Here is a 242,384-nt window from a genome sequence, read left to right as displayed (position 1 = left end):
AGAAGTAGACTTTGTATATTTATAGGCTTGTAAAATCATATTCTAATAGTAATGTAGTAAGATTGAAACACCTTATTCTAATCAAGATCAAATAGATGAAGTGTAATAAGGTTGAAAGAAGTGTAATTCTATATGAATTTTACTTTTATTTTATTTTATTTTAATAAAGATTCGAGTTATTCAATTCTAACAATTACCCGTACCAATCAACATAACATGTGCTCCAGTAAAATTTGTAGGTACTTGATTGGGGCAGAAAGATGGTAAAAACTATCATGGAGGCTCCTATACTAGGAGTCAATTTGCATTTTGCCCCATTTACTAAAAAAATAAATTAGTCATTGTATATTAAATCAAAGAGCAAAGTGGTCCTTTCCGTTAACAATTTCATTCACTTCAATTGTTAAAAATTGGCGTGGCTCATGTAATAACTAGATAGTTCTACATAGCATACCATGTGTACCTTATGTTGCCGTACAAGGACTAGTTTTTAACCGTAAAAATGGATAGTTTCTTTTTAACAAAAAGACTAGTTTGCTCTTTGATCTAATGTATCGAGACTAAATTGATTATTTTTTAAGTAGAGGGGGTAAAATGCAATACGCTTTTTAGTGCAAGGGCCTCCATTGTACTTTTTTCAAAAACAAACTCAAGTATCAAATTAAGCACTAAAGTTAAATTCAGGTACTTAAATGGGACAAAGACAAACTCAAGTATCAAATTGAAAAAAATTCAAGTACCAAACCTAGATACCAATTTGAGATATAAGTACCAAATTGAATATTAAAGTTAAACTCAGGTACCAAATAACATATTAACCCTAAAAACATAAAATAATTTAATCTCTCGGCAAATTTTTTTCCAATTTGGTTTTTGGACTTTTTTTTTTCATGATGGTTGTAGGCATTTGACAACTTTTTCAATTTGATCCCTGAATTTGGATTCCATTAAAATGTGTTGACGTAACATTCTAAAATTGTATCGTATTTTCACCCAAATTCTTTTAAAAAATTATAAAAGAAAAATCAAATAATAATGTGATATAATCTCCATGCACCCAGTCTCAAATATCTCTATGTTGTACCAAATCGAATAGCCCCAAACTAGATAGCTCTAACATTAAGTGATCCAATGTTTCTTCCTTAATTAAGCAAAGAGGGCCGTAATTTATTGCACGGTTTGCAAAGAAAAAAAAATCATAGTTTGAATGTGAGTTTTGATTTTTCATAGAGATTTTCGATTAATATTTCGGATCTATCTTCAAAAATTATTGTTGAAAGAAGCTGGATTTTTTAAAAGAAGTTTTTGAATTGTCATCCAAGTAATTGATTGAACTTCCAACAATGGTATGTTAGAATTATAAATTAAGATTATAAAATTCAATAAATCATAAATCAGTATCTTGTCATGTCAAATCATGAAGAACAAAATAAAAATAAAACTAGATGCGGAAGCGTACCTGAATTAATGAATTCCTTTCTTTCTTTCCTTCACTAATGATGGGATATTAGAAAAGATATATTGTATGTAATCCGGGACTATCTCCCTAATATTTGTAACTTTAATATATTAGCCCTAATTCCTAATTAGCCCATCATTAATTAGAATTTGATTAGAACTTAATTACTCTAGAGTATCTATACATATTTGACCCATACTTTATTTAATAATTAAAGCCCAATAAAATTTTAACCAAATTAGATCACTTTTAATTTGGGCTAACCTATCATAATAGTAAATAATAACATGTAATTATTTTTATTATATATGTGATGTCCATATTTTTCAACATGATAAGTATGGTAGCTCGGGCGGTATCATATTTGCAAGTATGTGGCTTATATTCCTTAGGTTGACAGTTTGACTCTCTTCAAGCGCATATGTGATTTACTTAGTTAATGTCACCCACAATATTAGCACTTCTCTCTTGAGCTATAAACGTTTGTAACTTTGTTGACGTGACATTCACATTACAATTCACATGTATGTCACGTAAATAAATAAATAATTTTTAACAATTTAAAATATTAAAAGGATATATTTTTATATTAAATAATTTATTTTGGCATTTTTTGAAAAATAAATAAACCGAAAATAAAGATAGAAAAATCAACAAAACGAATAGAAAGAAACAAAAAATGAAAATAAATGAAAAAAACCAAACAAAATAAATGGACATGGCCCAAATCTGAAAAGAGACAACCCAAGCCTAATGTCCAAAAATCATATTTGGGTCTAAAAAGCAAAATTAAATTCTAAATCAATATTTTCAAAACCAAAATAAATCGAAAAATAATGTGTTCAATGTTTATGGAGCAGCAAATTTGAATTATAAATTTTTAGAGAGTTAAATTTTAAATTTATCATTGTATTAAGGTTAAATTTTATAATCCTTTGAAGGATTAAATTATAAATTTTTTATTTTAAAAAATCAAAATTAAAATTTAAAGAGCTATAGTGCAATTGTATTAAAAATAATTTTTTTTTTCTATTTTTGGAAGCCAAGGCTCCTCTTTACCACCACACCGAGAAACTTCATCTTATTACCAATATCGCCTCTCTTTTTTTGGTCGATTTGGGTCAGTTTTGAGTTAGGCTTATGCATATGATATCAACAATATACATTGCACAAGCTCGACTTAATCTAATGTAGGATCAAATTCTACCCTAACCCACTCGTATATGTAAATGGATAAATAAGCTTGATTAAGTCATTAATATTATTATTTTACTCTCAACTCAAACAATAGTTGTTAAATTAAATTCTGTTATTTACAAAATTTTATGTGGCAAAAATATTATCGCATGAATTCAGCTTGCTACTTTCACATAATACTTTTAAAAAATATAATCACGTTATTTTATTTCATAGATATAATACTTATTGTTCAAGTCAAAATCATTTTGAAGGAGTTCTTTACAAATACAATACGATCACAAAAATATATTTCCAAATAATTATAATTAGAATAAAACCGATACAAAATATAATCAAATTGAAATTGAAATATATTTAAATAAAGTTCACACATAATAAACTAAAACCTAAATTAAATTTAAAAGAAAATCCACGTATTTACGTAAAATAAAACTCAAATTTTAGTCACAAAATATAAATATATTTCATAATTTATGGATATGATTATCTGGTGAAGATTTTTCTGTTTCATTGCTCTTGTTCTTTTGCATGACCTGTTTCTTCATCAACTTTAGTCAACAAATATAATCATTTATATGAACACATTATTTGAATCTAAAATTATAAAATTTATTTAAATGTGTAATATTATACGAAAATTTTAATTATAAATATATATTAATATTTATATAATTATAAAATGTATTGAATATAATTATGATATAAAAATAATATCATACAAGATAAAATATTTTAAATGTAATTATAATATATCTTTCAACAAATTCTATATTAATTTTGATTAGGATTTTGTGACCTGATTTTGTTAAGAGTTCTAACAAGTTCACTGAACGAGAATACCTCGGAGTGCCTAAACTAATGGGGAACAATGCCTAGGCCACGAGATTAAGTCAAACCATGCCAAACTCTTCAGTTTACCAGAGACACTTGTATTAAACGTAATTATGATATGTGTTGAACAGTTGAACTCTAATAAGACCCGTATTGTCTTCGGTCGAAATTTTGTCACCCCATTCTGTTGAAAATCCTGATGAATTCATAGAACAATAACATCTCGAAATGTCTGAACAAGTAGCACAATGTCAAATCAAGCTAACTCAAGTATTAATATTATTGTTTTTAATTTGAATTTATTATATGTTAAGCCAAATCATAGTACAATAATGTGATGTGAGGATTTTGGTCCTGTCCATACCAATTATGAAGTAAAAGTCCACGTGTTTCGAACATGAAGTTGATATATCTATCATTGTTATTTTATTATTGTTTTTATAAGCGTATGATATTGCTTTTTTTGTAGTTAGCTGAACCATGCAAGAAAGGAAAAACTCAGGAATTCTAACACAAATATAAACGTAAAGAACTGTCTGGTTTAATCGATTTTTTATCTGATTCAATCAGTTCGTATTAGTTTTCGAATTAATCAATCTAATGCTTTTCTTTGTACTGATATCTCAATTGATTTTCAGTCTGATTCAAAGAACTATGCCTCTAGTTCCTCTTACGTTCCACCCTATTTATAAATAGATATTAATAACTTTATTTAAATATAATTCCTAAATCCAATATCCTAAACCTTATAAACTCAAATTCTAAACACTAAACTTTAACTCCTAATCTTGAAACTCGAGAAAAATATAACAATTATAATTATAACTAATATTTTTTAATAGAATCAATGTATTTCTATGTCTGTTGTATAGTCCATGCATAAAGCCAATCCTTTCGAGGTTCATGACTACTCCTTCCGACAATATCATCTTTAATATTCAAATATTAATATTTATTTACAAGTCCCTCACTATTTTTTATTTTACCCAATAATAATACATTAAATTATTTACCGAAAATATATAACACTTATACGCTATCAATACATCGAATATGGAATATTATTGCATTCAAGAAAATACAGCAAAGCATACAGTTGGGTCCTTGATGCTTGTTGGAATCTGAACATGTCTGAATTTCTATGTGTTCTTGGATTGGACACGCATTGTATTATGATACCAAAGGCATATAACATCCAAATATCACACTATAAAACAATACAAAATAAACAGCGAAAACGCCTATACGTTCAAACATGCCCCATAATGTCAAGTTGCAAAAGAAAATTTGAACTTAAAAAGTGAATTATATTCTCTAGACGTGTCCATGGTCGGGTATGTTATTTGTCATCGTGTTAGGTCAAATTTAAGTCTAGATTAACAATGTCAATGTCATTTGTATATGTTGATCGAGTTTTAGTTCAGTTGATATTGACATTGTTATCAGTGCATGAAGACGTAAGTTTGAGCACGCTCTAGTGTCCGGATTGTGAGGCAAGAATCCTAAGTCCGTGACACTAGCGCGTATTGCCTCCTATTTACGGGTTGGGAAGGGATTACGAAGAGTTCTAAGAGCATTGTTTTAGAAAAAAAAAAGTTCAATTTAAATACGGTTTATTTATAAGTTAAAGTCTTTGGGAAGTCCTTGTATAATAGGGATTAGATCGAATTAGCCACTCTATCATTAAATGGATCAATGTAGTCCTTATACTATTAATAATATAGGGAGTAAATCGATCCATTTAATAATAGAGGGATTAATTTGATCAAGTTCTTATAATAGAGGGATCTCACATGCACATTCACCTTTATTTATATATAGTTAATATAAACTTGTTTGTGTTGGTGCGTATTATTTTTCTATTTTTTTTCCAAAAAAATGTATTGTTGATGCATAGGTTGTGATGTACTTATGAATCGATATTGGCACATCTCATACCAAAATCGTAAATTAAGTTTAAACTATGTTAACAAGTACCTTTGGCCTTTAATCTTTTATACTTTTTGTGTTTACTTATCGGTGTATCATTCGGGGTATCCACATCTCTTAACTCATATATCTTACCTTACCTCACTATTAGAATTTGAATTTTTAATTAACATTTTTTTTGTTTTTATTAAATAAAACACGACTTGTCATATATTTTATTATTGTAATATAATACAAATTAAAAAATTAGACCTTAAATATTAGAATTTAAGCTCGGCCTACTTGTTAAAGAGTTTAACTTTATCATTTTTGTCCAAATCTTTTAAAATATAATATAGTATAACTCGACTCTTGCGTAGATTTAATTATGGTATTAGATTTCAAAATTCATATTTTATTAAAGGCTTAATATAATATTTGGTACATGAACTTGACATTTTTCCTAATATGGTACCTAAATTTTTTGGGCCCAATTTGATACTTGAACTTCGCATTTTTTTTTAATTTGGTAGCTAAATTTATTAAATGGTATACAAATTACGTAAAACAATAACAGTGTTAAAATTTTTTTGTTATGCTACAAAAATATTGTCAGTATTAGAGGAAATTCATGTTTAAAAATAAGTATTGAGCTATACTTAACGTATTAATATTAAATAAGGAAAAAAGGATTTTTAAAACCCTAAATTAGAATAAATTCATTATTTTCAATTAATAAAATAATTAATTAAATAAATAAAACTAAAAGTAATTGAACATATAAAATACAAAAAAAATTATATCATCTATCACATGTCGTTCATACATTGATTATTTTTTCTACTTCATAAAAAATAACATTGTTAATATATTGGAGTAATTTGTAAAATATTTAACAAGTACCAAATTAAGAAAAGAGTCAAGCACCAAATTGGACCCCCAAAAAAGTTTAAGTACTAAATTAAGAAAAAAGTGTCAAGTTTAGATACCAAATTAGGAAAAAAAAAGGTCAAGTTTGGGCACTAATTAGACCAAAAAGAGTTTAGGTACCAAATTAGAAAAATGTCAAATTTAAATACCAAATATTATATTAAGCCTTTTTAAATTAAAAGGATAGTGTTATATTTTGCAGAGTCAAGTATTGATTATGAAAATTCATAAGCACTTTTTTTTTTCCTTTTAAGCCATTATCAATAATAAATATCTCAAACTTTATTAATTATTTAAATATATACACATATAATTATAAACAGAAAATGTAGGGTAAAAACCATAATGAAAATTAAAGAAAAAGCAGCAAATAGGGTTAAATTCTATTTTAAGTCTATGTATTTTTCATATATTTGAAATTTAGTCCTCTATTTTATTTTCAGAAATTTAATTCTTTACTTTTCAATTTTTAAAGTTCAGGTCCAATTGTTCTTTTTTAATGACAAATTTCTTAATTCATAAAATAAGAATCAAGATACATGAATCCATACAAGTATTAGTCATACCAATATCAATTAGGTTCAGTTATTAACACCATTAAAACGTACAAAGAGCACAGGGATTTGGGTATATTTTAATCTTTAAACAGGTTTTGTTTTTCTTCCCCAACTTCATTTCTCAAACCTAATACTTTCATCCAAACCATTCATTCCAAAAAACGAACAAAACTTCGAGCTTGAACAAGTGGGTTGACCCTCGGAAAAGCCTTAAAGGGGGCAACTTGGATCACCAAGATTGGGTGGTCTAAAAATCTGGTTAAACACTACCACAAATTTTATGAAATAAGAACAAGATATATGAATCCATACAAGTATTAATCACACCAATATCAATCAAGTCCAATCGTTAACATCGTTAAAAAGTACAAAGAGCACAGCGACTTCGAACTATTTTAACCTTTAAATGGATTGTTGTTGCTTCCTCAACTTTATTTGTCAAATCTAATACTTTCATCCAAATCACCCCAAAAGATCAAAATGAGTCTTCGAGCTTGAACAAGTCGTTCGACCCTCGAACAAGCCCTAAGGGAGCAGCTTGGATCACCATGATTGAGTTGTCTAAAAATATTGTTAAACCCTACCCCAAAATTCATGAACAAGAACAAGATACATGAACCCATACAAGTATTAATCACACCAATAACAATCAATTCTAATTATTAACACCATTAAAACATACACAAATAGCACAGAGATTTGGGTATATTTTAACTTCTAAACCAGTTTTTTTTCTTCCTCATCTCAATTTCTTGATCCTATCACTTTCATCTAAACTAACCCAAAAACCAAACAATAAGTCGAGCTTGAACAAGTCACCCAGCTATGAAAAAACCCTAAGGGGCAGCTTGGATCACCATGATTGGGTGGTCTAAAAACATGGTTAAACCCTACCACAAATGCCAATAATATATGAAAATATGCATGTCATTATCTACAAAGCCAATAATGAATGATAAAGGGTGGTGAACTGGCTTTGCGTTAGTGAATCAAAGAAGGCAAGCCACAAATTTTTTTCATGTTCATATCATCGTGGCCAAAAAGTTTTTCAACACTACATATAATATCTATCTTTTCCCCCTTTTGCATACAACAGTGTTCCTATAATTGAATTATAGGGATATATACAAAATTAAATAAATAACGAAAATGAAGGTTCAATCTATTGAACTCCAATTATGATCCATAAATGTCATCAAATTCGACCCCACATAATTCTTTTGAAAACAAATGTTTGGGATTTGGTAGTGTATATCAAACCATAAATTTTCGATGCATCGAGTGCGAATTTATTCTGGAATGTTATTATAGAGACAATCAAGGGATTTGGGTCTTTAAAATAAAAAAAAAATTACAAAATTTTTAGTTAATTTAATGATAAATTTGAGTTTTGATTGCCCCTAAAGTTTAATATTCAATTTGATTGATACTTATTTTTGAATAATCTCATTATAGATTCTGATTGATACTTATTTTAGCGCACTCAAACCTACGTTCTCCTGCATTGAATATATTTATACCAAATGTATGGTCCTATATCACACATTTAGCTAAAATTTTAAAAACGTCTCTGAACTTTAGTTATTTATCTAGATAAGCCCATAATTTTTACACCTAAGTAAGTTTTTATCTTTGTATTTGTACCTAAGTTTTTAACGTGTTGTTTGATATACATAATACCTAAACTATCTATAGTTCCATCTCAACCCATAAATAGGAGGATAATGTATTTCAACGCGCTCGAATCCACATCCTCCTGCATGAGCAATAAAACTTAAATTGGGGTTATCCGCTAAGAACTACGGTAGAGCAGTTTATGAATGTCTACATGGCGGGCATCAAGCTAAAACTCGATCATTTGTTTTGATTTTTTTATTTAAAATAATAATTTAAATAAAAGGATAAAGTTTAACAACTTTATTTATTAATTTAATCCTAATATTTATCTTAAATCCCATAAAAAGGTGACTTATATATGCATGGAGAGCCAAACCTTTATTCATCAATGATTAATTAATCAAGTGGAAGGGCGAATCTATTTTTTAATCCATAAAAAATAAAATATATTTTATGATCATTAAGGAATTGGTTAGGGAAATGATGACGATAGTGCTTCTTTATTTATTTTTGGTCAAATTCTGCTACTAGTCCCTGTATTATACATAAGTCAAGTATTCAGTCCTTTGTACTTTATTTTGATTCTTTTAGTCCCTATAGTTTTCAAGGTCTGAAAATTCAGTTATGACCTGAATGGTAATAGTTAAATCCATTGGATCATATTCTATTATTAGTCTCATACTATATGTAAGTTGAAGATTCAATCCATGTTCTTCAATTTGATCATTTTAGCCCATATATTTTTCAAATTTAAAATTCAAGTCCTACGTTAAGTGATAATCATTAAAGTCATTAACTAAAATCAGCAAACTGACATAATATTACACATGATAATACGTTTACCATATAAAACTTTAAAAATAACATAATTTAACTTAGTGAAATTAACACCTAACATCTGGGTCACAAGAGCTAAAAACGACCGAATTTAAATATGAAGACAACCTCCGCAACTTACAATAATACAAGGACTAATAACATAAATTAGCCTTTAATTTTTTTTTTCTTTTTTTGTAGGTTTAACTTTAAATAACTTTTAATTATTTTTAAAGAAACTTTAAAATAACTTGCGATGATGCTTAGCTACAAGTCAAATCAAATTGGAGGTAAAAGATTTTAAAGATGAGATGAAGCACTTCCCCAAAAAAAAGGTTGTCCTCTAATAAAATGATTAATTTATTATTTCAGTCCAAAAAGAATGATGTCATGAAAAATAAAAGCTTAATTAAATTAAAGGATGAAATTAAAAACATTAAACAAAATCTTCATTTTGTCACTTATGGCATCTGGAAAGTTAGAGATGGCTAGCAACCAAATACCATTATTGGAGTCCCCAAATAATTTGACTTATAATAATGCAAATCATATTTGTAAAACTTTTCGACAAATTAAATATATTTGACTATATCAAAAAAAAATTTAGGGTCGGAAATTTAATTAAAAAATTTTAGAGGTCAAAATATAATTTATCTTGATTAGTTTATAATTTCATAATTTCTAAACAATTAAAAATATTTTTATTTTGGAGGTTAAAGTTTAATTTTACCATATATTAACTTAACTAACAATTTTTCATTTTGGGGCCAAAGCCCCTTAATGCTCCATTAAATTCACCATTGATAGTCTTAGTTACGATGTAGTAAAAAGTTAAATATTAAAAAAATGCAATAATATTCGAATTCTACTAGCAATGTATCAAATAGTAGTTTATTTGTCGAGGTGAATCTAAGGCAGGAGGAGGGAAGACAATTGGGAAGAGCATTCGCTTTTTTCAGTCAATATGCTCAAATTTTTTATTTAACCGACTATAACCTACAAAAACCAATATGACCCAATTAGAGCTTAAAAATCTACATAACTAGATTGACTTTAGGTCGGTTGGTTAATTTACTTAACCGACTTTAGTTATTGGGTTTGAATAATATATATTTATATTTTATATGATAAAATTGTACTTTGACCCCTTAAAATAAAGTTTTTTCTATTTAATCCATTGAAAAATGATGAAATCATAAGTTAATGCGCATTCTAAAACTACACTTTAACCTCTAAAAGAATTATAATCCAATCTTAACCTCTGAAAAGGTTCCTAGTTTCACCCCGACCTCGATAATATAAATATTTAATTTTACAAGTTAAAAATTTGTTATTTTTTCAAATATTAATTTTCTATTACTATGTAGTAAAACATATGTTAATTTTTTAACTTTACTCGTAAAATATATCACTTATTTTATTATATATTACGAATATCGGCGAAATAATTTAGAGTGTATTTGAATAAAGAATTTTAATTTTTGAGATTTTAAAATGCTAGCATTTTAGAATTCATAAATTCAAAATACTAGGATTTGCATTGATTTGTTTGGATAAATAATCGATTTAGAAAAAATTAGGTTAATAAAACTTTACAAATTAAAAAATTAAAAATAATTATAAAAGAAGAATAATTATATTAATAATTTTCAATATCGTATCATTATATTTGTAAAATTTTATAAATAATTTTAATAATATAAAATATAAAATATGTATTATAATTAAATAAAAATAAATTTTAAAGTTTAAGTTTTTATCTTCTAGTAGAATCATGTAATAGCCTCGATGGTCAAAGGTGTTTATTATCTTAGATGTGGCTTAAGTTCGAGTAGCGCTAGTAAAGTTTGTTATTCGAGCTTTGCCCTGTTATTATAATTCACAAAAAAAAAAATCTCTTAAAATTATATAGAAATCAGTTTGCAGATAATCCTTTTGTTATAGCTTAAATTGGTTGCATTTATTCTTTTTCATCGAGTTCGATTGATGTAGGTATTATTATCAATATAAGAGAATGTGAGTTTGAGTACGTTAAAACGCATTATCCTTCATAGACGTATTATGTAAAAAAAAATCATATATAAATTGAATATTGTTGAAATAAAAAATCTCTTACAAATTTCTCATCGTCTATAAGAATTTCATGTGGTGGAATAAGTCCAAGAAACAAAAAGAAGTTGTTGATAATTCATTTTACATAAAGAATATCTGTCTGGCAATCTTTGTGCTCGACACGTGGAATTCTTACACAAATCCGAACCACACATGATTGCTGCAAAAAGAAGGATAACATCATCTTTATTTGTTTTTCATCTCTTTTTTTCTTTTTTTTTTCCCTTTTTTGTAATTTTTATCCCTTTTATCTTGTTTCATTTTCACATCAACCAATAAATATTAATATATTAATATAATCTTGTGCCGATTTTTTAATTAAAAAAAAAAGAGAAAAACATTGTCGAATAATCACATATATAATTTTCGGGAATCAAGATAAAAAATTACGATATTTTGAGGATTAAATTTAAAAATCATGATTAAGGTTACTTCTATCTTAAGGGTTCGATCTCTTAATGGACCTACAAAATGAAAAAATTAATTACTAAATTTACTCCGATAAATACGTTGAAAAATTAAAAAAATTAAAACTGTAGTTATAAAACTACTTAAAGTAAATAACTAGTTTTTTAAGAGAGGCTGAAAATACTATTTATCCAAAGAACTGAAAAAATTAAATTGAATTATTGATATATTAGAGGGACTAAAAATGTAATTTATGTATTTAATTAAGAGAGTCAATGATACTAATATAAAATATTAAAATAGAGATACTCATAAGCCAAATCAAAATAAATTAAGTCTCGATTTCAAAAAAAAATTATATTCAAATTGAATTTATCGTCAAAACCTATCTAAATTATTTTTAAACAGTAAAACGAATCAAAATAATCCAAAATCTAAATCCAAATTCAACCACCCATTAATTTATTAATTTAATAATTAATTTATAAAGTAAAAAGTGAATCAACTTAATCATTTGGTATAAGTTATCAATTATTTGTGAATACCTAGGTATTTCATCTTGAATGCTTTTTATCTCATCCATTAAAGTAAAGGACAAATCACAAAAGTAAACACCAACTTTGTTTCAATGTATAATTTGGTACATGAATTTAGATTTGGTACAATATATTATATATGAAGTTTTGATTATGGTTTAAATATAACTCTCATTTTGATTGGACGATACACATTTAAAGAAATAAATACTTCAAATAATTTTATATATGATAAATATAATTATTTGTGTATGTAATATATAACATAAAATGATGTTATATCAACAATTGTGTTAATAGCCGATTGAGTCTTGGCTCGATTGGCATGGGCATTATTGTCAGTGCAGGAGGACGTGGGTTTGAGTGCGCTGAAGCACATTATCCTCCTATTTATGGGTTGGAGAGGGGTTATGGGTAATTCTAGGCTTTACGTCAAAAAGAGCAGATATTATCAGAATATATAATGGGATTGTTCAAAAAAAATAATTGTGTTAATAATTTGTGCGAATTAGATCAGATTATAAGGCATAATTAGAATATATCCAAAACCAAACCTCAACCGGCATAATTATAAGGTATCTGAACTGACCCCAATAATTAATCTTTCGCATTCTGTAGACCCATTAAGGAGGTAGATGTTGACCACAAATTTTAAAGCTAGCTCCATACTGAGGGCGAGGATCGAACCCTCGACCATTGGTTAAGGTAGAAAAGACCTTATCATCGCACTTAACTCTCGTGATTTGTATATTCAGTACTTTAAACGTAATTATAACGCGTGAAAGAAATATAAACAAGAAATTTCAAGATGAATTAAGGACTTATACGGGAGTATTCCATTTTGTTTGTATAGCATTTAAGGCTTAATTATATCAATCTTACTGTGTCTCCCAATTACCTGAGTCTCATGCAATTGCAAACGATATTTGTCTTTACACATACACGCCATAGCCGTCTATTTTTTTCTTACAGATTCTCTTGCTGATTTCGTGTCGCCCCAACTTGTTAGATCTCATTTATTACATTCAAAATTTCCATGAATGTGTGTTTGTGTTTGAATTTTCAGTATTCGAAATTCATTTTGAATTTCGATTAAATTCGGAGTCAAGTTGAATCGAAACCCCTAAATGAAGAGAGAAAGTTCTCTTCGTATTGTTTTCTCCATTTAGAAGATTTGAACTCGAAACCCAAGACCAAAAACTTTAATTAAAGAGGATTGAGAAAAAATTTTAAATTTTTGGAAAGGCTAGGCTAAAATTTTGTGTTTAAAAGGATTAAATTGCATTATTATTATTTTCTTGAAGGGGCCAAAACTACATATTTTTCTTTTGCTCATGAGCTCAATTAACCAAAGAAGGATAAATTCCTTGCCTAACTCTAACTTCGACACTATCGAAGCTTTATTCAATTCGAAAAAAATTGAATTTAAACTCATTCAACTTATAAGCTAAATCAAATTCGAGTATTTTAATATTCAATATTATACCTTTAATCTACTCATATATGAAAACCCTAAATACCTATAAGCTTCAAGGTTCTTCCCCATCATATCCAAAGTTTGAATTTCAAAATTAGAAGTTTAGGGTTGCTTTTTGTTGGGATCAATTTGAGTAAAATTATTTTAAATTTAAATTATCTTATATTTTCGTCATTTAAGTTTGTCAATTTTCGGGTGGCATCATCTCATGTTATTGTTCGAGTAATTTTTTATTCTGGGTATTTCAAGCTCAAATTAATAGGTTCAAGTTATTAACTTTTTTTTATTACCAAATCGAGTTCGAGTTTGAATTCGAATTAAAATTTTCAGTTCTAGTCAGAATTGTTAGGTGTAGTGTATGTTCACAATACTAGGATTAAGGGTATAAATGACATATCGGTACTCGCAAAACATTCGAGTTCGACTCAAAAAAATTTAAAGTTGATTTGGTAATTATAAAGCCGAGCTCTAGCTAGAGTCGAATTCGAACTTAGTACTACTTGACTCGAATGCGTCACAAGCTTTATCGAGTTTTTCATATTTTATATTATTAAATTATATTACCCTTAATATTTATTATTAACACTGAGCTTAATTATCGAGGCGTACTCAATACAAAAATTTGTAAACGAGCTTAATCGAGCTCGAACTCGAACTTGAGTAGCTTGATTATGTCTCTATTTGAGCTTGAGCTTAAAAACAGATGTTCGGTCGAGCTTAAGCTGAGTATCGAACTCTGAATTTCGAGCCAAGTTTAAGCTCGAACTTGGCAATATTCTAGCTCGGCTCAGTTACACCTTTAAAATTAAGATATTCTCCATATCGATTTAATAAATTCGTAAAAACTAATCATTTTAAGATTTATAACTGTCCCTCTTAATAATATCGTATTTCGAGTTTTGGAATGATTAAGCTGCTAGGGTAGGCAAATACATTGGAAGGGTAAACACGCTAATAAATAGACACGTGTAATAGAAAACAATATGGTAAGAGGAAATGATTTTTTTCGTTTCATGCTAATGTTTTTTCCACTTGTCATGCAAATATGAAGAGTTCAATATCCACACTCTTACTTGCACTCCCCTATATATACATACATACACAAACCCTCCCTACACCATACGAGAAATACAGCAAAACCAGCTAAGGGTTCCACCGCCGCCTCTGCCACCATAAACCACCGTGGTCACCACCACCATCACCACCATTGGTGCTTTAAAAAACCAAGCCCAAAGCTCTCGTTTTCGTTTTCGTTTTTTGCAGTAAAAGAATATGGCCATAATGATCGACCACCATGCTTGGGCTGTTGCATTTGGTGTCTTAGGTTAGTACTACAAATATATTATGAAACTGAAGCTTGAAGAAGGTTATATATGTATATATACATACATACATACATACATACATATATATATATGATTTTCAAGCATGCTTTCATTGAGATTTTCGCTTTTTATTCCTGGGTTTTTTTTATGGTTTCATCTTTTTTATAATTAATTTACAAACTAGGTCTGTTTTTGGCCTTTTTTTTCAGTATTTTATTATTATTACGAGTAATTATGAAAAGATTTACAAGTTGATATAGGTTACCAATATAATGTTTACTGTCTTTTCACTATTTTATTATTATTTTACTATATTATATATATATACACTATACAACGACATTATTTTTTGAAAACAGTAACGATGCATCTGCATGAATGCATTACCATAAGATTTTCTCGGTCCCTGTAGTACGGGGTTATTTATATTTTTATATACGTCGTATTAAAGAATAAATTAATGCATTTTACAGTTAAAATTGATATAATTGAAGAAATATTCAAACAGTATATAACTTATTCTAACTTACAAAAATTAGTTTTTAACGGAAAAATAAATGAAATTTTTAACGAAATGATCAATTTGCAGGATCTAATTTATTTTTTTAATCTAAATAACCAATGAATTTTTATTTTTTTTCAATCAATGGCAGGTAATATCATCTCAGTCCTGGTTTTCCTGGCTCCACTGTAAGCATCGTCACTCTAATTTTCTTATCTGATCTCTCAATTAAAAAAAGGAATAATTCCTCAATAAGTCCCTCTATTTTGTTTCAGGTCAACTTTTTATAGGATTTATAAAAAGAAATCAACAGAGAGTTTCCAATCATTGCCATACCAAGTAGCATTGTTCAGCTGCATGTTGTGGTTGTATTATGCATTGATTAAAAAGGGTGCTTTCCTTCTCATCACAATCAACTCCTTTGGATGCATTGTGGAGACTTTATACATCTCTATGTTCTTAGCTTATGCACCTAGGAAGAGCAGGGTGAGTGGGTTTATTTCATATACCATCCTTCAAATTCGAGATTTTTCCCAAACAGATATGTATGGTTAATTTCAAAAAGTCCCCAAACTATTGCATAAATTTCAATTTGGTCCTTAAACTTCAAAACACTTCAATTGAGTCCTCAAAGTATCAATATTATACCAATCGGGTTTTTCTATTAGCATGGCAGTCGAATTAGATGTTAAATCACATGGATCAAATTGTAAAAACTTGTTTACCTATTGTGCTATTTTTTTAGTACATCGTATCCAAGCAGATCGCGCTATAAGGACACACGTATTCATAATTTGACCCACATATTTTAAATATGTTCCATGCCAGATTTTGAGCTGACGTATTTATTTTCCAAGCTAATAACAAGATAGCTGAAGGGCCTGCAATGATATAATACTTTTAGAACTCAATGAGAACCCATTGATGTTTGAGGACCTATTTAGAAACTGAACCATAGTTTGGGGATACCCGATAAATTAACCCATACATGTATATAACTCAATGGTTTGTTTTGGCTTATTCTAACTTTGGGAAATTTGCAGATATCGGCCATGAAACTTTTTGCAGCTATGAACATGGGACTATTTTCATTAATTCTCATTGTCACTCACTTTTTGGTGAAAAATTCGATTCGAATCCAAGTTCTTGGTTGGATTAACGTCGCCATTTCAGTATCTGTTTTTGCTGCACCTTTGAACATCACGGTGAGTGTTTAAATTACTGATTTTTCAAAAACCCTTTGATGAATTTTTTTTTCAAATTATTAAGGACTTGTTTTGGAATTAACCCTTTTCTTTTTGCAGGCAAGAGTTATTAAAACAAAGAGCGTTGAGTTCATGCCTTTCAATTTATCGTTTGCCCTAACATTGAGTGCAATTATGTGGTTTGCTTACGGAGTATTTATTAAGGACCTTTGCGTAGCGGTAAGAAGTTCTTTTCTTTTTGGTCTAATTTTTCTTTAATCTCCATGTGTTTCATATTTTTAAAATTTAGTCCCTCTGTTTTTAATTACAAGAATTTAGTCCTCTAGTTGTATGTTTTAAAAATTAAAGTTTAATTCTTTCGAAAAGAAAATTTAAAGTTTAATTGATTGTCTTTTGCCTTGGACCCAGGTTAAATAGGAAAATTTCAATTTTAGTCCCTTTAAAATATTAATGATTCAATTTAAGCCTTTTAGGTCTTTGGATAAACGGAAATAATTATTGTTTTGGCCCCTCCTATTTAAGCTCTTTTAAAATAAAAATTTTTAGTCTAACCCCTCAAAGTTTTATAATTTTATCTCGATCCCTAACACAAAGTTGCCAACCTCGTCCCTATGTGTTATCAATTACACCTTAATATTTTTAAACTCAAATATTTGAATATCAAAATACCAGATATTCAGTTCATTAATAGTGTTATGAATCAAAATTCAATTTTCAATTTAGACAAATAGAAAAGACAAAATTCTTGAAATTTTAAAAAGATTGAAGAGTATAGGGATTTGAGACAAAATTAAACCTTTTATTGGTTTTATACAATTCCTACTACCCATATCCTTATCGTTAAATTGGAGGGCAAAAAGGATTAAACATGCTTAAACCTACATCCTCCTTGTTGATGCAACAACAACGTCCAGCTGAGCTTAAGGCTCAATCTGCAATTAAACCATTTCCTTGACGTGGGACACTAACATTTTATTATTTTATATGTTTCAATTTGAGCCACTAAATAATATATTAATTTCTGTCAATTTCACAGGTCCCTAATGTTGTAGGCTTCATCTTAGGGATGTTCCAAATGATATTATATGCCATATACAGAAACACCGACAAGGTTATCAATGTTGAAGACAAGAAGGTACCAGAAGAACAAACCACCACCACCACCACCATTTCTGTCCTAAGCAAATTAGGTTCCTCTGAGGTTCATCCTATTGATATTGTTACTATTAAAAACCCTAATCAGAATACTACAAACCAAGGTGATGGCAATGAAAATGACCACACAATTGATGTTGATGATGATGATGATGATGATGATGATGATGATGGTAGCAGCAGCCACCAAAAAAGTTTGGAACTTTCTAGTGAACTCCACTTGGATGAATCTCCCGTTTAAAAAAAAAACATGATTGGGTTATGTTTTTTTTTTGGGTTTATTTGCAGTTTAGCACCCCCTGCATGATTGGGTTTGGTCCCCCATTCCTAATGATTGTGTTTGTGAGGTGTTTATTTTTCAGTTTGTCACCATGTTTTTTATTATGTTTAGTATGTGTATATATGTATTACTGTTTTTTGGAATAGAGAAAGATGAAATGTCTTTCTTCGGTTTCTGTTCAATTCTGACCCGGACTTTGAAATTTTAAATTAAAATTCGATGCACTTCGATTTTGATAATATTAATTTATTTAATTCAAACCCAAAATTGATCCAATCCTAAAATGATTAAAACTCGAAATAATATTGACAAGTAACCCTGAAGTTGAACTCTAAGTGACTCAAAATCAAAAGGTCAACAAGTATTATGTATTTATAAACCTATCAATTTTGACTTGTATTTGAAAACTTGAACCAAAACTCGATCTAATTTGATTTGATTATAAAATTTAACAATCTAAATTCGTCCAATTCAAACCCAAAATTGACCTGATCTTGAAATGATTAAATCGTGTAACCTTAATTGGCTCAAACTCAAAATGAATTAATAAGTACTTAAAAATTTGAATAAAGAACTTGATCCAATTCAATTTGATCATAAAGCTTAATAATACAAACCCGTCTTTGAAAATAATTCAATCTCAAAATGACTTGAAAAAAGAAGCCAGACCCAAACTCGCCGATGAGGCACTGGTAATACCGGCAAATGCTAAAACCCCATGAGTTCTCCCTCAAATTATTGTGAACTTAAATCTTGCCATCCTATCAAAATATAAATATATTATTTGTGATTTGTACTAAACTCGAGCCTCAAATCCAAACCAATCGGACCCAAAATAACTCGAATTTAAAATTAACCTTAAACCCTAAAATTTAAAAAAAAAACAAATCAGCCATAACCACAAAGTTTATTGAAATTGCAGGGAAATGTTTGTCCACTTTTTTAACATTATTGGGACCATAAAAGTTTATATCATTTACAGTTACGTCCAGGTGGCTCTCAATGGAGCTTTAATGAATGTTCAATTTAAGAATCATTTGTTCATTCACAACAAGACATAATATGGGGTCATTGACATCATAATCATAATAATCATATAATAATATTATTACAGTAAGTGACAAAACAGAAAAAGTTCCGTACAGATAGGGACCTTACAGTTTACAAAGAGCAAAAGGATAGAATTTGACCCATACTGTCTTTTTTTACTATCAAAATTTTTATCACCACCATGATAATGTACACATCATCATCATCATCATCGTCATTCAATGAAAGGATTTTAAAGTGAAGAAAAGAGAAAAGAACCTGAATGGGAAGTTAAGAACAAGTCAGCATCAAAGTCCTTGCATTTTGTCTCCGCTTCGAGGCCAATCGGGCCGAGCTTTTCGGTTAGAACGAGCAGAAGAGTGCTTGGAAATGTGTTTTTTTTTTTTTTTCATCCGGTTTGAGTGAGAAAACTGGATAAACACTGATGAAAGAAAGTCGGGATGTTAGCCATTTGAACCATCGGAACTACCTTGTGCGCTTTGTCGTCTTTTTTCCCGCCAATTCTCGCCCCACATCTTCGCTTCAGCTACGGCTCGTTCCCTATCCAAATCCCGGTTCAACATCCTGACTGATTCTTTAGGGGAGTCATCTTTCTCGGACCCTTCTAAATCCCACCTACAGCCTGATACTCCTCCTTCATCGTTCTTTGATACCCTTCCTCCTCTGTCGTCTCGATATCTTTTTTCATCGGTTTCTCCAGAGCCACTATGGCCATGCCCTGATGCATTAGGTTCATATGCTTGGTTTGCCAGATATGAGAGAGCAGTGACCACATCTCCGATATGAGGACGTGCGACGGCCTCCTCTTGAATGCACATAGATGCCACAGCTAGAGCCTGGTAGAGACCTCGCATTGGAAACCGTCCTTGCAATAATGGATCCGCCAATTTCGACAATTTGCGACGATTAGTGAACAATGGACGTGCCTGTATATACATAAACCATGAGAAAAAAAAGAACCTCGATTATTAAGTAGTCTTAGCCGATACTACAACATGATAGTTAGGCAACCAAACTACAAAAACATTTCGAATGTGTTACCCATGTTATGAGATTCTGCTCCCCATGAGGTCGAGTGCTATCGATAGCTTTCCTACCGGTAATTAACTCTAAGAAGACAACCCCAAAACTATAGACATCAGATTTCACTGTTAATTGACCAGTCATGGCATACTCAGGAGCACAATAACCATATGTGCCCATAACCCTGGTGGAAACATGCGATTTATCTCCAACAGGACCAAGTTTCGCAAGCCCAAAATCGGATAACTTTGGGTGAAATCCTTCATCCAGTAATATGTTGGAGGATTTGAAGTCCCTGTAAATAACAGGAGGGTTTGCTTTATCATGGAGGTACTCCAAACCCTTGGCTGCACCGGCTGCTATCTTCATTCTCGTGTTCCAGTCCAACGGCTCCTTACCAGGTGGAAGATCTGCAAAGAGATTAACAAAGATCATACTGTAATCGAGTTTACCGCTTCCTGCTATTTTAATTTCTGTATTTTAACAGCACAAAACAAGCAAAATACATTGAAGGGCATAACACCACAATCCTTGTGTGCATCCATCTGTATTAACTTAAACCAAAACTCATCCAACAATACATCACCTGTCTCAAACAGATACATAAAGCATATTGATTCCAACCATAATTAGGCTTAGTTTACGTTGTAGTTGGTTGGAAAACCAAGGTGAAAAGCCACCTTTTTTTTACAGAAAACTCGGTTTTAGGCTGAAAATGTTGAGCCTGTCTGGAATAGCAACAGTTAAGTGCAAACCAGGGTTTTGCAGGTCAATCACAATGCAAAACTCGGCCTTAATCAGATACGGTTTAACCGTAAGTTTGATTTACATGTAAAAAAGCAAAGCAAAGGTCATCTAAGCTCACGTTGAACACCAGGAAGTACAATAATGTCACTCTCTCGTAGATAGCAAATATCGATAGGCATGGATATCTAGATCATCTATACGTTTCAATTAAAGCTTCTAGCATGAATTATCGAACTACAAATCATATGGAAAAATCAAACACAATAACCATTCCAATAACTACGTACCCTCATCATCATCAGTGTATATATATGATATATATGTAAACCCCACAGCTAAGCATCTACCATATGAGACAAACAGATAAATAATAATTAAAATCCACAAATATGTACCTACCATGAAAGATAAACAGATTATAATTACTTGACAGTCCGAAAAAATATCAGAGGCATAGAACTACAAACAGAAAGAAGAGGAAATAGAACTTAAATAACTCCCTTTTTGGGACTGTCAGTGACACGTAACGTCAAAGTGTTAAAAAAATAAGATTTTTAATGCTCTAAAGCTTGCAGTAGAACCAGTTTGTCTATGGAAAATAAATTAATGAAAGTAATCATATTAGAGCACCAAAATATTACCATGAAGATGATCTTCCAAGGATCCCAATGGCATGAATTCATATACAAGAAGCCGTTGATCCCCATCGGCACAATAACCGATCAGATTTACGAGATTAGGATGATGAAGAAGGCTTAGCATGAGGACCTCGACAAGAAATTCCCTGTTACCCTGTAGACCATTTCTGTCCAACTGTTTGACCGCGACTACCTGTAAAGGCAAAAACCATATATCTAAGACACTTAATGACATGAAGTCCTACAAAAACCTTCAATTCGTTCAATTTCAAAAGAAAACCTAGAGATCATCTTTTAAATCTTGTATACACATGTATGATGATTTGGTTACAAGGGAACAAAACAATTTTCACAGAAAATTTGTTCTCCAAATCACAGAGATATACTCAGGGGCGAAGGAGGGGGGGAGGGGGGCAGGCAAGGGCCTTGGCCCCCCTAAAATGGGAAAATTATTCTTTAGAGCCCCCCAAAATCTATAAACTTATAAGTTAATACATGGTAAAATTATAGTTTGACCCCAAAATGATAAATTTTTATTTAGTCCTAGAAATTATAAAGATATAAGAAAATACAATGATGAAATTGCATTTTAACTATTATAAAGATAGGTAACTTAATCCTCCCCTCAATAAAACTTTTGGCTTCATCCCTAGATATACTTACTAACTATAGTATTTCACCTATTAAGAATTTAATGAAATGTTTGGTAGGAGTATCATTTTTACACATGTTTTAGTATATGTTTTAGCAATAAACTAATTAAATTGGTAATATTTAACCACTCTCATGACTTATTTTTAGCAAAGAGAAGAAAAAGTTTTCACTTATTATGAAGGGGTCTTACTTTTTACAAGTTATTACTTATTTTTCAAATTTAAATTTGTACTAACTATTCTTTATTTTATGTCTAACTGTTCTAATACATATGTAATAAATAAGCTTTTTCCTCATATTATTACACTAGTAAGCAAACGAGGCATAAGTCTAATAGCAAAAACTCGTGCTGCAACAGCAATTGGATTTTTCAGACACATCTCGCAACTCACCTACGTGAGGATCACACTTGTTGAGGATTTAGAACAGAAATCAACATTTTATCAGCAAGACAGACAATAGCAGGATGAATGCTACTTTATTTGACCAAAGGATCAATTATACTCCGATATTAATCGATCATCTAGATAGATATCATTAGATCATATTAAAGAACTGTATCCAAGTTCGATTATTTTAACTTTTAAATAGATTTCCACTAAGATTGAACCAGATATGGCCAATACATTCTTAATGACGATATTTCCGGCTTTACTAATGCTTCACGTGCTAAGTTAATAAATTTTAGAATCTTAGATAAAAGCCTCCAACCTCTAAATATTATACAACTTCCATGTTTCCTTTTGTGGCATAAAGACAAATAAAATACGGTTTGAGGCTCGAACAAAACAAGGGCTGAAGCAATTAACAATTACCTGACCAGTACTCTCGAGCTGCCCTTTGTAAACATGTCCGAATCCACCTTCACCTAAGAAAGACTCCGGCCTGAAATTCTTCGTGGCAGCGGCAAGCTCGCGAAAACTAAAAATATGGGCAGCAATTTGAACACCAGGACCATCCCTGGGACATGGTAGTTCCCTTTTGGACCCTCCATTACTCCTCGATCTAAGCCGGTCCCCTCCTGCCAAAACTCCATTGAAACAGACACTATTTAAAGATCTAAAGTACCATTCACATACAAAGAAACAATCTACCAACAAAAGATATATGGACTTGCTTATCATATTCTAAAGAAAGCCAATTTTAGTTTAAGATATTAAATTAATTCCAATTTATCAATACCATCATTAGATCCTAATTACATCAAAACAAAAACAACCCAAACTTTAAATCTCTAAAAATTTTTAAAAAGCATCATTATATTCTAAAGTAAGCTATTTTTAGTTTAAGATATTGAATAAATTCCGATTTATCAATATCATCATTAGATCCTAATTACATTAAAAAAAACACCCAAACTTAAATCCTAAAACATCCGTAGGGTTAAATAAAAAAATAACAATGATAAAATTTTACAACAAAAAACAAGCATACCATCATCTAAACATTGAAATAATAATAATAATAAAACAGAGAAAACCCAGATCAGATCAAATGAATAAAGTAATTAATTTTCTTTCTTTTTTTTTAATTAAAAGCTAACCTGATGACAATCTGGAAATATTAGAGGAAACAGTAGGTTGGGCTTGCTTTGGATCATTGCTTTCATTTACAGTATTTAACTTCTCTTCTTCCTTCGAATCGAAACAAGAAAAACAACCCATCCCTTAAAAGAAAATTTCAAAACGAACCCAGAAATCAAATTTCCTTAAAAGTCTAAAAATTATATCAGATTTACCGTTAACTTGGCATCCCCAATACTTTCTTCTTCTTTTTTACAAAAATTCAAAATAAAAAGTTATAAAAATTTTGGGCACCCTCGATTCTATGCCTTTAAACGATCAAATCATTGAAAAATAAAGGATTCAATGAACGTAATTAAAAATTATGAAAGGGTTTAATCAAATATATTTGAAAGTAAAAGAGAAATTTTTGAAGCAAAATAGAAGAAGAAGAAGAAGAAGCCGGCTTTGGGTTACCGTATATTATGTATTAAAAAAAATTTATAACTACCACCACACTCTCTTCCTTTTGACCATATAGAGGGAAAACTTGGATAAAATGAACAGTAAATCACACCCATGGTGATTCTACAATTGGACTTGTTCTATTTTTGTCGCTTTAAATTTTTCCTTCAATTTACTCACTCTAATTATAAAAAGGTAAAATGGCCTCTCCAGTCCCTATCAATTGCAATTTTGAGCAAATTAATCCCTCTAAAAAACTTAGAACAATTTAATCCTTATCAATTTTAAAAGTGAGCAATTAAGGACAACTAATCAAGGTGTCAATTGTGGATAAGTTTGATTGGTATAATAATAAATTTAGCACTTAATGTTTACATATTTTGTTAATTTAGTCTTGATTCTAAAAAATTCAACAAATTTAGCCTCAACATTTACACATTTACAAAAGGACTGCGGGCTAAATTTGTTAAATTATGACTAAATTCATAGAATATTTAAATTATGATAGCTCAATTTGTTATTAAACCAGTCAAATTTATGTAAAATTGATGAAAAACATTAATGTTGTGATTAATTATCTTTAATTGCTCACTTTTGAAATTGACAATGATTAAATTGCTCCGATTTTTTTGAGAAGGACCAATTTGCTCAATATCAAAATTGAAAGAGACTAAAAAGTTTTTTTTTTACTTTAAAATAATTTTGCAATCACTACCGTTAAAATTTTCGTTTCCCTCTAATGGCTTAAAAAAAATTCTCGTTGTTTCCTTTACTACCTTATGTTTTCTTTTCACTTTTTGATTCCCTCCTCTTTTTTTCTCTTTTGAACGGTTTGGTTGCAGATGTGGTCTTTCAGCTCATGGTGAGTTGCAAGAACAGCGATAGCTTCTCAGCCAAAATGGAAGAAAACGTCGTCCGTTAATTCGCTTCTGAGCTTGATGTCATCGAAGCTCTCTCTTGTTTCTCTCATCTCAAAAAATATTGGGCTATGTATTATCAGGGGATCCGACACCATTTCAAACAGTACTCGCCATTTCAAGTTAATTTAGTTGTTTAGCAAAACCTAAAACACCAAACATTCTCCCAACTTCGTCATTTCAACTAAAGTAACATTTAGTTTTTAGGTGAATTCTTAATAAATTTATTATTTAATTATTTTCGCCCACATCTTAATTTTGTCATAATCTTATTGATAATGTCGTTAACTGAGTTAATGTCATAAGTTAACTTGATATCAATTCAAGAAAAATGACGAAATTATGATAAACTATTAGAGTGCATTTAATATTCTTAATATTTACCTATTTATATTTCATTTTTGCACAATTTAAACTGATCATATTGTATATATCCTATTATTATTAATTTCAAATATATTTATATATGCATCCATATATTCTAAATCGTAGTTTCCACATGCATACGTTTGTGATAGAATTTTAGTATTATTTATTTATTTTAATTGAAATTAACATTTTAATTATTTTTAGTATTATATTATAATCATTTTACTGACTCGTAATGCCTTGAAATCGAAATGCACAAGTTTAGTATACATATAATTATTATATATATATTTTTGTTTGTTAATTATAATTTATTTTTCTAATAAAATCCTTTTAACAGCTTTAAATTAAATGATTATTATATTTATGTTATTTCAAAATTACCAATTTTGTTATAATTTATATAAAGGATCGATAAAGAAAATTGTCTATTTGTTTTAAGTTTAAACGTAGTCAATCATTATAATTTATATAAAGGGACCTGAATGGGAGTTCAAGAATATGTCAGCATCGAAGTCCTTGCACTTTGTCTCCGCATCAAGGCCGATCGGGCCGAGCTTTTTGGATAGAACGAGCCGAAGAGAGCTCGGATATGTGTTTTTTTTTTCATCTGGTTCAAGTGAGAAATCTGGATAAACATTGATGGAAGAAAATCGGGATGTTAGCCGTTTGAACCATCGGAACTACCTTGTGCGCTTTGTCGTCTTTTCTCTCGCCAATTCTCGCCCCACATCTTGGCTTCGGCTACAGCTCGTTCCCTATCCAAATCCCTGTTCAACATCCTGGCTGTTTCTCTAGGGGAGTCCTCTTTCTCAGACCCTTCTAAATCGCCCTTACGGCCGGATACTCCTCCTTCGTCGTTCTTCGATACCCTTCCTCCTCTGTCGTCTCGGTATCTTTTTTCATCGGTTTCTCCAGAGCCTCTATGGCCATTCCCTGTTGTATTAGGATCGTATGCTTGATTTGCTAAATACGAGAGAGCAGTGACCACATCACCGATAAGAGGACGTGTGGCAGCCTCCTCTTGAATACACATAGATGCCACAGCTAGAGCTTGATAGAGACCTCGCATTGGATACCGTCCTTGCAATAGCGGATCTGCCAATTTTGACAATTTGCGACGGTTATTGAACAATGGACGTGCCTGTATATACAAAACCAAAAGAAAAAAAAGAACCTCGATTATTAAGTAGTCTTGGCCAATACTACAACATGATAGTTAGGCGATCGAACTACAAAAACATTTCAAATGCGTTACCCATGCTATAAGATTCTGTTCACCATGGGGTTGAGAGCTGTCAATAGCTTTCCTACCCGTAATTAGCTCTAAGAAGACAACCCCGAAACTATAAACATCAGATTTCACCGTCAATTGACCAGTCATGGCATACTCAGGAGCACAATAACCATATGTGCCCATAACCCTGGTGGAAACATGCGATTTATCTCCAACGGGACCAAGTTTCGCGAGCCCAAAATCGGATAACTTCGGGTGAAATCCTTCTTCCAGTAATATGTTGGAGGACTTGAAATCCCTGTAAATAACAGGAGGGTTTGCTTTATCATGGAGGTACTCCAAACCCTTAGCTGCACCGGCTGCTATCTTCATTCTCGTGTTCCAGTCCAACGGTTCCTTACCGGGTGGAAGATCTGCAGAGAGATTAATGAAAGAATAGATTATACAATCGAGTTTATCGCTTCCTGCTATATAAATTTCTATGCTTTAACTCGTAAAAATTAAGCAAACTACATCAAAGGGGGTAAAAGTACCATGGAGGCCCTTGTACTGGGAGTTGGATTGCATTTTGCACCCTTTACTCAAAAAAGGGCAAATTAGTTCCTATATGTTGATCAAGGAGTAAATTGGTAGAAATGGATGAAATTTTTAATAGAAAGGACTAGTTTACTCTTTGGTCTGATGTATAGAGACTAATTTGCCATTTTTTGAGTAGAAGGGGTAAAATACAATCTGAAACATAGTACATGGCCCTCCATGATATTTTTACCTGTCAAAGGGCATGACACCACAATCCTTGCGTGCATCCATTTGTATTAACTTAAACCAAAACTCATCTAACAATACATCACCTGTCTCAAACAGATGCATACAGCATATTGATTCCGACCATAATTAGGCTTAGTTTACGTTGTAGCTGGTCAGAAAACTGTTTGGAAAACCATGGTGAAAAGCCACTTTTTTACTCAAAACTCGGTTTCAAGGGCAAACCATGATTTTGCATGTCAACCACAATGCAAAACTCGGCCTTAATCAGATACGATTTAACCACAAGTTTAACTTCAATGTCAAATAGCCGAGCAAAGGTCATCTAAGCTCATGTTGAACACCAAGTACAAAAATGTCACTCTCATACATAACAAATATCGACAGACATGGATATTTAGATCATATATACAATTTATTAAAGCTACTAGCATGAATTCTCGAACTAAAAATCATGCGAAAAATTAAACACAATAACCATTATAACTACTTAACCAGAATAATAAGCACAAATATTCTTGTAATAGGTATGCAGCTTTTAATTATAGAAATATATTAACTTCATCAGTATATATATGTAAACCTCACAGCTAAGCATCTACCATGTGAGACAAACAGATTAAAATTTATTTAAATCCACAAATATGTATCTGCCATGCAAGATAGACAGTGTACGTATCTTAGAGGTCCATATACTATTGAAAAGAATCAAGTAAGGCCAAACTGAAATAGATTTAACATTTACTGTTTAATAGAGTTAATATTTTTAAAATTTTTATAGTTTTGTAAATGAAATCTTTTGTTTGAAATTGAACTGCAATTGAAAAAAAATAAAATTTCAAGACATTTTTTGCAGTAAATGTTAACTCCGTTACGATTTGGACTTATTTTATTCTTTTTAATAGTATAAGGACCTCATAGGTACTTTAACCCAAGATAAACAGATTTAAATTACTTGACAGTCCGAAAAAATATCAGAGGCATAGAACTAACACAGAAAGAAGAGGAAATCTAACTTCAATAACTCCCTTTTCAGACTGTTGATGACACATAACGTCAAAGTGTTAAAAAACAAAACGATTTCTCATGCTCTAAAGCTTGATGTAGGACCAGTTCCTCTAGAGAAAATAAATTAATGAAAGTAATCATATTAGAGCACCAAAATATTACCATGAAGATGATCTTCCAAGGATCCCAAGGGCATGAATTCGTATACAAGAAGCCGTTGATCTCCATCAGCACAATAACCGATCAGGTTAACGAGATTAGGGTGATGAAGAAGGCTGAGCATGAGAACCTCAACAAGGAATTCCCTGTTACCCTGGAGACCATTTCTGTCCAACTGTTTGACTGCAACTACCTGTAAAGGCGAAACTATATATCTAAGACACGTAATGACATGAAGTCCTATTAGAACCTTCAATTTGTGTAATTTCAAAGGAAAACTTATAGATTCTCTTTTAAATCTCACATACACTTGTATGACAATTCAGTTACAAGTTACGACAGAACAAAATAATTTTCAAAGACATTAAGTCTAATAACAAAAACTGGTGCTATAAGAAGCAATAGGATTTTCAGACTCATTCCGCAACTCACCTACGTGATGATAACACCTGTTGAGGATTTATACCAGAAATCAACATTTTATCAGCAAGACAGACTCAAGCAGGATGAATGATACTTTATTTGACCAAAGGATCAACCATACTCCAATATTAATCGGATCATCTAAATGGATATCATATCATTTGGTCAAATTAAAGAGCTGCATCCAAGTTCGATTATATAACTTTTTAATAGATTTCCACTGAGATTGAGCCAGATATAGCCACTATAATCGGTAATTAAATGTGACTGAAACTATGGTTCAGTTCTAAATTGATCCTCAAACTTCAAAACGTTTTAATCTAGTCAATCAAGTTTTTCTATTAACCTGGTTGTTTTTTTGGTTGTTAAATGCCAATTCAAATATGATAGAAATGCATTTTAAAACATGTGGATCAAATTTTAAACACATGTACGTCTTTACCAGATAGACAGCTTGGGAGGCTATATTCTTTTACTTAACGCGTTTGATACCATGCTTCACATACGTTAATAAACATCCGAATCTTAGATAAACAACAGATTTTCTTTCCAGACACAGAGCCTTCAACCTTTAAACATTATACCACTTCCATGCTTCCTTTCGCAGCATAAGAAAAGGGCCAAAGCAATAAACAATTACCTGACCAGTAATTACCTGACCAGTACTCTCGAGCCGCCCTTTGTAAACACGTCCGAATCCACCTTCACCTAAGAAAGATTCCGGCCTGAAATTCTTCGTTGCAGCAGCGAGTTCACGGAAACTAAAAGTTTGGGCAGCAATTTGAACACCAGGACCATCCCTAAGACTTGGTATTTCCCTTTTAGACCCTCCATTACTCCTCGATCTAAGCCGGTCACCTCCTGCCAAAACTCCATTGAAATAGACACTATTTAAAGATCTAATTATCATTCACATACAAAGAAACAATCTGATAACAAAAAAACATGGACTTGCTTATAATTCTAAAGTAATCTAATTCCAATTACAAGACATCTATCAATGAATATTGAATTAATTCCATTTAATCAAGATCATCATTGGATCCTAATTCCATTAAAAAAAAACAACCCAACTTTAAATCTCTAAAAGGCTCATGGGGATAAATAAAAAAAATGTAACTATCATCATCTAAACATTGAAATAATAATAAAAAAAACAGAAAAAGCCCAGATCAGATCAAATGAATAAGGTAATTAGGTAATTAATTTTCTAGTTTAAATAAAATTAAAAGGCTAACCTGATGATAATCTGGAAATATTAGAGGAAACAATAGGTTGGGGTCGCTTTGGATCATTGGTTTCATTTACAGTATTTAACTTCTCTTCTTCCTTTGAATCGAAACAAGAAAAACAACCCATCCCTTAAAAGAAAATTTCAAAACGAACCAAGAAAAAAAATCCTAAAAATTATATCAGATTTACAGTTAACTTGGCATACCCAATACTGTATTTTTATATATAAAATTTTCAAAATATATATTTAAAAATGTTGGGCACCCTTGATTCTATTCCTTTAAACGATCAAATCATTGAAAAATAAAGGATTAAATACGCGTAATTCAAAATGATGGAAGGGTTTATTTTAATAAAATTTGAAAGTAAAGAGAAATTTTTGAAGCAAAATGGAAGAAGAAGCCGGCTTTTTTTTTTTTTTTGTCTTTCGGTCAGTGTATATTCTGCGTAAAATGGGTAAATTTTATAATTAGTCATCTAACTATTATAATTTTTCGGTTTTGGTCACTCAACTATGAAAATTTTCAATTTAATCACTATAAGTTTAGATCATTTTTATTTTGATCACTCACATTGTAGATCATTTTTATTTTAATTACTCTTAGTTAAATAGTCAACAGAGGTGATGATGTGGTCTTTTTTAATTAGTACAGTAACACATTTAATTTACAATACTTATATATTCTATCAATTTAGTCTTAATTTTAAATAATTAAATAAATTTAACTCTCTATATTTATAATTTTTTCAATTTGATCCTCAAGCACATATTGCTAAATATAATTATAATTATATTTAAACACATAATTAAATCTTAATAAACTTAAAGGTAAATTTGCATTTTTATAAACTTCATGACATTCTCCATACAAAAACGAAAAAGCTTCTCCTAAGCCTTTTTCAAATAATTATCTTTTGTGTTCTTGTCAACTTGAAGAATCGTGTAATAATTTATACCTATCTCTAAACTTAAAATTTACTGCAAATTTTATATTCATCTAATTTGTTTGCAATTTATTTAGAAAAATATGTAAATTTTTCGGTTTTCAATTTTCTAGCTTGAATTTTAAATTTTTATTTTTAATATTTTAATTTTTAGATACATATATTTTTATTAATTTCTTTTATATTTTAAAAATTATACAATTTTATATATTTTTCTTTTAAATTTTTAATATTATTATAAAAATTAGATTATGACATCATCAATACCATATGTCGCAACCTAAGAGTATCATGTTCCCTACATTTAACACTGTAACAAAATGTACCAAAACCCTTGACGGAATGAAAATCTAGATACCAAATTATGATAATAGAAAATCATAAGTACCAACTTGTGTCCTATAAATATTATATTTTGTACTTTTTATAATATATAGTTTATATTAATTATATGTGTTTGAGGACCAAGCTTATAAAATGTGTAAGTATTAAGGACTAAATCTGTTAGTATACTAGTTAGAAAAAGGTTACATCATCACTTTCTCTAACCATTTAAGAGAGAATGCCCAAAATATAAACGATCTAAAACGTGAGTGAACAAAATAGAAATGATCTAAAACGTTAGTGACTAAATTAAAAAAAATTTAACTTACGACTTAAATAATAGTATAGATAAATGAGATAGACACATAATAATTATTTTTAATCATGTTAATAAAATTTAATAAATGTAAAGCAATTATTTGTTTTACTTCAACTAAACTGAATCTTATTTTTCTTTTTTTCTTTTTTTCTTTTTTGTGATGGAGACCACATTTGGTATATTCCTATTTTATCCTAATCAGCAGTTTTCTGTATAATTATTAATTATTAACTCCAATTCATTATTATGTTTTTATTAAAAAATGAAAATCATAATTTTTAATAGTAAGTGTATTATTTATTCATTTTAATTAAAATTAATTTTTTAGTATTGTTTTATAATCATTTTACTTTTTTAATAAATTGAATAGTTGGACGATCATTATATAACTTTTCATAGTTGTGCAGAGGTGAATCTAGTAGGTGAGTGACCAAAAAGAAAAAAACTATAGTTGGGTTACTATTAATATAGCTTATCCATCTTTTTAACAATTTTATTATTAGTTTTTATCATATCTGTTATTTTTGACACAATATCTAAAATTACTCACAGCCCCTCCTCAACCTATAATTAGGAGGATAATATGCTTCAACGCACTCGATCTCACGTCCTCCTATATTAATAAGCCTATGCTAATCGAGTTAAGACTCAATCGACAAATTTTAATATTTTTAAAACTCAATAAATTTAACTCTTAACATTTGCAAATTGATAAAGAAAAATTTTGAATAATAATCTCATTATAGATTTTTATCATATATACTCTTTCTGATACAATGTTTAGAACTACTCATAGCTCCTTTCAACCCTTAAATAGGAGGATAATGTGCTTCAATGTACTCAAAGCCACGTCCTCCTACATTAATAACAATACTCTTACTAATCAAGCTAAGACTCGATCAACTAATTTACCTATTTCTAAATAGGGCTGAAATTGTTGACGAGCTAGTTTTGGTGGTTATTTTGCCAATCAGTTTGGTCATTAACCATGTACCTAAGTTAATTAAATAGCTCAATTAATTACCATATTGTTAGGTGTGACTTTAAATTAATTTAACAACTTAAATTAATTACCATATTGAAGTTTAAAGAAGTATGTATAAAAAATAGGTATAATAATAAATTTAGCGGTTAATGTTTATATTTTTATCAATTTAGCTCTTATTATTTTTAAACTAAATTTAACGACTAACTTTTAAAAAGAGCAAAATTATTATCTAAATATAAATATTAACTAAAACATTAATTTTACATGATATTGATGTGGTTGCCCATGTAGTAGTTCATAAGCATTTCATGCTAATAATGCTAGTATGACATTATTTATCTTATTTTTCATGTCAACAAAAATTTAAAATTCAAAAAATTTTAAAAGTTCACAAACTTTCAAAAATAGCATGAAGTGTATATGAATTATTACATGAGTTGTCACATATAGGTCCTGTACTATTAACAATTTTAAAATTTAATCTTTATACATTTATTCTTAGAAATTTAGTCCCTATAATAATTTTTTGTTTGTTAAATTTATTGGTGTGACATTTTAAAATAAATATATATACTCACTTGGTAGAGTGTAACTTAAAAAGTGACGTTAATTTAACAAAATAATTTTAACATGCTAACAATTGGACTTGAATTTTGGAATCTAAAAATAAAAAGACTAAATTTCTAAAAATAAAAATACATGGACTAAATTCCAAATTTACAAACATATAGAAATTTAGTATATATTTTAACCATAATAATAATAATTCTACATATAACATATTAAAAATAGAAAAAAATTACATTTCACACTATTTTAAATCTATAATTTTTTAAAATGGTCAAAGTGGACTACCTATGGTGTGAAATGGATAGATTTGGTTTCATGGAATTATCAAATCACAATAACTTTTGGTTTTTTAAAATGCCACCATCCATATTCATGCATCACACATGGAATACACATACACAACTTGGATGATCTATTAAATGATTTTTAACAACCTTTTAAGAAATTAATGTTCAACTTACAAACATTTAGATCAAGCACAAAGAAATTGGTAAAAATATCATAAAGTTTATTGTACTAATAGTTGAATTGTGTTTTTTCTTCTTTACTAAAAAAAGTGGGCAAATTAATCAATGAATATTAGATCAAATAGCAAATTGGTTCTTCTGATGAACATTTCATCTATTTCTACTGTTAAAACTTGATCATTGTATGTCAAAATGAGGCACATGTGGCATGCCATATGTAACTGTTTGGTTTTTCTGTCAGTAACGCCAGTTTTTAACAGTAGAAATAGATTAATATTTTAATAGAAATGACTAGTCTGCTCTTTGATCTAACGTACAATGACTAATTTACCCTTTTTTTGAGTAAAGGGGACGGAATGCAATGTAACTCTAACACAAAAATTTAGTACCCTTTTAAGTAAAGTTTTCATTTCAAATATTAGGAATATATTACACACAATAATCAAAATTTAATGTGATTACTGAATATCGAATATTAAGATATCATTTTTATTACTGAGTTGGTGTCACTCATAATCATGTCCCAACACAGTTGACAAATTACCAAAGGGATTTTTTTGTCCTTTTAATATAAAATCCAAGAAAATATATGCATATGATAATATTTTAACTTAATACACAATAACTTTTACTTTCGCATCTTCGGCATTTTAACAAAAGTCACATTTAATTTATTATCAATCTTTTATAAATATATTAAATAATTTTTTTTCATATAGTAAGAGTGCCATAATATAGTTATTATTACTAGGATAAACTACACCATCAGTCATTAAACTATGAGTAAGTTTTCGTTTTGGTCACTTGACTAAAAAGTTACAAATTGGTCATTAAACTATTCAAAAGTTTTCATTTAAGTCACCATGCTGTTAAAATTGATGCTACACGACTTTCTCTGTTCGCACTACCTGCACCAATTGAAAGTTCTATTTTCCCTTCTCTTCTACAATTCATTTTTTTTTTCGTTAGACAACTTTGAACATTACAAATTTGTGAACCAAAATTCAAATAACATTTTTCTTTGATCTTTGACACTGACTGTCAGATCGTCATGGATCTAAAGTATATTCTTCTACTCGTCGAGAGGTATCGATCCATAGTATCAGTCGCCGAATCGTCGCTTGGAGCTCACTAAAGGAACTTAAAAAAAAAAGACATAACAACTTAGTGACTTAAATGAAAATTTTTAAACAATTTAATGACCAAATTATAACTTTTTATTAATTAAGCGACCAAAACTAAAACTACTTATAGTTTAATGACTAATAGTGTAATTTATCCGAATCTAAACTTAAAAGATTTTTTTTTCGGATGGTTCCAAATTAGGTGAAAAAATTTTTACCAATTAATGGCACACGTGTACCCCTTGATGTGGTTAATTATAAGATGAGGGTCATATAGGGGTACCAAATAAATGGCCTTTAAATATCTTCCTTGTAACATGTAATAGTGCCACGTTGTTGAATAAAAAAACATGTAATAGTGGCCATGTCGGCTACAAAATTGCCATGGCCTGCCACCGACAATGTTACCAAAACTAAACTATTAGTTTAAAAAATGTTAGAATTTGTTGGATAATTTTTATTTACATTATTGGGTTATTAATTTTTTTAAAATTAAAGTTTGATTAGTGAGTTTTTATTGACAATTTAAAAATTGGTACGATAGATTAGTGCTTATCAATAGGTAGAAGAATATACATTTAATCTGACAGTAAGTGTTGGAGATCTGAGAAGAAAGTTGTTTGAATTTTTATTCACAGATTTGAGACATTCAAAGTTGTTTTATGAAAGGACTAAATTATGGGGAAAAAAAGAGAAGGAGAATTTTCAATTGGTGTAGGTGGTGCAAATAAAGAAGGCAATACAACTATGGTTTTAATAGACTAGTGACTTAAATGAAAACTTTCAAATAATTCAGTTGTAATTTTGTAACTTTTTGAAGTTGAATGACCAAAATGTAAGCTTAGTAAAATTTAGTGACCTTGGATATAGTTTACCCAAAGATTTAATGGATTTAATTACTTTTTTTGAAAAAACTTAGGGGTTTAAAAAGAATTTTCAAAATTCAAGGTTAAGTTGAAAAAAGTTGTCAAGTTCAAAGACTAGATATTACTTTATTCTTCTTCTTCTTTTTAAATTAATGGATATGGAAAATATTTATTATATAATTATACCTCGTGTAGAAGGGAATTCGAGAGGTCAACCAGTTTAATTAATGAATACTTCATTAAAACAGTGATACATTGTCTCAAGATTTACTTTGCCTTGCTTTGTCGATTAACTTGTTCAAGAGTCGTACTATCTATCCAAAATTTAGATGAATTTTGATAAAAATATTATGCCCTAACAATAGAGTTTAGACAAATGTTGATAGATTTAAATAAAAATATTATGCTCGAAGATTGTAAAGAAATGAAAATCTTCTCGAATTGGCAATGTCATCATTGTCGGGACTCACTTGACCACAATTATCATACATGAATCTCTAACTATTAGACTCTACTATATCCAATTGTTATAGTTAAATTTTGTCCAATTATATTTCAATTCTTCATCTATTTCTGTTTTATATTTATTTTATTTTATTTTATAATTATTCTGACATATATTTATAACATAATTTTCTATTTAAAAAAAAAAAAACCTTCTTGCTTTCATAGTTTTGCCAATGATTTTTTCTCCCAAATTTCAAATTCAGCAACTTCTACAGACACACATGTGCTCACTTATAATGATTGATGGGGTTAATTGAGAATAATAATTAAAAAATAGAATTTCAAAAATAAAAATAAAGAAAGAAAAGTTTTAGTTTAAATATATATTTGGTCCCTAAATTTTGTATTTTCCTCTAAGTTGGTACTGATAATTTTTTATCCCAATTCCCAACTTGGTATCTCGATTTTCATTTCGTCGAGGATTATAATATTTTATTGTAATGATATTAAATATGAAACACATGTTGTGACATGTGGAAAGGTTGATGTGATAATTTAATTTCCTTTAAAATTATAAAAGTAAAATTTTATAAAATAAAAATATTAAAAAAATAAATTAAATTAGATTTACTTTCACTTATTTTACATTTTCCCATCAATTCCTTTCAATCCAACCCATAAATACGAAGGGAAAAATAAAGTTATTGGAGAAGACGCTGGAGAATGTTTCATTTGTTATCACGAGGACCATCAAGGAGAGCTCAATTTTCTGAAGATAACTTGTGATTTTTTTTTCCCTTTTCTAGTTTTAAGATCTTATCCACCTTAGCGTTATAATGAAAACACCTTCTCGTAATTGTTTATTTAATAATAACTATTGTTATTTTCTTCAAACGAGAGATTTGGTGGTGTAATTTGCCGGAGAGGACGTCGGAATCCGACATCGATGATAAAATCAACAACAATTTGGTGAAGAGAAATGAAGAGGATTAATTTTTTTAATATTTTTAATTATTTTACTTTTAATATTTCTTTTTTTAAACATCAAATTATGACACCATCATCACCACTTGTCCGTAGATGGAATGAAAATCTGAATATCAAGTTGGAAAAAAAAAACTCATAAATACCAACTTAAAAAAAGTACAAAATTCAGGGGCCGAATGTATATTTAAGCCAAAAGCTTTCAATAAAAGGAGCTTGATGATTAAACACACGTGGGATTGCATCAAATAACCTTCCAAAATTTATTATACCTAATATTCTCTTTATGGTATTAAATTTTTACCTATAATTTTTTATATAATGATAAATTTAACCTTTAATATTATTTATTTTATCATTTTAGTCTTTAACTTTCAAATTTTAAGTAAATTGTATTCTTTTGGATGGGAAATTTGATTGAATTATTAAAATTCAAATAATAACTATATAGCCACTCACATGGTAATCCACATATAATTCATACAAATTAAAAAATTAAAAATATTTGAAAATTCAACAAAATTTTTAAAAAGTTCTTAAAATTTTTTTAGAAAAATTATCTATGTTAATAATGAAGTATACATAAACTATCATGAAATGCCATGTCAAAATCATTAAAATTTAACATTTTGGTTAATTTTTGCATCTAAAAGAGAATAATACTTTTGATGGTTAAAATGACCTAAAAATAAAAATAAAAATAAAAATAATAAAATAAATTAATATTAGGGACTAAATTTATATTTATACCTTTTTTCAAGACATCTCGAAATTCAATTGTTACCTTCATTGATACAATAAGCATCGGTGTGATTGCTACATATTGTACTCAATTCTAACATTCATACTTATTGTACTCATTTTTAGGGAAGATTTTCACAAGGGTAAATCTACCGGTTTGATCGATCTTTTTTTTTTTATTTTATTAAATAAATTATTAAATTTTTATTAAAATATATTAAAAATAAAAAATTTAATTCAATTCTAATCCACATCTTAACCAATTTCTAGTTCAACCAATCTAATTTATTCATATAATCATGTTTTTAGAATAAAATCCTAAATCCTAAAATGATATGCTAAATTTAGCATTTTCCCTCTTTTTAATCTCACTCAACAATTTTGTCATACTAAAATGGGCTCTTACTAAAATGGATTTTAATATTATACAATTTGAATCTAGTTTTTTTCAGGTTAAGGGGATATTTAAGTAAAGATCTCTCAATTAAAAGTATTACCCAATAACTAACGCATAAAATAGGTACCATTACCATAATTTCACCTAAATAACGGTACTTATCCCCGAAGTAAACAGTAAACTACTAAAAAAAGTCAAAACTCTGAGCACAAGCTCCCCATTTGCTTAAGCCAAAGCAAGAAGAAAACGACGGATGGAAATAAACAGCAGCGGCGGAGCCGGCGGCGGATTAGGCTCTGAGTCGTCGACCATGATACTCCACAATGCGGTGGTCGTTACAATGGATTCTGACTGCCGAGTCTTTCAAAACGGAGCTGTTTTCATCGACATAGACAAAATCAAAGCCATCGGTCAATCTCGAGATATTCTTCAACAATTCTCCCATGTCGCTCACCACATCCTCGACCTCCACGGTCAAATATTGCTTCCAGGTATTCCCTTCTTTAGAATTTTTGCTTTATTTATAAGAAATCAACAAGGAATTGATCGATTCATTTGGGCGTTGTCGATGTAGGACTCGTCAACACACACGTTCACACTTCGCAGCAGCTCGGTAGAGGAATCGCCGACGACGTTGATCTAATGACGTGGCTTCACCATCGGATCTGGCCGTACGAGTCCAACATGACCGAAGAAGACTCTTACATCTCTACTTTACTTTGCGGAGTCGAACTTATTCACTCCGGTGTAAGCATTTCCTTTTTGTTCGGATTGGTTTTTTTTGTTCTTATTGAATGTTAATTTCATGGTCTTACTTTTTTCCCCGGAAATTTTTTTTGGTGATAAATTTTGGAACAGGTCACGTGCTTCGCTGAAGCGGGAGGGCAGCACGTGACTGGAATGGCCAGATCCGTTGAGTTGCTGGGATTGCGAGCTTGCTTAACGGAATCAATCATGGACTCCGGTGATGGTTTACCGCCATCGTGGGGGATTCGAACAACGGATGAATGTCTTCAGGTTGGGCTTAATACTTTTTCCATTTTTACTAGTAAGAAATTACATTACAACGGCAACGGCGGAATGAGTAGTATTGTAAATGAGAAACTGATGCTTGCAAACTACTCCTGTTTACTCCAAAGAAAAAATTGAACGATTTGGTAACTATCAAGTTGAGCTCAAGCAGCTTGAGCTATTGGTTGAGCCGAATTTGAGCTTAGTAATACTCAACTCGAAGAGCTCGTCAGCCTGATCGAACTTTTCATTTTTAATATATATAAAATATTTTTCGATTATAACATTACATTATTGCCCTTAATTATGTCATTAACCCTAAACTTAATTATTGAGCTGAACTTCGAGTTTGAGTATGAAAATTGATAAAGGAGCTTAATTGAGTTTGAGCTTTGATTATATCTTGAGCCATGCTTGACCTTAGAAATAGATTCAAGCTCCAAATTTCCAGTCGAGTTTAAGCTCATGCTTGTCAATATTTGGGCTCAAGCTTGTCAATATTTGGGCTTAGCTTGGCTCAATTACACCCTTAAGAAGGAGAAATGGGTTACAAACTATATTTGGGCTCAAGCTTGTCAATATTTAGGCTTAGCTTGGCTCAATTACACCCTTAAGAAGGAGAAATGGGTTACAAACTCAAGGTTTAAACTTGAACATCAGGCCAATTAACTTGAAACACACAAGTTTTGCCATTGAACGAGTACCGTTATTGGGGTTGGGCTTAATTTGATTACGATTTCATTTGCAATCATTAATGTTCTATTATTGTATTCAAAATTTTCTGTTGAATGACCAAAGCTCCTTCAATTTGGCAGTCTCAAAAGAAGCTTTACGAGAAGCACAATAATACAGCAGATGGCCGTATAAGGGTATGGCTTGGAATTAGGCAAGTTATGAACTCTACTGATCGTTTACTGCTTGAAACCAGAGATGCCGCTAGAGAATTAAAAACTGGCATCCATATGGTAGTTAAATCTCTACCACTCTTTCTCTATCTTTGTTTATGCTGTGTGCAAAAACCGGGCTAAAGGAGGATGTTGGAGGGGTGAAGTATGTTTATTTTTATTGTAGATTCGTATAATCTTCCTTGGTTTAGCATGTTGCAGAGATACCCTATGAGAATCAAGTTGTGATGGAAACCCGAAAAGTCGATCATGGGACAGTTACATTTTTGGACAAGATAGATTTCTTGCAAGAAAACTTATTGGCAGCTCATACAGTTTGGGTAAATGATACTGAGGTGAGCTGCTGAAATACTTATGTGTTAACGCTTAATTGAACTACAATTCAATTGCTATGCATAATTTCTTACCATTTTACCACATAATGTGCTAAACTGAAGTTCAATAAGTGTTTGATGTTTACTTTGTAATCGATAAGTACATAGTTTTTTCCCATCATGTTATCCAGATTGGTTTTCTTTCAAGATCTGGGGTCAAAGTATCTCACTGTCCTGCTTCTGCTATGCGAATGCTCGGATTTGCACGAATAAGGGAGATGCTCAACGCTGGCATCACTGTCTCCTTGGGCACAGATGGGGCACCATCTAATAATAGAATGAGCATTGGTAGGTTTGATCTCTTAAACATGGTTTCTTCCTGCATTTACTGCATATTTGAAAATACCATTGTGCTTAATAGGTTTATGTGTGCTTTTGCTATACTAGACCAAGGATTCCCTTTTCCTACGGCTAGTTTACCATTGAGATTAAAAAGTGCTTTTGAAAAGTGACGTGGAAAAGCATTTTTGAAAATTTTGACAGTTTTTACCATTGCTGTCAAAAAGTGATTTTGAAAGTAAAATGTTCATTTTAGAATTTAGAAATTATGTTGTAAAGTAGAACATATGTTGGACTTCTTTAACGAGGATAAGAAAGTGGTTTCAACCAAAAGCACTTTTGCAAAGCTGAAAGCAAAAATTTTTGGCTTGGGTTAAAATCCCGGTTTAAAAACATTTGTTTGGTTTGAAAAGTAGCATGTTTACCATTGTTTTTGGCTTAAAATCATAGTTTGGGTTAACAAGCACTTTTCAGTCTCAATGGTAAGGGAAGCCTTAATGCTGAAAGTTACTTTAAAATCATGATTTTAAACCAAAAACAATGGTAAATAAGCTACTTTTCAAACCAAATAATGTTTTTAAACTGGGATTTTCACCCAAGCCAAAAATTTTAGCTTTTGGTTGAAATCACTTTCTTATCCTCATTAAAGAAGTCGAACATATATTCTACCTTACAACATAATGTTTAAAATGGATATTTTATCTTTTAAAAAACAGTTTTCAACCTCAATGGTAAATTGACCATTAATCATAAATTTGCTGTACGTGAATGCATTTCATGGGCCAAAATTTGTTGGATAGACATTATTTGCTTCCAAAATTTGCTGAACTGTAAGGTGTAAGGAGACCGAGTGTTAGCATTGATCGTCTGCTTCTCATAGCCTTCTTGTTACTACAACATAAAATGGTTATACTGTTATCTCAGTCATGTCATATGCAAGAAGCTTGTTGATTTCGATTTCTATTTACAATCTGAACCTTCTTCCTTGTAGTTGATGAGATGTACCTAGCTTCTCTGATTAACAAAGGACGGGAAGTGTATGCAAAGGGAACAACTGATCCCACAGCCCTCCCTGCTGAAACACTTCTCAAAATGGTGACAATTAATGGTGCAAAATCAGTACTCTGGGACAATGAAATAGGGTCGCTTGAGATTGGTAAAAAGGTCAGACTATTTTAATTTCCCTTCTGTTATTTGCTTTTGCTTTTTGAATGATTGCTAAAAAGAGAAAAAGTAAATGTTTTAAAACAACATCATAATTGATTTAAATGGACAGATAAGTAAAATATAGTACTAAAATATAAATATTCATTCTATGAAAAAGTAGAAATACGAATTTGGTCATATAAATGATATAATTTTGTATATAATCTTTCCAATTATTTTATTTACTCCAGTATCCAAATAAACTTCTTGCTTTTTTGCTTCTGGAAGAAAATAGCAAAATCACCAGCCAAGCAAATAATACATACTAGCTTGGGGAAAAATAGAATTATGTAACAAATATATTTATAAAATACTTGATATAAATGAGTTTTTGGTTAAACTGTAAAGTACAAATGCTGATATAAAGGCTTGGTTTTAAATCCTGTTATATGTGTATATTTTTCTATATAAAATGACAAATCTTAAACATAATAAAATTTACTTTATAAAGTATGGGTATTTTCATCATTTCCCAACTGAGTTGGTATCCGGTTGACTCGTGACACCAACTCAGTCAAATGCTTAATATATATTTAGGAATCATGGAATGCAATGCAGACACCGTTGAATGAATACCAACTTGATTATCCCATATGAGTTCCTCATTGAAATATTACCTAATTACATATAATATCAAGGTACAGTTCCCCCCATGACCAACTTATGCCTAGTATTTCAAACCTTTTGCCATCACTAAGTCTCCATTTCATCACAATGTGTCAGAACATTCAAACTGACTGCTGTTTGTGTTACTTATTTGGTAGGCTGACATGGTTGTTATCAACCCTTTCTCATGGTCTATGGTTCCTATTCATGATTGGTGAGTAAGAAAATCATTCACATGATAAAAAAAAAAAAAAAACAAGATGAAAACAGAAATACTAGCCTCTGTAATGATTCTTTTTTTGGATGCTGAATTAATTTCTTTAATATTTTGCAGTATCTCCAGCCTTGTATATTGCATGCGAACTGAGAACATTGTCTCTGTAATGTGCAATGGTCGGTGGATTATGAGAGATAAGAAGATCTTAAATGTAGATGAGGTATTATTATTTATTATCTGTTCCTTCTCTTCTAATTTCTGCTTGATATTGTTTACTGTTTATTATTACCATAGTAAACTTTTTAGTTTGACTTATAAAAAACTACATGTTTAGCATTTTTTATAGCTTGAAAAGTTGGTTTAGTTGAAAAGTACTTCTAAGCACACCCTAAGTGCGTGCTTTTCAAACGCATTTCTTAAAAGTACTTTTTCAACCGTAACAACAATGCTAAACTAATCTAATCGGATATATTGTGTTGTTTCAGGAGGAAGTTTTATCATTAGCAAAAGAAGCTTCAAGCAAACTTTTGAGAAGAGCAGGTATCAAATTACCAAGCAGAATGAATGTCATCCCCTGATCTCATGCACTGTACTCTTGATGAAGAAATGCCTTTAAACCGGTTTAGTTCTCGTTTTCGTCCCTCTACTATGTCGAGATTTCGACATAGTAGAGAGATTAAAACCATAATCATACTGTTTTTGTCCATAATTTTTTTGAACAATCTTTCTGATCATATTTGCTATTTTTAACATAATACTTAAAATCACCCATATATCCTTCTCAATCCATACATAAATAGGAGTATAATGCGCTTCAGAACATTCAAACTCATGTCTCTTATATTAGTAACAATATCCATATCAATCGAGTTAGAACTCAATTGACTTTTTTTCGTAATATTTGTACAAGTTTCATTATTAAAAAAAAAATGTTAACACTATGTTTTGTACTTATGAATAGTGAGAGGAAATATCGTTCCCAAAAATAATGTAAGTGAAGAAAGTTATCACTTTGATCAATTTTTAATATTTGTAAGTGAAAAAATAGAGAAAGATAAGAGAAAAATACATGAGGAGTTCGAAGTATATAACCCTAAGGTTTAGTTTTAAGGAGGATCTTAATTAAAGAAATAAATTAATTGCTGTTACTCTAATGTTTTTGCTATTTTCATTATATTTTATTGAAGATTTTTAATTACAAATTAATTATAATAATGTGTTTTTATTTATTTTAATTATTACTTTATTTGTCTCACTATATTAGTTGTATTTTGACTTTTAGTGATAAGAAATTTCAAATTTAATCCTTAATTTTTTAAAATTTATTAGGAATAAAAAATTGAAAAGATACATTAAATAAACTTTCAATGAAGTAAATTTAAAATGTATTTTTATGCTAATAACTTTTAATTTAGTAACAAGAATATTATATTATAACTGAATTTGAATTCAATCTTAAACCACATTATTTTTTATCACTAATTACAAAAAATATTTTTTGGTAAATTAATTAATATATTTAAAATGAGAGTAAAGTATGGTCAACAAGTATTGTAAAAAAAAACTAAAAATAAGAGTAAAGAATAGAAATTGTCACTAAATTATTGTCTACATTTTATTTTGGTTATTGAATTTTTAAATTTTTCGATTTAGTTCCATTTTGATCAATAAATTCTTTATTTTTTCGATTTAGCTAGGAAACTATTCGAAACCAAAATTTTTTTGGTTACTGCACATCACTAGCGGTTTGAAATTTAATGGAAGTGTTGACGTGGACGTTTTTATTGGTCTAATAACAAATTTAACTTCTAATGTTTGCATATTCTATCAAATTAATACTAAATATAAAAAATTAATAAATTTAGCCCTTAATGTTTACAAAATTTGCCATTTTAATTCAAATTATAAAAAAACTCAATAAATTTAACCCTCAGCATTTACAAATTAATAAATTTTAATTAATTATTTATTTTTAAAATATTTATAAAATAATTAAAAATTAAACTTTAACATAATTATATAAGAGATTAATGTGTTTTAGCATGATCGAATGCAGGTCCTTCTATAATGTAAATAATCTATACCAATCGAGCTTTAAAGAAAAATTATACCTTAGGTAACTGTTAAAATTATAATCAGCTAAAGCAGTAGTTTTAACGGAATTGATGAATCAGTTAAATCAGTTTTAACAGTCTCATGCTCTCCACTATCCATAACTGTTACCGTGCGAGTACTTAGCCACCTTCATGTTGTCCTATAAAAACAAAGCCCATACGGTGGATAAATTCATAGTGATTTCAACCCTTCATTTCTCATTTTGGCGTAGTCCCCCATTTTGCAATATACCCTTCAAGCTCCAAGATTCTCTCCCATGGCGTCTTCTTTAACAACACTGGTATATATATTACTGTATTTCCCCCCTTTAATTTCTCTTTACTTGTTATATATCTCTAATCATTTTCTTCTTCATTAACATTCTCATTTTTTCACTTTCTTTGCAGTCAAATGTGGGTCTTCTTTCATCTCCAAGAACCCCACCCAAGAACCAACCCATTTCCACATCCAGTAATTCCTTGAACTTCCCTCGAACACTCTCACTTTCCCCCAAGATTTCATCTTCATCGAGTTCCTTCTCTGGGTCATTTCGTTTTCCCCGTTTTAACTCACCCCAGACCAATAATCACCGTGTTCGCCGCAGTGTTCGGGCCACTGCTGAGGTTACGGTTTATTCTGGGTTTTGGGTTTTTGGGATTTTTGGGAGTATTTTGTATTGATCATTTTCTTTTTGATTTTTGAGTTTTTGTAGGTAGCACCTATTCAATCGAAAATAACAAATAAGGTGTTTTTCGATATAAGTATCGGGAACCCAGTGGGTAAACTAGCTGGGAAAATTGTGATTGGATTGTACGGTGATGATGTGCCTCAAACTACTGAGAATTTCCGTGCCCTTTGCACTGGTTTGTAAATTTGTTTTGATTTTGGTTTTAACATTTAGTTTTTTTTTTGTGATCTTTTGTGTGTTCTTTGGTTTAGGCGAAAAGGGTTTCGGGTATAAAGGTTCGGCTTTTCATCGTGTCATTAAAGATTTCATGATTCAAGGAGGAGATTTTGATAAAGGAAATGTGAGTATATTCGTGCTCGATATACGAAAGCTTTGCTAATCACATTCGTAGTATTGGTGGCATGTGAACCCGATAATGTTTCAAAAAAATGCGGCCTTTACTTTCTCGATCATCTTGAACATTGTTGACAAACAAAAATGAAATTTGGTCGATTCATAACTTAGTCTAGCAAGCATAATCTCCATGTTTAATGTATATAAATTATATTTCATGTGGCGGTCTTAAACATATTTGGAGACTAATCCACCTTAATGGCCATTGCTAATCCGCTATGGTGAACTTAGGTTTCCGTCAATAATGTTTGCTTCAACACTTAGATGCATGACTTTCTGCATAAGACCGTTCTGTTTTATTAATATAGTTTTTTTTCTTGGTCTGTTCTTCGTCTCAGTCGCATAGAATTTTCTTTCTCTTAATTCGTTTTCATCTTTATTGTATATTGAATATCAGCAATTTCCTTATCGGATTCTTTAAAAAGTATATTTATATCTTCCAAGAAAATGCTGCTTCTGTTTGCTTGCCGTTGTCTTATGCAATGAGGCATTATTGTTTGACCTTTTGAGTCGGTATAGAATGTAGGCATTTATCAGCTTCCAAATGCTTGAAGAAGCAATGATTTTGAATTATTTTGCAGGGAACCGGAGGCAAAAGCATATACGGTCGTACCTTCAAAGATGAAAACTTCAAGCGTAAGTTGATTGTTATTATTTGTATCAATATAGAAGTGTTGATTAGCACATCCATGTTTTAGCAAGATGGTGGTAGTGCAGGATTCTTTTTCGGGATAATCTAACCTATTAAGTTATTATCTTTTGATCCTTATTCCCTTTCATTGAAGACCCGAGCAGCAAGCTCAGGCTATCCAGTATGCTGTTAATCAAACTTTTAGTTTGTCGGAAACTAGTGAACAATGCTTCCAAATTTATGTCTTTAATGCACGCATCCTGCATATTTCTGATACATAGAATGTCCTGCAGTATCTCATGCTGGACCAGGTGTCGTTAGTATGGCAAATGCTGGCCCCAACACCAATGGCAGCCAATTTTTCATTTGCACTGTCAAGGTATGTTGATTCCTTGTTCGGTTAAACATCATTGCTAGTGTTTTTGGGTTTTAATGTTATCATCGTAGTTTTTCTTGCGTCTTATGTTGGCCGGTTACTGGTTTGGCTGTAGTTTTTTATCGAAAGTGATACTATTATAGTCTCTGGCATGACTTGTGATGGTTGATGCTTTAGTTGACAAAAAATTGTGAAAGACTCGACATTTTACCCACCAACATAAAATCAAATAGTTTATTGCTAATACTATTTATAATGATAGTGTGTATGTGCTGGTGCCAGTCTCTCATGTGTGGAAATTGAATTCTCTGTCATTAGATTTCATTGCAAATATTACATTATACGAGAGGACTTATCGTTGTTGCACTGTTGAACCCTAAACTATCTCAAGTTACATGTCTGATATTTTACTTGGAATAGATCACAAGTATGCTTTAGGTTTCAATTAATGTCTACTTTTCAGTTGCTGTCACCATTACGCACAAGTTGCAACGAGTTAGAGAGGAGCTATTCCCAATGCTTTCTTTTAGCTATATTAGTTTCAATTAGAAATTATCTATAGCTGCTCTTAATACAGGCATTATAACTCCAATGCTAATATATATGTATTGCAGACACCATGGCTGGATCAAAGGCATGTTGTATTTGGGCAGGTTTTGGAAGGCATGGATACTGTTAAGCTCATTGAATCACAAGAGACTGATAGAGGAGACCGCCCTAGGAAGAAGGTGGTTATTAGTGACTGTGGTGAGCTTCCAATGTCTGAAACCTGATGCTAGGTGTTCATGTTTCAAGTTTTTCCCTGAACTTCGGAGTAGTTTTCACGATACAAAGGCTCTAGTTTAAATGAATTTTGAGTTACTAGAGAAGTGTTTTTCTTCACCTCATGTATGGATATATATACCTAGGAATCAAACACTCAAAAAGTGTTCTTTAGATTTTGACTGAAAACTTGTGATATTGAAAATGACTGAGCTTTCCTTTAAACTTGGATTTGATGAATGCCCATGGCTCACTTTGACCTTGAATAGTTGTAATGGACTTCACTTTGACGGAGCATGCAGTTGATCGGTTCGGCTTAAAACCAAAAACTGGTTTTTTCATAAACGATAACTAAAGCCAAACTGCTTTAAAGGAAACCGAAATAACTTTGATTGGTTGGGTTTTTTTGGTTAAGTCGGTTGCTAAAAAGATACACCTTATCTTCCCTTGTTCATTAACTGAGTTTTGCTCATCCCTAGTGAAAGTTGATGTTCACTTGTTTTGCATAATGAGAGTGGCTTGGTCAACACCTGTTTGTATTTGTGCTAAAAGAACAAACCATGAAAACCCAGTGGAATGCAATTTGGATACATACATACATACATAGGAATCATTGGGGGATATATAGTCTACCTTAAATTCATCAGTCATGTCACAGATAGATAAAGCATGTGATTGTGAGTGTGAAGATGATGCTCCACCTCATGCTGCATACCAACTCCATCCACACCAAAAAGCCCCCAATAATCAACCCAACTCAATTTCCACACCACACCTTTTTCTTTTATGGCTACTATTAGATACATTGATTCGAATTATAATAAATAAGGGAATGATTTACTTATATGATTGTAAAATTAATATAATTTTTTATGAATGATATTTTATAATTCACAGTAAATACTTATTAAAATTGTTAATTTTACACTATATAAGTAGATCTCTCTCCACAGATACATACATACATATTCAAAGAGAGTTTTATATTAAGAATTGGATTGTATTTTGCTTACTCTATTAAAAAAGATAAATTAATCCTATAGATTAGATCAAATAACTAATTGGTATTTTTGAGTAAAATAAACAAAATTCATTCTAACTTTTAATACAAACACCTCCATAATACTTTTACTCATATATATATATATATATATATATCCATTACTCCCCTCAATTTGTGAATGAAGACAAATGATTGGCTTGCAGTTGGCACCATGATATGCCAAAGGGCATTGTGCAACTCTCATTTCATTTTCTAGAATATGTTGGCAATGTCTAAAAGCAATTATAACACAGAATTTGAAGCTTTTAAAGCCATTTTTAAAAATTCTTTTCTTAAAAAATGAAAAAAAAGAGTAACATATATGTATTTACAGTAGTCTTTAAGACCATGAGATGGAAGCCAAAGAAATGTATTTACATGAGCCCTTTTTTTACAAGCTGAAAATGGCTATGTCTAATTCTAGATTTTTGTCAACAATTTACACTTCAAGAACATGACTTTATCAATCCCAGGTTGTAAAGAATCTTTTCGGATCGAGATTTGAATAGCGTTCCCAATGAGAATATCCGACTCTCTTGCGGCGGGGATTTCGAATAGGCGTCATCCTTCACGTGGAGTATAGTAAGACCAATCTCTTTTCGAACTGCTTCAATTGTTTCACTTTTTACTGGATCCCCAGATGCATCAGTCACGTAAAATATGTTTACGGCTTGGGAACCCCTCGTTTTAACCTCCGCTCGAGTGACAGAAAGACCGTTTTCTCTGAATATGCGAGTCACATCCGATAGAAGGCCGACTCGGTCGTCACTGCAAAGTTCTAATCTTATACCCTGCAGCACATGACAAACAAGTAACAATTTGATATTGAGACAACAAATTAGCGAAAAGTAATCAGAACTTCGCGGTTTTTTGTACCTCGGAAGCTCGTCTTTTGATAGCTGCCTCTAAACAATGGATTACCCTTTGTTGCTCGGCTTCGGAGCTAATAGGGCAACCATCCATGTGCCGGATATAGTACTCCTATCAATCAATAAAATGGATCATAATCCATGAATTTAACTATCATGGGATTGATTTTAAATCGAAATGAACTGTAAGAGTATCATGAAAGCTCCTATACATACTAGGATTCGGATTGCATATTGTCCCCTTTACTAAAAAAAATGGGCAAATTAGTCCCTGTACATTAGATCAAATAGCAAACTAGTCCCTTATGTTGAAAATTTTTTCCATTTCTATTATTAAAAACTGGTTTAGCTGACGAAATAACTAAACAGTTACATGTGGCGTGCCACATATACCTCATGTTTTTAAAAGTAAAAATGGATGAAATTTTTAACAAAAATGGCCAATTTGGTCTTTGATCTAACATTCAAGCATTAATTTGCCAATTTTTTTAGTAGAGGAGATAAAATGCAATCTAACTCCTACTACAAAGACCTCCATGGTACTTTTACCCAAAAGAACATAATACCGGACCAACCTGATAAGCTTCAGGTCCTTCTGCTATGACGGTCGCATGGTATACAACATACTGCATATCTGTCAATGTGCAAACTGTATCAAATAGTAGCTTAGGCCTATCGGGGCACCTCAAGTTCACAACGGTGTAACCCTTATGTTCACAATTTTCCACGGTTACTTGCGGTTTACTCCGATCACTTGTTGATCCACTGTTAGCATCACTCATATCATAGTCACGATCAGCATACATCATTTGATGCAGCCTCCTTTCCTTATGCATCGATCCTAACGAAACAGCGGTGTTAGCATTCATCTTATCTCTATCCCCTTTCAGGACATAGAGGAGAAGCTGTTTGATCTTCGTTAGTCTTTCAGGGTTGTCGATCGATAATCCAGTCGTCTCGTCAGCAATGTAAACGACCGATGCCATTCTTGAGTTATGAGTCCATACTTCAGCAGCTACGACATTACATTTAAGGTCGGTAAGAACAGCAAAAATCTCCGACAACAAACCTGGTCGGTCTCTCCCTGTCAATTCAATAATTGTTTGTTTTGAAGCAGCTTGAACACCCACAGATCTTGTCAAGGACCGGAAACTATACGATCTCGGTCCCAGTTGCTGAAAAACATGTTAAATCAATCATTAATAACATGTAACCTAAAACCATTCATAGTACAGACATACAATAAACACTGTTCCCTTTTTGTCTGACAACATTGTATCTATTTAAGTACAGGACGGAAATTATGCTCGAAAACTCGGCTCAGCTCGGTATTGAGTAATGGAAGCATTCAACCAGATAAGTACACAACATGTATCAAAATTTGCCTCACAATAAGAGGAATGGAGCATAAACAAGCTGCAACAATAAAGCTCATAACGAGCCTGGCAAAGGACTATTGTTGAAATGAAGTTCCGGTTGTCCTTAAGTCTTGAGTTTGATCTCGGGATAATCCTACCCGCCCTCCCCTCCCCTATATAACCTCAGTAATGTCAAAATACCACTTTTTTAATGGAATTTTCAGCCAAATATCCATAGTTTGATGAATTTTTTTATAAGAAAAATTCAGGGTTTTTGTTTTTGAAGAATTACCTGTTGAATTTTTTCTGCAACATCAACTTCAGATAGCTTATTGCCATGTTGATCTGTGACATGAAACACTGCACACAAACCGTTTGATAAAAATCCCCAATCAGAATTAAAAGAAACAGAGTCCCAATAATTGACAAACAAAAGAAGACTAACCATCCATGAACCATTCCCCATCTGAAGAAATGTAAGCTCGTCGAATTAAAAGATCTAAATCCGTTAAAACCTGAACCACTTCTAAAAGGCTTCCTCTCTTATTAGCACTATCAACCTGCAAAAAAAAAAAAATTCCCAATAAAACCATAACTTTTTTTTTCTAAAATCCTCAGCAAATTGTAAAAATATTCAATCCGGTACCTTAATTAAAGTTGCTTTCCTGCTTGTTGCATTATCAACTGTAACCCTGCAAAACCAATATCAAAGGCAAAATTCTTGAAATTCCCTCCCCCATTGAAAGATGAATTAAAAAATAAAAATAAAAGAACCCCACTTTATGAATGAAAAATTCACACCAAAATAATAAAAAAGAAAGAAAAAATAATAAAATGGTATACCTTGGTGGGTTCATACGAATAACGAGCTTTTCAAACTCTTCATCCACCATTAAAGAAGAAGACCAACAATCCATTTTTTGTGAAAAGCAAAAAGAATCCAACAACAAAGAGAGGAACTTGAATGCGAATTATATTATGAAAAGACGTAGAGAAATGGGGTAGTGTTTATATATAATATATTTTCTTTTTTGTTCAGTGAAAGACACAGAGTTTGTTAAGCTTTGGATTCAGAGTTTGGTTTTGTGAAAGGGTGTGTGTGTGTGTGTGTGGTGATTTTGTTGGGTGGTGGTGGCTGCCTCTTGAGTTGGACGAAGAGTTTTGGAGCCACATAACAACATATAACCATATTTCAATTAATTTTTAATCCCTCGTCGGTGTATCTTATAATGAATTATCGAAAATAATATTTTCAAAATCGGACCAATAGTTTATTATTCAATTCGTCTATCCGATTCAATTAAATAATTAATTAATAATATAAAAGAATTAATTCAGTCTATTTAAATTAATTATTGAGTCAATAAAGTTAATGTCTTTTTGAATCAATCCAATTCAAGCAAAATAAATCTCAAAACACGAAACCCAACATTAATATAAAAATTAAAAACTCGAATAATCAAAAATTAAAAAAAAAAACTTAACCGAATCGAACCAATACTATAATATTTGCATTAACTAGTAATCATACAAATTACCTTTCCACTTGCTCAATCCACCTATATACTAACTAATAAATTAAGCCATATAAATTATTGGACACACTTAACATGGGGTGAAATCTTAAGAATAATTATTTACTTTTAATGGTCAAATTCTATTATTAGTCCCTATATTTAAATAAAGTTTGAGATTTAGTCATTCTGTTTAAGTAAACTTAAAAACTAAATATTCTTTTACTTTTTTTAATTTAAAAATTGAGTCTAATTATTGATACCTCCTTATTAAAATTGGCATCATTTCACCTATGGAAGCATATAAATTCCGAAAATAAATTATTATAAACTCGATAAATACTCGATAGTAAGCAAATTTCAAAAAAATGTTAAATAAAGAATCGAAAGGATTTAAATTTTAACATTTTAAGTATCAAAGCTAGATCTTAAAAATTGTTAAAATATAGAATTTTTAATTTAAATGAATAAAAGACAAATACGTTTTTATAAAAATAGAAATTAATTTTTAATTTTTAATTTTTTTTCATCAGCCAGCACGTTTACATTTGTACAGATGTTTATATACGTCAATGATTCTTTGGATTTTTATTTTAATGTTTAGCCAATTCAGCAATGACACACATGGTTCCATAATTATTTAATAATTACTAAATTATGAGATACTCATTAATTAGATGAATAAAAAATTGTGCTCGATTTAAGGGTATGTTCTAATTCGATTTTAAATTTATAGAAATTTAATGTGATTAACTATATTAATTAAATAAAGAGTAAATTATACTTAAGATCGTTAAACTATGAATAAGTTCACGTTTTAAGCATTTAACTTTAAAAAGTTATAAAATAGTAATTGAACTGTCTGGGAGTTTTGGTCATTAAACTGATCCATCGTATTAATTGTCGAATTATCGCTTAGAAATCGCTAGCTGAATTAAAAAAAAAACTTAACAGCTCGGTGCCTTAAATAAAAACTTTCAAATAGTTCAATGACTTAAATGAAATCTTTGTATAATTCAGTGCTAATTTTGTAACTTTTTGAAGTTAAGTGATCAAAACGTAAAGTGACTAATAGTTTAGTGACCTTTGGTAGAATTTACCCTAATATTAAAGAAATAAAAGTGCAGCGCGTGCTTTAATTGTAAATACGGGCCCCACCCTAACTTATTAGGGTTTGCATGTTGCGGCTGTGTTTTGTGTTCACAAGGAACGCGGCGGCGCTCTATGTTGTTTTCTTTTGGCTCTTTTGTTTTTATTTATTAATTTAGGATACCAAAATAATGCATTAAAAATAAAAATGATGGGATCAGATTTCAACTAGAGTTGACATGAGTTGGATTGGGTTGCGTTGAATCGAGTCGAAGCAAAATTTTAAGTATGTTTTTTTAAGTTTGAGTCTAGCTCGGTTCAAACAATGGGTTTAAAATTCTACTCAAGTCAAATTCAGATTGAAAATGTTAAAATCAAGTTTGATTGTATTAATTTTTTTTAGATTATTATTGTATATAAAAATAAATCTAAAAATATAATACATTAAATATACTAAAAATATTAAAAAAAATGTTTTCTAATAAATTGAATGTGCATTAAAAAAAAGTTTTTATGCTTAAATAACATTAAGGTAGTTGCAACTTAGCAAACAAATACCTCTAAAATAGTAACAAAATTAACAATAAAATAAGATTTATATAGTATTCAACAATAACAATAAAATAGTAGTAAAATAACAATGAAATGGCAGCAAGACAATAGCAAAAAAGGAAGTTTAGGTTGATTCGGGTTTGGTCGAGCTAGGCTTAGGCCAAAAAATCCTACCCAAAGCTTGGCCCATTTAAAAAACAAATTTTATTTTTTGTCCAAATCCATTTTTTGGACGAATCTTCGGGCCTGAGGAGGTGGCCTAGCCCATAATCAGGTCTAATTTCAACTATGGAGCTGTGTATGAAATAAAGCTACATTAGCTAAAGCAGATAAAAGAAACCATCTAGCATGAGGTATGTGTAACTGTTTAATTATTCCATCAGCTACGCAAGTTTTTAATAGTAGAAATGTACAGAGATTAATTTATCTATTCTTTGAGTTAACAGAGCAAAATGCAATTTGACTCATAGTACAAGGGCCGAAATATATAAATTTTTTAAAATTTCCAGGTGATGATGTGCCACAATTTCAAAATATTATCATGCATTAAAGGAATCCAAATTTAATGACAAAATTAAAAAAAAGTTACTAAAAATTTTAAGGACCAAATTAATAATTTATTTTTTAAATTTATAGACTTAAATGTTGCTTTGACACTTATATTTTCCCAAATGATCTGAAAGGAAAAAGGAATGTAAGATTAACATTTATACGCAATTTATTGGATTTTATTATTATTGGATTTAGGTTTTGAATTTAGATATTGATGTAAGGACAATTTTGTAATTTGCAACATGTCTATAATTTATGTAATATATAAAATAGGAATATCACTAATGAGGTTTCGTTTAATAGTAATATGGTTAGAATTTTGAGATTTTAGGTTCGATTTTCATGCTATGCAAATTATATGTGAATATATTTATTTTGGTTTAAACTCGAATATATTCTAGTTATCAATTTAATGATTGATTCTAATTATAATTATTCATATGTATAATTTTTAGAGTTAATTGCACTAGACATCCTTAAACTATAACCTTCATTTTAAATTGATCCTCAAACTTTAAATATTCTAATTACATCCCTAAACTATCAAGATTATATAATTAAGGTATTCTATTACTAAAATTATTAATTTAACTATTAAATAATATGTTAAATCTTACGTGGCACAGTTTAAAGTGAAAAATTTAAAGAAAAATGAATATTGTAAAAATCACGATTCCTAGGTTTTCAAAACATTTACAAAGGCTTTATCGTTCACTCTTTTTTTTTCAATTTTACTTTATTTTTAGTTTTAACTGTTGAAAGTTGTGCGGTAACATTCAACTTTTCTTTGAAATTTTCAATTTAAATTATGCCACATAAGATCTGACATGCCATTTAACGGTTAAATTAATTGTTTTGATAATAGAAGGACATTATTGATATAACATCGAAAGTTTAGAGATGCAATTAGAGTTTTGAAGTTTGGGGGATCACATATCAATTTGGGGATGTCCAGTACAATTAATTCTATTTTATGATTATAATTAAAAATATTTTCATTATTAATTATAAATAAAAATAAGATAAAATTTGTATTAATTTTCTTTATCTTCATAGTTTTTATTTTATATTATTTTTAAAAAATTAAATATAATTTATAAATTCAACATTCACACTTGATATGTGATGTACCTAACATCAATTTAATAGTTGCAATAAATATATGTTTTTGGGGTTATTAAAGTTAAAACTAATTAAATGACATTTAATACATAATCTCTCGTATCATATTATTTTTTTCATATTATAATTATATTTTATGAAATATATTTCATAAATTTTGATAAATTTATTCAAAAATATTATTTTGAAACTCATCGATTCAAAAATTTTCTATTTGTAAGGATGGATAAAAGTATTCATGGTCCAAGTCGGGATCCAAAATTTTCAAGCTTAAGTGATTGCGCAAAAAATCTATTTTACTATTTAAAAAGTAAAAATAAATTATTTTCGTTTAATTATAAAAATATATCAATATTAATATAAAATTTATTTTTTATATTTTTATTAATAAACAATAAAATGAATCAGATTAAATCAAACTGACTCGAAATTGAAAAGTATAAATACAAACCCGACTCATAAATATGTAATGGACAAAGTGAGGTGAAGAAGGGGCTTGGCCACATTTATTATTAGCTTTATTTATAATATAATTTCAAGTTTTACAATTACATCCCTATTTCCCCATTGGATTTTGTATTGCCACTTGCACAATATGGTCAATAACATTTGTTTTTATTAGGTCAGTTTCAAAAATTTTAAAATTGACATCATTCTCGATTCGAATTCATTTAAATTTGAGTAAATTTCAATTTGAAAATATTTTATGGAATCGAATTTAATAAATTTGGGTTCAAAATTTTAATAAATTTATATATATTAATAATCTATATTATATAAAATTGATGTGCTCGTATTATATACAAACGGATGAAGAATCGAAATATTATTAAAAATTTCACAGATGATAATTACGTATGATAGAATTAAAGATGCACACATAGTAATTATGTACGGTGGCATAGACAAATGGGCAAGCGGTGGCATTGCCTCCCCCCAAAAAATAATAAAATTGCCTTGTAATCCCTTCAAATTTTACGAATTATAAGTTAGTATAATGTAAATTTGTAATTCATCTTTGACTCCCTAAAGCAATTTTCTAACTTCACCTTTGATTGTGCATGATGAAACTTAAACTTGAATACTCGAGGATCGAAAATCTCAACTTTTATCAACAATACCATAACCTAAACCAAATTAGGTTAATTAAATAAATTTAAACTAAAAAAAATCCTAAACTTTTTTTTATACATTTATTTTAATGGCCAAGTTTTAATAAAGGTGGAATATGGATATCCCTATCATCCCCACTCCTTGGAGTAATTTTCCACCTCTTTTTTTATTGTCCATTGTACACATCTTTTGTCTATATCTAAAATTACAACTTGCATGTGTGATAATGGTTGCTTTTTTCCTATTTATAATTATTTTATTTACTTTTCACTTTTGCCCTTTCTATTAAAATGGTTAAAATATCTCAAGCTTTAATGAATATAGTTTTATTAAAAAAAAGTTAAAATAAAAAAGGGATAGCGTCAAATTTAGCTTTAACGTTTACGTATTTTTTGCAAATTTAGATTTTATAATTTTTTGAGTTAAATTTGATCATTAATCTTTTAAAAATCAAATCGATTTTTAATAGAAATACTAATTAAAAGACAAATTTTTAACGATGTTGGTGTGGCAACTTACAAAATAATTCACGTGTACTTTATACCGATATGACATGTTTGTCTTAAATGTAATATCAATAAATAATTTAAAAATTATAAAAATACTTTTAAAAAAAGTTCATAAAAATTAAAAAAAAAAGCATAAAATATATATGGATTGCTATACAGGCTGTCATGTTAAACGAAATTAATGTTTTAGTCAATATTTTCGTTAAAAAGACAAATTAACTCTTCTCAAAAGGTTGATGGTCAAATTAAATTTTTTTTAGTGTTGAGGGCCAAATTTAATTTTAAAAAAATGTCAAATTAACAAAAAGATAAACGTTAAGACTTAAATTTAATATTATGTCGAGTAATAATAATGAAATGAAATAATTGAAAATTAAAGAGAAAATGGAATCATATTTTTTTCTTTGGTATAAATTGGGTCAATCTAATAGTAAAAATTATTTGAGTCAATTTTGTTATTTTTTGCAATTTTATGAGGTTAATTAAGGGTATTGATTTAATATTAAAGTTGAAGTTATTGAAAATTTGAGGTATTGGGTCAGATTTTATTTTGGTTTTACGTTTTATCATGTGTGAACTTTGTCTAAATATATTTAATTTCAAATATATTTCGGTTTCGATTTGATTGTGCTTTATAATGATTATAATTAAATTGCACATGTTACTTATTAAAATAATAAATGTTTCCCAAACTTTTCAATGTTTAACATTTTGTTTATGGATTAGCTAATGAGGTCCCGACATTATTGGCAAAAGCTAATGTGCCGAGGCATGGAGTACGTAAATTCAAGTTAGGGGCAAAATGAAAGCGCAATAATGGTCTTGACCCCTTAAAATGAAAAATTATGGTTTTTTGGCTCTTGAAGTTGTATAGAAGTTTAAGTAAATAATGGTAAAATTATAGTTTGTCCCCCAAATGATAACATATTAATTTAGTCTTCTTAAAAATTATAAAGATATATGGCAATGTAATAGTTAAATTATATTTTAATTCTCATGAAAATATATAACTCAATCTCGCTCCCCCTCTCATAAAATATTTCTAGCTTCTCTCCTGATTTGAGTTTCATCATATGTAATTGTCACGTGTGGATTTTTAGTCTCATCGTGTGTAGTTGCTATATGACATATGTAGGTTTTAGTCTAGTGGGTTGCTTTAGTCCTAGATATAACTGCCCAAAAAGAGGTTTTAGGGATAAAGCAACATTTAGTCCCTAGACTTGATAATTTTTTCAATTTGAAAATTTTTTTGTTCACATTAGTCTTAAATCTTGACAATTTTTTTCTCAATTTAATCATTGAATTTAAATTTGTCTAAGAGTGATAATATCGCATTCTGAGATCGTGCCACTTTATCACTTGAAAATTAAAAAAAAATTAATTTGAAATCTAAAAATATGAACCAAAATAGAAAATATTATCAAGTCGAGGGACTAAATGTTGCATTATACCATGATATCATAAAAGAGAAAAAATTGAAAGGAAAGGAGCACATTAAATTGCAGTGGTTGGTCCTGAAAATATATCATCTTATAATACGCTCCTTGCTTATTAAATCAAGTGGAGATCCAACCCTCTGTAGAGTCAAAAGCTGATTTTATTGCATGTTCCATCCCAACAACTCACTTAATTTTTGGGCGATGTCGGAAAATTTTTTTTAGAGATAACCGGGATTACATTACATATTTTTATGAGAGTTAAAAATAATTTTATTATTTATTTATATTTTTATAATTTGTAAAAGGATTAAATTGAAGTTTTATTAATTTTAGAGGAAAATTATAATTTTATCATATATTAACATATAAATTTTTAAAATTTAAGAGTCTACAACAAAAAAATTTCAACATAAAGCTCCGGGTTTGAACCACGTGGATAGAGAAAACATTATTGGATTACAATTTTGATCATAATTTAATGTGATTATAAGCACTTGAAAGTCTCGACCAATATATATGAATGAAATCAATATGTCGAAGCTGATATCTTTTTTTCATTTAAACATGACCTTAATGTTGTATTTAATGAAATTTTAGATTTAATCTCTGTATTTTTTTAATTTAGAAATTATGGTGTTATCGTTGATATTTTTAGTAATTTGTTTGTTACAATGTCATCAAGACACGCATGAAATCATATTAGCTTTAGACGCAAATTATTATGAACTCAACCAACAATTCAAGTTCATATCTTTTAATTTTCGTGAAAAGATATGATGATTAAGATTTGACAAATTAAAAGAATTGTTATACCTTATTATCTCACTCGAGTTCTTTCAATGGGTCAACACTCTTAACTACCACTAGTATCTCTCGACACTTCCTATGAATTATTTTTTATTTATTTTTGTTTCATTTTTTTATAAAATAATAATAACAACAAACAATAACACATGGCAATGACAAACACAATGAATGGAGGAATTTCTCCCCATTGCAATTAAAGACCCACATCCTATTTAACATTAACTATTTGTCTACCACATGCTAACCACATGCAAAAAAAAAAAAAAAAAAAAAAAAGAAGAAGAAAGAAAGAAAGTGGAAAATACCAACTTTAAGCATTCGGGCTAATCAAGTAATCTTAAGCATTCAGGCTTTTCATAGAGTCGAGAGACAAAACCTCGATTGTGGACAATACCAACTTATTGAGGGATTCACTGGTTTCCGATAGACAACACTTTAAAAACTTCTATTAAAAAATTAATTTCTCAACAAATATACAAAAACTTTAACGAAAATTTCCAAAAATTGGGTTCTCTTTTTGATACAATGCCTAGAACTACTCATAATCTTTCTCTAACCCTTAAATAAGAGGATAATGCGTATTGACGCACTCAAATCTACGTCCTCCTACATTAACAACAATGATGAAGCCAATCAAACTAAGATTTAATTACAAATTCGAGAAAATTTAAACATGTAATATCCTTCTCAGATAATTAATGAAAACTTTATTTATATATATATATAAAGAGTAAAATAAAGTAGAGGAGGATATGAAATGGGGGTAAAATAGATTGGATCCAGTTCAAGTTGACGTGGTTGAAAAGCGAGTGGACCAACCATCAACCTGCCCAGTTCCTATCATGTATCTACCAGCACCCATTTTCTCTCTGGATTTATCATCTCTTTTAAGCATAACATGACAAATTCAACTAGCAAATCAACTATTTATATATATTGATGGGTTAATTTTGTTTCATGTGTTTCTTTGTTTTATTCACATTTATTAATATAATAAATATTCGATGCATTTTTAATGAATAATAATACGGTATTTATATTATTTAGATTGAATTGAAGTAACCGGTCGCATCGAGAATTGATGGGTTAAATTTGTTTAACATGTTTCTTTGTTTTATTTAAGATTTTCAGAATTGAATTGATGGTCGAACCGATCAAACCACCAATTCTTAGTTCAATTAGTTCAATCAAGTTGTCCAGTTCAATTGAATAACTTAATAAAAAAAATTTATAAATTATAGAACAACTAGTGTTATTTAAATTGTACTGGACCGGACCGACTGATTGGATTAGAAATCAATTGATACATCGATATAAACATAAAAATTAAACTGACCTCTAAATAAATTACTCGAAATAGATAAAAAGAAAAATTGAGAAAGAAAACCAACAATTAAATCAATTAAGGGTATAAAACGTGTTCCATTTATTTATTTATTTATATTTTTTAGACCCCAATATTATCATAAATTTCCATACATTTTCCATTATCATTTGTTTAATACTTGAGATTAGGATTATATTGTGGCACTTTGGACTTTCCCCATATATTTCCACCATGTTCATTTGTTTTGAGTACTTTGAGATTTATGGCTTATTTGTGGTATGTTTTAATGCATTTTTTTTTTACTATTATGGTACGTAACATGCCATGCCATAATAGGATTCCACTAGCTTTGATTATTAGGGTATGTTGGGATGCATATGGCCTAATATGCCATGTCATATTAACATTTATCTTTGACCATTGTGGTATGTTGGGATGCATTTGTTATTTAGGGGTGAAGTTAAAATAAAGGTTGAAATTAAATTATATATTTTTATCAGAGTTAAAATGTAATTTTGTAATTTTAGTGGTTTATATCTTTATGAATTTTAAAAGATTAAATTAAAATTTTATCATTTTTTGAGATTAAAATATAATTTTATTTTTTATTAATTTAAAATATTGTAAAACTAAGTACTAAAAGTGATATTTTATAATTTAAGGGGTCGGGGCTTCTACCACTCCTCACTTCCCTTGGGCACGACCAATGTTACCGTGCCATATTAGCCAATTACTATGTTTGATCATGAGCGTGGTTTGAGTTATAGTAACAATATATTATATAGTTGTTTAAATTTGGCGTCGTAAAAATTTCAGTCCAAATTATAATATTCAGAATGTGTATAAATTGACGCGGGTTTGTAAATTATTAAATCCATTTAGTTGGGTTAAACTCGCTAATATTATTTATTATTTAAGATTTTTCAATATTCTTATTAATTTTATAAACAAAAACAACTTTAATATATTTCTTAATATTTAATTATAACATTATATATTTAGTTTTAAGATAGATTACACCCAAGATCACTAAATTATTCGAAAATTTTCATTCAAGTCATTAAGCTATTTTAAAAATTTTCGTTTAAGTCATTGGGAAAATCATTCTCGTATGGCATTTTTTATTCACATCGTTTGCACTAATCAAAATATCTCATTTTCCTTCTTTTTTATAGTACAATTTTTTTTACGAAACAACTTTAAGCATCATAAATCTATTAATCAAAATTCAAAATAACTCTCTTCTTCAATTTTCAACATTAACCGTAAAATCAATTAAGATCTAAAGTATATTTTCTACTTGTAAATGAAAATTGAACTATACCAATTATTGAATTATCGCTTGGAGCTATCTATCCAAACTTTAAAAAGAACACTTATCAACCTTATTACTTAAATAAAAAATTTAAATAATTCAATAACTTAAATAAAAACTTTTAAATAATTTAATATTATACGCTTATTAACAATTTAGTAACCTCGAACTAGACTCTAGCTTTAAAAAATATACCCAACATGACCCATATTTTAAACAAAATTTTTGCCCATATCTATTTTTTTTCAGATTTTAGAAGTTGAACCGATTAGACCACCGGTACTCGGTTTCACCACATTTTAAACAGAGAACTGAGGAGCAAAGCCAAATCCAGCTCTTCTTTTGTTCATTAAATTTGTTTCTACACAAAGTGCATGCTCTTACCAAATTAGGCCATGTTGATAAACAAAACCTAAATTTTCTTAAGCAAACCTCTGTAAAGATTAAAAATATTTCCAGCCCTTCTTACAAAGATCTGTAGCAAAGCTTTCCGTGTCGGTAAATCTATATTGACGATGACAGCAATGTCAAAGTGTAGCCTTAGGTCGATTGGTCTAAGCCAAGATCACCCCACCGAACATTGTATCTGGCCGCAAGATAATGAGCCCCGACAGGGCCACGGCTTCCATAAGGGTAGTATTCGGGCATTATTTTTTTCTCTTCCAGCTCTGCCAAAACGGGAGTGAAGAGTGACCAGGCTGCATCGAGCTCGTCACTTCGGATAAATAATCTTCTCTCACCTTCAATTGCATCCAGCAGAAGCCTCTCGTATGCATCCGGGATCTCTTTCGAATATCTACACTCAACATGCCAATAAGTTCAGTTTCGAATATCTACACTTAACCAGCATGAACTTCTATCAACACCTTTAAACAGTAAAGAGCAATCACGTATGGCATTTCGTCCATGTAACCAACAGAACATGAGATTGTCGAGCTGGAAACAATGCAAAGTCGAAAATGCGATGTTTAAGTTTACCTGGCAGCATAATGAAGGTTTAGGTTACTGCGGTCCAATCTCATCCCGAGTCCAGGGACCTTGTTATTGATCTTCAAATAAATAGCTTCATCTGGCTGCACTCTAATGACAAGCTCATTCGTAGCTTGATCAAGATCAGTTCCAAAATTTCGGTTATATAAATTGCCAGGCACGTGCCTGAATTGTACCCTTATCTCCGCCCTGTTGATGAAAGAAATCTTAGCAATATGCATGTATTGAATAATCCTATGGTAAGTTGAATATTATACAAATCCGAATTTCTTTACCAATTCCATTTACCTCTTATTATGTAATGCTTTTCCGGCTTTCATAAGAAAAGGCACCCCATCCCATCGTGCATTGTCTATGAACAAGGCAGCGGCTGCAAAAGTTGGGGTCAAACTATCTTTGGGCACGGTCTTGTCATCCGTGTAGGCAGGGTAAGTAACTCCTCCTTTACTGTGGCTCTTGTACTGTCCGATAACTACGTCTTCAAGTCGCAACGGTCTCATTGACCGTAACACCTTAACCTGGAACCCAGCAGCAGTTGAGTCAATACATGAATTAAGACAGACGATACCTTTCTAGTACATCACAGATAGTCCGAATAAGGTTACCTTTTCGTTTCTTATATCCTCGGCATCCAAACTTACGGGGGTTTCCATAGCAAAGAGAGCAAGTATTTGAAGTAGATGATTCTGCATTATATCTCTAATTATACCATAATGGTCAAAATACCTAGAAAACCGACAACGGAAGCAAAAAAGTCAAGCCTTATGTAGTTTTAGCTAAATAGAAAAAAAAAAAAACAACATGGAAGATGGTCGATTACCCGCCACGTCCTTCGGTTCCAAAATCTTCAGAAAATATCAATTGTACATTTCTAATATATTGCCTCGACCACAATGGTTCGAATATAAGATTGGAGAACCGGAGAACAGAAAGATTTTCCACAAGTTCCTTTCCTAGATAGTGGTCTATCCTGTAGAAAGAATATCGATCGGATCAGATTGCAGTTCAAATTCTTTGCACAACAAGCACCAATAGGGACAAGAAAATGCTACCTGAATATTTGATCCTCGGTTAGGTACTGCTTTAGCGCTTTTGTCAGTGCAGCAGATGAATCCGAATCTCGACCGAAAGGTTTCTCAACAATGACCCTGGTCCAACCATTACCCGATGAAGCTGACGAGCTTGCACATTTTACAGCGTCAATAAAAATATTTGGAGGGATAGATAGATAAAAGAGGCGATTAGAAACCTTCCCACCCTGCATGAGCGGTATCACATCATCAATCAGAACTGAATTTTCATATTATGAAAAGAACAGTTAATAATTCTATTCACCAAAAGAAAAACGAATAATTAGGCACAGACAGATTCTGCTACGATACTAAGTTTTAAAGAACACTTGCACATGTAAAATACTATTGCAATTCCATAAAGATTACTCAACTATAGATGCAGCCTATGTTGCTCGGACTTCAGTGTAAATATCCGATACGTGGGCATGGTTAGATTTTTCCAAGTTTTTCCATGTATTCACAGGATCCTTGAAGGCCATATTCCCATATCCATGTGTTGGACACGTGTAATTAAAAAAAAAAGGAGGAAGAGTCTGAGCAACATACAGGTACAACTACCATGGTTATTTAATTGAACAAATGCGAGAATACTTCAAATTATCCAATTAACAAAATAAACTTAAACTCGAGAAAGTGTTGAACTCTTTTGGCATAAACTCAACTCATCTATAAAATCGGAGATATAAGTCAACATTGTGCACAATGCATCACTCAGAAAAAGTCGAAACCCTCAATATCCCACCAACACATCTGATTGAAAAATGATCATAGACAGCAAGTCAGCATCGCTAACTACACCCTGACTCCCCAACCCCGAAATGGTATGAAATTCCAGTTAACTGGATCAAAAACCTCACTACCTCATGCTCCTTGAGCTTCTTGTCCAACTGAGCAAAATTTTCCTCGGAATCATACTGACCAGAGTGGTAGAAACATCTTTTAAGAAATTCTTCCATCTTTTCACCACAATTCTCCCTGAATTTACACATCACAACCATAAAAGTTTTACGAGCAATTAAAAGACGAAATCAAATCCGCATTTGGCAGCCTGCAAACTTCAAGTCAGAATCAAAAGATAGAAAACTAGTTCACCTTTTATCGATTCTACAGGTAAGGGTCTTGCTCACCATATTTCTTAGTTCCGCATCAGTCATCTTACTCCTCGCATAACCATAGACAGTAAAGTGCTGCAAACACCATTCGTCAGATTAAAGTTGCAAGCAGTTAAGAGCACAATGCTTATAAGATGAAAAACCTAAACCTTAGGAAGACAGCCTTCGTAATAAAGTGCAAAAAGTGCGGGGAATATCTTCTTTTTCGCAAGATCCCCAGAAGCTCCGACCACCGTGATACTGACAGTTGACTCGTTTTCATTGATATCAAAACTGGCCTTTTCATCCCATTCATTTGAAGATGTAACTGACAACAACTCACTTTTCAATTTCTCAATAGGAGTTTCCTTTTCCACCGGTGACACTTTTGTCGCCACTGCACCTATACATAAAAACAAATATAATATTATGTTTGTATGTATATGAGATTTAAACTTAAAAAGGGAATTTAACAACTTTGCTCATATAAGAAAAACAACCAAATCAGCAATATATTGGGATTTAAGCTATTCAGTAGACAAGTTAAGGCCTTTTCTCATTCTAAAACAGAAAAATGATTTCCCCATATATATGTTGATACAAGGTTGGGATTACAACGATTCTTGACAGTTCACCCGGTGGGCGGATAGCCATAGGTGATTGAAGATGATTAGAATCTGGGTTCTCAGGGAAGACTGGAGTTTGGAAAAAGAAAAGAGATAGCTAAGAGTGCAAGAGGGGAGAGAGAGGTGTCTTATTCAGATGTCTTTCGACCTTAAAAAGGAGTACTTTTGGTCATTCCCGAGATTGCACATGTCGTCCTCTCATTGGTTCTGCACTTCCTGGAGCATAGCCAACCTAATTATGTCCTGCCCCCCGTAAGTATTGGTTGTGAAAACGGATAAATGTGATGTATGGTTAGTAGATATTTCTATCCATGTCAGTAGTGTGGTCCACGTAGTGTGTGCTCGCGAGGTTTTGGGCTCACAGAGTCTTGAGCTTGCAAGGTCTTGACCTTGTATATGTCCTTGGTTCGCAGGGCAATTCTAGTCCATAGTGTTGATCAGCAAGGTCGACAGGACGTGAAGTGAACTTGCTAGGTGTACGTATAACAATATATATATGTAACACTTGAAAGGTAAGTTAATAAGTTTGCTCATATAAGAAAAACAACTAAATCAGCAATATATTTGTGTTTAAGCTAATTGGTAGTCAAGTTAAGTCTCTTTCTCAGTAATAAAGATTTCCGTATATATATGTGTGTGTGATTAAACTTAAAAGGGAAGATAATAATTGCTCATAAAAGAAAAAACAACTAAACTAGCAAATATCTTTGGATTTAAGTTAATTGATAGTCAAGTCAATGCTTTTTCTCAATCCCCAAACAGAATAAAGATTTCCCAGAACTGAAATTTCATCGAACATTTGACTTGCATTCCATTATTCCCAGACTAAAACAATTAACCGAAAAAAAAAACAAATTGAAAATCCAACAAAACTAAAAGAACCCAGAGATTAAAATTATAAACGATGGGATAAAGATTATAAAAAAAAAACCCAACTAACCATCTTGCATGAGGACAGCATTTTGATGCGAATTTGCTTGGCATTGAAGAAACACCTTAGCATTAGCTGGAACAGAAAATCTCGGAAAAGAAGAGAAAACAAACCGTTGGTTTTTCTTTTCATTTATTGATGAAGAACAAATGAATGAATGTGAATATGAAGGAGAATGCATTGAAGAAAAAGTTGACATCTCTAATTACAAAAACAAAAACCCTTTACTGTATAATCTCTCTATTTGTTTGGGATTAAAGAAAAGAACGGGAAATTTATGTTAAAAAGAGAAAAAAAAAAGGTGATGGAATTTGAAGCTGTCGAAAGGGGGAAAAACAACACTAACAAAGAGAGATTAAGATAAACCTAGGAAACATCGAAGGGGTAATAAAAACCCTTTGAGATCTCCGAAAGGGTGTGACTTTTTGTTTTCTTTTTTTGATTTCTCAGTGTAAAGAGAGAAAGACAATTTGCTATTTGTTTCCTATTGAATTTTGGTGGTTGTTGGGTTAATTAACTTGTTAGGGTAAATTATAACTAGATCATTAAATTATTAGTAATGTTACGTTCTGGTCATTTAACTTTAAAAAATTATAAAATAATTATTAATTGTTCCAATGTTTTCATTTAAGTCATTGAGCTGTTAAGTTTTCTTTTTTTTTTTTAAAGTTTGACAAGCGAGCTTCAAGCAACAATTTAATGATCTGTAAGAACATACCTTATATCGAAGTGAATCTAATGGTCAACGTTTGAGGTCGGAGAAGAAAACTATTTAAATTTTTGCTCACAAGTTCGTGACGTTTGAAGGCATTTCATGAAAAAACCTGAACTGTAGAAGAAAAGGGGAAGGAGAGTTCTCGACTGGTATAGGCTCGATGACTTAAATGAAAACTTTTGAACAGTTTAGTGATTATTTTGTAACGTTTTGAAGTTGAGCCACCAAAACATAAATGTACAAATAGTTTAGTGACATTGGGTGTAATTTACCCTTTAATTAATTCTATATTAGAAAAATAAAACATTTTTGTAACACGTTAATTAAGAACATTGTTGGGCTGGATTATTTAATGGGCCATGCCCAAATTTTCCTTTTTGGGCTAAGAAATAATTTCTCTTCTAATGGGCTTGCAAGGGGTAAGGTCCAACTAAATGCGTTTATGGGTGGTGAATGTACTTAAGAGGTCCCTTTATTATAGAGACCTGATCAAATTAGTCCCTATAATATTAAATGAATCATTTTAGTCCTTGTACTGTTAAAAAAATCAAATAAGGCCAAGTTCGAATATAGTTAACATTACTGTTTAGCATCGTTAATACTTTCAAAGTTTTTTATGGTTTTGTAAATGAAATTTTTAATTTGGAATTGAATTGCAATTGAAAAAAATAATTTCCAACATATTTTTTATACGGTAAATGTTAATTCTATTATCATTTGAACTTACTTGATTCTTTTAATAGAATAGGGACTAAAATGACCCATTTAATAATAGAGGGGCTAAATTGATCCATTCTCTATAATATAAAGACTTCTCAAATACTTTAACCATTTATAGATTGGGCGACCCAACTACTTCTAGTCAAGGTTCAATTTATATTTTTAACCCGGACTCGATCCAGCCTAACCCATTTTATTTTTTAGAGATCACAAAAAATATATATATTAATTTTGATATATTTTTTATAATTAACCTATAAATGATAAATTTTATTATTCACTAGAACCCACATTCGGCTCATTGCTAAGGTGATCGCTTATATATGGCCCCTTCCATCAATAATAAACAAACCTCTTAGACCTTCCTTAAAGGCTCTGGGCATAGCAGGGTGAATCACATCTGGCCACCAAACCTAAATCACGGTTCCTAAAATTAGATGAAATTCACCAATTGAATCAGGTGGTCCAACCGATGTCATAAAATTAGAAGAGAATTGAATCAAAATAAAATTTATTGAATCAGTAAAAAGTTGTCAAACTGGATAAAAAAAAAAAACATACTCAGGCGATAAATCTACTGGAAGAGAATTGAATCAATACAAAATTTATTGATATCATAATATGTCACATCTGTTGCTAAAGCAACTCAAACAAATCAGAAACGTAACACAAAGTCGTATCAAGAAACGTGGCAGATAAATCATGCGAACAATTAGAATATTAATACATAAATAAATCTTAGTTGGGCCCATTTACAAAAGTTCAAAGCCAAGTTACGATTCCTGGGTCAATTTTTATGTCTCGAGATATGTCTCTCCTATTTTTCTAATCTAGCTTCTAAATAAAAATTGAGAAGTCTCCGGACAATGGTTTCATGTCTCGAAACAAGACGTCACATCAATATTTATTACTTTCACTCAAATTATGTCAAACATGATTAATTGTTTCGTACCAACCATTCTATATATTTTCAACAAGAGATAAATATCAAAACTATACATAAACTTTGATGCAATTTGCAATGTCGTAAATAAACTTTAATTTTGTGTGATTTTATACATGAAAATTTAATTTGATTCAATTTTCACAAAATTACTAACACGATCGAATTAGCACCCTTTTACATTGATGTATTGCATACACAAACTATTATATTAATCCGATAAAAAATATATGCAACTATTTTTTTAAATGTGTAGAATTAAATCAAAATCAAAGTTTCATGTATATATATGAATCATAATTCAAATTTCATGTATATAATTGTATCAAATCAAAATTCATCTATCAAATTATACATTGGACAAAAATTCACATTTGAATTTGATATTTATCCTTACAAGAATTATAAACTTAAATATTTAACATCCACATCTATGCATTGTAATTTTTAAGGTTTTAGTTAAATAATTATTGATGCGTCAATTTATAAATTAACACTAATTTTTAGTGTAACACCTCCTACCCGTATCTGTCGCCGGAATAGAGTACGAGGCATTACCTAGAAGCACGAAACACTTACAGATAATTTAAATACATTTTCATAACAATTTGTTTCGATTTCATACTATTTCATATTTAAGCTTTATTCACTAAAGTATTTGAAATATCATCTTTATGCAAATAGCAAACATGAGTTACATAATTCTATAATTATGAATGAACACATTTATCAAACATATTCCATGTTTTTATATATATCATAGTTTCATATTTCCATGTATCAATTACCATCACTTCCTCGTATTTCAGACAAATACGTGTAACAATTCATAAATATGCAATTCATTAACTCTTCCTACCAATTATGATTTAAATTGCCAAATCACTTATTGAGCCCAATTTCAATGTTCACTAAAATTTATCATATAAATTTTGATGTACGTATTCATCAATAAATTTCATGTACAAATATCATCATCTTATATTTCCACATACATTTGCTTTCCACATTTATGAATTCAAATAGCATATACAATACATATCAATGTATTTCAAGTACGTTTTCATGATATTTCATTTCGAACTCAGATTATTTCATACTAGAAGTTTTCTCATTAACTCATTTGGAGTACCAATTCATACGGATAATACACTCAAGGCGTAGAAATATATAATCACAAATGAATTCATCCATCAACCAAGTTTTATGCTCATGTCTCATCAACTCGTATTTCCTTATGTCACATAATTCCATGTAATACTTACCAAACTTCTTCAAATTAGTGAACATCTTACGGAATTGAGTACTTCGTTTTTTTTCGATGCTATAGTTCAACTATGGTCTTACACATCTTTACATAATGATGCCATAGCCCAGCTATGGTATTACACGTAATCACATATCTCACTGATGTCATATCCCAGATATGGTCTTATACAGTAGTATATATCGCACCGATGCCATATCCCGATATGGTCTTATCGAAATCACTTGTCACTTGCCACTTGTCACTTGTAGCCAAAGCTACCACTATTCACTGATCAGGTAGCTGGTGCTACCATTTTTCATCGATCGTAGTTGGTGCTACCATTTTTCACTGATCAGGTAGCCGGAGCTACCACTTTTCAGCGATCAAGTAGCCGGCTACCACTTTTCATCGATCGGTAGCGAAGCTACCACTTTTCACCGATCGGTAGTGAAACTACCACTTTTCATCGATCGGTAGTGAAGCTACCACTTTTCGGTTGTCATTTGCCATTGATCGATAAGTGTAGCGAAGCTATCACTTATCACTTTCACTTGTCCTTAATCGGATAAGTGTAGCGAAGTTATTACTTATCACTTTCATTTGTCATTGATCGATAAGTGTAGCCAAGCTATCACTTATCACTTGTTTCCATGGTCCAACCATGGTCTTTTCCTTCAATTCATCTTGTCACTGAACTGAAATGCTCAATTTGATCATTTATTCAATTTTCATGCTTTTACATTATTCACGATTTTATCATCAATACATATGAAATAACTCATCATAAAATTCATAAAATTAACAAATAATCACTAAAATTTAGCCATATAAACTCACAAGTTCAATTTTTGTATTATAACGATAATCATAATTTCATAATAAATATTCCAAATAAAACATTATATCATTTCTAATCCAACACTCATCGATTATAATCGGGCATGTGATCAATTTATACACGAGTCATTCATATATATGTATATTTTTCCTCCTCCTCCTCTCCATCCACATCCTTAGTATAAACAACACACTTGTAAGTAACATTATCCATAATTTTCATTATCTACTTATGTGAATATTCAAGCTATCCATCTGTGTCATAGTCACTAAATTATTTTTATCTTGAGCTATAGAACTCCAAATTAAGATCCGCTAATTTTCTCTGAAACTAGACTCATATACCTTCTTACCATAAAAATTTCATAATTTTTGGTTGGGCCAATTAATACAGTTTATTCATTGAAGTCTCCCCTGTTCTGCTGTCTGACAGTTCCGATCCTTCTTCACTAAAAATTAATTATCTTCTTGTACAGGATTCGAATAATATCCTCGTTTGTTTTTCTTAAAAATAGACTCATTCAGGATTCTAAACATATAAATTTAAGCCCCTAATTATTTTTATCCAATTTTTTTATGATTTTCCAAAGTCAAAACAGGGGAACTCGAAATCATTCTGACCTTGTCTTACAAAAGTTATTGTATCTGATGATTTACAATTCCATTGCTTACATAATTTCTTTTATAAGAAACTAGACTCAATAAGCTTTAATTTCATATTTTATTCATCCTCAAATTCGATTTCTATAATTTTTAGTGATTTTTCAAAGTTAGACTACTGCTGCTGTCTAAAACAGTTTTAGTGCAAAATGTTTATTTCCATTTTGCCCCAAATTTCACAATTCATACAATTCAGTCCTTGCTCAATTAACCCCTCAATTAAGATAATTTTCTCAATTAACAGTTTTTCTAGACATTATCAGTTATCTCATAATTTTTGAAATTCAGAATTTCCATATGAAACTTTAACTTCAAACTCTTTTACAATTAGGTCCCAAACATTCACTTTCTATTCAATTCTTTCAATAAAATCAGCATATAAATAATTTAAAGCTCTAATTCCATGCCAAATCATCATATACTTCCAGCACATATTCATAACAACTTTCAATTTCTTTCATAGAATCAAAAACTAATGAATTCAACAAGTGGACCTAGTTGTAAAAGTCACAAAAACATAAAAATTTCAAGGAGAAAGCAAGAATTAAACTTATATGAAGCTAGAGTATGAAAACCAGCTTGAACCCTCCTCCATGGCTGTTTTTCAGCTGATGAATATGAAGAGAAATGAAGAGAATTCTAGATATTCCAATTTAGTCCCATTTTTATTTAGCCAATTTTGGCAATTTTCCAATTTTGCCCTTATTTCATCCATTTCCTGATTTTTCTCAGCTATTGCCGCCCAAAATATCTCCTTTAGGACTATTTTCACTTTAGATCCTTCCTCATTTGGCAATTGAGCTATTTAATCCTTCTAGCAACTTTTACACCCTTTTCAATTTAGTTCTTTTTATTTAATTAACCACCCAAACGTAAAAATTTTCTGACTAAATTTTAATACTACCTCACCAACACTCCATAAATATTTCTAAAAATATTTATGGCTCGATTTATGAAGTTGAGGTCTCCATACCTCATTCTCGACCCAATTTATCTAATTAATTCTTTTAAATCACCAAATTCACTAATTCAAAAATGCTTTTATATTCGCATTTGACTCATAGGTATTAATTTATTAAATTTTTAACTCACCCGTCGGATTTAGTGATCTCAAATCTCTATTCCCGATACCACTGAAAATTAGGCTGTTACATTTAGGGTTTTAGTTTAATGATTATCGATGTGTAAATTTATACATTAACACTAAATTACATGTGGTTATCTCGTTAAAAATTTTATAAATAAATTCATATAATTAAAACTTTTAACTATGTAAATATTTTTGTTTGAATTTTGGAGATAATATTACTAAAGGACAACTATAAATTCGAACATAAATTATAAAAGCAGATATAGAAAGGAAAAAAGGAAAAAACATTTTCTCTTTATGTTATAAATTTATTTTAACTGCTAAAATCCCCGTGATATCATGTGCTTTTAGTAGGTATTTAAGAAATAGTTGGAAAAATATACTCAATAAAAAAAACATTGAATAAAAGAGAGACAAGTCTAGGGTTTGTCATATGCTTTGATCTCCTTATTTTTACTAATTTTTAGAGTTTTGTAGAGATTTTATATAATTAAAAGAGATAAATATTAAATTTATACGAGATTTATGATTTAATGTGTAATTTGATATATATACATTTTGATTTAATGTAATTATATAAATAAAACTTGAATTGGGGTTCATATATATATATTAAAATTTTGATTTTGATTTAACTGTACACGATAAATATTTTACGTGGAAAACCCTCAAAGAGAAAAAAACCGGGGGCAAAGGGAGCTATCGGCTTTTTCACTAAATGAGCAAACAAACAAAGGTATAATATGGAGAAAATAACCTAAATGTACACCATTTACGTTACTAAAACCCCGAATACAAAACTCAAAATCCCAAAGAGCAAGCCAGTAAATAAAACTTTAAATTTGGCAATTACAGAAATGGTACAAAATATTCTCTATATACGAAACTCTCACCAAAACTCATATATGACTACATATTGTCGCTGATTGGCGTATCAAAATAAGGATACAATGGCCATTTTAAATAGGCTAAGATTAGAGTTCTAATCATACCAAAATATCCCTAGAAAAATCAGATTCTAACTGGGAGAAAAAGTCTATCTTGAAATTTAAAACGCGGCTACTAAATGGGAGAACACGTCGTGATATCTCAGTCGCATCGTCGTGACATCACCATCTGTTTCTCCAAAAATACGAAGCACACCCCACAAATCGAATCCTAATTATTCTCGAGTTTAGTCATATTAGACTTCAAATAGAGGGTAGCACTCCCAACACTTATTTTCTTCATTTACAAAATTCAAAATCAAAAGACATTTACCCTTAAATTGAGTCTCAATTATTTCCGAATCGAATCATATTAAACCTCGAATAAAAGGAAATGTCTCCTAACTCAAATTTCCCCCATCTTTTTAAAAAAAGATATCGAGCTTTAGCACTAGAATTCTAGCACGATTGAATTACGAAAGCCTACTTAACTTAGGGACCAGTTGAATAGTTCTCATTTGGTACCAAAAAGAGATTCCCAAACACCAAAATTTTAAAAAAGAAAATAAAATTGCCTCATATTCCTTTGCCGGCCATATGCATCTCTTAGTTGTTAAGCAAGGAATTTCAACCATGCATTCAATCATTCAATCATTCAACAGTCAAGAGGACTAAAAAATAAGAAAAAGAAAACTATGAGAATCTAAGCAAATATCAAGCAGTACTTTTATGAACGAATACCGCCCTTCCATAAAGCATTATATTCTCTATTCCATTTCAACATCCATCAACAAAGCTGCATATATAAACTCAGGGTTTTGATTAAATTTAAAGTTAAATTAAAATAGAATTAGGATGAAATCAGAAAATTATTTTGAAAGGTTAAAAATAAATTATAAATTATTAGAAGGGTCAAAGTCGAATTTTATCATTATATTAATATGTAATTTTATTTTTAAAAAATTAAAGGGTAGATGGCAAATCTACTATTTTAGAGAAGACTAAAGCCACTTCCTGCCCTCTTTTTCCTTCATCCTCAGACAAAACCCTAAATTGAGAGCAAAAAACTCACAACCAATAAAATTATTTTTGGCATTCACATTAAGTTTTAATTAAACTCGTATAGAACATTAAATCGAGAGCAAAGAATTCCCACAACAAGCGGCGTAAAGACCAAAAAAAATGAAAAATTATCTATTAGTCCTTTTAATTTTTGGAAATTTAAAAATTAATTTGACCTCTCAAAATATTTTTATTCAATTTTGACCTCCCCTAAAACAATTTTACTAACTTCACCCCTACTCAGTACCCACAACTGTTTTCTTTTCCCTATTCGCAATATTCAAATTTAGAATTTTATTTAAAAAATATCAAAATTTTATCACTCCACCCAATAAGCTGAATGCAATCTTAGGTTTACGTCACATTGGGAAAAAAAGCCTCATTTGAAGCTTCGTTGATAATCTCCTAAAAGGCATTGCTAATTCATTGAATCTACCTCCAAAAAAATGTGTATTAAATTGTAAGACAAAACCAATATTTTATGAAATAAATAAAAAAAAGCCAAAAGAGTATGACGTTCCAAGGGAGATATTTATGTGTATATAATAATATTATGTTAATAGTAGATTGAGTCTTAGCTCGATTAGCATAAACAATGTAAGAGAATGTGAGTTCGAGTGCGCTGAAACACATTATCCTCTTATTTATGGGTTGGGTGTAATAATAAACGCTATTGTTAAAATCTGATTCGAATAAAAAAATTATATTGAGTTTTTAGCGAATTATTTGGAAACAATATGATTGAACTGGTTTATAATTTTTTTACTACATTTACTATTTTTATGACTTTTAATTAATTATTTAATTATTTTATATCGATAGTTGAATCAAGAATCAGTGATTTAATTGATTTGATAATCAATCCGATTTTTAAAACATTGATAACAAGATATATTGTATTTTCAAAAAGAGAACTCGAATTCAAATTTTAAAAATTAAATTATTAGAAAAAATAATTACAAAACCCGAAAAAATTAATCATCCTAAACCATATAATTGATAATTAAAACTAATAATAAAGTTACGCCCACAGAACCATAAAATCCACCTGCTTGGTGTGTGTCCAATGACTTCAAAAAAAAACAAAATAATGGACCTCCTTTACAACCCATCTTACCACTTTGCAACTGTTAATTAATTAATTAATTAACCTTAGACCAAGGAAAGTTAAAAAAATTGGGATGAAATTAAATTATATATTTTTATAATAGTAAAATATAAATTTATTATTTTAATAATTTATATTTTATAATTTTTAAAGGATTAAATTAAATTTTTACCATTTTTCGAGGTCACTTTTACTATTATTAATTTAAAATTTTATAAATTATAAAGGGACCTAAATGGAAAACTTTCTATTTTAAGGGAAATCGAGACCCGTGTCAGCTCCCTTTGATTTCGGTACTGCCTTAGATAAATCTTATTCCACCTTTATGTTTTATACTAATTAAAACTATGTTTAAAGTAATATTTTTTTTGGTAATGTATAATTAGAAGATTTGTGCCGGTTTTATCGATCAACATTAAAGTCAATTGTAACTTAAGAAAAAACTAAAAAATTGTTAAATCTTGTTTTATTTTTGGCAATGTTAAATCTTGCCTTATTTAGGTTGACAGTAAAATTATTTTGGATCAAGTCAAAAATCAGATTGAAACTCTCGATATAATCAAAATTCCCTTAAAAAAAATATAGATCAAACGAGTTTGACGGCTAGAAAAACTGGTATCAGTATTGAATATTGAAGATTTAACTATTTTAGTAGAATATGAGATTGTAATTTATCGTAATTCAACAAGCATGATTACTATATATCATTTGTTTAGGTTAGAATTTCGGATTAAGATATCACTATACATGTTCAATTAGGTTATAATTTTTTTATCGAAGTTAAGCCTTGAATTTAGCAATTGCTCTTATATTAGGTTTTAAACTTTTTTCGTCTAAGTTAGTCCCTAATATTTCATTGAAAACCCTAAAGTTCAAGTCTTAATGTGGGAATAAATTATCAATTTCAAGAACCTGGACAAAAAAAAAATCAAGTCTCAATGTGAGAATAATTGTCTAGTTTAAACTCCGAAAGTTTCAAAGTTGATATAATGTTTAGAACTACCTCATAATCCATTAAACCCTTAAATAGGAGGATAAACGCGCTTCAGTACGCTTGAATCTACATCCTCTTATATTAACAACAATACTAATATCAATCGAGCTAGAACTTAATCTTTTTACTGACACGATGCAATATTAAGTCAGTATTTCACTTGCAACCAAATGTTTTTAATTAAATAAATGTTTTTAATTAAATAAAAAAAGGTTGATATGACTTCATTTAACACACGTGCTATTTACGACTTCAATTATATATATATAAAAAAGCCAAAGCATGCAAATTTTCCCTTTCTCTTGTAATGCATGCACGCATGAAAAAAGCACCTCACTGCTTCATTCTCACTTTCTACTGCTAACTTTTTATACTTTTTATAGTTAACCAATTAAAAATAGTTAATATTATTATATAAATTAAAAATTAATTCGATATCTTTTAAGTAAAGCTTCGAGTTCGAGTTTTATAAATAGATAAAACAATATTGAAAGGGTTTCCCTCGTGTTTAAGAGTTTAACCTAATTTGTTTTTGAATTAATATAGACCTAACATAACTATTGAGCACTAAAAGTTTGTAAAAAATAAAAAAAAATCAACTTAATTAAATACATGCCTAAAAGAAAAAGTATCTTCTTAATTAAAGGTGTCTAAAAGTGGTCATGGGCTGGGCAACTCAATCAACCCAGCTTGCTTTAGGCTAAGATTAAGTTTGGTAATTTTTACTTTAACTCGATATAATTTAAATTATTGTTTAATAATTAAAAAAATATAAACAATATTTTATTAAATTTTAAACAATAAAATGAGCTTTTTGAGTGGGCTAAGCCCATGTTTGAAATTGTAATTTGGAACCAAGCCTAGAACTTACTCGACTTAACTTGACTCACCCTCCGTGGACGAACCTTGCGGATAAACCCTTGGGTTTTTAGGGCATTGGATTCTCACTAATGTTTGCATTACTCAAGTCGACATTTTCGCTTCCGCTTCGTCTACTCCCGCTCACGTGGGTGCTTCCCCCTAAGGCGGAACGCTCCCCTATTGATGCATTTTTACATCCCACAGCTTTGGCAGATCGCTTAGCTTGGTTCAACTTCAGCGTAAGAGCGCTCGATCAGTGAGTTATTATGCACTCTTTCAAGGGTGGCTTCTTCTAGGCAAACTTCCTGGCTGTCTCCCCCTACTCCTTTTATCACTGAGAGGTCATTTAGGGGCCTTAGTTGGTGATCCGGGTTGTTTCCCTCTCGACGATGAAGCTTATTGCGTCGTCTCACTAGCTGACCTCGACCCCTGTTATTTTGATGTCATATCTAGTATTTAAAATTTATCCAGATAGCTCATTTTATTATTTTTAAAATAATATAATTTAAATTCAAATTACAACTGATTCAAAAAAAAATATTTATTCAAACACGACTTAAATTGAATCCATAGGTCTATTTTTAACCTACCTTGCCCTACTTTTCTTTTCTTCCATAAAGTAAGCTCATGCAAAAAAACAAAACATAAAAAAAAAAAGCAATTAAAAAAATTATAGAATCTATTGAATATCACCAAAATATCCTCCTTTTATTTATTCCCCACTATATATAATCATCGATTGAAAATTTTCATGGATTCCATTAGCGCAAAGAAGGTTCAAGCAATGAAGAAATATAGGAAAACCCAGTTTTTAAGTCATAATTTTCTTCATTTTGTGGCTGTTTTTGGGATTTTAATTCTTAGTTCATTTTGGTCCATTAATCCTTCTTTATGTTCATCAATGAAGCAATTTGCTATGATCTCTCTTCCATGTATTTGGTCTTCTTTTTTCAACCCTAAATGTTTGTTTATTGTGGTTAATGTCATTGTTGTATTCCTTGTTGGAGAATCCGGGCTCGTTGGTTCAAAAGTTTCTCCAGTTCGTGATGTTTATGATGAGTATGTCGAGAGGAATCGAAGGGTTAGGGGTGTCTTAGTCACGACGACAGTGCCTCGAGAGGTGGGAGATTATAAGGCAATGGATTCCGAAGAAGGAAAGGGAGGATTTGATCAAACTGATGAAGAAGAAGAAGAAGAAAAAGGGTTGTTCGAAGTGAAAGAAGTGATAACATCGGAAGCCGAGTCCGGAGAGGAAGAACAAACACGTGAAGTTGAAGAAGAAGAAGGGTCGTTCGAAGTGAAAGACATCATAACATCGAAGGTCGACCCCTTGGAAGAGGAACGAACATGTGAAATTAAAGAAGAAAAAGGGTTGATCGAAGTGCAAGAAACGAAAACATGGAACGTCGAACATGGAAGGTCGATTGTTAAAGATCATCAAGAGATTGAATTGGCGGAATTTAATAAAAGAGTTGAAGAGTTCATTGCTAGAGTTAATAAACAAAGGTGGATGGAAGCTCAATTATTAGTGTCTTGTAAGGTATAATTATTACTAGATTAGGCCACACACGAGATTATGATATAAGTAGGAAAAATAAGTAAAAAGTTATTAGAAATTAAATGGGTTTCTGTTAAAATGATAAAATCCGAGTTTCAAGACTATAATATATTAGGTTAAGTTTAAAAAATGAAATTTTAATCATTTTTCAATTGAGTTGTTGATGAAATAATAAATTATTATTTTCTATATTAACTGCATGTAGAAATTATCTTCATATGATTTAAGAAAGTTGATCATGTAAACTTAGTTGTTTATTTTAATTTCACAATGTTTTTTATTTAAATTTTGTTGAAACTAATCCAAGAATAGGCTATATTCAATATTTTTTTTTCAATATTTAGACATGTTTACGGATTAGATTACTCGCTAAGCTCATATGAAATTTAGGATGGTATAAGCAAAAATATTATGCCCAATAAACAAACTTGGATAAAAAAAATCAAACCCAATTAAATTATGGGCTAAGCTTGGACTTTCTGGACCCGAGCCAACCCATTTTCTATGTCTATAATATAATATATTAAGTTATTTATATATATTGTATAATTTATAAGACATAATAACTAAATATATAATACTATGATGTAAATATTAAAAATTTGTTAAGATGATTATCTATAAAATTTAATAAAAGAGAAATATATTAAATTAAAATATATAAATATTTTTTAAAAAATATAAGTAGGATAAAAGTAAATTTGTATTAACCATTTATAAATGAGGATAAGTTTGAGTAAAATTTTAAATTCATATTTCGACTCAAACTTTGCCAATAAACACCTCTAACTTGGACAAAGCTCAAAAACTGTTCCATTTTCTCATTCATAAATTAAAAATCAGTATACATACATTTTCTAATTACATATAAGTGAAAGATTACAGTATAAATTTAAACCATTTAATGTGTAACATAAAAAGAGTGAACTACTTGTACAACTTGTTTAACACTGTCTGCTTAAACAGAGACCGGGGTGGGTACTGAAGGAGGGACCTGATTTTCGGCCGGGATTTCAACAAACTCCGAAAGGATTGCCCTGAATTCATCACCGCTCATCGTTTCCTTCTCAAGGAGGACTTCGACGATCTTGTCAATGGCTTCACGGTTGTTCCTTATGTGTTGCAACGCAATCTCATAAGCACTGTCTGATATCCTCTTGACGGCAGTATCGATGTCTTCGGCGAGTTTTTCTGACATTGAGTTTCTTGCCATCATTCTCATTATGACGTCGGCGCTTTGGGCTGATGAGTCCATAAGGGACCATGGACCAATTTCAGACATTCCGAATGTCACCACCATCTGCAAAGATTGATTCACAGTTTTGTTAAATTACATTGCTGCGGTATGTAGCAGACAAATCCAGCACAAGACAGTTTCATGGGGGCCATTAACCATTTCCGTGCCCCTGGATTAAATGGTTCCTAGGTAACTCATGCCAGAGGGATAAACTGGAGATATGCAGGTAATCCAACAAAAGAGACTTGTTCCTAGGTAAGTCATGGCAGAGGGATAAACTGGAGATATGCAGGTAATCCAACAAAAGCGACTTGAACTATAAACCAAGCAACACTATGCTACGAAAAGTTAGGCATATGCAGTAAGCTGAATTTCTAATAAAACGACAGCTGAATTTTACTGAGCTTGAAGCAGAAGCTTAGAAATGTGGAATTACCTGTTTAGCCAAACCAGTAATCTGCTGCAAATCACCAGCTGCACCTGTTGTCACCTCAGGTTCACCGAAGATGATTTCCTCTGCGGCTCTGCCACCAAGTCCACCAACAATTCTTGCAAAGAGTTGTTGCTTGGAGATCAAGGTAGGGTCATCTGAAGGAATGAACCAGGTAAGACCACGTGCCTGGCCACGTGGAATCAAGGTGACTTTTTGAACAGGATCGTGACCCGGTGTCAAAGTTCTGAGACATGAAGGTATCACGATCGTAAGTTTCTTAAACAGTCATTCTAAAATAAAGACGACGGTATTAACAGATAAAAATGAACAAGCATGCATAATGAGAGTTGAAAACGTTATTTGAGGTATGAAACACGAAAAGTAAATTAAGATGCTCTTATTTCACTCACCCGCAAATGGCATGGCCAACCTCGTGGTATGCAACCAAGCTTTTGCTCTTTCCATCAGTCATAACTGTTCCTTCCATTCCAGCCACGATCCTATCAATTGAATCATCAATTTCTTTAGATGAAATTGCGGTCTTGCCACGCCGACCAGCCAATATAGCAGCTTCGTTTAACAGATTTGCTAGATCTGCTCCACTAAAACCAGGCGTTCTCATAGCTATAACATCAAAGGATACATCAGTTTCGAACTTCTTGTTGCTACCATGAACCTTTAGTATCTCAGTTCTACCTCTGATATCCGGAACATCAACAGTGACCTGCATTAAAGCATCATGTTGGCTACTTTGTCGTGTAGCTTATAAGAATGATACAACATACGAGCAATAATTATATGTTTTTACCTGTCTATCAAACCGTCCTGGCCTCAACAAAGCGGAATCAAGAATGTCAGCTCTGTTAGTTGCTGCAATTACGATGATACCGGTGTTACCCTCGAAACCATCCATTTCGGTCAAAAGCTGGTTAAGAGTTTGCTCTCTCTCGTCATTCCCTCCACCAATACCAGTTCCTCTTTGTCGTCCAACGGCATCAATTTCATCCACAAAGACGATACAGGGGGCATTCTCCTTGGCCTTCTTGAAAAGATCACGAACTCGAGAAGCACCAACACCAACAAACATTTCAACAAACTCGGAACCTGAAATGGAGAAGAATGGCACACCAGCTTCACCAGCAATTGCCTTAGCAAGAAGAGTCTTTCCGGTTCCAGGAGGGCCAATGAGAAGAACACCTTTAGGGATACGAGCCCCGACCGCGGTAAATCTTTCTGGCTTCTTTAAGAACTCCACAACCTCCATGAAGTCCTGCTTTGCTTCATCAACTCCAGCAACATCATCAAATGTTACACCGGTGTTGGGTTCCATTTGAAACTTTGCTTTCGATTGACCAAAAGCAAGGGGAAAACCAGGCCCACCCGGACCTCCCATTCCACCAGAAGATCTCCTTGAAAGAAGGAACAACCCTCCAATCAAGATTAATGGGAATGCTAGATTGCCAATCAAGTTAAATAACAACGAACCGGAGTCTTCTTGAGCATTATGGGCAGCAAAATCAATGTTCTTCTCCCTAAACTTCTGAAGAAGTTCTTGGCTAAGTCCTGGCAACTGCACACGAACTCGTTGAACACGGTTTCCCAACTCAGGAGAGACAGCTTCCACAATAGCTATCGTTCCATTTTCAAACAAATCCACTTTTTTAACCCTGTCCTTGTCCAAATACTCCAAAAACCTAGAATACGACATTCTCGAGGAAGAAACCCCTTGTTCATCAGCATATGCTTTACCATTTCCTAGTAAAGCCGGAACTCCAATTCCAGCAGTTCCGAGTAATGACTTCAAGAATCCCCTTCTTCCTTCATGTTGTTTATGTTTTAAAGATGCCTTTACGAGTACGGCATTCGATTTCCGACCCAAAGATGAAATGGCAGGGGTAAATACAATATTCCTCCCATAAAATTCTTTACTCAACTTCGATTTTGTTCTGTGAGTAGACAGACCATTTCCTAGCAAGCATGCTGACGATGCTGCCATCTGCATTATAAACAAATAAATCATTGTAACAAAAAAACACTTGAATTATTCAACTATTTGAGTCCATAAGTGCAACCAAGCATAACCCAAATTTTATTTCAAAAAGAAATAAAAAACTCCTTTGTTCCAATCTGAAAACTGAACGGACTCAGCTGCTTGAGTACTCATTAGCATCCTAGCAAGCACTAGACTTCGAGTCTCACTAACAGTCTCAATTTGCGGGTGAATGTAAGTACTGAGGCTGGTGGCCAGAGGCAGATCCTTATAGGAGCTAGGAGTCCTTGCCCCGCCCCCGTCCCCCAAAATTTGGGTAATTATAATTAAGTCCTTTATAATTTTTAGAAAATTAAATTAAACCCTCCAAAATTTTTGGAAATTCTTATTAAGCCCCTCAAAAAATTGGAAAAATTAATTAAGCCCCAAAACTTAATGCCAAGATATGCTACTCCCACAGCTAAGCTTTAGTGTACTAAAAAGAGAGAAAATAACAGTGAAGTGTGTCTAAGAATGTAAAACTATCATACAGAAAAGGTTTATTTCTACTAATTATCAACCTTAGCATTCACAGCAACCACCACACACGCACAAAAAAAAAATAAAAAAATCCAAACTTTCTTTCCCAAATCTTCAATCACAAAAAAAAAAAAAAAAAAAAACCATTATGGAATTCATTACTCAACCAGCTAATTCACAAAGAAAAATGTAATTCAAAGGCATATAAACAACATATAAAGATAAAAGACCCACAAAACCAATCACTAATAACTCTTCATTCAAAACAATGAAACTATACTATACCAAGAAAAAAGAGGAAACGGGATTGAAGTTACCTTTGCAAGAATAAGAACTGAGAAAAAAAAAGGAAAAAAAAAAAAGAGGGTATACCAAAATAAGATGATTAAAGCTAGAATGGGTCGCTGTGGAGTAAAGAAATGGCGGAATTGAACTGGAAAATAAAGGGTGATTTTTCGAGATTGGATGTGGTTTGGGAAGAATATACGTGGCGTCTTTAGAATGGCTCTTAATTTGTCAAATTGGGTGCTTGTGTTTTTAACAATTTGCACATCAGTCCTTAAAGGAGATTTTTTGTGAGGATTTGATTTCCCAGGTTTTATCATGTATGGTTGATAATGTTGTTACGTAACAATTTCCTAAAATTGATTTGACATTTTGATTTAGATTTTTCTTCTATCAAATTTTCATTGGTTGTATAAAAATTGGTACCCACCAATTTTCTTTATTTTTATAAATAAATAATTTATAATTACGTGTCTTAATTATATTTTTATACTTATATTTTAAAAATAAAATGGTTATATTTTTTTTTCTGGAAAGCGAAATTTTATTGATATATGAAACTTTTCCGATTAAGGGATAAAAACACCAATACATAATAATATAGGTCCAAAGTAATAAAATAGGTATAGTGTTTTTTGGTACAACAAATAAATTAAAATCTATAATTAAATTAGACGAGGCCACCCTCTTCTAGAGCAAACAACATGTATCATCGGAACTATTTTATTCGGTGGTGACATGTAAAGCTTTTACAATTAAGGAAATGATAAGATAACAAACATTGGTACGTAAAAACATAAACCCAGCTTTATACATATTATGAAAATCGGTATGAATACTTAGTTGAAATTTCTTGATATCCGAATAAAATGTCTAACATGAACTTATTGCTCTGAAGAAAAACGTAAACAATGACACGAACATCATGAATACAAGGGGCATCAACCACTAAATTGAATCTCCTTTGAGTTGGTACATTGAATTTGACAATAATGACATTTGTACCTCATATCTCCATGCTCATGACACCATTATTGATACACAGTATTAACGGAACTGGAAAAGAAGAAAGAGTGGTGTCAAAGGAGATCAGTTCACTCATTCTAAAATCGAGAGTCTGACAGATAGAGTGTCTCATAGAAATGCTTAGCATATTAAGGTTTTGATATATTTAATTATTTTTATATATTAATTTTATATTAGTAAAAAATTCTTATTTTTACATATTCATGCAATTTAAAATTGTAAAAGGAAATCTTAATCCTATCTGAATTTCTTTATTATTGTTTAGCTTGATTTTTAATATTTTTATTTTGGATAATAAAATATCTCATGCTTTTTAAATTAAAGTGGATTATTTTAAAATACATCCTTTCAAAATGTATATATATAAATTTATCCGATTCATCTCATGTCTAATTATCTTAAACAATAATATTGTTATTCATAATTATCTTTGAGATTTTTGTATTTTATTTTTTAAATATTTTTAAATAAAATAATTATTTAATCTTTTAAAATTACTTTTTATAAGATAAATTAAAATATAAAAACAAATTTGAAATAATTTTAAAATGAAAATTATCCCACCAATCATCTTACAAAATAAAATAAAAATTTGAAAATTATCTCAACAGTTATCTTTGGCTTGGGGTTTGTATTCGATTATAAATATCATATCTGCAAACACAGATAAAACTTAGGTTATATCAGAAAATTAAAAATATGTGGCAAATTATTTATTTATTTAATAATTTTTAGATTTCATCTTTTCATTATTATATTCATAAATTTTATCATTTTTATAATTTATTTAATATGTAATAATTATTAACGTTTATTAGATATAAATTTTGGAAATAATAAAAGATAGTTCTTTAAAGAGAATGAATTATAGTCTGAATCAATAAACTTATTTAATGTAAATCCTTATTTTGTAACATATGTTTAATATAAAAAAACTATATTATCCAACAATTAATTTCACTATTTTTAACTTAATTTAATTAATTTCAAATGGTTCATGGTTCAGCCAATCTAACCCTTCTTTAATATATTTGGGTTTAAACATAAATCAATGCTTGCATTATACAAATAAAAATAAAATAAAATTCAAACCAAAACGAACAAAGACGAATAAAGAAAAAAGATAATAATAAATATTAACATAAATGAGTTTTTTTCAAAACAACATATTTTTAAATAATTGGTTGTGTGTGATTGTATCTCTTCGGAGATTCAATTGGGATTTTGAGTAGAATGTTTTTTAAATTTATAAGTGCATAATTATAATACAAATTATAAATATATGTGGAAATAATTACAAAATAGAATCATACCAATACAAAATATAAACAGATGAAAAATCGAAATATAACCAAATAAAACCCAATGCTTGGTATGATTTAAGACATATGTATAACATTGCATACGGTAGAACTCGAACCTGAATACTCAAACACCCAATGCCTCAACCTGTACTCAAAGCCCCGTAATAATGTTAATGATCAAATTATAAACTTTCAATGACCAAACTCAAAACCCCGAATAATTGAGTGGCCACGGGGAAAGTTTACCCCCTACCCCAAAAGATAATAAACAAGAAATTCAAACAATTTTAAGTTGAGATCTAAACCATAACAGCAAACATGGTAGATATCACATTTCAAGTGAATGTTATAATATTCACTTTGGGTTTTAATGAACTTCACATGCCACAATAATTACCATAATCCATCAAAATTTGCCCTAAAATTTAAAATAAAGCACATGATAGTAAGTTTACAACTAGCACTAAGATAATATGTCAAAGCCGACAAAAATTTACAATCAAGAATTTGCTTGCAATAGCTATAAGTAATCACATATAATATATATAATATATATTGAAGTGATAAGTGGTTACATTTTACCTGCTGGAAGTATGATCCACAGGAAACCTTTTTGCTGTGTACTTTTTCTTTTTTTTTCCAATTTGATGAAGAAATTGATTTAAAGCATTTTGACCAAACTTTAGGGCAGCTATAACTATAACTTCAAGAAATTGTGTAAAGTGTCATCCTCAATGGATTTGATGTTCCAATTGCGTTGTCTGCTATCTGCATCTGCCGATGATATATCTAGGACCCTATTATGATAAGCATATAAGGTACGACGATGACCGATACTGATATATGTGATGCCCGCCGCCTTCATCTTCTCATACAAATGGGCCTGTATATGGAATTTAAGCACAACACAATTAATGTAAATCTTAATCTTGGATGGGAGAATGGTTTTTAACACTCTAGAAAGGGAGCGCAACCAAAAATTAAGATCCAATTGTTAATAATGTTTCTTTCTCTTTTTTTTTTTTTGTTAAATTTGTTGGTGACACATTCTGAAATACAAAAAAAGAAAAAAAAAAACTCACTTGGTAGCAATGTAACTAAAAAATAACATTGTAATGAACATGAATTTAACAAAATAGTCTTAAGTGTATTAACACTTAGACCTGAATTTTGAAATCTGAAAAGTGGAGGGATTAAGTTCTTAGAAATAAAAGTATGGGGACTAAATTTCAAATTTATGAAGTGTACAGAGACTTATGACATATTTTAACATTGTAGAACTACCAGCAAACTATATGTTAAGGATACCTTCCCCAAGGTATTATTTTTTGTGCTTTTCTAGAACTACCAGCAAACTATATGTTAAGGATACCTTAATTATAGTTTCTTATTCTACAAGTTAATTTTATATTCTTATTCTACAAGACTAAAACCCTGTGTAACCTTAACGGACAATTCTTAGTAATAAAATAAGACAGACTTTGATTCAAATTATTGAGGTTTAAGACTCTCTCCCTAACGAGTCCAAGGTTAAGAGCTCCCTGATGAGTTACATATATATTATAAATCATACAACTAGGGTAAAACTTTATCAATCGAAGCAGGTTATTTCCCATGAACCGCCATGTGACACAATCCATAACCCGTGAACATAACACTGTGTAGCAGGAATAATTTTCATTTGGCTATTACTATGTTCTCCCATTCTTTGCGGTCCAAAGGTGTCAGTTACATTACAAGCAAAGAATATGAATATTATTTACTTGGGCAAGGACATTGAATATGAGACATTCATCTAAAAAAACCCTCAATAACACGAAGCTAAGGAGAAGTCTAGAGTTCATAAGACCACATGGCTTCACAAAAATAGAGAGTATAAATTTTAGAATTCAAACATACCTCATTGACCTCATCCAAAGCACTGGTGGATTCATCCAATAGGGCCAACTTTGGTTTAGAAAGCAACAAACGTGCAAAAGCAAGGCGTTGTTGCTCGCCAAGGGAAAGAACACTGGACCACTCATATACCGTGTCAAGACCTTTGAAGCGAGACAATATATAGCCAATGCGGACATCTTCTAAAACCTGTGTTAAATCATCTGTTGTAGGAACAGGGACGCGATGCTTTTCACTCACATTTTTAGACTTTGGAACTTGCGTCAAGAAAGGCAATGAACCTGCAATTTCAGGTCAATAAAGCTTCAACATTTTCCTCCTGTTCTCTTTAGCAGGATAAAAGTACCATATGGATGAAAATGGATGCAAATAGACTCACACATTAATAAAAAATAAAATTGAAAAGAACCATAATATAGCCAATCAAATAACGTTAGAAGTTAATAGAAAAAATAGATGGTTGATGCCATCTCCAAAGAATAATAAGTTAAAGTGAACCTAGGATTTTTCATCTTTCCGACAAACCATGAGAGGCATCTAGTTTTTGGACTAACTGCCCTTGGGAAACTCCTTTTGAGTGTCATCACAATATTTTATCAACCCAAGCAACCACTGCCCCACCACTCTCACTTTCCTCCTCCCTCTTTCTCTCCCAGCAAATTCCCCCTAAAAGAATATTGTAATTGTCAAAATATACCTACAAAAGCCAACCTAAAATATCAAAGATGATCCTAAAACCAATCCAAAAGTAAAAAAATTATTCAAAACAATTTTAAATACTCCCTCCATGTCCTGAAAAGAGCACGTCTCACACCCAGACCAAGTAATCAATTTTCATATTGTTAAGAGGTGCTATCCCACATCAATTGAATATTTGATTTCCTATGGTCTTGTATATAAATTGGGCTGCTCCACCTATTACCAATTTGTTTTAGGTTGGATGTTGCATAGCCCCATGTGAGGTTGATGATCCCAGGTAAGGTCCATGTGTAGGCCCTTGTAGAGTTATATGTGAGAGTGTGTGTTAAACGGTGTTATCTCACATTGATTTAGTTTACCACGGTACTATATTCAAGTAGGGCTACTCCGTGTATAAACAATTGGTTTTAAGTTGGAAGCTTAGGACATGTATAGTTAGAAGTTAGATAAGATTTATGATCCATTATAAACTTTTAAGTTCTAATGATTTATTTTAAAGTTTTTGATTACTAATTAGAGAGTACTTGATAGAATATTATAAAGGGGAAACAGCTATAAATGTTAAGTAGCTAAAAACTAATTAGGTATGGTACAAATTAGACAACATATTCCTTAGAAGCCAAAAATATAATGTTTGCATAGTGCTAGGAAAGCCTCAAAACTCACACATTGATTTGCATCAAATATTGAACAATGTATGCACAAAGTACAGAAGGAATCCGTATTTTATAATAGAAGAGTTGTTATGAATAAATTTCTGGTGAATGTTAGCTGATCAGATAACAGATCGGTTGCATCAAGATTAGATGGAGATGGTATATATTTCTTTCAAGGAAAATGAATTTCCTTCCATGCATCCTGCTTTTCTGGTTTTAAATTATGTATAACTAATTACACATTCAGAAAAAAAAAAAAAAGTTTGCTTTGCTCCTTCTAAAACTTGCAAATGCTTTTTAAATCAGTTAAGGTATGTGGATTTGTTATTTAGGCAGGACATACCTCCAGGTTTGGCGGTATCTGACACAACTACCTCTTCAGTCCATGTTGGATAAAGCAATTGCTGACGAAGTGAGCCCAAAACCATATATGGCCTTTGAGGAAGGAAAAACACACTTTTAGAATTACTATTTATGGGTCTACCGAACTCCTCATTCACATTTGCAGAATTTTGTTCAACAGGAGCCATTTCTGAAGAAGTGGGTGATTGAGCATCACCTGCTTTCTCCACATAGAATGTGATTTTCCCTTTTCCAGTACTCCAAAGACCAGCCAGTGCTCTAAGCAAAGAAGTTTTGCCACTACCACTAGGTCCTACTACCTATTTAAAAAACAAACATCTTTAGCCCTACCTGTCAACTCAGTATATACATATATATAGTATATATGCAGGCTCAAAATATTGAATCTACAATCTATGCTACTAACCAACAAATTATCTTTTTCATCGATCGCAAATGTTAAGTCTCTAACAAGTGTAGAGTTACTTTTTGGTGTCTTTAGAGTCAAATTTTCTACATCCAGCAATCTCGGAGATGTGGTTGGTGGTGTGGATCCATTAGAATCCAAAACTTGGGACCCTCTGACATGAGAATACGTAAGATTAATATACTCCATGGGATCAGAGAGAGACTTGGATCTGCTGCTATCCAGAATATCATCAAATTCACCTGAACATGTGTTTGGAGTCAAAAGTATTATCATTGGATAGATAATTAACTTAGTCAAACAAAAAACAGATAATGCATAGCATAACAGGCAAAGAATGAAAAACACTACAACCAATCAGAAAGATTTCACAGATGATGGATGAGGCAACAAATCAACAATAATTATCACCAAGAAACAGATTGAATGATCTAGACGATGGCTAGTTGGTCTATGAAATGCCTTTCATGAATCTCTAAACTTGCATGACAAAATCTTGCTATGCAGATTTTTTATTCTTTTGAGGATTGCTATCGTGAATGGAAGTATATTCCAATGGGATTTTTTTTCAGTCATAAATGTTGAAAAAGCTGTATATTTAAGTTTCAGATAAACAAATGAAAAGTGTTGCTTTCAGTGCTAAAAAGGTATGCTATAGTCTTCCCATTTATCACAACTAAGTGCAGAATCACCCATTTCTTCTACAATTGTAGTCTCTGAAGAAAAGCTATGGAACCTAATAAAATTATGAAAAGATATAAAGAAAATGGAATCACCATACCAAGTCTGTCAATGATCGCTGAAAAGGCACTAATTGCTTGAAATTGATATACGACCAAGGAGACGTCCCCAAGGATATGACTAAAAGCTGATACAGACTGATTAATGACACCAAACTCAATTTTTCCAGAGAAATACATAGGAGCGACAACAGCAGCAGGGACAATCTGAATGAGGTATCGGTAGCCATTGGTGAAAAACTCAAGATTTCTGGAAGATATCAACAGTTGCTGCACAAGGAATGGAACAAAAGAACTGATGCATAAGATGGTTACACAGCAGTACAACCACAAGTCAGGGACAAGACTGCAAGAGATAACATCAAAGCAAGAAGAAGATACAGCCATTTTGTTGAATATTTAAACTAAGGGAAATGGCACAAGTTTAGGCAACCGAAGTGAGAGAATATTGAGAATATGCTTGCTTACAGTTAAGTTTTCAAAAGCACTTGTGAAGCGCTGCAACAAAAGTTGCAGTTCATTATCTTCACCACCATAGAAAGCAATGGATTCAGCATTTTCTCGGACACGAACAAGTCCATAACGGAAGTCAGCTTCTTTCTTCTCTTGAAGGAAATTAAGAGTAACCAATCCCTGAAATAACAAATGACACAAAAGTAGAAAGCAAAATTATGGTCGAACTGTCCAAAAAAAAAAAGAGGTAGTGTAAGTGGGATAGGGATACAATACCTTGCCAAGAAAGATGCTAATAACTGTTCCACCAATGGAATAGAGAAGAAGTACTACAAACAAGGGAGGATAGATAGTGTACAAGATATTGCTGAAGGATATCAAATCAACGGCAGCATTGAAGAGCGTCAAAGAGAAAGAAAGGGCAGTGGAAGTAAAGGAACTAAGATCATCCACTATGCGCTGGTCGGGGTTATCAATAATTGACTGAGATTGGATTTTGTAAAAGGTCCGATCAGTGAGATACCGTTGCATGAAATAGCTTGTCATCCAACATCTCCATCTTAAAGAAAGAGTTTCCCTTGCATAATCTCTCAAAACGAAAAACTGAAAGCTAGAACAAAAACATAAACTAACTTAAGAAGAACAACCAACAAATGTAACATAAATCGATGGCAGAGCAAGAAGTAGCTAAAGAATGACACTACTGCTAGCAGTGTTAATGCAAGTACCCACAATGAGGTACCCTTAGTCACAGTCCAATCCTTAGCCAATTGGAGTGTGATCATTTTCTCCCCTCAACACTAGCCCCTACACATGGATGGGGTTCCCACAAACGGCACCATGGTTGATACACAACAATTACACGCACTTGTCTTAAAGAACAAGCCAAAGAATGAAATAATATTGCTAGCTCAGCAAAACATAAGTGCTCACCGGAATTCCACCAGCAAAGCCACAAAGATAGTACAGAAGTTGCTTGGTGAATTGTTCCTCGTCTTTATCTATATCATATGATAACGAATTAGAAAACAACACTGAAGGAAACTGAAAAGAAAAGGATCGATTGCATCAAATGTCCCTAAATCATCACCTAAATTTCAAAATGTTTTAATTGAATCCTACAAACGTTACTTCAATCAAGTACTTCCCTCAGTTTAGACAAAGCATTTTGAGCTCGTGTACCTACTGTATAATCTATAGTCTAAGGAATCAATTAGAACGTAAAGTTAGCACCAATTTTGAATCTGGACTACAGTTTAAGGAAAACTACTGTAATTGAACCCAAAAAAAGAAAAAAAAGAACATACTTGCTAGCGCATTGAAGAAATCACGACCAAGGAAATTGAAACCGACACTGATGCCAGTAGTGGCAAGAGTGAGAGCGAAAACACCAGCTAACTGAAGCCTAGCTTGAACCTTATCATCAGAGAACCAATAAGGAGCAGCCACCTTCCAGAATCTACGAAACAACATGTTTAAGTCAGAGAACTTCCTCTCCTCTCCTTCGTCCTTAAAAGGCGGTGGCGGCGGCGGCAATTGAGATTGGGACTTGGACTGTGAAGTCGATGCAAAACACTTGATATTCAATGGATTTGAATTTCTAGTTTCGAGACGCTTAGGCTTGGAGAAGAGTGGATGGTGATGAATATGGTGGCCATTGGAGGGTTCGAAAGGGGAAGTGGTACTGTGTAAGCGTAAATATGGGTACGAGCACAACGCCATTTGTGCTACAATCATTGTGTTTTTTTTCTTTTTCTGGTATGGTATGGAAGAGATATTTTTTTGTGGCTTGGTTTTGTAATGTAAATGTTATCAGAAGAGAAGTTGTGGTATGCTGCGCTTCACTTTGGACTGTGATGTTTTCGTACTAATTCGGTTCGGTTCTGATCGGTTTTTTATTTTTTTATTTTATATTTTTAGACTGCTAATATTATTATAAAAAAATTTATATTACTAATTAAATTATATTTTATCTTTTTACTAAATAATGATTAAATCATAAAGTAAATTGTTCATTTTATTAAAATTTTATCTATTTTTATTACTAATAGTCTGTATATGTATGTCGACATGGCACGTTAGGTCTAATTATTTAGTTTTTTTGTCACTTACATTAATTTTTAAGAGTATAAATGGGCCACCATAGTACTTTTTCAAGAATAAAATGTAATATAATTCTTAATACACGAGTCTTTATAGTGCTTTTACCTTTTAAGATTCTATTTTGACAAAATAAATTTTATTTTATTACTTTTTAATGTATATATATATCTAAACACGATTTTAGAAAAACTTTTAAATTGATAAAGATACAATTTATTTTCTATCATAATATTAAATTGACATTTAAAATTATTAGTTAAAACTCTATTCATGCAGTGTAACTCATGTAAGGCAAGTTTTTCCTAATCTGATCTGACTCAACTAATCAAGGAATTAAATTTGTCTTGACCCATTCCAAAACTCAATTAAAAAAAAAAACTATGTGTGGGTTGGATTGAATTGGAACTTGTTTGATCTAATTTTTTTTTTTTATCATTCTAAGAGAAACTCCTTAGGGTAAGACGAAGTTGTTTTTGACCATCCGATTTTGATTTGATTTTCATCAAACCAATTCGGTTAAGAAATTACAAGAATGTTTTTTCGTAATTAAAATATCTCATATTATAATAGGGTATTTTAATATTTTTCACATTTTAAAAAACCAATTAAAATATATATAGTAAGATTTAAACCCACCACGTCAATTACATTAATAAAACTTTTAATTTACCACGCAACTAGAGCTTTATTTTGATTTTTTAATAATTTTTTATTATGTAAACTTTATTACCTTCACTTTATATTTATACTTGTTACTTTAAACTCTTCAATTGAGTAGCAATTGGGTTGTATTTAATAATAGCGTATATATTTAATGTGTTGTTATTAATTAGTTTTGAAGCATAAATTTTATTATTTATTATATGTTATTTTCAAACACACATTCGTATTTAAATTTTTATTTTTACCCACATAAGCGTGTGATAGGATTTTAATAAATATTTAAATTTGTTTTTTCAAATTTTATTTTATATATTACCACTTAACGTTGAAATGTTTTCTTCTTTCAACCCAATTCGAAAATTTACAAAAATATTTTTATATTATATTAATTTTATAAAATTAAAATATATTTATAAAATTAAGATAGATATTATTAATTAAAGTTAATAAATTCTAATTTAAAATATAAGAAAACATAAAATTAAAATAGAAATTTTAATAAATATATCAAAATATCGTACGGTAGATTTTATCTAAACTCAACCACCTTGAAAATTTGAATGAAAATATTGACCCATCTCGTCCCAAAATATGATTTTTTTAGGGAGAAGTTATCCATGAAATGAGTAGGATTTATTTTTGCTAATTTGTTGTATATATATCGTTTATTTTTATTAATTTTTACATATAAATTATCAAATTACTAATTTCCAAGTTAGCATTTTAAAACAAAAATTAATAACAAATTAACTATTTAATATTCATAAATTTCAATGATTAAATTCAGACAAATTAAAATTGAAATTTTGGATGAATAGATTAATAATTAAACCACTAATCCATCTGTTATAATTTATTTATTCTTATTTTATATCGGTGAGAAAATAGGATTTATTATAAATTCGTGTATTGTCCTAATGGTCGAATGTTAATTGCTCGATGTGATTTGAGTTTGAATATTGTTGTTAAATTTTACCTCCTTTTATATTTTTACTTGATTATTATATTTTTTATTTATTAACGAAATTTTAACAAACCCAGTTCGATACCCTTCATAAAATGTATTTTTATTTAATTATCATGATTTGATAATTATAAAATGTGTTTCGTTTTTTAGTAAGAGTCTCTTTGAATGGGAGTTTACTTTTAGTGTGGTGCGTTTAGCTTTCTTTTTGTCTTACATTACAATATCGTTATAATATTTAATCTCACTGTCACCGCTATTTTTACACTAATTGCAAGTAAATACACAATAAAGAGACAGTAAATAAATTCAAATTTAATAATTTTTAATTAATAAAAATTATAAAATCGAATAAAAAGCCCAATTATCTCTGTCTAATTAAATAAATAAAACACCATATGAATGCACAATATAATCTAATCATTTGGTGCTGCACCACTACTTAAAAGTGTATTAAAACCGAGATTTATTTTAAATTTGTTTATATAATATATTTTTATATTGTATTATATGGACCATATGTCAATGGGTTGGGATATAATTTATTATTTGGTTAAAATCTTTGTAAAAATTAGAGATTTAGTCTCTGTACTTAAAAAAAAAAAGTGAGCCCTTTTTTATTTAAAAATTTCAATTCAGTCATTAAAATCATATGTATTTTCCATCAATGTTTGTCAACCGTACTGTCACTGGGTTGGGATATAGTTTATTATTTGGTTAAATTGTTAATTCCTTGTACTTTGATAAAATTAGAGATTTAATCCTTGTACTTAAAAAACAATAAATTAAGTCCTACTTTTTAGTTAAAAATTCCAATCCAATTATTGAAATTGTATGTATTTTTTGTCAAAGTTGTCAACTTGAAATTTTAATTAAATTGCCATCATATGATATGTCATATATATGACAGAAAATAAATATATTAGATTGACAAAAACCACCAATGACGATAATAATTGGACTAAGATTTATAAATTGAGAAAAATAAGATGATTGAATTTTTAAATTTTAAAGTATAAGGACCAAAACTCAAATTCTATACAAGTACGGGAACTAACAACACATTTTAACCTTATTATTTTTGGGGGATAAAGCAACATGTAGTCCCTGAACTTGACAACTTTTTCAACTTTATCCCTAAGATTTTCCTTTGATCCTCATTAGTCTTTGAATTTAGCAAGTTTTCTAATGTTGATCCATGTAAAAACATGACACTTTGAGATTATGCCACATCATCACTTAAATATTTTATATATAAACAATCTTGTCGTATATTTGAAATATTATTTTTTACAACTAAATTGAATTAAATCAAATTGTAAATAAAATTGAGCTCATCAGATTATTTTTTTCCATAATTCTTGTTTGAGTTAAATAACTTTTTGGAACTCGAACTTGTCAATTATTTCTACATTCAGGTCTGAATTTTTTTTCAAGTTAGGCCCTAAACTTCGTAATTGTTCTTACATTGAGGCTTAAACTTTTTTTTGTCAAAATTAATCCTTAATACTTTATTGAAAACCTTAAAATTTAGGCCCAATGTGGAAACAATTACCAAGTTCAAGAACTAATTTGAACAAAAAAGTTTAAGCTTCAACATGAGAACAATTGCCTAGTTTAGGCCCTATGCGAGAATAATTACAAAGTTCAAACCCCAATATAAAAATAATTGCTAAATTTAAGTCCCAAACAATGATTTACCCTTTTCATCTTGACAACTCTAATATTTTAATGAGAAAGTATCCAGGTCTTACTTGTTCTAACTAATTACAGGTAAGTAAGCACCACTAAGTACCCAATTGAATGGTCTAATTCTAATTCTAGTCTCTTTACTATATTAAAATTAAGATTTGATCCTTCTACTTCAATTTAATCTCTCTATTTTATAACATTAGTTGTACTGAGTAGGTTTAAATTCACAAAAGAATTACTTGTTCTTATTAACGTGATTTTTATTTATTATAAGAATAACTTTTAAACATTTTATTAGCATATAAAATTATTATTTGATTCAACATAGTTAATTTAATTTTCATGAGATTTAATAATATGGTCAAATAAAATTTAAAAATTATACATCATTATTTAAATAATAGAAATTAATATTGTTATCAATTCAAATATGCTAATAAGTTGTGAAAAATTAAATTATGTCAAAATAAAAAATATATATAATTTTAAAATTTATCACAATGAAACATATCCATTGATGGCATCAGAGCATGACAATTTTTTTGCTCACCTTACTTCTGATCTAATATTTCCTAATAAACTAAACCTTGACCTAACTGATTAAAAATTTAGATTTGAAATCCAATTTAAAAATGTGACCCTATCAGAATCAATTAGATTAAAATCAATCGGATCCAAATTTTCTACCATCCATAAGCATAGTTATCAAAATTAGATTATACCAACCAATTGAATAGATTAGATCAGGAGTTAGTGGTTCAATTAGCACCACAAACCCCCCAAAAAAAAGGGTTGAACCAATATAAAATGATCGTATTGAGTAAAAGATTAGTTAAAAATCAATTGAACCAAATTTGAACTAGTTTAAATATTTAATTTCATTACTATGATTTATAAAATGAATATTTATACTCATATTATTTATTTGTATTTTTTATTGTGAATTTTAAAATTTTAAGAAAGTTTTATTTGTAATGATTAAATTGATTATCAATGTTGTTGGAACTAAATTAAACCAGTTGGATTGAGAATCGATTAATAAATACGTCCAGAAAAAGAGATTAAACTAAACTCTAAGCGAACAACTTAAAATTGATAAAAATAAAAAATCGACAATTTAACTGATTTTATAATTTTAAATATCTAAAATTTTAATTAACTAATTAATTAATTATTAAACGGTAATCAAATAAAAATCAATAATTTGAACCATTTCACCGTCGATTTAAAATTTAAAACATTAGTATGATTCAATTGATGGTTTACTTGCACACCACAATAATTGAAAATAAATTTTTATTTATTTACATTTAATATTTTGCTCTGTTTTTATATATTATGATTTTTTAAATATTTTTAATATTTTATCTACTAGGATTGAACCAGTAATTAGTGTAGCTTGAATCGAACTTGGTTAGTTAAATTGAGAATTAGTTGATATATTAGTCCAAACTCTGAATGAATGACTTGAAACCGATAAAAAATCGATAATTGAATCAATTTATAATTTATAATTTTTTTATTAAATCGACAATTAAACTGAGAATTATTGGTCTGACTAGTTTGACCACCGGTTCAGTTTTTAAACCAAACCTAATGATTCAATAGGTTGTCTCTTGTCTGACCAGTTCTTACAACATTAAGATAGAGGGATTAAAAGTATAATTAAACCCAAGCTCAATTAATTTAACACGTTAGCTCTATGACCTGTGAGATGGCCGCCTTATGATTTTCCCGCGTTAAATAAATAAAATTCCTTTCCTTTCCTCCAACTCCACCTTCTTCTCCTTCTTACCCACTCTGACTCTTTCCCTCCTATTCCTTCCTTCTTTCCTTCACTCTCCTGTCATTTCCTTCCATTTCCTCTTATTTCCACCATGCCCTTTCCTTTCCTCCTCTTCTTTTCCTCCATTTTCCTCTCCTTTCCTTCCCTTTCCTTCTCTCAACAAACCCCTCCCAAAGGTACACGCATGTATATAAAAACGGCCAACTCATTGTATTTTGTTGTTGAGGGGGTCGGCGCTATTTGGCTAATCTCGGATCTTTAACAGAGGTATTGTTCTTAAGGTGTTTATGTTCGATTTTAGCCCTGAATTTTTGTTTTCCGTCTTCAACGAGAACCCAAAGGAATTCAGAGAATTTGGCGGAAAGGGTCTTAGTGGGTTTTAGCTTTGGCAAGGTTCGTTGTTCTTACCTACTAATATCCTTTCTGCAAAAATTCATGAATCTCTCTTTGGACCTTCTCGGAGTTGAGAGATAAAAACTCGGGACTAACATCGAGCATAGGTTGAAGGTCCGAGACTGGTTGAGAAAGCCGACGCCTCGATACATTTTTATCCTTCTGTAGTGATTTAATTCTTTTTGAATTTTGTAGGATATTTAATTAACTGCGGCGCAACCAGGAGATCGGTGATCCACGGCCGAGTATGGTTACCCGACGGTAACTTCATATCCGCCGGAACATCCAAAAACCTAACTGTCCCCGGCTTAGTCCCCACGCTCTCCACCGTCCGGTCGTTTCCTCTCGAGAACAAGAACCTCCGGCGTAAGTTCTGTTACGTGGTGCGTGTATACCGTGGTGCGAGGTACTTGATTAGGACGACTTACTATTACGGTGGAGTCAACGGTTTGGATTTTGATTCGCCGCCAGTCTTTGATCAGATTGTTGATGGTACGTTTTGGAGCGTGGTGAATACGACGGAGGATTATGGGAAAGGATTGTCGTCGTATTATGAAGGTGTATTTGAAGCTAAAGGGAATACGATGAGTGTTTGTGTGGCTTCGAATACTTATACAGTGTCTGATCCGTTTATTTCGAGTTTGGAGATGTTGATTTTGGGGGATTCGATTTATAATACTACGAAATTTGATTCTCATGCTTTACATTTGGTTGCTAGGCACAGTTTTGGGCATAATGGATCCATTATTATGTGAGTTGAAGTTTTATGGAGCTGGTGTTTAACTCTCTTTTTTATTATCTTTTTTGTTATTTGTTGGCTAATATGTTTTTACTATGCTTGTTATAGTTTTAGCATTTTATATAAAGCAAAAGCATATAGTATAAGAAATAAAGTCAAAATTGAATGTAATATCAATTTGTTGATGTTGTAAGGATGTGTTTTGTCGCCGATTGAGCTTTAGCTGAGTTAGCACTGTGAGGTGGTTTCGATTTGGTTGTGCTTAAGTGCGTATCATTCTCCTATTTAAGAGTCATGGTGGTAGAATTTGTATAAAAAAGTATGGGTTTTGTATCATTCTCCTGTTTAAGAGTTTGGGGTATGAATAGTAGTAGAAATTGTATAAAAAAGTATGTGTTTTGTCATCCGACTCTGACACGAAGAAGTTTGTGAAGTGTACTCAGTGCTTAAACAGGCTAAAGGGTGCGAGCATCTCACTCATCATGAAAACTGAAGAATTTGTTGATCATGAGATTTGAAACCATGATCTATAGCATATAGGTTTGTTCAGGCGCAGATGAAATTTTGCAGACTTTTTTGTCTCAGAGCAGGGAGACAAAACCCCTAAAGACAATACCAGATGTGTGTGATGCTTTGCACATCAACATAGTTCTTATATAGTTGTTATGCATATAATTAAACCATTCGTTTCATTATTAGAAATAATTCTATTTTGTTTTGGAATAAAAGCAATTCACTGTGTTAGAAACACAAATGTTACATATTGAGTGGATTTTGACCTTTTGGGGCCATTAGACCCTCTCATATTGTCCCCAAGTCGAGCATGAGTTTTGTCTTTGGACACTGTGAAGAGTCTGAGCAAGCAAAATCAAGTGGTACCATCCCTCCCCCACAATGACCTGCATGCTATAGGTTGGGGTTTAAACCCTACAATGGCAAATGGCCACCATTTCTTTGGTAGCGCACGGTCCATTTCGACGAAGTGCTCTTACTCTATGAACCCACTGCCTCTCAAGGCACTTGATCTCTTTGCAGAGTCAGGAGGCAAAACCCTGGCTTGACCCGGGAAAAATACTGACCTATTAGGCCAAAATCCCCTCAACATTACATTTTGATATTTAATTAATTTGGTTGTAATTTGAAGTTGGAGTTGTTTATTTTAGACGCTTTCTCTGATTTTGCTGAATGTGATTCTTTTTTGTTACAACCAGGTATCCGGATGATCAATTTGATCGATATTGGCAGCCATATGAAGAAAATGTATCTGTTACAGCAAGCAAGAAGATCCCAGCTGTTTCTGGGTTCTGGAACATCCCCCCTTCAAAAGTCTTTGAAACTGCACTTTCAACAGCTCAATTGGAATCCATGGAGTTGAGATGGCCCCCTTTCTCACTCCCCAACTCAACTTATTACATTGCTCTGTATTTTGCTGATAATAGCGATTCAATGTCATCAAACTCCAGGGTGATTGACATGCACATAAATGATGTAAGGTATTATAGCAATCTGGTTTTGTCTTCAGAAGGAGCCGCGGTTTTCGCAACTAGATGGCCTCTTGGTGGTCTTACAAAGATAACTTTAAGTCCTGCTGCTAATTCAAATGGTAGTCCTTTGATCAATGCTGGAGAGATTTTTGATGTTCTTCGCCTTGGAGGAAGAACTCATACAAGAGATGGTATGCTTGCTAATTTTTTCTACTTGCTGTTGTGGTAAACTAAATCGAATTTGTTTCCATGCAAACCATGAACTGGTTTTCCGTCTCTTATTTTTTTATACAATGCCTAGAACTATCTATATCCCCTACCCAACCCTTAAAATAGGAGTATAAAACGTGCTTGAACCCACATCCTTTTACACTGGCAGCAATGATGATGCTGATTGAGTAAAGACTCAATCTGCAACTGATTTGACTTACCGGGGTGCTTTGCCCTTTACTATTGAGAATGAACATTTAGGTTAAAAGGGTGTTAGATACTTGCATTATTATTATCTTATGCACCTTCCCGTGTGTGTTGCAGTGATAGCTTTAGAAGAGCTAAAGAACAGTTTGCGGAACCCTCCATTAGATTGGAATGGTGATCCTTGTCTGCCACGTGATTACACATGGACTGGAGTTAAATGCTCTGAGGGCGAACGAACTCGTGTGATTTCTTTGTAAGTTAGTCAAGTATGTTTGTAGTATGTTTTCTGTATGCATTTCTCTTACTGTTGCTCAAAATGGTTTGTTTTATTTTTCCAGGAACCTGACTGGTATGGGTCTTTTGGGATCACTGTCACCAAGCATTGCCAATTTAACTGCACTCAATGGCATGTAAGATATTAAAATAACTTTCACGCAACGAAATTTGATGATGATAAATGTTCTGATCGAATTTGTCTTTCCTTCGACAGTTGGCTCGGTAACAACAGTTTATCAGGAGTAATACCTGATCTCAGTTCATTAAAGCTACTTGAAATATTGTAAGTTTATTATTCCATTGTGTTTTTCTCTCTTTGATTCGTTTAGGGTAAAAGGATCATGGAGACTCCAATATTAAAAGTTGATTGTATTTTGTTTCCTCTGCTAAAAAAATGGGTAAATTAATTCCTATACATTAGATTAAAAAGCAAATTGGTTAAAATTTCATCCATTTATACGGTTTAAAACTGGCACTGTTGACAGAATAACTAAATAGTGACATGTGACATATCACGTGCGCCTTATGCTGACGTACAAAGACAAATTTTTAACAGCATAAATGGGTAAAATTTTTAAGAAAAAGTCTAGCTTGCCTTTTGATTTAATGTATAGGGATTAATTTGACCATTTTTTGAGTAGAGGGGCTAAAATGCAATTTGACTCTTGATGTGGGAGCCTCCATGATGCTTTAATCTATCATAGCTTTTTATGAAACCTATATTTAACATCCTTCACTTTCTGTAAAAGGCATTTGCAAGACAATCAACTCACTGGAGAAATTCCATCATCACTTGGAGAGATGAAAAGTTTGCGCGAACTGTAAGTCATTCTATCAATATCAAGCACTCTCATCCTCTTTAATTTCTATAGCCTGTGAGTTCATATGTTACTCGGACTTGGGTGTGAGTGTTGGATATGGCATGGTTAGATTTTTCTAAGTTTTCATATATTTAGAGGTTATGTCCATATGTTGGACATCAGTGCTGGCCATGGATACTTTAAGAAAAAATTAAGAGTTGGAGCATAGGTCGTTTCCATGTCTATCTCTACATTTCTTGGCACTTGTTATTAAGTTGCGGTCAGTATACCAACTGTACCAGTTTAAAATTTTATTATTGATGATTCATATCTATACAATAATTTTCTTAATGACTTTGTTTTGGTCAAGTTTAATTAATTGAAAATTGAAACCACTTGTCCACTTCAGTGTGACTAATGCATTGATAATTATCTGTAACTAGGTAAGATGTAAAATATTTCAGTCTATTTAATTTTATATTTTTATTTAAAATTTTGATACTATAATATGTAGTTTTATGAAGCCATAAAAGTACAGTGCTAAACCTGCAACTTGTTGTAAAGCATCCGTGTTACTACTCACTCCGAGTTTGGATAACATTGATAGCAGATGTGTATACTACTTTTACGCTTGCTCCATCCTATACTGTTATCACTGGTTAGTCCATGTGAACTTGTTTTGATTCTCCATACCTGACCCAGTTCTTCGCGTCTTCTAGGTTCTTGCAAAACAACAGTCTGACCGGCCGCTTACCTGATAGTCTTATTGGAAGACCGGGGCTGGAAGTTCGGTAAGTATAAATTCACGAAAATCATATAAACTTCCAACTTTAAACCTAACTGCTAACCGAAGCTAAACTTTCTAACTTGTTTCAGGACTTCCGGAAATCAGTTTTTGTCTCCACCACCTTCTTAAGTTTATATCATCCGAACTCGAATTGTAAAAATAGTCGATTTTCGGCCGACTTTAGAATTTTGCCGGCAGTCTCACTATTATCTTCTCTCTGGCCTTTCTCTAAATGCAATATACCAGAAATATTTGTGGATTGATTCTTTGTTTTGCTTGAATTCTAGGTCATTGTTCATCATACCTTACTAACTGTTTATTGCATTGTAATTTTATGAGTCTTCGTATTGGCTGATGTATTTATTTACCATGAATATACATAACAGTTATATGAACACTTTTGTAAACATCATATTTTATGTACATGATGTCTTTTATTTATTGTTAAGAAATTTTATTATTGACAAATTTTTATTGATTTATAAAATATAAAAATAAAATACACTGAATAATCTTCATAAATAAAATAATTTTTGGTACTAACTCTCTAATTAAGTTGAGATTTGATTAATTGGTAATACTAATTCAGTAAAAGATTTTATAAATATAGATAAATTTTATCTTAAAGAGTAATTAATATTATTATAATAATATTTTGTTTTTTTCATATTTTTATACAAAGGTAAAATGACACTTTCATAATTCTACAAACAAGAGTTACAAATTTGCTAGGCGTACTATTATATATGTATGTTTTTAAATTTTTTTATATTTTATACATATTTGTCATCACTTAATTTTATTTGTGGAATTTTAAAATTTCATTAGTAGTATATTAAATATTTTTTATATAATTTTAAATAAAACAATTAAAAACACTAGAAATCTTATCACACGTTTATGTGTGTAAGAATTACAAATTTAAAATATAGATGTGTGTTTAAAAATAATATATAATAAATAATTAAATGCATGAGTTAAAACTAATAATAATGTAAGTTTTATTAAATAAAAAGACGAAATATGTATGATTTTAAAACGAAAAAAATTAGCTTGTTTATCATTGTATTATATTAATCTTGAGTCAATGTTTAATTAACTCTATTAAATACATTATTATATATATATATATATATATATATATATATATATATATATATATATATATATATATATATGCACAATTGGTAGAAGTAATAAAGTATGCATAATAAAATTAAAATGTAAAAAATATTAAAATAAAATTTTAACCGGTGGCAAATTAAAAGTTTTACTAATATAGCACTTTATGCATATTTTTATTTGTTTCTTAAAGTAAAAAAATTTAAATACTCTTAAATAATATAACATATTTTAATGATAAATAGACATTTTTATCATTTCACGATTGAATTGACTTATAACATCTAATTGATTTATAGCATCAACTTAATTAGAAATTTAAATAATAGTACAAATTATATGAGAATCGAATACAATATCAACATATTCACATAAAAATACCTTACTATTTCATCAATAATAATTTGTTGAAACAAATTTATAAGTAAATTTTTTAATATAAAATATTTTGATAAAATTTAATTTAAATAATTATTGTTATCTGAATTTAGTTTTGTAAAATATATCTTATTTAATGTTTCACTTGTATAAATTTAATCAATTGTCAATGAATAAAACATGCCGCCTTTTTCATTCGCACAATTAAACAAATCAATTTGAAGGGTGGTGTTTTGACCACTTCTTGTTCCCTAATTTAAAAGAATGTAGTTGTCTCCGAACGGAATTTTATTCTTATTTAATTTCTAATTAATTTTATTTTTAGGATGTAAAATTATAAAATAATTTTAAAATATTATATACAATCATTTTTCAAAAAAGAAAAATTAAGAATTATTAATTATTTTTAGAGATATATATCAATTTTTTTGTCTAATGTGTAATTATAAATGTAAAACTTAATTGTAATTTATATGTATACATAAAACTTTAATTGTACACGTTTAAAGAAATAAGTGCATACATTTATGTTCATATTAGATTAATATAACTATTTATATCAACACAAAATAGTACTAACAATAATGTTGATAATGATTTTGAAAATTAAATCAAAGTTTATTAATAATTTTAATATTTATCTTTTATTTTTATGTAATTAAAAATAATTTTAAATTTTGTTAAATAATATTTAAAAACCATAAATTAAATAAAAAATAAAACCCCAAAAGATAAAATTAGTAGAAAAACTAAAAATTGAACTGAATAAAAATCCCAAATGATTCAAAAAATTCAATTAACCAAAGGGCAATTCGGAATAATTGCCTTCGGCTCATGGGGACCATAAGAGTCATTGTAGCGGACTTTGTGGGAATATCATTCATTCGGTATAAAGTAATGTGGCTAAAATGTGCAATGAGTGGGGGACCATTTAGAGCCATCATGGGCTGGGCTAAGCTGTGTCCCGAATCCAAAGAAATGTTGAAGTTTAAGTCCAAATCAATTTTTTGGTTAGTTCGGTTTGGCTCGATAATCGGTTTTACTGATTAAAATTAACAATATGTTACTAAAAATTATTGGATACAATGATAAAATATATTGTATTTCCATTGAGAAGCACAAGTTTAAGCATCGGAGACAATATTGTTGGAAGAGATAGTAAAAAACCTCGTACACAAATCAGACATCAATAATACAAAAAAAATTATAATATATATTTTTATTTTTATAATTAAATTTAAATTTAAATTATTTTTATTATTTAAATTGAATTTGAATTAGCTACTCGGCTTGTGGAGATGTCTATGGACTGGAACAACTTTTTTTTTTCTTTTTCTTTTTTCAATTCATGATTAGTCATAGTCTAAATATATTAAAATTTAATTATAATCGTTCATTACAGACACGAAATTAAATAATTAAATTGACTTAAACTATTTTTAAAAAATTCAACTTGAACTAAATCACTCATACATGTTTAACATAATGCGAGACTCGAACCTACACGTGTTCAACTTTACTGTTTGATATCTCGTACAATGTTGGTTAAATTACGAGTTTAGTCATTCTATTATATTCAAATTTCAAAATTATTAGGTTTTTTTGTAATATAATATAATTATTCTATATTTGTTAAAGATGAGCTAGAAAAATAAAAATAAAATAAACAACTATGATATTTGGACGGTTTTGAAATACAAATTAAAAACAAAGGTTATCGAAACTAAATTCTACTTTTATTTAATTTCCGATTAATTTTATGTTTGTTGTGATGTGAATAATGTGTTTTATATTTAAAATAGTTAAAATAATATAAATTAAAATAAATTTGAAATTGAGCTTAGTGGATCAAAATAAATTTATAACATATTTTGATAATATCTTAACGATTTAAAATTATGAATAATTAATAACATTTTAAATAATTATAAGTAATAAATATAATCCAATTCGACAATCTGGTGGTTCGACTTTTATTTTTTTAGTATGTTGTTAGTCTTTGTATTTTGATAAATTTTAAGATTTAGTTATTATATTTAAAAAGTTAAAAATTAAGTTCTCTTACTTGTTATGATCTGAAAATTTCAGTAATTAAAATTGTAAGTATTTTATGTTAAAAATGACTTAAAATTTTGATTAGACTATCATTATATGACGTGGCATATGTTTGATAGAAAATAAATACGTTAAATTATCAAATTTTGATAGAAATTACCAATGACGATAATGATTAGATTAGAATCTTTAAATTAAAATATAGAAAGACTGAGTTTTTAACTTTTAAAGTATAGGGACCAAATCTAAAATTATATACAAATATAGGGACTAGTAACATATTTTAACCTTAAAATTAATCCAGCAGGAATAAGTCGGCGTACTTTTACCCACCCTACCTAATTTTTTATTCAGTATTTATCTTCTTAGTTATTATATTCTTCTTGACTTTAATGGGAAAAAAACATTTTTGACATTTATTATCATTTTCCTAAAATATTTTTTTAATTTCAGAAGTTTACAAATTTTCACAATTAACCCCTCAATTTGGATTTAATTATGATATGACAATGTGGCATTTTGAATTTTTACAAAGCCATTACCTAAAAAAATATTTTTAATTATTTTTTAAACTAATTTTTTAGATTATATATATTATATTGATAATAGCATGAATAATCCGTGTCACGTTATCCACACCATAATAAAATTTAAAGTCAAAGGATGAAATTAAAAAGGTTAAAATATGCTATAGGTCATGTACTTTTCAGTAAATTTAAAAATAATTCCTATATTTTTATTTACAAAAATATATTTTTCTAAATTTCAAAATTCAGGTTTAATTATTAATAATGTACGTTTGTAATAAGGGCATAATTAAGGGGCTGACAGAGCCCAGTCCCCCTTAAAATAAAAAAAATTCATTTAGACCCTTTAGTGAAGTTAAATTTGTAATTTGATAATCCTAAAATAGATAAAAATTAATTTAATCATTTAAAAATTATAAATATATAGGCTATTAAAATGGTAAAATTATATTTTTATTATCGTAAAAATTAAAATTTAATTTTGGTCCCTAAAAATTTTTTGGTTTCACCTCCGGTTTATAATGAACCTGAATTAACAAAATAATTTATATCTGAATTTTGAAATCTAAAAAATAGAGAGACTAAACTTTTAAAATAAAAATTTAAGGACCAAATTCTGAATTTACAAAAATATAAGGATTTGTGTTATGATTTTAAATATAAAACCTAACTAAAACAATCTTCTTCTTCAGATAATTATATATAAAAGCTTCCATTAAAAAAAAGGAATAAAAAAATATTTGCTTTCATTGGACTTCTCTCTTTTTTGAATTTGACCCAACTTCTCCTTTCTTTTTCTCTCTCTCACCGTTTGCCCTTTCCCTATTTCTTCTACAAACCCTATCTCAATCTCATTCTCAATTTCGGATCTTATTCACGCCCTTTTTCTCCCTATCTCGCTTGATCTTTTTCATTTTATTCAGGTAATTATTATATTTTAATTTTATTTTAATCGAAAGATCATAAATCAGCTGTTTCTTTGGATTCGATGTGAAGAAGGTTGATTTTGTTTTGGTTTTGATTTGATTTTTTTGAACGATGATCTAATCTATATGTCAAGATGTTGCTTTTTTCCTTTTTTTTTTGTGTGTTTTGCATGTGTTTAATTCGTATTTTTATTTAATAATTTTGAATTGTTGGTTAACTTGGATCTATATTTATTCTTTTAATGGTTTCCTTATTTATATTTTTTTTGTAGTGTTAGGTATTGTTAGAGGCTTAGAGCTAATTAACTTGATAAATATCTATCATTAGAAGGGAAATCTAGAGATATCAAGCATCTGAGGAATAAATTAGCTTGGATAGGGCAAACTGATTGATAGAATTTTTAACCTGCCTTTTTTCTTTTCTAAATATTGTTTTGAGCCTAAAGATTCAAACTTTTATTTTCTGGCTTTAATTTTTTTTATGAAAAACAGGTAAATCAGAGCCATAATTTTTTTTTTTGTTCTTTTTATAGATTTTGTTGGAAGAGTGAGTTTCTCTTGTTTTGTATTTCAGGTTTCCTTTTAGAAAGAAATAAGGAATGTCTTTTACACGGAATTGTCGCATGCAAGGAAGCGTTTTTCAGGATGATTACTGGTACCCTTTCAATAGGAATAACTACAATAATTACAGTTCTGATAACTACAGGAGCGGCAACTGGAGTAGTGACCCTACCAGGATATTTAACCATGCTCAAGAATTCTTGGGGCAGTTTGGGGAGCATAATAGAGGTTATCATCATGCACAACCAACTTGTACTCCTTCTTTGAAAAGGAGAAAGTTCTCTGCTGCTACTTGGGCAGATAGTGGTAGAAACTATCAGCCATATAGCCTGCATTGCCCTACAGCTCCATTGGAACCCAGCAATTTCATTCCTCCTATGAGATCAACTGCTGAAGCCTCTACATCTGTCAGCAATAAACGTGATAGGTCACAATTGGAGGATGATGAATCTGTCTTTATGACAAGGGATGATATTGAGAGATATTCACCTTCAAGAAGAGATGGTATTGATGCACTTCGCGAGACACATTTGCGTTATTCTTATTGTGCCTTCATTCAGAACCTCGGGTTGCAGCTTGAGTTGTGAGCTATCAATCTTTGATGCTATTTCCTTTTCCTGGTTCTTATAATCATTTATGCATTTTTCTTATTTAATATTCTAAATCATCTTGTGTTTTGCAGGCCACAAACTACCATTGGCACTGCCATGGTACTGTGCCATCGGTTTTTTGTTCGAAGATCACATGCTTGCCATGATAGATTTGTGAGTTTCCAATACTTATGCTTAAGAAATTTATTGCTCACTTATTTATGGAAGTTATCCTTTACACCACTAGTGTAGTCTCCAAACGTCATAAGCAGCAGTGTTTAAAGGTTAACAATGTTCCAAATTATGGTGATAACTGTAAGAAGAAAGTTTTGTTGCTTTTGTAACTCAAGTTCTATTCAAATCTCTAGACACCTATTTTGTTCCTGAATTCTATTTTAAGGTTGATATTATCTTGCTTGCTTGACCATGTGTTATCTTTTCAATTTTTTCCTCGATTGGTGTCACTTATATATATTCTTAAATATTAATTTATGAAGCTATTGTGGTTTAGGTCAAGTTGAGTTTCATTAAGTTGTCTTCAACCGTTTTTATCACCTCAAGGAACTTTTTTTTTTATTATTGTATATGCTAGTTGATATACAATGAAAAGGTCTATGACCATAAGCAGGTTTTATGGTAGTTGACTAACAAATTGATTCTTTTTCAGTTGATTGCTACTGCTGCTCTTTTCCTTGCTGCAAAGTCGGAGGAGACGCCTCGCCCTTTGAACAATGTGTTGAGAACTTCTTGTGAAATATTCCATAAACAGGATATTACATTCTTATCCTACCTGCTCCCTGTTGTGAGTACCTTTTGATTTCTTCTGATTTTTCCTTGCTAAGAAATTTGAAAGGGATTAAGTTCTTTAGCAGGGTAGAAGTGGAAATAATGTTTTTAAGTATATTTAAGCTTTTTGAATACTATCATCCATGAAAAGCATTTTCCAACAATGATTAGGCTGCAGCTTAGTGGCAGTGACGCAAATTTGGACCAACTCCTGTGTAGCTGCTGAATGTTGATTAAAACTTGTCAGCTTCTTTCTTTCAAGCATTAAATTGTGCATTTGCAGTTCAAAACATTTTAGAGACAGCTATATTAATCCTGCATTAGCATGTTTCACAAATATAGAAAATGTTTTGGCTTTGCATAAAAACAGTTTACAGTTGCCACTTGCATTGACAAGGGAAAAGATTGCCATTTTAATTTTCATATGATGACATTAAATGAGTTGTTTGTTGGACAGGATTGGTTTGAGCAGTATCGTGAACGTGTGATTGAGGCAGAGCAAATGATCCTGACTACCTTAAATTTTGAACTTAATGTGCAACATCCATATGCTCCACTTACATCCATTCTAAACAAAATAGGCCTTTCACAAACAGCCTTGGTGAACCTGGCATTAAACTTGGTCAGTGAAGGGTAAGATTATCTTTAATGCTTCAATGTTACTGATTAGTTTTCAATTGAAGCTAATTTTACAGGTGCAATGCAATATGTTTGTAAGGATTAGTTCAGTTAGTTTTAGAAGTAAAACTGACTGCTGCATTTTGAACTTTACCTTGATGTGATTCACAATGGTCTTATTACATGTGCAATGATTATAATCCTTCTGCCTTTTCAGGTACCTATTTGGTTTAGTTATTTCGTTGTGATGTTTGAGTTATTCCAGAGTAGTCTAAGAATAATGCTCATTTATTGGGATTTGTTCTTGTGGCTATGATTGAGTAGCTGTTTTATGCACTGGGAGTAGTGGGTGTTTCAATTCCTTCAATCAGCAGATTTTATGGGTTTTGACTTTAAAGGGATTTTGGGTGGGGTGGGTGGCTGGGTGCAATGCAGTCCTATGAATTGGTTGAAAAAAGTTGAGTTGGGGTGTGAAGGGTATGCAGGTTATCTTCTTCCATATTGCCCAGAACTGGGTACTTCTGTCCATAATTTTCTTCTTTAGCACAACTACTCTACGAAGTTATTCTGGTCTGGCATATTGATTCTTTTGGCATGTCATATAATTGCAGGGTCATTTCAGGGTTAGCGTGCACGCTTGTATGATATTGTTAGCTGGCGGATTGATGTGCTGTTCATGGAAACTTTTGTTTTAACATCTGACGTTGAATTAACAATAATTATGGTTCTTTCCCATGATTTTACCCCATCAACTTGGTCATGGCTATTAAAGCCACATAACCTCAGAATATAGTCTTGTCATTTTTGAAACCACTCACCTGGCTGGCTGCCTCCCTGTGTCCCATCAGTATTTGGAGAAAAATTATTGACTTGGAAGAGTCAATAGTGGGTTCTTTCCTCGTTTTTTAAATGCTATCTGGTGATGATTTCCCTAGTTGTCAAGCAAGGGTTTGTTATTATTGTCCTGCATTTCTCCCATTCAAAATGGAGATTTTGGCATGGAATCAAAAACCGGACTGCTTTGGCAGGTACATTTGAAGCGTGTGAATGTTGACCAGTCAAAAACTGGATTGACCGGTATGAAAACGGATTGAACCAGTTAAAAACGGTTTTTTATTCAATCCGTTTTCTATGAACATACATATATTTTCAAAATCTTATTTGTAATTAATGGGCTTTGAACCTTTAATCTCGTAATTATTCTAAAAAAGAACAATACCTTTAAGCTGAATGTTATTCTAAAAAAGAAAACAATAATTATTAACCATGTTTAATATTTATTTTAGATTAGTTATTTGAACAGTAAAACACAAGAGGAGTAATCTTGCCTCCTAGTCCAACTGGTTGGACCGAAGACTGGAGATTTGATTGGTTTGACCTCCAGTTCTGTTTTTTAAAAATTGGTTTTTTGGTTTATCCAGAAATCTTACCCTGTTTTAACTATTTTGTTTAACACTTTAAGATAAGAGGCTTCCAATTTGAATTTGCCAATGGCAATGTCAATCTAATGAAAGTTTTACATTTTGATTTATAAGTACCAGCTGGACTGAGAATCCTGTTGTGTTTGAGTTTCATTCCTTTCAAACTTAAGAGTCTATGTGCACATGTTGGGGACTGAACTAACATGCATTATCAACCATTGGGGATGGGTTAGATGCAAAAAGCGAATTGTTCGTAGCCTGCTTCAGGTAGCATGGCATAAAGGAAACAAATTCCAAAAATACATTGAAAACACGTATCATCACCTTTTATTGTCTTTGTTGATAGAACAGTGATTCTTGTCTAGGGTTTTGCCTTTCCTTCTGATCTGGTTCTAAACCTTGAATTGAGTACAACGTTGTTGAATTCTTGGTGTTGCTAAGCATAGAGTTTGTTCGGCCTCTGGAAATAATCTTGTTTTTGCAGTACATAATCAGACTTCAACCCTCTTCTTTTTCTAATTTTAAAATATTTCAGTGTATTTTCTCCTCAAATATCTGTCTCTCAGCTGAAATGATTGTATTAGTTTTAGTTTAAAGATGGTTAATTGGTGCTTCTAACTGACTTTTGATGTTTCATTTAGGTTTTTTCATCCATCTTATGTGTATTTCATAATTATATAACTACTCTAATACACATGCATATATTTAAGTTTATATTATTTTTTAGATTGAGAAGAATACAAAGATGAAAGATGCCTCCTCCTTCAAGGAGGATTCCGCAAACTAAAAGGGAACTTCTCTAAATGTTGGTTTACATCTTAAATACCTTGGAGACAATTGTGTATGCTCAATAAATGTTAATGGCCTTATAGCTTAGAGTATTTTGGTTATGCTGTATGTATGGCAACTTTTAAACTAAAGCAATCGACATTGTAAAGCAGTCAGTTAGAATAATGATACACCCTGTACTAGACTGAACTAGAATAGGCTCAGCCGAAAACTCACTTCAGATTTTACAGTCAATTAGAGTAGAACTTATGAAGCCCGTGTCAATGGGCGTGCAGCACCAGGCAGTGTGAGTTCTTTAATATCTTCTGGGTCAGGCTTGTATTGGGAATATTGGTAGGGTGTGGTCCTTGTTGGGACTTGTTCTTGTGATTATTTAATGCACTCTGGTTTGTATGGCATGGTACTCTACTGCCTATTATTTTATGGAGGAATACTTTCCCCATAATCAAGCGGAGTGCTTTGGGTGTGCTGGAAAGTTTTTTATCATAGTCCCTAGTGGTTCTTCCACTTTGATGCCAAGATGGGGCGTTTTAAGGGGCTAAATTTGAAGAACAATAAAACTATGGAAGTTATATATATACATATATGATGTGTGTGTGTACAGAGTTTTGTATTTTTACCCAATCGTGTACTATTTATTACTATGTCTATAGATGGTGCCCCCACTCCCTATAGTTGTCCACATTTTTTGTTTTTGCAAAAAGTTCTTTCTTTTTAATCCATTTGTCATGGTCATCATTTTTTTTCTTTTTTTCTTTTTTTGGTTGATTAACAAGGGGCATCTGAATATACTATTTTATAGCCTACACTTATAGTGTCGTGTCTTGCCTTCGCCAGTTGTCATTCTGATATTTCTTCGAAATGTATTCCTTGTAGTTCGTTATCCTTCTCTTTTTCTCTATTTTTTCTTGAGTTATGGTTTACTAACGGACATATGTATATACTAATTTACAATGGTGCTTATAATAATACAGATATATTGTACCTTATGCTACATTTATTAGGTGGTAAAAATTGCTCATAACATCATCTCGTGCCTGCTTTAGTTCCTTGTAATTGGGGGGTAGCATGCATGCATGCTCCTTAACCATGAGCAGTCAATCATGCTTGTTGATGAGCCTGTTCGGATAATTGATTGGCTAAAGAGACTTGCTTTGATATCTACATTGCGCTCTATGTCTGTTCCGTGTTTGAATTGTGTAATACTACTGGAGTTAGAAGCACTGCGGATTGGACTGGAACTGATTTGTTCTGTAGATGGGTATAAACATATTTGCTATAGTTTTCATACTCTGTCAGCCATGGTGCAAGAGATTCTTGGAAAATATTCTACCTGGTGTTGATGCCATTAGTTGGTAAGGAAAAATTGACTTGTCTTTTTTCACTTCAAATCACTGTTATGATCATTTCTTGTTGTATTTGTTGTTGACGTGTGGTGGTTGTGGTGTTATGTGCTAAGTCGTTGAAGACATTGCCTGTTCGTTTCTTGCTTCTGTGGTTGGTTTGTAATTGCTTTATGTTAATCTTAGCATCTAATAAAACGGTGATCACTGTCTTGTTGTAACTCCCATCACTCATTTATTTTAATAATGTATGTGGATTCTCTTTTGTAGGCTTAGGAGCTCATTGTGGCTTCAATTTAAGCCCCACCATATTGCTGCCGGAGCTGCTTATCTCGCAGCCAAGTTTCTAAATTTCGATCTTGCTTCTTACCATGATATCTGGCTAGAATTTCAAACAACTCCAGCTATTCTCCAAGGTAACCCTTATATGAAAGGTTTGAAGTTATCTTTATTCTAGTGAACTGAGATAAACACATCTTTATACCATTAAGGTGGCAAAACAATTGTGAACCTGTAAACCAACTCCCCATTTCAGACATGAAATTGACCAAAAAAATTCAGACCCGAATCAGAGATGAGGCTAAGATAACTCATGGTTATAAAATGGTTTTGCAAAATTGCTTGAATCTAACCCGAACCTGCTTGATTGTCAACTCTTAATGGATTTTACCCTTGTCACCACCCTTTTAGGCTCAGTGAAAGGGGTGGGGGGTGGGGGTGGGGGTGGGTAAGCTTTATTCTATGATTGTATCTATTAAGTAAAACCTGAAATAATGTTGTTTTTTTAATCTCCCGAGTGGAGTTAAAAGACACTTTCGTGTCCTTTTTTTTATAGGGATAAAGAACTTGGTAACTCTTCCCAACTTAGTCCTTGAACTTGGCAATTTTTCATATCTTTAACTTTTCGTTTTTTTCTACTCTGCTTGTAAAGTTTAAAAACTCTAGTGACAGTTCACCAAATATTTTTCCACGTAATAACTCACGGTTTGATGCATGCAGATGTTTCACAGCAGTTGATGGAGCTGTTCTAAAAGGATAACGAGGGTAGATCTACGATTCAGATCAGATTCATCGTTGGCTTAGGGTTCTTAGTTATATATATGAATGAAAGATTGGTTGTTTAATGATGGTGAAGGTGGTATGTGCAGAGGCTGAAGAAAATTGTTATATTAGGATGGGCGGAGAATCAAGAGCGCTAATATACTACTAGTATGAGAAGTAAGTGATTAAATGGGATTTTATAGGTTTATAAATTCATGGCCTCTTGACTCTAGCTGTATCTATGTGAATGTCATGATCCATCCCAACTACTTTTTATGCAATGGAATATCATTATTTACTTGAAATTCCTCTATTTTTCTTTTATTATGAGGTAGAATGGAAATTTTTTTTGAAAGATTAAAAAAAAATTGATGTGTTTGGTAAGAATGGTGGGAAAGATAGAAGGAGACTATAGTCTTAATTTGACGTGGACTAAAGTGTTGGGAAGAGATTATGGGTTTTATTATAGAGTTAGAAAAAGCTGTCTGGATTTATTTGTTAAATATAATAGACATTTTCTTTATTTTAATAATTAAATGGTTAATAATATTATTTTGGAAAAAGAATGTGTTAAAGAGACGTTTAGGAACATTTTCTATTTATTTTTTTCTTTCAATGAATTATTATTTTTCGGATATGAAAATCAATATATCCTTTTTTTTGTCTTTTCGATGCTTCAAAATTAATAAATAAATTAATTCTTCTTTTCTTACCGCCAAATATTGAAAATTTTTCTTGAAAACAAAACTTTACTCTCATTTAAAAGTTTTAAGTACATTGAATTAAAATGTGAATAAATTTAATATAAATTATCTGAATGAGAAATCTAATAAAGTATTTAAAATTATCTGTTAACTTTTATACATAATTTATCTAAAGTGATATAAAATATTATCTCAGTACAATTAAAGTTTAAAATAAATCTTTTATTAAATACGAGATTTATAATTAACAAATAAAATAATTATATACGGAGCATTGACTAAATTTCTTGTTGGCATTTCAATGATTTCAAATCTTGGTGTTGTTATTCCTCTCTCTCGATTTAATTTTTATGTTAAAAATATAATTATATTTAATATTTATTTTCAATAATTTAGTAATATTTTTACAATATAAGTTGAGTGCTAAGAAATGAATACTTTAACATTTTAATTTATTCGTTTAGAAAACATTTTAATTTATTAATAAAAATAACTCCACTTCTCTTTGAGAACAAATATCTTAAGAAGTCAAACTAAGTTATTTCCTACTTCATGCAACCAAACATTTTGAAAAAATCAAACCTCAAAAAAGAGTTATAAGTTAGGTTGAAAAGTCAAACTTTTTTAAAAATCAAATTGAATTTAAGTTGATTGAAAAATAATATTTTAATAATAAAAATTAATAATTTTATTTAAGACATATTAATGTTAGAATATATATTTTAAATATTTTATTATTTTTAAAAATAAAATCAATTTTTTATTTTTCAATGTATCCACTCGAACGAGCCTAATAACTAATTTTTCGCATTTTATAGACACATTAGCGATAGTGTTGGTCACAAATTTTAAAATTGCTTTATACTTAGAGTAATGAACGGATACTTGATTGTTAACATAAGAGATACACTTATCATCTCACTGAACTTCCATGATTAAAAATTAAAATAAGTTCGATACAACTGAATAATGAAGAATTCAACAATAATGTAATAAAAAATCATTAATTAATTAATTAATTAATTATTAATTATTTTCAAATAACCGATCTTCAGTTAACCGATACGGTTGAATAAGGTATTTTAATGATTAAATTAAAATATTTTAAATAGTTTCTGGTAAACAAACGGAAAAAAGAGGGAAAAAGAATAGGAAAAGGATCCACGTTAGCTTTCTCGTCATGGATTCCATCACTGCTGAACGTCGACTTAACGCCATTCACGGTCACCTTGTCCCCGTCGTCGTCGTCGGCGCCGGTTATCATTCCAACGACCTCCGTTCTAATCCAACCGCCGGCGAATTCCTCTGTGGTAAGTGTATTATAAACATGCACGGTTGGGAAGAACAATAATATAGGCATTGTTGGCCTGTTTCATTCATTTTTAAGTTAATTATATATATAACATATTGTTTTAGCTAAGTAAATGGCTGTTGGCTGGAAAGTGTAGTAAATCAGTGCTTTTTGGGTTTGATTCATTGTTCTTTAAATTTTCACGTAATAAAGTTATTCTATCATTGGGTTGGTTTTATTCTATCATATTGTAATAAATAACATGCATTTAGTTTTTATTGATTTATCTGTTTTTAACTGACAACTATTGGTATTGATTTTTGAGCAGAGAAGGGTTATAGTGTCGTGCTGCCAGAGAAACTGCAGACAGGAAAATGGAATGTATACAGGTAAAACTCCGCTGCATACTTTTTATTTTTTGCTTTGCATTGCTCCTTCTCTATTCAGCTGTTGTCAAGATTTATTATGCCTTACTGCAGATCTGCTTGCTCTCCGTTTAAGCTTGTGACTAGATTTCCTGATCATCCTTATATTGGTACTTTGCATGATAATTCTATGTAAGCATCCTCATTTTCCTGGCAGAAGCAAGTTTAGATGCTTTATCATTTATTTCATATTCAAGTACTTCGGATTGTTTCTTCACTTTTCTTTGTTTCTTCTTTTTAAATTTTTTTAGACATGCAGTTGATACCTTCCGAGATTACAAATATCTTGGTACAAGAATTCGAGTCGATGGTACAATTGGAGAGTAAGTTTCCTATTGTCAGATGAGGTGCATAGTTACGGTTGCCAAAGGTCATTTGTTAACTTTGATTTTTTTTTTTTATTCATCAAGGTACAAGTGGATGACATATGGAGAAGCAGGAACTGCCCGGGCGGCCATTGGTTCTGGCCTACTATTTCATGGAATCCCGAAGGTGAGGATATCAACAATAACTTTTTATCTGCAGTAACTTTATTTCCCCCAGAACATATGTGCAACATGTAAGATACCTGATTTTAGTAAACAGATTGTTCCTCATGTAGCATGTGGTTCTACTGCCTTTATCATGCCAGGGCTCTTGTGTTGGCTTTTATTTCATCAATAGACCAGAGTGGCTCATTGTTGATCATGCTTGCTCTGCATATTCCCTTGTATCAGTTCCTTTGTATGACACTTTAGGTTTGCCACTGGCCAAATGCTCTCTTTTTTAATTGAATATTTGTCCATTTGGCCTAATATTAAGATGCTGAGTAGAAAATTTGTCTCTTTTCAGGTCCAGATGCTGTTAAGTACATTGTTAATCATGCTGATGTGAAAGCTATATTTTCTGTGCCCCAAACACTGAATTCTGTAAGTTTAATTTTGCTCCAATTCAGGCTACATGTTATTGGATTGTGGTTGTCAACTTGTCATGGTTGTGGTGAAAGATTTGTAATTTAAATTGAAGCCTTTATTTTTACCATGATGATAGGTAAGTAACAAAACCTCCCCTTTTCTACATGCTCTTAACTAGTTGTATGGACTTAAATTCTCTCTTCCTCTATGTACTATTTATTCTTAAGCTTGTTAAATGGTCATTAAGATAAGTGATAGAAATAGATTATATTTTGTCTGTGCGCTCAAATTTTGATTGTATTTTGTTTTATTGACTAATTAATTTTACACTTGGGCACCTTTTTTCATTGTCTAGTTCATATAATTTTGAGAGATTGGGATTTGTTTCACAATATTTATTCAGCTTTCCACTTGAACTGCAGTTGCGAGGCTTTTTTAATGAGATTCCTTCTGTACAGTTGATTGTGGTATACTTTCGAAACCTTCTTACTGAATCTTTGAATAAGAAAAGAAGTGTACATCTACGAATTTGCCATTTTCTTAGGAGTACAATTATTTGGTTCTCTCGCTGTAGGTGGTTGGAGGAATGGACAATGAATTGCCTTCATTGCCACCTTCAACCGAAATTCAGATTGTGACATATGCAAAATTATTAAGTGAGGTAATTGTAAATCCTTTTTGTCTACATCATGGTAGTTTATAGCGATGTGATCTTGGTATTGTTAGGACCAATTCATAAGTATGCTTTTATCCTGTATAATTTTTTGAAGTTTCTTATTTCTTATTGTCTAAATGGTTAAATCAAGAGCAAGCATGCATTTGAATTTTCCAAGTTTGGTTTGCGTTTCCTACCACGTATGTTTGGTAATTGGATATCACAATTTTGCTCAATGTTGTGTGGTATAATTGTTTCTCATTTAATGAGTACTTTAGGGCCGCGGTAACCCCCAACCTTTTTCCCCACCAAACCCAAATGATGTTGCAACCATTTGCTACACTAGTGGTACAACTGGAACACCAAAGGTATAGCTTAGTCCTATGAATTTTTAACATAGTTGAATATTTATATTAATGAAATGAAGGTTCTTTTATTCTCCTACTTATTCTTCATAAGTTTTGGCCAGGGAGTTGTGCTGACCCATGGAAACTTGATTGCAAATGCTGCTGGATGCAGCATTGCTACAAAATTTTACCCCTCAGACATGTAAGATCTATAGGTTTTAAATAAACATAAATCATAATACATCTTTGTTAACATTAATGGATGAATTTACTGTTTTACCTGAACTGCCTCGCTGAAATAGTTGTCTCATGTTCAGATATATATCATATCTTCCTTTGGCACACATTTATGAACGAGGTTATCAGGTTCTTTTAGCATATTTCGGAGTTGCAGTTGGATTCTACCAGGGGGTATGAGAGTAAACCTAAACACCTTCCCTCTTATATAAGATCTTTGGTTGGTTCTATGTTTTTCCTTAAACTGTTTTTGGTCCACTTTTGGATTGCATACTTCAAGCTGCTGAGTCAATGAAATCCTATACTTCTTGCTAAATTCTAGAAGCAAAAACTTTATCTACGATTGTTTAGATGTTCATCGTTAATTTTGTCAATCCTACTTTCTCCAGTTTGGAACTTTAAACTGGACAAGGGTCAACTTCTATTTAAGAGCTAACTAGTCTTAACAGAACTCCATCTTATCGTAGGCATCAGTCTTACCATCTGGTACTGCTTATGCTGTAGATGTGGAAAACTCTCATGTTCTTGAGATGAAGCCTTAAATTCTGGTTCTTGATCTTTGCATGTAGGATAACATGGAATTAATGAATGACCTGGTTGCACTACGACCAACGATATTTTGCAGTGTCCCTAGACTGTATAACAGAATTTACGCCGGGTACTATGTTAATTTTTGAGTTGATTGTGACTGATATATTGATTAAATCATTTTATCAAAGTCTTCCTTTTTGGCAGTATTCTCAGTGCAGTAAAGTCTTCTGGTCCTCTGAAGGAGAGACTTTTTAATGCCGCCTACAATTCCAAGAGGCAAGCAATAATGAATGGTATACATTTTCGTCTTGATATTTGTGTCTTTCCTTTTTGTCCCTTGCTGGAAGGTTAGTATAGAACGGCCTGTGAGTACTGTTTCACTTATGCATTGATTATATTTATGCAAGTGTTGTGGAGTTGTAGTCATTTATGGCAGATGGTGAGCCAGAAAAAAGTGTCATTTAGCATTCAAATTGTATCTATTTCTTTATGGATTTTGTTTAACCATTATTGTGCTTATTATTTGACAGCGTAATAGAAATAATTAATTCATTTTTTAAAGAACTAAAATAACCATGCCAATTGGCATCTGATGTGAGATGTGCAAAAACAATCTTTTCTGTTTTTGAAGCTTAGCTATTTAGCGAGTTCCCCTCGCTAAACGTTTGGCCATTCGTTATTACACAACAATACTGTTGAAATATGTATATATTTTAAATTTATTTAAGTAGATAAATTTTATTTACGTAGATAAATTTTATTCATATTTTATTTATATTTTTATTTTATCTTTTAGTAGTTTTTAGTAGTTTATTAGAATAAGAGAACTATTTTCTTTTATATTTTAGTAGTTTATTAGAATAAGGAACTATTTTCCCAATTAGGATTAGGACTATTTTCTCTATTTAAGTTCAATTCTTCAATTAATAATAAAGAATAGTTTTATTAAAAGCTCTCTTGAAAACTTTCATAGCATTTGAGCTAGGTTAAAATCTCTAGTAACATCATGGTTAAAACAACCTTCACTAGAAATAAGAAAAAACCTTGGTGTGATCACTGCAAAAAATATTGGCACACTCGAGAAACGTGTTGGAAGCTCCATGGGAAACCGACAAATGGAAGGAAAAAGAGTGGCAATGATCGTGGTTCACAATCAGGGGATAGCATAGCTTTCCAAACAACTAATGGAAATTATAAGGGCCAAAGTTCTCTGGAAGGGTCTCCATTCACTAAGGAACAATTAGAGCATCAACACAAGTTTTTTCAATCACCACAATTTCGGATGAATTCTTCAATTCCTAACTCATCCAATAATCTTTCTTCCTCTTTTGCCCAATCAGGTATTGATTTTTCTGTTTTTTCAGTGTCAAGCCTTGTAAAACAAACACATGGATCGTTGATTCTAGAGCTAGTGATCACATGACTAGTAGTCATTTTTTTTTTTCAACTTACACACCTTGCGCAGGAAACAAAAAGATCAAAGTAGCAGATGGGTCCTTCTCGGTAATAGCCGGGAAAGGCACTGTTAAAATTTCATCTTCCTTGGTTTTACATGATGTTTTACATGTGCCAAATCTAGCTTGTAATCTCATATCGGTCAGTAAATTATCCCAGTCCTCAAATTGTCATGTTATAATTGACTTCTCTATGTGTAAGTTTCAGGACATGGTCTCGGGGAGGATGATTGGCAATGCTAAAGAATTTGGTGGAATTTATTTTCTTGAAGACGACCATCTAAGTCTGTAATATTCCGAATTAAGGCCTAATCGGAATAGTGGTTTCGTGACCACAAATCCGAGATAGAAATAATTATTTTATAATTATTTTGAGGTTTATGATATGATTGCATAATTGTGTGAAAATTTCGTGAAGAAATTTTTGGCATAACGAGTTTAATTTAAAGTTAGGGACTAAATAGAATAAGTTGCAAAACTTGCATTCTAGAAGTTTTTAGTATGAAATTGCTTTGAAATATTAATTAGGAGGTCTTAAATGATAATTTGACCAATTTTAAGTTCATGGACAAAATAAGGACATGGAAGGAATTTTTGGAAAGTTTAGTAGTAAGGGCATTTTGGTCATTTGGATATTAAATGAAATAAAAATAGGAAAAATAACCCAAAATGATCATCTTCTCCATATTGTTCTGCCGATTTTTGCTCTCCTCCATAGCTGGGGTTTCTTCAACTTTCAAACTTCATAGTAAGTGATTTCAAGCCCCGTTTTTAATGATTTTTATGTTTTTGAAATCCGGATAGCTCGATTTAGCTTATGTTAACAATAATTCAACCTATGGTTCATATTTGGAAAAATACCCATAGGTGAAATTTGTGTATTTTGGTGTTTTATGACAGAATATGAGGTTTTAAATTTTGTTAGACAACTTGTGCTACTCGGTTTTGAGTAAAAACGAGTAAAAAGGCTTAATCGGTAAAAATATTTAGTAGTCATAAATACATGTTAGAGTGAGAATTTGATGTTGCCATAGAAGGGAAAAATGATCAGAATGTCATAAAACATAATAATAAGAGATGAAGTTTAATTCCCGAGCCTAGGGGCAAAAGTGTAATTATGCAAAAGTTTAGGGGCAAAATGGTAATTTTTCCAAAGTTCGTATTAAGGACTGTTTTAATGAATGTATGTATTAAATAAGATTAATTTGGTATTATAGATCAAGAGAAACGAGATTCAAGTCGTGATCGAGGGAAAAATAAAGTTTACGAGGAATAGGCTCGATTGTTAAAAATTGTAATGAACCGAAAGTTACGGTATCGGAAATTGAGTCTTGAGTACTGTTTCCGTGAAATTTATTCATGAATATTTATTAGAAATATTTATGAATTATAGTTGAATGGTTATTTAATGTTTGATTAAGTTAAGTAGCTTGAATTTAGAATAATGACTAAATTGCATACGGTATAAAAGTTTAATTATAGATTAAAGATTAGTAAAAGGGACTAATCTAGCAATTAGACCCTAAGTGCCATGTGTGTGAATGTATGATATAACATGTGTAATAGTTGGTATATATGTGTAATAGCTATAAGATATTTTATGTTATAGCTATTACACATGTTAATTTTATATTTATTATAGGTTAATAATAATATAATATAGTATAATGAATAAAGAATAATGAGTAAAGAAACATAGAAAGAGTTACAGAGAGCAAACGTGAGAAAGAAAGAAGGAAAGAAAGAAAGAAATAGAAAAGGAAATTTGAGGATTAAGGCCCTAAAGTTTAATTGGTAAGTTGTTTTAGCTCATTTTCTTATGATTTTTATGTTTATGGATGCCTAATTCAAAGTTCTACATGTATGAGGTTAAAATGAAGAAAATAGAAAATTTTTAGATATTGATTTAGTTGAATAAATTGAGGTTTTATGGGTTAAATTGTTAGGAATTGAAGTTAGAAGTGAAAATTGAGTGATTTATTAAAAGAATTTTAAGTTAGGTTTAAATAGGGATTAAGTTGAATAGAGCTCAAAATTTATGTTTTATAATGAATTTTATGAGTTAGAAATTGTTAATGAGTTGATTAAAAGAGAATATGAAGCTTAAGTTAAAGAAAAAAATTAGTAATGGAAAAAGGACGAAATTGGAATTTTGTAAAAGTTTGATAGAAAGTGAAAATGTGTTTTATGAATTAGTATATTGATGATTTTAATTGTATGATTGTTAGTAGCAAACGTAGCATCGGATCGTCATCAAAGAAGGGAAAAGAGAAAGTGAACGAAGATATCGATTAAATTCGATAAATAGTGGTTTGTATTTCTATAAACCGAGCTTAATCGTTATTGCTATATTAGATATTGATATTGTATGAAAATGTGAATGAGGTAAGTATTTTTACCATATTGAAATGAATGTGATTTTGAATACCCTATTAATGATTGTCGGGCTAGTCGGATATAGTTGACATGTCATAGGAATTGGAAGTATTGGGATATTCGACATTGAGTCGATGAGACACTATGTGTCGACTCTTGTTAAAGTTCGGATTTATTCGATGAAGTACTTTGTGTACTATAATGTTAAAGTTCGGATTTGTTCCGATGAAGCACTATGTGCTTAACCTGGAGTGTGGGTTGGATCCGTGTATCCGTTAGTATCCGAGTTATGTTAATAAGGGTAAATAAAGTAAAGATTATTAAAGTCTTGATTGATATTGAATAATAGCAATAATGTGTTTGAATTACCATGTTTTAAAGTTGATTAAGCTATTGTTTATAGAAATACCACTGAGAGTATTCTCGCAGACGGTTTGTTTCGTCGCAGTGAGCTAGGTACGAAAGTATAAGGACTCAAAGATACAAGCCGATCCCCAAACTCAAATTGGTGAAGTTTCTATCTTTTGGAAAATGGCATTGTACCTAGGATGTCTTTTGGTCATTTTGAAAGTATCTAAGTTGTTAAGTGATATTTTGGTATGTTTTGTAAATGTTACCAAAACCTTAAGTATGGTATGTTTTGATATGTTAGTGAAGAGTAATAAGAGGAATTGTTGGTAAATGTTGTAAAGAGAAGAAATGAAGATGTTACAAACTTAGTTATTAACATTTTATACTAAAACAGATTTGGACAGTAACAGTAGTCCAACTTTAAAATATACCAAAAATAGTATAAAGTGAATTAGATGATGAATAAAATATGTAATTGAAGCCTAATGAATCTATTTTTATATGGAAGAAACAAAATAGGTAAAAGAGATGTGTTTTATGAGATATTTACGTTTTGATGAAACAGGGTTAGAACAATTTCTGGATTCCCTGTTCTGACTTTAGAAATTTACCATAAATTTTGTATTAAGAATTAGGACTCAAACTTTATTTTTATGGATTCCTTATTGAGTCTATTTTTAATTTAAACAAATGACATAGTCATTGGATTTCTGTAAAGGAAGAAATTTGATTCGTAGTACACAAGGGTCAGAGTAGCCGAACCCTGAAACAGGGGAGCCTTCTTCTAATAAACTGTACTAATTGGCCGGACCAAAAATTCTAGAAAAAAATTAGTAAGTAGATATATGAGTCTAGTTTCAGGGAAAATTTACGGAATTGGATTTCGAGTTTCGTAACTCGAGATATGATTTTTTTAGCGACCGTGACGCAGATGGATAGTTTACTACGAAGACTGTTTAAGTGCTAAGATAAGTTTTGTAATGTCTCCTGCTTGACTCCGGCAACGGTCTCGGGTAGGGGGACGTTACAAAAATTTTGTACCGAGGTAAGTTCATGTGTAAATAAGGTAGCATAATTGTTATTTTTAAGTTATTGATGTTAAATATATGATATGCTGATTTTTATCATGAAATATATGCTTTGTGGTTATTTTCGAATAAAATGCAAATTAAGTGTATTATTTGTTAAATATAAAGTGCTACCGAGTATTGGTTTCAGTATTTTACGGAAGATGGCAAGGAGATGTGTTCGAGGAAAATCCCGTTTGAACCTTAGGAATAGATTAGGATACAAGTGACATGTCACTAGGATGGTTGAACATCCGAACTCGTTGAGTTGAGTCCGAGTTCACTTATGGATGTGAAATGTCCGAACTCGTTGAGTTGAGTCCAAGTTCGTGAGATGTAATTAGGCATCCGAACTCGTTGAGTTGAGTCCGAGTTCACTTATGGATGCGAACGCCCGAGCTCATTGAGTTGAGTCCGAGTTCACTTATGGGCGGGTTACATGGTAGCTTGGCTACAAATGTGGCACTTATGTGCAAATTATCCATGTATCCGAGTTATATTCTGATGTGTTCAACGGGTAAAATTTCTAGTGAAATGGAAGAACACTTAAGATGCAGGTGATGTATTGGTAAGTATTGTGAAATGGACACTTTGGACAGGTATGTACTTAACCTTCGGGTTGAAAATAGATACAACAACGATAAGGTGGTAAGATGATTAATGATGTCTAGAAATGTGAAATATGTTTTGGTGATACCATGCTAAGGTTGTTTGGTATAATTGTATTGTTATGTTACTTGTTATTTGCATATGACTTACTAAGCATTTATGCTTACTCCCTCCTTTTCATTCACTATAGTTTTGAACAAGCCGGCTTAGGAATCGGGACAGGTCGAAGGTTCGATCACACTATCCAAAGGACTCTTTTTGGTAAATGGCTTGTAAAACTTAAGTATGGCATGTATAGCAATACACCTATTTTGTGTAAATAATTTTGTGATATGGCCATGATTTGGTTGAGAAAATGCTTAATAATGATAAGTCATGGAAAATGTTAAGTTAGATCATGTTTGATGTCATGGAAGTTTAATATGTTATCTAGATCATAAAAACTCATGAAAAGATGAAATTTGCCATAAACAGAATATTGCAGCAACACTGACATGAGTTTGAAAATTTACTAAAAATCATAGAAATTGTATTTGGTGATGGATTAAATATGAAATTGAAGCCTAGTATGTCTAGTTTCATATAAAACAAATGAAACAAGTAAAGGAATTATATGTTATAAGATATTTGAATTTTAGTGAAACAGGGCCAGAGCGATTTCTGGATCCCCTATTCCAAATTTAGAAATTTACCATAAATTGTAAAAAAATAATTAGGTGGTGTATTTTATATTCTTGGAATCCTTATTGAGTCTAGTTTCGGAATAAATAAACGGCATAGTAATATAAACTTTTCACAAAGAGAAATATGGTTCGTAGTAAACAAAGGTCAGTCTAGTCAAGTCCTGAAACAGGGGTAAATTTAACTAATAAACTGTATTAATTTGCCCAACTAAAAATTCTAGAAAAAAATTAGTAAATATATATATGAGTATATATTTAAGGAAAATTTACGGATCTTGATTTCGAGTTTTTTAACTCGAGATATGATTTTTCTTGTAATTGTGACGCAAGTAGCTAGAAAGCTGTGAATGTAGAAATAAATGATTCGAAGTTCTTAATTCGATAAATTATGTTCGGTAACACCTCAAGCTCGACTCCGGCGACGGTCTCGGACGTGGGGGCATTACATTTAGTGGTATCAGAGCAGGTTTAGTCAGTTCTCGGACTACGTGTTGTATGTACGATTTTACTATACATGCCATATGTATAAATTGTGATAGTGTGACGACTTGACCTATTAAATGATTTTTTATAGTAAATGGATCCCGATCCAAGCTGCGGTGATGATGTGAGAGTAATGCACCAGCTCCATTGAAGGCGGTGCCAACCGAAAATCCACCTCCTCTTGTTGGTCAAGGAGGAGGAGAAGGGCTCGGAAGCCTTTCTCCAAATGATGAATGCTTGGTATATTGAGTTCGTTAAATGCGAACCCAAATGCACAACCTCCCCACCTCCCCAATTCCTCAACCTATACCCCGATGCCTCGGGGTGTGGATATGATAAAATTTCACGAGCTGCGGTTGATAGAATTAAGTAAACAAAGGTAGAAGAATTTAGGGCAAATATTGATGGCGATCGAGAAAGCGAGTTACGGCTTGAAAATTCTATCCGGGTATTTGATGAATTATCTTGTACACTGAAGAATGTTTGAAATGTGCTATATCTTTGTTGAGGGATTGACTTATAATTGGTGGAAGACTTTAATTTGATTGGTATCGAAAGAGATGGTAACACAGAATTCTTTCAAGAAGAGTTTGAAAGAAATATATTAGTGAAAGATTTATTGATCGAGAGGCGTAAAGAATTTCTTGAGTGAAGCAAGGTAATATAATGATCCTGAGAATATGAAAGAGAGTTTGTTCAATTGAGTAAGTATGCGGAGAATATGTTCTTACAGAGGCCAAGATGTGTAAACGATTTGAAGACGGGCTCAACGAAGACATCAAGGTATTTGTTGGGATCCTTGAACTAAAGGAAATGGTGGTACTTGTCAATCGAGCTTGCAAGGTGAAGAACTACTTAAGGAAAAGAAAAGGTAGAATCGAGACACAAATTGGAAGAAAAGACCAATGAGTAATGCACCCTCACAACAACCCGGAAAGTCAAGAAATATGAATCCTCGTTCCCAAGTTTCAATTTGGGCAATCATATAGAATTCTAAGAAGCAAAATGTGGGTCCTAAGTCCCAGACTACTTGACGGCCGATTATAGGGAACTCGAGATTTGTTAAACCGAGAAATTATAGCGGTGTGGTAGAAATCATTATGGTCGTCTTGAGCAAATGAATGTTTTCGATGTGGTTCTTGGATATTTTATTAGAGACGCCCGAGAGAGGCGAGAAAGAAAATTTCAGTATACAAAAGCAAGTGGTGCGGATTAGAGGGAAGGTATCAAAGAAAAGTGGGAATGAAGCAAGCAATAAGAATGTAGCAAGGTATCCAAGAACTGCTGCATCTCTTGCTACATTCTTACCGCTTGCTTCATTCGACTTTTCTTGGATACCTTCCTCGAATCCGCACCACTTGCTTTTGTATATCGAAATTTTCTTTCTCAGCTCTCTCAAGCGCCTCTAATAAAATATCCGAGAACCACATCGAAAACATTCATTTGCTCAAGACGACCATAATGATTTCTACACACACCGGCACTCGTGTTTAACAAATCTCGAGTTCCCTACACTGGCTGCCGAAGTAGTCTGGGACTTAGGACCCACATTTTGCTTCTTAGAATTCCCATATGATTGCCTAGCTGAAACTTGGGAACGAGGATTCATATTTCTTGACTTTCCGGGTTGTTGTGAGGGTGCATTACTCATTGGTCTTTTCTTTCAATTTCGTGTCTCAGATTTTACCTTTCTCTTTTCATTAAGTAGTTCTTCAGCCTTGCAAGCTCGATTGACAAGTACCACAATTTCTTTTAGTTCAAGGATCCCAACAAATACCTTGATGTCTTCGTTGAGCCCGTCTTCAAATCGCCTAAGACATCTTGGCTCTCAGAGGAACATATTCTCCGCATACTTACTCAATTGAACAAACTCTCTTTCATATTCTCGTGGATCGCTATATTACCTTGCTTCATTTCAAGAAACTCTTTACTTTTCTCGATCAATAAATCTTTCACTAATATATTTCTTTCAAACTCTTCTTGAAAGAATTCCTGTGTTACCATCTCTTTCTATACAATCAAATCAAAGTCTTCCACCAATTATAAGTGAATCCTCAACAAAGATATAGCACATTTCAAACATTCTTCAGTGTACAAGATAATTCATCAAATACCTTGATAGAATTTTCGCCGTAACTCGCTTTCTAAGATCGTTATCAATATTTGCCCTAAATTCTTCTACCCTTGTTTACAAATTCTATCAACCGAATTCGTGAAATTTTATCATATCCACACCCTGAGGCATCGGGGGTATAGGTTGAGGAATTGGGGGAGGTGGGGGAGGTTGTGCATTTGGGTTCGTATGAACGAACTCAGTATACCAAGCATTCATCATTTGGAGAAAGGCTTCCCGAGCCCCTTCTCCTCCTCCTTGACCAACAGTAGGAAGTGGATTTTCAGTTGGCACCGCCCCTTCAGTCGGAGCTGGTGCATTACTCTCTACATCATCAGCTGTAGTTAGATCGGGATCCATTTACTATAAAAAAATCATTTAATAGGTCAGAAGTCGTCACACTATCACAATTTATACATATGGCATGTATAGCAAAATCCGTACATACAACACGTAGTCTGAGAACCGACTAAACCTGCTCTGATACCACTAAATGTAACTCCCCCACGCCTGAGACCGTCGCCGGATTCGAGCTTGAGGTGTTACTAAACATAATTTATCGAATTAAGAACTTCGAATCGTTTATTTCTACATTCACAGCTTTCTAGCTACTTGCGTCACTGTTACAAGAAAAATTATATCTCTAGTTACAAAACTTGAAATCAAGATCCGTAAATTTTCCTTAAATCTAGACTCATATATCTATTTTCTAGAATTTTTGGTTGGGCCAATTAATACAGTTTATTAGTTCAAGTTACCCCTTTTTCAGGATGTGACTGGACTGACCTCTGTTTACTACGAACCATATTTCTCTCTGTGAAAAGTATATGACTATTCTATTTATTTATTCCGAAACTAGACTCAATAAGGATTCCAGGAATATAAAATACACCACCTAATTATTTTTGTACAATTTATGGTAAATTTCTAAAGTTGGATAGGGGATCCAGAAATCACTCTGGCCCTGTTTTACTAAAATTCAAATATCTTATAACATATAATTCCTTTACTTGTTTCATTTGTTTTATATGAAACTAGACATACTAGGCTTCAATGTCATATTTAATCCATCACCAAATTCAATTTATATGATTTTTAGTAAATTTTCAAACTCATGTCGTTGTTGTTGTAATATTCTGCTTATGGCAAATTTCATCTTTTCATGAGTTTTATGATCTAGATAACATATTAAACTTCCATGACATCAAACATGATCTAACTTAGCATTTTCCATGACTTATCATTATTAAGCATTTTCTCAACCAAATCATGGCCATATCACAAAATTATTTACACAAAATAGGTGTATTGCTATACATGCCATACTTAAGTTTTACAAGCCATTTACCAAAAGAGTCCTTCAATAGTGTGATCGAACCTTCGACCGTCCCAATTCCTAAGCCGGCTTGTTCAAAACTACAGTGAATGAAAAGGAGGAGTAAGCATAAATGCGTAGTAAGTCATATGCAAATAACAAGTAACATAACAATACAATTATACCAAACAACCTTAGCATGGTATCACCAAAACATATATCACATTTCTAAACATCATTAATCATCTTACCACCTTATCGTTGTTGTATCTATTTTCAACCCAAGGTTAAGTACATACCGTCCAAAGTGTCCATTTCACAATACTTACCAATACGCCACCTGCATCTTAAGTGTTCTTCCATTTCACTAGAAATTTTACCCGTTGAACACATCGAATATAACTCTGATACATGGATAATTTGCACATAAGTGCCACATTTGTAGCCAAGCTACCATGTAACCCGCCCATAAGTGAACTCGGACTCAACTCAACGAGCTTGGGCGTCAGATCCATAAGTGAACTCGGACTCAACTCAATGAGTTCGATGCCTAGTTACATCTCACTAACTCTGACTCAACTCAACGAGTTCTGACATTTCACATCCATAAGTGAACCTGACTCAACTCAACGAGTTCTGATGTTCAACCATCCTAGTGACATGTCACTTGTATCCTAATCTATTCCTAAGGTTCAAACGGATTTTCCTCAACACATCTCCTTGCCATCTTCCGTAAAATACCGAAACCAATACTCTAGAGCACTTTATATTTAACAAATAATACACTTAATTTGCATTTTATTCAAAATAACCACAAAGCATATATTTCATGATAAAATCAGCATATCATATATTTAACATCAATAACTTAAAAATAACAATTATGCTACCTTATTTACACATGAACTTACCATGTACAAAATTTTTAACAATCGAGCCTATTCCTCAGAACTTTGTTTTTCCTCGATCACGACTTGAATCTCGTTTCTCTTGATCTATAATACCAAATTAATCTTATTTAATACATACATTCATTAAAACAGTCCTTAATACGAACTTTGGAAAAATTACCATTTTACCCCTAAACTTTTGCATAATTACACTTTTGCCCCTAGGCTCAGGAATTAAACTTCATCCCTTATTATTATGTTTTATGACATTTTGATCATTTTTCCCTTCTATGGCAACATCAAATTCTCACTCTAACATGTATTTATGACTACTAAATATTTTTACCGATTAAGCCTTTTTACTCGTTTTTACTCAAAATCGAGTAGCACAAGTTGTCTAACAAAATTTTAAAACTCATATTCTATCATAAAATGCCAAAATACACAAATTTCACCTATGGGTATTTTTCCAAATATGAACCATAGGTTGAATTATTGTTAACATAAGCTAAATCGAGCTACCGGGATTTCAAAAACATAAAAATCATTAAAAACAGGGCTTGAAATCACTTACTATGAAGTTTGAAAGTTGAAGAAACCCCAGCTATGGAGGAGAGCAAAAATCGGCAGAACAGTACGGAGAAGATGATCATTTTGGGTTATTTTTCCTATTTTTATTTCATTTAATATCCAAATGACCAAAATGCCCTTACTACTAAACTTTCCAAAAATTCCTTCCATGTCCTAATTTTGTCCATGAACTTAAAATTGGTCAAATTACCATTTAAGACTTCCTAATTAATATTTCAAAGCAATTTCATACTAAAAACTTCTAGAATGCAAGTTTTGCAACTTATTCGATTTAGTCCCTAACTTTAAATTAAACTCGTTATGCCAAAAATTTCTTCACGAAATTTTCACATAATTATGCAATCATATCATAAACCTCAAAATAATTATAAAATAATTATTTCTATCTCGGATTTGTGGTCACGAAACCACTATTCCGATTAGGCCTTAATTTGGAATATTACAGTGCATGCCGTTTGTTCCTTCAAAACAACAAATTGCTGACATACTCACCAAAAGACTCTCTAAGACAAACTTTGATTTTCTTGTAAGCAAGTTGGGCATGATTGATATATATGCACCAACTTGAGGGAGGGTGTTTAAATATGTATATATTTTAAATTTATTTAGGTAGATAAGTTTTATTCATATTTTAGGAATATTTTTATTTTATGTTTTAGTAGTTTATTAGAATAAGGGAACTATTTTCTTTTATATTTTAGTAGTTTATTAGAATAAGGGAACTATTTTACCAATTAGGATTAAGAAAGCTCTCTTGAAAACTTTCAAATACATGCATATATGTACACTTACATGCACTTATGTATATATTATAAAAGAATATGCCCTTTTTTGACCTGGTTAGCATTGATATGTATTGATTATGCTTATAATCTTTTTCTTAAGGAAATAATCCTTCACCCCTGTGGGACAAATTGGTGTTCAACAAAATAAAGGCCAAACTCGGAGGACGAGTTCGTTTCTTTTCTTCAGGTGCTTCACCCTTGTCTCCTGACATCCTAGACTTCTTGAAGATGTATGTTTTTCCTTTAAACATGTTGAATGCTTATTGAGAAATTGGCAGTATCTCCTAGCCCTCTTCTCAATGTTTCTGTTATGAATCTATAGCTGCTTTGGTGGTCGAGTATTGGAAGGATATGGAATGACCGAGTCTTCATGTGTTATAAGCATGATGGATGAGGGTGACAATCTTTCTGGCCATGTTGGCTCTCCTAATCCGGCTTGTGGTGAGTTATTATAAGAGGGCTTTAATCTAGCTTACTATAATATAATGATGCTAGGCCTATTGTTTTGGCTTTCACTCGAGATGTTTTCTTCTAAGATTTTGCAATGAATTCATAAATTCGTCTTCCTATTTCAGAAATAAAGCTTGTGGATGTCCCAGAAATGAACTACACATCTGATGATGAGCCGCATCCTCGTGGAGAAATCTGTGTTAGGGGTCCAATAATTTTTCAAGGATATTACAAAGATGAAGCGCATACGTATGCTCCTTAGATGTGACCCCTCTCTTCTTTAAACTTTCATATACTGATATTCGATGTGTTTAAAATGTAAAAATTCGACAGGAAAGAGGTACTTGATGAAGACGGATGGCTTCATACGGGAGATATAGGACTATGGTTACCTGGAGGTCGTCTTAAGATTATTGATAGGTAAGGTCAAACATCATACATGTTTCTATCCTTGTTTTACCATTTTTTCCCATGTTTCCTCTCTCACTTTCTTTGGTACTTTGATGCTGTATTTGAATAACTGCTACCCGAATCAGCTTATCAGTCAGTGTGTGCCTGTTCCCGGAACATTTGTATTGCTAGCTCTTTATTTGAAATTGTTTATTGGTACAGGAAGAAGAACATTTTTAAGCTGGCTCAGGGAGAGTACATATCTCCAGAAAAAATCGAAAATGTATACGCTAAATGCAGATTTATTTCCCAGTGTTTTATTTACGGTAAGAGTGAGACAAAAAGATGTTCAATAAGTTCCTGCTTTCATTTCTCTTCTCTGTTGACGCTCCAATTGTTTTGCTTGGTAGGTGACAGCCTGAATTCTTCATTGGTAGCTATTGTCTCAGTGGACCAAGATGTTTTGAAAACATGGGCTGCAACTGAAGGCATTAAGGTGATCTATCTACCGCTGTTTTACATTGCCGGAAAATCACGGATACTGTTTGTTAGGCCAAATTTCCTGTTGTCCTTGGTTTTATTTATGCTTTCTTCTTCCAGTTCTTGTACTGTGGTTAATAACTATCACGTTTAATTGTTTGCTAATGTTATCTGGCAATGATTGCATGCAGTACAAGGATTTAGAACAACTGTGCAATGACCGAACAGCAAGGGCTGCTGTCCTGTCCGATATGGATGCCATTGGAAGAGAAGCTCAGGCAATGCTTCTTGATTAACTAACTTTTTTCCCCAGTTATTTAAATTGCACCATTTCCTTCTTCACTGGGCCTTAATCTTTTGATTCATCAACTTTGGAACAGCTTAGAGGCTTCGAATTTGCAAAAGCTGTGACTTTAGAACTTGAACCATTCACTATGGAAAACGGACTGCTTACTCCGACTTCAAAGGCAAGTCTCTATATTTTCCATCAACCTCGTAGCCAAAAAAAAGCCTAAAACCGGCATGATAAGCTCATTTTCTTTTTCCTATTTGTGGTCAGATTAAGAGACATCAAGCAAAGGAATACTTCGCCAAAGCAATTTCGAACTTGTATGCGAAGCTCACTACATCAGATACCTCTACTTAGATGTAGTTGTGAAGCCAATGCAATAAAAATGCAGACAGTGAAAGACAAAAAAGATCTCCAGATTTTGCCAAGGCTACCAACATTTCTCAAGTATGTTTTAATCCCATACCTGGAAAAATAAAATGGTTGATTTTTTTTTCCTTCAACTTTTCCCCCCTTCATACTGAGCATCACTTACTTCACCTACATAGCTACTTTAAATGTTATTATTTTCTTGCCTCATAAACAGATTTACAGTTAATATGGAATTGAACTTTATGGGGTTCATGGGGGTCCTGACACCTCTGTTCACTATGACTGATATAAAATAAAATATAAGTATAAAATAACACAAATACATATGAATATATGAATCTAATTCATAATTTGTATAAGGAAAATAAGATAGATATCAACATTTAATTCATTCTCATTATTCAGGAGTTTCAAGGTTTCGAAGCACATGACAATAATAGATAAATTTCACCTTCAAGAACTAGCGTAATTCGCCATGCAAGTGTAGCACAAACTCGCCATTAAAGGATAATGAGTTTGTGTCTTATAACAATAAATTTGTATATATATACAAAAAAAAAAAAAAAACAGAACTGAGAGTGAAATGTAAGTAATAGAGAAGAAAATGGGTTGATTTACAGGTTTAGAATTGTAAAAGCCAACCATCCAAAAGTTCTATATATGCTAAATTTTACCTGTGTTGGTGAAAAATAAATAATTAAAGAGAAAATAGTTATTTAAATTAGTGGATACAATTTCATCGAGTTAATATTTTTATTTTATGGAGGAATACTTTTCCCATAATCAAGAGGAGTGCATCAAATGTGCTTGAAAGTTACTTATCATAGTCCCTGTTGGTTCTTCTACTTCCATACCGAGATGGGGCATTTTAAGAGGCTAAATTTTAAGAAGAATAAAATTATGGAAATTATATGTACATGTGTACAGAGTTTTGTATTTTTACCCAATCATCTACTATTTATTACTATCTCTATAGCTGGTGCCACAGTTCCCTCTAGTTCTCCTTATTTTATGTTTTTGCAAAAATTTTATTCTTTTTAGTCCGTTTGTCATTGTCATCCCTTTTTTCTTTTTGGTTGATTAAAGAGGGGCATCTGTATATACAATTTTACACTGGTTTATATAATAATATACAGATGTATTATATATGTTACACAGAGTAGGTGAGTAATATAGTCTATAGTGTCATGTCTTGAGTTATGGTTTACAAAACAAAGGACATATGTACATACGATTTTATAACGGTGCGTACAATAATACAGATATGTTGTACCTTATGTTACATTCAGTAGGTGGCAAATATTACTCATAATGTTATCTCGTGCCTGCCTTAGTTCTTTGTTAGCATGCATGCTCCTTAACCACCTGCAGTCAGACATGCTTGTTGATGAGCCTGTTCAGATACCTGATGGGCTAACGAGACTTGCTTCGATATCTACATTGCGCTCTATATATGTTCCGTTTTCTATTTGTGTATACTACTGGAGTTAGAAGCACTGCAGATTGGACTAGAACTGAATTGTTCCGTAGATCAGTATAAACATATTTGCTACAGTTCCCATGCTGTCTGCCATGGTGCAAGTGATATGTGCTAAGTCGTTGAAGACATTGCTGTTTCGTTTCTTGCTCCCGTGGCTGGTAACTTGGTATGTAATTGTTTATGTTACGCTCAAAATCTAATAAAACGATGATTACTGTCGTGTGGCTTCTATTTTGTAGGCTCAGGAACTCAATGTGGGCTTCGATTTAAGGCCCCATCATATTGCTGCAGGAGTTGCTTATCTTGCAAGCCAAGTTTTTGAATTTCGATATTGCTTCTTACTTTTTAGACTCCGCTTGTGGAGTTTAAAAATTATATCGACTGTTTATTGAACAATTTTCCCCGTAATAAATCATTGTTTGATGCATGCAGATGTTTCCCAGCAGTTGATGGAGCTGTTCTAAAAGGATAATACGGTATATCTAAGTTTCAGATTTATTGTTCACTTAGGGTTCTTAGTGATATATATATACATATGTCTGTGTGTGTGCATTCTGATGAAGAAAGTTTATGTAGGCTGATAGAGAACCAAGAAAGCTAATACTAGTATGGGAAGTAGTGGTTAAAAGGATTTATATAAACATATACCAGGGTAGAATATGCTCCAAGTTCCTATACTTTTCAAGTTTAAAAATGAAAGTCTAATTGTTAACACCTTTAAATTTCTTCTATTAAATTCAAGTTCATTAATTATTTCTTCTTTTAAATTCAAGTTCATTTCGTAATTTTTTTTGGTTATATGATATATCAAGTGAGTATTATTTTTAAATTTTAAAAATGTTATGCCATAAAATTAATAATGTTTACAATTGGACTTAAAATCTGAAAAGTAAGACTAATTCCTAAATATATAAGTATAAATAGAATGATTAAATTTTAAATGTAGGAAAGAAAATTATTTTATCCATCTTTGTCTCTTCTAGTTGTGTCTTATATGAAAGTGATGATACATCCAAGTCCAACTACTTTATATGCAATGAAATATCAATATCAATATTTAATTGAAACTCCTCAATTTTTTATTACTTAATTTGTACTTTAGCTTTGAATATCTCACTTACATTTAATGTTAATACAATACACTAAATAGTGTCAAATTTCGAGATATTAATTAATGATTATTAAATATTCATTCATATGAGATTTAGTTTATGTATTTAAAATTTAAAACTTATTATTTTTATTTGAAATTTTTAATCAATTGATTGTTGATAAATTATGATGTAAAATTTAGTGCAGCAGGAAGTTTCGCTCTTCATGTGGTTGTTGCTGTAAGGTGCCACATTAAGTTAATCTCTTCCAGGCTTGATATTTTCAACGGTTGTTTCCAAAATTAAAACCTTCTTTGATAATATTTCTCCATTTCTTGTTTGGATTGAGTAACTTGCAATGTTTAATACCAAAGGATCTAAGGAGTAAAAGAGTGGCTCTTAGGATAAGAACGTGCACAAAAGACTTGTTATCTGTTCTGAAGCTATGTACAGTTGTCAGTTGAAATCCGTTAGGGTCTTGGGCCATGGCAGCTCCTCCCATAAGATTATTTTGTCTGTTATCTGTAATGTAGAGAGAGAGTAGCCATTAAGAATCGGTGGTAGTGATTGCCAGAGAAGAGGATACATTTCTTTGTTTAGGAGCAGGCAGAGAATTGCTTGAGAATTGATTTGAGTCATTTCTGAAAAAATTTTGATAGCTTCCAGGGGGGTTGGTTGGAGTTTCTTAAAATGTGGTTGTTTCTTGGTTTCCAAATGATCCAAAGGGTGCAGGACATGGCAGTGTATATACTTCTTGAGGATTTTGCTTGGATATCATTTTCTTGAAGCCAATGGAGAATCCATCTTGAAATGGGGATGTCGTCTAAGGAATCAAATCAAAAGGTCAGGGGGATCCAAATCAAGCTGCTCTCACGAAAGAACAATTGAAGAAGCGATGATCCAGAGTTTCTCTATCAGCTTTGCAAAGGGGGCAAAGAGAATCATTTATCCATAGTCTCCTCGCAAGTAAATGTTTAGTAGGTAGGTTAGTTTTGCAAGTTTTCTAGAGGAAGATGGTGATCTTAATCTGATGTGGGTTGTGAGAAGTGACTTCACGATTACTTTTGTATATTTGTGAATAATCACTTTTGACCGAAAAAAGATCTTTAAAGTCATCCTTCCAAACGATTTTATTGTGTCCACCTTGGAATGGTGTAGTTTTGTTGATTAGGTCAATAGCTCTATCAGGGTCAAAGAGGCCCAAGGCATTGGATTGATCAACGGTGAATTTGTGGGGAAGAATGAAGGAATTTGCTTGAGGGTCTGTTTCTTGATGTGCAAGAACAACCATGTCAATCAGAGGTTTAAGTGGATTAGACGAGATCCAACTATTAGGACCATTCCAGAGTTGGATATCCTTACCCTTATTACAGATGTTTCTATCGACGAGAATGCTTTTCGACACCCAAGAGTAAAGACTAGTTCAAAAAGGGATCTGCTATAATATCTTGGGGTGAGAACTTTAGTCAGAAGGGGCATTGGTTGTTAGTGAGGATACGCGAGGCAACCTTAGAAAGGAGGGCTTCATTAAAGAGATTCATTTACAGATGCCAAGTTCACCTTGGGAGATGGAATCACATAGAGTGTCCCAATTACAAGTGTGAAGTTTTCTAGATCCTGAATCATGTCCCCACCAGAAGGTTCTAAATCTTTTGTCCATTTCTTCACATATAGCAAGGGGACATGATCCTTTGTCACTAATCTCTTTGGGCATTCTCATTAACAATCATTTTTATTTTAGTTATTAATTTTATTAAGTTTTCATTTGGGTTATCCATCACTAATTCAATATTATTGTACCATTATTTTAATAAGTTTCATTTTAGTTACCAGTCATTAATTCAAGGTTATTATACACTCATTTTAGTGATAACTTATTTTATCTTTTTCAATATTAATTTTTTTAGAGTTAATTTTATTCTTTTGAAGTATTTTATAGAAAATTTCATAGGTTGGGAAAAACTTGCAGTTTTATAGGAAAAATCATTTTATCCTTTTAATTTCTTTTATTTTTAGAATTAATTTTAGTTGTTCCAATAAAAGGGCAAATATGGGATTTTGCAAAGAACTATTTAGTTTTTTTATAGGAAAAATCAATTTATTTTTTATTTTTTCTTTTTAAAATTAATTTTAGCTTTTTCCCAATAAAAGGAAAACCCTAGGGTTTTACAGAAAAAAATACTTAAAAGTTTTTATAGGAAATATCATTTCATCTTTTAATTTCCTTTATTTTTTGAATTAATTTTAGTTTTTTCAAGTAAAAAGTAAAAAAGAAAAAAAAAACAAGGGTTTCTTATGAAAAACTAAAGAGGTTTTTGTACAAAGAATTGAATTGCAGGAAAAAACTTAAATTTCATTTTCATAACTAAATAATTAATTTCTTATAAAAAATTAGGTTTTTTAAAAAATAAAATTATTTTTGAAAAATAAAATAAATAATTAAAGTTGTTATTAAAATGAAAGTACAATTATGTTAAATTAATGACTTATTAAACTTAATTTTTATCCCAACCAAATATTTTTAAAAAGTCAAAAAGGTAAATTTGAAAAAGTTGATAAAGACATCAGACCTAAGTTATTACAGTTATGTCGAAAAAGTGAAAGATTTTCTACAAAAGTTATTGATTTGGTTGAAAAGTTAATTTTAAAAAAAAATTTTGGTGATTAAATATATAAATATTTTTACTAATTTTAAAATAACAAAACAAAACAAATCATTTTTAATTTTAAAATAACAAAACAAAACAAATCATTTTTCAAGCTACGCTACCTATCACCTTATTTAATTTTTTTAAGATAACAAAATAATAGACTTGCCTGTGGATAAAAAAGAAACCGGTCAATTTTCGGATAAAGATTTTTTAGCTCAGGCCGACTCAACAAAATTAATAAAAGATAAAAAATCTGTTATTTTTTATTATTTTTCATTATTTTGTTACAATTTTATTATTAAATTACAAATAATTTAATATTATTTAAGTATAAATATTTTTAATTTATTTTTAATTTGTTGGGAACTATTTATTTTAATATTTTTAGTATTTTTATGTATAATATTTTTAAAATTTTTATATAAAAAAGTAATCGAGACGAGTTAGGTCGAGTCAGGTTTTAACATTTTAACTAAGTCGGGCTTGGAAAAATTTTGGCTCATATTTGAGTTAGGCCGAATCTAGTAAATGGGTCTAAAATTTTGGCAAGGCCGACCTAAATATTATCCGATCCATGAACAGATCTACAAAACAAATGGAAATAACAAATAAAACAAAATAAATCTAAACTTAAAAAGAATTTAAACATTAATAATATTTATTATTTTTGAGGGTTAATAATATTATTTATTTTATTATTATGATAAGAATGCAAAGGTCATAATAATTGTATTTAGAATTTCCGTTATCCAAAATTAATTATTTTATTATGAAGTCCTTTTCAAGTTATATCTAGAAAGTTTTAACAATGTTGAATAAAAGAGAGAATTTTGAATATTATTCTCAATTTTTTGTTTTTTAATTAAAAAAATCTAAGATTATATTTTCTTTAAAGGTGGATGTTCAATGTAAATATTTTAATTTAAAAATGTTTAATAATTATACTAAAATTTATGTCTGAAAAAGGTAAATTACAGCTAAAAACATGGCTTAACTCATGCTGATGGAAGATGGGAAATAAAGACAATAATAGCGGCGGCACACCAAATTAACCTATAACTTAATTTCTAAATTGTCCTTCAAATTTTAAAATATTCTAATTTAGTCCTTCAAGTATAAATATCATATCGATCTGATCCTTAGCTTAGACATTAAAGGCCCACTCAAATTTAACTTGAAATATATTTTAAACAAGTAAATTAAATTATTGTTAAGGTGGATCGAGGCTCGACTCTTAAAAATTTCCAGGCTTGAGTTTAACCGCCTAAGCTCACTTAAACAATATAAGACGATGGGCTCATGAACATATACCTAGTACCTCAAGTTTAAGGTGTTAATAATCTTTCGTAAATTTTATTGACACTATCTATTTTTTAAATGTCAAATCTAAGTTGATCATATGATAATAGAAAAATGTTTAAAATTTTATTCACAAGTTTTGAATATGTTCCATATCAAACCCAAATCGGTATTTATAGCTTAAATTAATGATTAAGCTTATGAAAGGGTCTAATTGATATAATATTAATATTTTAAGGATTTATTTAGAATATACCTAATATTTTTTAAATAATAATACATAAAAGGACAAAATCAAAAAAGCCGCTCATCTTTTAGATAAACAGACAGTCAAATAAGAGGAAAAAAAAAAAAAAGAAGGAAAGGATTCACGTTAGTTGTCTCATGGATTCCAGCTCAGCTAAACGTCGACTTAACGCCATTCACGGTCACCTTGTCCCCGTCGTATGCGGAGGCGACGGTTCTCATTCGGGCCTCCGTGCTAACCCAACCGCCGGCGAGTTCCTCTGTGGTAAGTATACTATAAATATGTATGGTAGGGAAGAACAATATTAATAGAATCTTGGTTGACCTCTTTTTTTTTTGTTTTTTTTTAAGTTTATTGTTTTATTTTTCTTTCAGTTAAGTAAATGGTTGTTAGCTGAAAACTGAATATATATACTTTTTTTGCTCCGTGCTTTTGGGTTTTGATACTTTGATTCGTTGTTCTTTAGATATTCATTTAATAAAGTTTTTGATTACTGGATTCGTTTTTTTAAAAAAATGGGTACTTTTTTTTATCTGGGAATTATTTATGGGAAGTATAAAGTTGATTTGTTTAAGTGAGATTTCTTCATCATATATATGATTGTTAATTGACCATGATTGAAACGGCTTTGACAAGGAGAGGGATTTTAGGATTTTGCAGTTTTGATGGTTTTTCTATTGTCGTTTTCCATCAACATGGTTGGTTTGCTGGCATTTGAAGTGATGGGAAAGTTCTTTATGGCATGAAGCACTTTTCGCTCGAATTTATTTTGTGCCAGTGATGTTAGGTAGAATAATTTATGAGGAAAAACATAATGCCTATTGGGAGGAAAATATGTAACATATTGGTAAAGGGAAAGATGCTGCCAAACTTTAATGTACGTTAGATATTTGAATAAGGAAGCTTATGGTTCTGGTTTGTCCTATGGGAGCTGGAAACATGTTATCCATAGAATTGAGAGGGGACACACACACATATATATATAAACATAAGCTGGTCACCGAAAAACAACCTACAGTTTCAAGATCTTCCACAGAAGCTGAATATAGAGTTGTTGCTGCTGCCTCTGAGACATTTTAGGTAGTAAACTTACTAAAAGAACTTTAGGTACAGCTTTCTAAAACTCCAAAGATCTTCTATGACAACCTTGGCACTTCTTTCGTTGTAACCACCCTGCTGCAGTCTCCACAGCAAAATAAAGCATCTTGAAGTTGATTTTCACTTTGTCTGAGTCTTTGAGAACATATTGAGCAAAAAAAATCTAGATGTTTCTCATATTCATGTTGCCAATCAGCTTGCTAACACACTCCCTAAGGCCTTTCCAAAGCATTCTCACAACATCTATCCAAGTTAGGTGTTGTTCCTCAACCCCAAAGTTGAGGGGGGTGTAGGGATCCTTCAAGAATCTCCAAGACCAAGTCATTTTCTGTTTAGATAATGGATTTCTTATTTTGATTTTTTCTGGTCTTTACGTATTTTAAATCTCTGTTTCCCTAGTCTTTATTTATTTTGAATAAAGTCTCCTATTTCTTAGGAGCTTCAGCAGCCCTTTTGGTTTGCTCCTCATGTATAAATAGAGGTGAAAATGAATGAGATATCACGGCTTCTCGGCACACATTTTGCTAACCTCTTGCATGAGATGCTAGTGATGAATCTCGCTCATTTTAGCTGGTATGATTGTGAGTTATAAGGGAGGTCAATTGGATTCTTTTTTATATGTCAATTAAAAGAACTTGTTTGCAGTTGAATCTTCACTAAACTACTGCTAAATGTTGAAGGAATGATTTGTGTTTGAATTTGAAGTGATGGTTCAATATGTGTCCATCTATTTTGGGACAGAGGAAGAGATGTTAGCAGCTTATATCCAATTTATCCATTGTACTAAATAATATGCATTTAGTTTTTATTAATTCATCTGTTTTTATCTGACAACTATGGGTATTGATTTTTGAGCAGAGCAGGGTTATAGTGTTGTGCTGCCAGAGAAACTGAAGACAGGAAAATGGAATGTATACAGGTAAAAACTCTACCACTATACTCTTTTTTTGCTCTGCATTGCTCCTTCTCTATTCAGTTGTTGTCAAGATTTATTTTAGTTTTGTGCCTTACTGCAGATCTGCTCGCTCTCCGTTTAAGCTTGTGACTAGATTTCCTGATCATCCTGATATTGGTACATTGCATGATAATTTTGTGTAAGCATCCTCATTTTCGTGGCAGAACCAAGTTTGAATTTGATAGTCTGTGGTTGTGTTGCCATGCATAGATGCTTTATCATTCATTTCATATTCATGTACTTTGGATATTTTCTTCACTTCTATTTGTTTCTTCTTTCTTTTCTCTTTTTAATTCGTTTTTAGACATGCGGTTGATACCTTCCGAGATTACAAATATCTTGGTACAAGAATTCAAGCGGATGGTACAGTTGGAGAGTAAGTTTACTATTGTCAGATGAGGTTCAAAGTGACGGTTGTTAAAGTTCATTTGTTGACTTTGATTTTTTTATTTCTATTCATGAAGGTACAAGTGGATGACATATGGAGAAGCTGGAACTGCTCGGGCGGCCATAGGTTCTGGCTTAATATATCATGGAATACCAAAGGTGAGGATTTCAGCAATAATTATATGTTTAATATTTAGGTCCTTCAGAACTTTTTATCTGCAGTAACTACATGGCCCCGAGACCATATGTGCATCAGCCATCATGTTACATACCTTATTTAAGTTAATAGATTGATCCTCATCTAGCATGTGGTTCTACTACTTTTATCATGCCAGGGCTCTTGTATTGGATTATATTTCATCAATAGACCAGAGTGGCTCATTGTTGATCAGGCTTGCTCTGCGTATTCCCTTGTGTCAGTTCCTTTATATGACACACTAGGTTTGCCACTGGCCAAATGCTCTCTATTTTAAATGGATGTTTGTCCATTTTGGCCTATTTAAGATGCCAAGTAGAAAATTTTATTTCTTTGCAGGTCCAGATGCTGTCAAGTACATTGTTAATCATGCAGATGTGAAAGCTATATTTTGTGTGCCTCAAACATTGAATTCTGTAAGTTTAATTTGTACTCCTTTTCAGGCAATACATAAGTAGAAGATGTTATTGGTGAGATCACTCTCAGTTTCTAATAGCTTTCTTAACATGTTATTAGATTGTGGTTGTCAACTTGTCATGGTTATGGTGAGAGATTTGTAATTTAACTTGAAGTGTTTATTTTTACCATACTGATATGTAACAAAAACTCCCCTTTTCTACATCCCCTCAACTAGCTCTTTGGACTTATTCTCTTTTCCTCTATGTTCTATTGACTTTTACGCTAGGTAAAATATCACTAAGATGAGTGACAGAAATTGCTAATATTTTGTATGGAATCTCAAATTTTAATTGTATTTTGTTTCATTGACTAATTAATTTTACACTTGGGCACCTTTTTTTTTGTTGTCTAGTTCATATTATTTTGAGGAATTTGGATTTGTTTCACAAGATTTATTCAGCTGCCTGCTTGGAATTGCAGTTGCTAAACTTTTTATCTGAGATTCCATCCGTACATTTGGTTGTGGTATGTTTTCTTACCAAATCTTTTAAAACCTTTGTACTGAATCTTTGAATATGAGAAAAAGTGTACATAAACTGATTTGTCGTTTCCTCAAGAGTATAATTATTTGCTTCTCTTGCTGTAGGTGGTTGGAGGGAAGGAAAATGAAGTGCCTTCATTGCCACCGTCAACTGGACTTCAGATTGTGACCTATGCAAAATTATTAAGTCAGGTAATTGGAAATCCTTTTTGTCAACATCGCAGTAGTTTATAGCGGCATGGTCTTGGTAATGTTAGGACCAATTCATAAGTATGCTTTTATCCTATTAAATCTTTAATAGTTTCATATTTCATATTGTCTAAATGCTTAAATCAAGAGAAAGCATGCATTTAATTTTTCCAAGTTTGGCTTGCTTTTCCTACCTTGTATGTTTTGGTAACTGAAGATCAGGATTTTGCTCAACTGTCATGTGGTATAATTGTTTCTTATTTAATGGGTACTTTAGGGCCACCGTAACCTCCAGCCTTTTTCCCCACCAAAACCAGATGATGTTGCAACCATTTGCTACACTAGTGGTACAACTGGAACACCCAAGGTATAGCTTAGTCCTATGAATTTTAACAGATTTGAATAATCATATTAAGCAAATGAAGGTTCTTTTGTTCTCCTACTTATTCTTCTTAAGTTTTGGTTAGGGAGTTGTGCTGACCCATGGAAACTTGATTGCAAATGCTGCTGGATGCAGCACTGGTACAAAATTTTACCCCTCAGACGTGTAAGATCAATTGGTTTTAAATGAATATAAAGCATAATACATTTTTGTTAGCATTTATGGATGAATTTACTGTTTGGCCTTAACTGCCTTGCTGAAATAGTTGTCCCATGTTCAGGTACATATCATATCTTCCTTTGGCACACATTTATGAACGAGCTTATCAGGTTGCTTTACTGTATTTCGGAGTTGCAGTTGGATTCTACCAGGGGGTATGAGAGTAAACATAAAGCCTTCATCTTATATATCTTTGGTTGGTTCTATGTTTTTCCTCAAACTGTTTTCGGTCCACTTTCTGATTGCATAGTTCAAACTGCTTGGTCAATGAAATCCTATAATTCTTGCTTAACATAAATTCTACAAGCAAAAACTTTATTATCAATTTGTAGATTTTCATCTTTAATTTTGTGAATCCTACTCTTCTTTTCTTGTCATTGGATTTGATCTGCAAATGCTCTTTGGTTTTTACTTTCTCCCGTTTGGAACTTGGACGAAGGTCACTTTCCATGTAAGAGTTAACTAGTCTTAACAGCATCTAGTAAAGCCTTTTTATTCTTTCTTATTGCTGAAGCAACAATATACTGTACATGTGCAAAACTCTCGTGTTCTTGAGATGAAGCTTTAATTTCTAGTTCTTAACATTTGCATGCAGGATAACATGAAATTAATGGATGACCTGGCTGCACTACAACCCACAATATTTTGCAGTGTCCCTAGACTGTATAACAGAATTTACGCCGGGTACTACATTGATTGTTTAGTTGATTGTGACTGATATATTGATTTAATCATTTTATCAAAATCTTCCTTTTGTACCAGTATTATCAATGCTGTGAAGTCTTCTGGTCCTCTGAAGGAGAGACTTTTTAATGCCGCCTACAATTCCAAGAAGCATGCAATAATGAATGGTAAACATCTACATCTCTAGATTTGTGTCTTTTCTTTTTTGTCCCTTGCTGGAGGATTAGCATAGAATGGCCTTTGTCCTATATTATCACTGTAATCTGATTTGTATTGCGTAGCTTCTTGTCTCTCTAATCATAAATTTATGTATTGTGTCTATGGATTTCAGTAATCAAACTACTTACTAATGAACCATAATAAGATCACCATTTTTTAATCGATCAACCTGCAAATATCATTTCACTTATGCATTGATTATGTTTATATAAGTGGTATGTAGCCATTATGGCAGTAAGTGACCCTGAATAAAAGTGTCCTTTAGCATTCAAATTGTACCAATTTCTTTATGGATTTTGTTTAACCAATGTTATGTTTTGACAGTGTAATCGGAATTATTAGTTAATTTTTTTAAGGTTTGTTAACAGTCTGTAAATACTAATATTTAGGGATTAGATTTTATGTTATTTCCTTATTGAACTAATAGTACTTCGTATATATATATTATTGTAAATCAATAGAGAAAAATAACCCTTTTCTTCAAATCTCTTTTCTTAACATGGTATCAGAGGCTAGGATTCTTTCTTTTTTAGTCCAACTTCTTTTCAAGGAAATGTCAAAAGACTAGGGCAAAAGAAGTTCAAGCCTTTGGAAACAATTGCCAAATTCAAGGACTAACTTGGATTAAAAAAAAGACATGGAAATAATTGTCAAATTTAGAGACTAACTTTAAAAAATAATAATTTAAGCCCTAATGTGAAAACATTTACCAAGTTCAAGCCCCAAATAGTGTATTAACGCTTTTCTTAAAGAACATAAGTAACCATGCCAATTGGCATCTGATGTTAGAGGTGCAATTTCTTTTTTCTATTTTTGAAGCTTAGCTATTTAGCGAGTTCCCCCTCACTAAAAGTTTGGCCATTAGGACTCAATGATACATAAACATACGCACACATACACGCACTCATGTATGTGTGTTATTAAAGAATATGCCCTTTTTTCACCTCATAATTGCATTGATATATGTGTTGATTATATGTATAATCTTTTCTTCAGGAAAGAGTCCTTCTCCCCTGTGGGACAAATTGGTGTTCAACAAAATAAAAGCCAAACTCGGAGGACGGATTCGTTTCTTGAGTTCAGGTGCTTCACCCTTGTCTCCTGATGTCCTAGACTTCTTGACGATGTACGTTATTCCATTAAACACGTCGAATGGCTTTTCAAGAAGTCAGTAGTATCTCCTATCCCTCTTGTCATTGTTTCTGTTATGAATCTGCAGTTGCTTTGGTTGTCGAGTCGTGGAAGGTTACGGAATGACCGAGACATCATGTGTTATAAGCAGTATGGAGGAGGGTGACAATCTTTCCGGCCATGTTGGCTCTCCTAATCCATCTTGTGGTGAGTTATTATATATTTATATGAGAGCTTTAATCTAGCATAACATAATACAATGGTTCTGGGCGTATTTCAGAAATAAAGCTTGTGGATGTCCCGGAAATGAACTACACATCTGATGATCAGCCATATCCTCGTGGAGAAATCTGTGTTAGGGGTCCAATTGTTTTCCAAGGATATTACAGGGACGAAGTGCAGACGTATGCTCTTCAGACATGACCTGGCTCTTCTTGAAACTTTCATATATTGGTATTAAATGTGCTTAAAATGTAAAATTTGGACAGGAGAGAGGTACTTGATGAAGACGGATGGCTTCATACTGGAGACATAGGGCTATGGTTATCTGGAGGTCGGCTAAAGATTATCGATAGGTAAGGTCAAAAGCATCGTATATGCCCCTTACAAGAAATGTTTGTATCCTTGTTTTACATTTTGACTTTGCTTGGTATGAAGGATGAAAAAGAAAGAATGAAAATTTTGTTATAGCCACTTGAATCGCTAACTGGAATCATGAATGTCACTTAGAATTGTTTACCATTTCTTTTTTTCATTTGTGTCCTCCTCTCTGTCACTTTCTTTACTTGAAATTGTATATTGGTACAGGAAGAAGAACATTTTTAAGCTGGCTCAGGGAGAGTACATAGCTCCGGAAAAAATAGAAAATGTATATGCTAAATGCAAATTTATTGCACAGTGTTTTATTTACGGTAAGAGTTAGACAACAGTGTTCCATATTTTCTTGCTCTCTTTTCTCTTCTCTATTGACACTTTGATTGTTTTGCTTGGTAGGTGACAGCCTGAATTCTTCATTAGTAGCTATTGTCTCAGTGGACCACGATGTTTTGAAAGCATGGGCCGCATCTGAAGGCATTAAGGTGATCTATCTACTGCTGTTGTCCTTGGCTTTATTTATACTTTGTTCTTTCATTCTTTGCCATATCTGAACTCGAGATGATTGAACCTGAAAAACTTGAATGGCAACTCGGATGATGAACCCAAACTAACCGTTGAAATGATTCAAACTTGAAACAACTTAAATCTGAAACTGATCCGAATTCTGAACTCAAAATTATTCGAAAATTTTAAATATCCAAATTGACTCGACCTTGATTGACACGATTCAAAACCAAACTGACTCGCCCAATTGACTTGTCTATATGTGATTATTAACTATATCATTTAATCACTTTCTAATGTTATCTGGCAATGATTGCATGCAGTACAAAGATTTAGGACAACTATGCAATGACCCAAGAGCAAGGGCTGCTGTCCTGGCTGATATGGATGCTCTCGGAAGAGAAGCTCAGGCAATGTTTCTTGATGAACTCATTATTTTTTTTTTTTTTTGAGATACTTATAATTTTCGTTTCTTCTTCAATTGGCCTTAAATTTTTTGATTAATCAACTTTGGAACAGCTGCGAGGCTTCGAGTTTGCAAAAGCTGTGACCTTAGTGCTTGAACCATTCACAATGGAGAATGGTTTGCTTACTCCGACTTTTAAGGCGAGTGACTATAAATTACATACTATTAAGTCCTTTTTCTCTCTCTATATATATAGACATTGCATGACAGTCTGCAATTCATGAAAAGGCTAATATTCGCACAGTAAATTCTCAATTTTTCCTTATTTGCGGCCAGATTAAGAGACCTCGAGCAAAAGAATACTTCGCAAAAGCGATTTCAAACATGTATGCTGAGCTCGCTTCATCGGATCCTTCTCCTAAGAACTAGTTGTGAAATCAATGCAATAAAAATGCAGACAGTGAAAGCCTAAAAGATATCCAGATTTTTGCCAAGGCTACCAACATTGTCTCAAGTATGTTTTAATCCCATACCTGAAAAATAAAATGGTTGGCTTTTTTTTCTTCAATTTTTTACTGAGCATTAGTTAGTTCACATTAGCAGCTACTTAATTGTTATTATTTTTCTTACCTAATAAACAATTTTACAGTTAATATGGAATAGAACTTTAGCAGGTCCATACCTCTGTTAGCATTTTCTTGCCATGTTTTTATTCTATATTATTAATGAAAAGCTTGAGTTGAATTTGCTGGTGGTAGGCTTCTAAATCCATGGATCCTTATCGTGTTTATGCATTAAGGTTTAAATCCACGTTGTCAATGAGGCATTGAAAATATTGATAAGGACTGAAACCTTGGGATTTTGATGTCCCAGGTTTGACTCACACTCCCGTAAATCATACGTGGATTGTTTCTAAATTTATTCTAGTTTAAATTTCACCATGTGTGTCATCTCCAAAGATTATTTTGGTTTTGTTGAGTTTGTATTAATTTTTCGTATCAAGTTAGTTTTTTTTTTGTTAGTATTTTTTAATAGTATTTTTTGGGTTTAAAAATTGTTGTATCTAGTTATTATCTTATCGATGAGAGAATACATAAAGTTGGTGTACAATTTTATTTTCCGAATTGTAATAAAATACAAAAATTGTTTAAAAGCAAAGGGAATGAGATGATTCTAAAAACTTCTCTCTAGTCCGCTTTAGTCTTCTAATAAGAAGTTAGGCTTACATCAATTTAGTATCAGAGCCTTTGATTTGGATATAGGTGATGAAATTAGCAAAAAATTCAGAAAATGAATTATACTCAACGTGATGGTGAAATTGTAATTTGAGATGCAACAAATTGATCGAAATGTTGATGATGCCTCTGAAGGTTTCGAATAAAAGTGTTAATGAGTCAAATCGAAAAATTAATAAATTTTTATTTTTATCTATGATGTTTTTTAATATGTTTAATTAATTTATAATTTTGTAAATTAATTTAAAAAGTCATTGTTGGTTGCATTTAAAATATAAATTTAAAATCATATTGAAACACATAAAATATGCTAGTATATTTTAATTAATTATCTTTAAATATATATTAATATCGTCTATATGTAAGTTAATTACAATTTTTCTTAAAAATCATATTAATGTCTCAAAAATAACTTAAAAACTAAAATTTATAAGCACACATGTCAAATGAAAATTCACCTCAACATTTCCTTAACCCTTTTTTTTTAATCTCACCCACAACATTGCAAATTTTTTTTTTTAATTAATGGAAACGGTCAATTAACTATCAAATTTTTTTTACTGATGTGGCACGACATATGACATGACACATCATCTTTAATATAGCATTTTATAAAAATAAAAAATTTATAGAAAATCTACTTTATTAGTTTTTTATTTCTTTTTTCTTCTTTTTCTTTCTCATTATACTTTCTTTCCTGTTCTTTCCTTTTCTTTCTTATCTTTTTTACCTCTTTCTTCTTCTTCTTTCTTTTTCTTCTCCACAAAAACCCTAGCGACATTCTTTCAAGCCATGCCATCGTATGCCGTGCTCTGTTTACACGGTCGGCGTTGTTCGTCTGTGCCAACGTCTTCTCTCTCACTTACTCGCTCTCTCTCCTTTCGTTTCTTCTTTTTTTTCTTCTTCCTCTCGATAATTTACACGGTTTTTATCTTTCAGAAGTCAACACGATTTCTTCAAAATTGGACCTTTAATCCCGAACTATTCTCTTTTAGATCTCAGAGCTCCATCGTGTCACAAACTTGAGCTTCACCCTCTAGATCGTCAAGAAAGTGACCGGATCTCCACGAATTAAACTTTGACTGAAAAAAGGTCTTCAAAAGAGGGTCCTTTCTTTTAAAAGAATTGTTTGATTGGTTATTGGCTGATGATGTTTATTGTCGTTTACTAGCTTTAGATGAGATTTGTTAGGGATGGGGATGCTAGTGCTTTATGAGTTGGCGATGGTGATCGATGGAGCAAGAAAGAGATAGGGTTGGCCGAGGTGGTCTCGATTTAGGGTGGTGACAATGGTGGCTTGGTGTATGTTGGTTAGTGCTGGGGTAATGATTGAAGGGTATTGAGATCGAGGAAGAAGGCATGAGTGTAGGGAACGTGTAGTTGAGAGAGGAGGAATTCGAAAGGGGAAAATCTATAAAGAAAATGAACTACGAAATGAAGATTTTTAAATTTTTTTTTTAAAAATTCACAAAATTTTCTTTTTTGCAATTTTGTGAGTGAGATTTAAACCAAAAAAAATTTAATGGTCGAAGTTTAAAAGAACTCAAATGCTGAGGGTGAAATTTTCAATTATGCCTTTTTAAAAACTAATAATCAATATGAATAATTATTTTTATTTGTTATACAAGGGATGAAATTTTTTTTATTTCACAAAAAGGTTGAGATTTATACGACCTCATTATAGTTTTTTATCATATATGTTATTTTTTATCATATATGCTTTTTTAATCTAATATTTAAAATTATCCATAGCCTTCAACTGATAAATCTATAGCCCTCAATCGATAATGGTGCATTTAAATTCATATTTTTCTGCATTAACAATAATGCTCATGCTAATCAAGCTAAGATTCAATTGGCACAAAGAGGTTGAGATTTTAGTATAATGCCTTACATATTTTAAATTTTTAAATACAATTTAATGATATATAATAAAATTTTACTCCTTGTATATATAAGATAATTATTCAATCATTATTATGGCTAAATTAGTTATATATGTCTTTTTTTTCTTTAATTGGGCAAATATGTTATTTTTGAATATTTAGAGAAATAAATTGATTTTGAAAAAAAGTATGAAAATTGCCTCGAATTGAGCGTATTTTCACACATTTTCTCTAAAATTAATTTATTTCCACAAATCTTAAAAAAAACATATATAATTAATTTAGCCCATTATTATACATACACGCAAATTTAATATACTCTAATTTAAAATATCACATTATTAAATTTAAATAAAAAAGTTAACTCAATAAATAATTGTATCTGAAAATTTTAAAAAGTAAATAGACGAAATTTTTGAGAATAAAAATAGTTGAATTAAATTTTAAATATATAAAAGTTATATAGACTTTAAAATCATATTTTAACTTTTAGTTTTGAAGTTTTGAAGGATGAGATTAAATATTAAATTTTCTAAAATATAGAAACTAGTCACACGTTTTTACCTAAAATGTATGAATTCGTAACTTAAAAATAATAGGAAACTTGAAAAGACTAAATTGGTGTTTTATTTAAGGTTAAAATATGCCTAAGTCCTTGTATTCTTCCTTCATTTGAAATTTAAACTTTTATTTTTATTTTTAGCATTTAGTCCTCAAATTTTAAATTTCACAATTCAAGTTCAATTTCAGCACTTTTAAAATTTTCTATTAAATTTATTAATATAGCATTTTAAAATCCTTTTGGTAGCCATATGACAAAAAAATGACGTTATAATTTTGAATTTAGTAGAAGAATTTTGATTGTGTTAACAATTGGACTTACTTTTTAAATTTACAAAAAAAGAAGACTAGAGGGACTAAATTTCATAAATTAAAAATAAAAGATTAAATTCCAAAAATAAGAAGAATAACGAGACTTAGAGCATATTTTAACCTTTATATAAAAGAAATAAGAGATAAAACAACATTTATTACCTAAAGCTTGGAAAGAATTTCCACCTTAGACCTTGAATTTTCTTTCAAATTAAACTCGAAACTTGACAATTTTTTCATTTTAGTCATTGAACATAGATTTTTCAATTTAGCTCCTAAACTTAGATTCTAATAACGCACGATAACGTGACACTGCTATGACACAACCTCAACATATCACACCCCTAACATTTTAATCAAAACTTAAAGGCCAAATTTAAAAAAGATGTTATTTTGAGAAAAAGTTACTAAATTTGTGGGTGGTTAAAGTATGCTATAGGTTCCTGTACTATTCACAATTTTAAAATTTAGTCTTTGTACTTTTACTTTTAAGAATTTAATTCTTTTGCTTTTCAGATTTTAAAATGTAGGTCTAATTGTTAAAATTATTACTTTTTTATTGTTAAATTTATTGGTGTGACATTTTGAAATAAAAAAAAAAAACTTACTTGGTTTAATAGCATTGTAACAAAAAAATTGCCCTTTGGATTTGAATTTTAAAATATGAAAAATAGAAGACTAAATTCATAAAAATAAAGGTATGAGGACTAAATTTTGACATTTCAAAGAGTACAGGTACTTATATTGTAACCTTTGTGGAAATGTTGCTTTCACCCAACAAATAAAAAGGGAAAACAGAATAACAGTCATGCTCACGAACTCAAATAAATAAATAAAATTAAAAATAAAAAGAGAAGAGAAGAGAAAAGATAAAGTAATTTACATTTCTGCAGCAGAATCTCCCTTTCAATTTCCAAGAGTTTTTTGATCCGTAAAATATTTGGAGGTACGTAAGAGCTTTGTAATTGTGGGTTGATCTCGTGGAAGCTTAGGTTAGGGTTTTCTAAGGATCTGTTCAAGAGATCGATCGATTTTCGCGAAATCGATCGATCATGTTATCGAATCATTTTGAAAATGGAATGGATATGGCGAGGCTTGCTTGGTCCCGGCTTCCACATTCAGAAGACGGTGAGCTTGACGGAGTCGGATTATTGAGTACTTCAAGCAATAGGAACGGCGTCGAGAGCCTTGATTACGAAGTTATTGAAAATTACGCCTATCGAGAAGAACAGGTACTACTTTTTTTTAAAAAATTCGTAAAAGAATATGAAAAATACAGCTGATTTTTATGTTTTATGTTATTGAAAATATGTATTTATTTTAATTTAATTTAGGCTCAAAGAGGAAAGCTTTTTGTTGGATATAACGTGGCCGTTAAGTGGTTCTTCGCTTTGCTCATCGGCATCGGTAAGTTATTTGTTTCTTGATTTCGATTCCGCTTAGTTATTTTGGTTTTTAAGGGGGAAAAAAAAGATAATTCAGTTATTTTTGTTTTTTTAGTTTTATTTATTTACTGAATTTTTTAAAGTACTGCTAGCTTAATCTTAGAAAGAATAAAAACGCCAGAACTATATTGGTTGCTTAAGATTCTATGAGAAATAGAATGATTTAGTCTGAAAGGTGATATACTAATCTTAAATTGGATAATTGTTTGGTTAATAAAGATTAGATGATCCAGTATTTGCCCTGCTAAATTAGGAACTTGTCTGTTGCACTGCTTTAAGTGATTCTTTTTATTATTGATAGTTAATTCTTATATCATTTTTACAATCTGGTATTTGGTAGTGTGAATAACATATTTTCTCTTGATTACTTTCAGGTACTGGGTTAGCTGCTGTATTTATCAATATTTCTGTCGAGAACTTTGCTGGATGGAAGTTTGCATTGACTTTTAACATAATACAAAAGTCATATCTGGCTGGGTTTTTAATGTACATCTTAATCAACTTAGCTTTAGTCTTTTCTTCTGTATATATCATCACCCACTTTGCTCCAGCAGCAGCAGGATCTGGTATTCCTGAAATCAAGGGTTATTTGAATGGTAAGTTTATGTTTTTTTCTTTATCTGTTTTGTTCCTATACTCATTAATGAGCCATCCCTAAGTTTTGAATAGGCTGACAGTCCAATTTTCATCTTAACCCTCAGGAATTGATATTCCCGGTATCCTTCTTTTCAGAACTTTAATTGGAAAGGTATGATTATTTTGCCCACATCATGTTGCAACTGAGATTAGCTATGAATTAGTTGTTACATCATAGTTCACAGGTGCTTTTAATAGGAACACTTGAGAAAGATTTTAAAAATCTTATAAATTCAAATTGTGGTTTCAAGGTTTATAAACCCACATCCACACCTTTTAATATCCCACTCTATATCTATTACACTTGCCTTCTTCTCATTGTAATTTACAGATATTTGGAAGTATTGGTTCAGTTGGAGGTGGTTTAGCTCTGGGCAAAGAGGGACCTCTTGTCCATACTGGTGCTTGTATTGCTTCTTTACTTGGACAAGTAAGCACTTAGTTGTAGACTTAGCTGTAGAATTATGCTTATGCCGGTATAATTTCAGCTTAGTTTTCTCTGAAATCTCACAATTTTTTAGTTAAGAAGTGACTTTATTACTGATCTTACATGCTGTTCTTCTTGTTGCCCCTTGCCCCCCTTCCCCACTCTTTTCTCCCCCTTGCCCTTACCTTGAAGAGAGGAGGGTTGATTTTGCCTTACAACCGTTTGTTGGTTTCAGTCTTGGAATGCTATATTAGTGTATTTTAACACTGTATCAATGTTGTTCTGCCTTCAAACTTGAATATTCTTGATGTTGTCTGGCATATCTTCAGAACTTGCAATGCATGCTAAATTTTCTTTTCATGTTCTGTGTTGACTCAGGGTGGATCCACAAAATACCATCTAAGTTCCAGGTGGCTTCAAGGTTTCAAGAGCGATCGGGATCGCCGTGATCTTGTGAGTATAAGAGCAACTAATTGATTGATATTTCTGGACATACTATATAGGAGAATGCCTTTCTGGATTTTCTCTTGTTTCCTGTATAACTGTTAAAAGTGAATCCTCCTAGGGTACAGTTTACTTCCTGACTTCCAAATCATCATATTTTTGTAATGTGTTTCACTATTTATTTTGCGATTCCGGCTGGTTTTGGTTGCTTTAATTGGAACTTATATATTTGATTCTGGTCTATCACTTTTTTCTAATAATGATGGCAATATACCTCTAAATTTTCTAATTTTTTTCAAATTTATGTAATGTCTTGAAAAGGTGACCTGTGGCTGTGCAGCTGGAGTTGCTGCTGCTTTTAGAGCTCCAGTTGGGGGTGTATTATTTGCATTGGAGGAGGTTACATCTTGGTAATGAACTTCTATTCTTACTTGCTGTTTACATATATGCACAAGCATGTTTATGTATGGACTAAATTGTTGTAATTAATTTTCTCGTATTCCCATCTGTATCTTCTGTTATAGTTTTTTGCCATTCATGTGGAAGTGCAGATATAGATCTGTATGGATATATGTTTTGTACCTATGGATATAGCCGCATTCAACTCTAACCTTCATATTTTCTGAACTTTGCTTTTGAAGGTGGAGGAGTCAACTAATGTGGCGTGTCTTTTTCACTTCTGCGGTTGTGGCTGTTGTGGTGCGTGTTGCTATGGGATGGTGTAAAAGTGGAAACTGTGGACATTTTGGTGCTGGTGGCTTTATTATATGGGATATATCAGAGTTAGGATCTTCCTTAAGCTCTTGTATTTTAACTGCTCTAATCTTTTTCTTGGCTTTGGACTTACTGCTTGAAAACTTGTTTTTTCTCTTTCTTTCATCCTTTGTAGTGGTCAAGAGGACTATTCTTTTGAGGAATTATTGCCAATGGCAGTTATTGGAATCATTGGGGGTCTACTAGGTAGAGCTTTTGAATTGCATTTCACATCTGTTCTGATGATCTTGATCTTAGTTTCTTAGTTTGTTAAATATCTTCTATTAATCTTTATTTATTTTTCTATTGAACCCAGGAGCTTTGTTTAACCAACTTACTATTTATGTAACTCGCTGGCGTCGTAATTATTTGCACAAGAAAGGGAATCGAGTTAAGGTGAGGAATTCAAGTAACTGTAGAAACCGCTTGGGTTCTCAATGAGCATATGTAATGTTTTTAACTACCGTTTCCCCCCACTGGTTGTCCAAAAAAAAAAAACATTGCAGATATATGAAGCTTGCCTTATCTCCGTTTTAACGTCAGTTATATCTTTTGGACTACCGCTACTAAGAAACTGCAGTCCATGCCCTGACTCAGATCCTGGCTCTGAAATTGAATGTCCAAGGGCTCCTGGAGCGGATGGGAATTATGTGAATGTAAGATATGCTCATATAAGTTACATACTGTTTATATTAGCTTGATGTGAATGGTGTGCAATATTTTTTCTTACCTTTTCGAGTCACAATGCAGCTTCCCTTTGATAAATGCTTTTTTTGACTAGTTTAAATCTATATGGCTATAATTATTCTGGTTTTTCTTTGCTAATTTATCAGATAAAATTTACTACTAAGAGAATAATTCAAACCTGACTGTGTTTACTGAATGCTGGAGTACAGGAACTGCACCCAGCGATGCCTTAAATTTCCTTTCTTGTTACTTTTGAACCTTAAGCAACTTTTTTGTCAGGTTTTTGTTGAAGATTAGCTCAACTTTCTATTTTCTAACTTAGGGCTGCGCTTCTTTGTTCTTATTTTTGTCTTCTGGAAGCATTTATCTCAAGAGCTATCATTTTCATGTGAAGAAAACCTTTTGTTCTTTAAAATTTTCTTTTCTTGAACGTTTGATTGCTGATTTACATAGCATTTATTTTTCCTCAATATGATTTAATTTGATCTGCAGTTCTACTGCGGTAAGGACAAGGAATACAATGATCTTGCAACTATTTTCTTCAATACTCAGGTCTCTAATCTTTTAAGATTCGTCCTTTCCATTGAAATCTAGTTGCATTGTAGTTTCTATTTTAACAGGTTTTACGTTTTTCACAGGATGATGCCATCAGGAATTTGTTTAGTGCAAAAACAATTCATGAGTTCAGTGCTAAAAGCTTGTTGACATTTTTGGTAGTGCTCTGTAAACTTGTTGACTTCCTTACAAGCATACTGATAATTTATGTTAATACCCTCTTCCTTACAAGTATACAGCTGAACTCATTGGCCAATATTTTTCTGACACTGAAATCATTTGTGGTCTTTTTTTTTCCAAATGATTTATTTCAGGTTATGTTTTACACCTTAGCAGTAGTAACATTTGGTACTGCTGTTCCAGCTGGTCAATTTGTTCCTGGAATAATGATAGGATCAACGTACGGCCGTCTTGTTGGTATTTTCACTGTTAACCATTACAAGAAGCTCAACATTGACGAGGGAACGTAAGTAAATTGTTTGGTTTACTTGTCTGGAGTTTGAAATTTTGAAAATTCGAAGTTGGGTCCAAGTGTCTCCTCCAAAGTAAGCAATAATGATCCATGAGCACTATGAAAATAATTAATTACATTAGTCATAAACAGCTGAAGAAACAAAGCAGAAGTCAAAAGACTGTAATTAGTCAATTTAGTTCCAAAATAAACACTCTTGATTATATGGTGTTTTGTAATTGCCTTTCTACCTTTTGTTAATGAGTCCTAAGAGTCTCACCTTTCTTGTTAAATATCTCGGAATTTCAATGCTAAAGTGCTCTGTAATTTGGTGGACTTGCAGATATGCGCTTTTAGGAGCTGCTTCATTTCTTGGGGGTTCTATGCGTATGACAGTATCTCTGTGTGTCATAATGGTCGAAATCACAAATAACTTGAAACTTTTACCTCTTATTATGCTTGTTCTTCTCATATCTAAGGTATTTATTTGAATAATGTTTACTTTGTCTGATTCTCGCTTAACATGATTTGATAAGTCCTCTCTCTTTTTCCCTTCCAGGCTGTTGGTGATGTTTTCAATGAAGGTTTATATGATGAACAAGCACGATTGAGGGGCATTCCGTTGCTGGAATCAAGACCCAAGTATGTGATGCGGAAAATGACTGCCAGGGAAGCCTGTGGGAACCAGAAGGTTAGTTCATCGACTCTTTTAAATTCTTTCACTGGCGAAGATGAACTCTTTTGTGGTGTTTGGCACAAAAATCATCTCAAATGTAGATATGTGTTATGCGCCTTGGCGTAGGATCTAGTCACAGGTCTAGACGAGAAAGAATTCTTGCTTCGACCTATGATTACTCAAAAGGCAGATTCGTTCTTGACTGAACCCCCTCTCAAAATAACGTTTCTTTTGATAGAATAATTGCTTACCTCTTTATTTCATATTGACAGCCTTTTATAGACTGTTAATGACAAAGGAAATAGTCCTAATTGACATAAAATAAAATTCCTAACTTAGAGTTTATGAAGGAAATAAAAACCTAATATAATAGATAAAATAAGTAAAACTAAAACTCTTAGTAAAACCTGATATATAATAAATAAATAAAACTAAAAACTCCTATTGCAATTAAAGTGTCCATATCATTACTCCCCTTCTTGGAATTGAGCTTGTCCTCAAGCTCAAATTCAAAATAAACTTCAGAACTTATCCAAAATCATCTATCTCATCATCATCTTGCTTGCCTTCAACACCTGGTACTTCTATCCAAAATAACCTTTTACATTTGTGTCCCATGGAATAAGACTCGTCACAATTATAACACAGCCCTTTAGCCCTTCTTTCCGCCATTTCTATTCTTGTCAATCTCTTAATAAATGGTGCAAAAGAACCTGTTTTGCCGTTGTTCCCTGTTGGTTCTATTGTTTGTCCCCCTCCCTTTGCAATGTTCTGAGTTGTTGGAATGATTGAATTGCTGTCAGTGTTTTGGGAAGTTGACCAGTTTAGATTGGTTTGAGATAACATCTTGGAAGAGACTTTTTGTTTATGTTCCAAAGCTCGAGCCATATTCATTGCAACTCCAAGGTTTCCCAGTTGTTGCATCTCAATATCAATTCTAAGTTCCTCTACCAATCCAGCAGTAAAAAGGTTTACTTGTTGTCGAGGTTTAAGATCAGTAGTCCTAGCGAGTAGTGATTGAAATTGGCGTTGATATTCTTCTACCGTCCCAGTTTGTCTCAAGTTTGCAAGTTCCCCCAAGGGGTTATTACTCATAGGTGGCCCAAACCTGATATGACAACACACTCTGAAGCGTTCCCAATCCAAATTTGCCTCCTCTTCTTCGATTTGATCAAACCATAATTGTGTCTCTCCTAAAAGATGGAATGAAGCTAGGCCGACTTTGTCTTCTTCGTTGGTCCGTTGATTGCCAAAAAAATTTTCGCATCTTTTTAAACATCCTAAAAGATCTCTAACCCCATCATAAGTGGGAAATTCCATCTTAGAGTATCGTGGCACCATGCCCTCACCGTGTTGTGAATCTGAATTTCTTTTCTTGCCTCCACTGCTGCCTTGTTCTTCATTATTTTTTTCTGAATCCCCTTTCGTTGTCTTTTGGACCGAAAGAGATAACATCGCCACCTGCTCCTCTAACGCTTGTTGCCTTGTAGCCATTTGTTCCATGAATGCCTCCAACTTGGTTGTCAAAGTTTTTTCGTCACCCATGACAGCTGGCTACGATACCAAATTGTTATGCGCTTTGGCGTAGGATCTAGTCACAGGTCTAGATGAGAAAGAATTCTTGCTTCGACCTATGGTTACTCAAAAGGCAGATTCGTCCTTGACTGAACCCCCTCTCAAAATAACGTTTCTTTTGATAGAGTAATTGCTTACCTCTTTATTTCATATTGACAGCCTTTTATAGACTGTTAATGACAAAGGAAATAGTCCTAATTGATATAAAATAGAATTCCTAACTTAGAGTTTATGAAGGAAATAAAAATCTAATATAGTAGATAAAATAAGTAAAACTAAAACTCTTAGTAAAACCTGATATATAATAAATAAATAAAACTAAAAACTCCTATTGCAATTAAAGTGTCCATATCAATATGATCCAAGTGTTATATGAACAACTATGTTCTTAAAGCAAAGTACAACTTTGATGTGGCTCCTATGATTTGATCCCTAAGCAGTTTGTATTTCTATAGGTTCTTTTGCTTCCTCGGGTTGTAAAGGTTGCAGATGCTGTTTCCATTTTGCGGAGCAATAAACATAACGGCTTTCCTGTAAGCTTAACTTTCATATGCTTGTTTCTCTAAATCAAAACCTGCAATTTTTGAAATTTGTCTAATTTCACCCTACCTAGGTGGTTGATCACACGAGAGATGGAGAACCTCTTGTTATTGGACTTATGCTTCGAAGGTACAACAAAATAATTTATTTTCACTTTTTGATGTTTCGTTCTTCATTTCATAGAGCTGACGGATACTCAAAAGAACTAACTGCTTCATTGTTTTGTAATGCAGTCACCTACTGGTACTTCTTCAATCCAAGATTGATTTCCAGCATAGTCCTTTACCTTCTCATTCCAGAAGCGGATCCGGAGCAATTAGGTGAGTCAGAGTTTGCTGGATTTGAGATTTTTTACTGTCCTTCTGGCTTGCTGTTCAGTTAAGCTTAAGACTAAATGGATCCCATTATTTACAGGCATAATTTCAGTGAATTTGCTAAACCTGTTTCGAGTAAAGGAATATCAATAGATGATATTTATCTTAGTTCAGAGGATTTAGAAATGTACATAGATCTTGCACCATTTTTGAATCCTTCACCGTATGTAGTACCCGAAGATATGTCTTTAACCAAGGTGAGTTTTTCAATTTTAACTCGGATTATTGTGTTTGTTTGCTATAGTAAACACAACTTGTATCTTATAAAGTGTTCAATGTTTGTGACGGTATAGGTCTACAATCTTTTCCGCCAACTAGGATTGAGACACATATTTGTTGTTCCTCGTGCATCTCGAGTGATTGGTGTAATCACTAGAAAGGATCTGCTGATTGAGGAGGTATTTCGAGCTGCATCAATTTTTTGATAAGATTACTTGGGACTGCAATAATTGAACATTAATCTTACCCCATTGCAGGAATCTGAGGATTCAGCTACAATGGAGCTCCAATCAACTAGTGTAAGGTCTCTATGCAGCTTTACTTCTGTTTAGTGATTTAATTTCTGCCATCATGACACTCAGTGACCCATATGGAGGGATTCTAAGTTCGAAAAGGATTTGTCTTGAATTTATCTATCTATATAACTGTGTATGTATGTGTATTTATATATGTATGTGGTTGTGGCAGAGGTCAGCGACATAAGACAAGATTGTTGGAAGAGAATGGTGCAGATGCAGAACGGCCACTTCTGAATGGTCTTTTGGTTCAAAATCAAAGGTAAAAGATCATTAACCTGCTTCATTCTTCTATTCTTTTTTGGTTCTACCATTTGTGTCCCTCATATCATATTCTTTCTTTTTCTACCTAAATTTACCCATGAGTCTCACGGTCTGAAATTTTGTATCATCATATTTATTAAAATGTTATCAAATGAAAGAAAATTGATGTATTTTTGCATTTTTATGTGCTAATGATGGGCTAGTTGTTTTCTTCTACTTTTTTGGTTTAATACTTTTTGGGCACCAATTTTAGGGTTGGATCCCAATGAGATAAATCCACCCAATATTTATTTTTCCTAGTTCACAAAAAAACTGAAATACACTTTTCTAAAAAGGGTTAGAGTCTAGATTTTTAACTCCGAGTTAAAAAGTTAATATGTTACATTTATTTTATATATTTATTTTTAAAACTTTTAAAATTTATATTTTTATATATTTAACTCCACAAGTAAGGCGGGATGAGCTGACGATAAGTGTCATATAGGATAAATGTATAAAAGAAATGAAACATTAATTTTTTTAATTTTACTTGTAGAGTTCAAAGGTTTATTGGCGTGTACTAAATATTAACCTTTAAATTTAACCAATTTCTTAATAGACATAAATATAATTTGGCTTAATTCATTATTTGACTTTTGAAGTTTACTTGTTTTCTTATTTAAGTTTTTTTTTTTTTGTGTTACATTTAGGTATCTAAAGGGTTCTTTTGTTATAGTTTTTAGGGATAATGGCAGAAATTACTCCTGGTACTTTGTCAAATTTTTCAATGTGGTACTTGTACTTTCAATTTATCCAATTTGGTACTTATATTTTTGTTTTTCTCACTTTGGTACTTCATCCAAGACGTGTTTTGACATGTGGACCTGTAATGAAGTGACACTTGGTGATGTGGACCACACAATTTTGAATTGGCAAGTGACTTATTAGAAAATTTCCCTTTTTACTTTTTTGAGGTAAAACCTTTTAATCAAAACATTAATAAATGTTATAACCTAAATTTCTATAATACTTTTTAGAGAACAAAAAATTGCCTTTTTCCTTTCTTTTACAATGACGACGCCACCATCTCTTCCGTCGAATTTGGCGCCGTTCAAAGTGGATGTTGGCAGTGAACAGCCAATCGATAGCACTGGCTTGCTTCCCTCCTTCGTCCTTTTCAAGATATTCACTTTAGATTTCACAAAAGCTTCTCCAAAAGCTATAAAAGGCTACGTTCAAGCCTTGAGATTTCGAAGCCCCGATCTCAGTATTCATATTGGTATAATTCTAGATTAAAGTTTTTGATTGATCCAAGTCCAATTCAATTTAAATCATGCTGACAGTTGATGAAAAAACAAGCAAAAATGTTAAATTTTACATCTTTTGTCAATTTAATTGTGTTATTTTTATTTTAGCTTAATTTGACTCAGAACTTTTTAACAATATTAAAATTTGATCAATTTTTAAAAGAGTCAGAAATGTTTTTAACAAAAATATTGGTTAAACTATTAAATTTTTTTTTAATATAGTAGTTCACATGACAATTTAAATATATTTTTTAACATTTTTATAATTTTTAAATTATTTATTAATGTGATATATAAAAATATATAATAAATTTGGTATTATAAAATTATAAAAATTATAATTTAGAATGTTCAAAACGATACCATTCTAACACAGGATTCTCCACGAATGCCAATATATAATACGGAATTAGTATCTGAATTTTGTCCGCAAAATCTATAGACAAATTGTTAAAATTGTGTTAGCAATTAGCATAAACTCATTTGGATATAAAAGTAAATAATTGAAAGTAATATATATTTATTTCTTTAAATTTTAAATAGGGTAAAATTTATCAGGATGTTTTCTCAATTTAAAAACTCAAATCGAAAATTTTATTTAAAAGATATTATATTTCTTCCCATTGAACTCAACAAAACTTTAATAAATTTTCCTCTTAAGCTATATGTTATTTTTCTGTGTTTATCATGTTAAATTATCTAATTAATTTTGTTTAGTGGTACGACTCAGAATATTTATTATTTAAAGGGAAGTTTATATAATTACTCCTAATATATCGACCCAAGCCATAGTATATTTATTTAATCTCATGCAAAATAAATTGATTATATATTCTGTTTTGTAGTTTAATTTCCCATTGATTGCTATAAAGTATAAAACTAATTTCTAACTACGCAATTTATATTTAAATTTTGTTCCGAATCTAGATGCTATATTTTGTATATATACATATATACTGTTATACACTAGTAGAATCAGATACGTGTTAGATTGCATGACCCTTAGCGAATTAATCTACAGATGATTTACAACTCACCTTATGTGGTGCATCCCTCGCTAAAACCATCTAAGCTTTAACTGTATCATACAATTTTAAGAATACAAAGGTTGAAACAAAATAACCTTTGATGTTGGCAAGGATCACATAATACACACCATGATGACAACTGACCTGTAATAGAACTTATACTTGGTCAACCCATACCGACTCTCCTCCTCACCTAGGTGAACCTACACTTCCACCACTGTTTCCTCCCATTGATAGCTCATATCAACACGTTTCCTTTCCATTGGTAGCTTGTATCAAAACACACACACTCGCGCACACATATATATACACATATATTGAGGGAGATGTTGTCTTACATATATATTGATAATTAGGAGTAAGGGATGAGGTTGCTTGAGATTGAACCCAAAACTGTTATGCCTCACAACATATTACCCTTGCCATTAGGACAAGAGAATATAAAGAAATTCCGCTAATAGAATCTCCACGTGAGACATGGGTTTTTTTATTTATTATTAAATAACTTAATTAATTAATTCTCATGTAATTTTTCAAATAGTGTGACTCGAATTTAAGCGTTCAAATTTTTAGAATTTTAATTTTATTAACACAACCAAGATTTTAGTGACGTCTCAAGTTGAATGAATAATTTATAAGTAAAGATAATTTTTATTTAGCGATAATTTTAGTTGAAAATTTAAGTTAAAATAAATTCAACCTTTTAGCACAAAAATTAAATTTACATTTTGATTAAAATATACCAAATAAAGCTTAATTTGTTGCCCCCTTTTAATAATTTGTTGCCCTTTGCTTTTGTCACAAGCTTAAAAAGAGATGATATAAGATATTAAACATATTTTGAAGTTAAAATATATATATATATATATATATATGTATATGTGCATTAATTGTGCTAATCGTATGATTATATTTAAAATAAATAATGATGTGGCCTAGATATAGAGGATTGGAACCTATGGTTGATACTGGGTGAAATTAAAAATTATTTTAGGATAAAAATAATAAAAATATTAATTTATAACTTTCTAAAATTAAAGGAATTAATAAAAAATTCATTTTCAGGAGAGGGGCAAGGCCATTGTTTACCCCTGGCCCTCTGTTTGTCTTTGGATTGATTATCTATCAAACATTGTGGCACATCCATGTGGTGAAAAAATTATATGTTAATAAATATATTTATTAAAATTTTATATAAAAATCAAATCGTATTATGATTGAATTTTTATTAATTTTGTATAAAAATATAAAAGGATCAAAATACTCTTATAATAATATAACTTGCTTTATATAAAAAAGTATTTTAATAATTTTCTGAGTTAATCTCGTATCGTCAACTCAATCAGAATCTTAAATAAAAGTATTATTAGTAGTGGTAATAGTTTTTTAATTGAAGTTGAGTAGCTTCAACAAGGCTCCAAAACCTTTTTTTAGGTCAATGGCAAAAATTATAATACAAATGAATTGTAATATACTTCATTCTTAAAATACAATTAACATAGAATCTCGTGTGTTGACTTAATGATCAAGATATTCACCGCTTCAAGTGTGGCCTAAATTCGAGTCACGTTAATCACATTTTTATTACGACTTTGCCCTCTTCTTATAATTCACTAAAAAAATACAATTAACATAGCTAATATAATAAATTGATCTATAATGCCAACAAAAGAATTTGTTCCTAAAAAAATATAAATTTTATTTTGGTTTAAATTTTATTACATGCAAGTTTTCTTCAAGTTTATTCTAATTTAGATTTAGATATATTTTAATTATCAATTTGACCGATTGCATACATATTTTTAAATTACAAAGTAATTATCGAACTGTTAGTTTTTATTTAAGTTATTAAATTGAGATGTTTATACATGAGACCTAAAACTCGTACCATTTAAATGATGTATTGGCTAATTCGATTTAAAAAAAAAAACGTATATATGATTATATTTTGCCCCTAAATTTTAAACAAAATTTTGAAATAAATAAAGTAAAAAGTTCTTAAAAGAACACATACACAGTTACAGGTTTACAAAAATAGGCAGACATTTTTGCAGCCAAGAATTTCAGAACATGAGCTTGAGCATGCTTGAGACTATTAGCCTTCAAAATCCGAAGAATGCCATGCCCGCCTCAGAGAAGAAACAATTCAATGTTTCGATGTCTTTGAAAGTCCCAAGATAATCTTCAGCTCACAGGTCCTTGCATTACTCGAGTTATCGGTTCTTGGAAATATTGGAGTGATATTAAGAGTGCTTCCTGTTTTCAGAAGATATAAAACACAAACATTAACTATCACAGCATAAATTAAAAAATACATGAAAAATTAGACAGAAGGTACCTCAGTCCGAATTGTTCGACTTCCTTGATGCGGACACGTGTTCAAATACATGTTAAATACATCGCGCACATTTTTTCCCTGCAAATATAGAACACCATATCAAGGAAAAACTATGTACTGCAAAATTCAGCTCATTGTGAACCAAAAAGTTCTAAATGTCACAGTTGGTAATCTAAATATATAAACTACAAAAGCAAATGTTAATGTTTATCAAAGGATAGTTCCTTGTATCTGAAGAAACTTAAAAAGGTACCAACATCGAATAGAAAAAACCGAGATTAACCGTCCTCCAATCATACCTTTAACTTATTATCTTCTTCTACACTCTTTTCCAACCCCAAAAGTCCACCAAAAGCAATTAATAAATGCCTGCCAAATTTTAATACAATCAAGTCAAGATGTATCATGGCATGAAACCATTTTATTTCCACATGACAGCATACTCATGAAGATTTTGTATGAATAAAGTTCAAAGAAAGAAGTAGATTTTGTGGATATTACAACACAAAAGCAGTGCAAAGAGCTAAGAAAAATTTACGGCCTTTCGATGTTACTGGTTGCTGGTTATTTGGCAAACTAATCACCGAAAGGGTAATTTGCCTTCTCTAAATGGTTGATTATTAGGTTGGCCAAGTTGGGGAAGCAACCACTATAGCGCTAGAAAGCCAACTAGGAAGAAAATATGTTCATTTCAAGCATATTATAACTAAAACACCCCTGCTGTTATATGTTATCTAACATTTTTTTATACCTATGTGGCAGGGTGAGCCAACCAATAATTACAAATAGATGCAACACTGAGGCAGATCATCGGAATGATTCTAAACATAGATTGATTCAAACAAGGATTTCAAGTAGAGAACGTAATTTGCTGGTGTAAGCTACATATATTCATTTGCAGCTATCATCTGATCCTTATATTTCTATTAAAAATTTTGCCTACACAAGATGCTCAAAACAATCCAATCGAGCAATCTAGTGGATTAATGCACATGCCCTGCGCATAGTATACAGGGCATACTGCAAAAATAGGGTGATGGTGCTGATGCATATTGAGTAAGCTTAGCAAATAATTAGTATTTTTTAATCATCATATAATTAATACCAACATTCAATGCCCGGTGCCTTAGTAGGGCTCAGATCTTGCAATGTAATAGGTTTTCTATAATCATGTAATAAACCAATAGTAAGTCCCACTTAAAGGACCTGATATGAACAAAAGTTACCTAAAAGCAGGTAAATTAAGCTGTGATGAATTAACAACTATCCCATGCTCTGATGTACCAATCAAGTGATCATATCCACCCTGCAACAATATTATAGAAGCTATCCTGCTGTTAGTGCTTGGCAATTAGAGAGGAATAAGCGGTGAGTTCAAACTATATTATCGAAGTATGAATACCTTGTATGGGCAATCGGAGAATACTGAACTGATATTGGAAGCATACCGCACTTTATACCCCCAATATGTACCTGTGTCTTCCCTAGGCTTGGAAGAGGAGACAACCTGGCGAGGTAAATCTAGAAAAACAACTTTATAAGCTTAAAACATATTTTCATATGTATCAGTGCTTGTACATATGATTGTAGACAAATTTTGTCGTACATCTTAAGTTCAAAATGATTTTTTTCCAGAATAGGACCATAGAAACTGTCTATCAAGGAAGAAATCATTATTTCATTATTAAACATCCACTAAATGCAAAATAAATCAACTTAAAACTTATATATGTAGTTAGGTTTAAATTTTCACACTCAATGCAATCAGCTAAATTCAGAAAAACAATTACATGACAATGAAACATGAAACATGAAATAGTAAAAGAACAATTTTATTACCATAATCCAAGTTTTGGTTAGTTCCCATTGCAACGGTAACTCTTTTTCCAGGCTCAAGTGCTTGATCAACCACAACATTCTGCATAAAGAACCATGAAATAGCCGAAACCAGTTCATAAGTAATATATTAGTATCACACTCCTTAGTACAAGTTTAATCTGAATAAGAGAATATATATATATAAGTTTTAAGTCATGTTTGAGCTTTCTGAATGCAAATTAGAAAACTACAAACTTTGTACAAGAAAATAATTCAGAGCAAATATGATCCTTCCCATCGCCAGCTTTATATGAAAATTTTTTTAGTGCTTGATACTGTAAAAAATTTATGGCAATACCAATAATTGAACAGCATGAAATTAGCAACTAAGAATTAAATGTTCATCAACAGATTTAATTTCTTTCCATTTATAACTTCTATGCTCAAAAAGAAGCTAAAGAAGCATACAGCTTTAGGAACTTTGAGCCAAAAGTACAAAAGAAAGAAAAAAGACAATAACCATAAGCTATTAACAACTTCAAGGGGCAAACAAGAAGATTTCCAGAATAATTTAACCATTAAGGACCAATATGTGGTCAAATAAATTGATAGCTATCATTGCCAGGGCTGGAGCCCTAGACCTTAAGTTGTCAACACAGAGAGTCAACCACTTGCTTCTTTTATTACTATTTGAGTAGAGATTCTTCCCCCCCCCCCCACAAAACCACCACCACAGTCAATGCATCCATTAAGGTTAAAATTTGCCGCTTGATTAAAAAGAAAAGAAATTATGCAGGCAGCAAGTTAAAATGAGTCACACTCGGACAAGAACAGACATACCTTATCTAAACCTACATCGACCACTGTTCCCATGGAGCTTGTGGGTTTTTCCTCAAGTGTGACACCTATAAAGTTACCACAACAAATGAAGTCAGCCAAAGGTTCAGTTCAGGCTCACCATTGATCAAGCATATCTTCTAGTAGGAAACAGATTGCTAAGATTCCCCATAGAAACTGCACCCAAGTTTCTAACAATCAGGAACCTATCCCAACCTTATCATTTTATAAAAGCCTGTAACCTCAGTTTCCAATCAATTCCCAATACAAATTACATCCGAGCTCCTTACATTTAAAAAGCATATCAATTTATCTGTCTGCATCTATCCTTCCTACAATTATAGACCTAGTAAGAAACCTATAACAATCACAAATCCTAGAAGAGCTAAGTGTATGTGATATTGTCCTCTAAATTTATCCAAATGAACGAGTGATCAAAAGGCAGCAGCCAAACTTTACCTTCCCGATAGGGAGCCCACTCATGCTTACGCAGATGATGGGGAGCATCAAGTGGAGGCAACATTCCCTACAATAGGCAAAGAAATGTAAAAATCGGCTTCAAATTCACTTCCATTAAAGAAAAAACAACAACAGCAAAATAATTTCATTAAAACTGTGTGAACTTGTTAAAAAGAAATTGATATTCACCACATATCTAAGGGAATTGTGCTTAGCGAAAAGAGCTTTTCTAAGATATTGCGGCGTCTCGAGATACTGCAAGATCCTAACAAGGAAAGCTGCCCCTCTATCATTTTCATTCAAATTATTTTGGTTCGAAAAAGCACCATTATTCCTCGAGCTACTCTTATTATCAAACACCACCACCTGCTTATACAAACCACTGATTACTTGGTATAATTAACTAACAACTTACAATGTAAGATTAAATAAGGGCTACTTATGATATTAGTCCCTCTATTATGCTAAAATATTTAATATCTCTGCTTTAATCTGGCATAATATAATAGTTGTTGTAATTAAAGTGATGACATTCAATTAACCATGTTCAACTAATAATAAATTCGCAGGCCGAACATGTTTTTAAAAAAAAAACCAACATCATCAGTTTAACGGAAACAACTAATAATGTAATCGGTTAGCACCAATTAATAACATCATGCCAAATTAAACTGAAGAAATTAATCACAAATTTCAGCATAATAGATGGCCTAAAACAATAATTAGACCATTAAACAAATAAGAAATTAGGTAAAAAAACACCTCATCGATCCGAAAAATAGTTGCAGCACGAGCAATTTGACTCGCTAACTGAAAAAAAAAAGGAGAAATTAAATGAAAATTTGTAACAGAGGGCAGAAAAAGTGAAGAGAAACAGAGGGATTTTCCATTACTCGAGTGGCGAGCTCGAGAGACTGAGCGTTGTCGACGATGGAACCAGCGATAGCTACGGTGACAGTGGGGGTATCGTCGGATTTTTTGGTTTCACCGTTGGTTTCTTTCTCCGGTTTGGTTTTTGGCTTCTTTTTACGGTGAGAATCCCCGGCGGCGTTGAGAAGAGTGAGGTCCGTTTGGGTTTCTGCTGGGCTGTTGGTTTCGGCTTCCCTTTCCAATCTCTTCTTATCCTTCTTCTTCCCCATTTCAGCTCAGTTAGTGTGTGTGCGCGCTGCGGAACTGAAACAGTGACACTGAACCCCGCGTTCGACAAAAAGGCTTTCGAGGGTTTTGAATTGAGATGCCAATTCATCTACGGTCAAATTATGCATTATATCGTATTATATTTTTATATATCTACAAGGAATATTTACTTATGCTGATGTGTAAAAATTATGGAAGAGTTTAAAATATTAATATCGACTTTTTCACTTAATTTTTGAATTATTTTACCTTCATTAGTCTCGAGATTTGATAATTTTTCTTAATCAAATTTTAAAAAATTATTTTACATTAAAGTAGAAATGACAACGAAATGAAGTAATTAGATTTTATCTACACTACTCTATTCAAAGCTTGACTAATCCGTTTTAACTTTAACCCTTTAAAAATTCAAAATTTAATAAGAGACTCAACTTTGATTTAAATTTAATTTTTTTATTTTTTGCTTTGAAGTAAGAACTTAATATATATATCTCGATTATTTCTCTTATTTCACCTAATTCATCTCGAATCTAATTTTCAAAAAAATCCGACCCAAACAAATTAGGTCTAGTTGGGATAGGTTAAGTTCTAAGTTTTTTACTATCCCTATGTTATGGTTTCAAATCCACAACTAATAACATATCTTGAATCCATTAGATTACTTGAATAACCTATCTTGAATCCATTAGATTGCTTGCTAATGATATGTTCCTACAAGAAATGTGTAAATTGTAAGAAAAATTTAAAGAATCAAATTTAGCTAAATTTTTCTTGGTATCATCCCAATATTTATTAAAATACATCTCCTTTAATTTTATAATTATTTTTATGTTTTTACAATTTATAAAATAAATTGGGACAAGTGCGAAAAGTTGTTAAGATTGAAAGAGTTTTGTGTCAAATTTGTACACTATATGGCTGGCCTCCAGTAGTAGTAGATCTTAATAATTAAATTCCCTACTTACTCTATTGGTATCATATTGAAGTGATGAATATACCAAACTAGAACATTGTCAAAATCGACCTGAAAGGATTGGATGAGTCATCAACCAGACTTGAATTTAATAAAAAATGCATTAACCCTGGTATGACATGATGTTTAAGCAAAGCATGTCTCCTAACGAAGCCATGGAACCAAATTTCAACATACACGAAGTTGTATGTGGCTAGATTTCTATAAATAATCTAGCAATGGGTGTAAGGCAAAGGTATAATTATATACATCCGGTACAGATATTCTCAACTTCACCCAAAAACAGAAAACACTTTTGATACAATTGTGCAGGATCAACTTTACGATATTGACATATATGTTAGATATAAGTATTTAACTGCAAATCTAAATTATTATCATGGAAATGCCAACTGATGCTTATTAGGAGGAAGACAATCTCATGCAAATATTTCATTACACTTACAACAGAATGATAGAGAAATTCGGTGCCCTTTTTATTATTTAGCTAAATCATCCATTTGTTTTTTTACATACAGATTTCCATGTTCATCCATCCTAATCATGGAGCTTCCCTACTGGCAACCTCCAATCCATTACCTGCAAATTAATTCTCATATATGAACCTCAAAAGTTTCTAATTTGCAAAATATAAAATCAAAAACACCCCATGAGAAAATGAATAACATATGAAATTCTTAATGTTGGTAAAAGTACCATGGAAGCTTTTCTAGTAGTAGATGGATTACATTTTGCCCCCCTCTATTCAAAAAATGGGCAAATTAGTCATTATACATTAGATCAAAGAGCAAGTTGATCCTCCTGTTAAAAATTCCATCCATTTCTACAATTAAAAACTAGTTTGTGTATGTCAGCATATGAGGTACACATGGCACAAGTGTCACTGTTTGATTATTTCGTTAGCCACACTAGTTTTTAACAATGTAAATGGATAAAATTTTTAACAGAAAAAATCAATTTGCTTTTTGAGTAAAGGGGCAAAATGCAATCCAACTCCTAGTACAGGGACCTCCATGATACTTTTATCTCTAAAAGTGTTCTTTTAAGCTATTAAAAAGAAGGATAAAAAGAAAACTCACCATCTGGATCAAAAAAGAAGATCTGCCTGACTTTTCCATTGGGGAGGGACCTCTGAAAAGTCTGAATTCCTTTATCCTGACAAATTCCCACAATTTCATCTTAAGACAAAAGGGTTAATTGCAACAAGCATTCTATATTATTGCTCAAATTTTAAATTAATCCTTAAAACTTTAAGAAATAAACCCTCAAAAGTATCAGGCTCTTCTGTCAAGTTAGACCCTAAATGCCATTATCGAATATACTTAAAAGAAGTAGATTAAATTGTAAACACATGTCTACTTATTATATTTATAGCTTTAATCTAACCTGTTGAAAAACAAATAATACCTACTAACTTTAGGATCATTTATTTTTCTTAGCCATAAGATTAAAGCTGTCCGTGCCGTAAGTACACTCATGTTCCAGTGTTCCAAGTTAGATCTAAGATGAAAGTCTATAGCTGACGAACAGACTTAATTAATGCAAGACTTAATTACATATTAGCACCAAACTATATTCGCTTTACCACTTAAGTACACAAAAGTAGGCCCTAAATTATCAATTTAGTCTTATTTTACCCAAAAAGTACACTAGGTCAAACTAGAACATGCAATGTGTCACACTCTTATTGGCCAGTATCGTGTTTGAGGTAAAATATGTAAAAATTAATAGTTTAGTTACCACTTTTGACAGAAAAAAAAGTAGCCAAATGAGAAATGCAGTATAATTGAAGGGCCAATTTGCATTTAACCCTCAATACAATAGTGAAAGTTCAATAAGTAGTTGGTGACCAACTGCAATTAACCTAAGACTAAATATATAACATATCAATCCAAACACGAAATCAACATGTTAAAGTGAATAAAAAAGCCAGAAAACTAATAGCAAAGGATTGTAAAGGGTACCTTGAGAGACTGAACAAAAGAATCGAAATTGGAAACGGTGAGGCAAATATGATGACCTCTAGGAAGATTACTAGGGTCAGCAACGGCCGCCGTGGAGCTGTACGGACCTTCGGGAAGTTTCGTGAGTGGGTTCCTTTCAATTAAATGCATGGGAAAAGATCCCGGAAGATTCAACCATATTACCTTGAATTCCCCGAAATCTGGGCTCTCAATCTCCTCGAACCCAAAGATCTAAAGCAAAAACATAAATACTCGATCGTTTTTTAACGTGAAAAAACAGCTAAAAACCTTTAGAACAAAAGAGAATTAAAGAAATTTTCTAAAGAAATTACCTCTTTGTAGAAATTAGCAAGGCGTCTAATGTCAGAGGATTCTCTGGATATGTGGTTAAGGCAAGCTGCTTTCGCCACCGCCATTTTCAGATACTCTCGTGTTCCTATGTTTTAAAAATCCGACACGGCTCTATCTTATATCGTGGGTTAGGCGGGCACGAAACGGCGCCGCTTGTAGTCCAAGATTGGTTATATGAAAATAGATACCTAAACGGCTAAACTATACAACTTTTGTCATTTAAGTACTTTTTTCTTTTTTGTCAAAGTAAGTACCTAAAGTTTTATTCGGTCACCTATATCACTTATGGTTAGTGTGAAAACAACGGTAACAGTAAGATTAAATATTATAACGATATTATAATATGAGATAAAAAATAAATTAAACACACAATACCGCTCATCCAAATCCATAATAAATCTAATCAGGGTTCACAGTAATAGAGAAAGTGGATCAAAAAAAAAAAACTCTAGTTTAAGATATCTAATGAAACCATAGTTAAAATTAGAGGTGTGCATGTGGCCCTACCCGAAATGTGAGAGGGTTTAGACAAAAATATAAGCCCAAAAAATGGGCTTGGACAAAAAAATAAGGCCGGTTTAAAAAACGAGCCTAGCTTCGAGTAAAGCATTTTTTGCTCGGGCCTAGTCCGGCCCGGCCCGAATTCACTAAATGACAAAAAAATCTATTTTTTAATATTATTTTATTATTATTTTCTCCCTATTTTGCTACTATTTTACTACTATGTTGTTACTATTTTGTTGTTATTGTTTGGATATTGTATAAAACTTATTTTATTGTTAATTTTTTATTATTTTAAAGACATTTGCTAATTTTGTTATTATTTTAGAGGCATTTGCTTATTAAGTTGCATCTATTTTAGTGTTATTTAAGTATACATATTTTTTAAAATTTATTTATAATTTGTTGAGAAATATTTATTTTGATGTTTTTAGTATTTTTGATGGTTTTATATATATATATATATATATATATATATATATTTTAAAATTATATAAAAATAATATAAAAATTAATATGAGCGGACCAGGTCGGGCTCGGTTTTAACATTTTTATTCAGGCCGAGCTTCGACAAAATTTTAGGCCCATTTTTGGGCCAGGCTAAGCCTAGGCCTGACAAACAGACCTAAATTTTTAGTTGGATCCAGCCCAACCCGACCATGCACACCTCTTGCTAGAATTGAGATTTCATTTAAAAAAATATATATATCAAATTTATGAAGTTGTGTCCACCACGTGGATTGTCACCAAGTTGAAAACAAAATATGCATGCATATATATACATGTAGCCAAATGCTCGGAAAAAAATTACTGTTCTATTGCCAATGACCTCTTAAGAACTTTGAACTTGAGATCGCAAGTATGAGTTCATACTAAGTAAATGTATGGGATTTCCTCTAATTTTATTTTAATTAATTATCTAGTTAAAGTTCAGTTATTTATTTAATTTAATGCTTATAACGATCCATTCTTTTAAAATTGTTGTGCTCTATACCATTTTTAAAAATCGAATTTGTGTTTTTTTTTTTAAAATGAAACATATTTATATATTATTTTATATATATCTAGACTTGTTCATGGGTTGAACTATCTAATTCAGCTCGAAGGTCCACTTGAAAAGTGGGAGAGTTTGGACAAAAAATAATGGCAATTTAAAAATAGATTGAGTCTCGGGTAAGACTTTTTTGGGCCGACCTAACCTGAATTTGCAAAAAAAATAAAAAATATGTTGTTTTTTATTTTATTTTATTGTTATTATTTGAATATTATTATTTTTACTATTTTAATTATTTTTGTCAACTAGTTACATCCCTATAAGTAGAGGTGTGCATGGGCCGGGCCACCTGGCCCTGCCCGAAGGCCCGCCCGAAATTTAGGAGGATTTGGATAAAAATATAGGCCTGAAAAATAGACTTGTGCAAAAAAATTGACCCGAGCTCAAATTTCACTGTGCTCGAATTCACTACATGACAAAATATATATATTTTAATATTATTTCCTTATTGTTTTCTCCCTATTTTGCTACTATTTTACTATTATGTTGCTACTATTTTGTTGTTATTGTTTAAATATTGTATAAAATTTATTTTATTGTTAATTTTTATTATTATTTTAAACACATTTGTTAATTTTGTTATTATTTTAGAAATGTTAATTTTGTTATTATTTTAGAAGAATTTGCTTGTTAAGTTGCATCTATTTTAGTGTTATTTAAGTATACATATTTTTTAAAATTTATTTTCAATATGTTGAGAAATATTTATTTTGATTTTTTAGTATTTTTGATAGTTTATATATATTTTAAAATTATATAAAAATAATATAAAAATTAATATGGGCGGGCCGGGTCGGGCCCGAGTTTTAACATTTTTATTTGGGTCTGGATTGGGCAAAATTTTAGGCCCATTTTTAGAGCTAGGTCGGGCTCGGATCTAGCAAACGGGCCTAAATTTTTAGCTGAGCCCCGCCCGAACTCAGCCCGGCCCGGCCCATGCACCCCTCTACCTATAAGCATACAAAAATCTTAAATATTTTGTCGATACCAACAACACTTAATAGAGCTTCAATGCACTCAAATTTACGTCCTCCTACACTAATAATAATATTGATACCAATCGAGCTAAGACTCAATAAACACCATAATCAAATTAATAGAGATTTTAAAAATCATGTGAGAGGAGGAAATTTTTCTTCATTTTATTGAATAATAACCATACATGAAAAACAGCTCTTGAACAAGGACAACGAAAGAACATGCAATTAAAACAAAGCAAAGATCACATATTGTTTTATTGTACAAGAACAAGCCTGTTATTATTAGTGTTACCGTTTCTCATACCACCACCAAGCTCTCCCTTAGGCACCGTCACAATAAGCTCCCCATCCTCGTAAATAGCACTAGCCAGCTCTGGTCGTGCCATCTCCGGCAACCTGAATCGCCACATGTCGAGCTCTATATGATCCAATGAACAAAAATCCACCAAATTTTCTGACCTTATTACGATCCTAGTAACCCCAGGGTGGATTTCCATTGCATGAGCCCTCACGACATCGCCAATCCTCTCGTCCGTTTCAGCCACAAACTTGAAACGATCGGAGCTTTCTTCCACCGTCACATCGGCGTCCGACCTAAATGGTAGTTCCAAAACGCGGCCGAAGAGGTGAGGCAACCGCCTGAGCTTCTTGCGAGGTCTCTCGGCTTCAGATCTTGGGTCCATCTCATATTGGATGGCAATGTTTCTTTTCTTAGGCGATGGGTGGATTCTCATGGTTTCAGATATGAGGTTTAGGGAAGTTTTTCAATAATGCTTGGAAAAGAAAAATTAATGGTAACACAAAATGGTGCTTTGGTGACGAAAAAAAGTAAAGATATTTGGATTTGGGATCAAAATTCTGATCAAGTTATGCAGTGAGAGAAGTGAAATCATAACATCAATGGTCTCAATTCTTAAAAAAAACAAATAAATAAATAAATAAATAAATTATTTTTCCTTTTTTTAAAGACTTTGTTAAAAACAAAATGCTTACGAAAAAAGAGTTGAAAAGGTAATTAGATTTTCATGGTCAGTTAATTATTTTGGAAATTTTGTTTAAAACCATAATAAGAATTTATCCGTAATTTTTAATTATAATTTAATTTTACCATAATATTTACATTAATTGTAGGTGATATGTATACCGCAAAATACTCGGAGCCAAAGGCTATAAAGAAAAAATAGTGTATTTATAAATAAATAGTTTAGTGTATTAAGTCTTAATTCAACTGATATAAGCATTGTCAATACACTAAGAAGTGAGTTCGAGTGCATTGAAGTTTATGGGTTAGAGAGAAGCTATGCTTAATTTTAGGCATTTTGTAGAAAATAACAGATATGATCAGAATCTTGTGAAATTTTTTGTTTAATTAGTGATGAATAGAGTAAATATTATACGACGTATTATTGTTAAAAGGTAAAAATGTATATATATTTAGAGTTGGTATTTGATATATTAGAAATGCACTTTTTTAAGTTAAAAGATTACCATGTGATCTTTTTATATATTTAATTTTTCTTTATGGTAGTATACCAAAAAATTTTCATATATATTTACATATTGTTAGAATTTATAATTAATTGATTATATTAATAATTTCAATCAGAATCAATCATTGTAATTAGGGGCGAGCAAAATCCGATTCGATTCGAAAAACTCGATAAAATTTTTAAATTTTGAATTAAATAGTTTGAGTTATTTGGATAAGCTCGAACAAAAAATTAAGTTTTTTTTGTTTAACTCGAATATGAATTACACAACTCGAGTTATCCGAAAATCCGAATAAGAAAATGCAAAACTACCCCATTTTGATAAATGTTTAACTTTTCTAATATTAAAAGTCAAAACCATTAAGTTAAAAGGCAAAACTATGTTCTTTTAATAAATCTTTACTCATTAAGTTAAAAAGTAAAACTGTTATATTATTTATGTAGGTAAATAATTTTATACTTTGTTTACTAGTTAAATTATCAGTTTGTGTAAACGTAACATTGAGTATAAATAATAGGATTCGTTAACTTGACTCGACTCGACTCGAAATTTTTTGACTTGATTCAATCCGATTCAAAAAAAATTCAAATAAAGTTCGGTTGCTGAAATATGATTCATCAACTTGACTAATTCAAAATTTTTTGACTTGGTTCAACTCGACTCGATCGAATACTTACTCCTAATTGTAATCATTGAAGGACTTGAGCGAGCGAGTACAGAGAGCTCGAGAAAACATTATTAACTTGAAAGAGCCTCCCTTAAGGGTGGATCCTAGAGCAAAAATTTAGGTAAAAACTTGTTATTCCAAAAGCACTCGTCAGAAAAGAAAAGAAAAAAAAAGTAGATGGTCAACAAGGAAAAAAAAAATGGTTTCTTTATATGTTCTATGAATTGGGTTAGTTCAAACGAGTCTATTTAATCAGTTAACCTCTATGAAATGCTCTGTGTGTATTCGTCACGAGCTTTGAGCCAAGGCCTAATTATTAGATTTTTTTATAATCCAACTATGAAAAGTTACAAAATGATCACCCAATTATTTGACTTTTTCTTTTTTGATCACTTAACTATTTGAAATTTTCTTTTTTAGATTGTTAAATTATTAACGAAAAGATAACTTGAAAGATTTTAAAATTGACTTATTAGCAAATTTGACCCTTAACATTTATAGTTTGTATTAATTTAGTCTTGATTTCAAAAAATTAACATTCAACATTTACACATTATGTAATTTATTTATTTATTTGCGATTTTATTTTTATTTGTGACATTAAAATTAATTTTTGAAAGAACAAGAAAATATGTTAATTATTATATTGAACTTTTGGAGTGTTTTTATTTTTAGTATATTTTTGATAACATTGAGGATTTATATATATATATATATATATATATATTTGTAGTTTTTTAGGTGGGAAGGAATTACACCATAAGTAAATATTAAGGAGTTAAATTTTTTTTGAATATAAGATTAAATTGACACAAATTAAAAAAAAAAAAAAACTTTGGTGGGTAGAAGTTTAGTTTACCCATAATTTTTTTAAGGAAAAAACCAGAGCTCACTCTTGTAATTTTGCTTAGGGTTTTCTTTTAATCAAAACTAATCTGATTCTCCTTTCTACTCCAAAATCACCAAAAGCCCAGATTTTGTTTAGAAATTAGAAAACTCCATCGTTTATACCGCTGTTAAATACCTCCATAGACATCATCCCCTCAGAAAAGTAGAAGCTTCTCTCTCCCATTAACCCTAACTACACAACAAATAAAATTACTTCAAAACAATAGGATGGCAGAAGCAGAGGTAGGATCTGGTGAAGGAAAGCCCCAAGAGATGTCGTTGAAGGATAAAGGGAATGAGTTTTTCAAGGCTGGGAACTACCTTAAAGCTGCTGCTCTTTACACTCAGGCCATTAAACAAGACCCTTCAAATCCCACTCTTTATAGGTAAATCTTTTTTGTCATCACATTGGATTTTGATTTATTGAGGTTTTTTGGGCATTATTAATGAAATGCAATCTTGGGTTGGTTGTGAAATTGCCCACTTTTTGTTTCAAAGCATTCTCAAATGTAAGGTGGAACTAGTGTTAAAAGCTCTTTTTAGCTATTGGGTTTACTCTCTCTCTCTCTTTTTAATAATTATCCTATGGTTCATATATCATGTCCCTGATCAAATTCTTGAGGATCCTGATATGTATGGCATGTATTTATGTTTTTAAAAATCTGGGTTTATCTCATTTGCATCCACCATTTATTGTTGGAGTGTTTAATAGTCTATTGAATTTGCTGAAATACCTATGGCATGTATTTATGTTTTAAAAATCTGTTTGAAATTTTGTTCATTTGCTTGAATGGTTCCTGGATGGGAGTGTTTAATAATCTCTTGAACTTGCTCAAAATACCCTTTGGGTATATGGTCAATAAGAACTATCATATAATTGAAAGTTAACCCTCCTGGGATTCAATAAATTGAGTGATTTTAGTTTTAGGCCTTTATTGATGAATGTGGGTTCATTTTTTGTATTTCTTTTTTTGTATTTTTTTTTACTTCTCCTCGCATTCCATATATGAGAACTTGTATGTGTATGGTGTAGCTGTGATTTCTTCTTTTTTTGCATCAATGATACAATTTCAATGTTCTATTTTATTTAACCAGCAATCGAGCAGCAGCGTTTCTACATTTGGTTAAACTTAACAAAGCGCTGGCTGATGCTGAGACAACAATTACTTTGAAACCTCAGTGGGAAAAGGTAGATTTCTGTATTGTCTATTTATTTGGAGGGCGGTGCTGGACCTAGGGCAATTGCAGCAATTGCATTCAGATAGTCATCAAAATTGAACTATTTAAACTGTGTGTTTTGGTATATTTCAGGGATATTTTCGAAAAGGATGCATTTTAGAGGCTATGGAACGATATGACGATGTAAGTACCTATATCCCTCCTTGAAACGTTGATAAAGAGACTATGCTATTTGTTTATGGTCCTGATATTCCAAACATTAAATTATTATAGGCTTTAGCTGCCTTCCAAATAGCTTTGCAGTACAACCCACAAAGTGCAGAAGTCTCAAGAAAAATTAAGAGACTTTCACAGCTTGCAAAAGATAAAAAGCGAGCTCAAGAAGTGCAAAACTTGCGATCCAATGTAGATATAGCAAAAAGCTTGGAAACATTGAAATCTGAAATGGTGAGTTCCTTGAGCAAAAGTGTATGTACATGTATATTGTACTTAATTATTTTTCCCTTTATTTGTATATTCATGTATGGTTTGATTATGGTTTCTGTTTTCTTTTCTCATTTTCAAGTGTTGTCTGTCAGCTATGACTATTCACTATCCTAGTGATATTCTTGCATGCTGTTATAGAGATTTGATACAATTAGTAGGATTATTTTCATTGTACGTGTTGATGAAAAAATGACCTTTCTCTTTGCAGTCTGAAAAGTACAAATCGGAAGATAGTTGGAAAGAGATGTTTTCTTTTCTTATTGAGACAATGGAAACAGCTGTAAAATCATGGCATGAGACTTCCAAAGTGGATCCTAGAGTCTACTTCCTTCTTGATAAGGAGAAGAGCCAAGCCGATAAATATGCTCCAGTTGTCAATATTGACAAGGTATTAGACATTCAAAACTATCTAATATATGATCACAATCAATTCTAGAAATAAGTATTAAAGCTGTGTAATGTATATTTCCACCATATATTTAGGAAAATGGTTCCCAATGATAGCTAATGAAAAGTTCATCTTTCCTCTTGTTCCAGGCTTTTGAATCGCCTCATACGCACAGCAGTTGTTTTTCATTTCTTAGGCAATATGCTGAAGATTCTTTCTCTAGAGCAGCTTGTTTAGTTGCTCCTAAAAGTATCATAGCTTATCCACAGGTAACTTCATATTTGTTCTAAATTGATATAGAAACTTGGATTGTGGACATAGGCAACAACGATACTCTTAAATGCTACCTTATATTTGCAAAATCTCCTGTCTTGTGCACTCTTTTCAATTTTCTCTGTTGTAGGGAATGTACTTGTGGTATAATATATTTCTCATATGTTAATTTAGATAGACTGATAAGTTTTAAGATGGTACACTTGGTTGAAGACCTGAAGTGATGGAGAGCTTGGCTTTTAATCTATTTCTAATAATAAAAAATGGGATTGCAGTTTATGATCCTTAAAGATTGTGGCTAATGGTTCTAGCAAGCATTGTCGTATCTTCTACATTATGTGTCGTCTTCCATTTGTTCTTCAGAGAATCGAATAGTGCTTCCTTATTTTATGAAGCGCTAGTCATTTCTTTTAGTAGTAGCGAGGCAGCTTCAGGCTGATTTTCAATTTGTTGCTGGGTTAACAAATCCTAGCCTTTGAATCTACTGACTGATTTATTACAAACACTGGGAACTTTTTGATATAAATTTATCTTCATTGGGGTTAGTGGACAAGGAGATGTCTTGAGTCTTTTTCAATTTTGCACGCTATCTCGAGTCCTTTGATTACTGTTTACATCAAGGTTATTTGATGGTTTATTTACTGCATAGTTTAAGATTCTAAGATTCAAGTCCACAGACCTCTGAATCTCTGATTCAATGCCCATCTTTGCAGGTCTGGAAAGGTCAGGGTTCAAGGAAGTGGAAGCATGGGCAACATGATGGTTTCTTTGTTCAATTCGAGTCACCACTCTTGCGAAAACTATGGTTTATTTCGAGTTCCAATGAGATGGGGAAGACACTGTGCAGGTTCATTCTCTCTCTGTCTCTTCATGCATGCTCACACTCATCTATATATAGGTGTAGACAATTAGATGTAATAACTTTGGTACTTTAAATTGCTAAATACGAGACATTTGTGAATGCAGTCCCCTGAAAATGTATTCGGTGAGTTCATTCTCTTAAAAGTTTTGCAAATTTGCTAAAAAAAGTTGCCTTCCTAGCTGCTGCAACCAGATGAGAAATCATCATCTTAAAATATAAAATCTTTTTGAAAGTATGACATAAAAAAAAATCAGTATGCATGACTTTGTCTAATTGATCCTAATGCTTCAACAGTATATTAAATATGCTATGGTTAAACTGATTACTCATTAACTGATATATTTTTTTTAAATGATTCAAGTCCGAACATCTTTGCCTATTTCAGGGATCCAGAGGTTCTAGATATAGGTGCACATGAAGTACTTCCACGCCTTTTCAAAGAAAATCTATCCAGTTCCTCATGAGCTTTATCTTAGGCTGAAGGAAATTGCTAGGCATGCCGGTGGACTTTGATTGCGAGGTTTACATATGAAAAAAGGTACCAACAACATAGCGTGCTTGCTTGTTACTTCGAGCTGTATATGAATTTCCTTTTATATGTGAAAACTCGCCAACTAGGTACACTTTTTCGAGTCACATAGCACTCATTTTCTTGGTTTTGAAAAATTTTCTAAAGAAGTTTACAAGCCTTTTTTGAGTGATTACATTTTATGGGTGTTTGTTAAAACTGCTTTCTTGCCTTAAGTGATTCGCGGGTTTCGGTTCTTGAGTTGGTTATATGTTGGAAGAACAGTAAAGCTAGTTGGTGTAGAACTTATTCTCTTGTTTTCTGTTGTAATTATATGTAGAAAGTTATCGATAAGGGCTGATGTAGTTTTGTTTCATTTATGCATGAAGGGTTTCTTTCTTTTAAGCTCACATCCCTCCTGCCAGTCTTTAATCTACATTTCATGGACTCTTTAATAATGGTTGCCATATTCGTGTCCAAAGTCCAATACTTCATTATAGGATAGAACACATAATATGCGTAAAACGAGTCAGAAATGCATGTGTATATATATATATATATCTATTTGTTGTATGTTGGAGGAAATTGGGTAAAAGTACCATAAAAACTCTTGTACTAGAAATCAAATTACATTTTGCTCTCTACTTAAAAAAAGGGGTAATTAGTCCCTCTATAGGCATTATTAAAAATTTATCTATTTCTACTGTTAAAAATGAGCTCTTGTACTCTAGCATAAGGTATATGTAGTACATCACGTGTAATTGTCTGATTATTCCAATAGCCACGTCAGTTTTAACAAAAGAAATGGATAAAAATTTTAATAAAAACAATCAGTTTGCTCTTTGATCTAACTAATAGGGATGAATTTGTCTTTTTTTTAATAAATAGAGCAAAATGTAATCTGATTTTTTGTACAAAGTTTCCATGATATTTTTGCCTAAGAAATAGGTTTTCATTCACAAAATCACGTCTCTTTGACGGGGGTATCGGCAAACTTCCAAGCATAACTGGCAACTTCTCTTGTGCCACTCACATCATCAATAGGCACGGCATCACGGATTTCTTTCAAATGCTCTTGGGTAAGCTTCAATGCCAAGGATCCAACATTGTCTTTAATGTTCTTAAAAACGAGATAACGAGATTCGAGGGTCATTATGTGCAACAATATGAAAGACTCATCAGTTCATTTGCAAAATATAGAGCAAAGGAACCCCCCCAAACATGCCAGGGATAGGGATTATGTCATCACCTTGGTGTATAAGCCATGCTAAAGCTAGTTGAAGAACCATGGTGGCATGCTTCGTAGCTAAACCCGAAAGTCTCTAAATTCTCCCCGTGAAACCTCGGATTACTTCCTGTTACATACACAAAAGTTAGGAGTAAGTCGAAGAAGGCTTAGTACATTGTTTTAAGAGCCACCTAAAATCAAAATTCCATCGGGCAAGCTGTCCACGATGGCCTTCCTGTCGAAGAAACCATGACCTAGAGAACTATATGCAACTATACCAAATCCGAGTTGTCTGTAGCATTTAGGGAAAGATTGAAATCACAGGCAAAAGGGGGGAAAACCAATGCATCTTAGGAATCGAGTTTCTAATCTACCAGCAAACCGGAATGATCTCATCTTCGATTTTCCGAGTCCAGAGAGAATACTCCATTTGTAAGGCAGTAATGGGATGAATTGCATGAGCTCTTTTTATGGTGACAGCACTAGCTTCAGATAACACAATGTACTTTATTTTCCCTTCTTCCACCAGCTTCTTTAGCTCCTCCATCTGCCATATGAAACAGCAAATTCAAGGCAAGCTAAAATAAACCAAGAATGTCCGGTCGATACTTACAGTCTCCTCTATTGGAACCGAAGTGTCCACAAGATGTTGGTAGTACAGATCGTTATAATCCACATCGAGCCACTTGAGACTAGATTCGCAGCAGTATCGTACTTATTCGAGGGTACCCTTGATGGCGAATTGTAACCCAACACAACAGTACTGAATTCCGTCGCAAGTTGAATTTGATCTCGAGGAAGCTGGTTCAAGGCCTATATGTTCAAATGCAAACGGTTACCTGGGCTATTTCGTTACAAAAAACATGTTGGATGTTTCGATGTACGATCATTATCGGTTGCAACGTTTAAGCGATGCAACGGTACCTTGCAGACCATGATCTCATTTTCGTGGTTTTTGCCGTAGACATCGGCTGCATCAAAGAAGGTGATGCCATTGCTAAAATCTTCTTTTATAACAGAACATCCATCTTGGTGTGAAAGGGGGGCATTTAATATACCAGAAAGGCCTCCACATCCAAATCCTAGCCTTGAAACCTGTAGGCCAAAGGGTAAGATAGAGAGGAAGAAAGGGACTAAAATGGTAATTCAACAAAAAAGCTACTAATAATTGTAGAAAACATGAAAAAATAATTTGAGGGTAAATTCCGCTATTAGTCCTTGTATTTCATGTAATTATGGATTTAGTCTTTTCATTCTAATTTAGTCATTTTTAGTCTCTTGTATTTTTTGAATTTTGAAATTTCAACCATGATTCAACCGGTCGTCGTTAAAATCCAGTATTTTCAAGATCTTATCACGTGTGTGGCACCATATCAATTTGTTATTTCACACAGAAAAGCCATATCATTTTAGTCAATGGATTTAATGGCTATTGTTTGAGTCAGAACTGAAATTTTAAAATTCGAAAAAAGTATGGACTAAAAATGATCATATTGGAGAGTAGAGGTTAAATCTACAACTTATACATAGGACGGAACTAATAGCATAATTCGACCTAACTAATTTAATTGCTACTATTTTGGGTTCAGTCTAAAATTTCAAAGTATGAAAAGAACAAAGAATAAATTCGGCCTAACTTATTTAATTGCTATTGTTACTATTTTAGATTAGGACTAAAATTTTAAAAACTCAAAAAGTACGAAATTAAAAAACATCAAAATTAAAAGATAAAATTAAACTACATAATTTAGACACGATACAAATTTAACCTAATTTTGTCGTAGTTTTAAGGTTAGATTATGTTATTAGTCCCTATACTTTATAAAAATTGTGGATTTAGTTCCTATAATTTGATCATTTTAAGTTTTTGTACTTTTCGAATTTTAAAATTTCTATCCTCACCAAATGATAACTGTTAAATTTACCAAGTTAAGTTCTGTTATTTCTAAAATTTGATGCGGCAAACATATTATCATATGTTTAATGCCATGTCAACTTTTATTTTTATTTTTACATATTAACGATTATCATTTACGTCAAGAATGTATTATCTTCCTATTTAATGGCTGGGAAAATTAAAAATTACACCATACAAAACGAGAATATATTTTTAACAGATTCACATATCCCACGGATAATACTATTTAAATTGCACTAAAATAATAGCAATTAAATCCAACTCAAAATAATAAATAGAGTTTTTTTTTTTAAATGGAGAGGAAATGGAGAAAAATATGGGGTTTAATTGGTTTGCTTCTTTTGAATTTTGTGAATAATGTTTCGTCGCTTTCGCTTACCATAACCAAAGTCGAATGCGTATACGAGATCGTCCGATCCGAGGGTGACATCGTTTCCGGTAACTTCGTTGTCGTTGATCACCATATTTTCTGGTCCTCCGATCACCCCGGCATTGATTTCAGTGTAACTTTTGTCATCCCAATCTCTCTATATTTTTGTTTCTTTTTTCGCAAAATTCATGTTGATTCGATATTTGAGATTTTTATTATTGATTTTAATGGTTTGTTGTTAGTGTTGAATATGAGATTTTATTGTTTCAGCTCATGAATTTATTATCAGATTATATTATATGAATTCGAAAATTCGGATTTAAATTTTTTCAGAAAAATTATGATGATTTTTGCGATTGATTTTAATGGTTTTGTTGTTGGTGTTGAATATGGGATTTTGTTGTTTCAATTCATGCATTTACAGTTGATTTATATTATTTGGATTCGAAAATTCATATTCAGATTTGAATTTTCTTTTAAGATCAATGATTTTTGTGATCGATTTTAATGATTTGTTGGTGGTGTTGAAAACAAGTTTTTCTGTTCAATGCAGATAACTTCTCCTGGGGGTGACATCCTTCATAATTTGAAGGGTACATCCGGGGATAAGTTTTCGTTCAAAGCACCACGAAGTGGACTGTACCAGTTTTGTTTCCACAATCCCCTTTCTACACCGGAGACAATTGCCCTCTATATTCATATCGGGCACATACCTAACGAGCACAATCTTGCCAAAAATGGTTCCTTGTATTTTTTCCCTTTGAACTCTATTCCCAAGTTTTAATTTTTGTTATTACTAACAGGGTCAATTGCATTTGAGGTTTTTAACTATTACCCAAATTTTAAATTAATGTCTAAACTTTAAAATATTCTAATCAAGTCCTTAAAGTATTAGCATCAAACAACTACTTTCGTTAGCCTAGCTATTAGTTTAGTTGTTAAATGTCAACTCAGATCTAATCTTGAGCATAAGTGTGTACCTATTGCATGTTCAACTTGGACCGACATAGTCTATTTTTTTAATATATCAGATCTAAGTTGGTCATGTGATAAAAACACATGTGTTTATAATTTTAATCCACGTGTTTTAAAATATTTGTTTTACGATACATATTTGAATTAATGTTTAATGCCTAAATTTACAGCTAGGCTGACAAAGAGGTTTGGATAATATAATAATAATAATAATATATTTTGATGACTTAATTAAAATATTTTAAAATTTTCAAATAAATTAAAATATGAGTATTAAATAACATATGTATCAAATTATAAGCACATGTGTGCTAGTGCATGACCAACATGGTTTTGATGTGCTAAAAAAGAAATAGTCGTCCTAAATTTTGTTCATATTATTTATTAAACATATTAGATTTAAGTTGTTTATACGATAGATGTATTCGTATCTACAATTTAATCTATATGTTTTATATATACTCAATGTTAAATCCGAAACAACTCTTTTAACACTTAAAATGATAACTAAGTTGATAAAAGACTTGATTATTACAATACCGAGACACTGATTTCCTTTGTTACAGAACATGTGGACCCAATTAATGTGAAAATTGCTGAGCTGAGGGAGGCTTTGGAGGCTGTTACAACCGAGCAAAAGTACTTAAAAGCACGTGATGCTGTTCACCGTCGTAGTAAGTTTGCTTAAATAAGTTGTGAATATTAATATCTCTTTTATATTAGTATATCTAATGATACGGTATTTATACTTGGATGCAGCAAATGAGAGCACGAAAAAGCGTGTGATAGGTTACACTGTTGGGGAATACATTTTGCTAACAATCGCTAGTGTACTACAAGTTGTATACATCCGTCGTCTCTTCAGCAAATCCGTTGGATATAATCGAATTTGAGCCACACTTTAATTTTTATTATTGAAAACCCGAGTCTCAATTGCGGTTAGAGATGACAATTTATAGTGCAAATTTAATTTTTTGTAAATATTCAATTCATTTTTTTTATTTGAATATTTGTGAAAATTAAATTCGAATTTTGATTTTTATTAATTACTATATGGAGCAAGTTCGAAATCCAAATACGTTTTATTTTTTAAAATGAATTTTTTATTGCACATCACGTCTTATTATTATTTTTATTTATTAAATTTGAATATTTAATGAATTTAATTATCTTACAAATAATGTTTATTTAAATACTTAGTTTTATATGTGCAAATTCAAAATGTAAAAATACCAGATTTAAAAATAAAATAAAAAAAAAGATATTGAGTTTATTTTTTATTCAAGTTAGACTTGGCTCCACATGTGAAAATAAATTAATACTCTTACTAACCCTAAACTTTAAATTAAATTCATTAATTTAAAAGGTTAAAATATGTCATAAATTCATTAACTCTTTATAAATTTAGAATTTAGTCCCTATACTTTTATTTTAAGAAGTTTAGTTCTCTTACTTTTTAAAATTTAGGGTCAACCCTACTAACTTCTTTTGGTTAAATTTGTTTGTATAACATTTTGAAATAAAAAATAATATTGTAATGAATTTGAATTTAACAAAATAATTTTAACACTATTAACAGTTAAACCTAAATTTTAAAATATAAAAAATAAAAATACAGGGATTAAATTCTAAATGTTCAAAAATACAACAACTTCTGATAAATTTTAACCATTTAGAAAACCCAAATTCATAAATCTTAACCCCATAATTACGTTACCTAATTTAATTTTTTTCTTGAAATTAATAAATAAAAATATTTTTATCTAATAATTTGTCTTTTTATGAAATTGAAAATTCCATAACTGTACCCAACGCCGCTTCCCACGCCACCATTTTTGGTGGATAAGTTCTGACAACTCCTGCATTAAAATATTATTCAATTTTCCTAAACTACCCTTTGTTCTTTAATTATGATTTTAGTAAAAAAATTTATGGGAAAACTTTTAAAATTAAAATCATTATAATTAAAATGATTTTATCCATTACATCAAAATAAATTATTTTAAATCTTAAATTTTGTATTTATTTTATTTTATTAAAATAAAATCAACAACGCACAATCTTTTTCTTTATCTTGGAGTAAAAAAAAGATAATATTTACTTCCAAATTTATTTATTTTTTAGAAAAAAGTTAGATTATAAAGCAAAAATTAAGGTTATTAAATTAATCAATTTGGGTATTAGATATTTATTTTTCTTAATTGAAAAATTGTCGACCATTTCATTCTAAAAGATTGTGATTTTTTTATAGGTTAATTTCAAGTAGAGGTACTCATGGTAGGGTCAAGTCGGGTCTAAGTATAATATTAACATACTTTATTCTTGGCTAACTCGGCCAGAAATATGAGCCTAAAATTTTGTTTAAACTCGCTCATATTTACAAAATACTAACCCAAGCCCCTTTTAGACTTGCCCATATTATTTTTAATTTTTTAAATATTTATATTATATTATTTTAATATTAAATAATATTATATATTTTTTATTTATTAAAAGTTTTTATATAGTAATCTTAACATTATTTTAACGTTTATATTATAGTAGTATTATATATTTAGTATAGGTTTATTTTTTAATGTACTAAGTATTATAAACTTAAAAATGGGCGGCCGATCTCGAGCCTTAAATGTTCAAGGTCGAGCTCGGCCCATATTTTAAATATGCCTAATATTTTTGCCCAAACCCTCCCAAATTTCTAGCATGCCTTGGTTCAAGCAGTAATCTGGCCCATGAACAGTCTAAGTTTCAAGTACTTACTTTTTACTCAACTAAGGCAAAAATTCTCTTTTTTTTTTAAATGAGACGGTCGACTAATTTTTTAATCAAAAAATAAATACATAATACAAAAATTGATTAATCTTATAAACCCTAATATCTTACTTTCCATTCCAGTTTTTTCTAAAAAAAATTAAATTAAAGATTATCCAATTTTTTTCACCTTGACACATTAAATACATGAAAAGAAAAAAAAAGACTAATAAAATTGAGTGGTGTTGGTTTTCTTTTAATAAAATAAAATAAATATAAAATTTAAGACTTAAAATCATTTATTTTGATCTAATGGTTAAGATAATTCGATTATCATAATTCTTATTTTAAAATTTCTCACTGAAAAAAACATTTTAATTGGAATTATATTTTTATATACTTGCAAAATGCTGAAATTATGCAATGTTTTCAATTTTATGCATTTTAGCTTTCCATTTTCTTAATCCATAATAATCACATTTTAAAATTTATTACAACATTATTTGTTAAAATAATATATATTTTCTTTAAAATTGGAAAAATAGTTGTGTAAAGAAGTGTTTTTAAATGCTTTATTTCGTGTCGAATTATCTTTTAGATTCTTAATCAGTCTTTAAACTTTAAAATAATTTAGCGAGTTAATTTGTAAAATTTATGTACTTACCATACAAACGGTTTGAATTTGATGTGTTAAAATAAACACTGTTAATAAAATTTAGGAAGGCTACTTTTAATAGAGTTAATTGTACTAGACATCCTCAAACTATGACCTTTATTCTAAATCGGTTCATAAACTATTGATGTTGTATCAATCATGTCCTTCTATTATTAAAATCGTTAATTTAATCGTTAAATGATACGTTAGATTTTACACCACATAATCTAAAATGGAAATTTTGAGAAAAATGAATATTGTTATAATTAATGTTGTAAAATTATTGATTTTGAGGTTTTCGAAACTTTTATGAATGCTTTATCATTTGCTCTCTTTTTTTTCAATTTTACTTTATTTTTAGCCTTTACTTTTAAAAATTATGTTACGCCTTCTTTTCTTTTAAAAAAATTCATTTTAAATTTAGCTACATAAGATTTGGCGTATCATTTAACAGTTTTAATAACAGAAGGACTAGATTGATATAATCATGATAGTTTGGCATGCAATTAGAACGTTTTGAAATATAGAGACCAATTTAGTACAAGGGTCATAGGTTAGGGATGTTTGGTATCGATACAATAAGTACATATATATTTTTATAATTTAATGTATTTGTTTAAAATATGCTCCATATCATATTTGAGGTTCCATTTAATGTCAAAGGCAGACAGAAGAACATGTCTAATATGATATTGCTACTTTGAAATTTCAATTAGAATGTTTTAATGTTCAGGGACCAATTTAGAATCTGAATCATAATTTGAGAATCCCATGTGCAATTAACCCTATACAAAATATATTACGTTTTAGAATATGTATTTTTGGTTAAAATATGCTCCAAGTCCTTGTACTCTTTATGGATTTTAAGATTTTAATATTCAAATCCAATTGTTAACACTGTTAAAGTTCTTCTATTAAATTCTCTACTACGACATTTGATTTTTTCTAAAAAAAAATAATAACTTAGTAGTCATGTAACAAAAAAAATGATGTAATTAGGTTGTAAATGAGACATTAGTGCTAGTAAACTACTCAAGTTCGACTAGAAAAAAATTGAACTCGATTCGGTAATTATCAAGCCTAGCTCAAGCTCTAGCAACTCGAGCTATCAATTGAGATGAAATTAAGCTTAGTAATACTTGACTTGAATTGCTCGCGAGCCTTATGTAGTTTTTCATATTTTTATATTATTAAATTACTCCATTGCCACATATACTGTTAATCCTAAGCTTAATTATCAAGCTAAACTTGAGGTTGAGTATAAAAATTGATAAACGAGCTTGAGTAGCTCGATTATAGCTTGAGTTAAGCTCAAGCTTAAAAGTAGATGTTCGACCAAGGTCAAGTTGAGTACTGAGCTTTGAATTTCAAGTTGAGCTCGAGCTCGAGCTTAACAATATTCAAGCTCGGGTTAGTTCAATTACACCCCTAGTTGTAGCAAACTTGAATTTAGCAGAAGAATTTTGAAGTTGTTAACAATTGCACTTCTATTTTTAAATCCGGAAAGTGAAAGGACTAAATTTTAAATATATGAAGTTCAGGGATTTGGAGCAAAGTTTACCCTTTTTTCCCATTGTAGTAGTTCTTATAAAATCTTCAGGGTTAATACTGGGAAAAAAAAAGTGCCTTCAACCTGCTTTATACAAAGTCTAAAATTTTAACCAAATTAGCTTCTTCGTTTCTTCATATTTGCCACTGTATCCCCAATTTTCTGTCATTTTCGTCATTGATCAATCAAATAAAGATCAAAGAATACCCCATTTTTGGATCGTAGGAAAGCCAAAAAAAAAATGCTAGCAGTTTTTGACAAATCGGTTGCCAAGAGCCCAGATGGTCTTACTGTTGCTGATCAGCCACAAGCAGTATCAGCTCTCAAAGATGGTTTCTTAGCTAATCATTTTGGCTCAGTTCATCCTGGTTCAGTCACCATCAATCTTGGATCTTCGGGTGTTATGGCTTATTCTCGTGAAAAACAGAACCCACTTCTCCCCAGGTAAAAAAAAAAAAAATCTTCTTTTTGTTTTAATTTTTGTATTTTTTAAGGATTTCATTTCTGGGTTATTTTCTGTGTTTTGGTAAGTGGTTTTTGACTGATCTGATCAAGATATTTTCTGGGTTGTTCTCCATTTTTTATTATTATTGTTTAATTGGGTGGTGAAAAATGTGTATTGGATGATCATAATGTGATACAACAATGATTTTACGTGACTGATTAGCTTCCTTGATGTTTTTTTTTTCCACTTGTGATTTCGTTGATTGAAAATTTTGATATATAAATGTGATTTCTCGTTCACTAATTTTGATATATATATGTATATATATATTATTCTGTATTTACATAAATACATAATTATGAAGTTCATGATCGTTAGTTTTACCGAATTGGATCACTTGTGTTCTCTGATTGGGATCATGCATACTAATTCGAAAATCACTAAGGAGATAGCAATGTCTAGTAATCGAGGGAGTCTGGTAACTGGGGGGTTTGTTTTGAGAACAAAAGATAGATTAGGGGTGAAGCTAGAAATTTGTTTTAGTGGTGCTAGAATGAAGAATAAATTGGGAGGGCGAAAAGCGTAATTCTACCAAACTTGTTATTTCATCAAATTTGAAGGGACTATATAGCCAATTTACCATTTGTTGGGAGGCCAAGGCCATTGCCTGCCCCTGTCTTCACTCCTGAAATAGATTGACTTGATTAGATTTGCTTTTGTCTAGTAGTTTAAATGATTCGGCTTGTTGGTTCTCCGGTTCTTTAGGGCATTTGGGTCGAGCAATCTGGCGAGGTTCTGTCGTTAGATTTTCACGTTTGGGTCCACTATTTCTTAGGTAATCTTACAAGATTAGTTTATTGCATCGATATGTTTCTGGACAATGCACAACTTCTTTTGTTTACTTAACCGCGCTATCATACTTTGCATTTCCTATATCTTTTCTATTATTTCGCAATGCAATGGAGGTTCCGATCATTTTCTTTGTATGTTCCCAGACTGTTTGCGGTAGTCGGTGAAATTTTCTGCATGTTTCAAGGACATATCGAGAACGTTGCTGTCCTTAAGCAACAATATGGCTTGAACAAAACAGCAGACGAGGGGATTATCGTTATTGAAGCTTATAGAACCCTCAGAGACAGAGGCCCTTACCCTCCAGACCAGGTTGTGAGAGATATCCAGGGGAAGTTTGTTTTCATCCTCTTCGATAGCTCTTCGAAATCTACATTCATAGCTTCTGTAAGTATACCTACATTTTCCCGGCTAATGCGGTTGATGTCTCTGATGTATGCTTTTATTGTCGAGTTTCTTCTCCCGTATGATGCAGGATGCTGATGGAACTGTACCTTTCTTCTGGGGAACCGATGCTGACGGCCATCTGGTTCTTGCAGATGATGAGGAGACCGTGAAAAAGGGCTGTGGGAAATCTTCTGCTCCATTCCCAAAAGGTAAATCTACAAGCTTAGTGTAGAATGACATGTCAAAAATGGGGTAGCACAAAGGTTTTCAATGCATAAACATCTACGATACTTCATCATTTTTTGTTTTTCAGGGTGTTTCTTCACATCCTCTGGAGGGTTAAGGAGCTTCGAGCATCCCCAGAACGAGTTGAAGGCAGTGCCAAGGGTGGATGGTTCAGGTCAGGCCTGTGGTGCTACGTACTGTGTGGATACAGAGACGAAGAAGGAATCAACAGGAATGAAGAAAGTCGACAGTGCTGCGAACTGGTCGACAAACTACTGAGCCTCAAAACGTTGTCTCTTCCTTTATCTGCCTTTCTTACACTCTTCCATAGTTCCATTCACTCCTTAATTCCGTATCTCAAAGCAGCTTCATTTCATTCATCAAAACTGAGCTTTTTGACATTTAGTAATTTATACATTTCATGGAATAATATTTGTTGTCATTAAAGGCTGTTTAATCTCTTTGTTGAAATGGTTTTCCTCTCTTTTAAGTTGTTTATAGGAAGTAAATATAACATTTCGGTTTCATGTCATTTTGGGTTAAGATTGTTTCGAGTTTAACTCGTTTTAAGTTTGGTTGTTTCGGGTTCTAGTCATTCAAGGATCGAGTTTTTCAAGTTGAGTTTTTATGAGTTTATGTCATTTCAGGTTCTGGTCATTTGGATACTTTTTCATATATATGTATATTTATATATTATATTCTACAAATATATTATATTTTATTATATTTAAATGATATAATAGCATGTATTAAAGAATTATATTTTAGTTATAAAATAACAACTTTTTCATATATTATAATATTTTAAATATATTATTATATTTTAGCATACCTTTGGATTTAGAGTATTCTATTATAATATAATTTATTACAAAATATATTATATAAATTTAATAATTAATATATTATTTTTAAATTAATATTTTAGATTTATTAAATATATAACATACCAACAAAGCCATTTTATATTAAAATTATATAGTTTATATTATAATTATAAAAATTTAAAATTTAAAAATATTGTTTTTATTAATAATTTATCACAATATTTTTATTTCATTCATAAATTTAACATATTTAAAAGTTTTATAATATATTAATAATATAAATAAAATGTTATTTTAACCTAAGATTAAAATTGTCATTTTAATCTATTCATTGTCTATTCTTTGGTTAAACGTTACTCAACCAAACAATGTAATACTATTATACGTCTATTCCATTAATTGTTATACCTATTCCGTTCAATTATAACCCTATTTCATTCCGATAGAATATTATTCTATTACAACAAACCAAACATATAATTTCATTTTGAGTTAGGATCGAAATATCAAAATTCAAAAACATAGGACTAAAAATAATTAGGTTGGAGAATCATGACTAAATTAGCAACTTATGAGATTAATAACAAAATTTGACTTAATAGATTTAATTGTTACTATTATGTTTAGAATTGAAATTTCAAAATTTAAAAATAGAAAAGCTAAAATTAACCAATCTATCAAATCAGAGTACATATCCTTTTGTTTTCTACTTTCTTTTGATAAATTATATTCAAGGTTATTAAACTATTAGTAATTTTATATTTTAGTCAGTTAACTTCAAAAGAGTTACAAAATAGTCACTAAACTATTTGAAAGTTTTTATTTAAGCGACGGTTTGAATATCGGTAAAGTAAATCAATACACATTGACAAGCAGAAGTACCTTACATCCAAGTTGATTTGATGGTGAGTGTCGGAGATTAAAGAAGAAAGTTGTTTGAGTTTTGATTCGTAGATTCCTTATGTTCAAAGTTGTTTCTCAAAAAAAAAACTATAGAAATGAAGGGGAAAGAGAGCTTTAAGAAGGTTATACAACAGTGGTTTTATAGCCCGGTATTTAAATGAAAACTTTGGAATAGTTTAGTGACCATTTTGTAAGTTTTTGAAATTGAGTGACTAAAACATAAACTTACTAATGGTTTAGTGACCTTAGATGTAGTTTACCCTTTCTCTTTCTCCAAACCTAAAGAAAATCTCCCTAAAATTTCGTCAACGTCAACACGTGGCAATACGATGACTGGCTATGCCATGTCACCCCACTTCCCAACCGTCCGATTATAATTATTAACAAAAAAGAAAAAAACAAAATTCTACAAATCTACACTTTATCAGTGCTGAACAGAAGAATATATCCGTTTATCGAGCCTCCGCATCCCCTCACTCTCACTATCGCGCGTGCAGTTCATTCTCAACAACAACCCCGTCGCCGCTTCCCACAAACGCTCCATAACTCGCGTAAACCAAACACATCAACTCTTTTCCTACCGCCACGTCATCGTTACACGCTGTCCCAATCAACCGCCAAACCCGCTCAAAAAATATTTATAAATATAGTTTTTTTCTATTTTCTGCTTCCTTTTTCGAAGAAATGTTCTTCTTCTTTGGATCTCCAATGGAGGCTGAAACAAAGTAACAAACCCTTGAAAAAAAATCATTTGATTTTTTTTTTGCGGTAAAATGGATGAGACGTTCTTCGATCTAATGGAGTTATTGAAGAAGCAATCGATAACAGAAACAGTTGTCGACATTTTGATATATGCCGTGCCTATATGGTTAGCCGTAACGATCGGGCTTGCAGTCGGTTGGTCTTGGCGTCCTAGGTGGACCGGCTTGGTTCTTCTTGCCTTTCGACCAAAGTTCCGGTTCATTTGGACCGCTCCTCCAGGATTCGGAGCTCGCCGACTTTGGTTAGCCTTCACCGCGCTCTCGGCTTTCTCCGTTTTTCGGACGATTTTCTGTAACTTTATTAAAAGGAGATTTAAGGAATCGGCTTCGGATTCTTCGGTTCCATTACAATCTCCGCCGCCTACGGCGTGGATTTCACCGGAAAGTGTTGCTGATGCTGTTAGGTGAGTATTATTTATATTTTATTTTAATTTTTTTATTATTTATGTGATTTACAAAGAACCGTTTTTCGTTGTAAATATTTTGGATAGTATTTGATGCCGGTTGCTTCGTTTCTTTAATTCCATATCATTTGTATCGAGGTAAACATGAATTAGACTATATAAGTAAAGTTTTACGAAGGTACATTGAACTCGAAGCTAGTTTAAGGGATAGTTAATCCTAGGCTTTTGATGAGCTTTTGTAATTAGCATCGCTTGCGAGTTATGTAAGTGAAGAATTTGTACGTTTCTTTATGGTTAGTGCATTTGTGTTTCACCATGGGCGGTGGCAGGGCTCTGCCCCTAAAATGGAAAATTACTCTTACACCCTTCTAAAATCTGGTAAGATTGCAGTTTGATTTCCAAAAATGATAAAATTTTGATTTAAACTATAAACATGGAAGCTAATATACTAGTGAAATTACATTTTAGCTCTTATAAAAATAGATAATTTACTAACGGCCCCAGAAAAGATTTCTGGCATCGCTCCTGTGTTTGACTATCATCGAATAGAATTTCCATTCAAGTGCTCTCTCCCCTTAGACCTGGTTAATCCCATGGATGCTTATACTCTGGTTATTTTTGCTTGTTCCAGAATGTTAGAATAAAATCCTGTTTTGAAATCATTGTTAAAAGTGTACTAATTTCTTCAGTAACCGAAATTTTCTTATGTTACTATCGGATTGGTTAATGCTGTTTGATGCATAAGCTTATTCACGACTAATACCTACTTCGTTATAGCCCCGGCGGTAGAGCTGAAGAAAGAGAGCAGGATATTGTCACAGAGAATGACTTAGCACACCTCTTACATTTACTCGAAGGGAAAGATGGGGAGATGGAATGGCAAAGGATGATGGAAAGGACTACTTCAAATATGTCATACCAAGCATGGCGCCAAGAGCCTGAGGTAGGTTTCTGAAGACTGAATTATTAACGTTCTTCCATAATATATGCCCATGAATACTTGTATGTTCTATCTTTATTCTAATAAGTCGAAACCTCCTTGTGGAACATTATAGCTTAAGGAAATTTGTACTTTCTGGTTTTATGTACTGCATTGCTCTGAGATCTTATGAGCATCATATTATTTAGTCAAGTAGCATTTGAACTATGAATGAATGTAAGCTATTGTTATTTATGAAAATTTCACATGTTATTAGGTCCAACTATGCAAAATGCCTGATAGCATACATGATACTGTTTCTCTGTGTTTTTGTTTGTCTTGGGTGGAATTCTGTTTTCGGTGATGTACTATTATGATACCTGATGTTCTCGTAAGCCAAAACCTTACATCCTAATGGTGATTTTGTTTACCAGAGTGGCCCTGCAATTTACCGAAGTAGAACGGTCTTTGAGGACGCAACTCCAGAGGTGGTTAGGGATTTCTTCTGGGATGATGAATTTCGACCAAAGTGGGATACTATGCTCGCATACTTCAAAACTTTGGACGAGTGCCCTTGTACGGGATTAATGATTGTTCACTGGATAAGAAAGGTAGATGAACTGAATAGTTCGTATGGTTTTGTTTGCTAATGTTTCAGAATATTAAGTTTTAACGCACATTTCTTATTCAATACTATGGGCTAACATGTTTTAACTGTCTCATCTTTTTTGCAGTTCCCATTTTTCTGCAGTGATCGAGATTATATAATTGGTCGAAGAATATGGGAGGATGGAAAGACTTACTATTGTGTGACAAAGGTACAGGCTATAATGTTTTCTTTTACGGATCGGTTAGCTTTTAATAAACTATACTCCTAATGGAGTTGCTGTCAGGGCCTGGTGGTATTAACCATATAAAGGGGCTCTGGTGGGTAGGGTGTTGTTTATAGAATTATCAATTCAGACTACCCTGCAAACCCGACCTGAATCCACACCGACCCAGCTCTGTTTGTGATTATAAAAAATCAACAATTTAAACTCATACAACCCAAACCTAAAGCTGAAATGAACTTGAAATGACTCAAACCGAGAATGATTTGAATAATGTAACTTGAAATGACGTGAACCTGAAATGATTAGAATCCAAAATGACTTGAACCTGCAATGATTCGATCAGAAAAACTCGACCCTCAAATCTAAATGAACCAAACCCAAAATAAGTTTTGCTCAAAATGACTTTGTCTAAATTGATGAGACCCAAAATCAACTCAACCCGCTCAATTGATAAGTCCAGTTGTGTGTGATTTTAGTAAGAGGTAAGTTGATTGGATTGTTCGTAGTGGTATAAAGTATGACCAACAATTCTTTACGACTAGAAATAAACCTAAATATATGATTGGATTGTCTATAGTGGTGAAAAGCTGGTTGAGCTTTATCTTAGTTAGTATAGTTGCTATTGCAGCAATCAAGAAAATGTGGGTTCAAATACACTTAAGCTCGTTTTTCCTCCCATTGAAGAGTTGCAAGGGGTTATTCATGTTTTATTTTTAAAGATAAATTTATTAATATTCAAGCTATGATGTTTCAGGGGGTACCATATCCTGGTTTGCCAAAGCGTGATAAGCCAAGACGAGTGGAGCTTTACTTTTCAAGTTGGATTATTAGGCCTGGTGAGTCTTTTTTGTCTTCTATAAACAGTATTCTGGACATTACTCGTGATTGCTAACACCTTTTCTTTATCTAACTTTGTGATGCAGTTGAGTCTCGGAAAGGCGACGGACAGCTATCCGCATGCGAAGTTTCTCTTGTACATTACGAAGACATGGGGATCCCGAAAGATGTGGCAAAACTGGGCGTTCGTCACGGCATGTGGGGAGCTGTAAAAAAGTTACACTCAGGCATGAGGGCGTACCAGAGTGCAAGAAAAACCGATACTTCATTGTCTAAATGTGCACTCATGGCAAGAATTACAACAAAGATCTCTTGTGATGAGAACATAAGTTCTCCCGGTTGCGGTCGTGTTTCAAGGGAAGATGAAAACAGTCAAAGTACGGTTATTATTAAGAGGAAGAACGATAACAGCCTTAATTGGAAGTGGATAGCCATAGCCGGGACCGTGGCGCTGGCTTTCGGACTTCGCTCGGGCGTAGTTGGTAAGGCATTGTTAGTTGGAGCAGGGCAGAGAATTGGCCGACGGTGAGATTTTTTTTTTCTTTTTTCTTTTTACATTTGATAACATTTGTGGTAGTATCTGGTTTTTTTTTTTTAAAGATTCTAAAACAACTGCTTCACATTAAAAATGCACTGATTCTCATTGTTTCAGAGAATTTATTTAATACGATAAGATACGTAATGAATAAATAGAATTATTATATATATATATATAATATTTTATATGGTAAGATTTTCAATTCTAAATATGAAATTATAAGATTTTTCAACACTGTTTTATTGAAGTACTGTGAAAATTTGACGAATAATTTTTTATTTTAAAATGCTATATCATTTAATTGAACAAAAATCTTTTAGCAATTCAACTTATTAAATCAAAAGAGTAAAATGAATAAATTCTTGAACTTAAAATTAGAAATACTATATTTTAAATATACTAAAAAATGAGATTGGAAGTAGAATTAGACCTTATAATTTTCATAGGAAAAATGGGGAGCCTTTTTCTAAGGGAGAAAAAAACATGGCATTGGATTTGTTATTATGGAGAAACTAAAATGTAGTTGAATAATAGATGGATTTCGACAATATCTTATTAGGTTTTATTCAAACAGGAGTTACAAATCATGTCAGGATTAAGGGAATCTTTAGATGAATAGTGTATTTATTTATAATTAGTGTAAAAACAAAAGTAATGATAAAATTAAATATTGATAATACTGTAACATAAAAAAAATACACTAAATACACCACACTAAAAATAAACACCTATCTAAAAGAGCCTTAAGATAAAGAGATATACTCTCACTTTATTTATTTATTATCCTTTATCAAAATATTTTATCAGATCTATTGTCCAAGGTAAAAAGTAAACAACATGATAAAAAGGATAAATGTAAAATCAACTATTTGCTTTTTGCCAATGACTACATGAACTTCATAGAAAACATCCACTCATGCAAAGCAATAAAAACACTGAATGAATTTTGCTCATTACCGGAACTAAAGTTGATCATAAATTGAGTTGAGTCAATGTAAAAAATTAGATTTGCTTTCTAAGTTCAGGTCTGGTCTAGTTCGCCTGTATTAATTTTTTAAAATTATTTTTTATATAAAAAATTAAAAAATATAATGCATCAAATTCAGAAAACATTAAAATAAAAGTTTATTTTAACAAATAAAAGTGGGAGGATACTCAACTATTGTTTTCTAAGCCTATAAATTTTCTTTAAGGTACTTTCTTTTTAAAAAAAAATAAAAAATCACAATTATTTCTTTTCTTGTTTTTCAATTGAAATTTATACCAACCTTTTTTTCCTTTTCTTTTTCATATGTTATTAATTGTCTTGATCGCTCAACAAAACTTTGTTCTTCATTGACTCAACTATTATTTCATGCACAATTTGCACCTCAAGATCCAACCAAACCCTTCAACCGAGCATAGGACATAATCAGTATGAACAAAAGTGCAGAAAGTAGCCCCGAGATGATCACCACCTGTGGATGGAAAACATGAGATAAGAGAATATATAATCACCGGACACAAGCCCTGACTCAAATGCCAAATAAAATTGACATCTAGTTTAACCGATATGAAACATATTGAAGTAAAAGTACCATGGAGCTTTTGTACTAGGAGTTAGATTGCATTTTATCTTTTTTTACTAAAAAAAATTAACAAATTAGTTCCTTTACGTTAGACCAAAGATCAAATTGGTTATTCTGTTAAAAATTTCATCCATTTCTATGGTTAAAAACTGGTCTTTGTATGTCGAGATGAGGTACACATGACACACCACGTGTAACTATCTGATTATTTTGTCAGCTATGCCAGTTATTAACTATAGAAATGGATGAATTTTTTAACTAAAAGAACTAGTTTGCTATCTGATTTAATGTGTAGGGACTAATTTACTCATTATTTTTAGTAAAGGCGCAAAATGTAATCTGACTCCTAGAGCAGAGGCTTCCATGATACTTTTACCAACACATTGCTTACCCATTTAAACACGTATCCATGGTTATCGTTCCATGTAAATGGAATGTTCATCCCAAATATTGCAGCCACCAAAGAATAGACAGATAAACAAACACTTCCTGAACTTAGAAAGAGCTCTAACTGCAAAATCGGAGAAAATTTAAAAAATAATAATAACTTGATTTAATACCGTTCAAATATGTCACGGAATGAAGAACACACCTGGATTAACTGATTTCGGTGATTGTCGAGCTGTGAAGAAGGATGCTTAAGCATCAATCAGGCAAAAAAATGGTAATCTGGAGTTCTTAAGCTTATGGTGAACCGATGGTTACCTGAATATTGATGTAGTCCTCTGTATCGTCGATATATTCCCGCAGCTACGTAATTCGAATGAAGTAGTGAAAACTGAGAGATGTAAGTGTCGGAAGATGACTAGTTATGTACAAAACGAAAAAGTCCAGTCTACTCCATCCATTTGTAAGCATGATAAAAAACTAAATGCAGATGTGCAGAAACGAGAAGCACTTATCATCTAAATATACGAAGAAAATAAGAAGGTAACGAACAACGGAGAAGAGGACGAGTACCGTGGTTAATTTATTCAATGTTCCATCAATTTGCATAAAATAAGCCTGTAAGAACAGATTATAACAAACTTAGCTTAGGGGTGAAGAAATCGTTAAACACAAGGAAGTAAATCATTATTTTAACCTCTAGTAACATTTCGAGCTCCTCTACGTCATTTTCATCGCCATGAATTGTTGCTATGCTTCCTCTACTTGCTTTGGAAATCTTTGATCCTATGGTAGGAGATACAGCATACCAATTGGCAGCACCTGATCCACTAACAGGTGAAGATGTAGCTAACTTTCTCGACAGATAAAGGTCAGCCATGTCGTCGTCATCATCCAATAGTTGTTCGAGTGCATCCCTCACCTTCATAAACGGCGATCACAGTATTATTTCTGGCCAATTTATGGAAATGTTAAAATAATTGTCTTTACGCTTGTTGCTTCTGTTACAAGCAAATCCATCGTTGATCAAATAATTATTTCTGGCCAATTTATCTTAACGCTTGTTGCTTCTGTTACAAGCAACTCGATCATTTTCACCAATCCATCAGATAAACAATATATATCCCTCTGTTTTTCCCCTTCTATAAATAGCTAGCTATGGTGATCATAGCTAAACTCATCAATCCCCTAAGAAAGATCCATTACTTTGTTCATTTAATATTCATCATTTATAGAAGTAAAAATTTTTATTAGAACTTTGGTCCTTTCCGAGGGATGATGAAAAAAAAATTTCACTTTCACATAAGCATATTAACATGAATAAAGTCCGTATTAGTACCTTTTGTACCCTAGCAGTCAATCTGGTCATTGCACTCTTCAATTTACGAACTCTATCTAAATTACGGCTACTAATCTGCAAAGAGTACAGAAACGATAATAAAGTACGAACAGGCGAAGAGGAAAGACAGGAAGAGAAAAAGTAGATATGAAATAAGAATTACCAGGGAGGTAAGTTCATCTAAAGCAGGATAAGCTGCAGTCTCTAGTTCTAGTGTACGGGCTGCTAGAAAACTACATATGGATTCCAAAGTTACCTCCAGTGCTCGGAATTCAAATGGAGACACTACATGGCAAGGCTCGAAGGATTCAGGTTTCAAAGAAACGAAATCAAAACATCAATAACATTAAGGATGAATTTGTTGAGAATGCCAATCGAATTCAATGCTGTTTATTAACTTAGCTGCTTGATGTATTGGACTGATATAACATACCACATTCATCAGCTGCTTCGGCATCAATATGGCCAATTGCTTCCGGACCTTGATTAATGGCATTCACTACAGGTAGATGCCTTTGAAGTTCTTGAACAACAGGGATAACATATTCACCCGATGGATCTCGAAGCAATACCTATCAATACAAATTCACAATCTGAAATGGCAGTTCATAGTACAATTATCGTCGAGCTTATTGAGCTGAACTAAAAACTCACTCCATGAAGACCAAAGAAGCACATATTGATTAGACCAAATGAGTAGATTATATCATTCAAAAGAAATAAAACTCCAAACTTAAGAACTCAAATTTTTGTTCCAAAAACCATAATCTCTTAAAACTTAAACCTCAGAAAATCATTTCAAGTTCCCACCCGAGGAAAAGGCCGAACCGATTTCTATTTATTTCTAATCTGCTTCAGCTCCAAATCCTTTCACTAAACAAACTCCAATAACACAGATTAAAGGCCAAAGGCCAATAGCATACAATGTTCTATGATAGTCTTTACCTATGTGAGTCAAATTCTTCATTTTTTTCCCAAAATATTGATGCTAGGCACTAGTTTCGAACATTTACGATCTGGCAAATATATGAAAAAAAAAACCCAAAAAAAAGTTAAAAATTGAGCACACCGGTGTCAAATACATGCACCTAACATATCCAACACCAACATTCGATTCCAATAGCAGACAGCATACTACGATAGTCTTTACCTATGTTACTTGAACTGTTCATTTTTCTGAAGTATCGATGCTAGGCACTAGTTTAGAACATGTATGATCCTCCAATTATATGAAAAAAAAAAAAACTCAAAAAAGTTAAAAATTGAGCACACTAGTGTCAGACATGCACCTAACATATCCAACACCCACATTCAAGTCCAATAGCAGACGGCATACTATGGTAGTCTTTACCTATGTTACTCGAACTCTTCATATTTTTACAAAGTATCGACGCTAAACACTAGTTCAGAAATGTATGATGCTCCAATTTTATGAAAAAATAAAAAAAACCAAAATCAAGTACACTAGTGTTAGCAACATACACCTAACATATCCAACACCCACACTCAGAATCCATGTAATCGTTATATATTACACAAAAAATGAAATCAACAAATCCAAAATCTAAACATTATCTAAAACAAGAAACTAAACTTACAAGATCATTCATTATTTTTCAAATTTTACTTTTTTTTTCTTTTTTTTCATCTTAAATTACATTGCATATAAATGATTAAATAGTATACCTTTTTTCTTTCCTCTCATTTTTCATTCATGCCAAGAAATTAATGAAAAATAAAAAATTCCTTTCTAATTTCCTATCATTCCCAAATATCTTAAAGAATCAGAAATTAGCATTTTCTTCAACATTTCTTTTTAAAAGAAAGAAGAAAAAAAAAACTCACTGACCTCCTCAGCCGTAATAATTGCCTTGATATGCTGCAAATAAAAAAAAAAATCAAAATGAGTTTAATATAGAGTTCAGAAAAAATTCAAAGAAAATTAAGAAAAAAAAAGATAATAAAATTGGAACCTCTAAATTTAAAACAATAGCACCATCACGGCCAAGAATGGTAGAAGGGTAAGACAAGAGGGGATCGAGGATGCGTAAATCACGGGCGTGGATGTTAACTCGATGCATGATAGCGTACTTATCGACGTCCAACAAGGTGGTTTCGCCATTGCTGTCCAAAACGGCCCAACTTCGCGACGGCTGTGCCTTCTTCTTCACCGTCACCAACACCTGTGGGTCCGCCGGCACCACGTGCGTCATCTTTAACCATCACCTTTTCACATCCCCCGACCCCAAACCTATCACTTTAAAAAAAAAAATCAATCGAAATCGAATACAAAAAAGGCTGATTTTTGGGGTCTAGGATTTTTTTTTCAATTAATATTTAAAAAATATATATATATTTAACTGTTTAAACTAATTAACTAACGTCTGCATGAAGGTAGTATCCATTTTTACGATAAGATTTAATACAATATTTTGGTGAAATTCTTGGGGAAGGACCTTCCCATTACCTCCCTTTTAATATTAAACTAGTACAATTCCCCAGCTTCACTTGGGGACTTCTTTTTATAATTTTTCCTTAAAATCTTATAAATGATAAATGGCAGAGTAAAAGGGTATTTTACTAAAAAAGCCGATTTCCAACATTATTTACGAAAATGAGCCACTTAAAACATTATTTATTGGAATGGTCCAAAAAACGCAAAATGCGCCTACGTAGAAGTATTTTGAGGGAAAATTTTAGAAAAAGGACTTTTCGTGGGAGCGCTTGTGCCATGTCAGCAAAAGCATACTGACGTGGAAGCGTTTTTGCTGACATGGCAAATAACATATAAATAACTCAAAAACCTTAGAAAAAGCACAGGCTAAAACGTGTCGACGTGGGAGTGCTTTCGCTAACATGGCAAACGCGCTCCCACGAGAAAGCTTTTTTCTGAAATTTTCTCTTAAAATGCTTCCACGTAGGCACGTTTTGGATTTTTTGGCCCATTTCGGTCAATAATCTTTTAAATGGTTCATTTTCGTAAATAATGTTTAAAATGGACTTTTTTTTTAGTAAAATACCTAGGGTAAAATACATTTGAAGCTATTAATAACTTTACATTTTGATCACTCAACTTTAAAAAGTTACAAATTGATCATTGAACCATTCGGAAGTTTTTATTTAAGTCATTGGGGTGCTTAGCTTTTTAAGTCCAGCTCTAAGCGATGATTTGACGATTGTTATGATGGATCAGTATCCATCAACAAGTAGAAGAACATACCTTAAATCTAAGTCAATTTGACTATCAGTGTCGGAGATCAAAGAAGAAAGTTGTTTATATTTTAGTTTGTAGTTTCATGATGTTCAAAACTATTTCATAAAAAAAAAAACTAAATTATGGAAGAGAAGGTGAATGAGAGATTTCAATTGATGTAACTGGTGCAAACAGATAAGGCCATACAACATGAATTTAACAACCCGGTAACTTAAATGCAAACTTTCGAATAGTTCAATGATTATTTTGTAGCAAAAATATTTTTTATACCCGAAATTAATTTAGTAAGTTTATGTTTTGGTCACTCAACTTCAAAAAGTTAGAAAACGTTCATTGAACTATTCAAAAGTTGTCATTTAACTCACTAGTTTATGTTTTGGGCAAGCATGAAGTATGATAATATCATGCTTAGGCCCGCCCTGAACTCAGCTCGGCCCAACCTATGAAAACGTCTAGTTTGGGAAAAAGTATAAGTACGAAAATAGACTTGGATAAAAAATAAGTCTCGTTTTCTAAATGGGCCTAGCTTCAGGTAGGATTTTTTTGTCCAGACTCGTCCCGACCTAAATTTGCCTATTTGTTTTCACTACTATTTACTGTTGCTTGTTATCATTTTTTCATTGTATTGCGACTATTTTATTTTTATTTTTTGAATATTTTATAACTCTTATTTTATTATTAATTCTGTTATTATTTTAGAAGTATTTCCTTATTAGCTTGCAATTATCTTTTTAATCTATTTTTAAATCTGTTTTAATATAAAAATAATAATGGCATTGTAAGAAGATTGGGTTGTGGGATGCTTTTGGATCACTTTCATCTTTGGTTGAATTCTCTTTATGCTTTTGAGCATATGTCTCAATGTCAGTGTATTCTCAATCGTTATAAAGTCTATCGAGGCTTTAGGTTGAATCCAACATTATCTCCAAAACAACGAGTGATAAAATGGAATGGTCTGATAAGAAGATTGGATTGGTGAGCTGGTTGTCTACAGATTGGAATGTTATTGAGATGTTCGATCATGTTTGGAATTGGAATAGCCACAACCACATTTTAAGAATTTTTACCACTGGATGCATAAAATTTGGATACTCATGAATGATATCTAGTCAAGCAATTGGTTTTAAGGCAGAGTAGTTGGTACAGTACTGATCTTAAGGTAAAACAGAACAGTACTAGTATCATAGTGCTTTGTGTGCTAGTCTATATTGGTCAATACCAGTGAGTATCAATACATTTCTATATTGACTGGGGAATATTTCAAGAAGGTTTCTCAACCTGTACTTTTCTATATTGCCATATCAAGCATGAATAGTTTGGAATATGCTTTTGTTCTTCTTCCATTTTTTATGTCCGAAACTTCTTAAACCAATTTATTATTTGAAATGTGAGGTGGATAGGCTAGCTTAGCAATGGATGGTGTTTATTTGCTGCCAATGTTATGAGTCTATGGGAAGTACAATTAAAGCAGGGCTAGGGAGTGCTAATCAAAAAGTTTCTCAAGTCTCAAAGTGTCCTTTTTTTAATATTCCCATTTTGAGTGAAAAATTTTAGAATATGTTTTTGTGATTTTGCCCTTTTTTATGATAGAAAATTAAAAACTGAGTTCACTTTTTTATAGGGCTGAAGCCTTCTGAATTATATGGGAAGTATACATGGAAGATAGAGAAATTTTCACAGATTAACAAAAGAGAACTTCGCAGTAATGCATTTGAAATTGGTGGCTACAAGTGGTATGGGGAATGATATTATTGGCTGTTATTTTCTAATTTGATTTCTCAAATTCATCATTGTCATTCTGGGATTCTTTCATAGCTTATTGAAACAATCAACTACATGTGAAATGTATTTACTTGTACACTAGCAGATAATTCTTTTATGCTGTTTCCTTGTTTCTCATGAGGAAACATATCACAGTATGGCAGGGAAAATCATTATGTTCTGCTGTTTGCCGTGGTTGACAGGTACATTTTAATTTATCCACAAGGTTGTGATGTTTGCAATCATCTCTCATTGTTTCTCTGTGTTGCTAATAACGACAAACTTCTTCCAGGTTTGATATTATCACTAAATTTCAATTTGGATTGACTATCATATTGTATTATGTTATTGGACTTATATGGTTCCTCTCCCTACCCCAAGACAGGTTGGAGCCATTTGCACAGTTTACAATAGCTGTTGTGAATAACGATCCAAAGAAATCAAAATATTCAGGTTGGTTGGCTCAAATTTAGTTTAGTAGCACTAATAAAGATCCTGAACTACAAGTAACTTGCCGTGGTTTGCCGATACTTTACATCGATTTTGGAAGAGAGACCATGACTGGGCATGGAAAAAGTTTATGGAGCTCTCAAAACTTTCTGATGGATTTATAGAATCTGACACACTAATCATAAAAGCTCAAGTTCAATTGATTAGGTAATCAGTAATATCTTGATTAACAAACCTCTGCCTATGGTGCTTTGGTCAATGCTTAACAACCGTTTCTTTCATCCTGATCTTTAACATAGCCTTTATAACTAAATGCTTTGAATTTCCTTTGGATGTCTATATGAGTAGTAGCATTACACATAGACTTTAAGGCACTGATTATTATGGAGGATGGAAAAGAGTGAGGACGGAAAACTTCTCACTCTAATGGTTAAGATATAAACTAAGAAGGTGGTTATGAATCTTAAACCATTTGACTAACAAATTTTCCATCCTCCATGCCAAGCAAAGCCTAAATATTGTTGTTCTTCATGCTTATCAACACAACTTTAGGATTCCCAGTTTTCAACAAATATAAGACTTTGGGGTGAAATGGTTGATTCATAATTGTTTCAATTCAGCCATTGTTCATATCTTTGATGATGAAGTTTGCTTAGTAATGATGTCATTATAGTTTAAGAAGATTCATTCTGTGGTGTTGTTTCCTCATTTTAAAATTATATCCTTGGTATGTTACAAACAAGTTAATTTGTTACATTATTTTTTTGTATATCTGATTTAGTTTCTTTCCATCTCGATGATCAAATATAATATCTGGGGTTTGTAGGGAGAAAGTAGACCGCCTTTTTGTTGCCTTGATCGTCTATATAGGAAAGAACTTGTTCGAGTATATTTGACAAATGTAGAGCAAATTTGTTGCCATTTTTCGTATGACAGACGAAACAAACTGGGGAACTTGATAGAAGACGAAGCTATGTGGTCAAGGTAAATGATTTTTTATTATGTACTTCTACTGAATTTTTATCACTTATAACATTGAATATCAGTTTTAACTGCGTGCGGCATCTGTCTTTGATTGATATGTTATGCTTGAATGCTTTCCTTTTAGAGGGTTCTTCCTGTGGTTTTAGCATAGCTTATGGTCTGCTTGCATTTTCATCTTTGCTTTTTCTGAATCTAATTATTGTTGAAAAGTCAAATTAAAAAAAAAAAAAGGGTGTTGAAAAGTCATAAATGGGAGGTGTAAGTGGCACCGAAAGAAAAAAATGATAGGCAAGTTGTTTAAAGTTGAATGGGATAATTGCAATTTTGGTCCCTAATTTTTTAGGCCATTTGCAAGTTAGTCCCTGAACCTCAACTATAAATAGGCCTAACCATTTCTCATTTTTAACCATCCCAGCCAATCTTTCTCTCTTAGATTTCTCTCTTCTCCCATTTGAGAATTCTTAAGGAATTCTATTTGTTTGTAATATTTTGGAGATAGTAAAGTTATCATCCGGTGTTAGTGCCGGGGCGTAGGTATAATTTACGAACCTCGTTAAAACTCTTGTGTTCTTTTTGTCCTATTTTTCTTTCAATATTTGAGGGTATAATAGTAGTATTTAATTGTGCTATTAAATTACTATAGAAGGATATTCGACTAAGGAAAGACTTGGTATTTAAGAGATCCTTTGTGATCCACCTCTCTTCCCTCGGAATTGAACTTTGTGTGATTTTTAGTACAATAATTTACACGCTTCCGACCCTATTGGAACAACAAGTGGTATCGAGCGAAGGTTAATCGTAGTATGCTCTGTGGTTGCGTTTAAACCGATCTTCCACATCGAAAAGATTTCCTTAGGTATATTGAAAGATTATGGAGAAAGCGGTCGGTGTAGGAGCTTCAACATTGTCCATGTGGACAAGACCGACAATTGCAAATGCAAGATTGGCCGTGGAGATCTTTGATGGCACGGGCCATTTTGGTATGTGGCAAAGTGAGGTTCTAGATGCCCTTTTCAGCAGGTCTAGACATTACCATTGATGAAGAGAAACGGATGATGTACGGAGAAAGATTGGAAGGCGATCAATCGGTTGGCATGTGGCACAATTCGATCATGCCTTTCTCGAGAGCGAGATGTATGCTTTTTCAAAGGAGACTTCGCAAATAAGTTAATGGGTGGCACTTGAAGAAAATTTTTAAAGAAAAACAGTCAAAATAAGCTCCACTTGAAGAAAAGATCATTTCGCTTCATATCGTCCCAAGTACCACAATGAATGATCACATCACCAAATTTAATCGTTAGTCACCGATTTCTTTGAATATAGATGAGACATTCAAAGATGAAGATTTGGCTTTGATCTTTGTTGGGGTCACTTCACGAGGAGTTTGAGTTCCTAGAAACTACTCTACTTCATGGCAGGAGTGATATATCTCTGGGCGAAGTCTATGCGGCCTTATACAGTTATGAACAGAGAAAGAAGGACAAACAGAAAAACTCAATCAGAGATACAGAAGCTTTAGTAGTCCGAGGTCGTTCATACACTCGGAAGAAAACTCAAAAAGGGAGATCAAAGTCAAAGTCCAGGCTCGGGAAAGATGAATGTGCCTTTTGTCATGAGAAAGGCCATTGGAAGAAAAATTGTCCAAAGCTGAAGAATAAGGGAAAAGCTACTGTAGATGCTTGTGTTGCAAAGCATGATACCAGTGACTCTGAACTATCACTGGTTGCATCATCATCGTCGTTTCATTCAGATGAGTGGATATTGGATTCGGGTTATACCTATCATATGTCCCCTAACCGGGAGTGGTTCTCTGATTTAGTAGAACTAAATAGAGGAGTTGTTTATATGGGCAATGTCAATGCTCAAAAGCTGTTGGGATAGGTTCAATCCAATTAAAGAATAAAGATGGATCAACCGAGTTCGACCGATGTTGATGCGTGCCGGTTTGAAGAAAAATCTCATCTCATTGGGAGCCATGGAATCCAATGGTTCGGTTGTTACTATGAGAGATGGGATTTTGAAAGTGACATCTGGCGACTTGTGATATTGAAGGGCATCGGAAAAATAACTTGTATTACTACCAAGGTAGTACAGTTATTGGAGCGGTCGCTGCAGCTTCCGGTAACAAAGAATTGGACTCAATGCAGTTGTGGCATATGAAGTTGGGACATGCCAATGAAAAATCCTTGCAAATTCTGGCAAAGCAAGGATTATTAAAAGGTGCAAAGGCTTGCAAATTAAAATTTTGCGAGCATTGTGTTCGGGAAAGCAAAGAGAGTGAAATTCAAAGATTGCTATCCATAATACAAAAGGTATTTTGGAATATGTTCACTCAGATGTGTGGGGGCCTTCCAAAACACTTTCGTTGGGAGGAAAACACTACTTTGTTACTTTTGTTGATGATTTTTCTAGAAGAGTTTGGGTGTATACCATGAAAACTAAGGATGAAGTGCTTGGAGTTTTTCTTAAATGGAAAACTATGATCGAAAACCAGACTGGCAAGAAAATCAAGCGGCTTAGGACGGACAATGGAGGGGAATATAGAAGTGATCCGTTCTTCGATGTGTGCCAAGAGTATGGTATTGTTCGACACTTTACAATTAGGGATACACCACAGCAGAATGGAGTGGCAGAGCGTATGAATCGAACATTGCTGGAGAAAGTTCGATGTATGTTGTCCAATGCTGGGTTGGGCAAGCAATTTTGGGCTGAGGCTGTGACATACGCTGGCCATCTTGTTAATCGTTTGCCATCATCTGCATTAGAAAGAAAAACTCCTATGGAGGTATGGTCTGGAAAACCGGCTACAGATTATGATTCCTTACATGTGTTTGGATCCACTGCATATTACCATGTGAAGGAGTCAAAGTTAGATCCGAGGGCAAAGAAAGCTCTCTTTATGGGAATCACTTCTGGAGTGAAGGGATTTCGTCTTTGGTGCTTAGACACAAAGAAAATGATCATGTAGAGAGATGTTACTTTTGATGAATCTGCCACATTGAAAAAGGTAGCAGATAAAGATATTCAGACGAGCGATACTCCACAGCAGGTGGAGTGTACTCTAAAACAGGTGGAGTTTGAGCAGATGGGGATTTGCCCAGTTAATAAGTCTAATTCTCCAGCCACAATGGAGGAATTAGAGGTTGAAGAGGTTTTGACCCAAGAACCATTAAGTACACCAGAACCAGTTGCAAGTTGCAAGGCCAAGGAGAGAAATTCGTAAACCTGCTCGATTTACTGATATGGTGGCCTACGCCTTTCCCGTTGTTGATGATGATATTCCTGTCACTTATCAAGAAGCAATGCAAAGCTTAGAAAGTGACAAATGGAAATGCGCCATGGATAAAAAAATGCAGTCTCTCTGGAAGAACAATACTTGGGAGTTGGCGCAATTACCGAAAGGTAAAAGGGCAATCGGATGCAAATGGGTATTCGCAAAGAAAGATGGATCTCCTAGCAAGAAAGATATTCGCTACAAGGCAAGATTGGTAGCTAAAGGCTACGCTCAGAAGGAGGGAATTGACTACAATGATGTATTTTCCCCTGTTGTGAAGTATTCTTCCATCAGAATTTTGTTGGCCTTGGTAGCACAATTGAATTTGGAGCTAGCTCAACTTGATGTTAAGACGGCTTTCTTGCATGGTGAGTTAGAAGAGGAGATCTATATGACTCAGCCCGAAGGATACACAGATGCTGGTGGTAGAAATTGGGTTTGTAAGCTAAACAAATCGCTATATGGATTGAAGCAATCCCCGAGGCAGTGGTACAAGCAATTTGATAGCTTTATGAAAAGGCAGAAGTACACAAGAAGCAAATATGACAATTGTGTGTATTTGCAGAAGCTGCATGACGGATCTTTCATTTATCTACTCTTGTATGTTGATGATATGTTAATCGCTCGAAGAGCCAAAAGAGATAGATAAGTGAAGGCTCATTGAATCAAGAGTTCGAGATGAAAGATCTAGGTGAGGCCAAGAAGATTCTCGGCATGGAGATAAGTAGAGATAGACAGAGAGGCAAGCTTTGTTTGAATCGAAGCAATATCTGAAAAAGGTATTACAATGTTTTGGTGTAAATGAAAACACAAAACATGTAAGTACCCACTTGCTTCTCATTTGAAACTTAGTGCTCAATTATCTCAAAAGCGAAGAAGAAAGAGAATATATGGCAAAAGTCCCATATGCTAATGCAGTTGGGAGTTTGATGTATCGATGGTGTGTACGGACCGACATTTCACAAGCTGTTGGAGTTGTGGCGGTATATGCATGATCCTGGAAAAGGACATTGGCAAGTGTGAAATGGATTCTACGGTATCTTGAAAACCGTAGATGTTGGTTTAATTTTGAACAGGATGAAGCACTTGGTCGGTTTGTAGTCGGATATGTTGATTCCGACTTTCTTTGGTGATTTAGATAAACGTCGTTCAACTACGGGTATCTGTTTACTCTTGCGAAAGCCCAGTGAGTTGAAGTCTACCTTACGATCTCATGATGGCGTGTCTACTACGAAGCGAATATATGGCGATTCTGTAAGTCATTAAGGAGGCTATTTGGCTTAATGGATTGTTGAAAGACTTGGGAGTTGTTCAAAGTCACATAAGTTTATATTGTGACGATCGAGCGCTATTCATTTAGCGAAAATCAAGTCTATCATTCAAGAACCAAGCATATCGACGTAAGATATCACTTTGTGCGAGAAGTCTTTGAAAAAGGAAAAATTCTACTTCAGAAGATTCCGACAGCAGATAATCCCGCAGATATGATGACCAAGGTGGTAACAACAATCAAGTTTAATCATTGTTTGAACTTGATTAACATCCTAAGAATTTGAGCACCTTTAGGTGTATGGCGCTCGAGAACGCATTTGGAGGCACTACAAAAGATAGCTTTATCGAATTTGGGGAGTTGAAGGAAGTGTGTGAAGATGTGATTATCCTAATCAAATCTTCAAGGTGGAGATTGTTGAAAAGTCAAATTAAAAAAAAAAAAAGGGTGTTGAAAAGTCAAAAATGGGAGGTGCAAGTGGCACGGAAAGAAAAAAATGATAGGCAAGTTGTTTAAAGTTGAATGAGATAATTACAATTTTGGTCCTTAATTTTTTAGGCCATTTGCAAGTTAGTCCCTGAACCTCAACTATAAATAGGCCTAACCATTTCTCATTTTTAACCATCCCAACCAATCTTTCTCTCTTAGATTTCTCTCTTCTACCATTTGAGAATTCTTAAGGAATTCTATTTGTTTGTAATATTTTGGAGATAGTAAAGTTATCATCTGGTGTTAGTGCCCGAGGACGTAGGTATAATTTACCGAACCTCGTTAAAACTCTTGTGTTCTTTTTTGTCCTATTTTTCTTTCAATATTTGAGGGTATAATAGTAGTATTTAATTGTGCTATTAAATTACTATAGAAAAGATATTCTGACTAAGGAAAGACTTGGTATTTAAGAGATCCTTTGTGATCCACCTCTCTTTCCTGGGAATTGAACTTTGTGTGATTTTGAGTACAATAATTTACACGCTTCCGACCCTATTGGAACAACAATTACTTCCTGTTTTGACATTATGCATCAAAGGCAGCCTCAGCTGTTTTTCTATTTTTGTGCTTTTGCTCATGTTTCAATAGCATATGCGGTTTTGTTTCCAATTGGGCCATCACCTTTCCCTTTTTTGTTGCCTTTTTGCTCCAACTAAAATCTTGTAATCATTGCAGTTTCCGTGCTTTCTGGTTGGGGTTAAGCCTAAATGCCAGACGCCAAATGTCCAGGGAGAAGACAGTTGTGATTTTGAAAGTAGTTGTGAAGCACTTCTTTATAGAGAAGGAAGTGACACCTACTTTGGTAATGGATTCACTATACAGTGGGTTGAAGTCTCTCGAAGTCCAGAGAAAGGCAACAAAGCAAAGTCAAAATTATTGGATGCTGCTGAAGTAAAGCCAGCTCCAATTGCTCGTGTTGAAAAAGATATGTTTGTACTAGTGGGTGATGTGCTAGTTCTTCTAGAAAGGGCTGCTGCTTTAGAACCATTACAGCTGAAAGATGAGAAAGGTCCTCAAAACCAATCAAAGGTTAGTTTCTTCAGATAGATTATAGGATAAACTAAGTAAGAACATCAGATGCGTTTAAAGCAAGTATGGAGTAATTTGTACAGTGTAAAGTTTGTGGATTAATGAAAACATAATTAGTGGCATTGTTTTACTTACCTCTCCGATGAATGAGTTCTGGAAGAAAAAATGCATTGTCTTCCCTGGAAGCTAATGCTGTTCTCCTGTGGCATATATTGGTGGAAAGTTAATTCAAGCCCCTGGCGTGGCAGATCTATATATATTTTTACAGTGACAATGAATTTCTTTTGTTTTTCAGGTTACGGAAACGGGTTTTCAGCTTTTCTCTTGTTGAACAAAATGTAATTACATACATAATTTATATTTTTAAAAATATTAATTATTACGAAAAAATATTAGTATGATAAAATAATTCCTAAACAAATAACAAAAATTAAAATTAAATTATTATATTTATTATGCTAGTCTAAAAAGTAGTTGAAAATACGATTGTTAATAAAAATAACAAGAAAAGTAAATATGATATGTAGTTTTATCTAATTGCTCTAGTGTATATTTGTCGGGTTAATCTCTCTTCAATATTTAACATATGCTTTTATTATTATCTATCGATCTTTGATCGAGATCATCTGAATATCTATCATTAAGATTATCAATATCTCATTTTTCCATATACCCTTTAAAGTATGAATCATCTCAATTCTATTTATGATTGAAGTTATGAAATATGTAATATATTAGTATGATCTAACCTTTTTTTTTATATATAATATATTAAGGTTGTAACGTCCCCCCTACCCGAGACCGTTGCCGGAGTCAAGCAGGAGACATTACAAAACTTATCTTAGCACTTAAACAGTTTTCGTAGTAAACTATCCATCTGCGTCACAGTCGCTAAAAAATCATATCTCGAGTTACGAAACTCGAAATCCAATTCGTAAATTTTCCTGAAACTAGACTCATATATCTACTTACTAATTTTTTATAGAATTTTTGGTCAGGCCAATTAGTACAGTTTATTATAAGAAGTCTCCCTGTTTCAGGGTTCAGCTACTCTGACCCTTGTGCACTACTGAATCAAATTTCTTCCTGTACAGAAATCCAATGACTATTCCATTTGTTTCAATTAAAAATAGACTCAATAAGGAATCCATACAAATAAAGTTTGAGTCCTAATTCTTAATACACAATTTATGGTGAATTTCTAAAGTCAGAACAGAGAATCCAGAAATTGTTCTAACCCTGTTTCACCAAAACGTAAATATCTCATAAAATACAACTCTTTTACCAATTTTGTTTCTTCCATATAAAATAGATTCATTAAGCTTCAATTACATATTTTATTCATCATCTAATTCACTTTATACTATTTTTGGTATATTTTCAAAGTTGGACTACTGTTACTGTCCAAATCTGTTTTAGTATAAAATGTTGATAACTAAGTTTATAACATCTTCATTTCTTCTTTCTACAACATTTACCAACAATTCCTCTTATTACTCTTCACTAACATATCAAAACATACCATTCTTAAGGTTTTGGTAACATTTACAAAACATACCAAAATATCATTTAACAACTTAGATACTTTCAATATAACCAAAAGACATCCTAGGTACAATGCCATTTTCCAAAAGATAGAAACTTCACCAATTTGAGTTTGGGGATCGGCTTGTATGTTGAGTCCTTATACTTTCAGTACCTAGCCTGCATGACGAAACAAACCGTCTGTTGAGAATACTCTCAGTGGTATTTCTATAAACAATAGCTTAATCAACTTTAAAACATGGTAATTCAAACACATTATTGCTATTATTCAATATCAATCAGTACTTTAATAACCTTTACTTTATTTACCCTTATTAACATAACTTTCGGACATCGACGGATACACGGATCCAACCCACACTCGGGATAAGCACATAGGGCTTCATCGGAATAAATCCGAACTTTAACATTATAGTACACAAAGTACTTCATCGGAACAAATCCGAACTTTAATGTAGTCGACACATAGTGTCTCATCGACTCAATGTCGAAATATCCCAATACTTCCAATTCCTATGACATGTCAACTATATCCGACTAGCCCGACACTGTTAATAGGGTATTCAAAATCACATTCATTTCAATATGGTAAAAATACTTACCTCATTCACATTTTCATACAATATAAATATCAAATATAGCAATAACGATTAAGCTCGGTTTATAGAAATACAAACCACTATTTATCGAATTTAATCGATATCTTCGTTCACTTTCTCTTTTCCTTCTTTGATGATGTATCCGTGCTACGTTTGCTACTAACAATCATACAATTAAAATTCATCAATATACTAATTCATAAAACACATTTTCACTTTCTATCAAACTTTTACAAAATTCCAATTTCGTCCTTTTTCCATTACTAATCTTTTTCTTTAACTTAAGCTTCATATTCTCTTTTAATCAACTCATTAACAATTTCTAACTCATAAAATTCATTATAAAACATAAATTTTGAGCTCTATTCAACTTAATCCCTATTTAAACCTAACTTAGAATTCTTTTAATAAATCACTCAATTTTCACTTCTAACTTCAATTCCTATCAATTTAACCCATAAAACCTCAATTTATTCAACTAAATCAATATCTAAAATTTTCTATTTTTCTTCATTTTAACCTCATACATGTAGAACTTTGAATTAGGCATCCATAAACATAAAAATCATAAGAAAATGAGCTAAAACAACTTACCAATTAAACTTTAGGGCCTTAATCCTCAAATTTCCCTTTTCTTTTCTTTCTTTCTTTCCTTCTGTAACTCTTTCTATGTTTCTTTACTCATTATTATTTATTCATTATACTATATTATATTATTATTAACCTATAAAAATATAAATTAACATGTGTAATAGCTATAACATAAAATATCTTATAGCTATTACACATATATACCAACTATTACACATGTTATATCATACATTCACACACATGGCACTTAGGGTCTAATTGCTAGATTAGTCCCTTTTACTTCTTTAATCTATAATTAAACTTTTATTCCTTATGCAATTTAATCCTTTAAACTAAATTCAAGCTACTTCACTTAATTAAACACTAAATAACCATTCAACTATAATTCATAAATATTTCTAATAAATATTCATGAATAAATTTCACGGAAACAGTACTCAAGACTCAATTTCCGATACCGTAACTTTCGGTTCATTACAAAGGTGATGTTAAGACGAGAAATATGCAAAGAGTTTGTGAACAGTCTATAATACATGTGTCTGGCACTATTCTCTTAAATGGTATTATACTCCACGATATGGTAAAAAATTTTGTAATACATAACCTTTATAAAAAAATTATAGATTGTCCAAAATTATTAAAACAATTCATATAAATAATATATATATTTTGTCATATTATTTTTATAAATAAATTATTATTAATTTTTTTATAAATATATGTATTATTTTTATAATATATAGTATGGACACTTAAATAAATTAGTCTATACTTCTTGACCATAACCTTTTATAGATAAATATATTATAATATTTTTATAATATGTAAATTATTTTTATAATAAACTATTTATCTTAGAATCTTTTAGGATTTAAATAATATATATTTTATAACTTTATAAAATATATAAATTATTTTGTAGGATTTATAATATAAATTTTTTTTCATAACCATCTTAAACACTCATACATGTTCACGCTTATAATATAATTTTTATAACTTATATAATTTTTTTTCAAAACTTAGATTTGGGTGTAATTAGTTGCGTAATTACTCATATTCTCACTTCTCCTTAAAATTGGTAAGTGTAATTGGGGTGCTCCAATTACACCAAATTCAACGGGACTCACCGGTTATAATGATTACTCAAACATACCACTACTGTGTAATTACAAACAATTACACCTAAATGCAATTACTAGGCGGCTTTCAAAACATTACCATGATTTTTTTTTAAATCGTCAAGTCCACCTGTATTTTTAAAGGAAATGTTGAGTAAATCATTAGATTTTTAATAATGTTGGCATGACAACCCGACTTTATGCTTATATGACCATTTGTTATATATATCATGTCAACAAATAATTTTAAAATTATAAAATATTCAAAAATATATATAAGTAGTTCATAAAAAAATTGAAGTACACATGGATTGTTATGCAAGCTACCATATTTAAAAAGTCAACATTTTAGTCAATATTTTCGTTAAAAAAAATTTAACTCTTTTTGAAAGGTTAATAATTAAATTTAACTTGAAAAAAGAATAATGGTCCAATTAACAAAAAATTAAATTAATAAAGAAAGAGAGAGTATGGACTTACTGTGTAACTTGACCTAAAATTTTTAATTTGAAATGATGCAACATGCCATATCATCCGTTACACCATTAATGGTGATTAACAATTTAATGGCTAAAATATATCAAATCAATAATATTAGTGATAGTATCACGACTTTTTAAAGTTTAATGACAAAAATGTAATTTAAACCTTAAATAAGTGACTAAATCTGAAATTACCCCGAAGTATAGTATTTTCCCTCACCCTTTCTCCCCTAGCTCTTTTTCTCGTTTTCAATAGCTGCTTCCCTTCATATGTCTAACGTTCCTCTATTCGTCTGTATGTCTTTCTCTCTATAGAATCTCAAGAGAGTTGCCATAGGTCCATTTGAAATAAAAAAAAAAACCGCTTTATTGACGCTTCAATTCCAGGTTCGTGACGAATGGTTTTTTTTTCGTTTATTTATTGGTTTTTTTTTGTTGTTTCAAGGTTTGATTCTTATCGGGGTTTTGGGTTTTTTTTCAATCTATCGATCTCTATTATTTACGGGGTTTAGTCGGGTTGGCGGTTCATTCAAATTGGGGTCTTAATTATATGGTCTGCGTGTGTGTGTTTTAGTTTGGGTTCTTGTGTATGTATCAGTTGGTTTTTATGGGTAAGTTTGATATTTGTTTTTTCTGGAGACGGAGGCCTATATTTTGATATTATTCTAGTTTTAATTTTGGATTTTGTATGGTGTCTTTAATGATTTTATGATTTCAAAGTGAGGTTTAAGAGGTATTTATTAATTGTTATTTTTAAGTGTTCTTTTTAGTGTTTCTCATTTGGGTTTTCCATTGTGTAGCAAGTGGAGCTGAAGGGAGGACTATTGAGGGGAAATGACTGGGATTGTAAGTGAGGAGTCTGGAGGGGATAGGTCGGTGGAGGGGATTTCAAATGGGCAGTGTTTTCAATCAGGGGAAGCATTGGCAGAATGGCGGTCTTCCGAGCAGGTGGAAAATGGAACACCTTCAACCTCACCCCCTTATTGGGACTCTGACGATGATTATGATAGTGGTATGCTATTGGATCACTATCTTCTTTGGTTGAATGCTCTTTATTCTTTTGAGCATATATCTGTATGTCTGTGTATTCTCAATGGTTATAATGTCTATCGAGGCTTTAGGTTGAATCCTTTATATATTAAATCCAACATTGTCTCCAAAAACAATGAGTGATTAAATTGAATGGCATGGTAAGAAGGTTGGGTTGTGGTATGCTTTTAGATCACTTTCATCTTTGGTTGAATGCTCTTTATGCTTTTGAGCATATGTTTCTATGTCAGTGTATTCTCAATTGTTATAAAGTCTATCGAGGCTTTAGGTTGAATCCTTTATATGTTAAATCCAACATTATCTCCAAAAACAATGAGTGATTAAATGGAATGGTCTGATAAGAAGATTGGATTGCATTCAGTTTGGGGTAGTCCATTGTGAGCTGGTTGTCTACATTTTGGAATGATATTGAGGGGTTTGATAATGTTTGGAATTGGAGTAGCCTCCTCAACCACATTTTAAGAAATTTTACCACTGGGTGCATAAAGTTTAGACACTCATGAATAATATCTAGTCAAGCAATTGGTTTTATGGCAGAGTAGTTGGTACAGTACTGATTTTAAGGTAAAACAGAACACTACTAGTGTCATAGTGCTTTGTGTGCTAGTCTATATTGGTCGATACCAGTGAGTACCAATACTTTTCTATATTGGCTGGGGAATATTTTAAGAAGGTTTCTCAACCTGTACTTTTCTATATTGCCATATCAAGCATGAATAATTTGGAATATGCTTTTGTTCTTCTTTGTTCTTTTATGATCAAAACTTCTTAAACCAATTTATTATTTGAAATGTGAGGTGGATAGGCTAGCTTAGCAGTAGATGGTATTTATTTGCTTCCAATGTTATGAGTCTATGGAATGGAGTGCTAATCAAAAAGTTTCTCAAGTCTCAATGTGTACCTTTTTTATATTCCCATTTTGAGTGCAAAATTTTAGAATATGTTTTTGTGATTTTGCCTTTTTTATGATAGAAAATTAAAAACTGAGTTCACTTTTTTATAGGGCTGAAGCCTTCTGAATTATATGGGAAGTATACATGGAAGATAGAGAAATTTTCGCAGATTAACAAAAGAGAACTTCGCAGTAATGCATTTGAAATTGGTGGCTACAAGTGGTATGGGGAATAAATATTATTGGCTGTTATTTTCTACTTTGATTTCTCAAATTCATCATTGTCATTGTGGAATTCTTTCATATATTATTGAAACTATCAACTACATTGAAGTGTATTTACTTGTACACTAGCAGATAAATCTTTTATGCTGTTCCCTTGTTTCCCATGAGGAAACATATCACAGTATGGCATGGAAAATCATTTGTTTTATTTTCTGCTGTTTGCCGTGGTTGACAGGTACATTTTAATTTATCCACAAGGTTGTGATGTTTGCAATCATCTCTCATTGTTTCTCTGTGTTGCAAATCACGACAAACTTCTTCCAGGTTTGATATTATCACTAAATTTCAATTTCGATTCACTATCATATTGTATTCTGTTATTGGACTTATATGGTTCCTCTCTCTACTCCAAGACAGGTTGGAGTCATTTTGCACAGTTTACAATAGCTGTTGTGAATAAAGATCCAAAGAAATCAAAATATTCAGGTTGGTTGGCTCAAATTTTGTTTAGTAGCACTAATAAAAACCCTGAACTACATGTAACTTGCCGTGGTTTGCAGATACTTTACATCGATTTTGGAAGAAAGAGCATGACTGGGGATGGAAAAAGTTTATGGAGCTCTCAAAACTTTATGATGGATTTATAGAATCTGACACACTAATCATAAAAGCTCAAGTTCAAGTGGTTAGGTAATCAGTAAGATCTTGATTAACAAACCTCTGCCTATGGTGCTTTGGTCAATGCTTAACAACTGCTCCTTTCATCCTGATCTTTAACATAGCCTTTACAACTAAATGCTTTGAATTTCCTTTGGCTGTCTATATGAGTAGTAGCATTATACATAGACTTTAAGGCACTGATTATTATGGAGGATGGAAATTTTCTCACTCTAATGTTTAAGCTACAAACTAAGAAGGTGGTTATGTATCTTAACCAATTGATTAACAAATTTTCCATCCTCACTCTTTTCCGTCCTCCATTCCAAGCAAAGCCTAAATGATGTTGTTCTTCATGCTCATCAGCACAGCTTTTGGATTCCCAGTTTTCAGCAAATATAAGACTTTGGGGGTGAAATGGTTGATTGATAATTGTTTCAATTTGGCCATTGTTCATATCTTTGATGATGAAGTTTACTTAGTAATGAGATCATTATAGTTTAAGAAGATTCATTCTGTGGTGTTATTTCCTCATTTTAAAATTATATCCTTGGTATGTTACAAACAGGTCAACTTGTTTCATTATTTTTTTGTATACCTGAATTAGTTTCTTTCCATCTCGATGATCAAATATAATATTTGGGATTTGTAGGGAGAAAGTAGACCGCCCTTTTCGTTGCCTTGATCGTCAATATAGGAGAGAACTTGTTAGAGTATATTTGACAAATGTAGAGCAAATATGTTGCCGTTTTTTGGATGACAGACGAAACAAACTGGGGAGCTTGATAGAAGACAAAGCTACGTGGTCAAGGTAAATGGTTTTATATTATGTAATACTGATTTTTTAGTCATTTATAACATTGAATATCAGTTTTAACTGTGTGTGGCATCTGTCTTCGACTGATATGTGATGCTTGAATGTTTTCCTTTTAGAGGGTTCTTCCTGTGATTTTAGCATAGCTTGATGGTCTGCTTGAATTTTCATCTTTGCCTTTTCAGAATCATATTACTTTTTGTTTGACATTATGCATCAAAGGTGGCCTGAGTTTTTTTCTATTTTTGTGCTTTTGTTCATGTTTCAATAGCACATGTGGTTTTGTTTCTAATTGAGCCATCCCCTCTCTGTTTTTGTTGCCTTCTTGCTCCAACTAAAATCTTTTAATTATTGCAGCTTTTGTGCATTTTGGTTTGGGATAGACCAAAGTACCAGATGCCGAATGTCTAGGGAGAAAACAGATGTGATTTTGAAAGTAGTTGTGAAGCACTTTTTTATAGAGAAGGAGGTGACATCTACTTTGGTAATGGATTCGCTATATAGTGGGTTGAAGGCTCTCGAAGTCCAGAGTAAAGGCAACAAAACAAAGTCAAAATTATTGGATGCTGAAGAAATGCCAGCTCCAATTGTTCATGTTGAAAAAGATATGTTTGTATTAGTGGATGATGTGCTAGTTCTTCTAGAAAGGGCCGCTGCTTTAGAACCATTACCACCGAAAGATGAGAAAGGTCCCCAAAACCGATCAAAGGTAAGTTTCTTCATATAGATTATAGGTTAACTGAGTAAGAACATAAGATGGGTTTAAAGCAAGTATAGGGTAAATTGTACAGTTCCATTTAAAATTTGTGGATTAATGAAAACATATTAGTGGCATTCTTTGACTTCCCTTTCCATTACATGAGTTCTGCCTTGGCGTCTAGAAGAAAAAATGCTCTCTTCCCTTGAAGAAGCTAATGCTGTTCTCCTGTTGTATGTCTCTGTGGAAAGTTAATTCAAGCCCTTAGTGTGGCATATTTATTTTGTTCTTTACTGTGACAATGAGCTAAGCATTTTTCTGTATATGAATTTATTTTGTTTTTCTGTTAGCGGAAATGGGATTTCAGCTTTTTTCTTGTTCAGCAAAGCCTATTATTTTGTCTAGGATGGGAATTCTGGAGGGGATTTCAACAAAGATTCAATTGAGCGTGATGAAAGGCGCCTTACAGAATTGGGCCGCAGGACAGTGGAAATATTTATTCTCTCTCATATTTTCAGGTGATATATTTTTTGGTTGATTAATACTAGCTTGTTGATTTTTCAATTATGGAAATACTGATAGGTCATGAAGAATACATGCATATATAAATATAGATGATTCGTGTCTGCGTATCTGATATTTTTTTGTTTCTTATGGACCCAAGGGACTTTATGTTTTCTGTCAAATCAGTTGCTCCAGTTTGTTCACAGAAATATTAAGGGAAAAAATGGAAAAAGCTCTGGTTACACTTGAAAAATTTTTTAATACACCGTAATCTTTCTGGTAGAGAGCAATATGTTTGTAGACTTATTACTGAAAATAGTTCTCTCTAGCTTATAGGACTTCTCTTATTTTCTGATAGCTCAGGCTTACATAATTAGGCGGTGATGCAGTTAGTCATGATTTTTGGGTTCCTTTAGATGACCTTTTTTGTCAGCTTGATGGAAAGATTGGATTCTTAATTTTCATAGTATTTCAAACTTTTATTCAGCAAGCCCCATAGGATATTAATGGGATGATAATCACTTGTTCCTATAGATGGCCTAATTTCTTGCTTACATACAGCAACAAAATAGAAGTTGCCTACCAGGAAGCTGTTGCTTGGAAGAGGCAAGAAGAGCTCATCCGGGAAGAAGCTGCATGGCTGGCTGAAAGCGAGCAGAAGGCTAAACGAGGAGCATCTGAGAAAGAGAAAAAATCTAAGAAAAAACAGGCATAATCCTATTCTTCTTTGTTTTTTTTTTTCCCTCTGCCTGGTAGAATTTTAGGAGATATCACGATAAACACTCCCCATTGGACCACCTGAGTGCAGCAAAATGAAATCCATTGATGTTTAGATTTTCCTAGAGTTACTGTTATGGTGATTACCAGAAGATCTCTAATTTACTTTTGGAAGCAATTTAACGTATACCTTTTTACTTTTAATTTGAAAGAATTGAAGGAGAACAAATTTCGTAAGCTTTTTGTTCCCCTTCTGAATGTGCCCATTTTCCCTGCTTACATACTGTAGGCTAAGCAAAAACGAAATAATCGAAAAAGCAAAGATAAAGGGAGGGAGGAAAAGGCTTTTGTGGCAGCGAAGGAGAAACACCAGGAAGATAACCGAGACAATGAAAAGGATGCCTCTATGATGGTGGAGGTGCGGCTGGTGCCTGAAAAATCTTATCTTCCAGATGATGTTTCCGATGTTTCTGAAGCTGTTGATTGTGGCATTGAAGCTCTTCAGCCTGATTCAGAAGACAGATGTGCTAGTCCTGTTGGTTGGGATACAGATACATCCGAAGTTCACCCTCCCACAGAAGCTAGTAGCAGTGGAATAAGTAGCTTATCATGTATGCAAAATGAAGTAGCTGATAAAAGGAGCCCATCTACGATGGATGATAGTTCCTCAACATGTTCGACAGATTCGGTACCATCAGTGGTAACAAATGTCTCCTATAAAGGCAACTTATATTCAAACAACCAAAATAAGAAATCACCTAGCAGGTAAAGTGTTGCTTATGTTTCTTTCCATGTTTCTGTGTTTTACAGACAAGGTATTTGTCTCACATGTCACTTCAAATTTGTAGGGGAAAGAACCAGCGAAGTAAAACGTCAAGTGATGATGGTAGTTGGACCACAGAAACTGATAATCAGCCGCCTTCCCCTGCATTAGATGGAGGGGATTGTAATGATGCTTCTGAAAGCAGCAAGGCAGGTGAATCCGAGTCCGAGGCTGCTCTTTCCTCCTCGCTGGATCAGACTACGTGGGATGACCAGGATTCTCTTAAGAAGGTGGTATATCTATATATATCTTTTTATTATGGCCATCCCATTCAGCTTTTAACTTTTATCTTTTCAATGTTATAGGAAGTTATTTTGCTGCAAAAGAAACCAAGCACCCACGATCCGGTTGATTTAGAAAGGCCTAAGGTGAAGACAGTTGCTATACCATCCTCTCCGAGAAATCTGCTACCTACTGCTAAGTTTAGGTCAGATTACAGTATTGCTGGCAGTGTAGGTTCTGTGCTAGTTAGGAAGGCATCGTCAAATGACCTGCGGCAGAGTGATCAACCTGCATCTTCGAAAACATCGATCCAAATGACTAGTATACCAAAATCCGAGATTCAAAAGGCTGCAACTTCAAAACCAGCTGAAAATCCTGTGACCCCACAAGTGCCTGTGATGTCAAGTCCCTCTAGTGCTCCTCAAATTTCTAGTCTTAGGCCAATGGCTCCTGTTGTTTCTATGGTTCAAACAACTGCAGTTCTTTCCCGTTCTGTTAGCGCAGCTGGCTGTTTAGGTCCCAGCACAACCCCAGCTACAAGTTGTGTTCCTCAATCTTACAGAAATGCCTTGGGTAACCATGTTGCTCCTGGTTCTAGTCATCCTAAATTCTCTAGCTCAGTAGCATACTCACAACCACCAGCCTTGGTACCTGCACCAGTGTATATACCCCGGAGCTCAGAGAGAATGGACCCAAATTCTGTGCAACCAGGCTTTCCATTTGGCATGGTAATTCGGGATAGCCTGCCAAATGCACCCGGGTGGATGGAGAGTTCTCAAAGGGATGCCACTACAAGTATGCACTCTATTCCTTCTTCATTGCTTGAGATTGAAAATCTTGACTTGTCTACTGATTTTCCAGGCTGTACAACCGGACGTCAGACCCAAGGTGTCTTTGCCGACGAGTTCCCCCATCTCGATATCATCAATGACTTGCTTGACGAGGAACACAATGTGGGGAGGGTAGCCAGGTCAGCAACACGCTTCCATTCTCTTGGTTTATTAAACCGTCATGTTTCGTCTCCATCCAATTTGGGCATGTTGGGTGAGACAGTATCCTCATGCGGGTTTGAACAAGCATGGAGTTACTGGAACAATGGGTTCCAACAAGGTTACAGAAATTCCTTGGGAAACCATTGCGATACATCGAGGGAATATATTCCACAACCTAGCCCCCTACCTAATGCCGATGGACTAATTGATGGATTGACCCCAACACATTGGCCAATGGCTTCACTTGGCATGAGGAATGCTGATGCAGTCAGTTATCCATTCTACGGTCGAGAGTATTCTAATCTGGTCTGTGGTGTCAACGGCTATTCAGTATTCCGACCATCCGATGGACTCTAAAACAGGTAACATTCAGTCGTAGTTTGGCCACAAATTCGATCGTTGCTTTATACGATATGTAATAATCTATTATACTAGGAAAACTGTTGGGTTGGAGTGAGTTGTAAAATTTTCTTAAGGGGAAAAAAAACATTAAAAGGTGTTATATACTGCCTTCTTTGCTTTAGTTTCAGCCATCAAAGCATATTTAGATTTAGTTTTAGAAATGAAATGAGGCATTTGGGTTTTTGTTTCTACAATCCAATTTTAGGGGGAGATCTAATTCAGCTCGTGATGTGGACCAATAAAATTTTGCCACGTCATTAGCTAATATAAAATTATCTTCTAATAATAATAAATCCTACTATATACATATTTGTTTCTTTAATTAAAATATTAAAATATCCTCCAATAATACAACTTATTTTAAATACATAAGGTATAATTTTACTTTCTTAATTGAATTAGTGATCAGTTGACTCGTGATACCAATTTAGTCAAAAATTTTATTAATCGTATAGTTACATATTTAATAGAAATAATAAAGAGTGCATAATAAAGTTAAAATGTATAATTAAATCAAAATAAAACATTGGTTGAGTGGTAATTTTAAAGTTTTTTTAATGTAATTGACATAAATTTAAATTTCACTTTATGTATGTTTTATTCTTTTTAATTAAAAAGATTAAAGTATTTTTGAATAATATAACTTATTTTAAAGATGAAATGTTATTTTTGTAATTTCTCAATATAGTTAGTGCTCAATTGACTTGTGATGTTAAATCAGTAAGATTTTATTAATAGTATAAATATATAATTAATCGAAATAATAAATTGTGCATATTAAAATAAGATGTATTAAAATGAAATTTTGATTGAGTGGTAAATTTAATATTTTACTAATTCGATTGGTATGTGTTTAAATACCACTATATGTATATTTTATTGCTTTTAAAAAATAAAAATATTAAAATACATTCGAATAATATAATTTATTTTAATTACAGAAAGATATTTTCAAAATATTTCTAATTAAATTGATACTTGGTTAATTTGTGGGACAAATTCAGTTAGATACTTTATTAATAATATAATACATATACAATTGATAGAGATAATAACTTGTGTATATTAAAATAAAATGTATAAAATATATTAAATAAAACTTTGAATGAATGATAAAGATTAAAGTTTTACTAATCTAATTGATGCTATATGCATATTTTATAATAAAATGTCAATTTTAGAGCTGATATATAAAATAAAATATTTAATACACCAATAAAATAACAATTTCATATAAAAACATTTTTCAAAAATCAAAACCAAAGATTTTGAATTTGTAAAATTTTAATACCTTGATTTAAAAGAACTACTTATTTATCACATTTTTCGGTTTAAAAGAAGATTTAGGATGAAAATGTTTTGAGCCTCAACCCTAACATCAATTTTTATAAATAAGTTTGACCCCATTTAGAACCTCCATCACCAAAATCAAACTAAGAGAAAAAGAAACCCAGAAATTCCCTTTTTTTCAATTTTTTGGGCTCAAAACCAAGTGGAGAGGACGAGAAAAAAGGAAGAAAGAAAGAAAAAAAACAATGGGTTTTGCTTCATTTGTTGGACGAGTTTGCTTTGCTTCCATTTTCGTTCTATCAGCTTGGCAAATGTAATCCTCTCTTTATTTTAACATTTCATTAAATCTACATCTTGGGTTGTTTTTTAAATTTGTTTGTTTTTTAGATTTGGGTTTTTATTATTGTTGCATTATTTTTGGCAAATGATGGATTATTGTTAGTGTTCTTTAAGTTTAGACGTCATAATTTGCCTGATAGGACAGTATTTTGTTTAGATTGTTATAAATTGCCTGATAGAACAGTGTTAGTACAAAGTAATAGTTAGCAAAATCGGTTCACACGGTGGCCGCCGTTCAGAGAATATAGAAAATGGTAATAGTATAGTTAGAGTGAGCGCTGGCTGAGGTCTACATGCATCGAAAACCATGCGACGCGAGATGTAGTTGTCTCCATTGGCTGAGGATGTTTGGTTAAAATGGCTGGCTTGGCGAGGTCCTTCGGACGATTCTATATGGTTAAAGTAGTTGACTAGGTGAGGTCTTCCCGGTGAGGAGGAGATATATGGCGAACAATGCCTTGAACCTTCGTCTTTGGAGAAGATGAATTTGAGTGTGTTTATTGGTTTGACTCTTCATTACTCTTGAAATGCTCGACCTATTTGGATAGGAGTATGGTAATGCGCCTCTCCAAATGCACGAAAAAAGTAATATGTCAACACTCGCAGTTGAGTTCGAGTATAGTTAAGTACATATCTGGTAGTTGACTCAATGTCTTGAATGTCCAAATTGTTTACAGAAATCCTACCTCAACATTATAGCTTGGATGGTATAAATCCAGCAATCGGCGCTGTAGTGAATTTTACTTCACCGTTGCTTCAATGCCCTAAATGCCTGAATGCTTTACCGATCCTGTTGTCACCATTCCGGCAATTGGCCATGTAGTTAGTTTTACTTCACTATGGTGACATATCCAATATGTTGGCAGGTTCAATGACTTCGGGGTCGATGGTGGACCAGCAGCAAAGGAGTTGGCACCAAAGCTTAATCTTGCTAAGAAACATTTATCTTCACAATTCCATGTAAATTTTCTGGATATTGAAGTAAGATATACCTTTTCTCTTTGAATCACTTGTAATGAATTTCTTGATCTTGCTGGATATGTGTTCGTGTTTTGTATGATGTGTGAAGACCTTTTTCCTCACACAGGTTAGACAATTAGTTTTAACTGCTATTGCTATGAAAGGACTTGGTGCTATTCTCTTTGTATTCGGCCATGGTTTTGGAGCTTTCCTCCTGGTTAGAATTTCGTTTCTTTCAGGTGATTATATGTTAATTTCGTGTAGCTGTTCCGTCTTATTCTTTCTTTTGCCGTAGATAATGTATTTGCTGGTTAGCACTCCTATTCTCCATGACTTCTACAACTACGGCTCCGACGAGCCCGGATACAATATTCTGCTCGGTGATTTCTTGCAGGTATTTTACATATGCATATTTAAAGTGTTCCCTCTGCATTACTACAATGTGTGGACTTCATTGATTTTCCCGTTAATGGCAGTGTGTTGCACAATGCGGTGCGTTAATTTTCTTCTGGGGAATGAAGAACTCAATAACAAAGAGGCGGAAGAAGAAAGCCCCGAAGTCGAAAACTGCTTAGTTTATATCCAAGAGGTAGCTGGTGAAGATAGTTGCAGTGCCAGATAATGTTTTGCAGGTCTATCCGTTACTAAAAGAAGTTTATTTTTAGTTCATTATTCACTAAACGTTTCTTTTGCCCCCTTGTTCATTTACGATGGCAATTCGATTTTGAGTTCAAAAGTAGGGTTTAATGAATACTCCTATTGGATTCAAATTGGACCGGGAAATTTTCCGGCTTCCGGCTTCCGATTTCCTTATTGTTTTCCATTTCATCTTTAGATTATTTAAGCACACACTTCTTCCAGGCTACATTCATTGTTCTTGTTCCGATTGTTTTCAAGTCATCAAACATTGATCTCATCGTTCATCTAAATGATTTCTTGTTTTGATTGTTTTCAATTCATCGAACATCGATCTCATCCTTCATCTTACGGAGTTGTAAGTAATTGCAAGGTGAAAGTTCGATTAGAAAATATTTTACACAGATTCATCCAAACATTAGAAAATATTAGCTTTTTCAAGAAAAGTAAATCATTTTTCAGTGAAATAAATTGAGTCAAAAATGAAAAGTCGAACCAAGAAATTTAGGAGAGAATAACAATTTTGAATCAGCCAGACAAGCGATGGTAGTAGATTTATTCATGAATCGAGCTATCCATTTAGGCTTGAAGCTTTATCTAAATTTTGGAAGGTTCAGGCAAAAATATTATGCCCGTTTAAAATATGGGTCAGACTCGTGTTTGAACATTTAACGCTCGAGCTCAATTTTTTTTTTTTTAAGTTTGTAATGTTTTATATTTTGTTATTTTTATATATTATATATTTTATAACAAATTAAAATTAAACATATAGTAATATATAATACTAGTATAATGTAAACATTAAAAATTTTAAGATGACTATATATAAAATGCAATAAATAATAAATAAAAAATATTAAATATTAAATTAAAATAAATATAAAATTATATTTTTTAAAATTAAAAAATATATATATAGGCAAACTTAAAATGAGTTTGGGTTAGCCATTTACATGGGCAGGTTTGAGCAAAATTTTAAGTCCATATCTTGAACTGAATAGGGCTTTGGGTAAATATATAGTATGCTAATATCATGTTTAGGCCTGTTTTGAACTTAGCTCATGAATGCCACTAGGTGTTAGCAACCCTATGTAACACATCAACAATGGTGTGCAACAGCACTTCATCGCCTTTGCCCTCATGAACTGTTTTACATGCACTTGCTCAATCTTCACCGAGTGTCTCGAATCTATTTTCATCTCCTCCATACAATATAAATGTCATTTACAATATTTCCTGATTTTTCAGACATCTTACTCTATATAAATGTTAAACAAACAATTTTCAGCATCTAAACTTTGCTCGGACTCATCATTTCTATGGTATGTATCTCTAGATTCAAATTCAACACCCGATTTAGTTTGAGAATCGACTAAACTCTAACTCTGATACTGCTAAAATGAGACACTTATTACTCAGCCCAAACGACAGACCCAAATACGAGGTATCACATTTTGTTACTAGAGCAACTCAAACAATTAACATACATTTTATTGGAGCTAATCTAAAAGAAAATGACATAATATAAAAGTTTGTGTTAATCGGTTGTAATGCATGTATTCTAGGTACAATGGGCCCATACATAATGATTTGGGATTATACGGGTCAAATTTGAAGTCGGGAGACAAATCCTAAGTTAAATGCAACAATGTCTCGTGACAAGTTTCTCCTATTTTAAACCTCTAGATTTTATGTTTATTGTTTCGAGACATTGACGTTCATGTCTTGAGACAATGACTCTTATGTCAAGACAAGTCTCATGACTTAGCTTTCCTTTTTCGGACTCTTAATTTCGATATTTTCTATCTCGAGACAATGAAATAGTAATGCAACATAGAATACTTTGTTGTGTATTGGTATTTAATTATCTACTTAATTTTATTATAGAGCAACAACAACGTAGTTATTCAAATGTTCTTAGATACATCAACATACGATTATTCAAATTAAAAACCAAATCAAACAGTAAAACCCATACCTTAAAAGTCATGGTTTAAATCAAAGCCTGGCAATGGCGTATACTTTGTGGGATAATCCCAGTATAGCAGAGAGCTGAGGGTACAATCCTTTCCTTATCTCAGCGTAAACCTCACCGTGCCACTTCCTTTTCCCTAAGTTCTCCGCCAAACATACGCTTGCCTCCCTCACTTCCGCTTCACCGTCGTACGCCGCTTTCACAACCCCTCTCTTCTCTGCCTCATCTCCCTTCATCTTCAACCCTCGTAACAACAAATCGCGACGGACTGACGCGTCGCCGATCATTTCTTTGAACAACGCGTTGATGTAATCGGGGAGTGTCAGCGCTATGTCCACCTCAGGCATCCAAAGTATCCCTCTGTCTTTCCGCATGATGAGATAATCGTGGGACAATGCAAGGGTGAATCCGGCAGCAACAGCGTGACCAGTGATGGCGGCAATGGTGGGCATCGGGATGGAGAGAAGAGTGGCGATGACGGGCTTGAACAAATCCGCCATGTGTTGTAACCGTTTTACGGCTCCTTGTTCGGACCCGGCAGCTTGCGCCCAATCAAGGTCAAAGCCGTAGGAGAAGAACTTACCCTGGGCTTGGGTAATAAGAGCCGAACCACAAGTAGCTTGAGCCTTGACCTGAGAGAGAAGCTTGAGGAGGGAACTGATAAGATCGGGGTTAAACAGATGCCGGTCTTCGCCGGTCAACGTTAAAATAAAGAGGTTGCCGCGCTTCTCTAACGTACACATGGCGAATTTCCTCTTTAAAATTTATTCATGCAAAGTGTTCGAAGAACCTAAAATGATAAAATTTTAATTTAAACTCTTTATAATTTATAAATTTTAAATTAATAATGATAAAATTATATTTTAATCTTTAAAAATATAAAAATTTAATTTAACCTCTTTAAAAATATAAAAATAATATATTATTAAATTAATAAAATTATATTTTTTACTACCATAAAATATATAATTTAATTCAATTACTCAAAAAATTTTCGAAGTCGGCCATTGACTTATAGCTTCTCTTTGATTGGGGTCGATGGAGTTAGTAAATTCGCACGTTAATTGCAACTTACGCTATCGATATTTTCAAGAAAAATAATTAAACAATTGTTTATTGTCTATTGTATGCATCAATTTGTTGGAAATGCAATGTTTAAGTTGTCAACAATTTTTTTAAAAGAGTCTCTAGAATTTTGCGACTTGAAGTTTGAGCAGAGGTCATCATAGGGTGAGTCGGAGCAGTTTTAAGTAAAAATTTAGATCCGTTTATTAGGTCTAAACTCGATTTAGTTAATTTATATTATTATTTTTTATATTATATTGTTTTTACATAATTTTAAATATATATATAGTACATTAAAAATATTAAAATTATAAATATTTCTAAATAAATTAAAAATAAATTTTAAAAAATATGTATATTTAAATAATATTAAGATATATGCAACTTAACAAGAATATGTGTCTAAAATAATAACAAAATTAATAATAAAACAAGAGTTATATAATATCTAACAAAATAATAGCAACATAAATAGTAAAATTGTAGCAAAACATGGAGAAAACAACGAGAAAATATCATTAAAATAACAAAAAAAAACTAATTTTTTGTCATTTAGTGAATTAAATATTTTTTTTCACTTGTGGTCGATTGAGTATTAGCTCGATTGGTATGGGTATTATTATCAATACAAGATGACGTGGGTTCAAGTGCATTGAAGTACATTATCCCCTTATTATGGGTTAAGAAGGGACTTTAGGTAGTTCTAGGTATTGTGTTAAAAAAATAAATATGATTAGAACCTATAATTAAATTGTTCAAAAAATGATAAAAAATGAACCACATGTGATGGCGTGATGGCCAAGGGTGTTTACCGCCTCAAGTGTGGCCTGGGTTCGAGTCACGCTAGTCACGTTTGTTGTTTGGGCTTTACCTTGTTAATGTAATTCACCAAAAAGAAGGATGAAAAATCAAATTCCAAATTTACTATAATTTTAGAGAACTAAATTTCAAGCTTTTGACCATTCTTTATAAATGGAATCAATTGTAGAAAATTCGACAAATTAGGATGAAAAAGTCAAACCAAGAAATTCACAATTTTGAATCGTTCAAAAAAAGAGAGCAATGGTAGCAACCCTTTATAACACATTCACAATGGTGCACGACCTAGCAGCCTTAGCTGCTCTAAGTGCACCCAAACTCAACATTCCTATGGCACGTACCACTAGACTCAAGTTCAAAGCTTGATTTAGTCCTAGAATCGATTATATTCTAGCTCTAATACCACCAAAATGAGACACTCCTCATCGAATCCAGACGACAGACGCAAATGCAATGTATCACATTCCGTTGTCAGAGCAACTCAGACAATTAACATATATTTCATTAGAGCTAATCTAAAAGAAAACACGACATAATATAAAATTTCGTGTTAATCAATTATAATGCATGTATTCTAGGTACTAGGGCTCATACATAGTGATTCGGGATTATACAAGATCAAACTATTAAAATGCAACAATATATCTTCTGATAGTAAAGTCATGTTTCATGACAAGCTTCTCTTGTTTTGAAACTCTAGACTAAAACATTCCTAAGTTAAACCGATATGATATCAATTTCATAAACACCAATATGGCCGCCAGAAACACATGTAAACATGTAGATTTAGAAACACCCCGTGCATCATACTAACACTTATAGGGGCATATAACTAGCACAACTATAACCATGCATATAATATATACATGTAAATTCAACTTTAAAGCTTAACATTAGTACCTCTTTTAAGTTCATAACATAACATAGTATACCAAAAGGTCCAAAATAAAATATCAACTCATAATTCATCTTACATGCCACTCACTATTTATCTTCAAAAGAAATACAAATGTTGCTAAATTGAGTTCTATAGCTTCTTGCAACATCTCATAATTTTTGATGCAGTAAATAGTAATGTATCAAGAACGTATAAGAATAATTATCAAGAAAACATGATTGATATTACTAGAATAAACATATTGGAGGTGGATTAGATATTTGGAGAAAGTACAAATAATGAAAATTTTAGTAACGGCTAAATTGAAAATTGGTGAAAGTTGGAGGACTAGAAGTGTAAATTTACCACTTTTGTAGGAGAGGTGAAAATTTTAATACATATACTTCTAGGATGTGGCATGGATTTGTATTGACATATGAGATTGGAAAATCAAGTTAGGAATTTAATTGAATAAATTGGAAAGTAAAAAGATTAAAGTGTAATTTTTCTATTTTATGGACAAGGGAACTAAATGCAATTTTTTTCATCTTTTAATAGATTTTTGAAGACATAGTTATGGGATTAAAATTTCCATGAAATGAGGTGTAAAGTTTAGTGGAACTGCTTGTTAATTAAAGATGAAAGTTGTGGAAATTTGATTGATTGGTGGCAAAGAAATGGATTAAATTGAAAAAAAAAAAAAACATGTTGAATTTTCTACATTTTGGCATGGGAAACGGCAGCAAGCAGCAGCAATTGACAAGGAGAGAAAGAAAGAGAAAAGAGAGAGGGAGGGGGGGGGGAAGAAAGGAAAAGAGAGAAAAAAAGAAGAAAATTTTCCATGAAAATTTCTTCAATTCTACCTTAAACTTATAGTTAAATTTCATCGTCGAGTGTCATGGGATATTTTTTAACATAGAAACCAATTAATTGAAGAAGAAGGTGATTAGAAAGTAAAAGAGAAAGGTATGGTTTTCTCGAGATTTCTATGCTATTTGAATTGGTTTCTATGTTAAAAAATCCATGATTTTTTTTTATCAAATGAAAGGTTTCATTTCATAAACGAACTGGTACAGCAAGGGGACCTAAAGCCCAAGAGATACATGAGATCAAGCCCAAAGGCTAGGCCCAAGAGTTCAAACCAACAAAAGCCCTAGCAACACACAACACCCCGCGGCCGTCAGTAATGGAGGAGGGGAGAATGGGAGACCCCGCACGACTGTGAAAAAGAAATCGGCTCAAGAACCAGGACGAAGCAGAGTGAAGCACGAGAAAACCCGAGAGCTAGAGATCACCAACATCGATTACAAGCTTTGACAGTGGAGGAGCCAAGGACTAAAAGACCCTCCGATCAGTCGGCCATGAGCAGCCACCAGAGAAACACTGGTGCGAAGACACCACCAAACCTTCGAAACTCACTACGGTAGGAACTCCAGCAAACAACCAACGTCGGAAAAGGAAAACCCAACACTCCACATATCGGAGGGAAGAAAGCATTAAAAGGAAACATCCAAGGCATAAACACCAACCACCATAGAGGTGACCAGGGACAAAAAGGTCGCGGCCGAACGCTAACAGTCAAAGACCGTCAGTCAAAAGGTGGATCGACTTTGGGTTATTTGCCCCAAAAAAGCAAAGAAAAAACCCATTATGGTGGTTATAGTAGTGAGCGGCGCCGTCCCCCGGCGGGGCGGCTGCTCACTGGAAATTTTTAGGATCTCCGGCTTTGGGTTTCCTTGTTTACCATTTCAACTTTAGATGATTTTTGCACTTACCTCTCTCGGGCTACATTAAGTTGTTCCGATTGTTTTCAATCATCACACTCCGATCTCATCTTTCATCGAAAGCCGAAAGGGATCACAAGTAAATACAGGGTAGGATTGCGCGCAGTCCGATTGAAAATTGAATCAATTCAGGTTCGGGTCATTCAAATACTTTATTGTGTATTGATATTTAATTAATTGTATTACACAACAAGAACAACACAAATATTCAAATGTTCTTCAAATACATCCAAAGCAACAACAATAGCATTGGATTACTCAAATTAAAAACCAAATCAAACAGTAATGAGTAAACTCACACCTTAGGATTCATGGTTTAAATCAAAGCCTGGCAATGGTGTATGCTTTGTGGGTTAATCCCAGTATAGCAGAGAGCTGAGGGTATAATCCTTTCCTTATCTCGGCATAAACCTCCCCGTTCCACTTCCTTTTACCCAAATTCTCAGCCAAACGTACGCTCGCTTCTCTCACTTCCGCTTCGCCGTCGTACGCCGCTTCCACTACCCCTCTCTTCTCCGCCTCGTCTCCCTTCATCTTCAACCCTCGCAGCAACAAATCGCGGCGGACCGACGCGTCGCCGATCTTTTCCCTAAACAACGCGTTGAAGTAATCGGGGATTGTCAGCGCTATGTCCACCTCGGACATGTAAAGAACCCCTCGGTCTTTCCTCATGATCAGGTAATCGTGAGACAACGCGAGGAGAAATCCAGCGGCAGCGGCGTGACCGGTGATGGCGGCGACGGTGGGCATCGGGAGGGACAGAAGAGCCGCGGTGACGGGCTTAAACAAAGCCACCATGTGGTGTAGCCGTTCCGCGGCTCCTTGTTCAGATCCGGCGGCTTGAGCCCAGTCGAGATCAAAGCCGTTGGAGAAGAACTTACCTTGGGCTTGGGTAATAAGAGCTGAGCCACGAGTGGCTTCAGCCTTGACCTGAGAGAGAAGGCTGAGAAGGGAGCCGATGAGATTGGGATTAAACCGGTGCTGGTCTTCGCCGGTAAATGTTAAAATAAAGAGGTTGCCGCGTTTCTCCAATGTACACATGATGAATTTCCGGTGAGTTTTCCGATTCGCTAAAGCTTTGGAATCTACGGCTTTTTTTGGTTTTTGTGTCTTAAAATAATAATAAATTAAAAGATAAGGTATTTCATAAGGGATGACGTAAGAAAGAAAAACAAACAACGATGGACCGTTCTAATAATTTATTATTATTGCTTGCGTGGAAACTTAAAATTTCTTAATTATTAATTATTATCAATTAAGTATTAACTCGATTGGTAAATACTGTAAATATAGGAGGAAGTAGGTTCGAATGCGTTAAAATATATTTATTTTTTATTTACGAGTTTGAAAAGTGTTATAGTTAATTCTAAGTATAGTA

At 31.9% G+C, this 242,384-nt stretch overlaps 28 protein-coding genes and 1 pseudogene across 52 annotated transcripts; 16 read left to right on the top strand and 13 right to left on the bottom strand.

Annotated features, from left to right (window-relative positions):
• The first annotated feature begins 14,960 nt into the window (after positions 1 to 14,960).
• On the top strand, positions 14,961 to 18,533 carry LOC108483355 (bidirectional sugar transporter SWEET15-like). Its single transcript, XM_017786707.2, has 6 exons — positions 14,961 to 15,175; positions 15,830 to 15,866; positions 15,954 to 16,164; positions 16,722 to 16,883; positions 16,983 to 17,102; positions 17,920 to 18,533. The coding sequence occupies exons 1-6, from the start codon at positions 15,124 to 15,126 to the stop codon at positions 18,277 to 18,279; spliced, it is 942 nt and encodes a 313-aa protein (XP_017642196.1). The 5' UTR covers positions 14,961 to 15,123; the 3' UTR covers positions 18,280 to 18,533.
• Positions 18,534 to 18,812: 279 nt separating this feature from the next.
• On the bottom strand, positions 18,813 to 24,524 carry LOC108483354 (serine/threonine-protein kinase PBS1-like). 2 transcript variants are annotated; one of them, XR_008287061.1, is made up of 6 exons: positions 23,974 to 24,513; positions 23,246 to 23,451; positions 21,780 to 21,969; positions 20,410 to 20,801; positions 19,627 to 20,294; positions 18,813 to 19,079 (listed from the first exon to the last, which is right to left on the bottom strand). XR_008287061.1 is itself a non-coding variant. In XM_017786706.2 (5 exons), exons 1-5 carry the CDS (start codon positions 24,092 to 24,094, stop codon positions 19,812 to 19,814), a joined length of 1,392 nt encoding a protein of 463 aa, XP_017642195.1. In that variant the 5' UTR covers positions 24,095 to 24,524; the 3' UTR covers positions 19,306 to 19,811. The 2 variants fall into 2 exon arrangements, 1 of the variants encoding a protein (XP_017642195.1); XM_017786706.2 differs by lacking the exon at positions 18,813 to 19,079 and having other exon boundaries at positions 19,306 to 20,294; positions 23,974 to 24,524.
• Positions 24,525 to 26,070: 1,546 nt separating this feature from the next.
• LOC108480397 (serine/threonine-protein kinase PBS1-like) lies at positions 26,071 to 30,940 on the bottom strand. Of its 2 annotated transcripts, none has more exons than XM_017783387.2 (5): positions 30,514 to 30,940; positions 29,916 to 30,136; positions 28,856 to 29,045; positions 26,942 to 27,333; positions 26,071 to 26,827 (listed from the first exon to the last, which is right to left on the bottom strand). In XM_017783387.2, the coding sequence occupies exons 1-5, from the start codon at positions 30,632 to 30,634 to the stop codon at positions 26,345 to 26,347; spliced, it is 1,407 nt and encodes a 468-aa protein (XP_017638876.1). In that variant the 5' UTR covers positions 30,635 to 30,940; the 3' UTR covers positions 26,071 to 26,344. The 2 variants fall into 2 exon arrangements, with proteins under 2 accessions (XP_017638876.1, XP_017638877.1); XM_017783388.2 differs by having other exon boundaries at positions 29,931 to 30,136.
• Positions 30,941 to 38,728: 7,788 nt separating this feature from the next.
• LOC108480478 (uncharacterized) lies at positions 38,729 to 44,176 on the top strand. Of its 2 annotated transcripts, none has more exons than XM_017783496.2 (10): positions 38,729 to 39,171; positions 39,255 to 39,427; positions 39,539 to 39,697; positions 40,507 to 40,560; positions 40,788 to 40,931; positions 41,102 to 41,258; positions 42,241 to 42,413; positions 43,220 to 43,275; positions 43,396 to 43,498; positions 43,764 to 44,176. In XM_017783496.2, the coding sequence occupies exons 1-10, from the start codon at positions 38,934 to 38,936 to the stop codon at positions 43,854 to 43,856; spliced, it is 1,350 nt and encodes a 449-aa protein (XP_017638985.1). In that variant the 5' UTR covers positions 38,729 to 38,933; the 3' UTR covers positions 43,857 to 44,176. The 2 variants fall into 2 exon arrangements, with proteins under 2 accessions (XP_017638985.1, XP_017638984.1); XM_017783495.2 differs by having other exon boundaries at positions 40,507 to 40,656.
• Positions 44,177 to 45,524: 1,348 nt separating this feature from the next.
• LOC108480322 (photosynthetic NDH subunit of lumenal location 5, chloroplastic) lies at positions 45,525 to 48,447 on the top strand. The gene is made up of 7 exons (XM_017783272.2): positions 45,525 to 45,673; positions 45,780 to 45,995; positions 46,085 to 46,235; positions 46,312 to 46,400; positions 47,035 to 47,089; positions 47,378 to 47,463; positions 48,075 to 48,447. Exons 1-7 carry the CDS (start codon positions 45,650 to 45,652, stop codon positions 48,231 to 48,233), a joined length of 780 nt encoding a protein of 259 aa, XP_017638761.1. The 5' UTR covers positions 45,525 to 45,649; the 3' UTR covers positions 48,234 to 48,447.
• A 1,092-nt stretch (positions 48,448 to 49,539) lies between these two features.
• On the bottom strand, positions 49,540 to 52,701 carry LOC108480485 (ACT domain-containing protein ACR4-like). Its single transcript, XM_017783503.2, has 7 exons — positions 52,335 to 52,701; positions 52,138 to 52,183; positions 51,937 to 52,051; positions 51,784 to 51,851; positions 50,709 to 51,308; positions 50,141 to 50,245; positions 49,540 to 50,055 (listed from the first exon to the last, which is right to left on the bottom strand). Exons 1-7 carry the CDS (start codon positions 52,406 to 52,408, stop codon positions 49,711 to 49,713), a joined length of 1,353 nt encoding a protein of 450 aa, XP_017638992.1. The 5' UTR covers positions 52,409 to 52,701; the 3' UTR covers positions 49,540 to 49,710.
• A 10,339-nt stretch (positions 52,702 to 63,040) lies between these two features.
• On the bottom strand, positions 63,041 to 68,041 carry LOC108483725 (glucose-6-phosphate 1-dehydrogenase, chloroplastic-like). The gene is made up of 10 exons (XM_017787286.2): positions 67,551 to 68,041; positions 66,155 to 66,387; positions 65,986 to 66,080; positions 65,754 to 65,868; positions 64,873 to 65,078; positions 64,641 to 64,790; positions 64,426 to 64,546; positions 64,109 to 64,338; positions 63,809 to 64,009; positions 63,041 to 63,626 (listed from the first exon to the last, which is right to left on the bottom strand). Exons 1-10 carry the CDS (start codon positions 67,738 to 67,740, stop codon positions 63,371 to 63,373), a joined length of 1,797 nt encoding a protein of 598 aa, XP_017642775.1. The 5' UTR covers positions 67,741 to 68,041; the 3' UTR covers positions 63,041 to 63,370.
• Positions 68,042 to 79,356: 11,315 nt separating this feature from the next.
• On the top strand, positions 79,357 to 80,550 carry LOC108482521 (uncharacterized). Its single transcript, XM_017785655.2, has one exon. The coding sequence runs from the start codon at positions 79,458 to 79,460 to the stop codon at positions 80,250 to 80,252; it is 795 nt and encodes a 264-aa protein (XP_017641144.1). The 5' UTR covers positions 79,357 to 79,457; the 3' UTR covers positions 80,253 to 80,550.
• A 504-nt stretch (positions 80,551 to 81,054) lies between these two features.
• On the bottom strand, positions 81,055 to 85,004 carry LOC108483365 (ATP-dependent zinc metalloprotease FTSH 2, chloroplastic). 2 transcript variants are annotated; one of them, XM_017786722.2, is made up of 5 exons: positions 84,816 to 85,004; positions 82,743 to 83,930; positions 82,345 to 82,658; positions 81,938 to 82,178; positions 81,055 to 81,564 (listed from the first exon to the last, which is right to left on the bottom strand). In XM_017786722.2, exons 2-5 carry the CDS (start codon positions 83,928 to 83,930, stop codon positions 81,223 to 81,225), a joined length of 2,085 nt encoding a protein of 694 aa, XP_017642211.1. In that variant the 5' UTR covers positions 84,816 to 85,004; the 3' UTR covers positions 81,055 to 81,222. The 2 variants fall into 2 exon arrangements, with proteins under 2 accessions (XP_017642211.1, XP_017642210.1); XM_017786721.2 differs by having other exon boundaries at positions 84,761 to 84,927.
• Positions 85,005 to 87,014: 2,010 nt separating this feature from the next.
• LOC108480251 (ABC transporter D family member 2, chloroplastic) lies at positions 87,015 to 94,150 on the bottom strand. 2 transcript variants are annotated; one of them, XR_008287021.1, is made up of 10 exons: positions 93,579 to 94,150; positions 93,205 to 93,272; positions 92,548 to 92,874; positions 92,287 to 92,451; positions 91,860 to 92,088; positions 91,079 to 91,320; positions 90,653 to 90,971; positions 88,958 to 89,235; positions 87,641 to 87,941; positions 87,015 to 87,203 (listed from the first exon to the last, which is right to left on the bottom strand). XR_008287021.1 is itself a non-coding variant. In XM_017783166.2 (9 exons), the coding sequence occupies exons 1-9, from the start codon at positions 94,006 to 94,008 to the stop codon at positions 87,756 to 87,758; spliced, it is 2,244 nt and encodes a 747-aa protein (XP_017638655.1). In that variant the 5' UTR covers positions 94,009 to 94,150; the 3' UTR covers positions 87,015 to 87,755. The 2 variants fall into 2 exon arrangements, 1 of the variants encoding a protein (XP_017638655.1); XM_017783166.2 differs by having other exon boundaries at positions 87,015 to 87,941.
• Positions 94,151 to 99,415: 5,265 nt separating this feature from the next.
• Positions 99,416 to 104,816, top strand: LOC108480816 (leucine-rich repeat receptor-like serine/threonine-protein kinase At2g14510). The gene is made up of 9 exons (XM_017783926.2): positions 99,416 to 99,655; positions 100,068 to 100,623; positions 101,823 to 102,286; positions 102,630 to 102,765; positions 102,851 to 102,922; positions 103,003 to 103,071; positions 103,538 to 103,609; positions 104,308 to 104,379; positions 104,465 to 104,816. Exons 1-9 carry the CDS (start codon positions 99,571 to 99,573, stop codon positions 104,502 to 104,504), a joined length of 1,566 nt encoding a protein of 521 aa, XP_017639415.1. The 5' UTR covers positions 99,416 to 99,570; the 3' UTR covers positions 104,505 to 104,816.
• A 4,336-nt stretch (positions 104,817 to 109,152) lies between these two features.
• Positions 109,153 to 116,837, top strand: LOC108483062 (cyclin-T1-4). 5 transcript variants are annotated; one of them, XR_001871005.2, is made up of 7 exons: positions 109,153 to 109,380; positions 109,958 to 110,527; positions 110,627 to 110,708; positions 111,202 to 111,336; positions 111,778 to 111,953; positions 112,156 to 112,415; positions 112,550 to 114,097. XR_001871005.2 is itself a non-coding variant. In XM_017786249.2 (7 exons), the coding sequence occupies exons 2-7, from the start codon at positions 109,983 to 109,985 to the stop codon at positions 116,520 to 116,522; spliced, it is 1,116 nt and encodes a 371-aa protein (XP_017641738.1). In that variant the 5' UTR covers positions 109,155 to 109,380; positions 109,958 to 109,982; the 3' UTR covers positions 116,523 to 116,837. The 5 variants fall into 5 exon arrangements, 2 of the variants coding, with proteins under 2 accessions (XP_052887573.1, XP_017641738.1); XR_008287015.1 differs by having other exon boundaries at positions 112,156 to 112,423; XR_008287016.1 differs by having other exon boundaries at positions 112,156 to 112,453.
• Positions 116,838 to 118,370: 1,533 nt separating this feature from the next.
• LOC108482557 (long chain acyl-CoA synthetase 6, peroxisomal-like) lies at positions 118,371 to 136,487 on the top strand. Of its 2 annotated transcripts, none has more exons than XM_017785687.2 (23): positions 118,371 to 118,543; positions 118,853 to 118,916; positions 119,007 to 119,084; positions 119,204 to 119,275; positions 119,363 to 119,444; positions 119,584 to 119,689; positions 119,784 to 119,860; positions 120,268 to 120,312; positions 120,420 to 120,506; positions 120,779 to 120,868; positions 120,970 to 121,049; positions 121,165 to 121,258; positions 121,654 to 121,742; positions 121,820 to 121,908; positions 134,433 to 134,562; positions 134,655 to 134,773; positions 134,908 to 135,031; positions 135,116 to 135,202; positions 135,395 to 135,498; positions 135,583 to 135,668; positions 135,844 to 135,930; positions 136,033 to 136,119; positions 136,212 to 136,487. In XM_017785687.2, exons 1-23 carry the CDS (start codon positions 118,417 to 118,419, stop codon positions 136,296 to 136,298), a joined length of 2,091 nt encoding a protein of 696 aa, XP_017641176.1. In that variant the 5' UTR covers positions 118,371 to 118,416; the 3' UTR covers positions 136,299 to 136,487. The 2 variants fall into 2 exon arrangements, with proteins under 2 accessions (XP_017641176.1, XP_052881231.1); XM_053025271.1 differs by having other exon boundaries at positions 118,371 to 118,546; positions 118,856 to 118,916.
• A 6,649-nt stretch (positions 136,488 to 143,136) lies between these two features.
• On the top strand, positions 143,137 to 151,755 carry LOC108483587 (long chain acyl-CoA synthetase 6, peroxisomal-like). Its single transcript, XM_017787067.2, has 23 exons — positions 143,137 to 143,345; positions 145,038 to 145,098; positions 145,196 to 145,273; positions 145,439 to 145,510; positions 145,599 to 145,680; positions 145,857 to 145,962; positions 146,057 to 146,133; positions 146,597 to 146,641; positions 146,763 to 146,849; positions 147,124 to 147,213; positions 147,314 to 147,393; positions 147,509 to 147,602; positions 148,043 to 148,131; positions 148,210 to 148,298; positions 149,347 to 149,476; positions 149,570 to 149,688; positions 149,762 to 149,885; positions 149,970 to 150,056; positions 150,289 to 150,392; positions 150,475 to 150,560; positions 150,906 to 150,992; positions 151,102 to 151,188; positions 151,325 to 151,755. Exons 1-23 carry the CDS (start codon positions 143,219 to 143,221, stop codon positions 151,415 to 151,417), a joined length of 2,094 nt encoding a protein of 697 aa, XP_017642556.1. The 5' UTR covers positions 143,137 to 143,218; the 3' UTR covers positions 151,418 to 151,755.
• Positions 151,756 to 155,754: 3,999 nt separating this feature from the next.
• On the top strand, positions 155,755 to 165,255 carry LOC108483441 (chloride channel protein CLC-d-like). 9 transcript variants are annotated; one of them, XR_001871076.2, is made up of 24 exons: positions 155,762 to 156,214; positions 156,317 to 156,389; positions 156,802 to 157,023; positions 157,129 to 157,175; positions 157,395 to 157,493; positions 157,869 to 157,943; positions 158,256 to 158,344; positions 158,576 to 158,716; positions 158,824 to 158,894; positions 159,004 to 159,083; positions 159,194 to 159,343; positions 159,867 to 159,926; positions 160,013 to 160,087; positions 160,244 to 160,395; positions 160,724 to 160,859; positions 160,940 to 161,071; positions 163,087 to 163,164; positions 163,245 to 163,300; positions 163,405 to 163,491; positions 163,586 to 163,742; positions 163,839 to 163,943; positions 164,022 to 164,063; positions 164,233 to 164,322; positions 165,168 to 165,255. XR_001871076.2 is itself a non-coding variant. In XM_017786839.2 (24 exons), the coding sequence occupies exons 1-24, from the start codon at positions 156,035 to 156,037 to the stop codon at positions 165,199 to 165,201; spliced, it is 2,436 nt and encodes an 811-aa protein (XP_017642328.1). In that variant the 5' UTR covers positions 155,762 to 156,034; the 3' UTR covers positions 165,202 to 165,255. The 9 variants fall into 9 exon arrangements, 5 of the variants coding, with proteins under 5 accessions (XP_017642330.1, XP_017642328.1, XP_017642327.1 ...); XR_001871077.2 differs by having other exon boundaries at positions 165,047 to 165,255; XR_001871075.2 differs by having other exon boundaries at positions 165,040 to 165,255.
• Positions 165,256 to 168,554: 3,299 nt separating this feature from the next.
• LOC108480795 (uncharacterized) lies at positions 168,555 to 173,372 on the bottom strand. The gene is made up of 11 exons (XM_017783895.2): positions 172,984 to 173,372; positions 172,853 to 172,900; positions 172,280 to 172,456; positions 172,091 to 172,157; positions 171,635 to 171,699; positions 170,816 to 170,894; positions 170,379 to 170,497; positions 170,203 to 170,282; positions 169,276 to 169,345; positions 168,977 to 169,054; positions 168,555 to 168,894 (listed from the first exon to the last, which is right to left on the bottom strand). Exons 1-11 carry the CDS (start codon positions 173,227 to 173,229, stop codon positions 168,823 to 168,825), a joined length of 1,101 nt encoding a protein of 366 aa, XP_017639384.1. The 5' UTR covers positions 173,230 to 173,372; the 3' UTR covers positions 168,555 to 168,822.
• Positions 173,373 to 174,571: 1,199 nt separating this feature from the next.
• LOC108480980 (glyoxylase I 4) lies at positions 174,572 to 176,677 on the bottom strand. Of its 2 annotated transcripts, none has more exons than XM_053031585.1 (4): positions 176,497 to 176,677; positions 176,165 to 176,395; positions 175,280 to 175,378; positions 174,572 to 174,779 (listed from the first exon to the last, which is right to left on the bottom strand). In XM_053031585.1, exons 1-4 carry the CDS (start codon positions 176,578 to 176,580, stop codon positions 174,738 to 174,740), a joined length of 456 nt encoding a protein of 151 aa, XP_052887545.1. In that variant the 5' UTR covers positions 176,581 to 176,677; the 3' UTR covers positions 174,572 to 174,737. The 2 variants fall into 2 exon arrangements, with proteins under 2 accessions (XP_052887545.1, XP_017639628.1); XM_017784139.2 differs by having other exon boundaries at positions 175,280 to 175,355; positions 176,497 to 176,672.
• Positions 176,678 to 179,187: 2,510 nt separating this feature from the next.
• LOC108481295 (uncharacterized) lies at positions 179,188 to 179,959 on the bottom strand. Its single transcript, XM_017784448.2, has one exon. It carries the CDS (start codon positions 179,782 to 179,784, stop codon positions 179,305 to 179,307), a length of 480 nt encoding a protein of 159 aa, XP_017639937.1. The 5' UTR covers positions 179,785 to 179,959; the 3' UTR covers positions 179,188 to 179,304.
• Positions 179,960 to 182,003: 2,044 nt separating this feature from the next.
• Positions 182,004 to 186,197, top strand: LOC108483739 (uncharacterized). The gene is made up of 8 exons (XM_017787301.2): positions 182,004 to 182,482; positions 183,192 to 183,285; positions 183,408 to 183,458; positions 183,549 to 183,722; positions 183,970 to 184,149; positions 184,299 to 184,418; positions 185,136 to 185,269; positions 185,670 to 186,197. The coding sequence occupies exons 1-8, from the start codon at positions 182,325 to 182,327 to the stop codon at positions 185,746 to 185,748; spliced, it is 990 nt and encodes a 329-aa protein (XP_017642790.1). The 5' UTR covers positions 182,004 to 182,324; the 3' UTR covers positions 185,749 to 186,197.
• Positions 186,198 to 187,155: 958 nt separating this feature from the next.
• LOC108481293 (probable aldo-keto reductase 1) lies at positions 187,156 to 188,428 on the bottom strand. The gene is given in 5 exon segments (XM_053019594.1): positions 187,156 to 187,567; positions 187,634 to 187,761; positions 187,764 to 187,833; positions 187,945 to 188,153; positions 188,413 to 188,428. Coding segments are annotated over 5 exon segments (600 nt in total). The 3' UTR covers positions 187,156 to 187,390.
• A 771-nt stretch (positions 188,429 to 189,199) lies between these two features.
• Positions 189,200 to 191,345, top strand: LOC108483740 (transmembrane emp24 domain-containing protein p24beta3-like). Its single transcript, XM_017787302.2, has 4 exons — positions 189,200 to 189,441; positions 189,862 to 190,048; positions 190,850 to 190,957; positions 191,043 to 191,345. Exons 1-4 carry the CDS (start codon positions 189,232 to 189,234, stop codon positions 191,174 to 191,176), a joined length of 639 nt encoding a protein of 212 aa, XP_017642791.1. The 5' UTR covers positions 189,200 to 189,231; the 3' UTR covers positions 191,177 to 191,345.
• Positions 191,346 to 195,284: 3,939 nt separating this feature from the next.
• LOC108480913 (stem-specific protein TSJT1-like) lies at positions 195,285 to 197,798 on the top strand. The gene is made up of 4 exons (XM_017784046.2): positions 195,285 to 195,679; positions 196,676 to 196,916; positions 197,005 to 197,125; positions 197,230 to 197,798. Exons 1-4 carry the CDS (start codon positions 195,477 to 195,479, stop codon positions 197,418 to 197,420), a joined length of 756 nt encoding a protein of 251 aa, XP_017639535.1. The 5' UTR covers positions 195,285 to 195,476; the 3' UTR covers positions 197,421 to 197,798.
• Positions 197,799 to 199,538: 1,740 nt separating this feature from the next.
• LOC108480764 (uncharacterized) lies at positions 199,539 to 203,320 on the top strand. Its single transcript, XM_017783861.2, has 6 exons — positions 199,539 to 200,036; positions 200,814 to 200,979; positions 201,390 to 201,566; positions 201,690 to 201,773; positions 202,543 to 202,624; positions 202,712 to 203,320. The coding sequence occupies exons 1-6, from the start codon at positions 199,645 to 199,647 to the stop codon at positions 203,152 to 203,154; spliced, it is 1,344 nt and encodes a 447-aa protein (XP_017639350.1). The 5' UTR covers positions 199,539 to 199,644; the 3' UTR covers positions 203,155 to 203,320.
• Positions 203,321 to 204,325: 1,005 nt separating this feature from the next.
• On the bottom strand, positions 204,326 to 208,976 carry LOC108482271 (magnesium transporter MRS2-2-like). 2 transcript variants are annotated; one of them, XM_053031573.1, is made up of 12 exons: positions 208,925 to 208,976; positions 208,431 to 208,714; positions 208,307 to 208,336; positions 206,891 to 207,029; positions 206,621 to 206,742; positions 206,458 to 206,532; positions 205,816 to 206,040; positions 205,692 to 205,736; positions 205,437 to 205,481; positions 205,324 to 205,353; positions 205,123 to 205,242; positions 204,326 to 204,620 (listed from the first exon to the last, which is right to left on the bottom strand). In XM_053031573.1, exons 2-12 carry the CDS (start codon positions 208,668 to 208,670, stop codon positions 204,534 to 204,536), a joined length of 1,158 nt encoding a protein of 385 aa, XP_052887533.1. In that variant the 5' UTR covers positions 208,671 to 208,714; positions 208,925 to 208,976; the 3' UTR covers positions 204,326 to 204,533. The 2 variants fall into 2 exon arrangements, with proteins under 2 accessions (XP_052887533.1, XP_017640883.1); XM_017785394.2 differs by lacking the exon at positions 208,925 to 208,976 and having other exon boundaries at positions 208,431 to 208,809.
• A 2,144-nt stretch (positions 208,977 to 211,120) lies between these two features.
• On the top strand, positions 211,121 to 219,283 carry LOC108481292 (TNF receptor-associated factor homolog 1b-like; annotated as a pseudogene).
• A 4,151-nt stretch (positions 219,284 to 223,434) lies between these two features.
• On the top strand, positions 223,435 to 231,455 carry LOC108483303 (TNF receptor-associated factor homolog 1a-like). 4 transcript variants are annotated; one of them, XM_017786620.2, is made up of 14 exons: positions 223,435 to 223,653; positions 224,067 to 224,278; positions 225,320 to 225,431; positions 225,669 to 225,757; positions 225,851 to 225,919; positions 225,994 to 226,123; positions 226,743 to 226,901; positions 227,262 to 227,613; positions 228,007 to 228,119; positions 228,667 to 228,814; positions 229,112 to 229,587; positions 229,671 to 229,875; positions 229,951 to 230,662; positions 230,729 to 231,455. In XM_017786620.2, the coding sequence occupies exons 2-14, from the start codon at positions 224,101 to 224,103 to the stop codon at positions 231,214 to 231,216; spliced, it is 3,231 nt and encodes a 1,076-aa protein (XP_017642109.1). In that variant the 5' UTR covers positions 223,435 to 223,653; positions 224,067 to 224,100; the 3' UTR covers positions 231,217 to 231,455. The 4 variants fall into 4 exon arrangements, with proteins under 4 accessions (XP_017642109.1, XP_052887524.1, XP_017642108.1 ...); XM_053031564.1 differs by having other exon boundaries at positions 229,951 to 231,455; XM_017786619.2 differs by having other exon boundaries at positions 225,669 to 225,919.
• Positions 231,456 to 232,527: 1,072 nt separating this feature from the next.
• LOC108482008 (uncharacterized) lies at positions 232,528 to 234,715 on the top strand. Of its 2 annotated transcripts, XM_017785113.2 has the most exons (5): positions 232,528 to 232,864; positions 233,757 to 233,871; positions 233,978 to 234,067; positions 234,146 to 234,244; positions 234,327 to 234,715. In XM_017785113.2, exons 1-5 carry the CDS (start codon positions 232,797 to 232,799, stop codon positions 234,423 to 234,425), a joined length of 471 nt encoding a protein of 156 aa, XP_017640602.1. In that variant the 5' UTR covers positions 232,528 to 232,796; the 3' UTR covers positions 234,426 to 234,715. The 2 variants fall into 2 exon arrangements, with proteins under 2 accessions (XP_017640602.1, XP_017640603.1); XM_017785114.2 differs by lacking the exon at positions 233,978 to 234,067 and having other exon boundaries at positions 232,573 to 232,864.
• A 1,613-nt stretch (positions 234,716 to 236,328) lies between these two features.
• LOC108482545 (enoyl-CoA delta isomerase 2, peroxisomal-like) lies at positions 236,329 to 237,255 on the bottom strand. Its single transcript, XM_017785675.2, has one exon. It carries the CDS (start codon positions 237,202 to 237,204, stop codon positions 236,485 to 236,487), a length of 720 nt encoding a protein of 239 aa, XP_017641164.1. The 5' UTR covers positions 237,205 to 237,255; the 3' UTR covers positions 236,329 to 236,484.
• Positions 237,256 to 241,145: 3,890 nt separating this feature from the next.
• On the bottom strand, positions 241,146 to 242,140 carry LOC108480097 (enoyl-CoA delta isomerase 2, peroxisomal-like). Its single transcript, XM_017782951.2, has one exon. It carries the CDS (start codon positions 242,045 to 242,047, stop codon positions 241,328 to 241,330), a length of 720 nt encoding a protein of 239 aa, XP_017638440.1. The 5' UTR covers positions 242,048 to 242,140; the 3' UTR covers positions 241,146 to 241,327.
• Positions 242,141 to 242,384: the final 244 nt, after the last annotated feature.

This window comes from Gossypium arboreum, chromosome 1, assembly GCF_025698485.1.
Source record: "Gossypium arboreum isolate Shixiya-1 chromosome 1, ASM2569848v2, whole genome shotgun sequence".
Taxonomy (NCBI): domain Eukaryota; kingdom Viridiplantae; phylum Streptophyta; class Magnoliopsida; order Malvales; family Malvaceae; genus Gossypium; species Gossypium arboreum.
This window is presented reverse-complemented; position numbering and strand designations above follow the sequence as displayed.

What these genes read in the sequence shown, in the direction of transcription:
- LOC108481295 (XM_017784448.2), bottom strand. Translation starts at nt 179,784, where the DNA reads ATGAGAATCCACCCATCGCCTAAGAAAAGAAACATTGCCATCCAATAT.
- LOC108480478 (XM_017783495.2), top strand. Translation starts at nt 38,934, where the DNA reads ATGGAAATAAACAGCAGCGGCGGAGCCGGCGGCGGATTAGGCTCTGAG. An exon ending in CGCTTGAGATTGGTAAAAAG is followed by an intron (nt 42,414 to 43,219) that starts GTCAGACTATTT and finishes CTTATTTGGTAG; the next exon opens with GCTGACATGGTTGTTATCAA. An exon ending in AGATCTTAAATGTAGATGAG is followed by an intron (nt 43,499 to 43,763) that starts GTATTATTATTT and finishes GTGTTGTTTCAG; the next exon opens with GAGGAAGTTTTATCATTAGC.
- LOC108480397 (XM_017783387.2), bottom strand. Translation starts at nt 30,634, where the DNA reads ATGGGTTGTTTTTCTTGTTTCGATTCAAAGGAAGAAGAGAAGTTAAAT. An exon ending in TATTTCCAGATTATCATCAG is followed by an intron (nt 30,137 to 30,513) that starts GTTAGCCTTTTA and finishes GAGTTTTGGCAG; the next exon opens with GAGGTGACCGGCTTAGATCG. An exon ending in AACAGAATCTTATAGCATGG is followed by an intron (nt 26,828 to 26,941) that starts GTAACGCATTTG and finishes TTGTATATACAG; the next exon opens with GCACGTCCATTGTTCAATAA.
- LOC108480913 (XM_017784046.2), top strand. Translation starts at nt 195,477, where the DNA reads ATGCTAGCAGTTTTTGACAAATCGGTTGCCAAGAGCCCAGATGGTCTT. An exon ending in AATCTACATTCATAGCTTCT is followed by an intron (nt 196,917 to 197,004) that starts GTAAGTATACCT and finishes CGTATGATGCAG; the next exon opens with GATGCTGATGGAACTGTACC. An exon ending in TTCTGCTCCATTCCCAAAAG is followed by an intron (nt 197,126 to 197,229) that starts GTAAATCTACAA and finishes TTTGTTTTTCAG; the next exon opens with GGTGTTTCTTCACATCCTCT.
- LOC108483355 (XM_017786707.2), top strand. Translation starts at nt 15,124, where the DNA reads ATGGCCATAATGATCGACCACCATGCTTGGGCTGTTGCATTTGGTGTC. An exon ending in CTGCACCTTTGAACATCACG is followed by an intron (nt 16,884 to 16,982) that starts GTGAGTGTTTAA and finishes TTCTTTTTGCAG; the next exon opens with GCAAGAGTTATTAAAACAAA. An exon ending in TTAAGGACCTTTGCGTAGCG is followed by an intron (nt 17,103 to 17,919) that starts GTAAGAAGTTCT and finishes TCAATTTCACAG; the next exon opens with GTCCCTAATGTTGTAGGCTT.
- LOC108480795 (XM_017783895.2), bottom strand. Translation starts at nt 173,229, where the DNA reads ATGGGGAAGAAGAAGGATAAGAAGAGATTGGAAAGGGAAGCCGAAACC. An exon ending in CTATTTTTCGGATCGATGAG is followed by an intron (nt 172,457 to 172,852) that starts GTGTTTTTTTAC and finishes TTGTATAAGCAG; the next exon opens with GTGGTGGTGTTTGATAATAA. An exon ending in TCGATGTAGGTTTAGATAAG is followed by an intron (nt 170,895 to 171,634) that starts GTATGTCTGTTC and finishes TTCTTTATGCAG; the next exon opens with AATGTTGTGGTTGATCAAGC.
- LOC108483441 (XM_017786837.2), top strand. Translation starts at nt 156,035, where the DNA reads ATGTTATCGAATCATTTTGAAAATGGAATGGATATGGCGAGGCTTGCT. An exon ending in AGAAAGGGAATCGAGTTAAG is followed by an intron (nt 159,084 to 159,193) that starts GTGAGGAATTCA and finishes AAAACATTGCAG; the next exon opens with ATATATGAAGCTTGCCTTAT. An exon ending in ATTGGACTTATGCTTCGAAG is followed by an intron (nt 163,301 to 163,404) that starts GTACAACAAAAT and finishes TTTGTAATGCAG; the next exon opens with TCACCTACTGGTACTTCTTC.
- LOC108483587 (XM_017787067.2), top strand. Translation starts at nt 143,219, where the DNA reads ATGGATTCCAGCTCAGCTAAACGTCGACTTAACGCCATTCACGGTCAC. An exon ending in ACATTGCATGATAATTTTGT is followed by an intron (nt 145,274 to 145,438) that starts GTAAGCATCCTC and finishes ATTCGTTTTTAG; the next exon opens with ACATGCGGTTGATACCTTCC. An exon ending in TATAACAGAATTTACGCCGG is followed by an intron (nt 148,132 to 148,209) that starts GTACTACATTGA and finishes CTTTTGTACCAG; the next exon opens with TATTATCAATGCTGTGAAGT.
- LOC108480816 (XM_017783926.2), top strand. Translation starts at nt 99,571, where the DNA reads ATGCCCTTTCCTTTCCTCCTCTTCTTTTCCTCCATTTTCCTCTCCTTT. An exon ending in AAGAACTCATACAAGAGATG is followed by an intron (nt 102,287 to 102,629) that starts GTATGCTTGCTA and finishes TGTGTGTTGCAG; the next exon opens with TGATAGCTTTAGAAGAGCTA. An exon ending in CGAACTCGTGTGATTTCTTT is followed by an intron (nt 102,766 to 102,850) that starts GTAAGTTAGTCA and finishes TTATTTTTCCAG; the next exon opens with GAACCTGACTGGTATGGGTC.
- LOC108480251 (XM_017783166.2), bottom strand. Translation starts at nt 94,008, where the DNA reads ATGATTGTAGCACAAATGGCGTTGTGCTCGTACCCATATTTACGCTTA. An exon ending in AGCGATCATTGACAGACTTG is followed by an intron (nt 91,321 to 91,859) that starts GTATGGTGATTC and finishes ACACATGTTCAG; the next exon opens with GTGAATTTGATGATATTCTG. An exon ending in AGATACCGCCAAACCTGGAG is followed by an intron (nt 89,236 to 90,652) that starts GTATGTCCTGCC and finishes CTGAAATTGCAG; the next exon opens with GTTCATTGCCTTTCTTGACG.
- LOC108482008 (XM_017785113.2), top strand. Translation starts at nt 232,797, where the DNA reads ATGGGTTTTGCTTCATTTGTTGGACGAGTTTGCTTTGCTTCCATTTTC. An exon ending in GTTTTGGAGCTTTCCTCCTG is followed by an intron (nt 234,068 to 234,145) that starts GTTAGAATTTCG and finishes CTTTTGCCGTAG; the next exon opens with ATAATGTATTTGCTGGTTAG. An exon ending in TGCTCGGTGATTTCTTGCAG is followed by an intron (nt 234,245 to 234,326) that starts GTATTTTACATA and finishes CGTTAATGGCAG; the next exon opens with TGTGTTGCACAATGCGGTGC.
- LOC108483303 (XM_053031562.1), top strand. Translation starts at nt 224,101, where the DNA reads ATGACTGGGATTGTAAGTGAGGAGTCTGGAGGGGATAGGTCGGTGGAG. An exon ending in TGACGATGATTATGATAGTG is followed by an intron (nt 224,279 to 225,319) that starts GTATGCTATTGG and finishes ACTTTTTTATAG; the next exon opens with GGCTGAAGCCTTCTGAATTA. An exon ending in GTCCCCAAAACCGATCAAAG is followed by an intron (nt 227,614 to 228,006) that starts GTAAGTTTCTTC and finishes TATTTTGTCTAG; the next exon opens with GATGGGAATTCTGGAGGGGA.
- LOC108483365 (XM_017786722.2), bottom strand. Translation starts at nt 83,930, where the DNA reads ATGGCAGCATCGTCAGCATGCTTGCTAGGAAATGGTCTGTCTACTCAC. An exon ending in GTTGGCCATGCCATTTGCGG is followed by an intron (nt 82,179 to 82,344) that starts GTGAGTGAAATA and finishes TTCATGTCTCAG; the next exon opens with AACTTTGACACCGGGTCACG. An exon ending in TTACTGGTTTGGCTAAACAG is followed by an intron (nt 81,565 to 81,937) that starts GTAATTCCACAT and finishes CAATCTTTGCAG; the next exon opens with ATGGTGGTGACATTCGGAAT.
- LOC108480980 (XM_053031585.1), bottom strand. Translation starts at nt 176,580, where the DNA reads ATGGCGGTGGCGAAAGCAGCTTGCCTTAACCACATATCCAGAGAATCC. An exon ending in CTTTTGTTCAGTCTCTCAAG is followed by an intron (nt 175,379 to 176,164) that starts GTACCCTTTACA and finishes TTTTGTCTTAAG; the next exon opens with ATGAAATTGTGGGAATTTGT. An exon ending in CTTCTTTTTTGATCCAGATG is followed by an intron (nt 174,780 to 175,279) that starts GTGAGTTTTCTT and finishes ATTAATTTGCAG; the next exon opens with GTAATGGATTGGAGGTTGCC.
- LOC108482271 (XM_053031573.1), bottom strand. Translation starts at nt 208,670, where the DNA reads ATGACGCACGTGGTGCCGGCGGACCCACAGGTGTTGGTGACGGTGAAG. An exon ending in CTATTGTTTTAAATTTAGAG is followed by an intron (nt 208,337 to 208,430) that starts GTTCCAATTTTA and finishes TTTTATTTGCAG; the next exon opens with CATATCAAGGCAATTATTAC. An exon ending in CATTGAATAAATTAACCACG is followed by an intron (nt 205,482 to 205,691) that starts GTACTCGTCCTC and finishes CGAATTACGTAG; the next exon opens with CTGCGGGAATATATCGACGA.
- LOC108483354 (XM_017786706.2), bottom strand. Translation starts at nt 24,094, where the DNA reads ATGGGTTGTTTTTCTTGTTTCGATTCGAAGGAAGAAGAGAAGTTAAAT. An exon ending in AGCTCGAGAGTACTGGTCAG is followed by an intron (nt 21,970 to 23,245) that starts GTAATTGTTAAT and finishes TTGCCTTTACAG; the next exon opens with GTAGTCGCGGTCAAACAGTT. An exon ending in CTTGGAAGATCATCTTCATG is followed by an intron (nt 20,802 to 21,779) that starts GTAATATTTTGG and finishes ATCTCTTTGCAG; the next exon opens with ATCTTCCACCTGGTAAGGAG.
- LOC108483725 (XM_017787286.2), bottom strand. Translation starts at nt 67,740, where the DNA reads ATGTCAACTTTTTCTTCAATGCATTCTCCTTCATATTCACATTCATTC. An exon ending in ACCTGTAGAATCGATAAAAG is followed by an intron (nt 65,869 to 65,985) that starts GTGAACTAGTTT and finishes GTGTAAATTCAG; the next exon opens with GGAGAATTGTGGTGAAAAGA. An exon ending in AAAGCATTACATAATAAGAG is followed by an intron (nt 64,010 to 64,108) that starts GTAAATGGAATT and finishes TTTCATCAACAG; the next exon opens with GGCGGAGATAAGGGTACAAT.
- LOC108480485 (XM_017783503.2), bottom strand. Translation starts at nt 52,408, where the DNA reads ATGGATTGTTGGTCTTCTTCTTTAATGGTGGATGAAGAGTTTGAAAAG. An exon ending in TGGGGAATGGTTCATGGATG is followed by an intron (nt 51,852 to 51,936) that starts GTTAGTCTTCTT and finishes GTTTGTGTGCAG; the next exon opens with TGTTTCATGTCACAGATCAA. An exon ending in TTGCAGAAAAAATTCAACAG is followed by an intron (nt 51,309 to 51,783) that starts GTAATTCTTCAA and finishes CATGTTTTTCAG; the next exon opens with CAACTGGGACCGAGATCGTA.
- LOC108482521 (XM_017785655.2), top strand. Translation starts at nt 79,458, where the DNA reads ATGGATTCCATTAGCGCAAAGAAGGTTCAAGCAATGAAGAAATATAGG.
- LOC108482545 (XM_017785675.2), bottom strand. Translation starts at nt 237,204, where the DNA reads ATGTGTACGTTAGAGAAGCGCGGCAACCTCTTTATTTTAACGTTGACC.
- LOC108483740 (XM_017787302.2), top strand. Translation starts at nt 189,232, where the DNA reads ATGGAGAGGAAATGGAGAAAAATATGGGGTTTAATTGGTTTGCTTCTT. An exon ending in GCACAATCTTGCCAAAAATG is followed by an intron (nt 190,049 to 190,849) that starts GTTCCTTGTATT and finishes CCTTTGTTACAG; the next exon opens with AACATGTGGACCCAATTAAT. An exon ending in TGATGCTGTTCACCGTCGTA is followed by an intron (nt 190,958 to 191,042) that starts GTAAGTTTGCTT and finishes ACTTGGATGCAG; the next exon opens with CAAATGAGAGCACGAAAAAG.
- LOC108480322 (XM_017783272.2), top strand. Translation starts at nt 45,650, where the DNA reads ATGGCGTCTTCTTTAACAACACTG. An exon ending in GTGTTCGGGCCACTGCTGAG is followed by an intron (nt 45,996 to 46,084) that starts GTTACGGTTTAT and finishes GAGTTTTTGTAG; the next exon opens with GTAGCACCTATTCAATCGAA. An exon ending in GAGATTTTGATAAAGGAAAT is followed by an intron (nt 46,401 to 47,034) that starts GTGAGTATATTC and finishes ATTATTTTGCAG; the next exon opens with GGAACCGGAGGCAAAAGCAT.
- LOC108483739 (XM_017787301.2), top strand. Translation starts at nt 182,325, where the DNA reads ATGGCAGAAGCAGAGGTAGGATCTGGTGAAGGAAAGCCCCAAGAGATG. An exon ending in TCAAATCCCACTCTTTATAG is followed by an intron (nt 182,483 to 183,191) that starts GTAAATCTTTTT and finishes TTATTTAACCAG; the next exon opens with CAATCGAGCAGCAGCGTTTC. An exon ending in GTATCATAGCTTATCCACAG is followed by an intron (nt 184,419 to 185,135) that starts GTAACTTCATAT and finishes CCATCTTTGCAG; the next exon opens with GTCTGGAAAGGTCAGGGTTC.
- LOC108480764 (XM_017783861.2), top strand. Translation starts at nt 199,645, where the DNA reads ATGGATGAGACGTTCTTCGATCTAATGGAGTTATTGAAGAAGCAATCG. An exon ending in AGTGTTGCTGATGCTGTTAG is followed by an intron (nt 200,037 to 200,813) that starts GTGAGTATTATT and finishes ACTTCGTTATAG; the next exon opens with CCCCGGCGGTAGAGCTGAAG. An exon ending in CTTACTATTGTGTGACAAAG is followed by an intron (nt 201,774 to 202,542) that starts GTACAGGCTATA and finishes ATGATGTTTCAG; the next exon opens with GGGGTACCATATCCTGGTTT.
- LOC108483062 (XM_017786249.2), top strand. Translation starts at nt 109,983, where the DNA reads ATGTCTTTTACACGGAATTGTCGCATGCAAGGAAGCGTTTTTCAGGAT. An exon ending in ATGCTTGCCATGATAGATTT is followed by an intron (nt 110,709 to 111,201) that starts GTGAGTTTCCAA and finishes ATTCTTTTTCAG; the next exon opens with TTGATTGCTACTGCTGCTCT. An exon ending in TTAAACTTGGTCAGTGAAGG is followed by an intron (nt 111,954 to 115,761) that starts GTAAGATTATCT and finishes TCTCTTTTGTAG; the next exon opens with GCTTAGGAGCTCATTGTGGC.
- LOC108480097 (XM_017782951.2), bottom strand. Translation starts at nt 242,047, where the DNA reads ATGTGTACATTGGAGAAACGCGGCAACCTCTTTATTTTAACATTTACC.
- LOC108482557 (XM_017785687.2), top strand. Translation starts at nt 118,417, where the DNA reads ATGGATTCCATCACTGCTGAACGTCGACTTAACGCCATTCACGGTCAC. An exon ending in TCCTTTGTATGACACTTTAG is followed by an intron (nt 119,690 to 119,783) that starts GTTTGCCACTGG and finishes GTCTCTTTTCAG; the next exon opens with GTCCAGATGCTGTTAAGTAC. An exon ending in CTCTCCTAATCCGGCTTGTG is followed by an intron (nt 134,774 to 134,907) that starts GTGAGTTATTAT and finishes TTCCTATTTCAG; the next exon opens with AAATAAAGCTTGTGGATGTC.